At 43.8% G+C, this 252,710-nt stretch overlaps 13 protein-coding genes and 2 long non-coding RNA genes across 44 annotated transcripts; 9 read left to right on the forward strand and 6 right to left on the reverse strand.

Annotated features, from left to right (window-relative positions):
- Positions 1-1,002: 1,002 nt before the first annotated feature.
- On the forward strand, positions 1,003-27,996 carry LOC113587160 (polyamine-transporting ATPase 13A3-like). Of its 4 annotated transcripts, XM_081694959.1 has the most exons (33): positions 1,015-1,158; positions 3,579-3,667; positions 4,192-4,261; positions 4,384-4,557; positions 5,679-5,876; positions 5,979-6,049; positions 8,299-8,382; positions 8,558-8,627; positions 8,912-9,046; positions 10,273-10,345; positions 15,188-15,319; positions 15,586-15,801; positions 15,987-16,144; positions 16,255-16,443; positions 16,674-16,735; positions 16,931-17,081; positions 17,844-17,966; positions 18,876-19,029; positions 19,426-19,546; positions 19,677-19,801; positions 20,267-20,490; positions 22,037-22,186; positions 22,548-22,627; positions 22,724-22,766; positions 22,911-23,020; positions 23,639-23,735; positions 23,863-23,935; positions 24,335-24,512; positions 25,023-25,204; positions 25,323-25,411; positions 25,542-25,622; positions 25,878-25,970; positions 26,408-27,996. In XM_081694959.1, exons 3-33 carry the CDS (start codon positions 4,211-4,213, stop codon positions 26,657-26,659), a joined length of 3,939 nt encoding a protein of 1,312 aa, XP_081551085.1. In that variant the 5' UTR covers positions 1,015-1,158; positions 3,579-3,667; positions 4,192-4,210; the 3' UTR covers positions 26,660-27,996. The 4 variants fall into 4 exon arrangements, with proteins under 4 accessions (XP_081551083.1, XP_035375922.2, XP_081551084.1 ...); XM_081694957.1 differs by lacking the exon at positions 3,579-3,667 and having other exon boundaries at positions 1,003-1,158; XM_035520029.2 differs by lacking the exon at positions 3,579-3,667 and having other exon boundaries at positions 1,004-1,158; positions 15,586-15,753.
- Positions 27,997-42,913: 14,917 nt separating this feature from the next.
- Positions 42,914-45,466, forward strand: LOC113587163 (transcription factor HES-1-B-like). 2 transcript variants are annotated; one of them, XM_081694899.1, is made up of 5 exons: positions 42,914-43,237; positions 43,355-43,450; positions 43,598-43,685; positions 43,804-44,061; positions 44,141-45,466. In XM_081694899.1, exons 1-5 carry the CDS (start codon positions 43,112-43,114, stop codon positions 44,188-44,190), a joined length of 618 nt encoding a protein of 205 aa, XP_081551025.1. In that variant the 5' UTR covers positions 42,914-43,111; the 3' UTR covers positions 44,191-45,466. The 2 variants fall into 2 exon arrangements, with proteins under 2 accessions (XP_081551025.1, XP_081551024.1); XM_081694898.1 differs by having other exon boundaries at positions 43,804-45,466.
- Positions 45,467-47,764: 2,298 nt separating this feature from the next.
- On the reverse strand, positions 47,765-68,868 carry dspa (desmoplakin a). 2 transcript variants are annotated; one of them, XM_027025703.3, is made up of 24 exons: positions 68,511-68,868; positions 67,692-67,782; positions 66,515-66,636; positions 65,952-66,207; positions 63,931-64,056; positions 63,317-63,376; positions 62,833-63,000; positions 62,324-62,428; positions 61,949-62,044; positions 61,541-61,666; positions 60,928-61,080; positions 59,814-59,968; positions 59,494-59,620; positions 58,776-58,968; positions 56,897-57,108; positions 56,543-56,721; positions 56,112-56,250; positions 55,581-55,774; positions 55,116-55,278; positions 54,636-54,719; positions 54,350-54,457; positions 53,871-53,969; positions 51,648-53,474; positions 47,765-51,329 (listed from the first exon to the last, which is right to left on the reverse strand). In XM_027025703.3, the coding sequence occupies exons 1-24, from the start codon at positions 68,729-68,731 to the stop codon at positions 48,288-48,290; spliced, it is 8,046 nt and encodes a 2,681-aa protein (XP_026881504.3). In that variant the 5' UTR covers positions 68,732-68,868; the 3' UTR covers positions 47,765-48,287. The 2 variants fall into 2 exon arrangements, with proteins under 2 accessions (XP_026881504.3, XP_026881505.3); XM_027025704.3 differs by having other exon boundaries at positions 52,977-53,474; positions 68,511-68,864.
- Positions 68,869-79,110: 10,242 nt separating this feature from the next.
- Positions 79,111-117,708, forward strand: slc22a23a (solute carrier family 22 member 23a). 4 transcript variants are annotated; one of them, XM_035519727.2, is made up of 10 exons: positions 79,111-80,205; positions 93,447-93,550; positions 93,714-93,868; positions 101,037-101,205; positions 101,907-102,028; positions 103,417-103,519; positions 103,800-104,035; positions 104,959-104,991; positions 109,898-110,021; positions 111,980-117,708. In XM_035519727.2, the coding sequence occupies exons 1-10, from the start codon at positions 79,777-79,779 to the stop codon at positions 113,295-113,297; spliced, it is 2,793 nt and encodes a 930-aa protein (XP_035375620.1). In that variant the 5' UTR covers positions 79,111-79,776; the 3' UTR covers positions 113,298-117,708. The 4 variants fall into 4 exon arrangements, with proteins under 4 accessions (XP_035375620.1, XP_035375621.1, XP_081550648.1 ...); XM_035519728.2 differs by having other exon boundaries at positions 79,118-79,442; XM_081694522.1 differs by lacking the exon at positions 79,111-80,205 and adding an exon at positions 80,241-80,384.
- A 2,100-nt stretch (positions 117,709-119,808) lies between these two features.
- On the forward strand, positions 119,809-123,435 carry tubb2 (tubulin, beta 2A class IIa). Its single transcript, XM_026996549.3, has 4 exons — positions 119,809-119,957; positions 120,419-120,527; positions 121,383-121,493; positions 121,940-123,435. The coding sequence occupies exons 1-4, from the start codon at positions 119,901-119,903 to the stop codon at positions 123,034-123,036; spliced, it is 1,374 nt and encodes a 457-aa protein (XP_026852350.2). The 5' UTR covers positions 119,809-119,900; the 3' UTR covers positions 123,037-123,435.
- Positions 123,436-123,851: 416 nt separating this feature from the next.
- On the reverse strand, positions 123,852-140,234 carry ssx2ipa (synovial sarcoma, X breakpoint 2 interacting protein a). 7 transcript variants are annotated; one of them, XM_081694528.1, is made up of 14 exons: positions 140,025-140,234; positions 137,843-137,950; positions 137,280-137,488; positions 136,367-136,573; positions 135,135-135,245; positions 134,677-134,812; positions 134,378-134,453; positions 134,109-134,289; positions 127,473-127,620; positions 127,265-127,395; positions 126,895-127,068; positions 126,598-126,715; positions 125,258-125,408; positions 123,852-124,837 (listed from the first exon to the last, which is right to left on the reverse strand). In XM_081694528.1, exons 2-14 carry the CDS (start codon positions 137,886-137,888, stop codon positions 124,711-124,713), a joined length of 1,815 nt encoding a protein of 604 aa, XP_081550654.1. In that variant the 5' UTR covers positions 137,889-137,950; positions 140,025-140,234; the 3' UTR covers positions 123,852-124,710. The 7 variants fall into 7 exon arrangements, with proteins under 7 accessions (XP_081550654.1, XP_081550653.1, XP_035375623.1 ...); XM_081694527.1 differs by lacking the exon at positions 140,025-140,234 and adding an exon at positions 139,737-139,987; XM_035519730.2 differs by lacking the exon at positions 140,025-140,234 and adding an exon at positions 139,737-139,984 and having other exon boundaries at positions 137,322-137,488.
- LOC118240089 (uncharacterized) lies at positions 137,960-146,299 on the forward strand. Of its 2 annotated transcripts, XR_014115767.1 has the most exons (4): positions 137,960-138,251; positions 138,487-139,397; positions 141,527-141,752; positions 145,502-146,299. It is a non-coding gene; the product is annotated as an uncharacterized LOC118240089 (long non-coding RNA). The 2 variants fall into 2 exon arrangements; XR_004775264.2 differs by having other exon boundaries at positions 137,960-139,397.
- mcoln3a (mucolipin TRP cation channel 3a) lies at positions 143,992-151,053 on the reverse strand. 6 transcript variants are annotated; one of them, XM_027031985.3, is made up of 12 exons: positions 150,794-151,041; positions 150,229-150,393; positions 149,634-149,787; positions 149,425-149,506; positions 149,054-149,150; positions 148,046-148,145; positions 147,182-147,297; positions 146,728-146,874; positions 145,996-146,097; positions 145,511-145,633; positions 144,983-145,189; positions 143,992-144,550 (listed from the first exon to the last, which is right to left on the reverse strand). In XM_027031985.3, the coding sequence occupies exons 1-12, from the start codon at positions 151,010-151,012 to the stop codon at positions 144,428-144,430; spliced, it is 1,635 nt and encodes a 544-aa protein (XP_026887786.3). In that variant the 5' UTR covers positions 151,013-151,041; the 3' UTR covers positions 143,992-144,427. The 6 variants fall into 6 exon arrangements, with proteins under 6 accessions (XP_026887786.3, XP_081550657.1, XP_081550658.1 ...); XM_081694533.1 differs by having other exon boundaries at positions 144,363-144,550; positions 144,983-145,115; positions 150,794-151,053; XM_081694531.1 differs by lacking the exon at positions 145,996-146,097 and having other exon boundaries at positions 150,794-151,044.
- Positions 151,054-151,793: 740 nt separating this feature from the next.
- Positions 151,794-155,616, reverse strand: bcl10 (BCL10 immune signaling adaptor). The gene is made up of 3 exons (XM_027031991.3): positions 155,379-155,616; positions 154,490-154,778; positions 151,794-153,735 (listed from the first exon to the last, which is right to left on the reverse strand). The coding sequence occupies exons 1-3, from the start codon at positions 155,427-155,429 to the stop codon at positions 153,332-153,334; spliced, it is 744 nt and encodes a 247-aa protein (XP_026887792.1). The 5' UTR covers positions 155,430-155,616; the 3' UTR covers positions 151,794-153,331.
- Positions 155,617-158,709: 3,093 nt separating this feature from the next.
- On the reverse strand, positions 158,710-173,807 carry LOC113591487 (protein BCAP-like). Of its 7 annotated transcripts, none has more exons than XM_081725424.1 (16): positions 173,130-173,792; positions 172,599-172,747; positions 171,816-171,939; positions 171,381-171,500; positions 170,451-170,525; positions 170,247-170,318; positions 169,424-169,540; positions 168,749-168,934; positions 168,390-168,499; positions 163,718-163,853; positions 163,349-163,459; positions 162,819-162,923; positions 161,090-161,190; positions 160,510-160,723; positions 160,227-160,352; positions 158,710-159,205 (listed from the first exon to the last, which is right to left on the reverse strand). In XM_081725424.1, the coding sequence occupies exons 1-16, from the start codon at positions 173,178-173,180 to the stop codon at positions 159,038-159,040; spliced, it is 1,965 nt and encodes a 654-aa protein (XP_081581550.1). In that variant the 5' UTR covers positions 173,181-173,792; the 3' UTR covers positions 158,710-159,037. The 7 variants fall into 7 exon arrangements, with proteins under 7 accessions (XP_081581550.1, XP_026887789.2, XP_081581552.1 ...); XM_027031988.3 differs by having other exon boundaries at positions 160,561-160,723; positions 173,130-173,787; XM_081725426.1 differs by lacking the exon at positions 171,381-171,500.
- Positions 164,151-167,904, forward strand: LOC145660423 (uncharacterized). The gene is made up of 3 exons (XR_014126788.1): positions 164,151-164,228; positions 165,153-167,640; positions 167,693-167,904. It is a non-coding gene; the product is annotated as an uncharacterized LOC145660423 (long non-coding RNA).
- Positions 173,808-173,835: 28 nt separating the features above from the next.
- Positions 173,836-177,920, forward strand: LOC113591486 (tripartite motif-containing protein 75-like). Its single transcript, XM_027031987.3, has 6 exons — positions 173,836-174,568; positions 174,713-174,808; positions 174,899-175,132; positions 175,240-175,259; positions 175,417-175,544; positions 176,681-177,920. The coding sequence occupies exons 1-6, from the start codon at positions 173,981-173,983 to the stop codon at positions 177,250-177,252; spliced, it is 1,638 nt and encodes a 545-aa protein (XP_026887788.3). The 5' UTR covers positions 173,836-173,980; the 3' UTR covers positions 177,253-177,920.
- A 2,336-nt stretch (positions 177,921-180,256) lies between these two features.
- LOC113591483 (uncharacterized) lies at positions 180,257-206,087 on the reverse strand. Its single transcript, XM_035519911.2, has 21 exons — positions 205,681-206,087; positions 204,513-204,633; positions 204,127-204,344; positions 203,943-204,012; positions 203,589-203,634; positions 203,194-203,380; positions 200,839-202,122; positions 197,657-197,968; positions 196,378-196,498; positions 195,722-195,939; positions 195,224-195,293; positions 193,720-193,765; positions 193,311-193,497; positions 191,120-192,401; positions 188,730-189,004; positions 187,390-187,564; positions 186,746-186,963; positions 186,191-186,260; positions 185,820-185,865; positions 185,404-185,590; positions 180,257-182,011 (listed from the first exon to the last, which is right to left on the reverse strand). The coding sequence occupies exons 1-21, from the start codon at positions 205,975-205,977 to the stop codon at positions 180,695-180,697; spliced, it is 6,747 nt and encodes a 2,248-aa protein (XP_035375804.2). The 5' UTR covers positions 205,978-206,087; the 3' UTR covers positions 180,257-180,694.
- A 3,641-nt stretch (positions 206,088-209,728) lies between these two features.
- On the forward strand, positions 209,729-219,160 carry LOC113591492 (uncharacterized). 3 transcript variants are annotated; one of them, XM_027031992.3, is made up of 7 exons: positions 209,729-210,208; positions 213,661-213,750; positions 214,221-214,338; positions 214,435-214,504; positions 214,742-214,796; positions 215,119-215,305; positions 215,594-219,160. In XM_027031992.3, the coding sequence occupies exons 1-7, from the start codon at positions 209,994-209,996 to the stop codon at positions 217,316-217,318; spliced, it is 2,460 nt and encodes an 819-aa protein (XP_026887793.3). In that variant the 5' UTR covers positions 209,729-209,993; the 3' UTR covers positions 217,319-219,160. The 3 variants fall into 3 exon arrangements, with proteins under 3 accessions (XP_026887793.3, XP_081551039.1, XP_081551040.1); XM_081694913.1 differs by having other exon boundaries at positions 210,086-210,224; XM_081694914.1 differs by lacking the exon at positions 209,729-210,208 and adding an exon at positions 211,015-211,306.
- A 5,375-nt stretch (positions 219,161-224,535) lies between these two features.
- Positions 224,536-235,498, forward strand: LOC113591482 (uncharacterized). Of its 2 annotated transcripts, XM_027031982.3 has the most exons (7): positions 224,536-224,818; positions 228,181-228,270; positions 228,466-228,577; positions 228,674-228,743; positions 228,981-229,035; positions 229,358-229,544; positions 231,523-235,498. In XM_027031982.3, exons 1-7 carry the CDS (start codon positions 224,574-224,576, stop codon positions 233,176-233,178), a joined length of 2,415 nt encoding a protein of 804 aa, XP_026887783.3. In that variant the 5' UTR covers positions 224,536-224,573; the 3' UTR covers positions 233,179-235,498. The 2 variants fall into 2 exon arrangements, with proteins under 2 accessions (XP_026887783.3, XP_081551041.1); XM_081694915.1 differs by lacking the exon at positions 224,536-224,818 and having other exon boundaries at positions 228,485-228,577.
- Positions 235,499-252,710: the final 17,212 nt, after the last annotated feature.

The following is a 252,710-nucleotide window of genomic DNA, read 5'->3' on the forward strand; positions in this document are numbered from 1 at the left end:
TTCTGTGATCCTCTGAGATCCACAGTGCTTTGTAGATTGCAGCTCCTTATAATCTCGTTATATAATCTCTGACTTCAATGACTCGGTGCTTGTTTTTCTTCAGCCAGTCAATAATCTTTTTAGTCTCAGAGCTCATACAAATCAGATTCAGAATGAATAAAAATCTAAATACATGAGCACAAATAATGCCTAAGACGGAGTACTTTTTACATTTTTCATTTTCAACAAAAAGTGCCAGATTTCTTACGTGACAACAATCGTTGGCGATCAGTCACTGAGTCTTGAACCTCATCCAGGACCTCAGACACTAAGAAGCTGAAATCTCTCATGGTCAGATTTCTCAACTGGAAGACAGCACATCCAAAATGTCTAATAGACAATCCTGCTAACATTAAATTTGTTATTGGCAGGTAGGTTTTTACCAACTATGCTACTATATAAAACTGTAAGATTGTGTTTTTATAAGGGAGTGCAAGTCGTGTCAGACCCAGCCCTTAACTGAGTGTGTTGCTAGATAAGGCTTCCTTCATTTGTTTATTGTGAGGTAGCAGATCTGGTCGCAGTATAGACGCAGTTCCTACAGAAATCGGGGTAGGCTCATTCCAAAGGGTTCACTTTTTCTTGCCTCTGTATGCGACATTTATCCGTTTCTTTCGGCGTACTCTATCCGAACTTTTTATTTTGAATGCCCATTCCATCAGTCCCCACGTGTGGTATCGCGCGAGATAAATTCCTGTTATAACTGTCACACCTGCGTGTGCAGCAACACGGGTATAACTCCTAAAAACACACCTGAGTTAACATGAACTTGGTCGCTATCAGCAGCCATTAAGACAAATCCACTTAAAACTAATCTAAATAAACCTGTAAAAAGTCAACTTAGTCCGACAGTGACGTCACGGAGGCGCCCGATCACGCGTTTTTACCCTGGGGGCGCGAGGCCCGCTTTGGTCTTTTGGGTGAGGCATCTTACAATCGGGTCTCTCGTGACCTCACATCCTGTCCCAAACTTCCTCCTCGGTAGAGATGGAGCAACTCGCCTCGAGCGCCTGAGCGCGGTGTGCGGCGCGCGAGCTTGCAGACAGCCTCGTGCACGTTAGCAGGCGAGCTCGGGCGCACTGGCTCGCGGCTCTCCCCGCACTCTAGCAGCACGCTCAGGTTGGTACTCTCGCAATGCGAGCGGATTATTAGCGCGTCCGCCAAGCTTCGGTAAGTCCGTCGTAAAGTCATCGGGAAGCTCTTTAACTCCCTTTTTGGGATCCTTGACGCGTTCAGGCATGTCAGGATGCGCGCGCGCGCGTCATACCTGTCTGGCAGCAAATAAATCAGCAAAGCGAGGTCTGGTAACTTATAATAATGTAATAGTTTATTTACATTTTAAATGTAAATACATGTTTAAATGTGTGCAGCGAGTATACTAACAGAGACACTTTAAAAATACATATGCGTATTCACTCAGAGGACCGGTTTAATGATGAAATACTACTTTTACATGATACACTCCACTTCAATAATAGAATTACTTTGTGTCTAATCATATAAGATATGTTTGTCATAGTACAAAGGTTTCTCTTTATTAATAATTATATTTCATACTGCGGTATGTTTAATATTTTATGCACTTTAAATATTTGGCACGCAAAATGAATAAGTTGGCAGGCGCTACGCGGAGGAAGTTTTGATGAGGCAAAGTCGCACCAGATCAATGACGGGTGGAGGTGCTTGGTGTTGTCCTGTAGCACGCGGAATAAACCTCCCTTTCACATATAGTAACTAGAAGTGTTTTCTGTAAGCGTTGTGTCCCCCCCCCCCCCCCCCCCCGGATATCAGCAGATAAGAACTTTTAATTCCGTTTAGATAAAGATCTTTGATCGCAGAGTAAAAAATATGCCGTTCGTATTGTGCTGTCACTGTGATAAAAGTGAAATATGTTGTGCACTTGTGTCTGAAACTGAGATCATTTTGTTAAAATGCTTTAAGCAACGTCATTTCAAACAGTTGTTTGTATTAAACTATGTATAATTATTAATACTTGCTTCTAAAAGTTATTCAAGTAAATGAAGCTGGCTATAACTCAGTTAAGGCAGTTGTTTCTTAACAGTTGTATGCATGCATGCATGTATGTGTGTGTGCATTTGTGCATGCGTGTGCATGCATGTTTGGGGAGGGGTTGTGGGGGCAGTGGAGAGGTGTGAGAGTGTGTGCATGAGTGTGTGTGCGTGCGCGAGTGGGGGGGTGGTTTGGGATGAACTTTCAACAGAACAGTTGAACTTGTTTGGCAGCCCCAAAGGGGGCACAGCTCCTGTTTGTCAGTCTGGCAAACATGCTCCTTCCTGAACTCCTGTTGGCTGTTCCTTCGTCCTCAGGGGCTTGTGGGAGTCCCTAGTCACACCCAGCTGAGAGCATTCCTAAACTCAACCTGTACCACCTGGCACAGTCAGTTGGACACACGTGGTTTTACAGCACATTTCTGCAGAGGGCTTTGATTGTGGGAATGATGTATCTGATCATATTCTTGCTTTTTTAAAAACATTATTAGCCTACTGTTTTTGCATGGTGGTCAGCCCTAAATCCAGCTCATTTGATCCTACGTTGGCTTTCCTGTTGTGTTTTAAACAAAGACATGCAATCTGGGTGGAGTGTTTGATCCATCCTACACCATCATGCAGACTGCATGTTACACTCTTCATAGGCGTGCTGTATTTTTGCCTTGCTGTATATTGTATGCTGTAATCCAGATTTGTAGTTCTACTTTAGCACCATTACTCTGTTAATTTCCATTCTTGTCCAAGTTGTACATTTGGTCAGCAGATTGGCTTCACACTGTCTCTTAACTACTTGTAGAGAACAAGTTAACTGTTGGTGGCCTGCCAGCTCTAGCTTCAGTTATGGTGATGGTTGTTACTGTGCAGTGAACATTTGTTAGATATAAGCACAGACTCCTTACATTAACCCAGTGCTAATTTGTCATCTTTAATCTCACAGTAGACATCTACAGCTTCCTGGCAGCTGGGATTCTGAAATGGTTAATCTGGGACAGCTATCCATTGGTCTGTTTGTCCACTGCACACAGGATGATGCGCTGCCACTGAGTAGTTGGATTATACTCCATCCCGTGGACCAAAATAGTGTATTGGCTACTATCTATCGAATATGCTATGGAATCAAATCACTTCATTCTTTCAGTTATGCACACAGCTAGATCCCAGTTGACCACCACAGTCTAAATCAGATCTGCATACAGTTAGTACAGACTTCTGTAGATCATTTATCGGTATGTTCTGTGTTTTCGGGTGGACCCAATCAGTCAAATATGCTGTAGCTTGTTTGTTTGTTTTGTGTTTCCTTTGTGTTGGTCCTGATTTACCTACAGGCCTCTTTGAGCCCGAGGCATCAGAAGGCAAAGCTGTAGTCTTACACCAAACCTTAAAGGAGGACAGTAACACACAGGGCAGATATGATGGCTAGCAAGTTCTATTTCCATTTTCCACAGTGTGTGTGGGATGAAATGTGTTCTGGCAAATCTACAGTGACATGATTCCAGTACAGTCTGACAGAAAATATTCTCATGTGCACAGATCTATCTGAGCGTTTCCTCTGTGGGACTGTCTCTGTCTATGTTCCAAAGCGCTCCTGCAGGAACATTGTCTTCAATGTCATCTTCCAAGTAAAAATGACACCACCATTGATGAACTACACCCCCCCACCTCATTACACCACCATCAACAAATGACACAGCTGTCATTCTATTCATTATACCACCCTTACCTAACCACACCACTCCTACTCCATTACACCACCATCAACAGATTACACCATCCTCACCAAACTCCACCACCCTCACCTCATTAAACCGTGCTTACATTACACCATCCTCACCCCACTACAACACTCTCACATTTCCACCCTCACTGAACAACACCAACACCCCATTAGACCACCCCCACATTACTATACCAATAGTAACTCATACCAATACACCACTCACCCCACTACAGTACCCTCACACCAATACACCACTCATCACCACTCAAGAAGTGTTCATTAGTTCATACCATATTTATTAAGTCAGTGTAAGAAGTGTTCATTGTCACCTGTTGCCATTCACTAGGCACTGTAGTTGTGTGGCTGGCGTTTCAGTGGCGCGTTAGTAAATGGGTGTGTTGTGGGTTTTTTTGGTTTTTTTCTCAGGGAGCTCAGATCCTAAATCATGGAGAAGGAGGGGACCAAACTCCTCAACAGAGGCCTGGAGGATGAGATGGTGAGAACTCTGACACACCCTTTGCCTCTTTAAATGTCAAACGTACGCAGTTTTGCAGAAGTTCAGTAGTTCACATTTTACCTTGGTCCTACATTTGTTTGCATGTGTGTGTTCTGCTGTAGGAGGTGTGGGGCTACGTGCCATGTCGCTGGCGTACACTCCTGCTGTGTGTGGGCGTTTTTTGCTCGGGGGGACTGCTGCTGCTACTGCTCTACTGGATCCCACAGTGGAGAGTCAAAGCCACACACACACCCTGCCCCTTACACAGCGCACACACACTGCTGCTGCGCACCACGGTACACCCACACACCCACCCACACACACACACACACACACACACACACACACACACCCTGCCCCTTACACAGCGCACACACACTGCTGCTGCGCACCACGGTACACACACACACCCACAGACTCACACACCCTGCCCCTTACACAGCGCACACACACTGCTGCTGCGCACCACGGTACACCCACACACCCACCCACACACACACACACACACACACACACACACACACCCTGCCCCTTACACAGCGCACACACACTGCTGCTGCGCACCACGGTACACACACACACCCACAGACTCACACACCCTGCCCCTTACACAGCGCACACACACTGCTGCTGCGCACCACGGTACACACCCACACACCCACCCACACACACACACACACACACACACACACACACACACCCTGCCCCTTACACAGCGCACACACACTGCTGCTGCGCACCACGGTACACACCCACACACACACATACACCCTGCCCCTTACACAGCGCACACACACTGCTGCTGCGCACCACGGTACACCCACACACCCACCCACACACACACACACACACACACACACACACACACCCTGCCCCTTACACAGCGCACACACACTGCTGCTGCGCACCACGGTACACACCCACACACACACATACACCCTGCCCCTTACACAGCGCACACACACTGCTGCTGCGCACCACGGTACACACACACACACCCACAGACTCACACACCCTGCCCCTTACACAGCGCACACACACTGCTGCTGCGCAGCACAGTACACACACACACACACACACACACACACACACACACACACACCCTGCCCCTTACACAGCGCACACACACTGCTGCTGCGCAGCACAGTACACACACACACACACACACACACACACACACACCCTGCCCCTTACACGATGCACACAGACTCCTGCTGCGCACCATGGCGCACACACACACACACACACACACACACACACACACACACACCCTGCCCCTTACATAATGAGCGCGCACACACTGCGGCTTCACTCCAAAGCCACACACACACATACATCCTGATATATATATATATATATATATATAACTTACATGAATGAGACTCTGTAATCTGTCTGTGTGTGTGTGTATTTGCAGGATGAGTTTCACAGGTGGTTTCGAGTGCAGGTGAAGGTGATGCTCTCAAAAAGCCACGGCCCCTTTGACCCTTTTCAGCTCCGCACTGACACTCACCTCATACACACAAACTCCAGCGACACACCCACCCACACCCCCAGTGCACCGGCAGTTTCCACCACCATGGATGTGCCTGGCCTGCAGACCCTGCCTGTGCAGGTACTGAGCTGCTCTCAGCACGGACCTGACACATTTTCCAGCCCTCCAGTGCTTGAATGGGTGTGTAACTCATTTATCTGTGTTTTGGGATGTGTGCTTCAGGTTCGATACTTCACCCACCACAGCATGAAGTACTTCTGGAGCAACACTCTTCAGAACTTCGAAGTGCTCAGGTAAGAGACCTGCTGGGATGTACAGCATCAGAGAGAGGTTGAGAACAGCAGGCGGCGTGGAGAAAACCGGCATCCAGCTCTGACATTGATGGCTACTGCACCAAGTGCTGAAACATGTCCGTCAGTAGCTCACAGTTATAAAGAGCCCAAATAAGGCATATTAGTTGGTTATATGTCTGTCAGATGTGAGTGAGTCAGGTGATGAGTCATTGTTTTCTTCTTCGCTGAAATGTATCCATGTCAACGTTGCCCGAATAATGGCGATAGCCAGGGGAGGCTTGGCTCTAGTCCTTGCTTTTCCTTACGGGTTTTGATGCCACCTTCCAGCCCCATATTCGGGCGGAGCAATATTTAACGAGTATTAGTAAAAACCCGTACAATGTTAATTGCATTCTCCCAGAGACCCTGGTGTGGTTGGAGGCTAGCGATGCCATGTGGTTTGGTTTTGTTTCGGTCTCCATCTCCACCCTCATCTCTCATCATGTGTGCTAATGTTTCAGTTTAGTTCCAGCCGTATCTTGTTTCTAGTTAATTTCCCTGTATGTTTACCTCTTTTTTCCAACATATTTTTAGACTATGGGCCAGATTCATCAAATCTGTTGGTAAACACACTTTGCCATGCAAAATGTGTCATGTGGTATTTAATTCCTAATCATAACGTTGCTGTGGTGATGATTAGTGTAACGGTGTCAACTTACCACTGTGGTAAATTCACCTGTGACAAAGGAGAAAAGCCATGGATTGACATGCAAACATGGCCATACATATGAAAGACCTGTAACAGGAGACAGCTGACAGACTAACCCCAGTCATGAGACCAGTGACCCCTATGACAGGAGACAGCTGACCGACTAACCCCAGTCATGAGACCAGTGACACCCATGACAGGAGACAGCTGACCGACTAACCCCAGTCATGAGACCAGTGACACCCATGACAGGAGACAGCTGACCGACTAACCCCAGTCATCAGACCAGTGACACCCATGACAGGAGACAGCTGACCGACTAACCCCAGTCATGAGACCAGTGACACCCATGACAGGAGACAGCTGACCGACTAACCCCAGTCATGAGACCAGTGACCCCTATGACAGGAGACAGCTGACCGACTAACCCCAGTCATGAGACCAGTGACCCCTATGACAGGAGACAGCTGACCGACTAACCCCAGTCATGAGACCAGTGACACCCATGACAGGAGACAGCTGACCGACTAACCCCAGTCATGAGACCAGTGACCCCTATGACAGGAGACAGCTGACCGACTAACCCCAGTCATGAGACCAGTGACCCCTATGACAGGAGACAGCTGACCGACTAACCCCAGTCATGAGACCAGTGACACCCATGACAGGAGACAGCTGACCGACTAACCCCAGTCATGAGACCAGTGACCCCTATGACAGGAGACAGCTGACCGACTAACCCCAGTCATGAGACCAGTGACCCCTATGACAGGAGACAGCTGACCGACTAACCCCAGTCATGAGACCAGTGACACCCATGACAGGAGACAGCTGACCGACTAACCCCAGTCATGAGACCAGTGACCCCTATGACAGGAGACAGCTGACCGACTAACCCCAGTCATGAGACCAGTGACCCCTATGACAGGAGACAGCTGACCGACTAACCCCAGTCATGAGACCAGTGACACCCATGACAGGAGACAGCTGACCGACTAACCCCAGTCATGAGACCAGTGGCAACAGTTCATGGTATTCTGACATCCTACTGCATGTCGTCCTCCTACTGTAATTGTAAAGTTTCCCATCATGCTCACTCCAGACAGACCAGACATGGGCCATTGAAATAAAATCACCAGTTAGCTAAACGGGTGTGTATGCAGAATTTTGTCAATGACTTGCATGTGTGAACAAGCATTCTTAGAAATTCATCATCCAATCCATGTTGGCTCCTTGCTGGGACATTTACCGTTGGACAGGTTTGGATGGTATTTCTTGCAGAGCTGTGTTTAGTATAAATCACCGATCTTGTACGGGAATGAGAACAAATTGCAGTGGGAACGGCAAATATTATGCCAACAGTACAGCTACGAATGAGGACATTCTGTCATATTTGCATATTTGCATAATGGCACATTAAATCTGTTGGCATGTTTTATAAATTTTGCCCACTGTGTCCAGAAATTAGCAGCATGCACGTGCAAATAAATAAATAAATGAATATATATATATATGTGTGTGTGTGTGTGTGTGTGTGTGTGTGTGTGTGTGTGTGATTTAGGGGGGTAGAGGACCTGAATGAGACCTGTACCACTCTCCTCTCTACACACAACTTGGGGCTATGCAAAGCAGTGCAGGAGTACAGGTAAACACACGCGCACACACACACTACACATGTTGGTGTCTCCCTGCACAGACACAATTACAGGCACACTACCCCCAAGAAACATGCATCTTCTCAGTGTACTTTAATACGTGTTTATTAGTGTTTGAGTTGTTTCAGGGGCTCTAACCTGTTGCCCCCACCCCTCCTGTGTCAGACGGTTGTTCTTTGGAGTGAACGAGATCGCTGTAGAAGTACCCTCACTCTTCGTGCTTCTTGTCAACGAGGTAGGCAGAGTGTCCCTGGTGTAGTGGTTAGGAACTTGACTAGTAATCAGAAGGTTTCCGGTTCAAGTCCCACCACTGCCAGGTTGTCGCTGTTGAGCAACACCCTTAACCCTCATTTACTCCAATTGTGTTCAGTCATAATTGTAAATCGCTTTGGATTATAGCGTCAGTAAATGTGGTGTGTGATTATGACTAGACGGTGAGTGTGACTGATGTTACGTGGTATGTATGTGTAGTTTTGGGGGGATAGGTCTGATTGTGTGTGTGTGTGTGTGTGTGTGTAGGTGCTGAACCCCTTCTACGTGTTCCAGTTGTTCAGTGTGATTCTGTGGATTGTGGAGTTTTACCTTTACTACGCTGCTGCTATCGTTCTCATGTCAGCCATCTCTATCACCATGTCCCTCTACACCCTCAAAAAGGTGAGTGCGTGCAGGCGCCGTACTGACATGGCTCTGCACAGTAAAGGAGTCTGAGAGTCCTGGAGTCTCAGCGCTGGTCATATCAATAGGGATTAACGAAGAGTCCTAACTGCTAAACTGCTCATACCCAAGGCCATTTATCAGACTTTATGCCTGTTACATTAATTAAAGTTGTGCTTAAGACCAGTTGTAGCGGTGCGTGCCCATGTGAAATGTGTGTAATGATGACTGCTACAAATCAAAATCGCTACTCAGACATACTGTCAACAAGCTAATCTGCTATTTCCCTGAAATAGGAAAGAATTTGTGAAGTACAAAAATGAATTGAATTGTATAATTTACATAAAGCCACATGGACATCTAAACATATAAATGGCAAAGAAACAACCTTTACGCCTGCTTTCACTTTGGCATGCGTCAGAGCACAGCCACCCTCTCACACGACTCCTCCTCAGGTCCGTGTGTGGGGGTGGGTGTGTGTGGGTGGATATGTGTGGGTGGGTGTCTTTAGAACCACACCCCTCCCGTGTCAACCCATTACGTGTCGTACCTGTCTTTCATTATTGTCCTTGTTAGTGTGTGTGTGTGTGTGTGTGTGTGTGTGTGTGTGTGTGTGTGTGTGTGTGTGTGTGTGTGTGTGTGTGTGTAAGGTCCTGTTTTATGTTTGTCTTTTGTCCTGTTTGACCTGGTGTAGGCTATGTTTCAGCCGCCCTGCTGTGCTGTGCCGTTGTGCAAAACGGTTTATTGCTTGTCGTTTTGTATTGTTAACGTGCCATGTCATTCGTTGTATTTTAGTTTAATTTTGTTTGTGTTAAATAAACGTTTGTGTTCGTCATAGCTCACCTCTGCATCCTGCCCCGCCTCCCACGTTATGGCGCACATTTCACACCTGCTCTCTGGGCAGATCTGCCTGTGATATGTTTGTGCAGCAGTTTTAAAGTTACATACAGAAGGTTCTGACCGATTTGGCCAGACATAGCCATGCTGGAGTACCATCTCGAGTTATGGAGTCCTGATTGGAGAAGCAGTTCTACATGAGATGTTAATTAATTAACATATTCACTTTATGGCATTCAAATGGCTGGTTTGTTTTGATATGAGACATATTTTGGATTTAAAAAGTTAATAGTTTTTAATATGTGGTAGTCTGACCCTACACAATCTCTCTCTCTCTCTCTCTCTCTCTCTCTCTCTCTCTCTCTCTCTCCTTCTCTCACTTGTCGTAGCAATACATCATGCTCCATGACATGGCATCAGCCTACAGCGTCGCGCGCGTCTCTGTCTGCAGGGGAGACCAAGGTGATACATACATAGTTATTTAAGGAATAGCAGTTATTCTATAGAATACGTAGGTGACTGCGTGGAAGTACACACCCAGAACACACCCACAACCCATTCACGGGTCCACACCCCTCGCCGTTGTAAGTACGTACCTTTCATAATAGTTTCACTGTAGCTACTGAGGAATGCAGCTTAAGATGAAAGATGCAGTATTTACTTAATACATTTATTATAGATTTATTTTAATGACACATGATCTGCTTTTTACATCCTGACAGCTGTCAGAAAAATATCCATTTACATGCACATTATATTCCTACATTTGCCGCCATTTAACCTTTTACTGGGAAGCCTTGTAAAGTGGTTTCTTCTGAAGACCGGCTTGTGTGGGGGTTTTTTTGTTTTGTTTTTTTTGAGCCTGCTATGTTGAAGTTGTAATGAAAATGAAACGTTTCAACACGGTCTGGCTGTCCTAACCAGTTAGGAGATTACTCCATGAGGCAGCATTCCTCCAGGACTGTCAGATATTTTTGGCGCGCATGCCTCACATAGAAAGCGCGGATAGGTGACGTGGAGGTGAGGGTGGGATGCCTTCCGCGACTGGATCTGGCTAAAATCTGCAAGTTACAACCATGTTAATTACCAAACATTAAATATGGACTTTAGGGTTAGAAATTTGATTGTTTAAATTTTCACAGCATTGCACTGATAAAGCTGGAGGTTGTAGTCTTTTGGGCTGGCTGTTTGAGAATGAATTATTGCATAAAGATATGTAGTTATTTTGGGAATATATTCTTCGCAGTTCACATATATTGTAATAAGCAATACATGTCAGTTAACTCCAATAATAACGCACTAATCGCTAACATTGGTGTTAGGTTACCATGTGTAGTAATAATGGTTCAATGCCTGAAACCTTGTCAGATGAATGCAGTGGTAGGAGAAACTCAGGTCTGACGGGAAAGCGCAGTTGTCAGACAGGCCAGTCTGGAGTGGAGCACACTGCTCTACCAAGATGCCATCACACCTGAGCATTTGTCAGATCACACACTGCTTTCACACCGTGTTTCCCAGCTAACAAGGATTCCCTCTCTATGACTGTTTCTATACAAATGTGAACAGACGCCGGTCTTCCCTAGAACTCTGTGGACTGTGTCTTTATTTCACTTTGACAGGCTGGGTCCCTGGATGACCTTTTCAGTCGTTCAGTCCTTACACGCCCAGATTAATCAGGGCTTCACTATAGCCCATGTTATACACCTATGTTTGTATAAAGAGAAAATCTAGTATATTAAAGGCAAAGGTAAGAGAAAACCATTAGTTATGAAAGTTAAGAGCGCTAGTGCTGATTTGCTCACTAACTGGCCTGCAGTTGAAAAGCATTCTCATGAAATTAGACTCTAGACAGCACTTTGAATTTAATTCCAAATAAGTCATTCAGAATTGATGTACATGACATTAGTATGAAAAGTAACAAAATCTGAAACTCTTAAGTTTGCATCATATTTTATGTTTACATTTACAGCTTTTAGCAGACGCTCTTATCCAGAGCGACTCACAAAGTGCTTTGTCAATTCCTTACAGAATACGTCCTAGTACAGTACCGTAGGTCCAATATACCAGTGAACTAGAACACTGTAGAGTACAGGGATCACTGCTGATGCCTGGAAGTACACATTTCAAAATACATAAACTCTATCATATAATGTCAATGCACCAGTTAAGTGTCCATGTGTGTGTGGCTATTTGAAGAAACTGAAGACACATTGCGTCTGTACAGCAAGGTCACCTCACAAAGACTGAGCATGAGACGGAGAGTTGGGAGTGAATGGGGCTGGCAGCTTCGTCATTTCACTCAAAGCCACAGGAGCAGAAATCCCTCTGAATACCAACCCGCCCTTTCCTATGGAAAAACACAATCCGGGCGGAAGGTGTATGATGCAGGCAACACGTACTAAGAATCTCTGAACTTCCAGTGTTTCCGCTCCAAACTATGATGACTTTTTTTTTTTTTTTTTTTTTCCCCCCCTCAAAGATTTCTTTCTTAAATTATTTGAATGCCATGAGATGTACTGACAGGAGGGGATTTCAGTCTTTGTCTACTCTGTGTTTGAAATACTGCACACTGCATACTGGACTCAGTATATAATGAATACTGAGTATTGGTTGTATATAGTAGGCTGTTTTGAACAGAGCCTCAGTAGTTGACAGGTCCTCTACCGCCGCGCTGGCTAGAGGCAAAAACACCTCGGCTTTTATGGAGATACCCCTCCAACCAGGGATTACCCCTTCTGCCCGTGCCCTCGAAATTCCCACTCCCGAATCCAGTATTTTTGTGTTGTCAAAACACTCATCACACGGAGTGTTTTGACAACAAAACAACAGTGGAAACTGAATCTTTGTCTATAGCATATCAGATCACTCTCTACTGACCCTGACACTGCACATGTAACATGGCTTACAAAACACACACACCTTATCCAGCCTTATCCAACCCTTCTCAAAGAACCTGAACTCTGTCTATATAAGGGAACACCTCAAGATTTCTGCCCCAGTTAGCTTTTTTTTTTATGAGACACAGTTATTTCATATACAAAAGTCTGAAAAGAAGGTATGCTTCTGAATGAATTCTAAAAAGAAATTTTAGTTGGAGAAAGAACACCAGAACTGAGGCTCCAAAGAATCTTCTCTTTACTGAATAAACAACTTGGATATAATACAGCAAACACCTACATCATAGAAAAAAGCATTCTTACGGAGCAGAAATCTACCAAGCTGGGAGAAATAAGGCGGGTAATGGCCTAGCCTGGTTAAAGGCAGAGGAGAAATCAAACATCGTCTTCCTGCAGAAACATGACGCATTAACACATAATCCAAAAGAAATTAATGACACCTTTAGCCAGTGCTCTTCCAGGCTTTATACATCAGAAACCACAGACAACCCTGCTTTGACTGACACGTTCAGTTACCAACTTTATCACCAGTGGAGTGGTAGGATTTTAATCACCCTTCAGGATAACCGAAACTGAAAAGGCTGCTCCCTGCAGCCTAGAAGATCACCCGGCGATGGCCAAGACCCTGACACCAAGACCCAGGAACAACCTGGTGCCTTTTCCATGACTTTAATAACAGTTATTTATAAACAAGACAAAAACTCCAACAAATGTTCTTCTGACTGATTTGTAAAGTCTACCCAATGCAGATTACAAAACAAATATACTGAGCCAGTTTCTACCCAAATTAATAAATCGGTTTTTATACGCCACCAATCACAATAACGGATTAAACACAATGACGGTAACACTGGATGCAGAAAAAGCCTCCGGTAGGCTTGAATTACCATGTCTATTTATCATGTCTGTTTTATCTGGGTTAAATCCGGGTTTGGCCTGGCCTTTATAGGCTGGGTGAAGATGATGCATCATAACCCTCAGGTAGAGATCACTACTAATGGTATAACATCCACTAATGATATAACATTATATAACTGTGCCTAGAGGCGGTAGGCCAGGATGTTTACTCTCCCCAGGACTTTTCTTACTGGCAGTAGAACCCTTAGACAATTCACAAGAACTTCATTTACAGATGGTGCAAACTTATTTTTATTGCACCCAGCTCGGTCACTCCAGCAACTAAAAGTCCTCCTAAACATTTATTTGGAATCACAAAACTCCTAGGACAAGTATTGATAAATTAACTAAGGACTACGCATATGGAAGTCGACACCTCGCCACCGTTTTCCAAGTGGCATCACAGATGAGATTTCTTCTCGTCCTTGTTTCAGCAGAGCTCAGTGCCTCCTTAGGTGCTGACTGGAATGCAGAAACTTAATTAAAACATGGGGAACAATTTAAATTAGAAATGGAAAATCAAATATATCAGCTGGAACCAGTCTGGTCTCCTCTAACCTCTGGCATCATCAAGGCATTTTCGCCCAGAGTGCTGGACTGCTCACCACTGGATAGTTTCTCTTTTTCGGGTCGTGCTCTCCTAACCTAGAGATTGTTTGCATGTGTGTATATCCCGCCAAGATCCTACTCCAACATTCCTGTGATTCAGCACTTTAATGCCAGGCTCTGTGTCTGATCTCACGCTGTGTTTCAGCACTTTAATGCCAGGCTCTGTGTCTGATCTCACGCTGTGTTTCAGCACTTTAATGCCAGGCTCTGTGTCTGATCTCACGCTGTGTTTCAGCACTTTAATGCCAGGCTCTATGTCTGATCTCACGCTGTGTTTCAGCACTTTAATGCCAGGCTCTGTGTCTGATCTCACGCTGTGTTTCAGCACTTTAATGCCAGGCTCTGTGTGTAATCCTATTCCAGTGTTTTTCAGCACTTTAGTGATATGGTATAGCTGGGCTTTGTCTCTGCCCCTCACTGAGCCTGGCCACGCCCTCCACTGCCCCAGTAATATCTGTGCTTTTAGCCTTGAATGTTTTTCATGATTTCTTTAGCCAGTAACCTCACAGTATACATAAATCCTATAGACCTGCAGTCTTTCGGAAATGTTCGTTGATGATGTGTTTCATTTACTTAGCAGCCACTCATCTGTAAGACGAGACATTTTTTCAGTCTTTTGCAGGTTAAGTTATTGGTAGATTAAAAAAAAAAAAAACTATAAAAAAAAATTGTTTGTAATGTCCATTATTCCAGTGAGGTTGTTTTATAGGTTTTGCAACTTTAGTAATGGCTTCATCATTTGTCATGAGAACCAAACAGCTGAAAATAAAACAATGACATTTAAGCACTGCATTAGTCCCTGAGCATAGAAGAGACAGAGACAGCGAGATTGAGCTGTGGCTGTTGTGTTTAAGTGCAGGCTAGGTGTGTGAGATTGTGAGATGCTTTTGATTGACTGCAGAGGTGATGGAGGTACTGTCCACTGAGCTGGTCCCGGGTGATGTTATCATAATCCCTGCCGGCGGGATGGTCATGCCCTGTGATGCAGCCCTGCTCAACGGGACCTGCATCGTCAACGAGAGCATGCTCACAGGTCCTGTCTGAAAACATCTAATACGCTTCAAAACATCTAATACACTTCAAAAGCTGCAGCAGAGCTTTGGCTGCTAATGGAATTTTTGCATACATGTCATTTTCCATTGCACAAATGTAATTTTGGGTGATTGTTTTTTTGCCCAGAAAAAAAACCTTTACCAATTCAAATGACACACTGAAGAATTGTTTGGTACTGCACAGTAGTGTGTGTTTTCCCAAATGTGTCCTGTATGTGTGTGTTTGTCTGTCTCTCTCTCTTCCCAGGTGAGAGCGTACCTGTGACTAAGACGAGTCTACCAAGTGCAGGCCTGGAGGGTGAGTCAGTCTACACTACAAGAGATCACAAGCGACACACCCTGTTCTGTGGGACCAAGGTCATCCAGACACGCTTCTACTCAGGAGAGCCGGTCAAAGCACTGGTCGTACGTACTGGTCAGTCTGTTAGACTGTCTACATGCAGTATAATACAGCCATTACCTTGTAAGTACTCTGTAAGTACTCTGAATAGGTGCATATGTTTTTGCAGGAAAAATTTTCCATTTTTCCTCCCAGTCAAAAAGGGTTGAATCGTAAATGTGGATTTACAGTGAAAAAGCATTTATCTACCTGTCATGCTCAACTCACCCAGGGGTGTGTGTGTGTGTGTGTGTGTGTGTGTTTCTCAGGTTTCAGTACAGAGAAGGGGCAGTTGGTGTGCTCCATCCTCTACCCCAAACCAAGTGACTTTAAGCTCTACAGAGACGCGTACCTGTTCTTGCTCTGCCTGGTGGGCGTGGCTGCCGTTGGCTTCATCTACACCATAGTGCTCAACATCATGAACAAGGTACATGAAGAAGGCCCTGCAGCCTGGGTACACACCCATGGCCCAGGTACATTCTCCTACCTAACTGGAGATTGTTTGGGAAGTGTTCAGCTCATGTCTGCCCGCTGCAGGTTCCCACTAAAACCATCATCACAGAGTCTCTTGACATCATTACCATCACAGTGCCACCTGCACTGCCAGCGGCCATGACAGCAGGCATCGTGTATGCCCAGCGTCGTCTCCGTCGTGCTGGCATCTTCTGTGTCAGGCCCCAGAGGATCAACATATGTGGGCAGCTCAACCTGGTCTGCTTTGACAAGGTCACTGAATGATTATCCCGCTTTTAGGATTTAGGATCTGGATTTAGGATTGGGATTTGGGATGTGGATTTAGGATTGGGATTTGGGATTTGGGATCTGGATTTAGGATTGGGATTTGGGATTGGGATTTGGTGATTGTGTTAGTGTCAGGGCCCTCATGTAACCTTGTGTTTCCCACCTGCACACTGTGCATTAGAACTTGTTCTTGACAGTGTTTCCTCTGCACACAGACAGGTACTCTTACAGAGGACGGCCTAGACCTCTGGGCCATCCAGAGAGCTGAAAAGGGCAGGTGGGTCTGTGTCTCGCGCGCGCGCGCACACACACACACACACACACACACACACGCAAACAAGCAAAAAAAAACCAACCTAATTTTGACAGTGGAAATAGACTGAATTATTTGTTGTTTCTGTGAATCCACCCTCTCTGACCCTCTGATCCTCTCTCTCCCCTCTCTGACCCTCTGACCCTCTGGTCTGTCCAGATTCTGTCTCCAGGAGGAACAGGGGTCTGCAGGATTCCTGGCCCCGTCCTCGTTTGTGTCGTGCATGGCAACGTGTCACTCCCTCACAAAGATCGAGGGGGAACTCTCTGGAGACCCGCTGGACCTGAAGGTGTTCAGCGCTACTGGATGGGTGAGTCCTCAGCTTGGACAACAGTTTTAATGTTCAGGAAGGCCACAGTATGGACCAAACACTACACTGTGATTATATTGCTGTTTGTTGAGATTGGATTATGTTAACTCAACTGTGACCTCTTGGATGCTGAAGATATTGAGAGGCAAACAGAAATGGTCCTCTCACACCGTTTAGAAAAGTGTAAGAGAATCAGAGAGCCTTTTCCACAGGGTGGGTTGTTCGTGTCCTTTTAAAGGAACAGCAGGCCTCTCCACCTACAATGCCCTCTGTAGGGTGGTGTCTCCACCTACAATGCCCTCTGTAGGGTGGTGTCTCCACCTACAATGCCCTCTGTAGGGTGGTGTCTCCACCTACAATGCCCTCTGTAGGGTGGTGTCTCCACCTACAATGCCCTCTGTAGGGTGGTGTCTCCATCTGCAGGGCCCTCTGTAGGTTGGTGTCATTTAGACCCCAAAAGCCACCAGATCCAAGAGATTGACCTGAACATCTCGACACCGATGGACTTAAATGTGAAGTGACATAAATTGGTCAAAGATCAAACTGAAAGCATGTTTGGAATCTGAACAGCATTTCTTTTGTTACTAATATACTGGTAACTGTTAATGTTGTGTGTCTTGTGTATTGTGATGTGTGGCTGTTACTGTGATGGTATTTGTGTTGCTTTTATTCTAGTGGTAGTCGGTGTGTTGCTGTTGGTGTTTTGCTATAGTGATGTTGGTGAGATGTTGCTGTTTTTGTGATGGTGTTTGCTGAGTGCAGATTCTGGAGGAGGCCACTGAGGAGGAGACAGCCCTCCACAATACCATAATGCCCACTGTAGTCCGGCCCCCAGCACAGCACCAGGCGGATAGAACCTCTACCATGGCCTCAGAGCAGAGCATGGTATGTCCCGTCCCCGCACACACACACAATTCCCCATTCACGTCACAGCATTTCCTTGCACACAATTAATGCTCGGTATTCTAAAGCGCTGGCAGGGTTGATGCATTTAGCGGTTTTGCCAGCAGGGTGACTTCCTGCCAACCATGTGCTGTGTGTGTGATTAGACTGAGTGCTGCTCTGCACCGTGTCGTGAGACTGACTTGTTTTGGAGGTCGCCTGAACCATCCGTCTGACTTGTTTGGACACCTGTTCGTCTGACATCATCTTTCCTTGGTTCTCTGCTCCTTAGCTTTGGCTGTAAGCGTGCATAATGATTAACTAGTTATTTATGTAATAGTTATTTGTGCAGAGAGGCCCAGCTGTGAGCAGCAGTTTGTCCACAACGGGGTGGATGGGGCCCGCAGGCTTGTAGCTGTGAAGGAAAAACTGCACATCGCTGTGTGAACTCAGAATGAAGCAAGCTCAATAAATATGAAATATGAAGGAATATGAATGAATGTGAATAAATGTGAAATATGAACTCAATTCAATATAAATGAATCATTCTGATATACAAATAAATGTTTCCAGTTCAAAAAAGGAAAAAGAAAGCACAGTTAGGGCTGGAGTGCCCCCTAGTGGACCCGTGCAGAACAGTCATTGCATAAAACTGAACTATGTCTCCATCAAACTGCACTTTGTCTTCATCAGACTGTCCTCTGTCTTCAGAATGAGCGGTTTTGTGCTGTATATTTTCTCTTCATTTACTTTTGACCTTCTCTATGATTTTGTTTCAGGGGTTGTATCAGCTGCTGATTTAAAGTCACTACAAAATAAAGTAGCCTCACTACAAAAATACACAGCTGTTCACTTATTTTAGTTTGTGTGTGTGTGCGCACGTGTGTCTCCATGGTGCTTCTTACTTCACAGCCTTTGTACGAAATTGGAATCTTGAGGTTCTTCCCCTTTTCGTCGGATCTGCAGAGAATGAGTGTGGTTACTAGGCGACTGGGAGAGAAGTTCATGGTGGCCTACCTCAAGGGGGCGCCAGAGATCGTCGCCAGCCTCTGCAAGTCTGACACAGGTCAGTCTGATGCACTCCTTATTCATCTTTGAGGCTATAGCCAGTATTCAGTACCTTCTGTGACCTGGGAATCTCAAACAGACTGACAGACTGAAGCATTAGCACTATGATGCACTTTTAAGGTGTTTCAGCTGTTAGATTAAATTAATGTTCACTTCCAGGTTGACGTGGGTGCCTAGAATCCTTCAACCTTAATAGCATGCTTCTGTATCAGTGTACTCTTTTCTTTGCTAGATTATTAATATTTTTAAATCATTTTATTACACCAGTAGTTCACATCAGTCATCACAATGAAACTTGTAGATTTACAGTGATTACTGGCTTTGATTTAGAACCTTTTCTAAGTGTCCCAGTCCCAGTATCTCAGACTCACTCCTGACTCTCTGGCATGTGCAGTTCCAGAAAACTTCGCTCAGGAGCTGGAGGGCTTCACCAGCCGGGGTTTCAGGGTCATCGCACTGGCCCAGCGCAGACTAGATGCCAAACTCACCTGGCACAAGGTGCAGAGTCTCAACAGGTACAGACGATGTGAGGGGAGCAGGGTGGCGATTTCCTGCTCTCGTTCGCTGACCCGCTGTAGCCTGACATTCCATACATCATGCTGTGGCCTCAGCGGTGCGGTAACGAGACTCCCCTGCCCGCTGCAGAGATCAGATCGAGACGAGCATGGACTTCCTGGGGCTGGTCGTACTGCAGAACAAGCTGAAGACCGAGACTTCTGCGGTGCTGAAGGAGCTGCAAACAGCCAACATCCGCACCGTCATGGTTACAGGTACAGACACACACACACACGCTGGAGCTTGGCACAGTCCGCTGTGGGTCTGAGGGTGTGCAAGGCTTACAGCCCTTTCATATCACGCAGTTTTGAATTCACTTTGCACACGGAAATCTACACGTGTCTTGTTAATCTTCCGGCCTTGAATAATTACCCGTTACTGTGCACATACTGTAGGTAGCGCCGTGTGCTTGTGTCTTCTCTGTTTATTCCACAGTTGTCAGTAATGTCAGTGCACCTGTGTGCTGTCATCACTGTGCTCTGCTCTGCTGTTTCCATCCTAGCAAAGCACCGCTGCACCTGACCAGTAGCAGCGAATAAAAGATTCTGAAGTTTTACGACTGTATTACATGAAGAAAGAAGGACATGGGAAAAGAAGACAATATATATAATCACCCAGAAAGGAAGAGCAAAGCAATGCAAGCAACTTATCTGAAAACGTTTGAATCTTTTGGTGTGCAGGTGACAACATGCTGACCGCCATCTCTGTGGCGAGAGACTGTGGCATGATCCAGCCTGGGGAGAGGGTCATCACTGCCGACGCGGTAGGACCCACCGATGACCAGCCTGCCTTCATCAGATGGCGTTACAGCCACGAGCACACACCCAAGATCCGTCCAGACCCCGTGCCAGCGCCCAGCGGGAGCTCCTTAACCTATCCTGACCCTGCACCCAGAGCCTTCCAGGTGAGCGTGATCACATGACCAGCCCTGCACCCTTTACTTGCTATTCTATGTCTCAGTTGTGGTACTAGAAGGGAAACTTTTGTACAGATTTAGAAGGTGCTCTATAGAAAATCTCCATGGCACCTTTATTTAAGCATGGCTATGGATACACTGTGTCTATAGCTTTGTCGGTATAAAGGCTTTTATTTAATGAAGAGTGCCTTGGAGACATTCTAAACTGATATTTCAAACACTGGATATTAATTAAAGTTATCATCATCAGTTATCGTTGGTCTACCACGGATGAGATTGAGAGATGATGATAACTAAACGTGCGGGAGGGAAAAGCTGTGTGTGTCTGCGTGTTTGCCGTCACACACACACGATCGATGTTGCATTAAAAGACTGTCTGTGTATTATGGATGTATAGTGAAGCCTGTCCAAAAAAAAGAGAAAAAGTCAAATAATTGGGTTATAGGTCGTGATGGGCTGGGATAGGTTGGATTAGGTCATGATAGATTGGGTTAGGTTGGGTTAGGTCGTGATAGGCTGGGATAGGTTATGTTAGGTCGTGATAGGCTGGGTTAGGTCGTGATGGGTTGTCTTGGGTTGTGATAGGCTGGGCTAGGTCGTGATGGATTGTCTTGGGTTGTGATGGGCTGGGTTAGGTCATGATGGGTTGTCTTGGGTTGTGATAGGTTGGGTTAGGTCATGATAGGCTGGGTTAGGTCGTGATGGGTTGTCTTGGGTTGTGATAGGCTGGGTTAGGTCGTGATGGGTTGTCTTGGGTTGTGATAGGCTGGGTTAGGTCGTGATGGGTTGTATTGGGTTGTGATAGGCTGGGTTAGGTCGTGATGGGTTGTCTTGGGTTGTGATAGGCTGGGTTAGGTCGTGATGGGTTGTCTTGGGTTGTGATAGGCTGGGTTAGGTCGTGATGGGTTGTCTTGGGTTGTGATAGGTTGGGTTAGGTCGTGATAGGCTGGGTTAGGTCGTGATGGGTTGTCTTGGGTTGTGATAGGCTGGGTTAGGTCCTGATGGATTGTCTTGGGTTGTGATAGGCTGGGTTAGGTAGTGATGGGTTGTCTTGGGTTGTGATAGGCTGGGCTAGGTCGTGATGGATTGTCTTGGGTTGTGATGGGCTGGGTTAGGTCATGATGGGTTGTCTTGGGTTGTGATAGGTTGGGTTAGGTCGTGATAGGCTGGGTTAGGTCGTGATAGGTTGGGTTAGGTCATGATAGGCTGGGTTAGGTCGTGATGGGTTGTCTTGGTTGTGATGGGCTGGTTAAGGTTGGGTTGGATTCTGTTTGTTTGTATCTGTGGGCTAGTTTGTCTTGTGAGTTGAATCCGTGTCATTGAGTTTTGGTAGGATGTGTTTGGTTCTGTTTGGTTCTGTTCGGTTGTGTCTATAAACTGTAAACCACTCAAATCAAATATATTCAACATTTGGATCTGAGTCTGTGGTCTGTCCAGTTTGTGTAAGCAAAATGTGGAAATGTTCTCTCTGTCTGACACTGCTCCCCCAGCACTAAAATGGGGTTTTTATACTGGTGTCCCTGTTCTCACGCAGGTGTCCCTGTCGTGTACACAGCTGATTGACATGGAGTTCCAGGAGGCAGGTTGTGAGCAGCATCCCAAGCAGAAGGAGAAGTTCCACTTTGCGCTGAGTGGCAGGTCCCTGAGCATCATCACGGAGCACCTCCCCGAGCTCCTCCACAGGGTCAGCACGACCTCAACACCTCATTATCCAGGATTGTAGTCCAAAGAACAGCTGAATAATGAAATAGTCTCTGCTCTGTCTCTGTTTACAGCTCTGTCACAAACTGGGCTGAATTCCCTTCTTGTTAGATTAAGATTCTTAATTGATTCATTTAAATGTGGTGTTTTATTTTTTATGAGAAGTTACCACAAGCAGAGTTGTAGAGAGAAAAGCAAGAGCTACAATAAGTCTTGGCAGGTTGTATCTTCAGCTAGGGCCAGTTGTTTAAAGATCGTGGGCACAGAGACATCCCAGACTGCTGACGCGAGGCACACTGCTGTCAGATTGAAAGAACACCACCTTGTGTTCGTTCTGTCCACAGATCGCCCTCAATGGCACAGTGTTCGCTAGAATGGCCCCCGACCAAAAAACCCAGCTGGTGGAAGTGTTCCAGAGCATGGAGTGAGTACTTCACGCACTGCTTGTTGCCAGTGGCTGTAACATCTATGGGGACATTACAGTTCTGAAGGAGACCTCGGGCTTTCTTTATTGTTCCAGCTACTGTGTGTGCATGTGCGGGGATGGAGCCAACGACTGCGGGGTGAGTTTGTCTCTCCTGGACCTGCTGCTAAACCCCAGCAGAGAGGAACACAAGACCACAGCTTCTGAATGTCATGAATGTCCAATATAGCTGGAGCACTGTGCGTGTGTGTACGTATGTGTGTGTGCGTGCGCACGTGCGCAGGCTCTAAAGAGGGCTCATGCAGGGATCTCGCTGTCGGAGCTGGAAGCCTCCGTAGCCTCTGCCTTCACCTCCAGCACACCCAACATCTCCTGCGTGCCAAACCTCATCAGGTACGGCTGTCCACTCTTCATCCTCAGAACCGTATCACACTCTCCCTCCCTTTTACATTCAGTATCGCTGTGAGACCACTGACGATGTAAACCACACTAAGTAGGTACCACATTACTTATTAAATGTAATTAATATGACTACAGATAACCAACATCAGGCTGTTTTCAGTGTTTCAGAATCAATATGCAGCAAGACGGAAAATCCTTAACGATGTGTATTAATACCAGGATGTTGATAGCTTGTTTAAGCCGAGTTGTAATGATGGTTAGAGTTTGGTATATAAAAGCTCACAACTTGAGTTGTGTGTGTGTGTGTGTGTGTGTGTGTGTGTGTGTGTGTGTGTTTGTTTGCTTCTTTGTTTGTATGTGTGTTTGTGTGTGTGCGCGTGCGCTTGTTTGCTTCTTTGTTTGTATGTGTGTTTGTGTGTGTGCGCGTGCGCGTGTGTGCGTGTGCGCGCGTGTGTGCGCGTGTACGTGTGTGTGTGCGCGCGCGTGTGCGTGTGTGCGTGCGTGTGTGCGTGCGTGTGTGCGTGCGTGTGTGTGTGCGTGCGCGTGTGCGTGCGCGTGTGTGTGCGTGCGTGTGTGCGTGTGCGCGTGTGTGTGCGTGCGTGTGTGCAGGGAGGGTCGTGCTGCTCTCATCACCTCGTTCTGTGTGTTTAAGTTCATGGCTCTGTACAGCATCATTCAATACATCACTGTCACGCTGCTCTACTCGGTAAGACTCTTTTAAATCCATAATGTGTTTGTACGAGGCCTGCGTGTAGTTTTCCGAGGCTGTCTTGGAGAGTCTCGTCAGCTCTGCTGCTGTTCTGTCTTTTCATGTGTGTTTGATGTCCCTTCAGATCGTCAGCAACCTGGGGGACTTTCAGTTCCTCTTCATTGACATTGCCATCATTCTCATCATCGCCTTCACAAGTGAGTGGCTTCTGCTCTCTGAAATGAGTAGATTCATATTAGTATCATTATTAGATATCGTTAGGTTTACTTTACTTCCTATGGAAATCATTTCAGTCTCTACAGTGTTTATATTTTATTGAAGGTATAAACAAATCATGCTTCTATAAATACTTATCTTCTCTGGGAGAGAAAAATGGTTATAGGAGGTAGATGTTACGTGTTGGGTGGAGGTTACTGGGTGCTGCATGTTGGGTGGAGATTACTGGGTGTTAAAGATATATGTATAAATAAAAAATATGTGCATACATTCTCATGCTTGTGTGTATGCATGCCTGTGTGTTTGTTTTCATGTGTTTACATACAAGCATTTAATATATATGTGTGTGCGTGCATGTGTGCGTGCGTGCGTGGCGTCAGTGAGCCTGAACCCAGCGTGGAAGGAGCTGGTTGCTGAGCGCCCTCCCTCAAGCCTCATCTCCTTGCCGCTGCTCTTCTCCGTGCTCAGTCAGATGGTGCTCTCTCTGGTCATCCAGATCTTCGCCTTCTTCTGGGTGCAGCAGCAGGGCTGGTACCAGCACTGGAGCCCTCAGGCAGAGTGAGTTGCCGCACACCATGGCTCTGTCCAGCAGGTGGTGATACAGAGCCACTCTTGCTCAGGCGGTTACACTTTTGCTGCATATTAGACTTGACAGGAAGCACAGGAGGTAATGACCCAGAAACTGCTTGTTCGTCACCCAGATAACACCTACTGTTCATCTTTTCTGTATCTGATACTGTTATTGTCTGTCTGGTGTAGTGGTAGATGTTGTAGACACAGATACTGTCGGTCTGGTGCTGTGGTAGATGTACTGCTCACACATCTGCTAGTCTGCTGTAGTTTGTATCAGGCCCAATGCAATGCTGGATGTTTATATTCTTATCCACCAACAACCGAGAGAGATGGGGTTTCCCTATACTGTAGACTTGTGTATATCTGTACTGTATAAGGAGAACCAAAGTGAAGTGAGTTGAACTTCTTTGAACTGAAACAGTATGAGCTGAATCAGTTCACACTGAAATGGTTTGAACTGTGCCATGATTTCTGTCTTTCCTGTCTTGTCTCCAGCATTTGTACCACGAACAAAACAAACTCCGTGCCTGATTACAATGTCACGTTTCCATCCAACCACAAGCACATCAAGAGCTACGAAAACACCACCCTGTTCTACGTCTCCTCCTTCCAGTACTTGGTGGTGGCCGTCGTGTTCTCCAAAGGGAAACCTTTCAGACAGCCGGCCTACACCAACTGTAAGGACAACATGGCGGCCATGCCACCAGTACCACGAAAGCCATCTTTTCAAATGCGTAGCATTAGTAGCAGTGGAGCTTGAAGGTGGCGTCCCGGTTGATGTCTGTTTCTCTGCAGGGGCATTTGTCTTGTCCTGCCTGAGTTTATATCTGTTCCTGTTCCTCATCCTGCTCTTCCCTCTGCCTGCCATCGACAACATCCTGGAGGTGAGACCCCTTGTTCAGCCTGGCCGTGGGTAAACTGAGGATCTTTGGCGCACGCACCCTACACTCTACACACACCTGATCCAGACCCTCACCTCAACCTGGCTGTGTGTCTGTCTCTGTGTGTATGAAGTTTGTGTGTGTGCCGTTGGAGTGGCGCCTTACCCTAGTCGTCATCATTATGGTCCACTCGGGAGCATCTGCTCTGCTGGAGGTAGGCGTCCCTCCGCCACGTCCCTTCACTCTCACCCTCTTCCCGTTGCTGCTTTGCTTACTTAGTGATTTACCTGCCACCTAAATTTGGACGCACGGGACGCTGAGATAGATCATTTTTGTCTTAACTGTATGAATCATTAAAAAACAACCAGGAAGTATAATGGGTGTTTTTGTTTTGTTTTTGTGCTTCCTGTTAAGTCTGATTTAATTCCAATCACGTGATTGGCCGCCCTCTCGATGCAATCTTCCGTAGACCGTGTTCCTGCAGCTCCTCGAGTTGTGGCTGACTGGGGAGGCAGATGAACCGGGTGGGTTTGGGAATGCCGCCGGCAGCCGCAAGCCGCAGGTTAGCAATCCCACGCTGCCTTTCACTTCCCCTGCTTCCTGAATGATTCCACGTCACGTCACGGTACAATCAGGCCTGCCCTGCTCTGCCAGGATTTTAACCTTGTCTAGCTAAGAAGTGCTTGATGTCACATGACGGTGGGTCCAGATCCCCTCCCCTGACACAATGTGAAGCACACTACAGCTGCGAAGCCTGATAACCAAAGACTTCTCTCTGACTCTTAAACAGGACACAATGAAACACAAACAGCGTAACAGCAGGATATGTCTCGGGCCTGTAACACATGTCCTATGACACCAGCAACAAATGCTGAATAAAACTGATGGAGAGACTCATGTCTGTTATATATCTGCCCCTCAGTAGTTTTTCAGGCCTCTCTTTTGTTATACATCTGTGTGTGTGTGTGTGTGTGTGTGTGTGTGTGTGTGTGTCACCAGTGGGGAAACGAGCACTACGGCTGCAGGTTCTTGACCTGGCTCTGTTGCAGGAGGGGGAAACTCCGGCATGCCCGCTATGCTCATGTGTCCCGGGAGGTGGAGAATGCCCCCGACTGGCCCCCCAAGCCTACGTACTGCACCCCCACTCACACACACTCTGACCACAGAACAACCCCCACACGAGAATACAGTACCATGGGCAGGAGGCTGAACTTTCCCATTATTCCAGAGTCCTCCACAACTTTTTACTGATTTAGATCACCAACGTGTTGCTTAATCTCTGTAATAAAATTGAATATTTACTGGAAAGGCTGCACTGGCCATAATGCAGCCATGACTCCTCACATGTCACAGACTCTTGACCTCTCAAGAGAAATGATTAAAACCCACTCAGAATACCCAGAATAAGAACGGTACTAACGTTAATGCCAAACTGTACTGAACCAATAACGGACCATCAGAGCACTCTCACATTTTTCCAAGGTTTAGGGAAACTACGACTCCATAACTCCCAGCCTGTATGCAGAGAGCACCGCAGCACAGCCCTGGCTGATGTATCCTCTCCAGATGGGACTGAATGTATCTGATAATGAGGCTTGTCACCCGGTGACCTTGGTCTTTTACCCACCTACATCACCCAACCTCTCCTCACGTGCCACACTGATGGACCACACAGACCTGGAACCTCCTCTTCTGTGACCTGGGTTACAGTGTTTCTTTGTCACATGTAACCCTGCCAGTTTAATGTACTGTAGTGCAGCCACAGGTGTAGACTACACTGCAGACACACCCGACCTGGCACTGTTCTAAATCCTATTCATGTTCCTCCACTTTTAAAATTAGAAACAGGTCGTGGGCGTACTGCTAAACAAGGTAGGTGTAGCTCAGATGGTAGAATCATAGGATTGGTGAATGTATGAAAATACATGTAATGTAGACTACACCACGTATACAAATGAGTTGGATATACCCATTTTCATGGTTATGCTGGATTGAATTCTCCTTAAGTACGGTACTGTAATTTTGTTAGAAATACTCAAAACTGTCAGACAGGAAAGATGCAGGTCATATAATCCATTCTGAGAGCATTAACTTCAGTAATGATGCAATTTTCTAGCTATGCATTATGAGATCAAGGGTGAAGTTGGATCATTTGTGAGCTGGTGCTGAGATTAGCTGCTGTTGGAGATATTGGTGTTAATATCCACATATAGGTAGTAATGTGCTACATTTACTGCATTACATTAACTTTATATTAACTTTTTGAGTTATTTTACAAGAGGGTACTTAGCGTACATCGGTGAGGTCAAACATGTACGTTTACTTGGTTACATTCATCTAGGTTCCTCCCATTTAAAACAGTTTAATTCAGCGCACGTTTTGTTTTCCGTTCAACAACTGAAGAGGGGGGTGTACTGAAGCGGATGGACGCGGGACTTTGACAAGATGGTCTGGTGCTTTTGGGAGTTGGCCAACCGGATATCAGAAAGTAGACCGACATAACGAACTAAGAACAGACTCGGTTTCCCACGTGGGACAAGAGGTGTATTGCTATGGTGCATGATGAAATAAATGTATGAAAACACCCATATATTTGTATCTATATATATGAAAACAGCTTTTCTTTAAGGCTCACGGTCCTGCGTGCTCTCTCCTAGTCTGCGAGAAAAATGAAAAGCATGGACTGGTTATACAGGCTGTGTATGAAAGTGAAGTGATATTGTGACCGAAAAACGATGGTCGGCTACATATAAAATACAAGCAACAGACAAACGTAAGGCAGTAACGCATGCTTTAAGATGAGGCATTCTTTCAAGAGAAAAACACTGTTGCAGAGATGGTTCCTGATTAAACATATTGATGTATTTTTCAACCACCAAGAGACGGACGTCTAATGACCTACACGGTATCGCGAATCGGTCGCCCAGTTGCGATGGAAGTATCACGAAAATTAAAACGTAGTTAGCATGGCTGACGTGTTGAAGTAAATTAGCGCCCAGTACCTTCAAATGTTATGTTGGATTAAATTAATCAAGTACGTTGATTCATAAGTGGTATATCATTTGAAGGTGGCAACGAGTTTTGTTAAAATTCATTTGAAGAGATATTTTGGACATTGATTTGATTTCTATTTGCTGATTATTAAATGGGGTCCAATGAAGTACCTTGGGTACTTAAGTAGTCTTTTTGTAAGATATGTTCTTAGTTTTACACATGTAATAATTGTAATGACCTCTTTTATTTATACTTGAGTATGATTTTAAAATAATACTTTTATTTGATCACAGTTTTTTTGGCTACTCTTTTCACATTTGTTGCTAATATGTGCTAATATTTTAGGTAACATGGCTAATTCCTGTTGCTAGCGATGCTTTCTAACGTCCATGTGGAGAATGAGTGCTATATTATGACTGTGAAATCATGTTAGGAAAAATGGGGAACTAAAAACAACCTAGTTGGGAATGTGAGTATATAAATATATTAAAAGCAATTGCCGTGAATCTCTGTACAAATGCATAAAATAGTTTACAGGGTTATTGTGCATGTGTGTAATAATCGGTTTTAATTTTAAATGAGCATTAGCATTTTAACCCACTGGATACTGTAATTATGAGGCACTATTATACTGTGATTTTGTGTGTTTTATGCATTAATTCCTGGTGTCCCGTGAGACGCTAGTACAATCCTTCCCTTAATTTTAAAGCCAAAATTAAGGTGAAGCTAGATGTAAACCTGTACTTCCAGAGCTGTATGTCAAACATGATCTGGGATATTCCTGGCGTTTTTTGTCTGCATCTCATATGATCTGCCCCAAATCTGGATCTCAAGTTAGGGTTAGGGATCAGTGCTAGTGCTATAGTCACCATAACTGTTAAAGGAGGCTTCCTCATTTGGATACACACTGATTGTGATCAGACAGTAGAAATGGAAGGCATTTGTTCCAAAACATTTTAACTTTTTCATCTATAGGCAGTTATTAATCTTGATGTGTAATTTTAAGTAACTGGAAAATAATATAAAATGTATGTAGATACAAGACTTAAGGACAGCTGAATGCAGGACAGAGGATTATAGCTGTAGGGAAGCGTTGTTGCATCATTGTGCTTTTCTGATATGTAAGTTGCCATGTTTTAATACTGAAACGGCCTTTGATGTGACTTTTGAAGTGCCTTCCTCCCACCTTGACTGCTGTATGTGGATATGGATACAGAACACTGTGTCCTCCTGTTAGTCATGTGAGGGCACCTGATGAGTAAGTGCAAAGACTGATACCAGATGCCAGTTGGCCTGATCCCATTTACTACATTAGCATTTTAACCATTGGACACCAATCATGATGCACTATAACACTATAACATGTTTTGTTATCTGAATAATTCCCAGTGCCATGAAACTCTCGGACATTTCCAGTCCACATATTTCAACTTGATAATAAATGCAGGTTATTTGCAGTGCATGAGTCCTGACTGAGCTGCTGTGATGTATCTTGAAGATTGACTGAAGTTCAGTACACGCTCAAGATGGAGGAAAGCGCTCCACCTCTACTCACCTGCGATGTGCACCTACCGTATGCCACTGCACAGCCACCTGTCCAGGTAGCGCAAGGTGACAGCAAACCAAGGTCATGGGGTCAGTCCCCAGGATATGCACGTGCTGTCGTACTGATAAATATGTAAGTCGCCCTGTATAAGAGTGTCGTCACACTGACAATGTAAACATACTGTCGAGTGTATTTTATTACAAGGATAACTGCATGGTTTTATTCTCTTACGTGTACGTTTTCTAGCTGCATTATTTATTTAACACACGCACTTTGTTGAGTATTCGGCTCTGTGTTAAGCACACTAAACCCCACGGCAAGGTCACGAGGGCAGATTTCTGCCCATGCCCGAGTCCCTCTAAAGACGGAGAGGCAAGCTCGAGACTACAGTGCGTGTCTTGGAGGTAAAGGATTTGTTTTCAACGCATATTTTTACGTTGTCCTTTACCATCTTTTATAACTACGCATAACAATATTTAAAAATTGCTATTAGATTTAGTACCCAGAAACGTTTGTAGCCCAGATGGATGCCATTTTCTAAATCAGGAACCTCTATATTCACACGCCTTTTTGCATCTCGATTATTTGAAACCTATAATCTTTTCCTTTTATTAGAGATTTAAATACTTCGCTCGATGTGAGATATTTTTATTTAATTTGAATATTTCGTGTGCGGGCAATTGGGTTAACAGTGCTCTCGTGTAGCGCGATCACGCCCGGGCTTTTGGCTTTGCTTTGTACGCTCTCCATTATCCCGGCCCGGGCTTCGCGCTCGCGCCGTCTCAGCCCTCAATTACGCGTCTATTATGGGATTTAGGCGCGTGCGTGTTCGCGCGCACGGGGGGCTCGCGGTGGAGGCGCTGCCGATTCACGCGGGCTGAGGACGTGAATGGCGGGATTGAGGGGAGCCGCTGAAAGAGCTGGGGGCTTCCTCACAGCCCCGGGAACAGACCGGATTATCGGAATATTCATGACCACATGAAGACGAGTCATGAATTGATGTGTCCACGAGATCATCCCGTAAGTAAATAGCACCTAAACGAGAGAAAAAGGCCCCGAGTCCTGGAATGTTCTGGGAATAGCGTGACTCCCGTCTTGCTAACTCGGAGAGGTACTGCACACTTTTCCACGCTCCTGACTTAATTTACAAGACAATAGAGGAGAAGGTGAATCCTCGATATGAGATGTAAGTCTCTTGTCTAATCAGTGGTGCCTGGAGATGTTAGCTATGTCAAATCCGATCTCAGTATTCTTAAACTTTAGACATTCCAACTTGAGAAAATACTTGTTTGTAATAAGTGAGTTTAGAAATAGGTTTTGTCAGACATTGCTTTGCCCAACAAGCATAACACTATTATTATTATTATTTCCATGTTTCAATAAAACCTCTATGCAAGGGAACTAGCCACCTACTCTTGCATATATTACATGCTTGTTGTCTCTGACTGAACTTAAATCTAGCTGTTCACATTCATTTGCAAGTTGTGTCTTTGGTCATGTGATTAAGGGCTCAGCTCTGTTTCATGAGCTGTTTCTTTAAAGCAGAGGTATTTAACTCTGGCCCTCAAATCCAAATCTGGCCATTGCTTTGATAACTGTAACTCACAGGTGTTCAGATCACAGCCCACACGGTTCCCTTCACCCTGGATTTAGGGACACTGATAACAAATAAGTAACACTAACTGATCTCTTTAACTAGCACAAATCACAAACTGCAGTGCTGGAATTAGATTTAAGGGGCTGTGTTAAATAATTGGTTTAAGTACCAATATTTTACTACAATGTTTACTACTAATACGGTTGTTTTTAGAAGCCTAATTTAGCCATCACAGCATGTATGTCAAAAGCCTTGAAACTCCCCATTTTAGCCTAGTGCTGAGGAGGTTAATGTTTTAGTAGGCCTAGCATGTTCAGTTTAAATCATGAACTCTTTGGCAGTTGGTTGGTGTGTTGTAGCAGGTGACCACTGATAGTGGTAGAGCAGTGGAACTCTGGCCTCTTGGGCTGTATGGACATGTAAGTAGTATCTCTGTTATTAAAGACACACTATCCCCCACTGATGTAAGGACACCCTTTTGTTAGTGCATTTGTCCATAGGAGGACTTTTACAGTTGTCTACCTTTTGCACGGGCCATTGAATCTCTAAGTGACAGTTTGTCAATCTAACCTGTGTAGAGCACAAACGTAGAGTTGGGTTACAATACTGTTTAATACATAACTAATATTTATACTAGAAATCAGTGGATTTATTTTCCCCATTTCCAGAAGAACTAATGGCTGCTTCTTCTGGCTTTACCCACAGTGACAAAACCACGTTAACACAAGCCTACATGTAACCACAGAAAGTGTGTTTGTGACTTGTGTGAAGCGCTCCTTGTTGGTCGGTGTTTAAACTGTGTGGCTCAGATTGTGAAGAGAACGTGTGTGAATTTCACACAGCATTCACACAGTGCAGGTGGAGGTATGTGGGAGGTTTGTGGGGGCTTGTATTTCAGCAGGTCTAATCAGGGTTTAGCCAGGGAACCTTTAAGAGTCATTTAATAATGCAGCTTGAAAGCTCCATGCAAGTCTGGGTTAGGGTTAAACAACACCGTCATGGTTGGTTCCAGTCCGGATTCTCCTGGTCCGCTTTCACATGCGCTGTGGATGTTAGAAGCCACAGCCGGGTAAGATACCGCCAGGTCCGTTCCATTTCACAGTGTCAGATTTATCCAAGTAAGTTCCTCGCTTTCATTCATTATTTACCAGTGGCTTTGAAGAAAGCCTGTTGAAGATATTGTCTTTTATTTGAGGAGATTTAGTCATGGATTTTTAATTTCAAATTAGCCTGAACTAGGCTATTCTAATCCACAGAGCTGTGGAATAGATCGTGACATGGTAAGCCTGCCGATCTTCTCCCGTTACCCAGGCTGCGTTAGTAATGTGTTCTTGGATTAGCCCATGATTGCGCTTTTAGCAATTTCTATGTTTCAAAAAGGTTCAGATGAAATTCCTCACACACTGCTGCACAAGAATCTCACCATTACAAGCAGTTGCCTTCTCCTAACATATTATCATTTAAATACACATGGTAAGTCTATCAATGCCCGAAAACAGCATATAATCTACATGCTAAGTAGGCCATTCAGGTTTTTCCAGTGTTGTATTTGTGAGAAGCCACTTTCATGTTCGAATGGCGAGACTTACATGTGAACTGCGTTTCGGTTCTTGACGAAGCTTTTTTGAATTTGTTAAAGGCATTTGAACTGTAAGACAAAAGCAAAACGTCCACGCTCTCCGCTGGGCGGCTTTATGTCTGCCAGATTAGTTAATTCCGTCGTTTTTAACTCCAGTCCTAGGACAAGGCCCCTTTGTTCCAGAGCCCACCTCTCTCCTCTCCTGGCTGCCCCCTGCCTCTTCTGCCTCTCGGTCTCTGCTGCGGACCATGCATGGAGCTCAGATTTCTCCATGCCACAGGCCCCTCTGCAGAGCTGCCAGGCCTCAGACATCTCAAATGAATTTTAATCTGAATCTGATTTTTAATCTGAACTATAAGTGCCACCATTTAAATGATCTGTACTGCTGCATAAAGGTGCACCTGCACTACAGATGAGGGTTCTGGACCAGCGAGTAGGAGGGTTGGCTGCTCCCACAAATGTGCTGGTTCATCCTTTACGGAAGACGTGGAGTTTAAGACTTTTTAAAATCAGATTTAGAATGTGAAGTGTTTATTAAAACTATTAATTGCAGCTTTACATGAAAGAGGTCATTTTTTTCATTTAGATTGAATATGGGTTTGAAATGAGGTCAGTGAAACTGGATGTGTGTGGATGTCTGTGATGAGTCAGACAGAAAGACTGATCTGAAGCAGCAACGAACTGTATGACATCATGGCCAGGATGAAACCTGCAAAAACCACCCACCACACCAGGGAGTACTGTCTGTTTCACACACACTCCTCAGGTAAATGGTGCCTCTCCATCAAAACCACACAGATCCTCAACAGTTTTTCCCCCCAACCAACCAATATCAAGTAAGGAGAACAGACCAGTAAACCAATAACAAATAAGGATAACAGACCAGTAAACCAGTAACAAATAAGGAGAACAGAGCAGTAAATCAATAACAAATAAGAAGAACAGACCAGTAAACCAATAATGTATAAAGAGAACAGACCAGTAAACCAATTGCGAATACAGAGAACAGACCAGTAAACCAATAACAAATAAGGAGAACAGACCTCTTTAATGTGTAGTGTTGTGTGTGGTCCCAGGATGTTTTTATTGTGTTCTGTGCACCTCCCTGGAGTTTCTGTGGCTTTATGATGTTATATAAACACCAGTCCGCCACAACAGGTGAATTGAATCTCATTGAACTTGATGGGATATATTAGGGCTGATATATATTAGAGCTGGGATATATTGGGCAGCAAGTCAACACTGACTTCCTAAAAGGAATGTGTTGAAAGTAGGAAAAATGGTGAAGCAGTTACATTTATGGAATTTAGCTGATGCTTTCATCAAAAGCAACTTACAATTTTTACTGAATACAACTTCAGGCCTTGCTCAGGGGCCCAACAGTGGCAATTTGGCAGTGAACCAGCAACCTCCTACTTAGTCTAGTACCTTAATCACTGAGCTACCAGTCCCCACAGGGCCAAATTGTGGTGATTAAATAACTGAGTCATGGCAGGTGCTATGGGTTGTTCCATGTATAAAATGAACTGTAGCCATTAAAGGTCGTTCAAGAAACTACATCTGGTGAACCAGCAACAGGGTCCTGGGCGCCCAAGGCTCACTGTGTGCTCTTATTGGCTGCTGAGTGATGGTTGGGGAATGTGCTGAGCTTGTCATGTATGTGCCCTGCCTGCCCAGCCCTTTAACTAAGTGGTCAAGGCCTTCTTTTATCTTGTTTTGCTCGTATTTATTGACATAAAATAAAATGTAGTTGTCTACACTTACCTGGTCTCCATGTTGCCTGTGTGGTCTGGAGGGTTTCCAAGTTCTGCAAAAACCAACTGAATTGAAGGTTAATCCAGTCACAACACCACTGGTTACAACATAATGAAGCAATACTTTGAAATGATGATTTAAAGAGAAAATGATATAGTCGAAAGTCTGTATTTTCATACTGAATGTGGCTAATAACTGAATAATAACTGAATAACTTGTGAGCAGCAGGAAATCTTTTGCGTGTCACTTTCTTATCTCTGTCGGAGCTTTCTCTGTGTCTGATTCCCATGGCGAGAGGGGAAAACAAAGCATCCTTTCTCTTTAACCAGAGTCTTTCCCTCCACCTCACTTTGAAAAGCCGCCATATTTTCAGCTGAGCTTGGCACAGTGGACCCCTCCAGTCTAAAACAAAGGCCATACTGAATGGCTCTGAGGTAGGTAAATATATTCTGTGGCATCAGCTGGAGGACTCTACTGAGCGTGCTCAGTGGGTTCACTTGTGGCTGCTCTTGGCCCACGTGCTGGGGCTCAAGAGACAAAAGCCCCACAGGCTCTACCGTGCTGCTGGGTACCCACCACCCCTTCTGGGGATCTGGGTATGGAGGAGGGGCTTGGAGGGCTACTGACTGCAGCCCCTTCACATGCAGAGCTGCTCCTTTCTCCCTTTCTCCTGCCTTTTAGTTTGGTGGATAGAGTACCCTCAAGTGTGTGTGTGTGTGTGTGTGTGTGCGTGCTTGCATGTGTGCACATGGTGTGTTGTGTGTGCGTGCATGCATGTGTGTGCGTGCTTGCATGTGTGTGCGTGTGCGCATGGTGTGTTGTGTGTGCGTGCGCGCGTGTGTGGTGTGTGCGTGTGGTGTGTGTGTGCGCGCATGCGTGTGCGTGCGTGGTCTGTTGTGTGTGTGCGTGGTCTGTTGTGTGTGTCTGTCTGCATGCGTGTGTGTGTGTGTGCGCGCATGCATGTGTGCGTGCGTGGTCTGTTGTGTGGTCTGTTGTGTGTGTGTGTGTGTGTGTGTGCGTGTGTGTGTGTGTGTGTGTGTGTGTGTCTACATGCGCGTGCGTGCGTGCGTGTGTGTGCACGTGCGCATGGTGTGTTGTGCGTGCGTGTCTGTGTGCGTGTCTCTGTGTGTGTGTGTGTGTGTGTGTGTGTGTCTTTCCAGGCATTGTCAACTGTAGACATACTTGCAGTCTAGTTTTCTAAGAATGAGTTTTCTGATAGTGATTTCTTATTTGAAACATTTTGGCAGGTTCCTCCTGTTTACTGATTGCTCGGAGACAGTGGATGTCACTTTTATTTGTTTTGGGGATTTGCAGTCAAAGCCTGGGTGCTTCTTATTCACACGAGCATGAGGACGTTAGCAAACATCACGTTCAGCTTCTGCTCGGCGTGAGGACGTTAGCAAACATCACGTTCACCGTCCACCCGACACAAAACAGCCGGATGCCTCTCAGCCGAGAGCCTGCTGACGTAAAGCTGGCTGAATGGGAGGGTGTGTAGCTGAGCGCAGTGATGTGACTGTTGGGTCTGCTGTGAGGGTGAGGCCTTGGTCAGGATAGATGCACCTGCAGAGTATCTTGTGCTGGACCAAAGGTGACCACACTGACCCTGCAGGTGTGCTGGATTAGAGATCTGTGGAACTTTTACCACAAACTTGTGACTTATGAAATTTAAAATAAATAAATACTTTATATATATATATATATATATATATATATATATATATATATATATATATATATGAGATTCAAAATTGTACAAAGAAACTACTACAAATTATATATAAAATCAGTTCACCAATTTTCACTGTTCACTACAATAGAAAATTAATTGCAAAATGAGCATAAATACTATATCAAATAATTGCAAGTGCAATACACAGCCCCCCCCCCAGCTCACTTTAAACCAGCCACATACAAAGCCTCTTTAGACGGTAACCCACACTGGCCTCCCTAGTGACTGACGCCTTACCCAGCCCCACTGACACTGTTAACCCCCTGAAGTCTCAGGGCATTTTCTCCATTTTTGTGTATTTTCTTAAATTCACTTTAAAGGTTCTTACCTTTCGCATGATGCCCATATGTTTCGTATCAAAATGTTCTGACCAATCTCAGCTCTCCTCCTACTGAGGTACCATTTGATCTAGAGCACTGCCTAAAGAAATAATACGACTGTAAAGCTGAAAATGTGAGGTCGAATTTTAGGCACTATGGGTTAAGGCATGCTCAGTACCACCAGTCCTAGATGGGCTCACCACACTGTGCCAGTAGCAAACACAACTGCTTTTCCCCCACACAGTAAAATCCATACTGCCATCCCCAGTCCCACAAGCATGCTCGGTGCGAACAGTTCCATGTGGATTTTACACACTGCACCACTAAGCATCCTCCAGCACAGGAGAGCCGTGCTGTATGAAACCTTACTGAAAGCTTATGATTGGACAGAAGGAATTGGGAGTTGGGAGTCTGTCCACGCAACCTCATCAATGGCTTAAAGTCAGTCATTGGACCAGATCTGCACCATTCAAGCTGCTCCATGACAGTGACCAGCTGTAGATGTCCTCTGCTTTCAGACCCAGGAGTTTTCTCTGACCCTGAAGAAAAGGTCTATTAATCATTGCTGTGCTAACTTCTATAGGGTGTGGTCTGCAGCTACCTCATGATGTAACCTCTGACCCCTCCCACTCCAGGTTGACCAATGACTGAGGTCAGTGGCCTGCTGTGGAGGATATGATTGGGCACCGTGTTTGAGATAACAGAGCAGCAGGGGAGCAGGGGACAAGACCCTCTTTGTGCTGCCTGTGACACGACGACATTCGCTGAATCGCAGGGTTAAGGGGTTTGGGTCTGTCATAGTGGCAGGATTTTCAACTCATAGATCACAATAGAAAACACTACACATACAGATCATCCATTCAGTACCATATCTTTATAAAATATTTAATTAAATTTTTAAAAAGTGGTTAACACGTTTACCTTTTTAACAACATAACTGTAAACTACCAATTTACAGAAAAGCAATTTCACAGTAAATTTCTACTGTAAAGAAGACCAGTGTAGAGTTATTTATAAACATTATTTTACTTTACAGGTGGACAGAAGAACTGTTGTATGATCTGGAACTCAAGTGGACACGTGTTCATGTTTCCCACCGATCAGTCTGATTAAAATCAGCAACGTGTGTGTGTGTGTGTGTGTGTGTGTGTGTGAGTGAGATTTCCTTTAAGTGTAGTTAAAAGAGAAGATTTCAAGTGCCATCTGTAAAGTAAATGACCCTCTGAAATTTTACTAAGGTTGAAATTTTTACTAAAAAGGTTAATATAATCCAAGGTTCTATAATCATCTTGCAGAAAAAGCAACGAGGGGTTTCCAAATAATATATTTCCCCCAAAAAATAAATTGTGCAAAAAAACAAAATTATACTCTAATTGTATGGATGAAGATGGAATGAATAGCATAAACCTATTTTTAATTAATTAGCTTTTAAAAAAATAATTGTTGAGTAGAGTATAAATACAAAAACAGAATTACAAGGCACCAAATTAGTCTATGCTGTTTCATGCCACAGCTGAAAATAATGTAATTTAATAATAAGTAATGTAATTTAAAAAATAATGTAATTTAATAATAAGTAATGCAATTTAGAACCTTCTTTAGATAAAGCTCATGACAAATCACTGATGAGGACATGTTCAAGAATTCATCTTGGAAACCAGGGCTAGTGAGGGCATTGGACAGCTACATCTGCACTGTGATTATAAAAGGGTGTGCAGTTAACCATGGATACATATTAAAAAAAACACAGAAAGAGGGAGACACAAAGAGATGTTTCCCCAGACGGAGGAAACCGTGTGAAGATGAGGCGCCGTTGGATGCTGGACTTGTCTGCTGTTTATAGCTCGGGGGAGTCATGAAAGGCTGCAGCCAAAGACAAAGGCAGTGTTACTCACGCAGGGCATCACTGGTCTTGGCTCTCAGAATTCCTTATGCTTTTTGTTTACAGTGAATTCATGAAATTGAATGCTTCTTTCATGTATGTTTTGAACACACACCTTGTGTTGTTGCCTTAAACTTGAACTTGTGTTTGGGATTTTTAAGTGTTCAGAATCAGATTTATTGACACTAATAATATACTAATAGTATACTAATAATCCATATTCTGATTCTGATCAGTTTAACCCAGTACTCAAACTAAACTTAGTGCAAGTCTACACCCCCACACACGCATGCACACACACCCTTACACACACAATCTCTTGTCAGTCCAGGGAGAGAGCAGCATCATGGCTTATGATGAGTGCTACACAGGTGTTTTAAATATCTCCTGGAAGACTCGTGACTAGAAAACAGCCCAGCAGCAACAGGAAGCTTCACTCACAGGCTGCATCAATGCAGGCTGAACCGATATTTGTTTTGCCTCTTCTGATTGGTCTCCAAAGACACGAGCAGCAGAAAATCAGACCACCAAGTCTGCAGAAATGTACAAACCTTATTGAAAGTGTGGTTTAAACAGTGAAGATTATCAAGGGCAGACGTATTTGAACAGATATTCCAGTCAGTTAGGTGTGGGTTCGATGTGTCCTGCTATATAAAAGGACACACAATCTGGGTTATCTGTGCTTCACATCAGAAATGTCCTGACATATGTGCAATATGGCTCAGTCAACCTTAGATCTTAGAAGAAAGGGTAGCCACAGCTGACCAACAAAAATAAGCATTGCTGATTGCTTGTTCACCTATGGAGCAATGGTCTGTTTATAGTTGGGAGGAATATTTTTTGGTAAATGTACAGTATAATTGGAGACACTGGATATCAGTGCATATCATGAAGACCATGCAAACGCAATCACATCAGCAGGTACGGATTACGTTTGGTGGAACAATAAATGTGAGCACACGTTAGGTGGCATTTGTACAAAAATCCAGATGATTTCACAAATGTTCGCAAATGTTTTTCTTGAAATTGTAACTGAAGAAAAGTTAAAAAAATTCTGATCAGGAACTTGTCAGATAGAATAAAAACACATTTAGCAGCCAAACAGATCCCCTCACAAAAACTCCCACATCCAGTGTGGCAAAAAAGTGAACTGTTTAGAACCAGGACCTCCATGGAATGTGAATCAATACATGCACAATTTTAGAATTATTTAAAAAATGTATTGACTTAGAAGACATTGGTTGTTATTTGTTTAAACACTCACCATTAAGGGGAAACAAAATGTACTATACACTCATTATGAGAAAGATTAATTCAGAGCAAACTTTTTCTGACTTTATTCCTAATACTAACACATCATGGCACACCCCATAAACTTCATACACTTGCAAGGTGTGGATGTGCAAGAACTAAAGCATCTATGTTGTTTATGGTTATTTTTTGCTGTGCTCAGTTGACGCTCGCCTACAGCAGAGATGGGGCAAGATGGATGATACTGTTACTAAAAAAATGCATGTGTTTTCAAGGTGGTGTTCTCAATCCTACTTTAACCTCCTGGAGTGTTAGAGAAGCTCTTCAGAACTTTGCAGTTGAAATCAGTAAGGCAAGGTGGAATGTCAAAGCAAGTCCCTGACCTGCCCCTTCAGACCGGCCGTAACCCTTGGGGCCTGTGCCATGGACTCAGACTGTAGACGTCCACCGAGGGCAGGAGTCGTCCCTCACCTCATCAATCTAATGCTGACAATGAGACTCGGAACTGCACGTCCAATCGGCCACGCCTCTTCCTCTGCTTTTCAAATGAGCCTCTGCTTGGGACAATGGGTGAAGAGCAGGGGTCATTATGGGAAAAAAATCACGCAGCATGAGACTGTGTGAAAATTCACCAACTGAGTGGAACAGCATAGGAAAGAGTGTGGATAATATATAAAACAAAGTTTTCAACCAGTGAGACTATTGAGGACTACTGTAGGGCATGATGTCCCTTGCACAGACTGAAGACCCATCTATATGTAGAATATTTAAATGACAACTGACCCTGTTCCCATATTGACTAACTAAATTAGTACTTATTGTAGGGTACTGTTTATTACACTGATATTGCCTAACAAACTCTAGTACTTATTGTTTATTGCACTTATCATTGTTTAAGATAGACCTTATGTATTTGGCACTTCTAGGTATCAGCATCCATCCCTGTATTCTACAGTGTTCTAGTTCATTGGTATATTGGATTCTAACCTACTGTACTGTACTAGGGTATTCTATGAGGAAATGACAAAGCACTTTCTGCTAAATGCTGTAAATGTAAGTGATGTTAAGATGAGGTTTTCAATATACATCTTTTTGTGAACATTGCTAGTGTACACGAGGGAAATTGCCTGTATCTCAAATATGTGAACCTAAAACTTCATGCCAACAGAAAAACTACTGTCCTCACACCACTGTTGATGGGGATGAAAGAAACTGTTATTACTTACATTTGTCTTGTCCTCTGTCTTAATTTAGACAGAAGCTAGTCAGGACCTCTTAAACACCTGAAACAGCTTTGAACAAGGGTGACCCAGTCTCCTCTTAGCCTGAGACAGCTGTGTGAGGGGCCGGCATGTGTTTGGGAGAGCAGAGGTTGCGGACAGAGAGCTGCAGCGCTCTGTCAGAAAGGCCAGACTGTCAGAGTGAAGGGCGCCCGGGCAGTGTTCCCTTTCTGAGCCCCATCCAGGCCTGACATGGGAAAAAGCAGCCAGGAAGAATGACGATATTATTTGCCCTGCGGGGGGAGTTATGGGAGTGTGGAACACTGCATGATGTTCATTTCCGCCGGCTTTGACCTGGTGAGAAATCCTGGCCTAATGAGCCAGAGCCGTCTATTCTGTTTTATCGGGGTGTCTGGCTGCCATATTTTCCACATGCTGCCCTTTATCACTTACATGCTGAGAACAGGTGATGTGTTTCATGACCTTAGAAACAGGAATCTTGGTCTTCCTCAGTATGACTTGTAGAAAGTAAACATTTATCCGTGTCCATGAGACTTTGCGTATCAAGCCTTGTAGTTTCTGCAGACCCTCATGTCTTATTTGTGTGGGTCTGACTTGAGAATTCTACAATATGTCCTAAGCTCCAGGCATCTTTTATCTTTATTCTGTAAACATGTAAACATAGTTATATATCAGTTTACAGCCTGCAATTTGTCTTTGCAAAAATTGCGCAATTGAGGGAACAATTGACAGAAGCACTGCATGGGGAAGACTGGCATTCCCAGATCCATTTTATACCCTTTCTGTAACGTCAGCACTCGTCAGCTCTCAAAATTAGCAGTTCAATAGTCAGCAGTTCTAATAGTACGTTTGTATCCTAGCAATTTGTTGTTGGTTTTTATTCAGTTGAAGAAACACCATAATCTAATAAAAACGGGAATATTGTGTTTCACAGAACGTGAAAAGTGCGTTAGGCGTGGATATTAAAATCTCGAGCTGCTTCTAAATGTTAGCGTGTTTTATAAGTTAGTTTTTAGTAGCTTTCTACGGTCCAGCGCTGTAGTGGGAAACTTCCTTCTGTACAAAGATACTCATTCTGTCGGCTGAAAAATACACGCGTCGAATAAACACAAACATTCGTCCCCAGCACAATATTTACGAAATTTATTTTACCAGAATTTTTTAATTTATGTGTTTAGTTTATTTTGCGCGTGTTGCGAATAGAATTAAGCTTTAATCTTTAAACCTTTAAAGCACTCCAACCTTGCCAAATGGTACTATATGCCATGCCATTCGCAGACAGACTGAGTCTGAACATTAACACATGGTTATTAAGATGGCTTCTAAAAATGATTTTATAAGACACTGTTAACGCTCCTGAAGTAAATCTTGTAATTCTGTAAATCTTGGTCGTTGTTTAGCAGCCTGGTGTGTGTCTACAGTCTGATTTGTGACGTTTGTGCTTTACAACAAGTAACCAATGGCATGTTCCAATGCACGCGCTGTCCGTCGCCTCTGCTTTGCGATGATTGGTGGAAAGTTGCTCGAGGGCGTGTGGTGGAATTCTCACAAGGCGCTCGCGTGTTAAATGATCTGCCGAAAACGCTCGTGTGTCAGGTTGATCTTGCCACGAGGGATGTTGTGGTGCACGCAGTGTCGGTTCACTTTCCTGGCGTTAGAGAGCGAGACGTTCTTTGTAGTCACGGGGTTACCTTTGATTGGAAAATATCCTGTCATCTGTCCTTCACGCTTAAGGATTGGATAACTTACACTAGGACAGGTCTGTCGTCGACACGGCATTTTGCTGGAGATTATTGATATTTCAGGATGCCTGATGATATTTCGGAAAAGATCAACTTCACAGCTACCCCGATTAATATGAGCCCCAGAGCACACAGCATGAGACCCAACATTTCACGTGAGAAACCCAAGCCAACTCCCGACCACAGAAAGGTATCAAGTATTAAATAAAGCCCCTTTTTTTCTAATGATGATGATAACTATAAATATTCTAAGTAGGCCGTAGTTTGTCTGGGAATGATGAATTTTTATTGCTCTTTTGTATTCAAGTCTTCCAAGCCGATTATGGAAAAGAGAAGACGCGCGCGCATCAATAGCAGCCTGTGCCAGCTGAAGACTCTTATTTTGGACGCACTTAAAAAAGATGTTAGTAGATATTATGTTTTCCGAGATTGATTGCTGCATTCTTGATCACTGTCGTGAAGATTGTTTTACGTCATTTTATCTTCAATTTAGGTCATTTTGTACTTAAATGAAGAATTTATTTAAACGCCGTGTGTGTTTTTTTTGCAGACCTCACGACATTCAAAGCTTGAAAAAGCAGATATCCTAGAACTGACAGTGAAGCACCTGAAAAATGTGCAACACGCGCAGATGACCGGTGAGTATGCTCGTTTTAGTTACGCTCTCCACTTGGTTTATCTATACTAATTTGTGCTCTACACACAGCAGCGTTCATATGATTATATCCACATGCTCGTGTTATTTCCCTCCTACAGCGACTTTATGCACGCACCAGCCAGCGCTTGGAAAGTACAGAGCTGGTTTTAGCGCGTGCATGAACGAGGTCACGCGATTTATGTCCACGTGTGAGGGTGCAAGCGGCGAGTTCGGAGCAAGGCTGATCGCTCACCTGGCCAGCTGCGTTTCACAAACGAGCGTGCCGACCCAGCAGCACACCTCTGCATGCGCTCCTCACTCTGCTGTCGGCCGCGCATCGCCGCAACTGAGTGACGTACCGAAAAACGGCGCTATCGGTATACCATCGGAGAAACTGCACAGCGGATTCCAAGTTGTACAAACAAGTAATGGAGCGTTTGCCCTTTTAATCCCCAGTTCACCGGGCTTCAACTTCAGCGTTCAACACAGCTCATCGCGCCCGGTAGCGTTATGTCCGAGCGCGCCAGACTCCGTTTGGAGACCGTGGTAGAGAATCCACGAAGACGCCATAGCGAAACGGATCCCACGCGGAAAACCGGCCACCTCCCTATCTGATGGCAGAGAGCTGCAGAAAGAGGATGGAAAGTCACGTGCAGTTGTGCATTATTATTATTATTTTTTATAAGTAATGAATAGTTTTGCAGTGCAACGATAGGAAATGTCTTCTTCAATTGCGAAGGCCAGAAGAATATATTTTTAAGACATAAATCCATATAACGTATGACGTTTTTGAAATGACTCATGCATTATTTTTATAGTGACATTTTTTTATAGTGACATTTCTTAGAAAAACGGAAGATAATGTATAAAGAAAGCCCATATAGTTTATAACTAAAAAACATAAATGAGAAATTTAGGGCGAACACTACTTTACTAACTGAAGTGCGTTAAGTGGTGGTGACTAAACTCTTCAACTGATTTACTATCTGTATTTTAAGAACATGCAAATCACGGGTGTTTGAAATGTCTGAACTGAAAACGTTTAAACCATTCCGCCTATGTTAATCATTTAAAAACCACCTTAAAAAGTCCATCTTCACCGAGCTAATTTAAGATTAAAATAGAATAGAAACTTTGGTCATTTTTGTTGTGGTCTTTTTTTTCTTCTTCTTTTTTTTCAAGTTTGTGTTGAATGCTGAGGCCTACTGAAAAATGATTAATGTTCAAAAATAATACTGTTATTGCTACTTCCTGAAGCCCATCGTATTTGTGAGCTCAATAAAGTGATTGACCGACCGTAAGTTGTCGCCCATGACATATTTAACATGCGTCCACTCACTTTATTTCTTCTCTCGAGGGACTCCATCCCCTCAGAAAGCGGACAAGTGAGAGGCTGGCGAAAGCCTTCCTCCACCATTAAGACATAATTTATGGCATCGATGCCATTAGAAGAGCTTATTTCGAAACGAGTTAACACAGTGAACGCACATTAAAATGAATAATGAATTGTTCGGCAGAATCAATCACCCCCTGAATCCCTTCCTCCCTGATGAGCGCGATAACTGCGCCGTGTCACTCATCCACCAGCGCTTCCCAGCCTTACGCACTAATTAGCGGACTGTGTGACAGGCTTAGAACTTTTTAGCTTTTGTATGTGTTTATATGACATGTTTATATAAACATTTATCTGTTGCGCTATTACAGAGATTACTTTTTTTCTTCCTACAGTAAATCAATCCGTTTTTCTCACTTATGTGGATAAGATCCGCTGACGAGCCTGTGAGAGTGAGGCTGGTGGAGACGTGTGTGCGTGCGCCATAGGTGAGTAGTCTCTGGGGGGGACTGAACTGACCAATCATATCGCTCATCCGCAGGGAGCGAGCCCCCCCCCCCCCCCCCCCCACACACACACACATTCGTTGCATCACAGAACCCAGGAGTCTTTTTTTCAAAGAGTGTTTCTCGCGAGTTCTCACTATGGCATCAAAGAACAAAAAAGGTTGTATGCACATGATCAGAACTGTGCCAGGAACACTGTTCTGTTATTTGCCAAGTATAAAAGTTACCACTTTACCATACCCTGGGCAATTTTACCATGTAAGGAACAAACAGACAGACTAATATACAAAGCAAATAATCAACAAAAAAAGGTTTTGTGATGATTAGGCCTGAACTGCATGTATTAGAAGCACAGTTGGTGTTCTTCGGGAGAACATGGGATTCCTCATTAAACACTGTACAGAAACAGGAATAATATTTTAGGAAATATATAATGAAGATTTTATTGTTTCTTGGATAAACAATACAAGCCTTGACAAGCTTTGAAAGACATACTGATTAACTCTTATTAGTCACGGAGATCAGGTTTTGGGTCAGAGTTTAGATTCAGTGACAGATGGCAGTTATGATACATGTTGGCATTGCATGAAATAGTATAACATCTTACCCTTAGTGAAAGGAAATATCCTTGGCAGTCTTAACTGCATGGGTTTATGATACTGAATGAAATAGGAGATACAGCTGTTTTGAGAAGCACTACCATTTAATATGGTCATACGTTTACTGGCAGTTAAAATCAACCTCTTCTCAAAAGCAAATGAAATCTTCCTATTAGCACAAATCCACCAGTAAAACCTCTGTTCAGGTCTGATAGTCTGAAGAAGTGAAGAATCTTGTCACCCCTTCGAAACTTTTGAAATGGAGAAGGGAGTGTCAAACAAACAAAAACTGAATTGTGTTTTTGAAAGTGGTTCTCAAACTGAGTAGACAAAATGTAATGTTGGAGCTACAATATGTTTTGGTGACATGTCAAGTTTTTGTCTCACATGTAGTTCACTGCTGGAAATTTTGGCCCATGGCCCATGTGGCGAATTGGACCTTGGGACAGTAGCCTCCTAATTGTAATTATTTAATTCTAGACCTCAATCCTTCCTAATGCTTTCTAAGCTTGCCTTCCCAAGAGAAGACAATGAAAGACAATTAAATGTTGATTAGTAATGTTGATTAGCAATGTGGGTTGCTTTTCCCTGACACTCACTTCAGGTCTCTGGGCTGTTCTACCGTTCTTGTTCCTAAGACATAAAGGTCTTTCAACTCTTTACCATCTGAGAGAGAAAGGAGGGACAAAGTGAAGCGTAGAGGTATGACAGGGATTCTAATTTTCTCCTTGACAAGATTTATTTGGACATGTACTCATCTGCTCTTAACTATAGCAAAGACCATTATACCCTTTGACCTCATATTTTAAAAGTGTGTGTGTGTGTGTGTTGTTCTTCTCAAACAACCCGAAGGCTAACAGCAGTTGGACTCACATTTATTCAGGGTCACTCTGCTTTGGTAAGGATGCTTATCTTATTTGCATCCATGGAGACCTCAATTAACCCTTAAGATCATGGAGCAGGGTTTGTGTTGAAGTCCTGTTCGTTCTGCTGTGACCAGCATAGAGAAAGCCCTTCAAGGCTTTTAAGTCGATCTTCTGATTAGCGTGACGAGTGGACAGCTTGGTAGCAGTTTGGGACTGGTGTAAGCAAGGACTGCAGATGGCACAGCATGGCATACAGCAAGCTCAGGTTCATCTCTAGATCTTCCTGCTCGTGTAAACATACCTGGAGTGTGTTATTTTTAGATTAATTATGAGTGGAGTGGATTCAGTCAGATACAAGGGGCTTCAAGTGGAAAATGTGCACAGTGAGTTCATTAAACAGTTCTTACTAGATGATTTTTATGCTTTGAATAGTTTCATATCTGCCTTTCTGCATGTTGTGAGACATACCTTACATTCATTTAGATTATTGCTACTAGCAATTCTAAAACAAATTTGTTTTCATAAATTCATTAATCACACTGTACAAAGATGCGACATTAGTTTATCTCTGGATCTCACAGTATCCATTTACACATCAGAATATAGAACAGAAACAAGGCCAATAAGGGGCACTAGGTGTGATGTTTCTGGTGAAGTTATGAAGTACATAACTCTGAATACTGTGTTGGCACACTCATAAGTTACTCATAAGTTACTTATGACTGTTACGTATTATAAAAATAAGGAAAAGAGAAATAACTACACTTTGACCAAGATTTGGTGGACTATTCATTTATTTTCCTTTGTTAGAATCAATTAAAATATGTTTTTATACTGTTCCAATGCAAATGAAAACATTTCATGAGATGTGGAAATGCAGAAACATTTCATATTATTTACCTTCTGAATCAAGGAATCATTAAATTCCAATTCCAAATAATCAAGAAAAGCATTCAATGATATTTCAGTACAAATCAATGTATGAAGCACTAGGACTACAAACACGCAATACATAAATCTCAGAAAGGATTTAAAATCCTTTTGATAAAATCTGTCATAGAGAAAGGACAGGAGGTTAATATCAAAAACTAATAATTGGAATAAGAACCCAAAAAACACATGATCATTGATCGGTTAAGTAAATTATAACCCCATATTTATTTCCATACAGTATCCCAAATCCCTAGTTAATACAAATACCTTTTGATAGATTAACTGAAAAGTAGTCTTGTGTAAAAGGGTGTTTGCATCCACAGGTTTTCCACTGTGCTTAATACATGTTAAGAGATGCAGCTAGAACTAGAAACTGGGTGAGATGCGACTGAAACTGAAAGACGTATAATCCACACTGCCTCTACGTGAACCACTTCTGGAACCACTACGAGACCCAGTACGGGAGCCAGGTCCAGGAGAGATGTTGTAGGGGCTACTGATACCCTTTGTAGACATGGAAGATGCCTGGAGCATCTTTATGGCTTTGGTCTCTTCCACCATACAGTTATCTAGTGCCTCTTTGTAGGAGACCTTGAGCTTAGTCTTGGGGCAGGTAAGGATTTTCATGTAGCTCTTGGTGTCCTGCAGCTTCTGGGCCCCTTTTCCATCCAGCCACCCTCTGCGGATGGCTTCTTCAATGCTGACTCTCGTGCCACTTCCTGGCTCCATAAGTCCTCCTGTCAGGTACTGGAACTCAAGGAACCTCTGTCCAGCCTCATAGGGCAGCCACTTTTCTTTCATGGCCTCTGCAGCGGACATTTTCCCCTGGGTCTTCACGTCCTCGAAGCCAGTATAAGCCTTCTGAGCTGGTTTGAGTTTGCTTGCCATGTCATCATCTATGATGCCCTGATGAACAGCATCTTGTAGAAAGAGCCTTTGCCCTGTGGCAGGATTGATGACACCTCCAGTGCAGACTTGAGCCTCCAGGAGCCGCTGGGCAGTGATTGTGTCCACTATTCCACGCCGGAGCGCTTCAGAGACTGTGATCTTCTCCAAGGTTTCACTGTCAAAGATGGCTGCAATAGGACTCTGGTCATCCAGCACATCAGAGGGAGGTGACAGTGTGATGGAAACACTTGCAAAACGCTTCCGGACTGTTGGGGAAGATGGTGCAACTTCTGTGGGGCTACTGCAGGTAGCCAGATTATCTGGTATGCTGGTGGAGATTGTGAGTTCAGAAGTGCTGGTTTTGCTCGAAATAAGATTAGCTAATTGTGTGAGTGTCAGGGTTCCTGCGCGGTATTGGTCTAAGGTGCTCCTGGAAATAATGCCCTTGTTAAGGGAATCCTGAATGTCATACTGTTTGCCCGTTTTACGGTCAACAATGACTAATCGGCTACTGCCATCAGAATTAGTAATAGTGATCTCCTCCCATTCACATTCTTGTTCAGAAAGTTCCAGGAAAGTATCATAGTCAATCAGCTCTCTGTGATAAGCCTCACGAACCGACATCTCTTTGCCTGTTTCAGGGTCTACGATCACCACTCTCCTTTTGCGAAGGGTGTTCTTCTGGCTTGACAAGTCTGCCTGCTTTTTCTTGTCCATTAAGGGCAGCAGCAGAAGGCTTGTCTTGGGGTCTCGAATGCACCTCTTTGTCAGCTGTAGGTATGTCAGGTTTTCCTCATTGTTTGGGTCAAAAAAGCCCTTGGTGTCATCCCCTTCATATTTCAAAATTTGATTCATGGTACGGTCAAAGTAACCTTTTGCATAAGCCTCATCCACATTAATGCGACGACCTGTTTTAGGATCTATGATTCCACCACTGGCTATCTGAGCCTCCAGGAGCCTAATGCCATGACCCCTTTCGATAATGCCTCTCTCAATAGCCTGAAAGAGTGAGATAATCTCACCTGTCCGGGGATCTTTGTATCCAGTGACGGCCTTCTCGGCAGAATGCAGTTTCTCTTTAAATTCTTTGCCTATCAGGCCTCTCTTCCATGCCTCTTCCACATTCATGCCAACATTGTTAATTGGATCAATCATGAACCCAGTGGCAGCTTGGGCTTCAAGCAGCTCCAGCGTGGTCCCTGGACGGAGAAGCCCATCTTGCTTGGCCTTGTAGAATGGTAAGACTCTCTGGTGGGCTTCATCATAAATACCAGCAACACAATTGTAGTCACAACATGGCTTGATAGATGTCTCATCTTTCACAGGGAGAAGAAGCAAACCCATTGTGGGTTCCATAATGCTCTTCTTCCTCAATTCACTGTAGCTCACCACCTTCCCAGTTTCTGGTTCAACATAGCAGGTCGGGTTTTTGTTCAGGGCACGGTATAGTTCATCGTCGATTAAGCTGCGATCTAAGGCGACGTTCTTAGGCAGGAACACACTTAGTACAGGATCAATGATGCCTCCTGCTGCCTCCTGAGCCTGTAGTAATCGAAGTGTGGTCTCCCTGTCAAGGTGACCTTTCTTGCAAGCCTGTCCAGCAGACATCAGTTTGCCTGTGTATGGATCCTTGAATCCAGTGCAAGCTGCCTCAGCTCTAATCAGGGTATCTCTGTCCTCTGTGCCAACAACATTCCTTGAGCAGGCTGTGTCCAGTGACATCTTCTCATTAAACTTTGGATCAATGATGTGGCCAGTTGCGGCTTGGGCTTCGAGTAACATGATGGCGCACTCTGGGCTTAGCAGTTTCTGATGTTTAGCTTCTGCGATTGAGAGTCTCTTTTGTGAGCCTTGAACCACACCAGCAATTACCCCTGTGCCCTTAAGACTGGGCTGAATAGACACTGCAACTTCTTCCACTGTCTTCTGGCCCCTCAGCAGCTTATCAAGGGTCGCTTTCTCAATGATTCCACATTCCAAAAGCTGATGTGCAGTCACCTTCCTGCGAATGCCATCGAAAAGGAGCTTGGATGGGTCGACTGTGCTCATGTTCTCGTCTGTCTGAGTCTGCTTCGGGAAGGTATTCGGACGCTGCTTCAGCTTCCAGAGCTCCTTCTCCACTGACTCTTTCCTACGCATGAGGTCAGACACCTCCAGCTCGAGCTTCTGGAGGCGAGTTTTGTATCGATCCTCCACACTTCTTAGCTCTGTAGTCAGCCGTTGGATCTCGATGAGTGAGGAGGCCTTGTCCTTCTCAGCTTTGTTTTTATCTGTCTCCCTTATCTCATATTGACTCTTCCAGTGATTCAGGTCCTTGCGGATTTTGGCCAGCTCATCCTGAAATTGTTGCTTCTGGCGCAGCTCTGACTCCAGCGTGATCTTCAGGCGACTGAGTTCGTCCTCATAACGTTGCAGTTTTCCTTTATCTGCCTCCATCAGCCTGAGCTTGGCCAGTAGACTGTCCCTCTCATTCTGGAGCTCGATTGTGCGTGTCTCAGATGAACGAACAGTCATGCTAATCTGAAAAAGAAAAAAATTTCTATTATCAACACCAGAAACTGATTAAAAACTGTAATTAATACAAATAGTTTCATGGAGAAATTTGGCATGAGAGAAGAAGGAAAAGTATGATTGATTAGAAAATAATTTAAAGTATCAATATGAAAATGAAACTTGAACAGAAATGTGTAAAAGTTTTCTTGATGTTTTATTTCATTTTGAGAAATTTGAGTGCAAAGCATGCTTTGTTATGGAGCAAAGTGTAGCAGAATTGCAAAGCAAAGCCCATACTAGCAGAAGTTTGGAGGGTTTCACAATGTAATTTATCCACAGAAATACCTCTGTGTATTGCTTTTTGGTTTTGGTTATTTCCACCTGTAAATTGTCCCTCTCTTTTCTCAGGTCATTAATCTGGGTCTGAAGATCCTGGTTTCTTTTATTAGTGGTTTGTAGCTGGAGCTCTAAGGCTGAGAGTTTGGCTGCATGGTCACTGTTAAAGCTGTTCTGGGCTGCCCGTATATCATCCCTTTCCTGACGCATGCTTCTCAACTCCTCCTCTAGCTTTAGGTGTTCCTTGGTAAGGCTCTGAGTGAGGCTCTTGAGCTTCTCGATCTCAGTGATGCTCTCATTCAGTGCACGGCTCTTCTCCTCTATGGTCTTGTACAGTGTCTCATTGCGCAGGTTGGCCTCCCGGACACGCCCTTGCTCTTGAAGCAGCTGCTGCTGCAGGGCTTTCAGCTCGGCCCTCAGCTTGGTGAGCTGTTCTGATGTTGCTTTGTGCTCCCTCAGGCTTCTGTCCAACTCGTCCTGGACGCGACGGAGGTCCTGTTCATACTTTCGGATGGTGGTAGTCTCATCCATCTTCTGAGTATTGAGAGTACTGATTGTTGTGGTGTACTCTTGGCATGTCCTATTCACCCTTTCCAATTCTGCCTCCATTCTCTGTCTCTTTGTGACTTCATCTTCACGGCTTCTTTTTTCTCTCTCCAACTCAGCTTCCAACTTGCTTAACATGGCATTCAGGTCTGAGATGTGGCTCTGCAGACGTACGACATTCTGTTCCGTCTTGTACTTCTCATTGGTTTGCTTCTCCAGCTCAAGACTTACAAATTTTAGCTCCTCTTCAGAAGTCTTCAACTTGCTGACTGCTTCCAGTGAGGATGTGTGTTTGGCACGTAGTTCTGCCTCTCCCTGCCTGAGACTTTGGTTCTCCATCTCCGAAGCTTTCCTCCTCCGTCTCTCGTCCTCCAAGCTATGCGTTAGTGTGGTAATCTGATGGGCTTTCTCCTCTATCCCTTTCTTGGCCTGAGAAAGTTCTTCTTTGAACCTTATCTCAAGCTCAGTGTTTTGCTTCTTGAGGAAGTTAATTTGCACCTCCAGTTCCTGTCTTCTCCTGCTGTCCTCAGTTCCTGAGGCACTCAGCTGACGCACCTCTCCTTCCGCCTTCTTCCTGGCTTCCTCCTTGTGGCTGATGGAGACCTGAAGCCTCCTGAGCTCCTCTTCAAGATCCTTTTTCTCATTTGAGATCTTATCTAACTGCAGTTTCAGGGCTGAAGTGTCCTCCTCTTTCTGCTTTGTAGTGTGGAGCAAGGTTGTCTTTTGGACATGGATCTGCGACTCATAAGTTTGTTTTATTTGACTGATCTCCTGGCTGCACTCGGTTCTTACCTTAGAGACCTCAGACTCTGCTGTGCGACGGCGGGCGGCCTCATCCTCCAGCTGCGTCTTCAGACGCTCAATCTCGCGCTCCTTGTCCTTGACTGCTTTCTCGATGTCGATTTTAGACCAGTTGACTTGGTCGAGCTCTTTCTGTCTCTTACGGATGACAGTCTCATACTCTTCCTGCTGACTGTTGTACCTCTCCTCCGCTAGCCTGCGCTTACTTTTCTCGTCTTCAATGAGCAACATGAGTTCTGCCACACGGTCGGTTAGTTCTTTCACTTTGCTTTGGGTGGATTCTAGGGTAATCTGAATGGACTGTTGGCTCTGAAGCGCAGCGTTTGTCTCGCGACGTATCATGTATTCCTCCTCTTTGGTTTTGGAGAGTCTCAGCTTGAAATCGGCTATGATGTCCTCCAGTGACTTGTTTCTTTGGGAACTGTTTTGGAGTTCTTCTTTCAGGTGCCTAAGTTCTTCCTCCAAAAGCTCAATTTTAGTATTTTGGATCTATCAAAAACACAAATATGTAAGTATGCATTATAACTCAAATGGACGGAAATAAGAACTCTTTAAACAAAATGACAGTGACTTTTAAGCATATAGAAACAATTTAAAGAAACAAAAGCAATTATTCCTAGTTGAGTTATGTGGAGTTTTCCAGCCCTTAGACCAAAACAAAGCATTCCATAAACCAGAGGAGTGAATTTCAAACTACAAAATACAATCTCGCCATTATGGCTTTGCAAATTCACCACTTAACTGAAAAAAAAAAGGATTTAACAAACCTTTATATTAACGGTACTTGACTGAAAACTGGACTTAACAAATCTTTAGAATACATAGACCTTTATAAACCTGTTAGTCAGGTAGTGAGATTTCTGTGTTTCAGAGTCAAGCCCTCACCTTCAGCTCCTCCATGCTCTTCCGCATCTCAGCGAGGAACTTGTAGTAGTCGCTGGAGCGGGTGAGCAACTCTATGTAGCGAGACTGCAGATCCCCCGCCTGCGATGAAAAAGTCCCATGATGACATTATGCACTGAGCACTGCAGAAATGTAACGTGGTTACGTAACCTGTCCTTCAATAACTAATGAACAGAAATGACTCGCATGTCATATTGTGTTCATGCAAAAATCTGTTAGTATGTCTGCAAAAGTTGACATAACCAACAGCTAATAAGAAACTAACATCAAAATTAGATTATTTTATCAGTTATACATTACACTTACACTAAATAGTCCACTGGACTATTAACAGACAAATAAAACAGTGTTTAACTAAAATATGATACAATGAATTAATATTTAAAAGAGTATGACAGAATAAATGAAGGTTAAAGAGTATTAATCTGTATGTGAGGTTAGTGGTGAGTTAAAGTATGTACCTCCTGACTGAGCACAGTGGCAGGAGACTGAAGCACAGTCCTCTTGATGGGAATGTTGAGCAGAGTCTCCAGACCTGCACCGTAGGACGCCAGCTGCATCTCATAGTCCTGACAGGCATCAAACAGAAAACCACCCACATCTTACTACAGCAGGACAGCACACTGCTGTACAACCAGCAGACTGCCATTGCGTAGAGTTTAATACATAAAATTCCATTCATCTGGAGTGCATGAGCTAACTGAGCAGTGATTGGTGGGTTTTTGTGTTACGGAGTTTGATCAGCACCTTTATGGAGGTGGCGCACATGTTCGCGTCATTCTGCACATCGTCAACCTTCTCCTTCTTGCCTTTGATCTCTGAGTGCAGTGCCTGTCAAACAAATCACCATGACATCAGTGACTATGACATCACAGTGCTTGCTTGTGTAATATCAAGTGAAAAAAATTATAATGTGCTATTTTATAAACTAAAACAACAACCATTGTCTAACATCAAACAACTATTTGTTTGAAATGTACCTAGATTATGTTAACAGCCTGGGCAACCTCCTCTCTCTCTCTCACACACACACACAGTGCATAAGCCCATTGTACACCCATTGATTATTCCAGACCAAATACCAGTTCAACCTTTAACCATTTATGACATGTTCAACCAAGCAGTCTTGTGAGGGCCAAGACAAAGCCTCCCACAACACTGTCCTGTCACATCCACTGCACTCTAGCTGTGTGTGATGCTGTGTTTGAGGGCTCAGGTGAGTCTGACCTTCTGCTGGTTGAGGTGCTCCAGGAGAGCATTCATGCTGCTGAACTTGGAGGCCTGCATGCCATCCAAGCGCTGGCTGGTGTTGTCCATCCACTGGCTGAGCTGGGAGCTGCTCTGCTGGTAGTGCTTCACCTGCTTTTCCTGTTTCTCCAGGTCCCACAGCCTGAGACAAACAACTCCAGGTCAGTCACTGGTGATAGAGAGCATGCAGAGAGTATCCAATCGGAATGCTGGAAAAGGGGGTTCACACTGGACTCAGATCAGTAGTTCCTGTATCAGGAGTTCCTGTATCTTGCAGACTCCTAATAGCCTTTTACACACATTATGCTGATGGGCTATAAAGGATACGTATGAGTGTCTAGATCTTGATAAGCGTCCTGCTCTGTGCACCCCATAAACAGACAGATGGTAACTGAGCAAGACTATTGTCCAGCTTGTGACCCCCTTAAGTTAACGTTGTCTTGCCTGCTGTCAATCTGGGTCAGAATACGACGCCAGCGGTCCGACATCTGTCCCACCAGCTCTTTGTATTTGGACAAGTCCCCGTCACACTGGTGGAAGCTCTGGTCTATCTGTCCATTCCAGTACATGGCCTGAGTCAGCGCCACCTCCATGGAGGTCAGCAGCTCCTTTTTCTGTTCCAGGTCAGCTTTCATTTGCTGTGCAAAAGCAAAACAACCAAAACTTGCTCACTAAAGTACCAGCCTGGGGCAGGAAGGTGAAGGGGCACAGGTGAGAGGTGTGTGTGTGTGTGTGTGTGTGTGTGTGTGTGTGGAGGGGCACAGGTGAGAGGTGAGAGGGGTGTGTGTGTGTGTGTGTGTGTGTGTGTGTGTGTGTGTGTGTGTGTGTGGAGGGGCACAGGTGAGAGGTGAGAGGGGTGTGTGTGTGTGTGTGTGTGTGTGTGTGTGTGTGTGTGTGTGTGTGTGTGTGTGTGTGTGTGTGTGTGTGTGTGTGTGTGTGTGTGTGGAGGGGCACAGGTGAGAGGTGTGTACTCACCCTGAGGCTGATGCAGTAGTCCTGCAGCTTGGCCAGGTCCAGAAAACTGGTGTCTTTCTCAGTCAGCTTCACCTCGTGCACCTTAACAATGTCATTAGTGCACAGCAGACCCTCCAGAACACCTCGCAGAGCAGTCAGCCTACCCCCCCCCAAACACACACACACACACACACACACACACACACACACACACACACACACACACACACACACACATATATTAAACAACCAGATACATAGAAACACAATAACAAACACTATTACAAGCATTCCAAAACACACAAAAAACTCTAAAACATCACACACATACACAGTCAAAAAGCAAACACTTGGCTCCTTACATGGACTAAAACGTGTTTGTGCGACTGTGTTGAGAGTCCACTGAACGGTGAGTGCACACGGCCCAGATCTGGCCTGCCCCACACACTCACCTCTGCAGGTAGGCTGTGGAGAAGGTCTGCAGGCTGCCCAGCCTCTGGTTGATGAGGTCCAGCTCGGAGCGCAGGAAACTGGCCTGCTCCTTGTCCATAGTGCCTTCCAGCTGCCTCATGACCGTATCTCTCAGGTGCAGGTACTCATCCCGGATAGACTCCAGATCGTGGTGAACACCCTGACACAAGAGAGCTTTAGACCATTACACACATGCCTCGAGCCGCAGACGCCTCGAATGACTCTCAGAGACAGCGCAGAAGGCTTTGAAAACGTTTTGGCATAAAAGTGTGTGTGTGTGTGTGTGTGTGTGTGTGTGTGTGTGTGTGTGTGTGTGTGTGTGTGTGTGTGTGTACCTGTATCAGGTGCAGTCTCTGAGTGCAGTCCTGTACACAGTTCTCATTATAGGGGACGTGCAGGTGTTGTCCCAGTCCAGCCTCGGCTGCCTCTAGTCGACGGCGCAGTGTGTTTATCTGTGTGAGGAGCTTCAGGTTCAGCGTGGACGTGGACAGAGACGCTTGTGCAGGTGTCGGCGGCGCCAGGACAGGCTTGGTTTGCTCTGTCCAAACTGAGGGAAAAAACAGGGGTGTATAGGGAAATATATATCTATATATATACAAAATATATTAGCAATGTATGTACGATATATGTATATTATGTTTATATACACAATGTACAATGTATATATGGATATGTATATATGTATGTACACAATCAATGCATACTTCAATATGTCCCTCAATAAAATGCAAAATTCAATCAATCAAACAAAGCTTTACAGTAGAATGTATTTATACACTAATGGAATTCATTACTGGTTTTCCTTATTATTAAAGGACACAGTTAAGGACATGCTAATGACAGATATAATTTTTATGAGTGTGTGTGTGTGTGTGTGTGTGTGTGTGTGTGCGCACTATATCATTGAATTCAGGTGATTCATTCAGTCCCATTGCCACAGGTGTATAAGATCAAGCACCCAGCCATCAGGTGACTTTACGTTTGTGAAACAACAGGTCATTCTAAAGAGTTTGTGAAATTTCTTCCCTCCTAGACATTCTATGATCAACTGTGAGTGGAATTATTGAAAAGTGGCAGCATTTAGGAACCACAGCAACTGAGCCATGAGGTGGTAGACCATGTAAAGTTACAGAGCAGGATCTCCAAACCACAGCAACTGAGCCATGAGGTGGTAGACCATGTCAAGTTACAGAGCAGGATCTCCAAACCACAGCAACTGAGCCATGAGGTGGTAGACCATGTAAGGTTACAGAGCAGGATCTCCAAACCACAGCAACTGAGCCATGAGGTGGTAGACCATGTAAAGTTACAGAGCAGGGTCTCTGAGTGACCAATGTTCTGCTGACTCAGTAACTGCAGAGTTCCAAACCTCCTCTGGCATTAACACAGCATGAACACTATGTGCCAGGGCTTCATGTGAGGGGTTTCCATGGCAGGCATTTCCATTGCCATGCAGATGCATGCCGAGCACAACGCCGAGTGTTGGGTGGCGTGGTGTAAAGCAGTAGAAATGTGTTCTGTGGCGTGAGGAATCACACTTCTCTGTCTGGCAGTTTGATAGACAAGTCTGGGTTTGGGGAATGCCAGGAGAATGTGACCTGCCTGACTGCAGCAAAGTAAAGTTTGGAGGAGGAGGAATAATACAGTGGGGTTGTTTTTCAGGGGTTGGCCTAGGTCCCTTATTTCCAGTGAAGGCAAATCTTAACATTTCAGCACACCAAGACATTCTGGACAATTGAATGCATCCAACTTTGTGAGAACAGTTTGGGGAAGCCCTTTTCTGTTCCAGCATGACTGTGTTCCAGTGCACAAAACAAGGCCCATACAGACATGGTTGTGTGGGTTTGGTGAGGAAGATCTTGACTGGCCCACACAGAACCCTGACCTCAACCCCATCAAACATCTTTGGGATGAAGTAGAACAGAGATTGCAAGTCAGGACATCTCTTCTAACATCAGTGTCTGACCTCACTAATGCTCCTTTGGATGAATGGACATAAATTCCCACAGATGCTCTCCAAAGTCATGTAGAAAGTGTTCCCAGAAGAGTGGAGGTTGTTTTAACTGCAAAGAGGGACCAACTGCATATTAACGCCTATGGATTTAGAATGGGACGTCGTAAGAGCCCCTGTAGGCGTAATGTGTAGCTGTCCCAATACCTTTTTCCTTGTATGTGTGTGTGTGTTTGTGTGTGAGAGATTGTGTGTGTGTGTACCGTTTGCTGGTTGCTTGGCGGTGGTCAGCAGGGTTACATAGTGAGCCTGTGCATTTTTGTACTCTGACTCCAGAGAGAACGTGTCCTCAGGCCCGAACATTTTTGAGTCCTTACTGAACTTTAGGAAATCTTGGAAGTGTAACTCCAGGTTGGTGATGATCCTGCGGTACTCCTCAGGTTTCATCTTCGACAGCTGCGGGGAGAAACAGGTTTCCTATTCCATACCCTTCCGTCCTTTCAACCTGATTCAGATAAGACTTCTAAAACTCCTCGTCTGTTACATAACATGGAGATGCTTTTACAATAACCAGTTTGAATTGTTGTAGATATGTTCTGAATTGCACAACATCCATTTTCATGTAACTAGATTTACTGCCAGTTCAACATAAAATCACTGGGTTGTCTATGAAGCGCTTCACTGAATGAAAATAAGAGCGCAGTGTCTTTGTTAACCAGCAGAAGGCACTAAAGAGTGCATTACACGGGACAACATGAGGTTTCGTTTCAGGCAAGTGAGATTTTGTATTCATCACATATAACAAACATTCACATGTAAAAATATTTTCATATTCCCCACTCTTTCCTTATTTAGTACTAACACTGTGTGCTTATTAAAGCAAAACCCGCATTAATGAAGAACAAACTCATATCGCATGAGATGCTGTAATGTGTAACCCAGTAGCGCCCTCTGCTGGTCGATGTATATATGGCTACTTACCATGTTGAACGTGAGGGACTTGATGTAGTCGATGTCCCTCACGCAGTACTGCCAGGAGATCAGACTCTTGAGGGTGATGTACAGATGGTCCCAGATGCTGATGATGGAATCATAGAACGCTTCATTCCTGTCATTCAAAGAATCAGACAATCAGACCTCCTTGTGCAGGACTTTTGTGGGACTGTGTGTTTGAGTACTTATGCTCGCACACGTTTGTGTGTACATATATACAGCTATATATGGCATGTCCTCGTATGTACATATGCAGTATACATGTGTGTTTGCATGTGTTTGCGTGTGTGTGTGTATGAGAGACGTACTTTTGTGCCAGGCTGATGCTCAGAGGGTTGGGTGGGGGGATGATGAGACACACTGAGGGCACAAGCATGTCCAGACCTCCAGGTCCTGTCACATTCCACTTACTGCGCTGAGAGTTATCCTTCAGAATCCCCTCATCATCCTTAAAGATTCCCTTCTGTAACACACACACAGGAGGAAATGAATAATACATGTGATTAAGAAAATCTATTTGAAGTCACATGGTACCTGCACACTATGTGTGTATGTGTGTTACTTGGTCCTGTTTGAAGTCACACAGGGCCTGAACAGTGTGTGTGTGTGTGTGTGTGTGTGTGTGTGTGTGTGTGTGTGTTACCTGGTCCTGTTTGAAGTCACACAGGGCCTGAACAGTGTGTGTGTGTGTGTGTGTGTGTTACCTGGTCCTGTTTGAAGTCACACAGGACCTGAACAGTGTGTGTGTTACCTGGTTCTGTTTGAAGTCACACAGGGCCTGAACAGTGTGTGTGTGTGTGTGTTACCTGGTCCTGTTTGAAGTCACACAGGGCCCGAACAGTGTGTGCGTGTGTGTGTTACCTGGTCCTGTTTGAAGTCACACAGGGCCTGAACAGTGTGTGTGTGTGTGTGTGTGTGTGTGTGTGTGTGTTACCTGGTCCTGTTTGAAGTCACACAGGGCCCGAACAGTGTGTGCGTGTGTGTGTTACCTGGTCCTGTTTGAAGTCACACAGGGCCTGAACAGTGTGTGTGTGTGTGTGTGTGTGTGTGTGTGTGTGTGTGTGTGTGTGTGTGTGTGTGTGTGTGTTACCTGGTCCTGTTTGAAGTCACACAGGGCCCGAACAGTGTGTGCGTGTGTGTGTTACCTGGTCCTGTTTGAAGTCACACAGGGCCTGAACAGTGTGTGTGTGTGTGTGTGTGTGTGTGTGTGTGTGTGTGTGTGTGTGTGGGTGTTACCTGGTCCTGTTTGAAGTCACACAGGGCCTGAACAGTGTGTGTGTGTGTGTGTGTGTGTGTGTGGGTGTGTGTGTGTGTGTGGGTGTTACCTGGTCCTGTTTGAAGTCACACAGGGCCTGAACAGTGTGTGTGTGTGTGTGTGTGTGTGTGTGTGTGTGTGTGTGTGTGTGTGTGTGTGGGTGTTACCTGGTCCTGTTTGAAGTCACACAGGGCCTTCACTATCACAGGACTGTTGCTCTTCTCCTCTGGGTTGCGAGGTTTCAGACGTACGATGCTCTTTGACTTGTTCACCAGGGTGTGCACCAACCTTTTATTCTCTGCCACCCTCTCCTTTTCTTTCTGCACACACACACACACACACACACACACACACACACACACACACAAAACACTCTGTATTCACCATCCTGCAATAAAAGTCACACAAAAGGCACTCATAATTGTATGTGTAAACCTGTGGTCATGCAGTTGTGTGTGTGTGTGTGTGTGTGTGTGTGTGTGTATGTGTATGTGTGCGTGTGTGGTGTACGTGTGTGTGTATGTGTGTGTGTGCGTGTGTGGTGTACATGTGTGTGTATGTGTGTGTGTGCGTGTGTGGTGTACGTGTGTGTGTGTGTGTGTGTGCCTGTGTGTGAACGTGTGTGTGGTGTGTGTGTGTGTGTGTGTGTGTGTGTGTGTATGTGTGTGTGTGGTGTGTGTGGTGTGGTGTGTGTGTGTGTGTGTGTGTGGTGTGTGTGTGGTGTGTGTGAGTGTGGTGTGTGGTGTGTATGTGTGTGTGTGTGTGTGTGTGTGTGTCTACCTCCAGCTCTTTCAGCAGTACATTCAGTTGTTCCAGTGATGTGTTTTTGTCACACTTGAATTTGTTGCGGATGACGCTGTTCGCATTCTCCAACTTACAGTAGATCTCATTTGCCTCCTTAAAGAACTGCAAGACGAAGCCCAAATATCACCCCCATTAAAGGCTCACAGCACGCGCACACACATACACACACACACACACACACACACACACACACACAGCGGCTGCAACACTGAACCTTTCCCACTTCCACTTTCTGAGCCAGATTTTAGGAGAAAACTACTCGTGACTATGACAAACACATGGAAACTGAACCAGGACTTTCTAGAAACTGAAGCAGGACTCTGAATGACCCCTGGATGACCCCACTGCCTTTCCTGGGAGGTTTTGTGAGAGGCGTGGACGTACCTGGCTGTAGGCGGCATTCTCCTTCAAATGTACATTGATGCATTTAGTGATCTGGAGAAGCCAGCTCCACTGGGTCTGCAGGGTGTCCATGTACGCCTGGGAACACCACACACACACACACACACACACACATTTGTGTGAACCTGACTGGTACATGTGCTAACAGTAGGGGGCGTGTAGAGCAAACGTATGTCAGAGTTTAGAGTGAGCAGGTCTCTGTGTGTGTATGTGTGAAGAGGAAGAGAGAGGAAATGGAACATGATGACATTCAGAACAAGTAGTGGAGGGAGTGAGAGAAAGAGAGAGAGAGGAGAGAGAGAGGGAGAGAGGGAGGGAGAGAGGGAGGGAGAGAGGGAGGGGGGGGGTAGGTCTCACCTCGATCTTATCTGAGGCTGGATGCTGGTTCTTCAGCAGCTGATCAACTTTACCCTTCACCTTGTTCAGATCTTTTTCCTTAGACTCCAGTTCTTTCATTAGCCGCTGGGCCAAACACATCATTGAGACATCAGTGAGACAGAAATACCAGACACAAAGACAATATACCTGTCTCCCACCTAGAAATATATCTGAGAGTGAGATCAAATTCTCAACAAACAACAACTTTTTAGCTGGGAACATTCCAGAGACAGAACTGTCAAATGAACCAATGTGGATGGAAAGAATATTCAGCATTTATAAACACACACACACACACACACACACACACACACACACACACACACACACACACACACACACACACACACGAGTGTCTGCATGTGTGTATGTGTATTTATTTACGAAGTAACACTCCTGTTTCTTGGGAATGTAGCTGTCAATTTGCTTGTTACCCTAGTTGAACACGAGCTCCTCCTCCTCTTGGGTGTGTGTGACTGTTTGTTTACCGAGTAACTCTCCTGTTTCTTGGGGATGTAGGTGTCGATTTGCTTGTCTCCCCAGTCGAACACGAGCTCCTCCTCCTCGCGGATGTTGACCCACATGATGGCTTCAGAGATCTCCATGATTACATTGTGCAGTTCTCGCAGCTGGGAGCTGCGAGCGTGCGACATTTTCTACATCCATCAGAGGGAGGGAGAGAGCGAGAGAGAGAGAGAGAGAGAGAGAGAGAGAGAGAGAGAGAGAGAGAGAGAGAGAGAGAGAGAGAGAGAGAGAGAGAGAGAGAGAGAGAGAGCAGATTCAAACAGCAGAGTAGGATAGGGGCAGAAAAACAGGGCAGGGTAGAGGCAGAATAAGGGCAAGTTAGGGAATGGTATTGGCAGAAGAACGGGGCAGAGTAGGGTATGAGGGGCAGGGTAGGCACAGGATCAGGGCAGAAGGGCAGGGGCGTGCAGGGGCGTGCAGGGTCGTGGGGGCGGTGGCTCTGCTCACCTGCAGGCTGTCCCACTCCTGGTCCAGATTATGAAGTAGAGACTTCTCTCCCTTCTGCATCTGCACATTCACAGACACACAGGAAAGCCATTTCATTAATATGCATACAGCCCACCACTTCATGATAATATTCAGAGTTAAGTGTATTGAATGTGGAGATGCACCGATTGCAAGTTTCTTGGCCAATTCCAATTTCGGCTGAGTCCGATTTTCTTTCTTTCTAAGAATTATAAATGACAGCACACAAACATTTTTTGTTCAAATTTTCTTTTAATGGAAAATGTGCACTAGGTTGTAGGACCTTTCATTTTCACAAACCTCAAAATCAAAATTTCCCACACGAAAACAAGTGCACCAGGTACTACAAACGCAAGGCGCCTTTCTGTCGTCAGCACGCAGACCTAATGCGGCCACTGTGCTGTGAACGCGCTGTCGCCCTCGTGTGGTGCACAAGTGTAAATGACTCAGACTTGCTTATATGAGACCGATTGGCTGGTCACTGGTTTTAGCCGATCGCGCTGATTCTGGTCACCGGCGACTGTTCGTGTGTGCGCACAAGGGTTTATACGCATGTGTACGTGTGTGAGAGTATGTGTATGTGAGTGTGTTCTTACCAGTTCATCTCGTGCTTTCTCCACCTCTAGGCCTTTCTGGATGGAGCTGTGGAACCTATTGTGGGAGGTAATCTGCTCCTCGATGGCATCTGCCTTATCTCCAAAAGGAGCAGTTTCAATGAGCCTCTGCATGCGCGCACACACACACACACACACACACACACACACACACACACACACACACACACACACACACACACACACACAGATGATGACGGAGCACTAAATGGTTGGTCATATGTGCGGTTTTCATCTCCATGTCCTGGTCTCTAGATGGCAGTAGCTGATTATTAACTGCAAATCTCCTGTGAGTGTCTCTTATGGTCTCATAAACTCCCAAAGCTCCATCAGCCAACGGGAAAAACCCATAACATCGGGCAGTGGTAGCTCAGCGGTTAAGGTACTTAACTTGTAATCAGAAGGTTGCTGGTTCAAGCCCCACCACTGCCAAGTTGCCACTGTTGGGCCCCTTAGCAAGGCCCTTAACCCTCAATTACTCAGGTTGTACTCACTCATAATTGTAAGTCGCTTTGGATAAAAGCGTCAGCTAAATGCCATGAATGTAGCATCAGGGGACAGAGACCAACCACACAGACACCACACCTCTTTTACAGCCTCTTCTGAATTCATTTGTTCTCTTTCTCTATCTTTTTGCATCTCTGCTTCATTCTCTCCAGCAGGTTAACTCTGCATACACACAAGCAGACATGTGTGTGTGTGAGTGAGTGTGTGTGTGTGAGTGAGTGTGTGAGTGTGTGTGTGTGAGAGTGTGAGTGTGTGTGAGTGTGTGTGTGTGTGAGTGTGTGTGTGTGTGTGTGTGTGTGTGTGTGAGTGAGTGTGTGTGTGTGTGTGAGTGTGTGTGTGTGTGTGTGTGTGTGTGAGTATTGTCAAACAGGTATTGTTGAAGAGGACAGACACTGGGGATGAGTTGGGGGGGGCAGAAACTAAATGTGTGGGGGTGGGGGCACTACTTTCAGCTGTAGGGCAGAGGGGGAGTGACAGACGTGGACCTGCATGACCTAACAAACTCTCCGCAGAGTGACACAATGGACAGATTACCAGAGTGGAAGAGTGGTGAGACAGGAAAAGAGAAAAGGGAGAGGCACAATGCACAGGGTGTGTCTGCAGCAGGGTGTGTGAGTGTGTGTGTGTGTGTGTGTGTGTGTGTAAACGTAAACTTTTACGATTCCGCCATTACAGGCATCAACGAGTCAGTGTGTGGTGACTCCTCAGCTCCGCCCCCCTCCTTGTTCTTGTGTGTCCCCCTCACTTTGCCTCTCTACTTTCTCTCTCTCTCCCTTTCTCTCTCTCTACTTTCTCTCTCTCTACTTACTCTCTCTCTACTTACTCTCTCTCCCTTTCTTTCTCTCCCTTTCTCTCTCTCTCTCTCTCTCTCTACTTTCTCTCTCTCTCCCTTTCTCTCTCTCTACTTTCTCTCTCTCTACTTTCTCTCTCTCTACTTACTCTCTCTCTCCCTTTCTTTCTCTCCCTTTCTTTCTCTCTCTCTCTCTCTCTCTACTTTCTCTCCCTTTCTTTCTTTCTTTCTTTCTTTCTTTCTTTCTCTCTCTACTTTCTCTCCCTTTCTCTCTCCCTTTCTCCCTCTATCTGCTCCCCCCTCTCTCCTTTTTTGGCAGAGGACATTGTTTTGGAATGTGAGATAAGAAAGCCCCACGCGGCACTTCTGGGCTTTTTCGACCGAGTCATGTGGAGGTCCAGCAAGCTGCTGTCCGCCACATCAGGATAACCCCCCTCATCCGTGTCGGCACTTCCTCCCTGCCGCAGTGAAACCGGTTCCGACCAGACACTGAACCTTGCAAACCTCCTCTACCAGCTTCTGCTGCAGGACAAACACAGATCCGCCTCCGGGCGGTTACCAGGTGCCAGGCTTAGAACTGGTTTAGAGTTGTAGATGAAACACAGGTGGGCAAACCCAAGGAAGACCTCCTAGTAAACTCAATACAACTAATACACACCGGCTAATGAATGCCACAACTGAATGTGTGTGTGTGTTTTCTGCACACCTTCTTCTGGTGGATCCAGGCAATGGCATCGTTAAAGCTCCTGCCCAAGTCATCTCGGCCAGTGCTGAACTTCCTGCGTATCCCTCCTCCGCCCAAGGTCATCCCTCCTCCGCCCAAGGTCATCCCTCCTCCGCCCAAGGTCATCCCTCCTCCGCCCAAGGTCATCCCTCCTCCACCCAAGGTCATCGCTCCTCCACCCAAGGTCATCCCTCCTCTGCTCATGAGTGAAGACTGCAACATGGAGCACTCTTCCAGACTGCAAACACACATGTACACAAACACATGCACACACACACACACACAGGCGAGCCACACACGTGAGCATGCACCCACACACACCCCCACACACACACAGACTGCAGCTGAAAATATGCCATCGTCACTTGCACCCACAAACCTCTCTCACCGCACCAGTACTGCACACACACTCAAAGTAACCACATAGACAGTTATTGCATTTTACAGATACACACGCCCACAAACCACTAGCAGTATGACTGCATTGCACAAACCACACACACCACACACACACACACACACACACACACACACACACTTATTACCTTTTACTGACCGCCTCGTAGGGCTGGCCATAGGTTTTTAGTTCCATGGCGCACATTCTGAGCTGTTTCATGTCGTCCATGGCCATGGCCATCGCATTATCAAATTCAGCCTGAGATCCCCCCTGCAACACACCACACATCAGTCATGGCACTGTGTGGAGGACTCAGTTACCCAGAATTACAGGATTAAACCTATTAACAGCGCAGGCCTGACACACATCTTGGAGATTGGTCTATAAAATGGAATCTTTCAGTCTGTATTCAAATGAAATGCTTTTTCTACTCTCACATTCTAACTCATTTATAATTAGAATAACTGTGTATGAGGAAAAACTACAACAATAACATTAGCAGTTGTGGTGTGGATAGCTGACTGACAGCACTGGGAGTTTCTTAAGGGACAAAAGTGCCCATGACACGCCCTCTGACCTTAACGCCTCTGACCTTAACCCCTCTGACCTTAACCCCTCTGACCCTAACCCCTCTGACCTAACCGTAACCCTCTCTGACCTAACCTTAACCCCTCTGACCTAACCCTTCTGACCTAACCGTAACCCCTCTGACCTAACCGTAACCCTCTCTGACCAAACTCTACCCCTCTCTGACCAAACCCTACATTTACCCCAGTCATTCTGAGGAGTCTATGACGTTCCAGATTCTGCCCCAGACACATCACAGAGTTATAACACCATCGTAACTCCTGAAGGGTGTGTTCTAAGTGCTTTTCACTTTACTATTTTAGTCTAATCTCCTAATCTCTGTGAAGTCGGAGGTTAGCTCAGACCCTGATTAAATGAACCCAGGCCAAAATGACACAGACACACAGGCACAGCTGAGGTGTCAGTAGCACATGGTCTATGATGCAGACCTGTGCTCAGACACTTGGAGATCAGTCTAAAAGCCACAAACCATACAAGTCAAAACCAAAACTAAACTTTCAAGATGGTGTTTAAACGTCATGGTGAACATACTGGATAACAATAACAATAACAAAAAATAATCTTATAAATACACCACATACAGGTGTGATAGAGCACTAATACATGCAATAGAACAATAAACACTACATAAAGCATTAATAAGGTGCTTTAACATTATTTTATTATGTTATACCAACTACAAACTCTTCAACAGGCACTGTGGGACTTGAGAGTGTGTGTGTGACAGAGAGACTCACAGTTTCCATAATACGTTGGGCCGTCTCGAGTTTATGCATGCACCGATTATACAGAATTTGTGCTTTCGATTGACTGGCGGATGACGGCGAGCTGAAAGCGAAAAACAGACCAATCAGAGAAGAAGAAAAAAAACAAAAAAACAAGCAGCCTCCATGATATGTGTTGGATATCTGAACAAACTAACAACGCAGTGTAACAGTGCCAAAGCTTATGATTGCGTTCGCTTTACAAACATTGTTTCCAATGTTAAATCCAGATTTTAGCTAAACCGAACAGTCGTCCCATCGACGGTCAACTACTCTACAGCGTCGTACTACCAAACTAGTGCTTCACCTGAACCTAAGCCTGTGAAACTGCAACAAAGGGCACATTGTAGCCTGTTTGTGTGCGAGACATGCCGAAACTGTAGCAACAGCACAGCCATAAGTTATGGAGAGACAAACACAGACCCTTTTCTGAGTACAGACATTAAACGCCAGAGAGTGGAGAACTACTTGGTAAGAGACAGGCACCAAGAAAAGTCCTAATTGAATTTTAAATAACTTTTCAGAGGTACAGGAGTCATTTTGCATGAAATGGGCGAAAACTGTCTACAAGCAACTGAAGCAGAGACAAGACAACTGCGTGAAGTGGGAGTCCTGCAATCTGCAGTCTAGTCCTGCAATAGGAAGGTCGACTGGAACTGGGAATCGATAACGGTTGTATTCTTGTTACCTACTTAAAAACAAACAACAAACAAACAAAAACTTTGTCCAGTAAGTAACTGACACAAAACATATTTACTTGTTTTTTTAAAAACAAATAAACAAAATACAAACCTGGTTTGATGTCCGTAGCCTCCCGCTGAAGTCTTGGAGAAGGTAGTATAGCCCTGCTGAATAAAGCCGTCATTGAAGTCGGACTGGTAGCCATTACCACTCATCAGGAACTGGCCACCTTCGCTTCTGCTCAGAGTATAACCTCCCGATGCGAGGTCCTGCTTGGAGCCTGTCCTCCGAGACACGGTCGAATATTTCAGCTGTGACCCTTGCAAACTCATTTTGGAAAAGCTGCAGACACCCTGCTAGACTGCGCTCTCTGCACACACCTAGGCCAGCACTCACGGAAGAGGTCCGTTTTGGGCGCACGGCCACACCTAGCGGCGCTCCAACACCCAGCGCCTTCCCTGCTGGCCTGAAGGAGGATCTCTTATGGGGCGGGGCGGCTCTGCTCTGTGTCAGTGGGCGTGAGGCTTAAACTAAAGAAATTCTCACGCTTTCTCGTGAAATTCACTTTGGCTGATTTTCCTAACCCCCCCGAGATTATTCGTTCTACAGGAAGTGCGTAATGTGTTGTCCTTCGTATTACACAGAATATGCAGGTGAGTTTGGGTAAAATTGGGGACATTGCAAGATGAAAATTGGAACAGATGAACACTGGATCGGCAGGTTTATTTAGTGTTGCCAAGTGCTGACAGCAGACAGAGTCACGTCTACTAATCATCAGATGTGTGTGAAAAAAAAAAGATAAATGGGGATGGTAGAGAGTGAAAGGGTAGGGGACACACCCTGTATGAGTCAGAGAGACAGACTGTGTGTGTGTGTGTGTGTGTTTCAACAGCAAGCCAACACCCATCCCTGGAATGTCTTGACTTTGCAGAGAGTTGTTATGCTTCTCAAATAGTTTCTCCATTTTGTATTGTCTTAGAAACAACTGCAAAATTGGAGTAAGCCAACAGCAGCAAAACGAGGCCCCTCTGTGTGCACAGCACACCTGCAGCTGGGTGCATGTGTCCTTGGACCCAACACATATTCTGGTATCATAATCAGTTATTCTACTGGCACTTTTATGAGACAGAAAGAATGTGTTAATAAGTCTGGGTGGCATCTGAAAGCCCTAAAAGCTGTTTTGTTGCCACTCCTTAATAAACCACAAGTGTGATCCCTGTCAGTTCTTCAGTTACTATCACAGTTAATCTAAGATTTTTCCCCCAACAACTTTTCCTTTTGTAAGTAGGACTAACATTGTCCCCTGAGAAACAAAATGCACGTAATCTTACTTATACTCAGGAAAAGATGTAAAGGGCCCTGCACACTCTCCACTCCAGCAAGCACAGCTTCTTGAGCTCTTCTCAGGGGTCAGGGGTCATCAGGTTGGCACCTCCACTCATCTGTGTGTGGCTGAATTAAGACCCCTCCAGGAGGCTGAACAGTGAGGTCTGGTGTCCCAGCCCCACCCCCCTCCAAGCTTCAAACGTAAACCCAAACTGGCCTGCTGAATAAGGCCGCCTTCAGCCCGACTGACACGGTTAATGCATGTTTAGTGTCACTACGTCTGTTTTTTTACGCACTATGCAACTCTCACAACCCGTAAAATCTATTCTGGCCTCCCCAGCAAATATGGTTGCTTTACGTGCCCAAACCCTATCTACACATACAGACCTTTAACACCCAAACCCTATCTACACATACAGATCTTTACATATCCAAACCCTATCTACACATGCAGACCTTTAATCCCCAAACCCTATCTACACATACAGACCTTTAACACCCAAACCCTATCTACACATACAGACCTTTAACACCCAAACCCTATCTACACATACAGATCTTTACATATCCAAACCCTATCTACACATACAGATCTTTACATATCCAAACCCTATCTACACATACAGACCTTTAATCCCCAAACCCTATCTACACATACAGACCTTTAATACCCAAACCCGATCTACACACATACAGACCTTTACGTACCCAAACCCTATCTACACATACAGACCTTTAATACCCAAACCCTATCTACACACATACAGACCTTTAATACCCAAACCCTATCTACACATACAGACCTTTAATACCCAAACCCTATCTACACACATACAGACCTTTACGTACCCAAACCCTATCTACACATACAGACCTTTAATACCCAAACCCTATCTACACACATACAGACCTTTAATACCCAAACCCTATCTACACATACAGACCTTTAATACCCAAACCCTATCTACACATATACAGACCTTTACATACTCAAACCCTATCTACACATACAGACCTTTAATACCCAAACCCTATCTACACATATACAGACCTTTACATACCCAAACCCTATCTACACATACAGACCTTTAATACCCATCCCTATCTACACATATACAGACCTTTACATACCCAAACCCTATCTACACATATACAGACCTTTAATACCCAAACCCTATCTACACATACAGACCTTTAATACCCAAACCCTATCTACACATACAGACCTTTACATATCCAAACCCTATCTACACATACAGACCTTTAATACCCAAACCCTATCTACACATACAGACCTTTAATACCCAAACCCTATCTACACACATACAGACCTTTACGTACCCAAACCCTATTTACACATACAGACCTTTAATACCCAAACTCTATCTACACATATACAGACCTTTAATACCCAAACCCTATCTACACATACAGACCTTTACGTACCCAAACCCTATCTACACATACAGACCTTTAATACCCAAACCCTATCTACACATACAGACCTTTAATACCCGAACCCTATCTACACTTACAGACCTTTACATACCCAAACCCTATCTACATTTACATTTACATTTACATTTATGGCATTTAGCAGACGCTCATATCCAGAGCGACTTACAAAAGTGCTTTGTCATTTACTCATAGAATATATCCAAGTACAGTATAGTAGGTTAGAATTAAACATACCAATGAACTAGAATACTGTAGAATACTGTATCTACATATACAGACCTTTAATACCCAAACCCTATCTACACACACAAACCTTTAATACCCAAACCCTATCTACACATACAGACCTTGGCCCCAGTCTTTACATGCCCATATCCCAACCCCCTTTTCTACTCTCATTTCTGCCCCAATCTGATCCCAATTCTTTTTGCTCCATTGTTGCATGTTTTGCACATCAGGGCCTGACTCATATCTAGCAGAGAAATCACATTGCTGGTGTGTGTATGTGCACATGTGTATGTGTGGGTGTGTGTGTTTAATTTGTACCGTTCACATCTGAACTTTGAACTCCTCCATTACCATGTATTTATCTCTTTTTTGTTGTTGTTGCAAAGTAAAAAAACTTTAAAAACTTAAAAAAAAATGCTCAGACACATTTTCCCACCACGACTCTCACCTGAACAAGACACCTGAACAGGACAGCAGATATTTCCTTCTCTCTCAGTGCAAGCCTACAGTGCTCATTATCTCCATCAGCTCTCTCAAACGTCTTTTGCACACTCTCCTTTTCTCATACTTTGTATTATATATATTGTGATGTATAATGCTATATAATTCGATGTTTTAGCAACAGTGCTTTTTATTGTGCAGTATGTGTGTATGAGCCCATGTTTTCCTGCTGGGTGATTGATTGCTTTTGCTGGTGGGAAATGTTTCTAGAACGAACCAGGAGGTTCAGTAGTGAATGCCGGTATCAGGGTGAGGGTGAGGAGTGGTGTGTGTGTGTGTGTGTGCGTGTGCATGAGGGTGAGGTGGTTCTGTGGTGATGCCAGTATCACTGAGGGTGAGGAGTGGTGTGTGTGTGTGTGTGTGTGTGTGTGTGTGTGTGTGTGTGCATGAGGGTGAGGTGGTTCTGTGGTGATGCCAGTATCACTGAGGGTGAGGAGTGGTGTATGTGTGTGTGTGTGTGTGTGCATGAGGGTGAGGTGGTTCTGTGGTGATGCCAGTATCACTGAGGGTGAGGAGTGGTGTATGTGTGTGTGTGTGCGTGTGCATGAGGGTGAGGTGGTTCTGTGGTGATGCCAGTATCACTGAGGGTGAGGAGTGGTGTGTGTGTGTGTGTGTGCGTGTGCATGAGGGTGAGGTGGTTCTGTGGTGATGCCAGTATCACTGAGGGTGAGGAGTGGTGTATGTGTGTGTGTGTGCGTGTGCATGAGGGTGAGGTGGTTCTGTGGTGATGCCAGTATCACTGAGGGTGAGGAGTGGTGTGTGTGTGTGTGTGTGCGTGTGCATGAGGGTGAGGTGGTTCTGTGGTGATGCCAGTATCACTGAGGGTGAGGAGTGGTGTATGTGTGTGTGTGTGTGTGTGTGTGCGTGTGCATGAGGGTGAGGTGGTTCTGTGGTGATGCCAGTATCACTGAGGGTGAGGAGTGGTGTGTGTGTGTGTGTGTGCGTGTGCATGAGGGTGAGGTGGTTCTGTGGTGATGCCAGTATCACTGAGGGTGAGGAGTGGTGTGTGTGTGTGTGTGTGTGTGTGTGTGCGTGTGCATGAGGGTGAGGTGGTTCTGTGGTGATGCCAGTATCACTGAGGGTGAGGAGTGGTGTGTGTGTGTGTGTGTGTGTGTGTGTGCGTGTGCATGAGGGTGAGGTGGTTCTGTGGTGATGCCAGTATCACTGAGGGTGAGGAGTGGTGTGTGTGTGTGTGTGTGTGTGTGAGAGAGAGCAGTGGCCTGAACCTGCTGAGGCCACACCCTTTTCCTCCAGCAGGGCGTAGACGGGGGTGTGTCAGCCTCGTGCTCTGCCCTGCCTCCGTTTATCCTTTTGGCTATTTCTCTGTCCTCAGAAGTCCTGAACCTTTCACAGCTGAGGTAAACGTGATCACCGATATTCGCAAAGGGTTTGTGAACAGTCTGCGATTAACTGGACTTGTGCATTAATTACACCTGTAATCTACTTGTCATTAAAGCTATAATGAGTGTCATTAAAGTTATAACTGGCAACATGTCAGTTCGCTTTGACGTAGTCTATTTAAGATGGGCTTTCTTTTTTTCTTTTAGAAGAACGGTTTCCTATGCTATAACTTTTCACTGAATTCTGCTTTTGTTCAGTATTTTTCTTATGGCATTCGTAAAGAATACAGACATTATCAAGTGTACAGAAAATCTGCATGTCGGCAGCTGCTGTTCGTGGGATGTGTGACTTGTTCCATGGCCTGCACAGACGCCGAGGTGTGCCGAACTCCTCCTAGTCAGAGTAATAGCACAGTTATGCTTCCTCCCCTAACTGTGGCCTGGTGGAAGCCCATGCCTCCAGTAATCCATTTCTCATCCACTCCACTTTTATTGCCATCAACAACTTTGCTCCTATGGTCATCAAAAATCTCGTATCAGGCTCACTGCACCATGTTCGTACTCCGAGAGCATTCCTGCTTCATTTACCCTCTTCTGCAAGAATTCTACATTTGTGCACTTGCACTGACTGTTTAAATCACTTCTTCACTAAAGATGTGGCACATCATTTAATGTGAAAGGAAGGACAGAATGTTCTGTGCATTATATGTCAAATAAGGCTGTCTCTACTTATTATTTTGCCTGAGAAGAAAATGAGATTTATGCCATTTGTGCAGAAATCCAAACACGCAGACTTTTTAGGGTAACTAATCAAGCTCTCACCACACATCCTGGATTGACTGAGTTCTCTTTAATCACATGCATATAACAGCACGGGCACATGCATTTAACAGCGATTACTACATTTTTGCTATTGTTTTGGCAGCAAGATGGCTGTTGGCTGAGCCTTTTACTATCTGTGCTTTTACTATCAGCGTGACTGAAAAACAATAAGGTATATGTGATGTTTTACATGGTTTATTGCTGAGCCAGGAGCACTGCCATTGTATGGGGGTGTGTGTGTGTGTCTGTGTGTGTGTGTGTGTGTGTGTGTGTGTGATGTAATCTGAGTAAGGTGGATTCGGTAGGGAGCAGACAGTCAGAAGAGCATGCTGAGGCATCATGGTAACGTCACCCTGTAAACCATTCAAAAATAAACAAATAGGCGGTCACTCAGACCTCATCTGTTTGAACACAGTCTCTGATGTGTGTGTGTCTAAGGTTCTATGTGAATCATTATATTATCACACACACAGACAGAGAATGATTCACTTACTATGGTCTGTTATCCACTGAAACCACACCTGTGCAGGTGGGACGCACCCTCTGATCTCAGTGTCTGCCCCACAGACCTGTCTCCTGCTATGTCACTGTTCCCCTGTGTCACCTGCACAACCTCACACCTGTGGAGGTCAGCGGCTGTCACCCTGGCCTCCACTGCAAACTGCACAAACGGAACAGAGCAGCAGGCCTGTGCGACACATTACTGTATCCCAGATAACGCAGCGCACACAGAGAGGCACTGTAATAAAAGATACTCATCACCGTTAACAAAATATCTTTTTCTAGCGCCGCTGTCTCCAGCAGAGAGCCTTTTCCTCTGTCAGTTGACAGTCCCGCAGATGTTCCTGCACGGCAGGGTCTCCTCCGGGCACAGTGCTTGATCAGCGCTGCCTTTAAAATTTCGTTAAAAGCGCAAAATTCACGGCGAGGCAGGTGACAGCCGAGCAGGGACAAGAATGTGCACGCTGCTCGCCTGCTGCGCTTGGCGAGGCTCCAGAGGGCGCGGCCACTTGCTGTCCATCACTCAGACATGTTGCGTGTTGTCAACTGTTGCAAAACACCTCAGGTTTCAGCTACACTCCCCCACCTGAGGCCCAGAGCAATTAAAACTTTTGATGAATAATGACTCTTAAAATGCCACACTCTGTAAATAACTACATTAAGAACATTCTATAATCAACAAAATATATATTATTCTAATGATGATGATGATGATGATTAATAGCAGTAATAGTATTAAGTGCTCTTTGGTGCTCTGTGCATAACCTTGCCATGTGTTGTGTACTTTCTGATGCCAAACATCAATAAAGTACAGCGTGGTAGGAAGAACAGGCAGCTACACCCTTCCTTCAGTGTCAGATCTGAGATGTGCCGTGTTCATCGTTACACCAGCTGAGTCTATTAAGTGCAGTTGCATCTTTATTGTGCTCCATGAATTCATTACCTCTCCTTCTTTCTGGACTGCCCAGAGAAAACCACCTTTGCTTGATCATTTTGGCACTGAACGGGGCCATCATGCATCATCATCTCCCATGCTGTCTACTGGGCTCAAACCCAAAACAGGTCTGGATCCTTGAGTGCATAACTTATCTTCCCAGCTAACGTGCTGACTTAAACAAGAACTGTAGCCTGGGTCCTTGGGTTCATACCTTGAACCTTGCATGTTATGTATATAACATACCTTGCATGTTATGTATATAAACAGGCTATCCAGCCCTTAGCATGATCAAAAATAAATAAATAAATAAAAATACCCTACGGGTCTGCTCATGCCTGTGTGCAAAAGTCTGTTTTAGGTCATTTTTTTAAGAGCACCTGACCTGACCAAGCAGGACACTGTACAAAACTGTACAAAACTATACAAAATTTTACAACATAAATGCTCGCAATCATTAAAGAATGCCTAGGTGTGTGAATGTAATGTAAAACCAACCAAATGAATATAATTAATGTAATGTCATCCCAACCAAATGCCTTTCGGGTGTCCTTTAAAGTAGCCTGTGAGCTTTGTTCATTAGATTACACCAGTGTTACACCACATCTAATAGTTGTTTCTTTTGCTTATGCAATTTGATACATCTTACCCTGTTTTTTAAAGACTGTAGACAAACAGCTTAGCAATGGTAAAAATGTTTTTCACTGTCCTCACTGAGCTCTATGTACATGTGCATGTAATACCATTCAGAGGCATCGCAGTACTTGACTAGTAATCAGAAGGTTTCTGCTGTTGGGCCCCTGAGCAAGAAGACCCTTAATCCTCAAATGCTCTAGTTGTATTCAGCCATAATTTTAAGTCGGTAGCTACATGCCATACATCACAAAAGTGATCACTTTGATTAATGTGGTATACCATTATAAAAGAACAGAAAGAAACAGGAAGTTTTAAAACAACAAATGTACCCATATGTATTTTTAAAATTTGCAATATAAATTATTCGATTGTTTTATGTATTATTATTTGTTCATATTCTATTATTTAAAAAATTGCTCAGAATATAAACAAAATCATATGAACCTTGGTTACCTGACCGCGACATGCACGACACGTGAAACGCCTGCAGAGCTCAGAAGGCCACGGCGCGAGTGAGCGGCTGTGGCTTAGAGAATCAAGTGCCTCGTCTCCTAGTGCTGTCACGTTGATAGTTTTTGCAGTGTGCCAAAGTTTTACTACACTGTGCACTTCGCCTGTTTTTAATGATAGCCCCAGTTTACCATAAACATTAAACTTGAAGTCCCTTAATATAGTTTTATGCGCATTTCAGCATTGTAGAGGTTACTCAGAGAAGACCCCAATGTTAATCTCCAGAAAACAAGCTAAGAAAATAAGGCTAACTACACTTGCACATATACTCAGTTATGTTTCTTTTTGCATGTCTATTTACTATTTTTCCTCGCACTCTAGTAATGAAGCTGCAAACCTAAACCCGTACCTGTGGGATGTCGATCCTCGTTTCTATTCTGTTTTAATGCTCGCCGCTTGAGTTGCTAATAGCAGCTCTTGTTCGCAGATACTAATTCTTTGTCCCCTGGGCATTGTGGAGCACTCTAGATTAAATCATTACTGTAACTAATCCTCGGCATTATTGACTGTTAACCTAAGATATTTACAACAAAGCACCTAGCAAATGATAGACAAAATAACCATCGTGAAATGTAATCCACCTATCCAGCCCTATAACTAGCTAACGTGCGGCCGGTTGGCTGGGTACGCATCTAACATGGCTGGACACCTAAACACGCGGCTGCCCGTTAAACGCGCTGGTTATTCTCTCAGTAATTATGAAGCTAGCTGGGGAATTAGGTAGTTACGTAAATAAACAGAAGGATCAGTGTCTGAAACTTTGCAAACAAGCCAGATGCATGCATACAACAAACACACGAACTTTTTTTTCGATTTAAGTAAGTTTTCGATGTTTTACTGCCCCCCAGCCAGCCAGAGCACAGGGCTGGAGGGGTGATATAAGGTGAAACAGGGACAGATAGTGCTATCGGTCTGTAATGCAGTCACGGTGTCTGGCTACTTGGTATAAATCTGTGTCATAACCCTGCAGGCTTACGTTCTCTCCACCCTTCTACACTTATCCCGTGAAGAACAGGTTCATCAGAACACGCAGAACAACCCAGGAAAGAAAGATATGCCAGATATGCTGATGTCAGCACCAAAAATCATCACGACTGCAACGAGTCCTCGGAAACAGTAACCACCACAGAATCACGCATATTCCTCACTTTTAGCCTTTAAATGTCATTTCCTCGGACAGCTGAAACAGTTCGGCGTTTCATAGCAGCTGCCTATTTTAGCATTATTCTGCATTCATGTAAAGTTTGCAGACATTATCTACTGATGTCAGACAAGGCAACACTGACAGCCTAAGGCATCACAGATGAATGAATGTGACCAATTCTTTCACATTAACCATTTCACCTCAAAGCCCCCTGCATATTTCAGCCGCTCCCCTCCGGAAGACGACACGGGCTCTGCTGACAGTCAAACTGGACACGTCAGGAGTAGTTTTTGTTCCTCATCTGTCAGTGAACATTTCTCTTAGGAAATAAGTCGCTTTCGGTGCAGTACGAGGACTGGTGCATGCTAATATCAGCTTTCTCTTCCGTGGGTATGTCTGCATCCTAATCGCTTAACGATTAACAAGTTTTGAAGCTACTGTGTTGTCCTACACCTTAGTTTGTGTATTATCCATGTTTTTGTACTCTGTGGTTTTGCTTATATACGCACCCAGCTGTGCCGACACTAAAACAACAAACAAACTTTAATTATAATATTGTTAATCTGCATAAAAACGTTTAGCACCGCATAAAACTCCATCAACAACAGACTGCCATGATAATACAAGCTACATTGCAGCAGTATTGACTACTTATTTATCTTCATTGTTTGTTTTTTGACTCTTTGGTTATGTTAAAAAAAACCCAACTTTGTCGGTTTTCAAATTGCTACGTGAAAAACAAATCTGAAGCAGAAGTAAAACGCGCACATCAGTGCTTTTCTGAACCACTAGAGGGCAGACCTGTTTAAGGGATATAGTTAAGTAGCGTTTATACTGCTGCTAACAGAAACAACAACAACAACAACAACAACAATAATAATAGAAAATGGCGTTGTTGTTAGAATGATTATTATTACTAATACTACCACTCTACTAATACTACATTAATTGTTACTACTATTGTTCTTCTGTTGCTACAAATTAAATAACATTTAAAAAAAAATTCTAATGATTCTCCCTAGTATATTTTTTCAGTATGTTTTATTCTTAGTATAGTCTGTGACGTTTCTCAAAACGACCAGTAGTGAGCAGTAGATGTTCAAAAATAAATGTGTGTGTGTGTGTGTGTGTGTGTGTGTGTTTGAGGTTGTCTTTAAAAACCTAAGCAAAAATAACTTAATTTTAAGTTGTCTATTCATATCCAGCTCCAATCTTCACATTAAACTTCAGCGGGGGGAAAGCAGATTTAAGGTGCCCTATTTTGCATTCTATACCGTTATAGCCCATACAGCTACATTGCGCTTGTAAAGACCGATTGACAAACGTCGACAAACAGCTGCGATCCACAAAGAGGTCTACTGTTGTTGCGAGGCACGGCGCTCGTGTCGGCGCTCGTGTCGGCGCTTGTGTACCGCACCGCGCAGTGTTGAATCAATGCACGCAAGTGCGCGCAGGGCGGAGGTTCCGCCTTCCAGTGCGCCCGTGCTCCTGTTCGAACCCCTCGCTCGGCGAGGCCGCGCGAACCAAAAACGAAATGAGTCCACAGTGCGTGAAGGACCTGCGTGCCAACCGGATGACGCGCGTCTGCATTCTCCGAAGGACTGAAGGACTATGACCACTGCTTCAGCTGGACGTTTGGACAGGTGTGTTACCTGTGGCTCTGGAGAAAGAGGCTGGCGTATCGCTCTTCCCTTCCGACACGTTTCACTGTCGTGTCGGTAAAAGTCACTTTTGGTTGTAGTGGTGAGGGTGTTTTTCCCCCCTAGGTATACGAGAGCTAAGGCAGCCGGTATATTTGAGCAAAAGAGTTAACACTTAATTATACTTTAAACCACTCCCTGTGCAATCGGCTTTCTTTTAATATAAAAACGGCTGTGAACAATCTCGGGCGCAAAGGCTCTGACGCATTGTGGCGAGGACTGCGGGACTGGCGAACCGGCGAGGCTACCGACGCGCTCTCCTGGACGTGGAACGGCCATGGCCGTGTCTCAGCTGGAAACCGAAGATCATCAGCCAGAGAACGGCTTCGTGACCCCAGAAACCGCGTCGCCCAGTTTGCTTTCGCGCATCGATGGCTGCGTTTTACCATTTCTCGGCGGGTTCGGGAAATACCAAAAGCAGCTGATCGTCCTGACATGGATCCCAGCGTTGTTCATTGGATTTAGCCAGTTCTCTGACAATTTCCTCCTGGCTCAGCCGAACAACACCTGCGTCCAGCCGTCAACAAACAGCACGGATTTCTCAGAGCCCTCCGTGTTATTTAACGCTACGAATAATAACGAAAGCGCACGTGCCGCCTATTTTTCCACCAATGGCATGCACAACGACACGGCTTCCTTGCGGTGTATGTGCACGCAGTGGAAATACGAACTGCAAACGGGGCTCGTGCAGAATGTTGTCACTAAGGTAAGGGTCGCCGTGCACTCTTGTCTTCACGCGAAATAAACGTCTTTGCACGTACTGTAATGCCTTTCATAATCACCCAAGTCTGGGGCAAATCCGATACGGATGTGAAAAGGACTCCGCATTGTGCCATGGCTAGGCAGGGGAGCACGCGACTCACCTTTGTGGACAACACAAAAAGGGTACAGCATTCATAAAACCAGCAATACGGCTTAAAACTAACAATGTAGCATTTCCAACAAAAGATACGTTTTGTAGTCATTTACGAAACATTTATCCACGCGGTAAACAATTAAACGCTACATATGATAAACGCCACATATGATTAAAAATGCCTTAAATTCGTTAATCCACAATAATCCCTTTGTTATAAATAACATTTGTAGATGAGGTAATTGAGCGTTAAGAACATTTATTGCCAACACAATACACGCAAGTCTCAGCTACAATGGGTTCCTTGGACAAACAGATTCGTTGTATTGAAGCTGCAGAAAAAGCTTCGCAGTGCTGAGTGCGAAGAACGTGAGTCATCCGCAGCAGCAGCTGACGAGGCGCGAGCTATCGCGGGGTGGATGCCATTGGTCTGCGCTCGCGTTGAGCGCGAGGGAATGTGGCGATTACCCAACGACGCGGAACGCTGAGTCTGGAGAAGGATGATAGCGAGGGCCGCCTGTTTTAACAGTCTCGTGCTTATCTGAATGTTCAGTACCGGTGCTCGTGTAAAGCCTTGATAATTAACCTCGCGCTGACTTTCTGTTCCTCGTTTGTGCAAATAGGACAGCGGGGAGCGGAGATTATAGCGCGAGGACATGTTAGCTTTTTTTTAACTCTAAACTGAACAGTGTAAAGGACACGGGCGTGTTTTATGCTGCTTAGTCTTAATGGTAGAGAATTGTATTTCTTTTACCTGTCTCTTTTCAAGCATGCATACAGGCCTCTACATGCCATTATGTAGAGCTATAGAAGGCTTCTTTAACTGCGAGATGAATGCTTTGAACTGTTATTGTGTTCCTTAGCAAATCAGCTGAACAAGTCCTGTTCGGCCAAGCCATCAAAGGTTCTGTTGGTGGAGGTAACAGACAGAAATGAGCAGATCTGTGCTGAGTCCTCAACCTCAGTCACAGAAGCTCCTGTTTTTGGCCGGTTGCAGCCCAGTGACTCGGTGCACAAAATCTGAAGGCCTCAGGGTCATCTGAAGTACAAAGTTTGAACGGTGTAAGAAAGCACCGTTATGTAGCTCACCGTTTAGGTGCGTAAAATGTGTGTGAAACCGGCCTGTATGCCAGCGTGACAGAATGCCCTTCTACTTCTCATAAGAGTCTGACTCTGCTGCGTTCAGTCCTGGAGCTGCCAGGAATTCCAGCTGTACCATCATCATCATCATCATCATCATCATCATCATCATAACAGGGTCAAGTAATGATACGGTTGGCCTGTTAGAGACTGCTAATAAAAGTGCTATAAAGCATTGCAAGGCTGTTGATTTAAGCAGCACTTACATTCTCTGTCTGCACATGTGTCTCCCAGAACTGCTGGGTTTGCCTTTGGTTTTGTTTTTGATGTGTATAGGGGTTGGTGGGTAGGTGTGTGTGTGTGCCTATGTGCATATGTGTGCATGTGTGGTCTGTGTTTGCGCGTGTGCATGGGTCTTCCCACGATGTTGGCAAGTTAAACGTGTTGTGATCAATAGTACTGGGGCCACAGTCTCCCGGACCTGCCTGGGCGTGCTAACAGGGTGTACCGCAGGGTGATGAGTTAGCAACATTTTAGTACCAATGAACTGTGCCGCAAAGTGGGGCCTTAATTTAGATGCTTGGCCGCTCCTGTGTCAGAGAGAGAACCGTCTCTGTGTCTCCTCACTGCACTATGCTGGACAGAGAAGGAATAAAGACCAAGGGAGAAATAAGTGACCAGATCTTTTAGAAAGCCCAGTTAGGTGGATGTTTTCGTTACTGGTGTAACACACAGACACGTGGAGGAGGAGGAGGAGGAGGAGGAGACATGCGCTAGCTCGGACCATGACGAAGACAAGCTTCTTAAATAAGGAGTTCCCTGTATGCAGGGAAGTCCCGCACTGCTGTCTCAGCTCGCAGGACGTAATGAGCCGAGGGCTTTAATCGGACGTATCGGACAACGTTAGAGACCAGAGAGGGCAGCGTCTAGGGAAACTCCCTGATAGCTGATAGCTACTCAGCCGTGATGGGGGAATGATAGACGTGGTTAGTTTAATGCAGTGATTGTGATTAGTGGATATCAGTGCACACTGTCTTAGTCTGATTCAAGGAAACACTCACTGGAATGGTCTGCGGTCCTATGTCTTCCCTGATTATTTCCGCAGGGTTTTTGATCTTTGGGTCTTAAGGATCATACTTTCCCTGCTCAGGAGGTAATTACAGGCCTAGAGCAGGCATGTCGGAGCAGGATAAACCTGAAACTGCGCAGTGCTGTTGCCTTTCAGTGCAGGTGATTCACAATGAAATTGCTGAACTCAGAATACTGACTTTGAAGACTGAAAATGAAGTCATCGCAGAAACTGAAATGAAAAATGTTAGTCTATGTGTCATTGGACAGCCGCAGGTTTTGCTCTTACATTATCTACAGTGGAAGAATTAACTCTCATGTTACTGTTTCACTTTCTTGACCTTTGTTCTGTTGCTTTAATGAATGTGACCTTATCAAATCTTTAATTATGATAACACAAAAGTACTGGGATCTGATTGGCTGAGCTGTTCAGTCACCCCCTACTAAAGGTAAACTTGGACCATGTGCTAAGCCCTGTGGGAGTGGCCAATTTTCTACTGGACCATGCGTACCCTCCATGTCTCTTTAGCAGGCCAGCGTCTTATCTCTCTCCATGTCTGATCTGAGGTGCAGAGGGGGGGTCTCTGTCGATCGCTCTCTTTTCTTTTATCTGGTGTCTGCGAAACCTAATCAGCACCTTGGGAAATAGAGACCTTTCCGTGTTTATCAGAGTTAATAAGAAACACTTCAAAGGAATGTTATGTAAAGCCCACATTCCTAAAGGATAAAATGACACCAGAGATGGTTGTTCTTTTGTTGATTTTTTTAAACAATTTTAATTACTGTGACATGTAGTGATCAAGGCTGCAATCTGAAATGCCATGTCAGCTCCTCCTGCTCCTGGACTCCGGTCGTAGCCTGAACTTCCCTGTCTCTGTCTCGGCAGACCGCTCTGACATTGAGCCTTAGCATGAGAGTGTATAGGAGCTTGCAGGATGCATGCAGCTTCCTGCATCCTTGTTGAGCTCCATCCTGGTTGGCTTTATCTCTTGTGCAGCACAGCTTTCAGGAAGGAGCCCCAAAGCTCCAGCACTTCCATGGGCACGCACGCTCCACCACACAGGAACACGTTTGGCTTGTGTCCGCAGCATCTGAGCAAACATACTTTAGCCCAGCTCAGCTGCCCTCTGTTTCCATGGTTTCCAGTTCGCACTCCCGATGCATTGCCTTGCACGTCGCGTCGGCTGGGAAAGTGGAAGTTGACGGACAGTCGCAGCTGCTGGAGGTGGGCTGGACCACGCAGCTGCTGGACGCATCCTCCAGGATGCTGGGACCCAATGAGCGGACAGACAGTTGGAGCAGGTGGAGGGTGTGCCGCTTTCCTTGGGCCCGTGTCCTGTGCGGTTCCTCTTGCCACGTGTCCTGAGGTGAGGGTAGGAAGCCCTCTAACCAGGCAGAGCTGCTCTGATTGCCTCCATATCCCAAAAGGCCCTGATTTAGCAGGAGCCAGGCATTAATGAATATGAGCACAGAGAAAATTGTTCACAGCATCAATGAATGCTCACATTAGGCAGTGCTGGGAAGTCCAGGCTGGGTCTGGAAGGTGAGCAGTACACAAGAATTAATTCCTGCTAATTAGGGACCGTGGTTAGGTTTCAAACAAAATTCTCTCTTTATCACACAAGAATTAACTGTAGCTGTGATAAGATCAGACCCACAGAGTGTAATTAACTGGTGTGTTGATATTAGACCCACAGAGTGGAATTAACTGGTGTAGTGATGAGATCAGACCCACAGAGTGGTTTTAACCGGTGTAGTGATGAGATCAGACCCAACGAGTGGAATTAACTGGTGTAGTGATGAGATCAGACCCACAGAGTGAAATTAACTGGTGTAGTGATGAGATCAGACCCACGTTGTGGCTTTCCACCGTGGTCTCTGTTGGCCTGTCCAGCTTTAGGTCTGTTTCAGCGCTTGTGTTTGTGCTGGTCTCTGTGTTCAGTGTCTGAGTACAGAAAGGTTCAGATAAAGCTTCATTTGATTATCTTCCATGTCATGTTCAGGCATTTTTCTTGGTCAAATCAAAAATCAAAAAACAACCCAGTCTCAGCCAAAATGTTCATGCTGTTTTGAAAGTTAGTTGACTATCGTTCTGAGTTAAATGTTGTTTAATTGGATTATTCGTGGATTATTCATGCAGCAGATTGTATTATAAAAGGCATTATGCAGCCTGAGCAACCTGCTGAGGTGATCAGTTTCACTTATAATGAAAAAACAATGGCCTGATTAACACTGAGGATGAAGAGAAAGCTCAGTCTGGTTTGTTTGAGTAGCTGGGACAGCGAGAGAGCTGCGTGCGGTCAGAGGGTGGAGTAGAAGGTGGAGAGTATGGTCAGAGGGTGGAGAAGAAGGTGGAGCGTATGGTCAGAGGGTGAAGTAGAAGGTAAAAGAGGGTGAGAGAGACCTGACAGCGTTCTTGATAACAGCCTGTAGAACCTGCAGGATTTGGGGTGTTGGCAGGATTTGGACCTGAAATGTGATACTTACTCAGTCACAATTTCATCTAGAAGATCTTGACAATTGAAACTCAGCACCATATTTTGTCATGTAATACAAGAGTCCAATGCCTGGAATATTTTTTTCACAGCTGCAGAAAGTAACAGGTTTCATGTTTTAATGATACCTATTTGATTTTCTAGATCTGTCAAAGAGTTTTTGTAGCAACATATGTGGTTTCAAGAATTCTTTCTGTTTTTTCACCACTAATTACTGTTTGGCACCCTAAATTCTAATCAGATAATATCCTGATTTATTCCCACTGATTTGTCAGCATTCATTTCCTCAAAACAAGAAAAAAATACAATTCAAAGAGCTCTTTCGTTGGGGATGGTTAATGTTTTGCCAACGCAAGTTCTGTAGTATTTACATAAGCAAACACAGGCGAGGAAGACTCGTACATGTTTGAACCTGAGTTAGAACAAGATGAAGCAGCTATTTCTGAAGCTTATTGAGGTCAATCTCATGACGTAACACCACAGACACAAATACCAGCACTGTGTATGCAAATATGCTCTGTGTAATTTAATACATATCTGATATTCCCTGATTATTTTTGTCTAAATAATAGGCATCAGATAAGTGCGCACTAATAGAAAACTGCACAGAATTGCAGTCTGTAAACCATCTGCATTGTTGTGTGTGTTGATTGTTGGCTGGTCAGTATGTTATGCCTGTGTTTGCTTTGGTCCGACAAATGCTAAACAAACACTGAAATTCGATAGAGAAGCAGTCAGCGAGCCCGTGAGCCACAAATTGCTTCCTCTCCGACAGGAAGCGTGGCCCGCATATGGATGGTCCGATCCAGTTTCATTTAAGACAGTTTATGAATGATGGTAATAAAGTCTACATTGTCCACCAAAGAATTACACTAACAAAGCTTGAACTGTGATGTACGCTGAACTGAGGTGCGTGTGTGTGCTCAGCGTCTGTAGGGCAGATGGAAGGTCTCTGATGTTTATCCCACCTTCACCTGATCACTGCATGATGATTGGAAGTAGTCAGTCCTGACCTGAGTTCATTACCCCCTGCCCCGCCTCTTGACCCCTCTTGACACTTGACTGTGAGTTGGCTACGTGTGAGCAGTTAGTTTGCGTTGCTTCGGTAAAAAACAGTAAAAAGGTTCGGCGCACTCAGTGAAGTGTGGTGTAGGGTTGGGCAACGTCAACCTAACTGGCATATGACCATGTCTACATAGATACATGATGGATGATGTCATCACGTGGGGGTGGGTGGGAGAAGTGGTACTATCAGTTTGTATTTTTTTCAATGACTATTCAATTCATTACATTAATTTATCAATAGCTATTATTTAATTGAGCCCTATATGCAACAGTTTTTTAAAAACTCACTTACTGTTAGTGTAGAGGGGTGCAGGCTACAGGGAGGTTTGTTGGAGTTGTGGTATCACAGTACTGGCTCAACATTGTGATATCTGGTGCGCATCACTAGTGTGGTGCCTGCTACATAGTGTCACAGTGCCATTCATTCATTCATTCATTCATTCATTCATTCATTCATGCTTTGTAGATATATTCAACATATTGCGCAGTCTTTATTGTAGGAGTGGGGGATAACAGTTAGATCATGTAAACTTGGACTGGATAGACTTACAGTACATAAGTGAAAGCTGGAATGTGATGATATGGTAATATATATATTTACTTTCATTTAAGAAATAAGATCTGCTTGTTGGCTATACATGCTCGCTCTCAACAAACCCTGAAACAATACTAAACTTTTCGTTTATATAGATAATAAACGTTTATATAGCCTTTCCCACGTATTGAAAAAGGGCTTCACATTGGAATGTAAAACATTCCAGCCATTTTATCAGCCACACCTGTCCTGTGACTCTCACCCATTTGTCTTCTGAGCAGCCGCCTCCTGCCCTGTTCTTTACCGTCGTGCCCTGTGGCTCTTCCGTGGGCTTTGTTCTCTGGCTCTTTCCTTCCTCTTTGGTTTACTCTTTGTTCCTCACGTTACTGTCACCTTTACTGACGCGTAAAGCCAAAACAAAACAGAAGAGCACCATCGCCCCAAACATCCGAGTGTAACCTCAACACTGCTGTATCACATATATCCATACAACACACAACTGTACTAAACACTGCTGTATCACATATAACCGTACAACACACAACTGTACCACACATTACCATACAACACAGAACTGTACTAAACACTGCTGTATCACATATAACCGTACAACACACAACTGTACCACACATTACCATATAACACACAACTGTACTAAACACTGCTGTATCACATATAACCGTACAACACACAACTGTACCACACATTACCATACAACACACAACTGTACTAAACACTGCTGTATCACATATAACCGTACAACACACAACTGTATCACACATTACCATACAACACACAACTGTACTAAACACTGCTGTATCACATATAACCGTACAACACACAACTGTACTAAACACTGCTGTATCACATATAACCGTACAACACACAACTGTATCACACATTACCATATAACACACAACTGTACTAAACACTGCTGTATCACATATAACCGTACAACACACAACTGTACCACACATTACCATACAACACACAACTGTACTAAACACTGCTGTATCACGTATAACCGTACAACACACAACTGTACCACACATTACCATATAACACACAACTGTACTAAACACTGCTGTATCACGTATAACCGTACAACACACAACTGTACCACACATTACCATACAACACACAACTGTACTAAACACTGCTGTATCACGTATAACCGTACAACACACAACTGTACCACACATTACCATACAACACACAACTGTACTAAACACTGCTGTATCACGTATAACCGTACAACACACAACTGTATCACACATTACCATACAACACACAACTGTACTAAACACTGCTGTATCACGTATAACCGTACAACACACAACTGTACCACACATTACCATACAACACACAACTGTACTAAACACTGCTGTATCACATATAACCGTACAACACACAACTGTATCACACATTACCATACAACACACAACTGTACTAAACACTGCTGTATCACATATAACCGTACAACACACAACTGTACCACACATTACCATACAACACACAACTGTACTAAACACTGCTGTATCACATATAACCGTACAACACACAACTGTACCACACATTACCATACAACACACAACTGTACCACACATTACCATATAACACACAACTGTAACAAACATTACCATACAACACAGCTGTACCACACATTACCATACAACACACAACTGTACTAAACACTGCTGTATCACATATAACCGTACAACACACAACTGTACCACACATTACCATACAACACACAACTGTACTAAACACTGCTGTATCACATATAACTGTTCAACACACAACTGTACCACACATTACCATACAACACACAACTGTACCACACATTACCATATAACACACAACTGTAACAAACATTACCATACAACACAGCTGTACCACACATTACCATACAACACACAACTGTAACAAACACTGCTGTATCACATATAACTGTACAACAACAACTGTACCACACATTACCATACAACACACAACTGTACCAAACATTACCATACAACACAGCTGTACCACACATTACCATACAACACACAACTGTACCACACATTACCATACAACACACAACTGTACCAAACACTGCTGTACCACATATAACTGTTCAACACACAACTGTAACACACATTACCATACAACACACAACTGTACCAAACACTGCTGTACCACATATAACTGTAGAACACACAGCTGTACCACACATTACCATACAACACAGCTGTACCACACATTACCATACAACACACTGCTATATTACACTCTACTCTAGTACTACTATCTAACCAAATATACACTTATAATTGCCTGTGTTTCTTAGCAACAGGGAGATGAGTTGAGCTAATGCAAGAGTATCACTCTCTCTCTCTCTCTCTCTCTCTCTCTCTCTCTCTCTCTCACACACACACACACACACACACAACCACCCCCCAGTGAAGGGAATGTGGAAGAGTGGCTCACTCTAAGGTCCTTCCAGGATCACTCAGAGTTCACTTGAGCTCACTTTAGGATCACTCTGAGCTCACTCCTGTCATATCCCTTTCAGTTCACCCCTCTAATCATAGCAACTGATACAAAATGCCATGTGAACAAAAACTATAAACCCATATAATCTGAAAGACTGTTCAGACAGGGATGGACACAAAAATGGAGATACACACACACACACAGACCCACACCCGCACCCATACACATACACTCATACACACAATGTATTTACCCAGCTGTTAGACTAGCATGACCACTGCATCATGCTGACTGACTCCGTAACAAAAGGGATTTAATGGAACAGACTGGGAACTGGGTGAGATGAGGCCGTAGGACTGGCTATGTGACCTTCAGCAGGTTACTGTGAGTGCTTATCAGAGCAGAGGAAGAGGAGGACTGTATCACTACACCGAGTCTAGAACCACACAGGTCAGAAGCTAATGGTAGAAGCCAATGGCCATGATTTGTTTGAGTGTGTGTGTGTGTGTGTGGCACAGGGGGCATTCGGTGACCACTAACCGCAGTAACTATGTGTGACAGAGGAGAAAGAACATTTTGTCCCGTGACACACGGACGCTTCAATGCAAGCACAAAGGCTCCTCTCTCTCTCTCTCTCCTCTCTCCCCCCTCTCTCTCCCTCCCTCTCTCTCTCTCTCTCCCTCTCTCCCCATCTTCTCTCTCTCTCTCTCTCTCTCTCCCTCCCTCTCTCTCTCTCCCTCTCCCTCCCTCTCTCTCCTCTCTCTCTCCCTCCCTCCCTCCCTCTCTCTCCTCCCTCTCTCTCCTCTCTCTCTCTCTCCCTCTTTCTCTCTCATTTTCACTGCTTTCATTCTCGCTGCTCTATTTCATTCTTTAACCCTTTTTTACTGAGTTTTTTTTTAATGTAAACTTTTTTGCATAATAACAGAGAGGTACAATCGCGGCGCACAGAGTTACACGCTGCAGGTTCAGGGGTCTGTGTATGTCTCTCGTTTCTCCTGATCATCTCTTCCTTCACCTCTGCACTCATTTGTTCTTTCCCTCTGCCTTTCTCTTATCCGTGTCTCATTATCGTCTCTCTGCCCGGATGCCTCTGAACACTCGCGAGCTTTGTGGGAGACAAAAGGCTCGTTGGTGTGCTCTGCTGTTGCTAGGCAGTAACTATGCGGCAGCCTAGCTGTCTCAACTGCTTCCACCATTCCTTCACTCACTCACACACACACACACACACACACACACACTCACACACACTCTCACTCACACACACACACACACGTTCAGGTCTGAGTGTAGGGAGAAGACCCAGTCAGATCAAAAGTGCTCATGGTTCTTCGTTGAGCGCTCACGGCTGCCTCACCTTCTCCTGCTGCTGCAGACAATCTGTTCACTGTTAACTCCGTAACACAAAGCAGTTGAATGAAAAAGTCAATTCATCTACGAGTGTGTGAATAAGTGGGGTTAAATGGCTCCTACGGCAAGCTTCGGAGCACTGGAGAGCCTGTAGAGTAGCAGGGAACTGCTGAAAGAAGCTGTTTCTGTGATCATAAAATCTGCTTTCTCTGCTCTTTTCAGAGACTGAAAGTAAATTATCAACGGACAAATTCTGCTATTTCCACTGCTGCTTTTTATAGCACAGAGATTCCTTAACAGAATCAGAAACAGACTCAGCACCTGCAGAATCTTACTGTGTTCTTCTGCGTATCTCCACAACTATGGATGTTTTATGATGGTATCATGTGGTAACTATTACACAGTAATGTGTGGGTTAGGGTTAGGGTTGTTTTGATTTTTTACAGTTGGTTTATTAAGCTGTTCTTGTTTTTGTCTTCTGAATTGTTATATCTAATTTTAGGTGGGACTAAAAACAACCTAGCAGGCAAATATTTAAGTCCAATCAAATGACTAAAATGGAAAAGGTAAATCATTATAAATATGAATCAATGCTCAATAAGTGTTCTCTGTGTGTGTGTGTGTGTGTGTGTGTGTGTGTGTGTGTGTGTGTGTGTGTGTGTGTGTGTGTGTTGTGGCAGCTCAGGAAGGAGTGTGTGTGATTTGAGCCAAGGTTATTTCACTCAGTGAAAACAAGCTGAATTAAATTTTTTATGTGCCATATTCGCTGTACTGTAGCACAGCGCTAATGCTATCCTTAGGGGAGGGGCTGAGCCGAGGCGCAGAGCTCGTTAGAGTGAGAGCGAGCTGGGAATGGCAGGACTCTCTCACTCCAACAAAACTGGTTTTACCTCCATGTGATCAGTCTGCAGGCCAGGACTCCACACCCACTTGTTTGTTTTTCATGTTGCCAGGTGACTTTGATACAGAGAGCTTCTGAGTAGCAGAAACAGGACATGTGACCTAGTGTATGTGAGTGTGTTGGAAGCTGTGCAGTCTTGGGTAGCTCTGACTCAACACAGGAAGTGATACTAAATTCAACTCCATATCACACACACACACACACACACACACACTTGCCCGGGTTCAAGCTTGATGTCACAGCCCACTCAAATGATTGAATGGTTGTTTGGGCCCAGTGAGGGTTCCGTTACCCACAGCCCATATGCGTTTGGTGTGGGTTTTCCCAGGTCCACACTAGCCCAGACAAGTTCAAGTTCAAGGCTAACACTGATGCTAGCTTTATTGCTAATCCGCGGCTTTCCACCCTGCTGCACCTCTGACCTGCTGCTTAGAAAGTTTTATTTAAGACGTCTAAAGCTGTGTCACTAGACACTGGCTGGAATTTTTCAACAAAATGCGTAGTATCCTGTTGACTCCGGATAAGGTTAGGGTTGGAGTTCAGTTGTCAGTGAACAGATGAGATTAGCAGTTGATTGTATTTAAATGACATCATTTACATTTTCTCCTCAAAGCTTAAATAAGACTTATTGTTCAGGAGAAAGGGGCCAAAGTTGTGGCCTGACAAGATATGGGCTGTTTCTCTTTGGTGAACAGAAGAAACATTTTCTTGTTAAAAGCGTGCTTTTAACAGAAAGCGCAGCTTGGTGACGGCGCAGTAGTGCTCGCGCAGCTCTCCCCAGTGGGCTTGCGCAGAGACTGCGCTCGCGCTGGTGTCTTCGCAGCTGCTCGTGCCGGCTGGCTGCTGTCCTTGCGCTCCCCACGTGCGCCTTTGCAGCCGGTGTTTCGCAATCGTTCTGTGGCTTTGAACTTGGGAAGGCTGTGACAGTTTTTAAACGCCCTGTTAATCCCGGCAGCACGATTTCATTTGGAAACGTCTGTGAGCTACAGTTGGCCTGATATATTTCATATGTCAATATTCCCTTTTCCCCCGTGAGAGGCATTTTTCTTCATATCTTTTGTTTGGTGGACTGAAAACCCAGACAGTTCAGCATGTTTGTAAATCGAAAAATTGATGTGTTGTGATATAAGATGTTATGTCTGGCCTCGTCCATCTGACCCTGCTGCGAGATGGATGGGAATATCATATTGTAGTGATAAATACTACAAAAGCAATATGCCTGACAAAATGTTAAAGTAGTGAACCTTTATTAGACATGTTTCAAGAGAACATCTTTCACAAAATAAATGCACAAAACATTCATCTGGAACATCTTGGCACATATCAGACATTTTCAGGATTATTTATCTTTTTTACTGATTGTGTATTGCAGCCTACTGTGATGCAAACACAGCAAAGACCAATGCTGCGATAATGAACAAATCAGACAGCTCCGGGGCCCACTCTCGGAAGCCCAAGTGATGTGACCCCCAACTATAGCATCCTCCACACTCTGTTATCAGTCCTGGCTAAAGTCTGAGCTCATATTGGATGCACGATCCCCTCTGTGTTATAAGGAGCATGCTGTGTAAGAGAGGGTTCACATCGAGTTTAGTGCCTCCATGACGACAGCTGTTATTGGAGCCCGATGAATCAATACACCTGCAGGCCTTGTTGGCTTAACTGAAGTGGGCAAGAAAGAGCTTGTTATTACTCAAGTGGCAGTAGAGCCTGTACACAGTATCATGTGGTATGACAAAAATGAACGGCAACATTAGCTACATGTCTCCTGCTCCGTCTGATTGTCTATTCTATGTGTCCTATGGCAGGTCAAACAGCTCTAAATGGTACAATAACCCCTTCCATAGTCTCTAGTAGACAGGAAGACAAGTATGAAGTATTCTTGGAGTGTTCTTTTTTTTTCGCTTTTCTATTAAATGTAAATGTTTGCTTTGCACACATTGTTCCACAGATATCCAGCTTTACTCTCAACCTGCAACCTGTTACCTGCAAGCAAGCAGACTCTGGAGCACTTGTCGTGCACTTGTTCATGTTTAAAGGGCTGTTGGTGTTGAGCGACATCCGTCGAGTTTCAGGTGTTTTTGCTAGGGCTGCCAAACTGACTGCGCTCACTGTCTGTTCACAGTGGAACCTGGTGTGCGATTCAGCGTGGAAAGTTCACATTGCCAAGTTCTCCCTGCTGGTGGGGTCCATCTTTGGATACCTGGTGCTGGGGGCCCTGGCAGACTGGTGAGTGTGCCCCAGTATGTCTTAACAAACGTGGGGGAAGACATTACACAAACTGTAGGCTCATTGGGTAGCCAAAACAGGGGGCTTGTGGGAAATGTAGTCCTGTTACCACTTCCAGCCTAAGCAGTGTTTGAGTTTAATTGTGTCTGGAATCTCATTGCAGGTTTGGGCGCCATCCTGTCCTGATCATCTCTGTGTTCTTCACGCTGGTGTTCGGGATGACAGTCGCCTTCTCCGTGGATGTCACCATGTTCAGCACCCTGCGATTTTTTGAAGGCTTCTGTCTGGCTGGAATCACCCTCTCGCTCTACGTGCTGAGTGAGTGCCCTACATGGCCCTGGTTCCACAGTGTTGCTACACGCAGGCACGCCGGAACACTCCATCACTAGTATTTGGATCTTGCAACCCTGTCAGTGTTCTGCTAGCTGAGAGTAGTTCAGAGGCTTAGTGGGGGCTCTGTGGGGTTCAGTGCTGGTGCATAGCATGCGACTTTGGCTGTTGGCTCACGGCTCTCCGTTGACTCTGTGCTTCACGTGTGTGCTCTTTTGGAATGAGGAATGAGGGTGAGAGAGCTCGCTCTCTCTCTTTCTGTTTGTATATGTATTTGTGTGCACGAGTATCTGCGCATGTGTGTGTACATATGTGTGCATGTGAGTGTTTTGGAAAAGAAGAGGGTCAGAGCGTTGTGTTTACACAGCAGCAGGGCTCTGGGCAAAAAGAGAGGGGTTCTCCAAACACCACCGACCGGTCAGCATGGCTGCTCAGGTGAAAGGTCAGGGCACTGTCCATGCCGATGCTGGGACCACCCTCCCTCTGGACCGTGATGAAGTCAAGGCCGTTAAACTCTGATACGAATAGTCTGTTGATTTGTCTCTTGACGGGTTGCCTCTGTTACTCTATTAACTACCCATGGTCAAACGCGTTTAAAAATACCATACTCAGCCGACAGTTATTAACTTCTATATCTGTCACTGTTATGATGTGGGAAGGTTTGTGTGTATGAACAGTTGTGTTTTATTGAGACATGCTGTGTCATGTCACTACAGTACTCTTTCTGACCTTATCAGTACTACTCTTCAGTCAGTATGACCACACTAAAGTAGTTTCAGCTAGAGCATCAGAAACTTATTTCTTTGAGATGGAATAGAATCTCTGTGGTTTGCAATCAGGAGAGGCTGTGCATGTATTTGTGTGCGCATGTGAGTACTTGTTTGTGCTTGTATGTGCGCGTGCGCGCGCTGGTAGTCTCCGGATGCTATCCGCTCTCCCAGAGTCCACTACATCAGTGGTGACCTTCATCAAGGGCCCAGGGTTTTACTGACGAGGTCTAATCCTCTTCAGAAGGCTGTTGCCGTGGTAATGGCCTTGCCGATAATTGCCTGGGTGTGGCTCCAGAGAGACAGAGATGTGCAGGGCTCCGTCGCTCTGATACCCTCCACAGCAAATCTGCCTCCAGCACCACCATCAGCTGGGCCAGCAGCATCTGAGCACCAGTAGCATCTGCTTAGGGGAGACAGGTCATCCTACTGGGACGGAATTACCATCTCATCATCAGGTCACAGTTCAGTTAAATCGCCATCGATTTAATTGTGTCAAACATTGACATTGTGTCAAAAATTGAATCAGGGTCCCCTGCTTGAATATCTTACTGTACATACATACAGCAAATGTGTCTGTACAGTATCTACTATATCCTGCTATACATTAACACAGTACTGTACAGTGCAGTGTAATACTATACAGTATTTTCATCTGTAGACATCATACATACATTCATAGACATCGTACAGTAACATACACAGAATGATATAGCATCATACTGTATCATAGAGAATCATATATTGGCAGGTAACCTACAGTAAAATGCAGTACCTTTAACCATCACATGACAATATAGAACCATAAAATATCTTACCGAACCATAAAATATTGTACAATTTATGCTGCTACAGCTCCATAATGGCATAAAGTATTCACCATTTAGTGGTAACGTACAGTTACTGTAGAATGTTAACTGTTATGGTTATGTTGTGTTATGTTATGGTTAGGTTTAGGGTTCGATACTGTGGTGTCATACAGTGGTTAGGGTTAGTGTTAGGGTTCGATACTGTGGTGTCATACAGTGGTTAGTGTTAATGTTAGGGTTAGGGTTCGATACTGTGGTGTCATACAGTGGTTAGGGTTAGTGTTAGTGTTAGGGTTAGGGTTTGATACTGTGATGTCATACAGTGGTAGTAATTATCTAGTGATCTGTCAGACAGTTGTGCGTGAACATTGTGCTCCATGTTTCTCATTGTTTATGCTGTAGGACATTAGTGAGTGTTTCAATTTTCAAGTTTTAAGTTCGGTTTATTTGTCACGTACATAGTCATACATGGTATAACTCACAGTGAAATGTTTTTTTGTGACTGCTATGTCCAAACTGAGGAAAGATACAGGGATGTATAAAGAAATATATATATATATATGCCTGAAATATATATATTTCAGTTGCGTATGAATGATGTGCTCTGCTGAATGCACCACCCTCTGGAGTGCTTGTCTGTCCTGCTTGGTGCTGTTCCCAAACAAGACTGTGAAATTACCCGTGAGGATGCTCTCGATAGTGCAGGTGTAGAAGTTCTGCAGCACCTTGGAAGGCAGTCTAAAGTCTCTTAGGCGTCTGAGGTGGTAAAGATGCTGATGAGCCTTCTTTACCAGGGAGTTGGTGTGGTGGGACCAGGACAGGTCCTGCAAGATGTGAACTCCAAGGTACCTGAACTGTCTACTCTCTCCACCGTGGTTCCACTGATCCTCACAGGTTGGTAGTGCCGCTCCTGCTTCTTGCTGCAGTCCACGATCAGCTCCTTTGTCTTGCTGATGCTTAGGAGGAGATTATTTTCTTGGCACCAGTTTTCCAGGTGTTTAATCTCCTCCAGGTAGGCCCTCTCATCGTTGTCCGAGATCAGGCTCATGACGACTGTATCGTCAGCAAACTTGACAATGATGGTGGAGCTGGAAGTGGCTGCGCAGTCGTAGCTGTACAGTGAGTAGAGCAGGGGGCTTAGTACTCAACCATGCGGAGCTGCAGTGCTGAGAATGAGGGTGGATGAGATCCAGTTGCCCCCCCATACTGATTGTGATCTATCTGTTAGGAAGTTGGAGATCCAGTTGCACAGGGATGGATGCAGTCCTAGATCCTCCAACTTAGTAGTGAGTCTGGAGGGGATGATAGTGTTAATTGCTGAACTGCGGTCGACAAACAGCATTTTAACATAATTACCCACCCTTTGTCCAGGTGGGTCAGTGTGGTGTGGAGCAATGTGGGAGGCCCTCAGAGTCTTGAGTCACTCGGCAGGGCCCGCTGTGGGCCCCGGTATGCTGAGTGTTGCCGGACTGGAGAATCAAGCCACTCTAACTTTTGTTTACTTTGGGAAACTGTTTGCTTTCGTTTAAAATACACAAACACACCTACACGCTCACACGCATATACTCTCACACACTCTCCCGAACACAGCCTTTAGTAAACACGCATGTCATCATACTCAAACACAATAGGTGTGTCTGGTCTGTATGTGTGTGTGTGTGTGTGTGTGTGTGTGTGTGTGTGTGTGTGTGTCTATTCATGGGGCTCATGTCAGCTCTGCCACTCTTCCTTATGATGAAAGAACACTCATCTGCCTGCAAGCCAACGCAGTTTTTAGAGAGAAAACTGAATGGATGATCAGTAGTTTTTTAACACTAGTTATATGTCCCTGTGTCCTCTTCACTAGGGCAGGCTGTCCTTCATGTCCCCTTCATTAACACTAAGGGCTCTACAAATCTACTTGGCTAAAGTTACATTTGTGGACAGTGTTCTGATGCTAAAGTTGACTGTAACTGTACACTGAGCACAACATCACTGTCACCATGTTTTGGGAGGTTTTGCTGGCTGTGAGGAGACTCTCACTGTGATGCCCAGTGGATTTCCACACTGACATGGTTGGAGAATAAACCTGATTAGATCCTGCGATTGGATGCCTGTGGTGCGTGCAGGACGAATTTGGGTGTTTGTCTGGTATCGAAACTTCCCAGTTCACACAGACTGTCTGCCCTAGGGGTCCCGAAGTCTCTGCTCACAGAAGGCTGCAAGGGGTTTTAATCAGGATTTAATCTAGATCTAATCCAGAACTAATCCAGATTTTCACGCCTTCTGTCTTTCCACTGACTGTAATCGTTCTGTGCTGAGTGTGAACTGTAGCCAGGCCTGATTTAGTCCAGCATTGCCGTGTGTTCTGGGGAATCCCTGTGGCATTCAGAGTAACTCTTTAAGAGTACATCATGTTAGGGGAAAATCTCTGCTGTTGATCTCTGCACCAGGTGGATTCACTAGTGGCTTCCGAACAGGGTTGTGCATTGCTGTCTGTCTCTTCTGCATCAGACCGGCATCAGGCCACATTACACCAGAGTCCTAGGCCACCGGGATTCCTGTTTGTTTGTTTGTCTCTATTTTATTTGGTCTGCGAATCTAAGAGGTGAGCGGACCTGGGTAAGGCAGAAACGTCATCAAACCCAGTACGATACTGCAGTCTGCTTATTTACCCACCAAACAAAGATCAGCAAGTGAGAGGGAGTGTAGTGAGAGTGTATGCATGCCTGCGTGCATGTGAGAGTCTTCCCTACATTCCTATCTGTCCCATTTTTCCCTTACTATCATCTTCCCCATACCGCGTGTATTCCTGCTGGCTCGTACCTGCACGTGCGAGCGTATCTGTGTGTGTTGGGTGGACGGGCCTTGGGGAGACGCATTAAACCTGTAGACTGCTCCCGTTCACAATGGGAGCTCCACAGCCCAAGCATGACCTCGCATGCTAGCGACGTGTTTCTGGCCTGGGTTGTGCGGTCCAGCTGTTGTCCGTCCAGCCCTGGCTGCGTGCTGGACCGGGCTCATATGCTCCGTGGTCAGCAGCAGCTGCTCTGCGGGTGCTGTCTGCGTGGTGCCATTTGGCGCTTCCCTGTGTGTGGACGGAGGAGGAGTCACGCCAAAGTCTGTTCCCACCAAAATCTGCTTCCTTGCTTTGTTCTGCTTTGCAGAGCCGATTATACTGCAGTTTGCCAGGACTGAGCGGGAAGAGTGGAGTTTGGACTCTCGGAGTTCTGTGTGACACTGTGGTCAAGACATAGTTCTGTAAGGAGTAGGACAAGGGCATGGGGCTTAGGGTTTAGGGTTTAGGGCTTAGGGCTTAGGGCTGTTGAAGCCTGTTTGTGCCTGCATCACTGATCCAAGCTTAGGACACAGCTGGAGGAGACAGAAGATGTCCACTCAGCAGGTTAATGTGCATGCTGATTGTGTGTGTGTGTGTGTGTGTGTGTGGGGGGGGGGGGTCGGGTCTCGGGGGGTATGCGGACGTTATTTAATGTCTATGTGTGTGCGTGTGTGTGTGGATAAGGATGTGCCTCATCACTGCACTCTTGAAAGCCATGAACTTTGACCCCTGACTCATCAATAACCAGCTAGCTGTGAAACTGAGGTCTTTCCCAGGTGGTTCCCATGTACTCTAATAGGTCATTCAGTCAGCAGTCTGATTTATACTGACAGGCGGAATTGAGTGCTACAGAGGGACAGCTGTCTGTTTCCTCCTCTCTGTTATATACATATGTCCTTTCTTCCTCCCTTTCGCTTATCCTGCCTCTCTCTCTCTCTCTCTCTCTCTCTCTCTCTCTCCTCTAGCCTAGTCTTCTCCCCCTATGGGACCTTGTGTGAGTGTTTAGTAAGTTGGACTGTTTAAATTGTAGGCCTACGCTAACAGAATTTTGGCATTTTTGAGATATATAAAATGCTTAAAGTGGCTGAAAAGAGTGAGGGGGGGTAATGAGAAGGTATGTGTGTGTTGGTGTGTGTGTGTGTGTGTGTGTGTGTGTGTGTGTGTGTGTTTTGGGGTGTGTGTGACATAAAAACCCACTGGCCCAGGAAGTGTGGAATGTATTTGAATATGTGACATCTATGGCAACTGGCCAGGGACTACACATGTGACTGAGAAAGGTCACAGTCTGAGCTTGGGGCCAGCAGAGATACACACACACACACACACACACACACACACACACACAGCAGATCTCTGAGCAGCTCCTCCTTGTGGTTCATTTAATAATCTCATCTTGATCTACCAATGGTTTGCTTTGTGTGTGTGTGTGTGTGTGTGTGTGTGTGTGTGTGTGTGTGTGTGCGTGTGTGTGTGTTTGTGTGTGTGTATGAATCATTTTAGGTAGTTTCCATGTATGTGATGGTGTTTTTGACTCCTCAATTTACTAAAACACATTTCTGTACAAGAAACTTACATACATTAACCCCATCTACACTTTCACTGTTTTTATATAGTTAAACACTAACTCCATCTACATTTACTGATGTTTTTTTTATACTTAAACACACCCCATCTCCACACACGCTGACGTGCTGTGGTACTCTGACTCTGAGTCAGGACACAACACAGCTGGTAATGTCGATGCTGATGTTGATCTTGATTTGTCAGCAACAAGTTCACTTCCAGAAATACTGAATCTTACAACACTAGCACTAACATCAGAAACAGAAGTGATCTGTTTTACGTGTGTGTATCCTCCTTGGGAAAAGGTTCCAATTGAAATTCCGGGCTTTTTCCCATGTATCTGGTAGTCCCTCTTGCTAGTCACTGTGTTATCCAGATCCTGCAGTATCCTGTGCCAGGAATGCTGGGGACTTGGCAAGAAAACAATGAAAAAAATGTCATAGTCTGAAGCTTTGGGAATAATAACACATGTACAGTGGGAATAGTACATGTACAGTAGGAATAGTACATGTACAGTGGGAATAACACATGTACAGTGGGAATAGTACATGTACAGTAGGAATAACACATGTACAGTGGGAATAGTACATGTACAGTGGTAATAACACATGTACAGTAGGAATAACACATGTACAGTGGGAATAGATATGGACACCATGGTGCTATTCTACTGTTCTCTCTCTCTCTCTTGCGCTCTCTCACCCTTTCTCTCCTTCTCTCGCTGTCTCTCTGACACCATTCTGGTTCCGTTGCTCTGTGAATATCAATCAGCAGGCTAACAGAATCAAAGCCTCTGTTTGTGTGTGTGTGAGTGTGTGTGTGTGGCAGCGGTGGGAGTGCTAGCTGCTGCAGGCTCTGTTGTTGGAGTGTACACTGAGATCCAGCCGTACCAGTCTGAAGCTCTCTCTCAGCCCCCTAAATCAGGATGAGACACTAGCCTACAGCTGGGGCTGAACCCAAGCTGGACATGCTGGAGCGCTCCAGCAGTGAAGATGATCTCACTCACTGCTCTCTAGCAACAGATAACCTCAGTACAGTTAATATTATCCGAGCACCCTAGCAGTTAAGAGATTAACTTTCAAGCCAATCTGATCATCAGAGCACTCTGTCCATTAAGATGCTTGCTCGTGGCCAGGTCTGTGCAGGCTCAGTACCGGCGCTGGTATATGCTGGACACACTCTGCCTTCTGTGTCCACAGGGATAGAGCTGTGTCTGCCTGGCTGGCGCTTCTCCATGACGATGGTTGCTAGCTTCGTGGTGCTGGCGGGCCAGCTGCTGATGCCGGGGCTGGCTGCTGCGTGTCGGGACTGGCAGGTCCTGCAGGCCTTCATCATCTGCCCGCTCTTCCTCATGCTCTTCTACATCTGGTAAGATGTTCCTCTTCTTCCCCCCATCGAGCCTCTCTCTCCAAGTTTCTCTCTCCAGCCTCCTTTCTGTCTCTCTCTCCCTTCCCTGTCTCTTTTCTTTCTCTCTCTCTCTCATTCTCTGTCAGGGAAGAAGAGCCTGAGATATCATCTTCTTCTGGATTTGCTCATCCTCCCTGCACTACTTCCAGATGTATTTAACCACCACTGCACGTGGCTGAAATGGCATGTCTGCTCACAGAGGGAAACCATGAAGCGCACTGCAAAGAGAGTCTGTACAATCTCCTAAAGAAGCAGAGTCCGTACGACCTCCTAAAGAAAGAGAGTCTGTACGGTCTGCTAAAGAAAGAGAGTCTGTACGATCTGCTAAAGAAAGAGAGTCTGTACGGTCTGCTAAAGGCACAGAGTCTGTACGATCTGCTAAAGAAAGAGAGTCTGTACGGTCTGCTAAAGAAAGAGAGTCCATACGATCTCCTAAAGAAAGAGAGTCTGTACGATCTGCTAAAGAAAGAGCCGTTATTAGGTGGTGTGTTTGTGGTGTGTGCTGTGAGGTGTGGTGTGTTTGGGGTGTGTTCTGTGGGGTGTGGTGGTGTGTTTGGGGTGTGTGCTGTGGGGTGTGGTGTGTTTGGGGTGTGTGCTGTGGGGTGTAGTGTATTTGGGGTGTGTGCTGCAGGTCTCTCTCTGAGCGGATTGTGTCTCTCCAGGCTCTTCCCAGAGTCTCTCCGCTGGCTCCTGGCCACCCAGCAGTACAGCCGCTCGAAACAGATCATGGAGCGGATTGTCCAGAAGAACCAGGTTAGCCGCGAGTCTGAGGAACTGTTAGCAGGTACGTAGTCGTGGCCTAGTGCAAAGAGGACTGAATGAAAAAACACACCTTGATTTATTTACTGCAGCTAACAGAGAAGTGTGAATATTTTTCACTCTCCTCTGAGAGGAGGATTGGATATTCTTCCTGTTTTTGGATGTAAGAGCAGGAAACCTGTGTAAGGTCAGCTGTGAACCACAATAATTACACAAGTGTCTGTGTTACCTGCCCTAGAGTCTGCTTAGCAAACACACCACATCATAATCATCTGAACAGCATTTTATCTGTGCGAGTGCTCAGCAATTGAGATAAGCACATCAGCTAGTTAGCTATTAGAGCTACTAGAGTGGTAGATTAGGAGACAGAGTTACATAAAGGTCTTAAAAGCCCCCAACCCGACAGGCTACAGCCCCAAAGGCTCACAGCCCGACAGGCTACAGCCCCAAAGGCTCACAGCCCGACAGGCTACAGCCCCAAAGGCCCACGGCCCGACAGGCTACAGCCCCAAAGGCCCACGGCCCGACAGGCTACAGCCCCAAAGGCTCACGGCCCGACAGGCTACAGCCCCAAAGGCCCACGGCCCGACAGGCTACAGCCCCAAAGGCTCACGGCACGACAGGCTACAGTCCCAAAGGCCCACGGCCTGACAGGCTACAGCCCCAAAGGCTCAGAGCCACACAGGCTGCAGGGCATAAGTGGCAGCCTGTTTCGCTGGTCCCGGAGCTGGGGACTGTACTGCTGTTCTGCAGCTGTGACACTCACACAGGCCAAAGTGCGGAAGGGCTGATAAAGACCGCAGAGCGAATAGGCCATGCAAACAAGCGCAGCCGCATGATCTGAGGACACAAACCAAAGCAATCAATTACCCATGCAGCTATCGCCATCACCACACCAGAGATATGACTCTGAATAGATTAGCTGGCCCTGGCCATCAGGGTGCGGTATCTGTCAGAGTAAGAGAGGCGGCTTGGGTTTGAGAGGTTGTAGGCTCAGATAATGGCCTGTGTGTTTGAGTGTGTGTGTGTGTGTGTCTGGTCTTAGCAGTCTGAGATGCCTCATGGGAGAGGATCAATGGATCTTATTTTAGCTCCCACCTGCACAGCTAGAAAACAAACATTCAGCTGTGGTGTGTGTTACGGGCCGTGCCTGTGGTGTGTGTTACGGGCCGTGCCTGTGGTGTGTGTTATGGGCCGTGCCTGTGGTGTGTCTTTTCAGTACGTATGATGTGTTTTGTCTTTTGGTCTAAGCCACGTGAAGGTTGAGTTTCTCTCCTGAACCTCCTGCCACTCTGTTCTGCTTTTGTTGGGAAGGACGTGGGAGGAGGAGGAGGAGGTGTGCTCTCTCCACCCTGCAGACCTGGAGGTGTCTCCACTCTGCTCTGTCTAACGTTAACGTTCTGCCGTCCTCAGAGCTGCACAGGGCGTTGCCAAAGAATCCCAAGAAGACGTGTATCGTGAAAATGGTCGGCACGAGGAACCTGTGGAAGAACATCGTGGTGCTTTGTGTGAACTCGTAAATGTCATTTTAAACACATTTTTAGTGTGCACATATACTGTGTGTGTGTGTGTGTGTGTGTGTGTGTGCTGGTATCGTTCAGTTGCATCTAATACACATTTCACTGCTGTACCTGGAGAACTGTTGACCTCTTCCTAATAATATCTTTCTCTCCCTTCATTCATCCCTTCATTCCTTCCTCTCTCTCCCTCTCTCTTTTCTCCCCCCTCCCTTTCTTCCTCATCCCTCCCTCCGTCTCATCATCCCGCCCCTCTCTCTCTGGGCCCGCCCCCTCCAGGCTAACAGGTTACGGCATCCACCACTGTTTTGCGCGCAGTATGATGGACCACGAGGTGGAGGAGATCACCATGTTCCATAACTTCTACGCTGACTACTACACCATGGCGGGCATCGCCGTGGCGTCCTGCATGGCGCTGTGTCCCGCTGTGGGGCTGATGGGACGTCGGGGCGGCCTGCTCATGTTCATGATCATAACAGCACTTGCCTCACTGCTGCAGCTGGGCCTGCTGAACCGTGAGCACACACACACACACACACACACACACACACACACACACACACACACACACACAAACACACACACACACACACAAGCAGGCACACACACACACACACACACACACAAACACACACACACACACAAGCAGGCACACACACACACACATGCACACACACAAACACACACACAAGCACAAACACACACACACACACACACACACACACACACACACACAAACACACACACACACACACACAAGCAGGCACACACACACACACACACAAACACACACACACACACAAGCAGGCACACACACACACACATGCATGCACACACACACGCACACAAACACGCAGGCACACACGCACACAAACACGCAGGCACACACACACGCACAAACACACACACAAACACACACACACGCACACAAACACGCAGGCACACACGCACACACACACACACACACAGGCGCACACACACACACGGGCACGCACGCACGCACACACACATATGTACACACACACATGCACACACGCACACTGCTTCACTGCTGCAGTTGGGCTTGCTGAACTGTGAGCGCATGCACACACACACACCCACGCACAAACACACGGACGCACACACACTGCCTCACTTTTGCAGCTGGGCCGGCTCAGCCGTGAGCAAGCACATACACACATTTAGATGGACACGCACACACACACATACACATACACTTACACACACAAACACACACACACACACACAAGCAGGCACACACACACACACACACATGCATGCACACACACACACGCACACAAACACGCAGGCACACACACACACACACACACACACACATCTCAAAATTAGGCAGTAATGTGTGTGTGTGTGTGTGTGTGTGTGTGTTCTGTCTAACACTGTATTTCTTTCTCCTTCGATGTCTCCCTGCTGTTTCCAGTGCTTGGCAAATACAGCGTGCAGCTCAACATCGGTACAGTACACACAGCCCGTTACACACACCCACACCCATCTTTGTCTGAGCCCTCATCCCTGTAGCACTAGTGTGTGTGTGTGTGTGTGTGTGTGAAAGCCTCTCAGATGCTCCTACAGGGTGAGACCCAGGGAGGCCAGTACCGGTCCAGAACCAGTGCGTACCCAAACCCAGCACAGGTCTAGACCAACTTCCAGACCCAGTACAGGTCCAGACCCACATCCAACCCAGTACAGGTCCAGACCCAGTTTTGTTAGCATTTGGTCAGCATTAGCAGAAAGAAAGTAGTTGCAGTGCAGTCCTTTGGCATTGGAGACTAGTGTGTTCATTGGAGATTAGTGTGTTCATGTTTAGTGTGTTTGTGTTTAGTGTGTTTGTGTTTAGTGTACTAAGGTTTAGTGTGCTAGTGTTTAGTGTGTTTCTGTTTAATCTGCTAGTGTTTAGTGTGTTCGTGTTTAGTATGCTAGTGTTTAGTTTGTTTGTGTTTAATGTGCTAGTGTTTAGTGTGCTGTTGTTTAGTATGCTCATGTTTAGTTTGTTTGTGTTTAGTGTACTAAGGCTTAGTGTGCTAGTGTTTAGTGTGTTTGTGTTTAATGTGCTAGTGTTTAGTGTGTTCGTGTTTAGTATACTAGTGTTTAGTGTGCTATTGTTTATTGTGTTCATGTTTAGTGTGTTCGTGTTTAGTATGCAAATGTTTAGTGTTAGTGTTTAGTGTGCTAGTGTTTAGCGTGTTCCTGTTTAGTGTACTAAGGCTTAGTGTGCTAGTGTTTAGTGTGTTTGTGTTTAATGTGTTTGCGTTTAGTGTTCTAAGGCTTAGTGTGCTGGTGTTTAGTGTGTTTGCGTTTAATATGCTAGTGTTTAGTGTGTTAGTGTTTAGTATGCTAGTGTTTAGTGTGCTATTGTTTAGTATGCTCATGTTTAGTGTGTTTGTATTTAGTATGCAAATGTTTAGTGTTAGTGTTTAGTGTGCTAGTGTTTAGCGTGTTCCTGTTTAGTGTACTAAGGCTTAGTATGCTAGTGTTTAATGTGCTAGTGTTTAGTGTGTTTGTGTTTAGTGTACTAAGGCTTAGTATGCTAGTGTTTAGTGTGCTAGTGTTTAGTGTGCTAGTGTTTACTGTGTTCGTGTTTAAAGTACTAAGGCTTAGTATGCTAGTGTGTTAGTGTGCTAGTGTTTAGTGTGTTTGTGTTTAGTGTGCTAGTGTTTACTGTGTTCGTGTTTAGTGTATTAAGGCTTAGTATGCTAGTGTGTTAGTGTGCTAGTGTTTAGTGTGTTTGTGTTTAGTGTGTTCGTGTTTAGTGTGTTTTTGTTTAGTGTACTAAGGCTTAGTATGCTAGTGTTTAGTGTGTTAGTGTGCTAGTGAGTGAGTATTTAGTATGTTAGTGTTTAGTGTGTTTGTGTTTAGTGTGTTAGTGTACTAGTGAGTGAGTATTTAGTGTTTTAGTGTTTAGTGTGTTTGTGTTTAGTGTGTTAGTGTGCTAGTGAGTGAGTATTTAGTGTGCTAGTGTGTTAGTGTGCTAGTGAGTGAGTGTTTAGTGTGTTAGTGTTTAGTGTGTTTGTGTTTAGTGTACTAAGGTTTAGTGTGCTAGTGTTTAGTGTGTTTCTGTTTAATCTGCTAGTGTTTAGTGTGTTCGTGTTTAGTATGCTAGTGTTTAGTTTGTTTGTGTTTAATGTGCTAGTGTTTAGTGTGCTGTTGTTTAGTATGCTCATGTTTAGTTTGTTTGTGTTTAGTGTACTAAGGCTTAGTGTGCTAGTGTTTAGTGTGTTTGTGTTTAATGTGCTAGTGTTTAGTGTGTTCGTGTTTAGTATACTAGTGTTTAGTGTGCTATTGTTTATTGTGTTCATGTTTAGTGTGTTCGTGTTTAGTATGCAAATGTTTAGTGTTAGTGTTTAGTGTGCTAGTGTTTAGCGTGTTCCTGTTTAGTGTACTAAGGCTTAGTGTGCTAGTGTTTAGTGTGTTTGTGTTTAATGTGTTTGCGTTTAGTGTTCTAAGGCTTAGTGTGCTGGTGTTTAGTGTGTTTGCGTTTAATATGCTAGTGTTTAGTGTGTTAGTGTTTAGTATGCTAGTATTTAGTGTGCTATTGTTTAGTATGCTCATGTTTAGTGTGTTTGTATTTAGTATGCAAATGTTTAGTGTTAGTGTTTAGTGTGCTAGTGTTTAGCGTGTTCCTGTTTAGTGTACTAAGGCTTAGTATGCTAGTGTTTAATGTGCTAGTGTTTAGTGTGTTTGTGTTTAGTGTACTAAGGCTTAGTATGCTAGTGTTTAGTGTGCTAGTGTTTAGTGTGCTAGTGTTTACTGTGTTCGTGTTTAGTGTACTAAGGCTTAGTATGCTAGTGTGTTAGTGTGCTAGTGTTTAGTGTGTTTGTGTTTAGTGTGCTAGTGTTTACTGTGTTCGTGTTTAGTGTATTAAGGCTTAGTATGCTAGTGTGTTAGTGTGCTAGTGTTTAGTGTGTTTGTGTTTAGTGTGTTCGTGTTTAGTGTGTTTTTGTTTAGTGTACTAAGGCTTAGTATGCTAGTGTTTAGTGTGTTAGTGTGCTAGTGAGTGAGTATTTAGTATGTTAGTGTTTAGTGTGTTTGTGTTTAGTGTGTTAGTGTACTAGTGAGTGAGTATTTAGTGTTTTAGTGTTTAGTGTGTTTGTGTTTAGTGTGTTAGTGTGCTAGTGAGTGAGTATTTAGTGTGCTAGTGTGTTAGTGTGCTAGTGAGTGAGTGTTTAGTGTGTTAGTGTTTAGTGTGTTTGTGTTTAGTGTACTAAGGTTTAGTGTGCTAGTGTTTAGTGTGTTTCTGTTTAATCTGCTAGTGTTTAGTGTGTTCGTGTTTAGTATGCTAGTGTTTAGTTTGTGTTTAATGTGCTAGTGTTTAGTGTGCTGTTGTTTAGTATGCTCATGTTTAGTTTGTTTGTGTTTAGTGTACTAAGGCTTAGTGTGCTAGTGTTTAGTGTGTTTGTGTTTAATGTGCTAGTGTTTAGTGTGTTCGTGTTTAGTATACTAGTGTTTAGTGTGCTATTGTTTATTGTGTTCATGTTTAGTGTGTTCGTGTTTAGTATGCAAATGTTTAGTGTTAGTGTTTAGTGTGCTAGTGTTTAGCGTGTTCCTGTTTAGTGTACTAAGGCTTAGTGTGCTAGTGTTTAGTGTGTTTGTGTTTAATGTGTTTGCGTTTAGTGTTCTAAGGCTTAGTGTGCTGGTGTTTAGTGTGTTTGCGTTTAATATGCTAGTGTTTAGTGTGTTAGTGTTTAGTATGCTAGTATTTAGTGTGGTATTGTTTAGTATGCTCATGTTTAGTGTGTTTGTATTTAGTATGCAAATGTTTAGTGTTAGTGTTTAGTGTGCTAGTGTTTAGCGTGTTCCTGTTTAGTGTACTAAGGCTTAGTATGCTAGTGTTTAATGTGCTAGTGTTTAGTGTGTTTGTGTTTAGTGTACTAAGGCTTAGTATGCTAGTGTTTAGTGTGCTAGTGTTTACTGTGTTCGTGTTTAGTGTACTAAGGCTTAGTATGCTAGTGTGTTAGTGTGCTAGTGTTTAGTGTGTTTGTGTTTAGTGTGCTAGTGTTTACTGTGTTCGTGTTTAGTGTATTAAGGCTTAGTATGCTAGTGTGTTAGTGTGCTAGTGTTTAGTGTGTTTGTGTTTAGTGTGTTCGTGTTTAGTGTGTTTTTGTTTAGTGTACTAAGGCTTAGTATGCTAGTGTTTAGTGTGTTAGTGTGCTAGTGAGTGAGTATTTAGTATGTTAGTGTTTAGTGTGTTTGTGTTTAGTGTGTTAGTGTACTAGTGAGTGAGTATTTAGTGTTTTAGTGTTTAGTGTGTTTGTGTTTAGTGTGTTAGTGTGCTAGTGAGTGAGTATTTAGTGTGCTAGTGTGTTAGTGTGCTAGTGAGTGAGTGTTTAGTGTGTTAGTGTTTAGTGTGTTTGTGTTTAGTGTGTTAGTGTTCAGTGTGCTAGTCAGTATTTAGTGTGTTAGTGAGTATTTAGTGTGTTAGTGTTTAGTGTGTTTAGTGTGTTAGTGTGCTAGCGAGTGAGTATTTAGTGTGTTAGTGTTTAGTGTGTTTGTGTTTAGTGTGTTAGTGTGCTAGTGAGTGAGTATTAAGTGTGTTAGTGTTAGTGTGCTAGTGAGTGAGTATTTAGTGTGTTAGTGTGCTAGTGTGTTAGTGTGCTAGTGAGTATTTAGTGTGTTAGTGTTTAGTGTGTTTGTTTAGTGTGCTAGTGAGTGAGTATTTAGTGTGTTAGTGTGGTAGTGTGCTAGTGAGTGAGTATTTATTGTGTTAGTGTTTACTGTGTTAGTGTGTTTGTGTTTAGTGTGTTATTGTTTAGTGTGCTAGTGAGTGAGTATTTAGTGTGTTAGTCCAGACTACAGGTACCAGGCAGCTCAGGCCAAAGCCCCTCCACCTCCTCCCATTCAGACAGGATTAAACGCATCGTCTTCATTCTTCCAGAGTGTCCCGTGGCTGTAATGGCACTGACCAGCTCCCCCTCCCCGTCCTGAGACACGGGGAGTCCAGGCTGAGCACAGCTCTGGTTATAGTCTATAATGTGAGGAGCAGAATGTTCTCTGTGTAACTCTACCGTAATTACGGACACTGTTAGTATTAGGTGTATCATGAGATGACGCAGGGAGTCTTTCACAGAGAAAGAGAGAGAGAGAGAGAGAGAGAGAGAGAGAGAGGCTCTTGTCATCAGGATATGTTTCCATCTCTCTGATCATCCAGAGGAGCAGTACAGGTCAGAGGTCACACACTAGGACGCAGATAAATAACTTTGATTTTGTCTGTTAAATGTGGAACTGTGTGTTTTTCTTGTCCATGTAAACAAACTGCTCTTGAGTATTTAATGGAACTCACTGCCCCCTGCACTGCTGTTTTGTTCTCTTCTCTTCGTCTTTTTCTTCCTCTCTCTGGCTCACTCCTGGCTTGCTCTGCACAGAGCGCTCAGACACCCTGAAGTCAAACTTTTCCGTGGCTTTCTCCATCATTGGCATGTTTTCATCTCACGCAGTGAGCAATCTGAGCATCTTCTTTTGTGCAGAAATCACCCCTACTGTTATCAGGTGAGCCAAGCCAAACCACAACATTCTGCATTTTGGAAAAATCCATGACGGTTTTGGAGGGGGGCTGAGTCTAGATTATGACTGTTCAATAGTTTATTTCAGTCTAAGGGCAGAAAGGTATCCATGAGCCTAAAAGACCTAAAAGCAGATCAGTTTATTGAGCCCTCCTGTACTTTAGAGTTGTGTAAAACTCCAAGTAATAAAGCTCTCTGGTGGTGGAGCGCCCTCTGGTGGTGGTATGTGGTGTGGATGGGAGGGAGGCATGGATTTTTATCAGCAAAACGAGCATTTGTTACTTGGAACTGTGAAGCTACTTGTGCACACTTGTGTCTTCCTCTGTTATGAAAAGTGTTCTACAGATGTCTTCCTAACTGAGCATGTGTGTGCAAACTTTCTTGACTGTGTGCATGTCTTCAGGTTGTGTGCGTGATGGTGCATGATGCATCACGTGTGTCCGTGTGTTTGTTGTGTGTGTCAACCTCTCTATATTTTTGTGTGTTTACCCATGTTCCTATGTTTATTGTGTTTGTGTGTGTTTGTATATGTGTGTATTTTTGTTTGTGTGTGCGTATTTGTGTGTGTGAGTGTATGTGTACTGTGCATGTATATGTGTGTGTGTGTGTGTGTGTGTGTGTGTGTGTGTGTGTGTGTGTGTGTTTATATGTGTATATACACTGTCTGGCCAAAATAAAGGTCACCACCTGGATTTAACTAAGCAAATAGGTAAGCACCTCCCATTGGATAATTACTGCATGTGATTGTTTCAGTTATTTAACCCTAACTGATGCAGTGAGTAGCTTCTCATTTGTTAAACAACCATATCAAAAGACACATCATGTGGTCGTGGAAAAGATGTTAATCTGTTTCAGAAGGGTCAAATTATTGGCATGCGTCAAGCAGAGAAAACATCTAAGGAGATTGCTGAAACTACTAAAATAAGGTTAAGAACTGTCCAACGCATTATTAAAAAGTGGAAGGACTGTGGGGAAGCATTATCTTCGAGGAAGGAATGTAGTTGGAAAACAATCTTGAATGATCGTGATCGGCGGTCACTTAAACGTGTGGTGAAATCAAATCATAGAAAAACAACAGTAGAACTCAGGGATATGTTTAATAGTGAAAGTAAGAGCATTTCCACACGCACAGTGTGAAGGGAACTCAAGGGATTGGGGCTAAACAGCTGTGTAGTCTTAAGAAAACCACTTGTCAGTGAGGCTAACTGGCAAAAACGGCTTCAGTTTGCTAGGGAGCGTAAAGATTAGACTCTGGAGCAATGGAAGAAGATCATGTGGTCTGATGAGTCCAGATGTGCCCATCACTCTGGAACAAGGTAAATCAGGCTAAGAATAGAGGCGGCTGAAGTGATGCACCCATCATGCCTAGTGCCTACTGTACAAGCCTGTGGGGGCAGTGCTCTGATCTGGGGTTGCTGCAGTTGGTCAGGTCTAGGTTCAGCAATGTTATGTGCCCAAAGAATGAGGTCAGCTGACTACCTGAATATATATGACCAGTTTATTCCATCAATGGATTTTTTTCTTCCCTGATGGCACGTGCATATTCCAAGATGACATTGCCAGAATTCATCGGGCTCAAATTGGGAAAGAGTGGTTCAGGGAGCACGAGACATCATTTTCACACATGGATTGGCTACCACAGAGTCCAGACCTGAACCCCTTTGAGAATCTTTGGGATGTGCTGGAGAAGACTTGGTCCAAATCTCCCATCATCAAGACAAGATCTTGGGGGAAAAAATTAATGCAACTCTGGACCGAAATAAATGTTGTGACGTTCCAGAAGCTTGTGGAAACGATGGCACAGCGAAGGTGTGCCGTAATCAAAGCTAAAGGCGGTCAGACGAAATATTAGAGTGTGTGACCTTTTTTTTTTTGGCCAGGCAGTGTATGTGTGTGTGTTTATAAGTGTGTGTGTATAACCTCTGTCTGTCTACCATCCTGCAGGGGCGGGGGTCTGGGTCTCGTTCTGGCCAGTGCAGGTTTCGGGATGCTGACGGCTCCCATCATGGAGCTGCACAATCAGAAGGGCTATTTCCTCCACCACGTCATCTTTGCCTGCTGCACCCTCATCTGTATCATCTGTATCCTGCTGCTCCCGGAGACGCGCTACCAGCCGCTCCCCGAGACCCTGGCCGATGGTGAGAACTACACGCGACAGCCGCTCCTGCCCCCACGCAAGCCTGGCGAGCAGCGCCACCTGCTGCACAGGGGAGAGAGTCGCGAGTATGCCCGCGTGGGTGACACGCCCCTCCACGAGGCGGCTGCCACGGTCATTTCCACCATGGAGTCCACTGCGTCGTCCGCCATCGACCTGTCCGTGCCGCTGGACGTGGGCGAGGTGGACACGCTGCCACTCTGCGTCGTGAAGCCGCCCAACGACTCGGCACTGCCGTCGTCGGATTCCCTCCTCTCGTCCGTCCCCAGCACCTCCACCCCGGCCAGCACCCGACCAGCTCCGCCCACCAGAACCGACTCCCTTCCTGATCTGATCATTGACGTCCAGAGCACAGGTTCTGTGGCCATGCCTCTACTGAAGGATAACGTTCAGACTCCGCCTTCTCCTGGGAGTGACCACACCCCTTCGCCGTCGTTTGCTCCTGGAGATGTCATTGGCTCCTCTGTTGTTGATGCTCCTCCCGCCAATGACATCGGCTCACAGCCTGAGATTGACTCTCACGTGGACCATGCTGTGTATCCCCTCTTGGATTCTCCCTTGCCGTCCATCAATGACATTGATGAACACGTCACCAACTCTCCAGAGGGCTCAGCAGATGGCGATGTGGAGCTGTGTACCATAAACCCCCCTGTAGTTTTACCGGCCGCTCCTGAGGATTCACCCACTCACCTTCTAAATCATGCTCCTCGTGACCCCTCCAGAGACCCCTCACCTGTTTGTTTAGCTAATGACATTCTACCCCCCACTCCAGAATCCCCCACTTTAGTACCACTTTGCCCTGCTCCTTCATCACCTGATCTTCGTCAGCTTCCATCCTCTTCCTCCCCGAGAGATTCTTCAGTTCTCGCCTTTGAGTCCTCAACACCCCCCCTCAAATTGGACTCCACCCCTTTAGAAACTCCTTTGCCGGTTGCCACTACTTTAATTCAACCTCTGTCCTTGGGGATCCCCTCTGCTGCTCCGCTTGCTACAGAACCAGACCACCCCTTCACAGTGGACTTGACGGTTTCCTCACCCATAGACTCTGGTATGCCTCTTCCTGTGGACTATACCACTAGTACTGCTAACGGGGTGGCATCTTCATGACGTGTGGCCATGCTGTGGCTTTGCTCTGTAGAGCAGCCTGGTACGGTGCAGTTGAGAGTTCATCTCAGTTGCTTCCCACGAGCTGCTTGTGCAGACCAGCGGTCGCGGGAAAGGGATTTGTTAATAAACGGGAAACAGCCGTAAGCCAGCTCATGCCGAGTGGCACCGCCCTTCTCCGACACCTGTGTAGTGGACAGAGTTTTGATTGGTGCCTTCAAATGTGGTGATCGACATCAACCAGAACACCAACAAACACCTGGATAATACTGCAGTTCCCTGATTAGACAGGTACATCCTGTCAAAGTGCCTTCGAAAGGCGAGCATTTAAAGCTAGTGTGGTCCAATATGAACAGTGCCAAGAGGAACTCTCACAATTTTGTGATTGAAATTTATTCCAAGATTAATAAAGTGAAAAAGGAATCTGAGAAATTCGATACGGGACCATTCCTATCCATTATCCACTGGAAGGCAAACTATAGGTTTTAAGCAAAAGAGAAACTTTTGGCATGCCCAGTTGATTTATTCTTGGTCAGTAGATGAAATGGAGAATCACTAAGGTGCTCTTACGTAATGAAGCTAGATCTCGCATTAAGGTTCTCTCACATGTTGTATTTAATATGGCCTTTATTTTAATAGCAAATACATGTAGAAAGGGGGGGATTAGATCAGATCAGAGTAAGCTACCCCCATTGCCTTCATCAGGGTTGCAGCCTTTCAAACAAAGAAAGTTGTATTTAAGCCTTCTGGTGGCAAACATTCAATTTGTCTACACAGCTGATTAACAAACACACCCACACAGCAAGAAAATGTATCTTGCTAACAAAGAATGGCACAACAGAAAAGAAAAAGTCCAAAACCAAAAAAAACCAAAACAACCCCCCCCAAACATCCCAAAAAATATAACTTAACCTGTACCATAAATGTGTACATGACTTATACTTAACCTGACCCATAAACATATACATGACATATCCCACTTAACCCAACCCATAAACGTATACATGACTTATCCCACTCAACCCAACCCATAAATGTGTACGCAATTTCCGACTTACAAAAAAGATCCAGGCCAGGGGTCTCAGTAGCCCATAAGTTCCAAATCCAGAAGGTTTCACGCTGGAGACGAGCTTCAATCTGCTGCCTCCACAGATACAATTCTTTACAATCTCCAGACCTTTCGGTCCTAAAGATGAAGGATTACTTTGACGCACCTGACCGAATCATGAAATGTCATTTACATATTGGTACAGATATAAAATCTTATCGCTATAAGAGTTTCTAGACCCATTGTAAACATATTAACCTTTTTACGTAACAAAGGAACAAATTGCTATAGTTAGGTGCCACTCGGACATCCACTGTTGTGTGGGCTGTGCTTCTCTGTCCTGGAAAAGAAAAGCATCATTGTTTAATGTCCATTTGGAAAGGTTCAATAAAAGGTCATTAGGAGGAGAAACATTTGGTATCTGTGTTGGATCATATTCCAGAGCTCATATTCCTTCCTGGTGATCTATATTGGTATATAAGATGCCATATCCAGTGTAACAGGATAGCAGCCCCCAATACACCCAGTGCCCAAAGGTTTACGTAACATGTCAGTGGTGTCCTGAATTTGGAGGGAAGTTCCATAACAAGCGGTTTTATGAAAAAAACAGTCTTCAACCTGAGAACAGGCTTCGGATAAAGATCTGTTTACTTTAGGCTGCATAAAGGAGCACGACCCCCTTGTATTTTCATTCTTTAAGAAAGAAAACTCTTTCCTCAGGAATCTAGTCGTGTTCGCAGGCTTGAAAAATAGTTTCCCTCAGATCTTGCTTCATTTTTTTCAGGCCACTTCAACTACCTCACCAATTGACCTCTGTACGATTGATGGTCCAGGACACCTGTGGCCTCCTTTGGTCAGCAGGACTCACAGTAGTGTACACTTTTTTTAGCCATTGTTCCAAAAACCTCAGTAGATGTAATACATGTTTACTCATCCTCACTGGTTCTCAAATAAAGGGAAGCTGATCAGTGACGACACTGTTGCCTGATGGGTTGTGGCCACTTGTAGGTCTTTTTTTATCTCCACTGACCTTGTATCCCTTCTGTCAATTCCAGTATGAATTCCTCCACACTTTGTTGTGAGATGGTTTCCAGGGATGTATTTTTTTCAGTATCTTTGGCCTGTGCCATTTCTGTTTTCTGTTTATTTAAATCTCACTTGTTCATATTTTTCTTTCTTGGTTTTCCTCAATAATCAGTACTTAATCAATACTTACTTAAAAATGACTCCCGTTTCTCCCTGAATATTGAACATTTGGACTGAAGAGAGACTGAAACTCTGATGAAGGCAATAGCACTAAGCTAGGAGTGTTCTCTGACCTGCCCCAGGGCCAGCTTTCCTACATGGACCTAAAGAAATATATATATATAAGATAAATAAAGGCAATTAAAATTATTTCACTACAATATGTAAGAGTGCCTTTGTGTGAACTTCAAACTATGGGTTGTGTTTAATTTGTATTAGTTTAACAAGGACACACAATGTCATTGATGCAACGTACCACTGTAAAAGTCTACGGTTCCAATGCACATAAAAGGTACTAGAGTGCCAGTAGCGCCACCTTGTGTAGAATTTCCTGCTCACCAATTGTGAAGGAGTATGCAAGTGAGTTACAACCAGTTCCGTGAGGTGTTTTACATATATAAAAGTGGTTTGTAAATTATGTATATTATTGAAGAGGAAAAGTCAATACTACTACTGATGTTAGATATGTTAAGCTACACTGAAAAATGCAAAATAACTTAAGTGTGTTTCAGGCAAGCACACTTACAGAAAGAATATGTAATAAAACATTTTATATAAAACCACACCCAAAGACCAAACCCCATCAACTCTGTTCTTAAATGAGACAAATAGAGCAATGTCCCCATTTCATAAGGTCTTCTGACTGGGTTAGCTCCTAAGCCCTAAACCCTAAACCCCAAACCCTAGTCTGAATGAGGGAAACCCTGCTCAATCCATTGCAGCTCATGCAGGTGTTTGTTTAAGCTCTGCCCTGCAGTAACTGTTTTTTTCTTTAGTCAGGTGAAGCTCTGCCGTCCGTATCTAGAACCTAAGGGCAGACTCAGACTCAAGATGGACTGTGTAAACTATTTGACTTCTGCACAGCATTGTCATAATGCAGTGGGAGTGGTCAAAACACAGAGGGAATGGTCATAATGCAGTGGGAGTGGCCAGAAGGCAGTTGTTGTGTGACTGCAGTTTAAGATCCTGTGGTGCTCTGCTCTGCTACTGGGGCGGAGCTTGTTGAAAACAGAAGCCTGGTTTCAAACTGGGTGATTACAGCTTGCATTCTGCTTTTCCTCCCATCGTGGGAACTCACACTTGAAATCAAAGCATGTAAATGTATTTACAAAAAGGGTTGAAAAAAAAAACAACTAATGTGAACTTTACTAGCAAGTATAATGTAATCCACAGTGTTCCATTTTTCATTTGTGGAGTTTTGTGTCATTGCTTTACTCCATATCCGGATAAAAAAAAAAAAATGTACAAAAGCTCTAGTGAGAAAGCAATAATAAATATATGACCCTTATTATGCCATGTTATAACGCGACAGAACTGTTGCTTTTATGATATAAAAGAAACAGCTGTTTCTCTTATTTTTATATATTAATGACATTAACATCAGGACTTGTTTGATGACCAATTGTTAAGATATTTAATATAAAGGGATTTTTAAAAAATAATGGTAATTATTCCCTAATTGTATTTCCCTAATTTTATTTCGCTAGTTTTATTTACTCTGCATCTGGCAGAAGCAAACCAAAAGCAACATAATTAATGAAAGCAGTTCACACTGGATATTGAAAATAGTCAGAATCATTTCAAACTTTGCTTGGTTTGCTAAGCAAAATTCGTGAGTGTTGTGAGAGCAGTAGAGGAATGGAAGAAAATTCGGCTGCTAGAAGCATCCGACCGGCAGTGCCGATGCCAGTGCACTACTCCCATTCCTGGATCGGAATATGTGTTGGGAGTTCCACACACAGGATGCTTCTGGCTGTTCCTGCATGTACAGGACCGCAGAGACTGAGCAGCAGAAAGAGGTTACACATCTAGCAGTGTTTAGATGGGCACCATATGAGCAGTGTTGATATGTGTTCAGGTGTTCAGTCTGTAGTTTGAGCATGTGTGTAGGTGTTGATGCCTGTACAGGTGTTGTTTTTGTAGCTTCAGACTCCTGAAGCATGTATTAGAAATATTGACTTCAGTGACAAAGCAGTTTGACCGTGACGGTTTCAGTATGGCACATAAAAAGTGACAACTACACATCTGCCTAACATTGTGTAAACTGGAGCCAGTTATTTTTGCTGTCTTCTCATTAGCATTTTGGTTTGGAATAAATAAATCAATAAAAAGTCAAAAAACTCTGTGGTTTGGTATTAGGTGTAACATACATAACAGATTTGCTGGCATAATAGTCTTACATAAGTACTTGTGATCTTGCCTGTCAAGTCAAATTACAGTATGGCAAGAGGTTAATAAAGGTCAAGAGATAAACAAAGCTTAAATCCTGGTTAGCACCCCCCCCCCCCCAAACAAAAAGAGGGAAGGTGTGTGTGTGTGTGTGTGGGTGGGTGGGGGGTGTCCAGTAGCAGTTTAGTCTGTTTTGTTCATTGGAGAGCCAAATTCATCTCAGCAGGTTATAAGAAGCCTATTACAAACAATCCCAATTTAAACTTTCATAAAAGCTTTAATTCAAACTACAGTTTGAGTTTTAGTACAGTTTGGCAGCATGACATCTACAGTTCATCACTTCAAGTAAACTAGTACTTAACTATATTTTACATATCAAAGCCAAACACTGTACAGTTGTTCTATAACACATTGTCAGACTGACCCAGACTGCCATCGGACCACCACTATTTGAACAGCCCTACATGCACCTTTAATTCTCTCAGTATAATCTAAAAGCACAGCAACCCTTTCCTGGCTGAAAGGTAAACTAAATCTAAGCAATATACAGAAAAGGTTTCTGTGAATTTTAGTCACTTCTAAAACCATAAATAATTCTTAACCATGAACTGTGTTTTCCAGACTCCTGGTTTCTGGTGGCTGTACATGAACCTGGTTTGATGCACTGCAGTGTAGCACTACATTGCTGCAAGGTGTCCTTCTGCTCTGTGTCACACAGTGACCTGCAGAGCAGCCTGCTACAGACCATCCCAGCATCTCTTTAGACTGGGTGGAGGCACAGCTGTCTGCCAGGGTGGAGGAGGGTGTGGTGATGAGTACTGAAAGGACAGTGGATGTGGTGATATTACAAAACAGTTACATGTAGAGCACTGCGTTGGCGAAACAGATTTCACGTCCGCCGTAAAACCTGTTCGGTAATCCACACTGCACAGTGTTATTTGAGTGGTGGGGTTATATCATCATGATAATATTACATCCTGATAAGTTTGTATCATCATTTCAAATGCTAATATTCTTTAAAGGATACTTTTTGGCAGGCTTGGGTTACCATAGATATGTCTAGACAAATGGAATGGTCTAGACCATGCACAGTAGCTGTCCAGCACAAACTGTTCCAAATTAACTAGACCGCACCTCATATATACTGGAGACAGGTTGTCATGTCCTCACAATGTGTGCATGAGGTGTCCAGAGACATGAATGAATGTAAACCATTGGTTATTTCAGTTGCATTTCTTGTTCTTGCTTTTTAACATAGATAATGCACTTGTACATAAGCCAAATGTGTCATAATAAACGTCACTATTTATTGATTAGCAGATGAATGTGTCTGATCTTCTGCTGTATTCTGTGGTGCATAGTCTGTGTGTGTGTGTGTGTGTGTGTGTGTGTATGTATGGGTGTGGGTGTGTGTGTGTGTGTGTAAGAGCCCATCAACTCTTGAGTGGATGAAAAATAGACGGATTTTAAACACCACAGGTCCCCCGTGCTGCTGCTAAGGCCGTGTGCACGACTTACACGGTGTCATAGTGAAGATAGAATAAACCCTCAGGGTCACAGGTCACAGGCGAGTGAATTTTCTATATCCGCAAAAAGGTTTTGTTGTTGCCAACTGCTTCTTTATGACTAAGCATACACATGCTGCCTCTGTAGGAGGCAGTGACACATTACATCCACCGTCAGTGTGATGCATAAATGTATAATATACACATATAATACATAAACCCGGCCAGTCTTACATCTATACACATATAATACATAAACCCGGCCAGTCTTATATCTAATCACAGCGTCTCCTACTGCAAATGCCGAACGAATCCCACAGTAAGAACGGCATTCTGGCTTAGACAGTAACCTATTGCGCACACGGCACAGCGCCGCGCCTCTGAAAGCGCATGGATAGGTGCGCGCTAGGCGAGACTATGCAGCACTGCGCTGCATCAACCCGCTCACTCCTGATTGGCTGCACGCCGACGATGGATGCAGACCAGATGTGACGCTACCCAATCAGCTTCAATAACACGGTCCCTCTAGGTGGAATAGAGCGTTTGCTGAGGATGTGGCTATTACTGACGAGCCGAACGGGCGCAGGTTGCGAGAGCATCGCTCTGACTGAGACACTGAATTAAGTTGATTCCAGCATAATGAGGGAAATCGTCCACATTCAGGCTGGTCAGTGCGGTAACCAGATCGGCGCCAAGGTAAGACTTTAAGCGTTCTATTGCATAAATAACTTTCTTGTATTACGCAGAATTTGGGGTAGAATAAGACTGCATCTATTGCAAAACGTCTTTTTTTCCCCGGGGTTTTTATGCTGCAGGCGATTTTAATACTTTCAATTCCAATGGACGTTTTGCTTGCTTTGGGTGTTTGTGTGGCGATTCAGTGAGAGTGCAAAAGCTACGCACGAAAGAAATATTTGTTCTGTGACTAAAACAAGGCTCAGAAAAACGACCTTGGATAATCGTGAAGTCTGCATCACGGCGTAGTTCTGCGCTCGGGCGCGGTCGAGGTGAGACGCGCGCGGGGCCAGGCAAGGGTCTGCAGTGTCTGGCTCCGCGCGGACACCCTGGACACGACGCGCGAGCGCGACAGATAAGAGGCCGGGAAGACACGCACTTGCACTGCAAGTACATTACATTGTATTGCATTTACATTACAGTTTTGGGAGGTTATAAGCGATGAACACGGCATCGACGCTACGGGGAGTTACCAAGGTGACAGTGACCTGCAGCTGGAGAGGATAAATGTGTACTACAACGAGGCCTCTGGTAAGGGCTACAGCTCCCAGCACTTGCTTATTCAGGTCACAGGGCCCAGTCTGGACTGGGGCGGGTGTGTTTGAACTAAAATAATAAAACCAATTCCCTAATTTCTTTTCACCGCGGAATCACTGCCGGTGTTTAGCTAAAATAACCGACCCCCTCTCCCTCCCACATCCCCCCGTACTGTTTCTGTCGCTTCAGACAGTTCGGTTCACCATTAATTTATGAGCCACTGTATCTCTAAGGAATTCTGCCTTTAGATCGTTCCAGCGCTGAGTTAGTCAGTTAGAAAGTAATACCCATCAACACATGCTATCCAGGATATTGTACATTACCAGCACAATCGTATTACATTTAAAACAAGAGTACGTCATCACAGAGAACCTATGTCATCTATGACCTTCCATGCCGAAAAAAAAAGACATTTTTAAATTTAGCCACGTTCAGCTGGCTGTGTCACCCCCAAGCTGCTGTCGTCTACAAAACAGAGGAAGACGGTGCTAAACCGATTTAAAAGGATGTGCTGTCCGTGTGCCTGATGAAATAACGCAGCCAGGGGTCCCGATAAACTCACCTCCCCCTCTCTAAAAGGCTCTGACAGGAAGGACTTTTACTCGTTTAATCACCTCAACATGGTATTTTTCCTTTCCTGTGGTTACAGATGAATAAAATGGCTGGCTTGTATTTGGGGATTTTTTTTTATTTTTATCGCAACACTTGAAAGTGGGACATCTGGCACTAGAGTGTACAACTGTCTAGCTACGCCAGCAGCAAATAAGCAGTGACGCCTCGCATTTAGGAAACGGTTCTCATTAGTTATATAGACATTTTTGCCCATATCATGTCTCTCTCCTCTTGCAGGGAGCAAGTATGTACCCCGTGCCATCCTGGTGGACCTGGAGCCCGGTACCATGGACTCTGTCCGCTCTGGCCCATTTGGGCAAATCTTCAGGCCAGATAACTTTGTGTTTGGTAGGTTTATTACTTACGTAAATGAGGAAGCTGCTAGTTGTCTGTAATTATGCTGTCTTGCATTGTAAGCTCTAACAATTCAGTCCACACTTGTCTCAGGGTTAAGGCTGGGTTTCTTGCTCTGTAATCTTCAAAAAGGTATGTAGCACTGCTAGTAGAGGCTGTATTAATCCTAGCTGTGAGGTTTACATAATGCGGTCATGGTGAAGCTCTGGCAGGTAGAGGATGACTCAGCTACTTTCAAGGCAAGCCTAGTACAGCACAGAAGTCACAGCCAGCAACAGAGGATACCACATTCTCTTACGGCCATTAAGTTATGACCGCGCCAATAAAAGGAGATTTAATAATATAATGTTAAACGGAATCTCTCAGTCAGGTTTAGTGAGGTCAAAGCACGTGTCATTAATAACTGAGTGTTTGCTGAGTCATTGCATGGGTCATTTCAGGTCAGAGTGGGGCTGGAAACAACTGGGCCAAGGGCCATTACACAGAGGGGGCAGAGCTTGTGGACTCTGTGCTGGACGTGGTGCGTAAGGAGTCCGAGAACTGCGACTGCCTGCAGGGTTTCCAGCTCACGCACTCGCTGGGCGGAGGCACAGGCTCAGGCATGGGCACCCTGCTCATCAGCAAGATCCGCGAGGAGTACCCCGACCGAATCATGAACACCTTCAGCGTCATGCCCTCGCCCAAGGTGTCTGACACGGTGGTGGAGCCCTACAACGCCACGCTGTCCGTGCACCAGCTGGTGGAGAACACCGATGAGACCTTCAGTATCGACAACGAGGCGCTCTACGACATCTGCTTCCGCACGCTGAAACTCACAACTCCGACGTATGGCGACCTCAACCACCTGGTCTCGGCCACCATGAGCGGCGTGACCACCTGCCTGCGCTTTCCGGGGCAGCTCAACGCCGACCTGCGCAAGCTCGCCGTCAACATGGTGCCCTTCCCCCGCCTGCACTTCTTCATGCCGGGCTTCGCCCCCCTCACCAGCAGGGGGAGCCAGCAGTACCGCGCCCTGTCTGTGCCCGAGCTCACGCAGCAGATGTTCGACGCCAAGAACATGATGGCGGCGTGCGACCCGCGCCACGGCCGCTACCTCACCGTGGCCGCCATCTTCCGCGGCCGCATGTCCATGAAGGAGGTGGACGAGCAGATGCTCAACGTCCAGAACAAGAACAGCAGCTACTTCGTGGAGTGGATCCCCAACAACGTGAAGACGGCCGTGTGCGACATCCCGCCCCGCGGCCTCAAGATGTCCGCCACCTTCATCGGCAACAGCACGGCCATCCAAGAGCTGTTCCGCCGCATCTCGGAGCAGTTCACTGCCATGTTCCGTCGCAAGGCCTTCCTGCACTGGTACACAGGCGAGGGCATGGACGAGATGGAGTTCACCGAGGCCGAGAGCAACATGAACGACCTGGTGTCCGAGTACCAGCAGTACCAGGACGCCACGGCTGACGAAATGGGCGAATACGAGGAAGACGAACTGGAGGATGAGGAAATCACCCATCAGGATGGTCGTCAAGAGGTTCGGCATTGAGCCATTGGTCTTAAAGGAACAGTTAGACAGTAACTAAAATAGTCACAATGCTAAATCTAAAGTAACTGCTTTTTGTTTGCTTTGTTCCTTTAAAAGCACATGGCCAGAGCATTCTTTACCTCCTCCTGTTTGTAGAACAGTGTTCAACATTTCAGTTTGTAGACCACAGTGTTCCGTACATCAGAGCATTCTAGATTGGTAATACAAACATGACAGCCTTTTCAGTGTTTAGTCCAAAGGTGCTACTGATTAGAACAGCGATCCTCTAAGGCAAAAATGACTTTGGGACGTCAAGAGTTCTTTAAGTCTTTACTGAAATTTGTGAGTTTTGTAACTTACACTCCAAACCACAAGCACCATGTAGTGGTTTACATACTGAAATAAACCTTTATCACCAAACTGTTGGCTGTGTTCCCGTTCACTTCCTAACGACTGGATGACAGTCAGCCTGGACAGGGCTACTTCCTGACATTTTCAGCTGGACCAGTGCTTACATTCTGACAAACGACTGAGGTTTACGACACACAAGTAGTAGGGAAAAAAAAAGGTTAAGTGTCATCCAGTAAAGGACTCCCTCTAACAAAACTACAAAGTCTAAGTCTGAAACTGAAACTTATGAATATTAGTTATTTGTAGCATTAGTAATAGTAGCAATATGAATATTGGTGGCAAGGCTATGTAAGGGTCAAGAACCTCTGCGTAAATATTTCATTCATTTTGCCATCGTACACTAGACAAAGAACTGAGGTAAACAGAAATAAATGCAAAAATTCTAAATTATAGCCTTAAGCAGGACACCACTGATTGCATAAATCTCATTTTAAAATAAAAACATTTATTACATTGATATGTTCAAGCAGCCAATGTACGGCCTCTAAAAACCTGTAGTGTTTCTACCAGAGAAACATTCATGATCTGTCTATACAAACAGATGGGTCAATAAAAAGCAAAAAAATTATTGTACAATATTAATGGAAAAAAGCATTTACAAGTCATATATTTCACTGCTACAAATTTCACATATCTGTACAAAAACTAGATTCTACAGGCAAACTCTCCCCAATAACTACTCTGTCAAAAATATTATCCACAACTATTCCAGTCTACATATCCCTGCATAATATGACACGGCAATGGCAGATAACATACATATATTATTTAAAAATAAAAAATAAAACAAAATCAGCAAACCAAGAAAATACCCAAGTTATATTATATTTTTACCACTTTAATGTTAAATAGAAAAAGGTAAGTATATAAATTGTTGGAAACTAAGATGTTTTCAGTGGAGTCTTGTTTAAAGTGCTCTATTTGATTGTGCTACACTTGTTTATTTTTACATGACTGTAAAACATATATTAATAAACATTAGTGCCTTCTCAACTAGGGTGTTCCACTGTGTGTGTGCGTGTGTATTTATATTAAAAAAAAATTATAATACATTTTTTTACAGGTAAACAATGCTGAAAAAAACTTGGATTGTCTGAGGCTTAGGTCTGTATGGATGAGTCATGGCGTCAGAGGCATGTCACTACAGTCCAAGTCCCACTATAGGGATTTGCATTACTGGTCTGACAGGCAGGTTCCTGCTGTGTTAAGCTTATGGTCACAGAACTTTAACCTGTGCCATATACAGCATGCAGTCTCTGTACTGATCCCAACACTGGATGACCTCTAGGAGGCGCTGTTCCCATCTCTGACCACTGAGAAAATACTGCAGTCTGTACAGCTGTCGCGCAGCTGTGATTTGGTCATTGTTGCGCCGCTCTGAAAACTGTTACTGGCACATCTCCCTTGACTTCTGGGTAAACATGAAATAGATAAATGTGTTAGCATCTTAATGACCTGGAGAATTCGGTTAGAAACAAGATATAGCAGTGAGGCTCTGAGTGTGAAAGAAAAAGACTAAAATGTCATCAACTATGTACTATAAGACAAAAGTAAAACCCCCTACAGCTGTCTGCAGAACAGAGAGCTTCCTTACATAAACACATCCACACCTCAGACTGCCTTTGCTGACCGTTCCTGCTCAACACTGTCAAACTGCACAGAGTGAGACTTAAACTTGAAGTTTGTGCAGGATTATTTTTACTGAGGGTCTGAAACATCTTGGAAGAGAGTGGCATGACACGTTGAAGCATTTTCCCTCCTCAAAGGCACCCTCATCCCCCACCCCAGCCCCACCCTAATCCTTAAAGAACTGGGTCATGAAGAGTACCACCTGCTGTCCGGTATGAGCTGGAGGGTACGGTAGAGCTCAGCTGTGGAGGGCAGGGTCATGGGGTCAGAGGTGGGTGTGGAGAGGCCAGTGTGGGACGCGGACGTGCAGGAAAGAGCCGGACTGGACGGGACTTTGGCCCCGGACTGAGCACCTGCACAGAGATGAGTGGAACAGTGAACACCCCCTACACCTTTTTTTTTTTTTTTTTTTTAAATGAGTTAAATCCTATAAACGTCCAAAGGAAACAATTCCAGGACAAAATCAAACATTGCTCAAAACACAACATAAATCACTTTAAACCACTCCAACTGCTGAACAAAATGCTTAAGGCTCTGATTACAATCCATCACCAGAGCAAAAGTAGCCACACCTACTCCACAAGCACAGCGAACAAACACCCCACGACAGCTACGGCACTATGAATGTCTAACATGATCGGAACTGGGCACAGCCCCAGAAGCAGCACGGTGCCCCAAGTGTGTTCTGTCTGCTGCTGAACACGCCCAGACCAGCAGTCTGAACACACCCATGCCAAACCTCTGCAGCTGCTACTGTACTGCAGAGTTCTGAGATATACAACAAACGATATTTATAAAACACATGATCCGATATACACAACACACGCCACCTCGAATTTGCAGGGTAATTTCACCAGCTTCATTAGGTGCAGGGTGATATTACAGGTTATTATAACCAAATGTTATCTAATTGTAGATGAAAAAGCGAAACTGCTTACGGTGTTGGGAGGATCACCGCTGCACATTCATTACGGTGGTTGGACGTGTTCAGCAAGACGTTTTAGATGCAATGTGCAGTGTCAACACTAAACTTCCTCTGTCATGAGGGCATCCAGTTCATTACAGTACGAGGTGACATTTCAGTTTCTGAGCTATTTTCATCAAGACCAATGATGCAGCTGAAGTTTGTTACACTTAATGCTGGCTAGACTCAAACATGTGCATCAGCATTTATGGCTCTGACACAAGTCTGAGATATCACTCCATTATAACTCCATTAGCACTACGGAAAGCTCCTCACTATATAATCCCCCACCCCCAAAGCTGGTGAAAGGCCACTCATGTGACATAGATCACACACAGACACAATTCCCAAGTCATGAGGGATTCATCAAAGTCATGCTGAAAACAGCAACAAAATGACACCCAGGTAAGTGAGATCACACAAGACACAGAGGGGAGGGGATGGGAGGGGAGGGGCGACACACCCACCCACCCACACACCCACCCACCATGGATAAAAAGCTCAGCACTGCAGGGGGTGCTAGTGAGCACTGGTATCTCAGACCCGGTGAGTCTGCTGTAGCTGTCTGTAAGACCCACCGATGGTTAAGGCGCGGCGAGACTCAGATGTGGCATGCCGCCTGTGGCCCACAAACGGGGCCATGTTCAAAAACTGGGTCTTCAGCCACAGGGCACGGTCCTCCTCAAAAGCTTTTCTCTACAGAAGACAGAACAGTGAACGAACAGCATGGAACAACACAGCACTGTGACACAAACACAGTGTGGAGGTTAACATCAGGATCTTGGCATTTTGGGATTAACTACGTCAAACCTCCCCGCCCCATCACAGGAGCGAACCGATTCCTGCTTTTCCTGCTTGGATTCTGATCCCATTACCTCGTGGCCGAGGCGGATAGCAGCTTCGGTGAAGTTCTTCCTCTCCATCTCAAAGTTCTTCTTCTGCTCGTGGAAGAGGCTCCACTCCTCCTTCAGACGCTCCTTCTCCTCCAGCAAGTATCCGTCGTTCAGCAGGGCCGCCGTCTCCTCGTCACACGGCAAGCTCAGCTGCTGCTGTGGCACCAAGCCAGAAACAAGAGCTCAAACCCAACCCAACCCCCGCCTCTAAACACGGCTCCAACCCAAGCCCAGCCACCAACCCAGCTCCATCTCCACTTTAATCCCAACCAGTCATTTCAAACACAGCCACAACCAATCCAAGGTCACAGCTGTTGCTCCTGTGTGTATGTTTAGGTGTCTGTGTAGGTACCTGCAGTAGTTGTTGCTGAGTCTGGATGAACTCTGTACACTGCTGTAGTTCCATCTTCATATGTGTTATGGCCTCCTCATGCTCCCTCCTAGAGATCACCTCCTCTTGCTCCCGACTAGCAGCCAGCGACACTGACACACAGATTGTTACAAAACAATAAGTAAAGGATGTGTACCACCTCCCCCTGCACTGCCGGGAGGACACGCACCCTGGCTGTCGAGTCTCTGCATGTGGCTTTTCAGTCTCCTCCACTGCAGACGGATGCTGTTGGCCAGCTGCTCACGAGCCTGTTCACACATCTGCTCCAGAGGGTCTCTGCTGCCCTCACACAACTCGTCGTCAGGTTCAGAGCCCGCCTGAAACATGCGCACAGACCACACACAGGCACACGACACCACGTATACAGTCATATCAGAGACAGTGTTAATCTCTGGTTCTTTATTTTTGCTGCGTGCGGTTGTATATGCTGTGCAGGAAGGGAGGGACCAATCAGATGAGAAGAGCTGGATATGTTTCTCTCTGAGTGAGGAGTCTGTGGTCAAATTACAGGCATGTTCCAGTCTTGCCTCTCACAGCTGTGTATGTGTGTGTGTGTGTGTGTGTGTGTGTGTGTGTGTGTGTGTGTGTGTGTGCGCGCGGTGCGGACCTGCTCCAGGCTGTCGTCAGCAGGCGTGTGTGTGTGTGTGTGTGTGTGTGTGTGTGTGTGCGGTGCGGACCTGCTCCAGGCTGTCGTCAGCAGGCCTGTGTGTGTGTGTGTGTGTGTGTGTGTGTGCGGTGCGGACCTGCTCCAGGCTGTCGTCAGCAGGCGTGTGTGTGTGTGTGCGGTGCGGACCTGCTCCAGGCTGTCGTCAGCAGGCCTGTGTGTGTGTGTGTGTGTGTGTGTGTGTGCAGTGCGGACCTGCTCCAGGCTGTCGTCAGCAGGCGTGTGTGTGTGTGTGCGGTGCGGACCTGCTCCAGGCTGTCGTCAGCAGGCGTGTGTGTGTGTGTGTGTGTGTGTGTGTGTGCGCGGTGCGGACCTGCTCCAGGCTGTCGTCAGCAGGCGTGTGTGTGTGTGTGTGTGTGTGCGCGGTGCGGACCTGCTCCAGGCTGTCGTCAGCAGGCGTGTGTGTGTGTGTGTGTGTGTGTGCGCGGTGCGGACCTGCTCCAGGCTGTCGTCAGCAGGCGTGTGTGTGTGTGTGTGTGTGTGTGCGCGCGGTGCGGACCTGCTCCAGGCTGTCGTCAGCAGGCGTGTGTGTGTGTGTGTGTGTGTGCGCGGTGCGGACCTGCTCCAGGCTGTCGTCAGCAGGCGTGTGTGTGTGTGTGTGTGTGTGCGCGGTGCGGACCTGCTCCAGGCTGTCGTCAGCAGGCGTGTGTGTGTGTGTGTGTGTGCGCGGTGCGGACCTGCTCCAGGCTGTCGTCAGCAGGCGTGTGTGTGTGTGTGTGTGCGCGGTTCGGACCTGCTCCAGGCTGTCGTCAGCAGGCGTGTGTGTGTGTGTGTGCGCGGTGCGGACCTGCTCCAGGCTGTCGTCAGCAGGCGTGTGTGCGTGTGCGGTGCGGACCTGCTCCAGGCTGTCGCCAGCAGGCGTGTGTGTGTGTGTGCGCGGTGCGGACCTGCTCCAGGCTGTCGTCAGCAGGCATGTGTGTGTGTGTGTGTGTGTGTGCGCGGTGCGGACCTGCTCCAGGCTGTCGTCAGCAGGCATGTGTGTGTGTGTGTGTGTGTGTGCGCGGTGCGGACCTGCTCCAGGCTGTCGTCAGCAGGCGTGTGTGTGTGTGTGTGTGTGTGCGCGGTGCGGACCTGCTCCAGGCTGTCGTCAGCAGGCGTGTGTGTGTGTGTGTGTGTGTGTGTGTGTGCGCGGTGCGGACCTGCTCCAGGCTGTCGTCAGCAGGCGTGTGTGTGTGTGTGTGTGTGTGTGTGCGCGGTGCGGACCTGCTCCAGGCTGTCGTCAGCAGGCGTGTGTGTGTGTGTGTGTGTGTGTGTGTGCGCGGTGCGGACCTGCTCCAGGCTGTCGTCAGCAGGCGTGTGTGTGTGTGTGTGTGGTGCGGACCTGCTCCAGGCTGTCGTCAGCAGGCGTGTGTGTGTGTGTGTGTGTGTGTGTGTGTGTGTGTGTGGTGCGGACCTGCTCCAGGCTGTCGTCAGCAGGCGTGTGTGCGTGTGCGGTGCGGACCTGCTCCAGGCTGTCGCCAGCAGGCGTGTGTGTGTGTGTGCGCGGTGCGGACCTGCTCCAGGCTGTCGTCAGCAGGCATGTGTGTGTGTGTGTGTGTGTGTGCGCGGTGCGGACCTGCTCCAGGCTGTCGTCAGCAGGCATGTGTGTGTGTGTGTGTGTGTGTGCGCGGTGCGGACCTGCTCCAGGCTGTCGTCAGCAGGCGTGTGTGTGTGTGTGTGTGTGTGCGCGGTGCGGACCTGCTCCAGGCTGTCGTCAGCAGGCGTGTGTGTGTGTGTGTGTGTGTGTGTGTGTGCGCGGTGCGGACCTGCTCCAGGCTGTCGTCAGCAGGCGTGTGTGTGTGTGTGTGTGTGTGTGTGCGCGGTGCGGACCTGCTCCAGGCTGTCGTCAGCAGGCGTGTGTGTGTGTGTGTGTGTGTGTGTGTGTGTGCGCGGTGCGGACCTGCTCCAGGCTGTCGTCAGCAGGCGTGTGTGTGTGTGTGTGTGGTGCGGACCTGCTCCAGGCTGTCGTCAGCAGGCGTGTGTGTGTGTGTGTGTGTGTGTGTGTGTGTGTGTGTGGTGCGGACCTGCTCCAGGCTGTCGTCAGCAGGCGTGTGTGTGTGTGTGTGTGTGTGTGCGCGGTGCGGACCTGCTCCAGGCTGTCGTCAGCAGGCGTGTGTGTGTGTGTGCGCGGTGCGGACCTGCTCCAGGCTGTCGTCAGCAGGCGTGTGTGTGTGTGTGTGTGTGTGGTGCGGACCTGCTCCAGGCTGTCGTCAGCAGGCGTGTGTGTGTGTGTGTGTGTGTGGTGCGGACCTGCTCCAGGCTGTCGTCAGCAGGCGTGTGTGTGTGTGTGTGTGGTGCGGACCTGCTCCAGGCTGTCGTCAGCAGGCGTGTGTGTGTGTGTGTGTGGTGCGGACCTGCTCCAGGCTGTCGTCAGCAGGCGTGTGTGTGTGTGTGTGTGGTGCGGACCTGCTCCAGGCTGTCGTCAGCAGGCGTGTGTGTGTGTGTGTGTGGTGCGGACCTGCTCCAGGCTGTCGTCAGCAGGCGTGTGTGTGTGTGTGTGTGGTGCGGACCTGCTCCAGGCTGTCGTCAGCAGGCGTGTGTGTGTGTGTGTGTGGTGCGGACCTGCTCCAGGCTGTCGTCAGCAGGCGTGTGTGTGTGTGTGTGTGGTGCGGACCTGCTCCAGGCTGTCGTCAGCAGGCGTGTGTGTGTGTGTGTGTGTGTGTGTGTGGTGCGGACCTGCTCCAGGCTGTCGTCAGCAGGCGTGTGTGTGTGTGTGTGTGTGTGTGTGTGTGTGTGGTGCGGACCTGCTCCAGGCTGTCGTCAGCAGGCGTGTGTGTGTGTGTGTGTGTGGTGCGGACCTGCTCCAGGCTGTCGTCAGCAGGCGTGTGTGTGTGTGTGTGTGGTGCGGACCTGCTCCAGGCTGTCGTCAGCAGGCGTGTGTGTGTGTGTGTGTGGTGCGGACCTGCTCCAGGCTGTCGTCAGCAGGCGTGTGTGTGTGTGTGTGTGGTGCGGACCTGCTCCAGGCTGTCGTCAGCAGGCGTGTGTGTGTGTGTGTGTGTGTGGTGCGGACCTGCTCCAGGCTGTCGTCAGCAGGCGTGCGTGTGTGTGTGTGTGTGTGTGTGTGGTGCGGACCTGCTCCAGGCTGTCGTCAGCAGGCGTGCGTGTGTGTGTGTGTGTGTGTGTGGTGCGGACCTGCTCCAGGCTGTCGTCAGCAGGCGTGTGTGTGTGTGTGTGTGTGTGTGGTGCGGACCTGCTCCAGGCTGTCGTCAGCAGGCGTGTGTGTGTGTGTGTGTGTGTGTGGTGCGGACCTGCTCCAGGCTGTCGTCAGCAGGCGTGTGTGTGTGTGTGTGTGTGTGTGTGGTGCGGACCTGCTCCAGGCTGTCGTCAGCAGGCGTGTGTGTGTGTGTGTGTGTGTGTGGTGCGGACCTGCTCCAGGCTGTCGTCAGCAGGCGTGTGTGTGTGTGTGTGTGTGTGTGTGGTGCGGACCTGCTCCAGGCTGTCGTCAGCAGGCGTGTGTGTGTGTGTGTGTGTGTGTGGTGCGGACCTGCTCCAGGCTGTCGTCAGCAGGCGTGTGTGTGTGTGTGTGTGTGTGTGGTGCGGACCTGCTCCAGGCTGTCGTCAGCAGGCGTGTGTGTGTGTGTGTGTGTGTGTGGTGCGGACCTGCTCCAGGCTGTCGTCAGCAGGCGTGTGTGTGTGTGTGTGTGTGTGTGGTGCGGACCTGCTCCAGGCTGTCGTCAGCAGGCGTGTGTGTGTGTGTGTGTGGTGCGGACCTGCTCCAGGCTGTCGTCAGCAGGCGTGTGTGTGTGTGTGTGTGGTGCGGACCTGCTCCAGGCTGTCGTCAGCAGGCGTGTGTGTGTGTGTGTGTGGTGCGGACCTGCTCCAGGCTGTCGTCAGCAGGCGTGTGTGTGTGTGTGTGTGGTGCGGACCTGCTCCAGGCTGTCGTCAGCAGGCGTGTGTGTGTGTGTGTGTGGTGCGGACCTGCTCCAGGCTGTCGTCAGCAGGCGTGTGTGTGTGTGTGTGTGTGGTGCGGACCTGCTCCAGGCTGTCGTCAGCAGGCGTGTGTGTGTGTGTGTGTGGTGCGGACCTGCTCCAGGCTGTCGTCAGCAGGCGTGTGTGTGTGTGTGTGTGTGGTGCGGACCTGCTCCAGGCTGTCGTCAGCAGGCGTGTGTGTGTGTGTGTGTGTGGTGCGGACCTGCTCCAGGCTGTCGTCAGCAGGCGTGTGTGTGTGTGTGTGTGTGGTGCGGACCTGCTCCAGGCTGTCGTCAGCAGGCGTGTGTGTGTGTGTGTGTGTGGTGCGGACCTGCTCCAGGCTGTCGTCAGCAGGCGTGTGTGTGTGTGTGTGTGTGGTGCGGACCTGCTCCAGGCTGTCGTCAGCAGGCGTGTGTGTGTGTGTGTGTGTGGTGCGGACCTGCTCCAGGCTGTCGTCAGCAGGCGTGTGTGTGTGTGTGTGTGTGTGTGTGGTGCAGACCTGCTCCAGGCTGTCGTCAGCAGGCGTGTGTGTGTGTGTGTGTGTGTGTGTGGTGCGGACCTGCTCCAGGCTGTCGTCAGCAGGCGTGTGTGTGTGTGTGGTGCGGACCTGCTCCAGGCTGTCGTCAGCAGGCGTGTGTGTGTGTGTGTGTGTGTGTGTGTGTGGTGCGGACCTGCTCCAGGCTGTCGTCAGCAGGCGTGTGTGTGTGTGTGTGTGTGTGTGGTGCGGACCTGCTCCAGGCTGTCGTCAGCAGGCGTGTGTGTGTGTGTGTGTGGTGCGGACCTGCTCCAGGCTGTCGTCAGCAGGCGTGTGTGTGTGTGTGTGTGGTGCGGACCTGCTCCAGGCTGTCGTCAGCAGGCGTGTGTGTGTGTGTGTGTGGTGCGGACCTGCTCCAGGCTGTCGTCAGCAGGCGTGTGTGTGTGTGTGTGTGTGTGTGGTGCGGACCTGCTCCAGGCTGTCGTCAGCAGGCGTGTGTGTGTGTGTGTGTGTGTGTGTGGTGCGGACCTGCTCCAGGCTGTCGTCAGCAGGCGTGTGTGTGTGTGTGTGTGTGTGTGTGGTGCGGACCTGCTCCAGGCTGTCGTCAGCAGGCGTGTGTGTGTGTGTGTGTGTGTGTGTGTGTGTGTGTGGTGCGGACCTGCTCCAGGCTGTCGTCAGCAGGCGTGTGTGTGTGTGTGTGTGTGTGTGTGTGTGTGTGGTGCGGACCTGCTCCAGGCTGTCGTCAGCAGGCGTGTGTGTGTGTGTGTTGCAGACCTGCTCCAGGCTGTCGTCAGCAGGCGCGTGTGTGTGTGTGTGTGTTGCAGACCTGCTCCAGGCTGTCGTCAGCAGGTGCGTGTGTGTGTGTGTGTGTTGCAGACCTGCTCCAGGCTGTCGTCAGCAGGTGCGTGTGTGTGTGTGTGTGTTGCAGACCTGCTCCAGGCTGTCGTCAGCAGGTGCGTGTGTGTGTGTGTGTGTTGCAGACCTGCTCCAGGCTGTCGTCAGCAGGTGCGTGTGTGTGTGTGTGTGTTGCAGACCTGCTCCAGGCTGTCGTCAGCAGGTGCGTGTGTGTGTGTGTGTGTTGCAGACCTGCTCCAGGCTGTCGTCAGCAGGCGCGTGTGTGTGTGTGTGTTGCAGACCTGCTCCAGGCTGTCGTCAGCAGGCGCGTGTGTGTGTGTGTGTGTGTGTGTGTGTGTGTGTGTGTGTGGTGCGGACCTGCTCCAGGCTGTCGTCAGCAGGCGTGTGTGTGTGTGTGTGTGTGTGTGTGTGTGTGTGTGTGTGTGGTGCGGACCTGCTCCAGGCTGTCGTCAGCAGGCGTGTGTGTGTGTGTGTGTGTGTGTGTGTGTGTGGTGCGGACCTGCTCCAGGCTGTCGTCAGCAGGCGTGTGTGTGTGTGTGTTGCAGACCTGCTCCAGGCTGTCGTCAGCAGGCGCGTGTGTGTGTGTGTGTGTTGCAGACCTGCTCCAGGCTGTCGTCAGCAGGTGCGTGTGTGTGTGTGTGTGTTGCAGACCTGCTCCAGGCTGTCGTCAGCAGGTGCGTGTGTGTGTGTGTGTGTTGCAGACCTGCTCCAGGCTGTCGTCAGCAGGTGCGTGTGTGTGTGTGTGTGTTGCAGACCTGCTCCAGGCTGTCGTCAGCAGGTGCGTGTGTGTGTGTGTGTGTTGCAGACCTGCTCCAGGCTGTCGTCAGCAGGCGCGTGTGTGTGTGTGTGTTGCAGACCTGCTCCAGGCTGTCGTCAGCAGGCGCGTGTGTGTGTGTGTGTGTGTGTGTGTGTGGGGTGCAGACCTGCTCCAGGCTGTCCTCAGCAGGCATGTGTGCGCGTGTGGTCTTCCTGGGGCTGAGCATGGACACCATGTCCTTCTTCATGAGCTGCAGGAGCTTCTTCAGTTCAGCATTCTCCTGCAGCAGCACTTGATGGCGCCCCTCATAGTCACTCAGCAGAGCCTTGTACATCTCCCCCTCGTGTCTGAGACAGATACAGATACACACACACCTGGGATTATGAAATGCACCCCCATGAGTGTGATCAGCAGCGCGGTGACTCGGCAGTTTACCTGGCCTCCATCTTGCTCGTCTTCCACAGGCTTCTTTTCCCGTCAGCGCGGCCCACGCAGTTCGCCACCTCAATGGCTGAAAGACAGCAGAACACAAACATTGGAAAAGGAAAAATTAACCCTGCATGGCCAGACAGCTCCACCACACACACACACACACACACACACACACACACACACACACACACACACACACACACACCAGCTGTGCCCATTTGTCCACCTGAGATACCCAAACCCAATCGTGAAACTACGCCTTCACATCCTAAGTAAAGCTGTTCGGCTGAGGACCAAGCTACCGAGTCTCTTGTCGCGCTTGTCCACGAGCAGCTGGTTGAGACGTTCCTTCAGCTTCGCACTCTCCCTCTCTTTACGCTTGGCGTCGTGGTTGTACTGTGTAGCACGGCTGGCGATGATGCTCTGAAGCTTCTGCACCTGTTCAGTGTGGCGTGAAAACACGTTAGAAAGCATGCGTGGACACACACACCCGCAGCTCCAGACAACTCACCCACATGCCTCATCTAGCCCAGGAAACCTCTCAGACCACCATCCCATGAGACTGCTAAGATGACAAAGTTACAGCCTGCTTTTGTGTTTTGGCTTTCTACAGCCTTTACAAGTTATGATTACTTGTTTGTGGTCATAAGATCAATAATTCCACTACACAGACTCAATAGCCCCTACACTGTAGCCGCTGAGAGGTTTCTATGAACAGCCTCTTACTTCCTGTCCGGTCAGAGCATTGAGAGTGACCTACTTCCTCTTTCTCCGACTTCAGGTACCTCTGCAGGGTTCGGATCTTCAGTTGGAGCTGACGCTCGCCTTCATGAAGGCCCGAGTTCTCCCTCCGGGTGTGCTCAAGCTGGTCCTGAAACAGCGACGCACACACACACACACGCACGCACACGCACACGCACACATTAGCTAAAAAAACAAAAAACAAACAAACACACACCTTCTCTAGATCTGAGGGAGCATCATCTCACAACAGAGCTGGCAGCAGTTTCCTTAGCCTTTAACAGGCCTCTTTTTGCTCCGAGGCTGTACTATCAAACATCAAAGTCGGTTTGATGACACGTCTCTCAGGTAACAGAAGGACCTCACGGCTGAGCTGCGACCAGGACAACCAGTGCACATCGGATCTGGGCTCTTGGAAGCATAAGCCAAGAGACATTAGGCCAATACTCTCAGCTTTGACAAGGCTATTTGGTTCTACTATAACAAGGATCTTTAAAATCCAGAGCCTCCCAGCGATGTTGGTTCCAGCTCCAAAAACACCTGGCCCATCGGGGATAGAGAACGGAACACAATGAAACGTGGACTGGCTGGGGTCAGCAGACAGGATTAAAACTGCCCTGCACTCATACAGAGAGACAAAGGGTTTGTATAAGAGGCTTGTTCCAGAAGATCAATCACCTCGCACAATTCAGTTACAAAGATAAATCCAACAGGCTGGACCTTGATGCTCTACATTGAAATCAGCACATGAACACTAGAGGCAGGTGTGTGACATTATGAACGGAGATGACCTCTACATCTAAAAGGGAGAAATAATTCACTGGTGACCATGACAATGACCATCACCCTCTGGTAATGATAGCAGTACATCTGAATTACATCTGCATGTTACTGAACAACACCTTAGACTCAGATGAGTTTACTTATAAATCCATGTCTTCATTAGTGTGAGAGCAGTTCATAACCACAGGTGCTTAACGTTCATAAACTCCTTAAAGTAACCCTAATTGTCCATAAAGTCATACAGTCTACAGGTTCTCTCCAAAGACCTTAAAGAATTAAGTTATACATCAATACAGTCACTGTAAATGCAGGCAGGATCTAACGACTCTGTAGAGCATAAGTTAGCATGAGTTAGAAACCAAGACTCATATCCTCCTCTGGCCGACAACGGACACTACAACAACAACAACAACAATATAAACAATAACGAACAATATTCTAGAAAAGTGTGTAAGACATCTGCTGTACTTTCAGTCTGGAGTTGTTGTGCTGCAAGTGTTCCAGGTCGCTGTTGTTTTTTAGCTGCTGGGTCTCGAGGTCGTGCAGGGTCCGCTGGCCTCTCCTCTGGAGCTGCAGCAGCTCATAGAGCAGGTTCAAGGCAGACGCAGCACCGAGACTGGGCCCTGCTCCCCGAGCCTCCACACACACGCCACACAGCCCCAGGGCCGCCGCCTCCTGTGCACAGAAACACACAGACACATTAGATGCCTGCACACTGTTCACATGCCACACCAAACTGGTGCCAGCATCCTGGGACCATGCTGCATCTGCACTTATCAACTCTGAGCCTGAAGTACATCTCTGAGATCGCACATGTTTGGAGCGCTCCACCAGTCTTATTTAGAAGGGATGCAGTGGTTCAGCAGAAACACTGGTGAACGCTTGCAAATGTTCTATACTAGCAGCCCAGTTGTTGCTAATGACATCACCCTGCTAACCTTAGTCAGGAAATACAGCAAAGGGTTAGTACTGTTAATGAGGGCACATCGGGAGGAACGGTTAGTGTTGGAGAACACAGAGACAGCATAAGAGTTTGTGTAATTGAAAAAATGAAAATGAATAATTTCAGCACATTCCATATAAGACCCAATCTTTGAATGATTGCAGCAAGGATTACAAATTACTGCAAAGATCATTAGATTCAGTTTCTTTACAAGATATATGAAAATACCTGTAGTGGAAGTGTATGCACCAGTTAGGATGTACAATTATGAATCAAAGGTTGGAGTTTGAGTCAGGTGGTCTACTAGATTTCAGTTCAAATCCACACTTATCCCACTGCCTCACAGGCCAAAGCTGTGAGATATTCACAGTTAATTAACGCAAAACTAAACAACTGTTGTGTCAAGCACATGCATAAATGTGAAAATATCACCATCACCATGTTGGTAACCAAACGTGAACTGAATCCCGTTTTGCGGACCTGGTTGACGTAGGCAACACACTGTGGGATGTTCTCCTCTGTGCAGAAGGCAGTTAACACGCTGTAGGAGTGTTTGGAGTTCGTCTCAGAGGCGCGAGTGGCCGGGGGCGATCTGTGCCTGGAGGGAGACTCATCGATGTGGGAGACACTGGAGAACTCTCGGATCCCTGCACACAGTACAGCAAAGCCGGGCGTTACAGCCGCCTGTTGGAACCTACCTCGTTGGGGGGGGGGTAAATCGGTGTAAAAACAACCAGGGTAGCACAAAGGCCTCCCATGTCCTAGCATTCTGTGAGCAGGATGAACCCGGCGAACACACAAAGCCTTTACACTCATCACCAGGAATCCCAATACCACAGAACTTTAAATCTAGAAAGCTACACCATGCTTTTTGAAAATCTGAATCGATTAGCCAAGCACTGAGAGGGTTAAATAAGGACTACAATGTGAGCCCTGAATGAACAGATCAACATGAATGCACATTAGGTCCCATGACGAGTACCCATGTTTCTAGTGCTTACCAAGACCAGGGTCTGGCATCATTGGTGGCGTCCACCAGTCTCCCATGTCAGCACATAACCGGGACAATGACACATGCAGGGCATCAACAGAACTTCAGACAGCCAGTCCTGAAACAGAACACCCATCCACGCTGGATTACAGAGCAAGCACCAATCTGATGGATTATCCCACCATACTGCACCACCGCAGGATTACTGATGCAAACCACAACCAACCAGGTCATGCGGTAGGTGCAGACTGACGCTACAGGCCTGGGGTTATCTAGAGCCAATGGAGCTGGACAGTGTTGTGGGGTCATCTGCTCTGTTTCCCACCCAAGAGACTCTCTTACCCCTCCCTCAAACAAGATCAACACCACAACAACAACAAAACAACTACTTGAATTGGTGAATACTGAAAATGTATCAGGTAAACTAAAGTGAGCTATATGGGGGGCACCTGAGTGAATATGTGTATGACATGTGGAAACAGTCAGCTCAGACTTCATATAGCTTACACCAGAGCAGCCACACACACACACACACACACACACACAGCCAAAGTCTGACAGGTCAGAAGAAAATACAGCACAATCAAATTCAACAGTGCAGGCCATGGAGAAGCTAACTTAATGCCTTTGTGTGTATTGCATGATCCCGAACAGAAAGCGATTCTTCCACAGAGGTCATCAGAAATGTGGACATCAGACCTAATTTGCCCGTTTTCCAGGGGACCAAGCCACCACGGCACCCACAGTCACCTGAAGGTTTGTAAAGAACTGAAGATGTTAAATCAAGATGCCTTTTTCTTATGGTTCTAACATACAACCATAAAATATGGACATATATGGAGCAAATAAAGTTATTTAATCTACACTGTCATGTAGGGTATTTAACAGGCTAAGATAGAAGAGACTACATATTTCATTTTAGGACAGATGGCAAATCCCTCTTAATCCTCCAGTCAGGCTGTTCCTGGATAAACCAACTATGTACAAAAGGCACTACAGTGAAGAACTCAGTCTGACTGGAACCTGATGGTTGTGGTGCATGCCACGCTGTACGTCTACGACTGCTGCAGTGAGACAACGTTAATAATAAAGAACCTCCTAGCTAAACAGTCACCTCAAACACATTTCACACAGCAACTGTCTATGTGGGAAGCTGTTCAACATAACTTCTCTTAAGTCCAAGACCCCAACCACCTGTTTACTCTAAAGATGGGAAAACAAGCATATTAACAAAATACGAACACGTTTGTCACTGAAATTAAAACCAGCCAATGACCAGCTACAGTTAGCTAACGCCATGCTGTTGGGTGTCCGGCTGGGTGGTGTTAAAATGGTCGGCTGGCGTTTACCTAAAACATCAGCATTCCTTGTTTAGGCCGGGTAGCTAGCTAGTTAGCCAACTGAATGTGTCAACCTGCGGTAGCAATTTATTTTTGGAAGATGAACAACAGATCTACAGAGCATCAACACACTTTCTAGTCCAAAGCTATAACCAGACCTTCAGCTTCAGAGCCCGTTACCCATTTGAGATAAGCATCCTGTGAAGGCAACCGTGAGCTGGCAAGGTAGGTTAGGTAAGGAGCTGTGTAGGTTAAACCTGCTCTAGGCAGCTAGCGGACACTGCTCGGGCTAGACGGGGCTAGCTAACCTAGCTAACGATAGCGAATCTAGCTTACTAGCTACCGACAGTCATTGGCTTCGGCTGAAGCTACGTAGTGCTAGCCAGGTGGTAACTGTTCGGTAACTAGGTTAGTTGGGAACATGACAAATCTGTGTTCATATTCAGCGAACTAATCCAACCACCACCGATGCTAGCTAGGTTAGCGGAGCTGCTAACCAGCACCGACCCAGCTAGCGAGAACTAGCTGGCTAACTACGACTGACAGATTGTCTACTCAACTTACGGTCAGCGTGCTGGTCCTTTGTAAAGGTTGCCGTATGCTGGGCTAAAGTTAGTGGCAAGGTGGTTGCCACCGAACGGCCCAACATGTGAGGGGAAAAAATAGTGTTTGATTCAATATCGAGGTGATTTTGCCTTTCCCAGCCTCAGGCGCTGTACTTTTCAAATGCCGTTTGAAGTACACCTTGTTCTGGCAGTAAAAATAAACACCTTGGTCATTGGTGAGACCGTTGTTAGGCAACTAGTATTTAACCTCCGTATTGGCTCAAACGGACTTAGCGTTGTAATTTACCTGAGAAGTGAGCAGGTGTTCAACAGGAAGCGATGAGATTGCATCGGTTCAGTTTGCAGTGTTTGTGTATTAGTGCAGTCCTTCTGGAGTGATATGCAGAACTGGCTTACAGTCCAGAGATATTGAGCTGTCATATTTGACGGTGAAGACAATCAAGTTTGGTGATTTTGTTCGAAACAAGAACCAGGAGAGACTTTATTGCCATTCGCACAGAATACTCCAGGAAGGAGTTAACCTGAACTTTGTAGTCATTATTGCGTTGTTATTGAGGACGCTCTTTGTGCATAAATGTAGATACTTTTAGATTAAACCCGGTTTGAACCACTGGAAGAATAATTAAGTCACAGAAACTAGGGTCTATCACAGGGGAACCTGTGGTTTTCTAAGGCACAGCGCAAAAATCAACACAACAGGAACATGAGTGCTCCAGTTTGAACCATACTGATCGGTTAGAGTTTTCAAAGAGGAGACTTGACACTTATACCAGGAGTCTACGCTCCCTATTCCTTGGGGGTGATATGGGATGTAAAACCTTTGTCTAACGTCCAAGGGTTTCATTGACTCTTTCATCAGTTTACCGTTGAAATAAGTTATTTGTTCATTACTCAGTTGAAAAGAAATTCCTCAGCAAGGACATATGTGAGATAAGAGAATCTTTGAAAGCTTCTCGCCATGTTTATTCTGCCAGGAAACTAAATGCGCTTTATATACTACACCAATATATACTTGTAATCTCCATTAGGGGGCGGTGATTCAATTAAATCAATGTGAATTTGCGTCCAGAGACTTACTGGTCATGGTTAGCCGATTAGAGAAAGCCTGACTTTTTGTTTTTATTGTTTTTGTTTCCAAGAAGTGAACACAAGTCTGCTCACAGGCATGACAGTCATTATTTATTTGTGTCCAAAAATAGGTTTTCTGCAACATATAAAATTTTTTCTCAGTCCCAGAGTTTCCTATTTGTGATGTAGATCTATCACTAATGTGCAATACGCTTCAATAACCTCAAACTGTCCTCCCCTAAAGCCCAGTTGCAGCTCATCCAGTGAAGTGGTTTCATAAACAGAAAGATTCTCCTCAATACTAGATACACAATGCTGAATAGGGAGAGTAGAAGCTACTGCACACAATGGACATGTATCTAGAGCAGCCTTTATGAACTGATGGTATCTAGAGCAGCGTTTATGAACTGGTGTATCTAGAGCAGCCTTTATGAACTGGTGTATCTAGAGCAGCGTTTATGATCTGGTGTATCTAGGGCAGCATTTATGAGCTGATGTATCTAGAGCAGCATTTATGAGCTGTTTTTGAATGTTTTGAGTGGCTCATACTGTGTCCTGTGCCCTCGATGAATGAAATCATATTTGGAGGAGTCACATAAATTCATTAAACAGCAATTGTGTCTTCATGTGCTATGGAAGCGTTCCTTCCCCACAGGTCCTTAGTGATGCAGCAAGTGTGTCTGGGTTGATATTAACCCTTTACTTCTCTGTCTGTTTCAGAGCTCAGATGAGTTTCAGCTAAGGCAGTGAGTTCGGCAGTTCATGCCCCGCCTTCCCCCAGTCCACCACACAAAAGGGTGAAGACCTCTGATTCACAGATGGTGGGTGCTCACCTTGTCTGTACATTTGATCCAGACACACCCTCACCCACAGCGTGACTGGCCATAGGAGTAGAAACTGGAGCCACCTATGAAAGCAGAGACATGGATATCCAGGAAGACACCAGGTTTGTGTCTTCTTTGAGGTTTGTCTTCAGAGTAGTTGTGAGGGGTCGCCTGATAGAGGAGGTTACCTGCAGGATTCACCTGAGCATCTGTTGTTGTTTCCCCCTTACTGTGTCATTGGGTGAACACTGTCAGGTTTCTAGAGAGGATAAACATTGGCCAGAGGAGTGTGCAGGTGGATCTTAGCCTAGACGGTTAGTGTACTCTCAGCCATGAAAGCCAACTTAACAAAGTCCAGGGCTTCCACACACAGTGGCTGTTGGCATGGCAGTAGAGAAATATCTGGTAATTCCCATACCAGAGTCCTGCTGGAGCTGCCACAAAGCAACACAACTGGAGGAGGATGCAACGTTTGTCTACAAATAAAAGTCTTCGTTTGGCTCAGCGTGGAAGAACACAGAGTTACAAGCTAGGGAGCCTTCCATGGAAGGGAAAGTCTCATCCATCAGGCATGTCCAGGGAGGCATGACTCACCAGGGAGCCTCATGTAGAGGCCTAGCAGTCTTTCTGCACAATCTGGAGTAAATATGTGATTAAGGTTTTGCATCTCCATTCTTGACCTGAGTCCTGTAACAGAGGAGGGTTTGGGCAGATCAAACAGCCTGGAAATTAGACTCAAGGAGCATCACTGTGGGTGATGCACGTCTGGGATGAGTAACATTGGTTTGGACGCCATCGGTCCTCTGCAGTAATCAAGCCCTTGATTGCCTGGGGCTGAGGGGCAGACAGAAATGGCGGTAACAGAGGGAGACATCCAGGTGAGGACAAGTTTCATGGTCATATTTTTTACACTTGTGACAAGAGAATTGTCTGTGTTTTTACCGTGGCCTTCAGGGCTTTCTTGTTCTTTTTGTTAGACTTTGCAGTGGGCATTACCATGTCCACAACCTTTTTTATTGGCTGCTAAACTTTTATTCATGACACACTGGGCCTTTCCCCCCCACCGTGCCGAGTTAGCCCACGTACACAAGGTGGGAAGAGTGCTCTCATAGATTTCTGTGAAGGTGGAGTTTTAGTGTAGTTACAGTAGGCCATCACAAAGCATGAAAAGGAACCGTGCAAAAGACTCAGTAGGTCCCTGGATGATGTCTGTGACATCAGAGTGGGAGGAGCTCCACAAGCCTAACATCTGCTCCACACAGACTCTCAGCATCCAGAACGCCTCCCCCACACAGGTAGGTGGGTGTGGCATTGGTATAGAAGCAAAGGCACCAGGATAGGTGGGAGGAGTGCATGTCTGAAGGATTACAGACGCATCCCGATTGGACAGATCATGGGATCCCGCAAGAATCCGGATCCCAGAATCCCAGTATGATCTTATCATTTACTCTTTGGGTTACTGACTTTGAGTGGAGGCAGTCTCGTTTCTAAGGCGCAACTACTGCGGCATGCCTGTCTGACCAGTCAGAGCTGTCTGAACCGCGCTCTGCAAACCTGGTGCTGCTGGAACTACTGGCTGGTCTGTGGTATGGGGCGGAACATTAAACAAAAGCCCTGGGGAATGAGCCATAGCCTGCCCTGCAAGCCACATAATTTTATCTTCAAGCGATTGCAAAGACTCACTTAACATATCCATTTAATCAGGCCAGATTTTGTCAGCACAACAGTCAATTTGTTGAAGCAACCCAGTTACATCAGGCCATTTTGCCAACGTGTGTGGGTTTACCATGACTAGTAGTCAAAACACTTCCATCCTCAGATACTCACAGAGCAGATAAAAAGGCTGCAAAATTCCCCATGATTTTTGCTGGCTTTCATATCCTCAACAAAGCCCAAGTGCTTTGGACACTCCACTGTCCAGTCCCCTATTAGCTAACACTCCACTTGACATTTACACTTTACAAACCCACTTTTTCCATTTGAGCTCTAATCTTCCTTCCCTTGGGTGAGGGAGGATATTCAGTAACCACAGCAAAAAAGGGAACAGTTTATTCTCAACATTATCCCAATTTTTGACTGAGTCACCATTATTTCATAAAGAATAAAAAAAAACAACAACTCAAATAACAAAAAACTAGACCTTCAGGGGTCTAATTTGAATTATACAACAGACGCCAAGAAGTGGAGCCTTTAATAATAACATTAATAATAACACACTTTTCAAGTCACTAAGTGTTCAAATAAAAAGCTTGTCAGTAAGAATATTTCACACTTCCACATTATATTGAACTTGAATATCTTTCATATTGATCTATATAGAGGAATATGGGTAGTGTATAACTTTCAGAACAGTTCTACGGCATTTTACTGTCATTTATAAGTGTTGTATCTTATTATATTAATGGCAAATTAAAAGTGATCAAGAGAAATTCTATCAATGTAAACAGAGTGATAAACACGTACACAGGCACCTCCCTCAGTATGCTATAAACTGTCAAATCTCTTAACAGGAGGGTAGACATTGTATTATGGCCTTTTGATTTTTTTCCTGCAGTGAAAGCACTTGTGCCCATTGAGGCCAAGGAACACAAAAGCTCACCCTGTCTGTAATCTACTGCATGCACAATATATCAGAGCCCGTGACTTCAGAACCAAGTGCAGATTTAATGAAGCTGCTACCTAGCTGTTAGGAAGCTGGTATATAGCTGTTTTGCAGTGTAAATGTGGTTTCCTGCAGGGTGGATCCTGATTGTCTGCTTGGGCCAGTGCAGAGGCAGGGCGGTCAGAGGCAAGGCGGTCAGAGGTAGCTAGAGGGCTCTTGATCCAGCTTGTATGTGCCAAAGGTTGGATGGTTTTTGCATGTGGTGATAAAGGCCTGAAGCTCAGAGAACACCATGCCATCCTGCTGCTTCTGCTGTTGCTGCATGCAGGACACAGACATAGCACACGGACACGGAACACAGGAGACAGACATAGGACATGGGACATAGAACACGGCACACAAGACAGTTTGTCAGCACTCAGTCTTACTGATATACACGGAAGCATCTGACTCTAGAATCAGGTGTCTGGTTTAGTATTCACATATTCTTCTGTAGTGCATATCAGATTCTGGGCATTTGTACTGCAGTGGTTGCAGTTATTTACATTAATAGCAATTGGTAGGTGCTTTCATTAAGAGAGAAATATTTACATATTTAATAGTACAATAGTGTTTTTGCCCCCTATCATCAGAAGATGAACTGGGCCGAATACAGAATGGAATCAAACATGTTGCTGAGAGTAACAGGGGATAGTTCACACCAGCGGCACCCGCACGGTCTGTGCACCTGCGCTGCTCGGGCATCCTCACCTTGATGGTCTCGTACGTTTCGGTGATGATGGCAATGAAGAGGCTGAGGACCATGTAAGTGAAGATGGAAATGAAGCTGTAGATGTAGACCCTGCTGAAGAGCCACACCATGGAGCCCCTCTCCCGCAGCTTGCTGAAGGTCAAATAGATCTCGTCGCCGTTGATCATGGAGAACAGGCAGTACGCCACAGTGTTGAAGCTACGAAACTGAGCAGAAACGGCTTGGGACTAAACTCACACGATACCCTAATGGTTTTCTTTTTTTCTCAGAGACATAGAATATGTTTCCTGTAGCTCATATCAGGAATACATAAGTGGCTGTTTTGTGTTTTTATAATTGTGTTTTCTTGTCCAGTGGTTCCCTGCACTAGGTCATGTTTTTGGACACACCTAATGTGACTTGCATAGGGTTTCGTAAATATCTGGAGAGAATGAGGCCACGGAAGCACAGGAGAGAATGATCTGTTGAACATGATGCTCCTCCTGTGTGTGTGTGTGCGTGTGTGTGTGTGCGCAAAGGAGTCTCACATTTTCGTGGTGCGGTCCCAACACGATCCAGCCGCAGAAGCAGTAGCTGACGTAGATGAGCACAGCACAGGTGGAGAATCGCATGACGTTGGGCAGTGCCGCCTTCAGTGTGAGGATGAGGATCTAGAGGTCAGATGAGGCCCAGTTCTCAGACTGAAGCAGAATTTAACAAGCTGCTCCCAGTTTGCAGATTTAAGTTAAAACTGTTCCATATTTCATGTGAACTCAGCGATCAATAACTGTTTAAATGCATACATTAGTCCTTTAAATGTGTAATTGTTAAAATACTTAAATACCTACTCTGAAATACCTAGTCTGTATACACATGCAGTATGTGAACAATAATGTCTATAATACAGTAGTATTATGTTTGCAGTGTTTATAATAAAGTAGTATTATGTTTACACTGTTTATAATTGTTTACAGTGTTTATAAAGTGTATATAATTGTGTTCTTAAATATAACTTTGTTCATTTTTATCTTACATTATATTTCTTGATGAAGCCCAGGTAACGCATGACTCCAGTCCACACTAGTATGGTGGAGGTGCCCAATAAAATACTGCATACATTGTAGTTTGTCAGCTCCTAAAACAAAGTCCAGACAGACCTAATGGCTTTTACTACATCTGTACATCTGAAATCACTTCTGGGATTACTAGGACTAATGGCTAATTCTAATCATAAATTAGAGATTAAGAGGTAATCATTTTTAAAATGGTTCACATCTATGTAACTCAAGAATAAATGATGTCATTTGAAGTCATTAAATTGCACTTAATATTTTGAAGTTTGTGTATGCATGGCTGAGTGTGGGTGTTTTTGTGTGCGTGTGTGTCAAACAGCACTAGCCGCAGGAAGTGACTCACAGCATCTGTCAAAATAAACATCGCACCTTTCATCTCACGATCACCAATCACTCCGTCTGCTCTGCCGTCATACGTATGGCAATGAGCAGAAGGACACTTCACATTTCAGAACTATAGAATAGCTACCGGCCGTTTTATTTTCTACAAAGTGTGAAGTGTGTTCTAAACCGGGGTGGTGAGCTCGGTGTCCGAAGAGCCAAACTCCAGTTCACACTCCAGATCCTGGCACAAACCCACTGTGTGTGTGTGTGTGTGCGCGCGTTTGTGTGTGTGTGTGTGTGTGTGTGTGTGTGTGTGCGCGCATGCGTGCACATGCGTATGTGTGTGCATGTATGGGGGCGTCACTCACTTTGCTCTGGATGCAGATTTTGAGAACTGATCCAGTAATAGTCAGTACGTCACTGAGGATGATCAGAATGTGCCATCCATTGACAAACTGCATGCGATCGGACCATGACACTGTCCCATGATGCTCAGAGATAAACCAAACGTACTCCTACAGAGCCCAAACCGTCAGCTTTTAACTATAACTCACAGAAACTGGAATTGCTTGTTTTCTGTTTCTTCTGTGCTATATATGATCCATTATAAATTAGGTGTTTAAAAAGGCAAAAAACAAAACCTGCAAATTTAGAAATTTTCTTAAACTGAATATCAACTTTTATAGACAAGCAGAGTCTGTAATTCTTACTAAAACAAAACAAACGGAGGGTTCATTCACTGTGTGACAAACTCAAATGCTACAGGTGACGCAGGTGTTGCATGGCCCTGCAGGTTGTGCAGGTCAGCTGGTGTAGACTCACGAGCAGCAGGCGGACACTGGCACACACCGAGCGTGTGCACAGAACCAGCGACAGCAGACACACCACGATGACCAGCGAGTCAAACAGCACGATCAGCAGGAAGTGACTCACAGCGTCTGTCATGATAAACATCGCACCTTTCATCTAACGGTCACCAATCACTCTGTCTGCTCTGCTCTCACACGTACGGCAATGAGCAGAAGGACACTTCACATTTCAGAACTACAGAATAGCTATCAGCCGTTTTATTTTCTACGAAGTATAAAGTGTGTTCTAGACCAGGGTGGTGAGCTCAGTGTCCGAAGAGCCAAATTCCAGCCCAGTTCACATTCCAGACCCTGGCACAAACCCCCCTGACTGAACTGATCAGTTTACCGCCAAGTTTAGGTGTTTTTTAACAAAAAAATATCCAAACTGTGCTGGGCTTTGTCCCCTAGAACTGGAGCGGGGCATACCCAGCTCTTAAAGCTGTCTTCAGTAAAACGAAACCAGTATAAGAGGCTCACAAATAGTGAATCCTATCCAACTGTATCTAAAACAAAATCTACATTTAGGACTCTACATCCAGAAAGTTCTTTGTTTATCAAATAGATGAACAAAAGTTTATAATATCCACTAATCGTTGAACTTTAGCAGTGAACACAACTAATAAATGTTCATGGTAGCATCATTTAGAGGATAATATACAAAACATCAAATACTGGATAAATAATACACAGAACTACTCAAGCACTGGCTAAAAGCTTTTTTTCCCCCATTTATGAATATATTTAATTTATAAATATAGAATGAAACTCACAATCTGAAACATTTGTAAACAATAAATTTCAGTAAAATAATGTAAACTGCAACAAATCAACTCACTGGAGTTTGAGACAGTCCATTCCTTGCAGACCTTTATCTCAGCATTGCTGTTTAAAGACACTTTAATCCGTCCACTGTGGGCTCTGTTGTCAAACTCTATCTATAGAAACAGAAAACACATAAAAAAGGAAGTCACAAAAGTAACAGAATTAACTACAAGATATTACTGATCACAGTCTTGACAAAATGTGATTAAAAAGAACACAATGCTTCTCAAAAAGAATTTACAAATTTAAAAAACTTAAAATTTGGCTTTTAAATGACTAATCTTAAATCTTTGACAGGTTTAAAATTAGTGGGGGGTGAGATTTTTGTAAACAAAGACAATTGTTTGCAGTGCACAAAGCTTTATTCATGTACTGTGTGTGTGTGTGTGTGTGTCTCTGGCTGTAACTATAGCACTATTCATCTCTGATGCTGTTAAGCTTAAATCAGAGCCTAATACATCAGTTTTAAACACTGCTTCGAAAATCTACACGATGCTGTCTGTGATTTTATTATTTATTTATGATTTATTTTATTGGTCATTCCAGGCAACTCATGGAACGGCTGTGACACAGTACTGGAAAACCCCAGCAGGAACTACACAGAGGCAATGCAGCATGTGAACAGATAAGCTCAGTGTGCCTTTCTTGGAGAGCATGCAGTTACAGTGAACTGTTATAGTAGGTCTGAATGGGAAGTGGGTTTTTTCCTTATGATGAGCATACCGCATGCAGAAACGAGTTCCCTTCCTTATTACAGAATGCAATGTGGAACTTACACAAAGGAAATTATGACTGAACCCAAAGCAAAGTAAACATGCTGATGCTAGCATTTCATTCATAAGGTGACATAAACAAATAATAAATCATTCTGATTAATAACTGTAATCTTTTATTTTAATGAATTAATTCAGGGTAAAATGGGTCAATGCAGTTGTGTCCCACATGCTAGAAGAAAAACCATAATGACAGAATTTTAGAGTTGGTTCGTGTGGACAGGGACGTGAATAATGTCTTCACTTGCCACAATGCTGAAGTTGTAGCAGTCTGGTAGCTCGTCGTGACGAACTGTTTGCAGATTAATAGCCTTCACTTTGAGATAGATGTTCACAGATAACAGTCTGTAAGGTGAGACATGATGAGCTACAACCTAAACACCTGCTGAGTTTAGAAGAAGCTAATCAGTGTAAGTTCATACTCAGGCTCCAAAAGCCTGGAGATCATAGCTAGGCTTACTGCTAGTGTAATGCAGGCAGACAAACAAACACAGAGTGAATGGGCAGGGAGTCGACTTGCAACACTAACAAAAAATATACATTTTAAAGACTAACAGAAAGGGTATGTTTTAAACACTAAAAGAAGAGGTACCTTTCAAAGACTTAACAGAATGCGTACCTTTTAAAATGCAGTGTGAAGTTTGCATCATTTGGAAAGACTTCATATTCCATGGAGTTCATAGGATAAATATAAATGCACTCTGCCAGAACAAAAAGTAAATGTTTGTATGATTTAAAAGAGCAATAAAGACAGGCAATATCATAGCTACTAGTTATTTCCTGCAGAGAATGTGTGTTCCTGCACAAATTATGCTGTAAGTACAAAACCTTTTTCGACATGGGGATCAATGTCAAATGAGTCGTTTTCAGGGGAGATGTTGCCATGGCGATAGAATTCCTGACACAGGGAAAGAGGGGTAACCACTCCATTCACTGTTTCAAACGCATGATTGCCCACGGTCACATTCTGCAGGTTCAAGTACTGACAGTTAAAAAGAAAGACAAAAAACAGATAAGGACTACAGAAAACACATTGAAGAGACAGAGAATTCCACCACCTTGTCATGCATCTTTACCACACTGCTATCTAGGACATGCACCCAATGTAATCAGATACTAAACTAGAACAAGAGGCAAAGTCATTTCATAATAATTGCAAAATGTTTCAGGAACCATTTGCTTCCATCCTGATTTTAGATATTTGTTTTAAACTCAGAAACGACAGTCCATTAATAAGGTGAAATCAGTTGCGTTTTGGCTAAAACACAAGATGTTTGACTCACATTAATAACATATAAAGACTTCTGTAGGACTGTAACCCTAACTGTGAATTGGCAGCATCAAACTGTCTATATTCAAACCTAATGACATTACAGCTAAATCATGTGAAGTCTGAAACATGGTTTCCCGGTTTCCCTGTTACCCTCATGATGATGTGGTCGATATGGTCGTGGACTTCATGCTTTGTATAGACTGCATACGTGCTGCCCCGGTCCTTGTAGTCCTTAAGGAAGAGGTGTTTGAAGGCCAGGAGGTTCTCTTCTTTGAAAGTGACCATCATCTCATTGCTCAGTCCAAAAGATACTAACTGTAATAGGAGTTAAAGATGTGAAACGCAAACCTTGATAACGAAAGCAAAACAGTGACACTGAAATTTTAACCCAATCCTTGGTGGTTGGTCTGTCTGATTAAAAGAAGTTTGATTCTTATACAAGTGAAGTGCTATTTGTGTATTATGAATGTGTTATGAATTAAAGAGCATGCGGACAGTGGCTTCAAATGACACCTGATGGACCAGATCAGAACTAGCATCAAATGATGGAAATGCACACAACATAAAACCAAGAAACTCACAGACTTCTCCAAGTATTTCAAAAAATACTGTTACCTCATATAACATATGGTGTTGGATTAAAACAATGCAAAACTATTGTTTTCAATCTTAAAAAAAAAAAAAAAAATCACCTTCTGTAATTTGGTTCTCCTACCTGAACAGTTATGATGATGATCTTCACAAACTGAAGCATCATCTTCCATGGCTTACGACCCCTTGCCTGATATTTCTCACAAGGACTCATGAAAAAGTATTTCAGTTTCCCCCTGAGCTCCTCCACTGTCTGGCAGTCTAGGTCTGCCTTAGCTAGCCAGCTGAGTGTTGAAACATTGCCACTGGAGCCACTGTTCACCAACACCTCCTGCTCAGACATCAGCTTGGTCTCATCTCACACACAGCACTGCAGAGGAACTGAGACTCTCGAAGCTGCGCTTACCTCAGACTGGAAGAACCGGTGTCAGGGTGAGGGACATATCTGATCAGGTCCCACACGCCACAGCCACAGATGTGTAGAAGGAAGGAGCTCCATTACGTATATTAATCCAGTTTGGTCACATTCACAGAATAGATCTGTCAATCAATAATGGTGCTGCATCTCTGAGAGACAAATGTTATTATGTAAGCTACAACAAAGCAGTGATCTACTAGTCCTGGTGAAAGGGTTTTCTTTAAAAGTGCAAATCAATGAAGAAAAAAAAACAAACCAGACACTTCAAATAAGTGTCTTTTACAAACTGATAACATTGCACTGTCAATATCAAACCTAATTTAAATTTACACTGATAGGTTTCACGTTTGTCGCAGCTGAGTGAGAGGATGTTAACAAATTAGTCTCATAAACTTTGCAAATAAGCCTCAAGCTAGTTCTCAAACAATGGTAAGTGATGACTCTTAGAAACGTTTTGGTCACAGAGGGGTCACAGAAGGTGGAATCCTGAACCAAACTGTAGATCTTCGTACAAACAACTATGACAGGACAGGAGATGAAGGTGAGAAAAACACTAGAGGTGATTTTCTATAGTACAGAGCAGAAACAGACTGTGTACGGGAGACCTCGTTTGAGGGATCAGAAGCTTCATTACCAGTAAAGGGGTAAAGTACTCTGGCTGCATCTTTTAATACAGACTTAGGAATGATGGTTCAGGACAAAGTGGCACTTGTACTGTATTTATGAGAATTTATGACTTATAATCAAAAATCCTTACATACATAGAGCCCCCTCAAATTATAACAAACTTTTGTATACACAGAACATACAAATATAAAATAAAGTAACATGACTGCCAAGACCTAAGCTTTGTCTTGGCCAGGAGTTTGTGTTTTACATTTTTCTATAAAATCACTGCACATTTGTCATTACCTCCACGTTCAATGCAGGGGCTTATAAGAAGGGTTTGTGAGCTTTAAAAATAAAGTAGCAGTAAATACAGTAAATATTCTCTCTGACTTCTGAGAAAGCAAGCTGGCTATGTGATTGTTACATCTACAACAGCAGAACTATTAATGTGGATAATGACTGCAATGGTCATAAAGCCTCCGTTTCCTACCTAAAGGCTAAATAGAGGTTTTCTTTCAGTTTTTGGCTTGAACATTTGACATTTTGCTGTCAAATGCAAAAGTGTAAAAGGCATCATGCAATATTTAAATGAAAAATTTATAAGAAGAAACATTTTGGTATATGTAATATAATGCAAGCTTTCATGGAGCATACACCTACATCTAGTACCATGTACAAAATGGGATAATACATCAGCAGGCAAAACAACTGTCATCTTTGGGTTGCTGTGTAAATTAGAGTATTTTAACATATTTACTGACACTTATTAATCGGATCTTTACACGTTAGCTCGACAGCTAGTATTCCCACTATAACAGCCCCAGCCTCGTAACTTTTCTTGTTACATATTGTGTGCTCACCTGCCGTGGCAGAACAAAATGCATCGACAAGTGCAGACCTATGAACCATCCCTGAGTGAGTTATAGGATTACATGTGTTTCACTCATCACCTCCACCATGAAACAGTAACAATAACACACCTATTGCAGAATATTATGTCAGTATATTGACAGTATATAAAAGTTTCTAAAAGCAATTTTGCTCTCATACTAGGCCCTCTTGTGGCAAGAACTGGAATGAGACCCACACATTCATCTAACTTTTGAAGATCTTTTGAGAGTGGCACTAGTTCACGATGTTTGAGGAGCTGCTACACAAAAAAGGCACAGCAACAACAGCTAAAAATATGACTTCTCTGATGTTTACAACGAATCGGTACTTATCTTTAAACCTAGAATTTCTCAAAAAATCTAAACTAGTGCATCTTTAAGATAAAAGGTCGTAAAAAAGGCACTGCTCATCACTTACAGTGTAAATGTAAACTGCTTAGTTCTCTTTTACTCTTGATTATGACATTACAGATTGTGCCACTCAGGAAGTCATCTGGCTGCTTGGTATGGTGAACTGGGAGGGTCCGCACACGGAGCCTTGTGGAACACCATCACCATCCTGAACATTAAAAGCTGAGCAGTGAAGTTTCTGGTTGTTAAGTGCAGCTTCCTGAGGGAGCTTTGCTAGCATGTCAAACAATCTGAAGGAGTCACAGTCATCTCTGTGTTTGCGACAGGTACTGACAGATAAATGAAAGGACTTGTGTGTTTTGAGTTTTCAAAAAAAACAAACAAACAAAAAACCTCAGCATGCATCACTGACAAAAGGGCTCAAGGAACGGGAGCGTAGTGGCTGGAAGTTGACATCTCCACTATTTCCTGTGCTCCCACAAGCTCCAGCATCCATATCCTGCCCCCCTGTTTCAAGGTCATCCGGAAGGGGTGGGGCTCCAGGGTCACCAGGTTTGGGAAGGCATGATGACGTTGAGGAGACATTTAGGCTGGCAGCAACAGCGCTGACCCCGCTTGGAACACACTGCAGGTTCAGAGAGCTGCTCGCCACTGAAGAGGCAGGGCTTCCCTCTCCATCAGGGTGGAGGCACACAGTGGAAAACTTGTCGTAGTCGTACAGGTCAGTCTTCGAGAGGTCGTTAGTAGCTCCTGCCATGCACTTCGCGGTCGAGTAACTGGAGCTGGAAGTACTTGCAGCTGGAAACACAAATCATATGTTGTCTGAGAGGTTTGACGCAAACATCCTCCAGAAATCTGATCTTTATGCTCACACATTGTGGTGGTTTGGTAGTGTGGGTGTAGTGACTGTAGAGGCCATCACATTAGATTGAAGAGTTCCCATGATTCAGTAGTGCAGCACACACATTTATTATTATAGCAAGCGTGAGGTGTACAAGTGAAAATAAATGAAAGTATTTACAAGTCTAGTGGTGGATTAGTTGAGCAATAATCTACTCCCACAGAAGCTCAAAGCCCTTAGCAATCATTAGCAAGTTAATGTCAGTGACAAGGCTGCACAGACTAAACTAAGAAACAACAATACCCCCCCCCCAGGTGCTGCGCTCCACTGGGTACCTTTATACAGGTAACCCTGCCCCCCTGGGCCTCGAATGTCTCATTACAGCAATAAGGTTAAAAGCAGACAAATGATCTTTTCTAGACATGTGTTATGTCGGTGTATACAACATTAAGCAGCCAACCATGGGATTTATGCAACATTACGGGTGAGTATATACATTTTCAGTGTTATTTCAGGCATGTGTGGTCGTCTTGTTCTTTGCAGGTTCCCCTCGTCTCCTAGAAGGGCTGCTGGAGGCTCTCTTTTCCAAGGCCAGCTTGGTAAGTTTGTAACTACCGATTCCACTCACACAGTCTCAGGGTGTAATACTATGTTTGGTAACGGGACTGTGTACAGGTTCTCGTCACACACGCGCTCACACACACTGGATACCTTTCAGGGCTTCTAGTTTTTCGTTTTTCACACGTTGCACTTCATCTGTGATTTTGACGATGATGAAGTTGACCGTTCGGCAATGCTGGATGGATTCGATGAGCATGTCTAACCCTCGGGGGTTTTCCGCAAGGAGGTCTAGCAGCTTCCCGGCACGTTTGCCCCGCGTGCTCCTGCAGTTGATCTCCTCGGTGTCCTCCCTTGTCAGGATCCTTTTCGAGCGCAGGTAGTCAAAATGTCGCTCTGCGATCAGCTTATCGACGAGGTACGGACGCAACCTCTCCAGGGCCTGTAAAACATCAAAACCAGAATGGATGTGGGAGGCAGAGAAAACTTCATCTTTGCATTTCCATGATCCTGCACTAAGAGCTGACACATTTGCTTCATTACTCAGTAATCATCATTAACAAAGTTAGCCAAGGGAGGGCACTGCATCACAAATACGCTGCACTTTATGATGAAGTAACGACAACCTCAGTTGAATGAAATGATCAACCAGCCCAATAGGTCCTATAACATAACTCTTGTGGGTATGTTTTTAAGCTTGTGTCACAGAAAAATTAGTCTCAGGCTACCCTCAATTAAATGCCTTGTACGTGGCTTTTAAATCCTTTTAAATAGCTTCCAAATAAATATAACCTTCCGTGTCTAAACGTTCAATTATATCGTCCTCTCACTGTGCAGAATATTATTGGCGCTTTCAACCAGTAGTTGCCCGTGGATACACTTTCACTTCCACTTCCAGACAAAACTGCTTGCTCAGTAAAACGTTAAGCTGGAAAACACCTTTTCTTGTAGTATACAGTCGACGTCGCAGCTAAATTGTGGTCTCGTTATGAAATGGCCTGTATAGAAATTGCAGGTAGCTAGCTAGAGGTAGCTCACTTACTTCCTTTTTCACTTCGGCCATTTCGTCTTCCGTCAGGTGAGAGACATCCATTCTCACCCTTTTAGACACCTGTTATCACTTCCGGAAATCCTACTCCTATTTTTTGTATACAGCGAAAATAGTTTAAATCGACTTAATTAATCACTTAAATAAGAATCAAGCGCTTCCGGCCATACAATCGCATCTGAACGGAGGCATGTGACGGCCAGTGAAGCTTTGAAGATTACCTACTTCCTCATCGCGCGCACCACGTCACGAACTGAAGACGTACGCTTCGCGATCGAGGGATCTAACCACGCGACTACACTTGTGCGCGCATCTATAACATTACCACTGTTTTAAATCTCATGTCCACATCCTGAAACACTGGCTCAGAAAAAAGTAAAGTAACTGAAATCTTATAAAGGGTTAAATTGTTGCATTAAAATATTGTCATTTATTTAAGGTTCTGTATTCATTATAGTTGTTTATTTCAGACTTCATTATGTATCAAACGTTATCATCAGTTGTACTGGTTGTCAGTTATATGTCTGATGTTTTGAACCAGTTCTGAAAAGGGTGAAAAGGCAGACTTATTGTAGTAAATTAATCCCAAATTCATAGTAAAATTCATAGTTTTCAGAACTGGTTCCAATATCAGATATTTAACTGGCAACCAGTAGAACTGATGATAACGTTTGATACACAAATCAAATTTAAACTAGATACAACTGAACTGTTTTTATATCAGATTATGAATTTCTAACTAAGATTTAAAATCATGCAATTGTAGGAGTTCGTAAGGCAGGTTAAGAGACGAACCAACAGTAGTAAAGACAGTAGCGCTGCTGTTATAGCTGTTTGATTGATATGCAGTGTTCCAGTTATAACTGACTTAACATGCCAAAACAAAATGAGCTGAATGATCTCGTTCTATATGAGAGCCTGTCTGGAAATGCTGAATTCTAAACGGTACTTTTTCTCTTTTTTATGTCTTGGGGATTGGCAAACTCAAATCATGCTACAAGACAATTATTTTTATCATTCGGAGACTGCCTAAAATAAAAGTTTCGGTTGGTCCACTGACCAACGGTTATAACTAGCAATGCATTGGTAGTTATGCACGTGCGGATTTGCATGGCCTGCATCGAAACTTGGATCGAAACATGAACGCGCGTGGACACGTTCTTCTTCAGAGGCGTATCAGTGCTCGCGGCCACGCCAGACTCTTAAGTCACTTCGGGTACACTATAAAAGGAAGGGAGACACGGCAGACGCATGGCTATACCCTTCAAATCACTCCTTTACGTGTGTCCTGTAAAACTACAGGTAAAACATTGCCTTCTCTAGAAATTGCAATGCCGAAGACCGAGTGGACCGGTTATGAACTATAACGTCACCAAGTCGCCAGCAGTGTACCGACTCTGACGTCACGGCGCGCAAGAGCGGGACCCTACACGCTCTGCTAGCTTGGTTAACCTCAAGGGGAACATCAGAAATAATGTAATTCTAGTGAACGCTGTGTTATTCAAGTGTATCTCCTCCACAGTTAAGGCTAGACTAGCAGCATTATATTTAACCGTTTTCTCCTCTTCATTCTTCTTTTCCTTTTCACTGCCAGAAGGATAACCCTACATTTGTTGATTGACTTTCGTTGGTGGCAGCTTGACATTGTTAAACAATCGTGCACGCTACTAGCATTGGGAGTGAGTAGAGACAGGTGGGGTCCCCTTAGCGAATTCAGGTCTCATACTTTCTTTGCAAAATTTGCATACTACCAATGCTGTGGTATAAAACGTGTCAGCCATACGCAACGTCCCCTCACCTGGGGCACCAAGCAATTGCATGCCTTGACTGGTGGCAAGCGACGCCTCTGCTCCAGATAAACTAGCACATGTAACTTGTACACGACGCTTTTTTTTTTTTTTTTGATGGACTGTTTTAACAAGGTAATATTATACTTATATAATACCGCGCCGCGACGGAATTTCTACAGATTTCTACTCACGGAAAACGAATGTAACCGAACTTCAGCACCCGCTTCCCCAAAACAACACGATACAGAATGTGGCACTCACTTCGGCTCGGCGCGCGGACTGCTCGTGCGCTTTGGAGACACCCACGTTCCCTTGAGTGTTATTTAATTGAACTTCATTAATATACGTTCTTAAACAGCTCCCTAATGTGACTGAGCTCGTGGCTACTAAACATGACCTTTGGAATTGAAAAACGGAGAAGTCCTTTGCCAGGTCAACACAGGCATTTAGTTTATGTTTGGTACCAAACAACGATGAAGATCCTGACCACCACCCGCGTCCCCATATCAGATTCTTACTCAGCGCAACCCATGTATTTATCAGTGTGAGGGTGCATCTGCTCTCTAGGAATGAAACCCTTGACACGTTACTAGCACCTGCTCTGCGAGGTGAACCAGAGGAGTACGTCTCAGTTTCCACTGTTCCCACTCCACTGAACTCTCCAGTGAGTGGAACCCGGTGCAGGGGTCTCACCCCTGTAATGTGGGACCGTGTCCGTTACCTCTCCACAGCCTGAAGGTGTGCATGCGGACACGCTCTCTTTCAGTGATCCCCTACACACCTGCGCTTAAACAGCTGGTGACGATTAACCGATACTGCCGTATCCATCCACCATGTTAGAATTATTTACAATGCAACTTCCTTTTCTTGAATTTATTTTTTATTTTTTGCTTTCTCTCTCTCTCTCTCTCTCTCTGTCATACCGTCCTATACTGTTTACTTTTAGGTAGGTGCGAGGATGTGCCAAATGGTCTGGAGTTACTATCTCATTCTAGACACCTCACATATGTCTGAATATCATGTCCGAACATGTTGTACCTGCTATGTCATTTACATATTTCTGCTTACTGATCTGCTTTGCCATCTATATATTCTCATGTATCTCTGAATAAGGTGCCTGTGCTTCTCAGCCTTTCTGACTCTCAGCGTCACTCATTCTGAGAAACGTACCCCATGGCCCTCTAGGAAGATCAACAGGGGGATCAGAGGGACAGAGTTAGGGAAAACAGGAAACGTTTCCCCAACACACCACTCCATGTAGTCTGATGGATGCAGAATCTACTCACTTTTACAGCATTTACTGGTTGTCTGTCAGTGAGTAAAATGGGGAGAGGAGAGCTAATTAAAACAGAAGTCATGTACACTTAACCCTCAGTGTCTCTCATTTAGCACAAGTAGCATACTAATCAAAGTCCTTCTGGGAAGGGAGAACCAGTTTATTGTTTCTGCAAATCTAAGAAAAATATAAAGCTCACCAAGGTGCTCATAGTCACTTACTTCGGAAATCAGACCAATGACCAGTCACAATAAGTATGTCTTATAAATAAAACATTTTAATTACATTAAAAATCATTATCTTAGAAAATTAAACTTTCACGTTAAATTATCGGACTCACACATGCTGCCATCAGTCATGTCACTGGCTGCAAAATAAATGGAATAATACAGAAAAATATATTCATCTGTGGCCTTTTGCCTAAAACCCAATCATAGCTGTGCTAATACTCAATATATTAGCACACCCTCTCATGTAATATTGCATAATCATTGTTTAAGTTAGGTTTCAATAGCACCACAGTCATAGTTTTTAGTTAAAAGGAACAACACACAAATACACTCCCACCCCAAATAAAACTTGGCCACTCATTTCAGGAGGTATGAAGAACTGTAAGGTGGCAGAACCTCCTCAAACATGGTTGTGTAGGAGTTCTTAAGGAAGTCCAAATAGTTCTGAATGCTGCGTTTGTGGCTTTCTGATTGGTCCAGACTCAGCTGCAGGTCCCTCAGACGCATCTCAAATTGCTTCTCACTCTGTAATCAAAACAGGAGTAATGAATTAGATCAGCCAGATACCTAAACCCTCCATAAACTCTATTCCACAGTGCCAAATTGTCTTGAACCCAACCTGTAACCATAACCCACTACAAACTTTCACCTACTCTAACCCCAAAACCTTACATTACTAACTCTAAAACCAGTGTAAGGTTCTGAGGATTACGGATAATAAACCGAAGACAGTCTGTTAAACCACAAGTGGACAGTCCATCTGCATTCTACAGAAAGATGTAACACTGACTAGAAACTGGAGTTAATGATGCATAATGTTGTGCAGATGACTCTGAAAATACTCCACGTGCACAAACATCTAGAATCTGAAGATCAACAGTCTCTTTACTCATCATTGCTGAATTTCTAACAAATACATCTGCCAAATATCTGAACCTAACCAGTGACCTGCTTCTTGAAGTTAACCCTCAGAAAAATATGCAGGCCTTTTAATCTCTTCAAGCTCCCCGTTGACACGGCAAATGTTGGGGCCTTCAACCTGAATAGTGTTCTTAATCCGTTCAACTCTTTTCCTTCATGATTCTCCAGTTCACCACTGTGGTCTTCTGTAGTCTGTTAGGTTATCTGCTTTTGAACTTACCTGTGCGCTCTTACTTGTTGACAATGCAACAACTGTACTGCCATGCCCATTGTTTCATTCATATCTGCGAGCGATTTATTCCGATTTGATCAGGATTCATGCCTACTTGCTTTCTTTGTTTAGCATTGACTTTAGTCCCAATGTTGAGACACAACAGAACGAGACTCCAGATGTAAACGCTCCCGTCTAGAATCAGCATCCGTTAGCTCTCTTGTGCATGAACTAATGATGTGTCAACACATGTATGTATCTGTATAGTAACAGATAATTTCCTTTGTCTGGTGTGTATGTGTGTGTGTGTGTGTGTGTGTGTGTGTGTGTGTGTGTGTGTGTATGGATGTATAATACATGTATACTAATATAGGTTCTTTCGTCTGAGGTGTGTGTGTGTGTACGTGTACTAACAGATAGTTTGCTGTGTTGGAGCTGTCTGAGCTCATTTTCCTGTCTGCAATTCTCAGCCTCCAGCTCCTGAACCCTGGCCAAGACAGCGTTCTCTCTTGAGCAAGCCTTCTCCTTCACGTTACCCACCTTCTCATGCACACACACACACAAGCATGACAGCATCACGTATTTAGTGCCTTAGAGCTCTAAACATTTCAGAGTAAAGATCCTTTTCGATTTTTAACTTTATGCGAGATGCAAGCTGTAAATGTGAATAACTATTTAACTATGATATAGTACATACCAAATGTAACACATTCGCTCTCATGTCACTGTGATCAGCTGGCTGACACACCTGCTGTGCGACGTCCGTGAGAGCGCCCTCTAGCTGCCAGCGGAGAGCTTGGCACTCGACTGAGCGCTCCTCCAGCTGCCTGCTGCTGTACTGTTGCGCCCCCTCCTGGCTGGCCAGTCTGTGGATCAGCTTCTGGTTCTCACATTCAACCTCCTCCAGTTTACTACAGTATGGATTTGCATTGCAGTTAGTGAATATGTACATCATCATATGAACCCCCAGTACCGCCCCTGCTTTTAACCCCAGCCCCCAGTACCGCCCCTGCTTTTAACCCCAGCCCCCAGTACCGCCCCTGCTTTTAACCCCAGCCCCCAGTACCGCCCCTCCTTTTAACCCCAGCCCCCAGTACCGCCCCTCCTTTTAACCCCAGCCCCCAGTACCGCCCCTGCTTTTAACCCCAGCCCCCAGTACTGCCCCTGCTTTTAACCCCAGCTCCCAGTACTGCCCCTGCTTTTAACCCCAGCCCCCAGTACTGCCCCTGCTTTTAACCCCAGCCCCCAGTACTGCCCCTGCCCCTCCCCCTGCTTACTTCTGCAGGGATGCCACCTCCTGCTGCAGCTGTGTGTTGGCCTCCAGGATCGAGTCCTTCATCTGCAGAGACGACTTCAGCTTCTCACCCTGCCCCTCCATCTGCAAACCCAGAACCGTCTTCACACTCCCATACGAGGCCATTTATGCTTGCTGAAGCTCGTCACATCACCCTGCTTCAGACATTCTGCTGTAACTGTGGCCAAACTGTAATGGTTATGATATTGTAGCTGTAGTAAAAAGCTCTGTACCGCTGCAAGGACAACATTGGAGGGTAATACTGTAGCATGCAGGGGAGCAAGACAACCATGTTCTTCAGCACCATGTCCCCCGTCAGATCCATGGACTGCCCTGACCTCCCCAGCCCTTCAGTGTTGGGGTCAGTATTATTAAACTTACTAACATGGATTAATGCAATGGCCAGGAAAGACAAGCATCACGCAACTGCATGCCAAAAGCACCACTCCGTGGCTAAACATCATGTTTAATGAACATAATGGCCAGGGTTAGTAATGGACAGTCACTGGTCCAAACCCATCCATAAACTGAAGGTTTGGGTAAGGGTCAGTCCCACAAAGATTGAGAGGTGAGGTGCAGACAACTGTATCCACCCTTCAAACATGCCAACACACTACAGCTACAAGACACTAATATGCACAACAAGGAAAGATGTGGCAAGGCAAGTTTATTTGTATAGCACTTTTCAAATGTGGCAATTCAAAGTGCTTTACACAAACAAATGACTTCACAGAAGGCCTCACGCAGCCCTTAGATCCAGCCGAGTTGCCTTTCCTGGCCACACACGCACACGCACACGCACACCTTCAGACGCAGTTGTCTAATGTTCTTGGTCTTGTGTGTGATGGTGTGTTTGTGGTGCTGAAGCTCTTCCTGGCTCCGCTGGAAGTTCTGCTCTGCTGACCTCAGTAAAGCAGGGAACCCGACCAGCTGCCTCAGACGCCCCTCAAAACCCTCCCGCACCTGGGGATGCAGGCGCTATTAGGCTCTACACTACGCTAACGTTTCTCACACACACACACACAGGAGATATGACAACAGGACGGCACTGTTTCTATTTCAGTTAACATCGCTTAACGTCCACAGAACAAAAATGACAAACTTCAGCCATGGCAGGCCTCTAGCAGTGAGACACATCCATTAAGACGCTTCCAACCTGAGGTACACATTGTGGGAAACCTTTCTGGAGTAGGAAACAATGTGATACATCTACTACTTCACCAAACATACCACATCCATCTGTTAAAACACCTGCCGCCACCATTGATTGAAAGGACATCCATGGTTTGGTGTATCAAGCAACACCAATGCCACTGCTGCTCTGGCGTCTGAGCTACTCCATCAAACATTACATCCCTGTCTAGAGGCTGACAGTGTTAACAGAGCGAACCAACCCCAACCAGACAGGGATTGGAGTTAGAGCAGAGCAGACTCAGTTAGGCTTGGGATTAGTGTTAATATTAAGGTTGGGGAGTACAGGGTTAAGGTAGGGTTACCGTTAACTCTTTCTACCAGACTATACAATTTCATTTCAGTAAATCTGTTTATTCTGGAGTTACGGTTTCCTTTATATAAATTGTACCGTCTCTGCACACATTTCTACTGTACCCCAAAACATGTATGCAGAAGACTGTGATTAGTGTTATTTGGTTACTGTTACCTGCACATGTGAACCGGAGCTGTATAGCAGCTATGGGGAAAGGTAACGTTACCTGGGCAACCTCATCAGCCCTGTCCTTCCTGTGTTCCTTCGTCTCCTGATGAAGACTCTCCAGTGTGATTTTCAGCTCTGTAACCCGCACGTGCAGCTCTGCTAGCTGTCAGAGACATTAGCTTAGCTTACCACAGAGCAGACACACACACACACACACACACACACCAGAGGAACCCAACTCAGGTTCTCCAGCTTCAATTAAATTAGACTCCCACATGGATTCCCCACAGAAAATGTACAAAATATGAGTTTCAGATATCTAAAATGTCCAGTATAACAGGAACAATTTTTCATTGTTAGGGGCATAACCACTTTTAAAATCCATATAGATCAAATGTATAAATACTGAGGTTCCTTTATGGAGATCACATGAACAAATACTGAGGTTCTTCAGACAGTTTCGGCCTTGTACTCAATTTATGAAAATGAGATCTGTTAACCCAAAAAAAAGCCCTTCTCTGTGTAAAAACTAAAAATGCTAATGATTTGGTTCAGAAACCTGTTATTGTGTGTGTGTGCACCTGCTACCTGACACTGGTATGCCTCCATCTCCTGTTTACTCTTCTCTGCGAGAGCCGTTTGATCCTGTAGTGTTGCCTCTGACTCCTTTAGTTTCTCCTCCAGTTCCACTATGGTGGCCTGTTGGGACAAAAATACATCATCTAATTGTTTCCATCAAACACTGGGAAATATTCAGTTCAGCATGCCTTGGGGAGAAGAGAGAAAACTGACCCAAAATGAAAATTCAAATATTTTTAAAACTGGGTAAAAACCGTCAAATTCAACCAGTATAGGAACACAATAAAACCAGAGTATCTCATACGATTCTGAGAGGAGAAAGCACACCATGCAGTACACTAGGAGACAGAACGACTGGCAGGCATTTGTGAGCATCACCGTGAGGGTGGAGTTGTGTAGGTTGAGCTCTGCCTTCTCACTGTTGAGCTTCTCGATCTTGGCGAGCAGAATGTCACTGGCTGCATGCACAGAGTCTCGCTCTCTCTGCAGCTCCGCCTGGAGAGCTGATACTTCACTACAGTAAACACCCCAACGCCATAGTCAGCATTCTCACTACAGAACATCTGACGTCATATTACAGAAAACAAAAATTGCACATTCTACAAATGATTTAGGACATGTGTGAATGCACATACGTGTGTGTGTGAGGGCAGACGTGTACATGTGGGGGAGATTAAAGGGTATATGTGGGTAAAGTTGGGGTTTGTGTGTGCACGCATACACAAATTTACAGAGTCTGTGTCTATGATGATTAGGGGATGTGCTAGTGTATGCAAAGCTTAGTCTCATTTTTATATGTGCGTGCGTGTGTGTAAGTTTACTCTATGAGCAGTGTGAGTGTGTGTGTGTGTGTAGGTTTACTCTATGAGCAGTGTGTGTGTGTGTGTAGGTTTACTCTATGAGCAGTGTGTGTGTAGGTTTACTCTATGAGCAGTGTGTGTGTAGGTTTACTCTATGAGCAGTGTGTGTGTAGGTTTACTCTATGAGCAGTGTGTGTGTGTAGGTTTACTCTATGAGCAGTGTGTGTGTGTAGGTTTACTCTATGAGCAGTGTGTGTGTGTAGGTTTACTCTATGAGCAGTGTGTGTGTGTAGGTTTACTCTATGAGCAGTGTGTGTGTGTAGGTTTACTCTATGAGCAGTGTGTGTGTGTAGGTTTACTCTATGAGCAGTGTGTGTGTGTAGGTTTACTCTATGAGCAGTGTGTGTGTGTAGGTTTACTCTATGAGCAGTGTGTGTGTGTAGGTTTACTCTATGAGCAGTGTGTGTGTGTAGGTTTACTCTATGAGCAGTGTGTGTGTGTAGGTTTACTCTATGAGCAGTGTGTGTGTGTAGGTTTACTCTATGAGCAGTGTGTGTGTGTAGGTTTACTCTATGAGCAGTGTGTGTGTGTAGGTTTACTCTATGAGCAGTGTGTGTGTGTAGGTTTACTCTATGAGCAGTGTGTGTGTGTAGGTTTACTCTATGAGCAGTGTGTGTGTGTAGGTTTACTCTATGAGCAGTGTGTGTGTGTAGGTTTACTCTATGAGCAGTGTGTGTGTGTAGGTTTACTCTATGAGCAGTGTGTGTGTGTAGGTTTACTCTATGAGCAGTGTGTGTGTGTAGGTTTACTCTATGAGCAGTGTGTGTGTGTAGGTTTACTCTATGAGCAGTGTGTGTGTGTAGGTTTACTCTATGAGCAGTGTGTGTGTGTAGGTTTACTCTATGAGCAGTGTGTGTGTGTAGGTTTACTCTATGAGCAGTGTGTGTGTGTAGGTTTACTCTATGAGCAGTGTGTGTGTGTAGGTTTACTCTATGAGCAGTGTGTGTGTGTAGGTTTACTCTATGAGCAGTGTGTGTGTGTAGGTTTACTCTATGAGCAGTGTGTGTGTGTGTGTGTGTAGGTTTACTCTATGAGCAGTGTGTGTGTGTGTGTGTGTAGGTTTACTCTATGAGCAGTGTGTGTGTGTGTGTGTGTAGGTTTACTCTATGAGCAGTGTGTGTGTGTGTGTGTGTAGGTTTACTCTATGAGCAGTGTGTGTGTGTGTGTGTGTAGGTTTACTCTATGAGCAGTGTGTGTGTGTGTGTGTGTAGGTTTACTCTATGAGCAGTGTGTGTGTGTGTGTGTGTAGGTTTACTCTATGAGCAGTGTGTGTGTGTGTGTGTGTAGGTTTACTCTATGAGCAGTGTGTGTGTGTGTGTGTGTAGGTTTACTCTATGAGCAGTGTGTGTGTGTGTGTGTGTAGGTTTACTCTATGAGCAGTGTGTGTGTGTGTGTGTGTGTAGGTTTACTCTATGAGCAGTGTGTGTGTGTGTGTGTGTGTAGGTTTACTCTATGAGCAGTGTGTGTGTGTGTGTGTGTGTAGGTTTACTCTATGAGCAGTGTGTGTGTGTGTGTGTGTGTAGGTTTACTCTATGAGCAGTGTGTGTGTGTGTGTGTGTGTAGGTTTACTCTATGAGCAGTGTGTGTGTGTGTGTGTGTGTAGGTTTACTCTATGAGCAGTGTGTGTGTGTGTGTGTGTAGGTTTACTCTATGAGCAGTGTGTGTGTGTGTGTGTGTAGGTTTACTCTATGAGCAGTGTGTGTGTGTGTGTGTGTAGGTTTACTCTATGAGCAGTGTGTGTGTGTGTGTGTGTAGGTTTACTCTATGAGCAGTGTGTGTGTGTGTGTGTGTAGGTTTACTCTATGAGCAGTGTGTGTGTGTGTGTGTGTAGGTTTACTCTATGAGCAGTGTGTGTGTGTGTGTGTGTAGGTTTACTCTATGAGCAGTGTGTGTGTGTGTGTGTGTAGGTTTACTCTATGAGCAGTGTGTGTGTGTGTGTGTGTAGGTTTACTCTATGAGCAGTGTGTGTGTGTGTGTGTGTAGGTTTACTCTATGAGCAGTGTGTGTGTGTGTGTGTGTAGGTTTACTCTATGAGCAGTGTGTGTGTGTGTGTGTGTAGGTTTACTCTATGAGCAGTGTGTGTGTGTGTGTGTGTAGGTTTACTCTATGAGCAGTGTGTGTGTGTGTGTGTGTAGGTTTACTCTATGAGCAGTGTGTGTGTGTGTGTGTGTAGGTTTACTCTATGAGCAGTGTGTGTGTGTGTGTGTGTAGGTTTACTCTATGAGCAGTGTGTGTGTGTGTGTGTGTAGGTTTACTCTATGAGCAGTGTGTGTGTGTGTGTGTGTAGGTTTACTCTATGAGCAGTGTGTGTGTGTGTGTGTGTAGGTTTACTCTATGAGCAGTGTGTGTGTGTGTGTGTGTAGGTTTACTCTATGAGCAGTGTGTGTGTGTGTGTGTGTAGGTTTACTCTATGAGCAGTGTGTGTGTGTGTGTGTGTAGGTTTACTCTATGAGCAGTGTGTGTGTGTGTGTGTGTAGGTTTACTCTATGAGCAGTGTGTGTGTGTGTGTGTGTAGGTTTACTCTATGAGCAGTGTGTGTGTGTGTGTGTGTAGGTTTACTCTATGAGCAGTGTGTGTGTGTGTGTGTGTAGGTTTACTCTATGAGCAGTGTGTGTGTGTGTGTGTGTAGGTTTACTCTATGAGCAGTGTGTGTGTGTGTGTGTAGGTTTACTCTATGAGCAGTGTGTGTGTGTGTAGGTTTACTCTATGAGCAGTGTGTGTGTGTGTAGGTTTACTCTATGAGCAGTGTGTGTGTGTGTGTAGGTTTACTCTATGAGCAGTGTGTGTGTGTGTGTGTAGGTTTACTCTATGAGCAGTGTGTGTGTGTGTGTGTAGGTTTACTCTATGAGCAGTGTGTGTGTGTGTGTGTGTAGGTTTACTCTATGAGCAGTGTGTGTGTGTGTGTGTGTAGGTTTACTCTATGAGCAGTGTGTGTGTGTGTGTGTGTGTAGGTTTACTCTATGAGCAGTGTGTGTGTGTGTGTGTGTAGGTTTACTCTATGAGCAGTGTGTGTGTGTGTGTGTGTAGGTTTACTCTATGAGCAGTGTGTGTGTGTGTGTGTGTAGGTTTACTCTATGAGCAGTGTGTGTGTGTGTGTGTGTAGGTTTACTCTATGAGCAGTGTGTGTGTGTGTGTGTGTAGGTTTACTCTATGAGCAGTGTGTGTGTGTGTGTGTGTAGGTTTACTCTATGAGCAGTGTGTGTGTGTGTGTGTGTAGGTTTACTCTATGAGCAGTGTGTGTGTGTGTGTGTGTAGGTTTACTCTATGAGCAGTGTGTGTGTGTGTGTGTGTAGGTTTACTCTATGAGCAGTGTGTGTGTGTGTGTGTGTAGGTTTACTCTATGAGCAGTGTGTGTGTGTGTGTGTGTAGGTTTACTCTATGAGCAGTGTGTGTGTGTGTGTGTGTAGGTTTACTCTATGAGCAGTGTGTGTGTGTGTGTAGGTTTACTCTATGAGCAGTGTGTGTGTGTGTGTGTGTGTGTGTGTGTGTGTAGGTTTACTCTATGAGCAGTGTGTGTGTGTGTGTGTAGGTTTACTCTATGAGCAGTGTGTGTGTGTGTAGGTTTACTCTATGAGCAGTGTGTGTGTGTGTAGGTTTACTCTATGAGCAGTGTGTGTGTGTGTGTGTGTGTAGGTTTACTCTATGAGCAGTGTGTGTGTGTGTGTGTGTGTAGGTTTACTCTATGAGCAGTGTGTGTGTGTGTGTGTGTGTAGGTTTACTCTATGAGCAGTGTGTGTGTGTGTGTGTGTGTAGGTTTACTCTATGAGCAGTGTGTGTGTGTGTGTGTGTGTAGGTTTACTCTATGAGCAGTGTGTGTGTGTGTGTGTGTGTGTAGGTTTACTCTATGAGCAGTGTGTGTGTGTGTGTGTGTGTAGGTTTACTCTATGAGCAGTGTGTGTGTGTGTGTGTGTGTAGGTTTACTCTATGAGCAGTGTGTGTGTGTGTATGTGTAGGTTTACTCTATGAGCAGTGTGTGTGTGTGTATGTGTAGGTTTACTCTATGAGCAGTGTGTGTGTGTGTATGTGTGTGTGTGTGTGTAGGTTTACTCTATGAGCAGTGTGTGTGTGTTGAGTGAAGTGTTACTCTTTGAGCAGTGTGTGTGTTGGGGGGAGTGTTACTCTTTGAGCAGTGTGTGTGTGTGTGTGTGTGTGTGTGTGTGTGTGTGTGTGTGTGTTGGGTGAAGTGTTACTCTTTGAGCAGAGTTATCTGGGCATCCAGTCCCAGTCTCTCCTCCGTTGCTTCCTCTTGCCGACACAGCCATCGAGCCCTCTCAGTACGAGCGTCCGCCAGCTTAACACCCTGTAGGTATGCGCGTGCACCCACACACACACACAGCTGCTAAAACCCATAATACCTGTTTCTCATGGCAGATAACTGGCAGTGGCCTTCTCTGTACTGGCCAGTACTGTCTATTTTACTGATTAAAATAATGGAGGTTCATTGATTACTTGATTTCTGATCACCATCAGAAAGACTAAAATGTGCCAAATATGTTATATACTAGCAGGCCTCCATTTAGGATTTAATGTACACATGCACACACAAAACCTTGTCTCTCAGCTCATTGCAACATTTCTCCACGGCAGCCTCGAACTTGTCAGCTCTGTGTTTGTGGGCACGTATGGCCTTCTTCAGAGCCTCCTTCTCCTCGGACGCAGTCACTGATACCGATGCCACCTCAGCCCTCAACGCCTGCACCTCCAGCTTCTGCTGGGCAAAATACCGCTCCAGGTCCTACAGAGAGCCACAGGCAGACGGGTTAGTCTAGACAGTGGAGCGAGAGCGAGCAAGCGAGAGATACCAACCAATCAGAAACAAAAAGAATTTACACATGCAAACTTTGGCTCTGGCCAGCAGTCCTGGATGACATGCACTGCACCCTGCCCTCCTAACCCCAAAGAACAGTAGAAACCACAACTCTGTATTTTCTAATTCCAAACCCATGCATGTTAGATCCAGCAGGGGGCACTGTGCACCTACCTCCACCTAGCAGCACAGGCTTCACCCAGAGCAGAGCCCCGAGGTTACAGCGGCACACAGAACCACAGCTCCTGCCTCCCTGGAGTTCGGAGTTTGATTCTTACTCTGGCACCCAATCAAAAAGCTACACCAAGAATGACCCCTGCAGCTACACCCACCCCCCTCACCTGTGCCAGATACACCCACCCCTTCCTTGCTCATTCCAGCTACACCCACCCCTTTGACCCAACACAAGCACCCTACCTTCAGCTGGCTGAGCAGGCGGTGGTTCTCTGCCTCTCTGTTGCGGAGCTGACCTTGTAAACGGGCCTGCGTGAACCCGAGCGAGCGCGACCGTTGAACTACAGACTCTGATGTCTCCTGTAGCGAGAGTCAGAACCCTCAACCTTTACCAACTCTACTCAGACGACTGCTTATGCATGTTAGGGTTGACCACTAATCACTACTTGATCAACAATTCAGAGCAGAGTTTAGAGCTGTGGGTCAAAAAACATGCTTTCATGCATAAGAGTAATTATAAATTTTCCTGTCATTGGAACCTATAGGTGAATATCGAGCTAAACTCCCCCATTTCGGAATATTCCAGAAATGCGCTCTTACCTGTTGACAATGCAACAACTGATACTGCCATGCCCAATGTTTCATCGATCTCTGAGAGCGATTTATTCCGATTTGATCAGGATTCATGTCTACTTGCTTTCTTTGTTTAGCATTGATTTTAGTCCCAATGTTGAGACACAACAGAACAAGACTCCAGATGTAAATGCTCCACCTAGAATCAGCATCCGTTAGCTCTCTTGTACATTAACTAATGATGTGTCAACACATGTATGTATCTGTATAGTAACAGATAGTTTCCTTTGTCTGGTGTGTGTGTGATGTATGGATGTATAATACATGTACACTAACATAGGTTCGTTCGTCTGAGGTGTGTGTGTGTGTGTACGTGTACTAACAGATAGTTTGCTGTGTTAGCACTCTGTATAGTAACAGATAGTTTGGAACCTATAGGTGAATATCGAGCTAAAATCCCCCATTTCTGAATATTCCAGAGTAGTGTACCCACCACTGGCGGCCCCTGTAGACCCCTCAGCTCCTCAACCTTCTTCTCTTTTTCACTTATGTTCAACTTTAATTCCTGGGACACAAACACAATATTTGGGAAACAAATATTCATGAGTGTGCGTCTGGTGCGTTTCCTGTTATTTCCAAAGTCGAAGTTAAATCAAAACATGATAAGCGCTCACAGCTGTTGCTCTGACAACCTTACCTGATTTTCACGTTCGGTCTGCATCATCTTCTCCTGCAAATCCTTTACCTGTTTGACCATCTCAGTGAGGCATGCCTATCAAACAGCCATGCAAATCACATTCTACTTTTAGACTGACACAGAGTAGTAGTACTAGTCTAACAACTGCTTTAAAACAGATACAAAAAACACAGCTCTACATTCTAAAGGCCTGTGGTAAGACACACACTGGCATATGGGGTCATGCAGGACATGCACTTACTTACAATGAGCAAACAAAAATGCAGACGTGACACTCAGAAAAAGCAGAGTCAACCCTATTTAAAAGGATGAGCCTTCGCCCAAGATTCCATTGCAGTTACTTTCATTCCGAACTGGTCTCAGATTAGAGATAAGAGCAGCAGTAAAGGTCTGATTGAGTTTTTGCTCTTCAGGCATTTCCTGATTCTGTCTAGCGTGATGGACATGGCTACTGCTCTTATGGCTTTGTTAACCATAACTGTCATTGTGGCACACACAGAAAGGACTTTTTCAAAACAGAAAACCATCAAAAATTGGCACAACATCCCAAGACAGACTTTCCAAACTTGGTATTCTCAGCATCAAAAGCCTGCATGCCTGTCGAAGGAGGGAAAGAGATTCGAGGTATTGTTAAAGGAAAGAGGGCTTTACTGTATTCCTTCTGTTAGCCTGCTTGAATGCAGATCAGTGCTAGCTTGAGTTTTGAATGTTACTACATGCCAGCCATATCAGTGATGTTTTTACTTTTTTTGCAAACAGGCTCTGTCTGCTTCTTGCAGTGGGGCTGCAGAACCATGTCCCATAACCCTATTCATGGATTTCAGAAGGCTACGATGAGAAGAGAACTGGAACTCTAGGCGCAACTCTGAACCTCCATGCTGGTAAATGACTACAGAGTGATGCATGCCAGCCAAGACACTGGCCACCTACCTCCTTATCCAGGAGCTTTTTTATCTGCTGACGGACAGACGTGTTTATTTGCTTGAACACATCAAGTTTCTGCAGTAATGAGCTTCTCTGTCTCGACAACCTCGGCTCACTGGTATTTTCCTTAATAAACGTATAGATGCATACATATGAACCTTCAGAACTGGAATTCTTGAATGTTGCCTGTGCTGTGGCAGCAGTATTGCTAAAAAAAATTGTTAACAAATGCATGTCTATAAACGTCCAAGAATAAAAACACTTGGATCTAAATTTACAGTCTCTACATGACAAAGGCTCTTACTGCAACTCAAAACACACAGGTGTACACTCGGCAACAACTACCAAATAAAATAACATGTAACAACAGTAACATTTATTTTCTGGCTAAGGTTTTCACATTTTAAAGTGCCATAAATATATTTTCAAAGGCTCACGCACATGGAAACACTCCTCTAGCACGTCCCTGAGCGCCATGAGCTGCAGGGTGGCAGAACAAGCGGCCGACTCTGCTGCCGGCGTCTTCACAAGGGGAGACTTTTCCTCCAACACAGAGTCGTCGCAGCTACAGTTAGAGGTTAGATGTAAGGGCTGAGAGGGATGTGGGATGTTTTATACTGAGTACAAAAATAGAATAACGCCGCCTGGTTAACCACAATGCTTTTAATATCCTAGTTAGGAAAGGGTGTTATATGCATGTTGGAAAGACAATGGTTAAAAAGGAATACATTTAAAAAATCTGATTTCTCTTCCATTTTCCCTTCGTACTGACCGCAGCATACATCAGTGCAGATCAGCCACGCAGTGGAAAAAAGAAGATCCATTATGACCAGTAAGTTATTAGTTATATTTCACTTGTAAAATACTGAAGGTCTGAAATTATTTTGTGGGGGGATGCATTAACACATACACTATTGCTGGATTGCACAAACATATTTGAGTAAACAGCCACACAATGTTCATATCTTTGGCACTGCTTGACTAACTAGTATTTACACTGTAGCAAATTTAAATCAGATGCAACCTGTGTACACAACAGCCCTGCATTCTGGAAAATTCTACAAGTGTGCAAATTCTGCTCAGTGCCTCTTTCAGGTTTCTGACTTGATGTTCACTATTCTATAATAGACGAGTAGTGAATAAGTGTTCTACATGACCCCCCCCCCCCCAATCTTCCGGTACACACTGACCCAGATCACCATGGCATTCAGCGCAGTGTCTCACCTGGTCTCGTGCTCGTGATCCCTGTGGTTCTGGCTAATACGGACCCTCCTCTCAGCGCCCTCGCCCCAGACCCCACCCGTGTCACCGGCACACAGCATGAGGTCATCTCTGGTACCGTACGAGGACGGTGCTCTTGACTCCCTGAAGCGCTAATACAACACAGCGTCAAGGCCAATCACCAAAGATGCTTTTAACAGACTGCTTAACTCATTCATGTCAAAATATGTCAGTTATATTGAATTTCATGCTCGCCTCTTTACATTTTAAAGTGCCGTAAATTCTATAGGTCTACAAATAGGCACCCCATTCATGACAGTAGAGCCACTGACACGGCAAGTGGGTGTTGTGCTTGTACAAGTATAAACATGCATGACATTCTGCTCCTAACTCAACTCAGAGCGTGTTTCTAAAGAAAACAGATGTTCTTAATAAACAGGACAGTGCGTGAATGGCCCGATCCTCTAACGACAGGCTGCAGACAGCGTCGTTCTCTCATCCTGGCATGTCAATTAATTATCTTAGGATATCTACCTCAAAGTTGGTCTCCTCTGTAAACTGTCCCCTTCCCAGGTGATGCGCCATACCGCCTGCCGTCCGTTACACAAGTCACTCAATGCTATCATGGGTGGCACGGTCAGCGCTTGCTTCAAATTACGGCCGTTAATACGTTAATTTAGCTAACACTCATGTTTGAATGAGTATTGTCTTAAAGAGCCATTTTACAAATCCAGATATTACATTTGTAAATCGAGGTAACTGCTAGCGGTTTAAAGAACCGTAAATTCTAGCAGTCAGTGAATGTGCCTGATATCAAAGGCGAAGTCAAAATCGGACGTCAGTAGTTTGTCTGACCGCAGTTTCCTTGAGCTGTTAACTATCACTCGCTTTAGTATGCCTGACAGTAAAATAAATAGCTTTATAGACAGTTAAAAGTAACTTTAATAAGTTCTAGCTAGTATCAATGATCTAACGCTAGCTGGCTAGCTAACCTACCTAGCTAATTAGGTTATCGTAACGAGGATAGCTAACTAGCTAGTAGCTGACAACTTCCACCGAAGTTATATGCCAAATCCACAAAAACCTGTGACGCGGAATAAAAATAAAATATTTAGGATATTAGTATTAAAATACGTTCATATTCCGATATGAACGTCTTCAATACGAGCAACACTGCTGGCTTCCAAAGACTCAAAACCAGCTGCTCTAAACAATCGTGTCGTTAGGTACCGGGCGGAGCCTTCAACCGTGTCGTTAGGCGGTGCCGGGCGGAGCCTTCAACGCCGCGGTAAGAAAAGCAGCTACGTTGGGAGAGCTTTATGGACAGAGTAGGTCATGTGGGGAGTTGACGCCGCTGAAAACTCGGTTAGGGAGGGTTGACGACGATGGATAGTTTATGTTTGGATGAGGAGTTAATTTGCGCAGTGTGTCGTGATATTTTTACTGAACCCGTGACTTTACCTTGCGGTCACAATTATTGCGAAGAGTGCGTTAATGAGTTAAAAAGGTCCGTGCACAGTGTCCAAGACGGTGACGCGACCTCGCCTCTGGTTTGCCATTACAACTGCCCCCTCTGTCTGGCCCCGTGTGATTCCGTAGTGCAGTTAAAGAAGAACACGGTTCTTTATAACATAATCGAGAAGTACCGGAGGCAGCGTGATGGTGGCGTGGAGTGCTCTGTGTGCAAGGGGCAGCAAAAGCTCGCAGCGGAGAAAAGCTGCCTCACCTGCGAAGAGTCTTATTGCGCCCTGCACGTTATGCCTCACCTGGAGAACAGCACGTTCAGACAGCACGTTCTGGTGCAGCCTGTGGCCAACTCGAGCCGACTGTGCAAGGAACACGGGAAACAGCTCGAATTATTTTGCAAGACGGATGCTACTGCCCTGTGTGCGTACTGCATGTTACCCTCCGAGGCGAAACATCTGGACGGTCACAACGTGGTGAAATTGACAGACGCTCAAACGAATCTGAAGGTGTGTAAGGAACTTAGAAATATTTATACGGGTATAATTCGGCAGCCCTTTCTTGGTATAGATTTTGTGAGTTGGTGGAAGATGCATTTATAAGATGCCTCAGTCTTTATCTGTCAGCTGAATCTTTTGTATTCCTCCATACAGGAGAACTGCCAAGCGAAGCTTAACATTATCAAACACAGACTGTCAGAGATGAACGATGGACTGTCAAAACTTGAGGCAGCTTCAGCCTCCAGCCAGGTCTTGAATGATGTCTTGAGATGACTAATAAAACGTTCACTGCGTTGGGCAATTCGTTCCTTTAACGTTCTTTTGCGTGTGTGCACACAGTTAAGTCTCGAGAGTCAGCTTCACGCGTGCTTGGCTGTCTTGAAAAGGGTCAGACTCTTTCTGGACTTGGAAGAGAGAGCCTGGCAGAAGCGTTTCTCCCTCGATCTGGTGCAGGAGCGACGGGCAGTTAGGCTGCGCACGGAGAAGCTGTCCCGGCTGAAGACCAGACTCCTCCAGGCCCACGAGGGCCTGCTTCAAGCCCTCAGCATTACAGATCCTCTAGCGCTACTGCAGGTGAACCACAAATGGAGAATTCTGGGTAATGCTGTCTTGAAGACTCAATCTGCTGGTCGTTCATTCAGTTTCAGTGTTTTTATACATGCTTTTCCTTTTCTCTTTAGACTGTTCAAAATCCTGACTGGTAAGAACACATTTTTTTTGCAATTGTTTAAATAAACCACAAACTGAATTATTTTAAATAGTTTTAAATGAGTGGCTTTACATATGTGACATATGCCACTTAATTGTTTGTGTTTGCTTTTTGGCAAATGGTTTTTGTGTATTTTCTGCTCTGTGAGGGTGGACCTCTTTGATGAACAAAGATGTAAACATCAGATTTTGGATGCTGTGGTGTGGAAGAAACAAAAGCCAATTGCTGCAGCAAAGATCTCCCCATTACTCCAGACTGTGTGCAGGACATTTGCTGGTATGTGGCCTGCAGACATTAGGTCAAAGGTAGAAACCTATAAGTAGACATGTCCAGGTACTTCAGTAGTCAGTACCTTCTGATACTGGTTTTCATGGATAATACACACTTTTATATATCACAAGTATGTTTAAGTTAGTAAAATAAATCCAGTTAAAGCCAGATATATATTGCTTGCTATCTATAAAATGTGTTGGTTAATACTGTTAATACTGAATTACCAGATTAGTGCCACATAGTAGCACTAGTGAAACTAGTGTTTCTCTCACATTAACAAGTGATGCTGTGGTGAGTAGCCAAACCCTCTTGTATAACCCAGTCATAGAATACAGCTGTTTATTTTGTGTGTGTGTTGTCTGTCAGAATAATACAAAGCTGTTGATTGTGTATTTTGTCACATGTTCAACATCTCCTTGATTGTTACATGTTTGGCTGTATGAGAACCATGAAACTGGGTAGCATACAGCACTTGGTTTTAAATTAAAACTGGAGTCTAGGTTGGTGACTAATGTAAAGCTCTAGTGGTCACCCAGGACACTAATTTCACCTACACGCTCTACTTTTTTGTGCTTCTTCATTGTTTTGACAGCTTCTGTTGCCGTTTGAAACTGTCCTACAGTGTTTGTTGTTTGGGTGAAGTTGCTCTTCTCCTGAGTGACCTGTGTGAACTTTGTATTTGTTTTGAATGTTTGTTTTAATTTTTATGTACTTAACATGCTGGCCGCCAGGCAAATATGGCTTTGCCTCCAGTGTGTGCCACGTTGTACTACAATGTGATCTACCGATAACATGCTTCAATACTGCAAGCTGTGTATGTTACCATATGCTAGTTGTGTAAGTGATGCAATGACAAATTATGTTGACGAAGGATCAGAAATGGTTCATCTTAAAATGGTGAATCCTGGTTCATTAGAAGGTGTCTAGATTGGCTCTAAAACTGAGATTTTGGATTGGATTGCGACATCCATACCTCAAAGGAAAAAGAGCAGACCAGGACATGTCGAGAGGAATGTTTCCAAAAACCTTTAGACCGTTGGGCTGTGAGGTAGGGTGGGGTGCAAACACTTGATGGGTGTCACCGTGGTGCCAGTTATGCCACTATAACACACATTTTCAGTACATGTCTCCTCACACAGGAGAGGACATCATATTAAACGCTGCTTCGGCTCACCCAAGACTCGGACTGAACGCTGACCGCAGTGCAGTATGGGTAACGACTGAAGGTGCGTCTGGCCCTGGGGACTCGGAGTCGTCTGAGGCCCTGTACTGGGTACTGGGGGAGATTCCGTTCACTCGTGGTGTCCACCACTGGGAGGTCTCTGTTGCTGCAGTTCCCTCCTGGGCCATCGGCGTGGCCTACGGCTCTGTGCAGGACCCTGCGGCCGGTGGCGGCAGCCTGGGCAGGGACGAGCTCTCCTGGGCTCTGAGCTACTGCAGCAGTAAGAGGCAGTTCTGTGCCCAGCACAGTTGGCTCTGCTTCTGCTTTTCGGATTCGGCCACGGGAATCCCGGACACGGTCGGCGTCTTTCTGGATATCGACAGTGGCTTCCTCTCCTTCTATGACGCTGTTAGTATGGGGCATCTGTACACATTTTATTGTGACATTCAAGCCCCGGTTTACCCAGTCTTCTGTCTGGGGGCAGAGAGCATGGGTGGGGGTTCTCAGCAGATGAGGGTGCTGAACCCCATTTCAAAGGAATGCTGTTAAGTACAGGGTTGTATTCTGGGTAGTGACCAAGCTTAGTGCATGATGTGTAATTAATAACATGAGAAAAGCTGAAGTACAGATATTTAAAGACTACACCAAAGTTACAAAAACCTCCCTCTTAACTTTGTTTATTGGTGAGGATTTTCAGCAGATCACATGCTGCTTTCATATTCAAACCTTATTGGCTACATCCTCTATTATATTAATGGATGAACCAACAGTCTGACATCTATAACCTGTGAGACCTAAAGAAATGGCATTAAACATGTGACTGCCATAAATAAATATATTTGTAAAAATCTGTGGAAACTGAAAATATACAAAATATATCCACTGCTAAATAAGATCACACAATGACTCTTTGTAAGCAGTGTTCAGTTCTCCACAGAAACATAGAAGAGTGCTTGTTCTTAAATTTGAGCTGTTTAATTTCGTCATCTGATTTTCCACACCCACTTCATACCAACTGTTACTAATGTCCCTTAATGATTTGCATCACTAAACTTGTTACCATTTACAGCTTTTATAATTTGCATCACTTGAAATGTTTTGTTGGCACCATATTACTTTTTTCATGTCAAAATGACAGCTAAAAATTGCACTAATGTAACTTGCTCAAATTTTAAATTCTTTTTGCGTGAGTAAATAATAAAGGCACATGTGCAGTACTATCTGCATGGCTTGCTGTTACTGTCCTTCTTTGGACACTATGGGCAAGCTGCTCTATGGCTGTTATTATTTCCACATGACGTGAATCTGTTCCTTGCTAACACTTCAACAACTGCGTTTCAGCTGATTAGAGCTCCAGTTTAGTTCCATTAGCCACTTGTAGTCTGATAACAGCAGCTACAACCCAGCAAGAACTAGAGTGACTATGCTGAGGACACCTCTTATCAAAATAACGTCTAAAATGAGCCCCTCTATGGTTATGAGGATGTTAGTGCTACAGGTCTTCTGGGAAACTGGCCTCTGTTTATTAAAGTCTGTCTGTTTAAACCAGTGACCACCTTTAGGCTAAATAATAAAAAAAAAAACCAGAATTCTAACAGTGGTTTTTACTTACATAGCACTTTTCTATTTTCGTCCAAAATCTCAAAGCACTACACACAGGTAAGATTAAACATGGCAGGATCCAAAACCTGAGAAAACTGCTTACAATTATCTTGAACTGGAGTTGTATTTATATACAAATTAGGGCAATTAAATCTACACCTGGAGCTAAGAAGTCTCAATATTTTGTCATCAAAATATAGTGAGAAAGTAAAGGGCAAAGCAATTGGGGCTCGTAAAGTCAGAGAAAAGTGCTTGGTTTACATGACTGTGATTCAGGCTGGGCCTACGGTGTCTCAGCCATGAGCCAGGTGCACCGGGACCAACACCATGACCTTGATGGGAAAAAAAAAGTTCTTCTGTAGGTATAAGCATACAACTACATTTCACCCTGCTCATTCAATGTCCCCAAACTCAGTATTTACATTTTTCTGACACTTTTATTCAAAGCTTACTTATGTGAGTGAGAACCATTTTAGGGTTAAGGGTCTTGCTCATGGGCCCAACAGTAGCAAATTGGCAGCAGTGGGGCTTGAACTGACAACCTTCTGATTAGTAGTCAAGCACTTTAACCACTGAGCGCCCACAGCACCACCTGTGGTTCCTTTTGTATGACACTGCAATACCACTGCATCACACCTCAGCCTCCCAATAACAGCATCCACACACACTGGTTAAAACCAAGTTTGAGTTGCTGGCCAGAGCCTGTTTTTTTGCACTGTAAGAGAAGTGTACAAACCTTGTGTTTCCTAAAGACACTTGCCTGCTGTTCTGCACAAGACAGACACACATAATTTGACCCAAATTATATAGTATCCAACACACATATATGGACAAAACTGCAAACACCAATCCCTCACACGCAGACATAGAGTGAACCGCAGACTAGTGTGGCAAAACAAAAGATCAGTTTATGTCTGCTGAACTGAGAGGATGAAAAAGAAGTTATATATACATATATCTACTCACTGACCGAAATCAGAAGAGCTTTAGCGTTGCATGACAATGTTGCCCTCTGCTGGACACTCTTGGCGTTACCGAGCCGTTACGTCTCGTTTATTTTATCCTATGTCTGTTAAGAATTTCTTTCAATGTGTATGAAGTCCTATACAAATAAACTTGCCTTGCTTAAAATATGTGAGAGTTAAGATTCCAGATTTTGTTAGTAAGAACAGTCCTCACAAGTGCTGTCAAGCCTGCTGTTATTGCTAATGTACTGTGATGACACGGAGTTGGTCTACGCTGTAAACGGGAGTAACAACGACCATGGAGTTGGCTTATCAATATATATATCCAAATAACGACTCATACACTGGTACAAGACAAACAGAAAGAAATGCGGTTAAGAACGCAACACCTCCCTTCCGTTACTGTGGCTCAAACATCTGTAATTCTCTCTTCAAACACCTGCCTGACAGCACACTTAATACTACCTGGGTGTCTTCAAAGAATCCTGAAAAGCACTTGCTTGATATTACATGCACATGAGTGTCTGGTGTTGTGGGTTTACAGGATGTCCTCATTTCAATAAATGTTGTCTTATTAGTTGTCCAGATCATCTGAAGTAGCTGTTGAGTTCATTGACTTCTGAATTTGGATACATGTTCTCATTCATCTCCATTTTCAGCTTCTTTTTTGCAGACTTTAACATTGGCGCAGAGGAAAGGACTGTAACCTAAGCTAATGTTAATCTGACTGACTGTGCTTGCATCAAAACGCAGTTAATGTCTGCCACAATGCATATGAACACTAGCTCTGACAAGCAGCAGGAATCGATTAAACCAGTAGCATTAGTAACGTGGTTCATTAAGCGTTTAGTACACTTGTGTGTCAACCCGGCCCTGGAGAAAGACTGTAAACTCGTCACATCCAACCTCTGCAGGAGGTGCAAAATTCGAAGATACAATAATAAGCAAACATACATTTGAAAAGGAACATGACAAACATACAACAGTACTTTCTCCATACACTTTATTAGTGTAATAGGTACATTATCTTCTTAATTAGAATTCTAAGTAGTAAGCCACATATATTTTAATGTCTGAGAAAATCAGAAATAAACTGACTGATGTACTGCAATGTGTTACGTTCCTGTTGGTCTCTTAGTAACCCTAACAAAAGCAGGTGGTGGCTATATATGTACATATACATATAGGACTTTAAAACATGACACTGAAGAAAAGGGGGCCTAACAATTCACAAGCAACTAAAGAGCCTTTTGCAACCACACACTGTTGAATTTATTCTTTAAAATTGGTTCACTTTGGGAAATTAAACATAACCTCAGTTGGTCCACCTCAACGTCTACACTCAAGAAAATGATAAAATGTCCATCTCTAGTACTGATGCTAGCTTGCCCTCACGCTACACTTGGCTGTGTCCTGGACACAGGTCATGTTTCCTCCTCCACATGACTCATCTTCCTCCTTTTTCTCCGGGTGTTCCTTCTCTTAGCTCTCCTCTTCTTACTTCCGCTTTGCTCACTCCACTCCTCTCCAACAGAGTCAGAGTCATCGCTCTTCTCCTGATAGTCAGATTCTGGAAAACCTGAAGCTTCTTCCTCATCATGAGGAGCGGAACGCTGCTTCTTACTCCTTTTATTATATTCCTTAATTTTCTTCTTCAGAGGAAAATCACTGAAGGGTCTCCCGATCCGTCTGCCCTCCTCCGTGGGCTCACATGCAGGGTGGATGCTGTGCTGGCGAAGCAGGTGATTCTTCAGGCTGACGTTGTGGTTGAAACACTTCCCACACTGCTCACACATGAAAGGCTTCTCCCCTGTGTGGATACGCATGTGGGACTTCAGGTGGCTGGCCTGGGCGAAGGAACGTTCACACTCCTGGCAGATGTAGGGCTTCTCTCTCGTGTGAGTGCGCACATGCCGCTCGTATTTCAATATCCTCTTGAAGCTCATGCCACAGGTGCTGCAGAGGTAAACTTTCTGCTCGCCGTGGCTTTTAAGGTGAGCGTTTCGCTCGTGGAACTTTTTGAATCTCTTCTGGCAGCTGGGACAGCTGTATGGTGAACCTCGCTTGTTATGGACCCTCTCGTGCCGGATCTTGGTCTGCTTCATTTCAAAGTCCATCAGGCAGAACTTACATATGTGCATATAGTCCCCATGGAGCCTACGGTAATGCACCTTTTGGCCAATCTGGGTGAGGAAACGTTTGTGGCACAACTTGCAGGAGAAAGGTTTTATCTTGCATTCACACACGTGGTGTTCATCTTCCACCCTGTTTGACTTGCCACAGTCTTCACAAGTCCTGTGCTCAGGTGCCTGTTCTGAAGCACCGTGTTCAGTAATGGCATGCTTGTGAAAGTCAGTTCTGTAGTTGAAGCGAACAGCAAAGTTCTCCAAACAGAGTGTGTCAGCCGTATCCCCAGAAACACACTGCGGACATCCATAGATCCTTTGGTGCCGCTTAGTAGTACAGAGAATTCCAGCAAGGACCTGACAGTGCAAACACCAAATCAGGGGTCTAATGGTGGTCTGAAAGGGTTTATGGGAGGTGGACCCCTCCTCATTGAACTCATTCTCCTCAGAACTCTCTGAACTATTGGAACTGGGCAAGTAGTCTGAATCGTCTGTATCGGGTTCTCCATCTTCTTCCACATCGGTCAGGGCATCAGCGCCTTCATCCTCCTCCTCCTCCTCCTCCTCCTCCTTCTCAGCATCTGCTTCATCTTCGGATGACATCATCTCAGTCTCCTGAGAAAAATGTTGAAAGGTTAAATGGGTCTAGTCATATCAGATAATGAACCAAGATGCAGGGCAGTGGTGGATCAGTAGTTAAGGTCCTTCACTAGTAAATCAGAAGGTTTCCAGTTCAAGTCCCATCACCAACACCAGGTTGCCACTGTTGGGCCCCTTAGCAAGACCCTTAACCCTCGATTGCAAAGGTTGTATTCAGTCAGAATTGTAAGTTGCTTTGGATACAAGTGTCAGCTAAATGCCAAAAATGTAACTGTAAATGTCTTGTGCAAAGTCATTCCAGAACATTTGTTTACTCCTTTTCAATTTGCTTTACAACAACCTCCAAATACCCTCCTAATCATGGATATATGCCACATATTAGGGTCATGTGGTAAAGTTCAATGTTACCTTCTACATCTGTCCATTTCCAAGGTTCTTTTCTACGTTCACCAGCCACCTCATTAGAAACACTCTTAGACTGCTTTATTATGTACACTTATCTAATGTGTAACAAACATACAATTACTGCCTGAAGTGCCTCTGCTGGAATGCACAGTTCATCGGCTTCCCCCCCACCCCCCATCATGGGTCAGTTTCTGACCACTGCTAACTCAATATTACTTGGGTGGTAGACTATTTACAATACACTAGTGACACTATAGTGGCATGAAGTGTTGAACATGCACTTGAAGTATTGAAGTTTATAAGACACTGCAGTATTGCTGGCATTTTTACCCGTCAATGTCACCAGTTGTGGTTTTTCCGATGCGATTATGGAACCTTACCCTGATGCTTTAGGGGCCGGTTTTCCTAAAGAGTTTCCTCCCAATATCCAATCCAGCATTTTTGCTTATATGGACCAGATTCCGATATATGTGGTGTCAGATTGGTGCCATTTCTTGAGTATACCACTCATCCTTACTGAATACTCGAGGTAACTCAAGCTTGGGCTTGAATAACAAGTGATAGGACATCAAGGCCTTTGAAGCCTAACGCTTCAGTGTCACAGTATGGAGACCTTCATTCAGAAGTTGTTCTCTATCTGTGAAGTTCAGAACCTCTGTCACTGAGTGAATCAATTGCTCCCAACGTCCTCCACGGTGAGAACTTGCTAAAGGATTGTAGTGCCACTACACACCTTTCTGCTGCAAGTTCTTGTTGATCTTGTTGGTGTTTCTTTTCTTCGATAAATTGTTTCATCTCACCACAAGCGATCTCCAAGTATGTTCCATTATCTGAATACATCGATTACTTGCCCTCTTCTCGCATGGAATCTTCTAATTATGTCCAAACATGCATCAGTGTCAAGTGAAGATATGACTTCTAAATGTACGGCTAACGTAGTGAGACACAAAGATAACATCTCTACAACTGTCCTCTTCACCTGTCCTCTTCGTCTTCTCACCTTGAACGGGCTGAAATAACTGATGCCAACTCTTGTTAATGGAGAATCATCAGGGAGAACCCTGCATTTTGGTAGACCTGCCTTGACTTGTTTGCCAGCAGTCTTTTGCAGCCTTTTGCATGCAAAACATCGGGATGAGAATCTTCTGATGGCTCCATTAGCTCCAATGATCCTGAATCTCTGAAGCAGTTGAGCCAACATGTCTTTCCTTCCTGCAAGAGCTGTGTCATCAGAAATGTATCTCAGCACAAGACTTGTGAAGTACAACTCTTTTCGCAAAATGACTGCCTGCATAGAATCATTTGGCGTAGTCGCTTGACTAAACCTTCCTCAGACTCTGATGACCCTTTCTTGAAGTACCGGATACTACTTGCAGATTAAGCTACCTTTTCTTTATCCTTTCATGTTACTTTAACTTGGCCAAGTCTTCTTTGAATCTTTGTTTTTGACAATACACTCTCCTCGAGTTATGATGGGGTCTCTCGAATTACGAATTTCCTATAAACCCATCGTAAGAGGCTTGTAAACTGAGAGGATTGTAACTGAGAGGATTGTAAACCGAGTTTTATAATACTTTACTGTATATCATAGCCTAGCCTGTCATAGCCTACTTTAAACTTGGTTAAAATACAGATTAACCTACAGTTAAATTGGTCCTGAAATTCAGTTTTCATTTTTAATGAATGCTTCAACAGGTTGTCCTCTTGAGACAGGAAAAGCATGATTAAAAGTGGAAATCTGAGAATGCACCAGAATTGTTGATACTCTATTTGCAACAACGGTCTTGACTACTGTGCCTTCACTGCTCAAGTACTTTAGCACAGTTGTTGTGCATGTCCAAAAGATAGAGCCTGAACTGGAACTTCGTGACTCAATCTTGATCACAACCGTGACTGCTGTTAGTTCCATTCTTGGTATGGCTGGAGACTTCAAAGGCTTTTCCTTTGCCATCACCAGAATGGAATGAGCATCACCAATTGCAATGTGGAGCAGAAGATAACTTGTTGGTCTGTAAGTGTCTACACTTGTGTCAATGAGGTGATGTAGTTGTGCGAAGACTGTCGTCTTAATGTATCTGTTAACTGCGAAATCAGCAAACTGTTGTAGACAAAGCCACCTTTTCCTGCCTTTAATGTTATTGACTTGCAGATCTTCATCCTAACCTCTGCCAGCATAAATCTTGCAGGATTCTTTTGAGGGCAGTACCACTGGAGAGAGGAAGCCTAATGGGTCAAAAATAGAACTGACAGGATAAAACTGATTTCTCCCAGTATGTGGTCAATCTTTGAGTTTGACCTTAAACTGATTCCCAGTGCTCTCCATTGGCAAGTTATCTTCATCTGAATCCAGAGCTGAAACCTGGATGTTCTACATATTTTGCTTGTAGTCCCCATATGGCCACCAGAGAAACCTGACAAGAGGTGCCTTCGTTGCTGACCCTGACCTGGCAGAACATAGCCTCCACACTCTCTTGCCAGAAGCTCATGAGAACCCTCACTAGAGAACTTAAATCTGGTCCTTGCTGGTTAAGTGATGTCCTTGAAAGCTTGTGATGCAGTCAAAGACAACACACAGTTTTTTGTTTCCAGACCGAGGCAGGAACCAAGTATTCTATTCTATACAATTATATTCCATAAATATTTTATCAATAAACTGCTTTGAGTGTCCAACTTCACCCAAGAATATCCAGCTAACAACAGTACAGTGGCTTTAAACTGACCTCTGATAAGGGGCTACAGGATGGCTGACAATCTGTGCACGGCTACAAACTACAGACTCCGACTGCATGCCTATTAGATATAGCTACAGGGTATATGCTTCTAATAGTTCTGCAAGTGAGTGTACATTTAACAAATTTAAACCAAGTAATTCAACCAACGAGGACTGCTTCTACCATGCAGAGTTGAGCTGAAAAGATGTGATGGATAAGAAAGACTTATAATACAGTGAAGCATAATGTCCATCACTTACAATCCTTTTAGACACACACACCCACACCCACCTTCTCCCTTAGTATGTCAGCTGGTTGAGAGGTCCAGACTCTGTAGCTAGAGCAAAGCAGACATTCTTGCCTGAGAGAGAAACCATCTCCTTTGCCTTTGCTTTGAACACAGCACTCACTGGAGCATTCCCAACAATGGAACATCAACTGACGCACAAGCTCTTTACTCAGCTTCCCATAATTGCTCCTGTAATAGAAGGACAAACACCACAATTATAAGGAGATATTCAAGGTCATGGTTTTTAAATGAAACCATTTGATTACTAAACCCTTTCCAACAATCCCTCCTCGCACCCATTTACCTCAATTGTGAGAGACAAAAATAGAGGCAACTTTTATGGGAATATTAGACATTGCCATCATCACTTTGAAATACCCATACCCATGTAATTTCAACGTTTCTGATGGAAACATACCGAGATTTTTTTTCTTGATCAGATACAGACGGCCTGTTCTGTGAATCTGTAACACAAAAGTTACACAAGTCACTTTAGTGCATCCCACAAGAGTGTTTAATGTCCATTTTTCAAGGGCTGCTGGCAGTGAAGTAGCTAAGACCTTTGTCTTAATTACGTCTCTGGGAGTTTGAGGGTGTAGCACAGCATTTTGGATGTTCCTAGAATAGCACTCTACTGGACTAAGATTAATGTGAGGAAAAAGATATGACCACCCAATGGAAGAGTGAGAATATTTTTTAGCACACACACAGACACATACAAACACTTACATTGTGGAATATAAAAATTAACCCAGTAAAGTTCCAGACTTTCTGAAGTGTTTTACCCACCTTGGCTGGTCCACTGAGATTTCTGTTGGGAAGATGCTGATGGCCTGCTTGTTATGCTTGTGGTTAACTCCTGTAGTGTTCAGACATCACACTGACATCATTATAAATCAGTAAAGAAAAGCACCTTGTGTTTTTCTGAAAGAGCAATATGAAAGGTTTCCCCACCCCCATTTTACTTTAAGCTTTATCCCTGGCCATATGTGATCGGCATCATTATAAAAACTACTGTTAAAGAGACGATGTACAATCAGGTGAACTTCCATCTTTGGTTACTGAGCTTTGTGGCTATTGGTTAGTCTGTATGTTCAGGAGATCACCATCATTAAATTTAAATCACAATTCTAAACAACTAATATCATTATGCATCCATCAACTAATAGGCAACAAACATCTAATACAATCAATTTCATATGGGTGGGAAGAATTGTCATTTTTGTAGTGGTTTATTTTTTATTCTTCTAGCTTCATCTTACCAACACATATCTAGTCAACTACATCTGCCAAGATCGTTTGGGGCGCAAGTTATCAGAGCGTCTGTGTGTCCACTGCACTTACCACCTCTATCTCCACAGGCGGCTGCTCGTCTCGGCTCAACCAGGACACGTCTGGAACAATCACCATCTGAGGAAGCGCAGGACCGGTTTCATCACAGCCGGCTGCTGGGGGCGGCACTGCTGGTTTAACAGGGGCTGACGTCAGCTCCCTAAAGAGACGGCTTACTAGCCTGTCTGTGCCGACTCCGGCCTCTTTGGTCCGAGGAACGGCCAAAACACCTACGCAACAGGAATCAGCAGAGTGGATGAGATGGATATGTGTACACTGATCATATTTAAAAGTATCAAATATCATATTTGCCAGTAATTGTTTTCTTTCAGGTTAGATATACTTGCAGTTTTACCTACAAAACGTTTTTATTTAAAAAAAAAACTGTTTTCTCTTCCCCCACTGCAACTCTCTCTGTCTTTTACTTGAAACTGGCTGATTTTGTTACCTTTAGATACATCAATATTGATAACATCTGCTCTGACTGGCTAAGAGATTTTTAAAGAGAAAGGGATCCTGACAGGTGACATCATGGCTTTCTGCAGCAAAATACATAGTAATTCCTATTGTCCATATAACAGTATTTCTGTAATATACAATAATTGCAGGTACTTTATCTGAAATACAAAATTGCTGTTAACGCCCATGTTGTATACCTTTGCTTCTCATATGTGCTTCCTTCAGGGTTCCCACGGACAACTGCGTGCCGACTGATATCCCCTTTGTGAATGCCACAGAAAGTGTACCCACGGAAACAGACTGTGGAGGGTCCGTTTGGCATCCAACATGTTGAAATCTCAGTTTAGTGGTGTGGTGCAGGGTTCCGGGATCCTGTTACGACGCAAAATTCGTTATCAAAATAATGTTTTTAGCAGACACAACGTCTGAAGCGCTATACAATATTTTACCCTGTGAAATTAGTAGACATACACATATAAACACAGGTATCACGGTATTATGTAGTGTTCTTCCAGCTGCAGATAACCCCAAGCAAGTCACAGCACTACAGCAAACTAAACCGAAAAGTAAAGCAAAAACTACTGGGCATTTGATGACGACTTCTAAAGCCAGATACTATTCGAAAACGATACAATTTTTGTAAGGTTTATAAATAATAAAGTATGCAGTTATTATAAGTGAACAAGGTTTAGACTGATTAAACTTAAAATTGTCACTGCGGTCAAGGTATCTTAGTTTGGAAAACACGGTCAAGCTAACTCACTTTGTTTATAGGCATTACGGTAAGAGTAAGAACGGATTTCAAAATAAAAGCGACGTTCCGGCGAACATGAAAGGACGTCAAGTCGTCAGTCAGTCAATAGATAAATAAATAAAATTAGTATATATTAAATAAAAAGATCGAGGCCGTCATTTCAATTGTGCGAATATTTAATGAAATCTAATAATAAACACGTCTAGAGCAAAATTACACTTATTTTAGAACCTGAGATGTTACCTGTGGCTCAAAAATGTCACTCATACAATATCAAGGCATTATGGTAATATTAAAAAAAAATTAAAGCCATCCACGAGCCATATATGCTATGTTCACACTGAATTCAGATTAGAACTAAAAGGAAATTTCCTGTTTCCACAGGCCACATCACAAGCTGTAGCTACTTTGCCTTAGAAACCACTAGTGTACAGTACTCTAGAGACGGGTAGACCTCAGCATCATAAACTTAAAGAAAGCTTGCCGGTTAACAGAAATCTAGCTAAAGTGGACTGCGACCTTAATACCACAGCTTGTAACCACAAGTGAACCTCGGCACCGTTCAATATGTATAAATCGAAAAAACACTACCTTAAGATGATGAGCAAAACCATTAGCGTTATCTATAACGCAATGTGATGTTAGCAGAGAAGCTCGGTTGAGCACTTGGTTTACAGCTTCGCAATAGCCAACACCTACCTACACACCTGTACAATCGCAGTAGCTATGCCAGCAAGCTTGTTTGCTTTAAACATCACAAATCCACAAATGATGCATACTTACAGATCGGGAACCTGAAGCTCCCTTTGGGCCACACAGAGTTGGAATTGCCCCGTCCCTCAGGAGCAAGAGCTGCGAAAACCCAGCCTCGAACTGCGCACGGTTTCTAAAGCAGTCCTCCGTGAAGTGCCGAGCACACAGTGACGTGCCGGGAAGGATGGGGGGCACCGTGGTAAAAATGAAGTTCAACCATTGACTTCTTTGTGGCTCTACCTTTGGCAAAGCATACAAAGGAGATTTTCCCTCACAGCGCAGAACACAGCGCCTCCTCGACATGGCTACAAAATTGAACAAACTCTTCCCAGTAGGTGCCGTGCGTTGGGGGGCGTGTCCATGTCACTGTAGGCGGACAGTAAGGATTGCGTTACGAGATTGCGTCATCTTGAAACAAAGGAAACGGGCTGGAGTTCCACAGGGCACTGCAGGGAGCTGAGAAAACTGCTTTCTGTGGGAGAATTGCTCCCTCTGGCGTGTACGTTGGGCTTTGTAACTTTGCAGACCGTTTACACGCAAGAAAAGCTATATTCCCCGATTCTTCGTTCACTTCTCCACACCCTCCATAGCTTTCTATACGTGTCATGCATACATGACTCGAGTGCCCACTTGCTAAGGGAATTGTGGAAACACTGTATTTTCTCGACCACTAACAAGTCGGATCAGCATGTTGCCACAGCTGTACAACTTCATGAAATGTTGGCAAACTGGCACACTCCAGATATATGTCATGTGTTAAAACTAGCTGTGGAAGTTTACCCAAGACTGCAGTTAAATCAAACCATTAAAAATGAAATCTATATAGTGATGCCTTATATGAAACTATGTATTTGAGGTAACGATACTAATAATTGAGTGCACCCAAATTGCATACTACACACTATAAGTATAATGTATATACTATAATACTATTGGCATTGGCAGTTTAGTAGACAAAATACTAACATACTACTCCATTTTGTACTAACACTAAGAGATTAAGCGTTACTATACCAACAAGCGTTATTGCAAGCTGTGACATGGGTATTACACCGAGCTAAAGTAGAAGCACCCGATATTCCACCTCGTTGACAAATAAGGATATATTGGTTAAATTTAGCTGTCGTCAGTTAGCTGGCTAACTAGATGAGCTATGTGACTACCCCGGCAAGATCAATGACAAATTGACATGCGTTTCAAACAACTTTCTTACAAAAAAGGTAATCATGTATTATTTTAATAATTTTACTTTTGTAAAAATGATTCCAAGTCGGTCTCATTTAAACAAACGCCCCCCTGCCACCATCACCACTTAATTTGCATCATTGCCAGCCATTTTTTTCAACATTTTCCAGACGCTAATAGCTCTTTCCTGTCTATTCATTCCATTATAGGGCAATATAAAGTGTTCACTCACACCACTCAAAAAATGAGTGTTCCAACTATGAATCGTGGATTTTTGATTACCCTCAATTGACACCTCTAACTAAACCGCATGCTCAAAGTGTCATTAGTACGCAATTGCGATGCACCCATTGTCTATTTGACTCTGGTGTGCGCTGTTATGAAGAAATTTCGAAACGCATTTTCGGTATATGACACTATTCGAAGCCTAGCGGAGGATTATGGTATAAGTATTATAAGACTTTTGTGTCTAGTTCTCTGAACTCGTTGCTTCTATTAGCAACTTCCCCCGACCCTTCAAAAAATCGAAACGCCCTTCAACGTGGCGGCAGCGGGCGAAGGGGGCCGAGAAGTGGCTTTCTGTTACAGAATTGAAAAAGGAGAGACACTTCAGGACATATTTATAGGTAAACGATTTAACGCATTCATTGCTGTAACAATATCTTGGCAGATGGCATGTTACTAGCATGCCAAACAAGTCCAGGAGAAAGACAGTGTAGTTAAACTCACGATTTCCAGCCTCTGCAAGAGATGCAAAACAATAAGGAGCAAATGAACATATTAAAAGAACCGTGAACAATGTACAACAGTTTCGCATACACTTTATTAGCCTACTAAGTATGTTATTTTATAGTTTTTAAATTGTAACGTACAAGTCTTGGGACAGTCGGAAATAAACTGACTGATGTACTGGAATGTGGAACATTTCTGTTGGTCTCTTAGCAACCATGTGCGGGATGTACTTGTGTTGGCCTTTAAAACGTGACACTCAAGAAAGATGTCTGGGGAGGCTAACAATTTACAAGCAACTCAAAACCCCTTTGCATCCACTCACTGTTCAATTTATGCTGTAAAATTGGTTCACTGTGGAACATTAATTAAACATAACCTCAGTTGTTCCACCATGACCTCTACACAACCACTTCCAATCACGGAAATGATAAAATGTCCATCTCTAGTACTGATGCTAGCTTGCCCTCACGCTACACTTGGCTGTGTCCTGGACACAGGTCATGTTTCCTCCTCCACATGACTCATCTTCCTCCTTTTTCTCCAGGGGTTCCTTCTCTTAGTTTTCCTCTTCTGGATTGCATGTTGTTCCCTCCACTCCACTCCGTCAGAGTCATCGCTCTTCTCCTGATAGTCAGATTTTGGAAAACCTGAAGCTTCTTCCTCATCATTAGGAGCGGAACGCTGCTTCTTACTCCTTTTATTACATTCCTTAATTTTCTTCTTCAGAGGAAAATCACTGAAGGGTCTCCCGATCCGTCTGCCCTCCTCTGTGGGCTCACATGCAGGGTGGATGCTGTGCTGGCGAAGCAGGTGATTCTTCAGGCTGACGTTGTGGTTGAAACACTTCCCACACTGCTCACACATGAAAGGCTTCTCCCCTGTGTGGATACGCATGTGGGACTTCAGGTGGCTGGCCTGGGCGAAGGAACGTTCACACTCCTGGCAGATGTAGGGCTTCTCTCCCGTGTGAGTGCGCACATGCTGCTCATATTTCGATATCCTCTTGAAGCTCATGCCACAGGTGCTGCAGAGGTAAACTTTCTGCTCGCCGTGGCTTTTAAGGTGAGCGTTTCGCTCGTGGAACTTTTTGAATCTCTTCTGGCAGCTGGGACAGCTGTATGGTGAACCTCGCGTGTTATGGACCCTCTCGTGCTGGATCTTGGTCTGCTTCATTTCAAAGTCCATCAGGCAGAACTTACATATGTGCATATAGTCCCCATGGAGCCTACGGTAATGCACCTTATGGCCAATCTGGGTGAGGAAACGTTTGGGGCACAACTTGCAGGAGAAAGGTTTTATCTTGCATTCACACACGTGGTGTTCATCTTCCACCCTGCTTGACTTGCCACAGTCTTCACAAGTCCTGTGCTCAGGTGCCTGTTCTGAAGCACCGTGCTCAGTAATGGCATGCTTGTGAAAGTCAGTTCTGTAGTTGAAGTGAACAGCAAAGTTCTCCAAACAGAGTGTGTCAGCTGTATCCCCAGAAACACACTGCAGACATCCATAGATCCTTTGGTGCCGCTTAGTAGTACAGAGAATCCCAGCAAGGGCCTGACAGTGCAAACACCAAATGAGGGGTCTAAAGGTGGTCTGAAAGGGTTTATGAGAGGTGGACCCCTCCTCATTGAATTCATACTCCTCAGAACTCTCTGAACTATTGGAACTGGGCAAGTAGTCTGAATCGTCTGTATCGGGTTCTCCATCTTCTTCCACATCGGTCAGGGCATCAGCGTCTTCATCCTCCTCAGCATTTGCCTCATCTTCAGATGACATCACCTCAGCCTCCTGAAGAAAAAAAGCATAAAAGGTCTAGTCGCATATCTGATAATGAACCAAGGTGCTCATCTTGCACTGAAATTCCACACTGATAAATAGTGTCTTGTGCAAAGTCATTGCAGAAATTGTTTTCCCTGTTTCAAAGTGCTATTGCAATCTTCAAATACCCCCTAAATCAAGGATATGCGCCACAAATTAGGGTCATGTGGTAATGTTCTTAGTCATCCTCTACATTTTTGCTCGGATTGACTTTCAACTCTGTAAATCCTTGGACAGTGAAGATCCTCGTTGTAAATTATTTACAGGGGTTGGAATTTTATTGGCGTGTAACGTTTGTCACAGGGACACTATACTTGGGGGAATAATAAGGTGCTTAGCTCCTTAGCATGTATATTTGGTAATAAGCACATAGAAATCACTGGTCAGTTTTTTTCCTTAATGTCAAATTTTTAATTTGTAAAAAATTAGTTGTTTATTATGCCTACTTTAACAGATGTAAAAGAAGTGAGATGGGAAAATTTCCATTTTTCATTTAGTTGCCCAATAATTCTGCACACATAGATATTCTCCTAAGAAAGCCAAAACCTCACTTTTACTTTATTAAATATTCAGGTTTGAGGTTTATAAACATTTTGGATTGACCGAGAGCACTGTAGTTGTTCAATAATAAAATTAAAGTTGTATTAATTAAATAATTAATTAATACAACTTGCCTAATAATTGTGTACTCAGTGTACATGTTAATATCATCACTCAGCCAACAGCAGCTCTATGGTTTGAAAATGACCTCTGACAAGGATGCCTATAACACATAGTATATAGCTTGGCAGGTGCATGTGATTGATAAAGAGAAACTTATAAACCTAAGAAAAACACACACCCACACACAACCACACACACCCCCACACTCACACCCACCTTCTCCCTTAGTATGTCAGCTGGTTGAGAGGTCCAGACTCTGTAGCTAGAGCAAAGCAGACATTCTTGCCTGAGAGAGAAACCATCTCCTTTGCCTTTGCTTTGAACACAGCACTCACTGGAGCATTCCCAACAATGGAACATCAACTGACGCACAAGCTCTTTACTCAGCTTCCCATAATTGCTCCTGTAATAGAAGGACAAACACCACGATAAGAAGATATGCAAGGTCATGGTTTTTAAATGAAACCTTTCAGGTAACTGACATATTCCTTCACCCACCCCACTCCCCAATTACTCCCCATTTGTGAGAGACAAAAAATAATTATGAGAATATCAGACACTGTTGCCAACTTGAAATTTAAATACCCATACCCAAGTTATTGAAATATTTCTGACTGAAACATACCGAGATTTTTTTTCTTGATCGAATGCAGATAGCTTGTTCTGCGGATCTGTAACACAAAATAACAAATTACTTTAGTGAATCAGACAAGAAAAATTTATGTCCTTTTTCAAAGGTTGTTGGCACTGAAGCAGCTAAGACAGACGTTTTAATTGTGTTTCTGGGGCTGAGGTGAAGTACACAATATTTCCATAGAAACAGGACATTTCAGACAGAGATCCTTCATCAGATGTGCAAGTGCCTCATTCTTTCCATATCTGATGAAGGATCTTTGAGACGTCCTCTTTCTCTGGAAAGCTAATGGTCACCTGGGGTTTGACAGGTGAGTCTTCAGGTACGCACGCACGCGCACACACCTAAAAAATTAAAGGGAACACAACCATCACAGTTTAAAAACCAAGTCAATTAAACTTCAGAAATAACAATCTGCCCACTTAGGAAGCATGACGACAAGGCCATAGAAGGGCACCAACCCAGCGGCAAGACCGATATCTGCTCTTTTGTTTGAGGAGGAACACTGCCAGGACCCTACAAAATGACCTCTGGTGGGCTTCTGGTGTGCATGTTTCTAACTAAACTGTCAGAAACAGACTCCATGAGGGCAGCATAAGGGACCGATGTCATTTACGGGGCCTGTGCTCACAGCCCAACACCACACAGCTCGCATGAAAAACAATTAGCAGTTCTGCCACTAGCAAACATGGGAATAGAAGAAAACAGGGGGTTCACTTCACAGATGAAAGCAGGTTCACACTGAGCACACGTGAAACAACGTGAAAGAGTCTGGGACTCCGTGATGAATGTTATGTTGCCTGCATCATCAAGTATGACTGGTTTGGTTTTGGGTCAGTGATGGTCTGGGTAAGCATATCCTCGGAGGGTTGTACAAACCTCCACGTGATAGCCAACGCTACGCTGACTGCTGTGACATACCGGGATGAACTCCTCAAGTGTCATTGTCAGACCTTACACTGATGCAGTGGGCCCAAAGTTCCTACTGGCACAGGACAACGTCCAGCGTTGTGTGGACAGAGTGTGTAGACAGTTCCTGGATGACGAAGGCATTGATGCCACTGACTGGTCCTCATGTTCCCCAGACCTTTTCCAATCAAGAACCTGTGACGTTATGTATCTGTGCATTCAACACCACCAAATGTCCAGGAGCTCACTGATGCCCTGATCAAGGTCTGGGAGGAGATCCTCCAGGACACCATCCACCGTTTCATCACAAGCAAGCCAGACGTTGTCAGGGGTTCATACAGGTACATGGGGGCCTTACACACTACTGATCCACATTATAAGTTGTCATCATAAAATTAATGCAAATTGGATCAGCCTGTGATTCAAAGATCTTCAAGCTAATGTGTGATTTGTGTTTCCTCAATTTTTTTGAGCAGTGTGTGTATATTACACACACACACACACACACACACACACACACACAGACAGAGTGGAATATAAAAATTAACCCAGTAAAGTGCCAGACTTCCTGAAGTGTTTTACCAACCTTGGCTGGTCCACTGACAGTTCTGTTGGGAAGATGCTGATGGCCTGCTTGTTATGCTTGTGGTTAACTCCTGTAGTGTTCAGACATCACACTGACATCATTATGAATCAGTAAAGAAAAACACCTTTTGTTTTTCTGAAACAGCAATATGAAAAGTTTTTTTTTTTCCATTTTACTTTAAGCTTTGTCCTTGGCTGTGTGTTCTGCATCAAACAAAAACTACAGTGTCCCTTGAAGAATCAGGCGAACTTCCATCTTTGGTTATTGATCTGTGTGCAAGTTTGTGGGGGAGCTCCTGAGCATATAGGCTGTAACATTATAATTAAATCACAATTCTAAACCAAGAACTAATGTAAAAAGGTGAGGGAATAATTTTTTGTAGTGGTTTATTTTTTATTCTTCTAGCTTCATCTTACCAACACATATCTAGTCAACTACATCTGCCAAGATCGTTTGGGGAGCAAGTTATCAGAGCGTCTGTGTGTCCACTGCACTTACCACCTCTATCTCCACAGGCGGCTGCTCGTCTCGGCTCAACCAGGACACGTCTGGAACAATCATCATCTGAGGAAGCGCAGGACCGGTTTCATCACAGACGGCTGCTGGGGGCGGCACTGCTGGTTTAACAGGGGCTGACGTCAGCTCCCTAAAGAGACGGCTTACTAGCCTGTCTGTGCCGACTCCGGCCTCTTTGGTCTGAGGAACGGCCAAAACACCTACGCAACAGGAATCAGCAGAGTGGGCGAGATGAAATTTTTTTTTCTGACGATAGCAAATTAATCTACTGAATGATATGGCTGTAGCCAAGAAGTGCAAAACTGGTGATTTCAAGAGAGATATAAATCAGAATATTTTTTTCATTGAGAGCCATTATCTCACTCAGGTGATACCCTGCTGAAGTTGCAGCACTAAAATTAAATTCAGTAGCTCAGTAAAAACTGCACTGTTTAGCCTTCTATTTTTAATAGCAAATAATGTTTTAGAAAATAGAGAGTGCCCCCTGGGAATTTTGATATGGTCCAACCTGGACAGCACAGCTTTACATGGAGCAGGCATATTTTAAAGGCTTATAGATTAATCAGTACTGATGACATCTGCTCTAATTGGCTAGTTGTTTATCACACATGTAGACAGCTACATGCTACAGTACAAACCTGAGCTTCTCACATGCCGCTTCAGCGTCCCAATGGACAGCTGTGTTCCAACAGATGCCCTTTTGGGGGGGTCAGTTTGGCAGCCTACATGTTTTACAGTGGACGGCAGCTGTAATGTACCCTGAAAACAATACAGAAACAACACAGAACCTCTGCAATTGTGTGGTTCTACTAACTTGGTTCAGATTGTTAGCCGTTATTGCTATAACAAGACAATCCAAGTGGACATTGTTTCTGCAGCTCCTGGAAGCCTGCTGTTATACCACAACTACCTACAATCAAAGTTGTGCGGCTGAAATTAGGATATGTAGGCTACCTAATATAAATATTATTGGAGTCATGCTTGAGAGGTCTCTGAAGGTGCAAACTGTGTTCATTTAAAATACATACATCACACATTTTCATGTTGGTCCTTTTTTTTTTTTTTTTTTTTTTACTTTAGCAAAAATGCGTATAGAAGCTGCAAAGATTACATTAGCTTGGCCATTTTGTTTCAGCTGTGTGATTTATCCAGAAGAGAATAGACATTTTACATGAATATTCGTCACTTTACTTCAAGTTCCTACAGTAAAAATTACTGAACGTCATGAGTACATGAGAAAGTGTATTTCAAGAATACAATCGAGTGATTTTATCATTTCATTTATAGAACTTACAATGTGGTATATTCAGAACCAAATAAGCATTTTACATGAATTTGACACTCCAATACTAGAAATTCATATCTTGTACATTGGAAAGTGTTCTTCGAGAATACTGTGGAATGATTTGATAATTTTAAAATACACCATATAGAACTGATTAGCCATTTGCAATATTTTTCCACATTCTCAAAGTAAAAACACAAGAAAGGGTTATGATGTGTAGCTATGAAAATGGTCTTTAGAAATATAGTGAATTTAACTGAAACATTGTTTTCATTTTTAATAACATGTTGACCAAAATGTACCCGCTGCTAATACTACTGGAGTCAAGTCTGAGATGTCTACGAAACTACACAGCTTTTAATGATAGGTTTTCTTTCTCCCTTTTTAAAATCTGTGAAAAATAGTTCCGCAAAGAGTGTTATATTTTCCACTTACACCCCCGCGAGGTCTAGCCAACAGGCTTTGACTATACATGGCGAGAGCTAAACGTGCAAAGTCAATGACTATATCAAACTAAATTACATAAAATTAGCCAACGTCAGCCTCCACATTCTGTTATATTCTCCTTGCTTGCTACATTATTGAATAGTGTCAAATTAAAACAACGACTCATTTAAAAATAAAAGACTTACCAACTTAGCATCAACACTGCCTGCAGTAAGTGTCGGGAAAGCTGTTGCTTTCAGCTTGAGTCTGCTGGCAAATCCGGAGGTGTATTGAGCCCAATTTTCAAACGAGTCCGCAGTAAAATGCCTGCTACATACTCGTGTGTTCGGTGTCACTTCAACCCCAGAAAGAAATTCGAGCCACTTTGATTTGGTCTCGTTTTCTGGAATAAAATGTAGAGAGTACCCTTCCTCCCGATTGCATTGAAAAACTGAGCATTTGTATAAGCGTGCCATCTGCTGCTCTAGTAGAGCGATGCGGAGTGAAATGTGCGAAGGTCAAATTATTCCACAGATCATTAATATGAAATACAAGACAGTTTATGATTCGCGATATTGAATTGGTGAGCTCACTGACGTCTAAAGTCACACCAAATAAAGTGTAACTCCTAAACGGTGGTTAGGGGGCAGTATACAAAAACAAAAATTTAAACCTATTTATTTTGTGCACTCTGCAGTACCCAATAAATGTTGGTCTAAAGCGGAAGTATGAAGATAATCACATACTCACTCATTTTGAGTAAGGATGAAAAATACTGTTCAGGGCCTTTAACATAAACGCTTACAAAATCTGATACGACTGTAAGTTATCTATCTAGCTAGGCGATTTCGCGTTTCGGCGGCCAACAGCTGGTGACTATTTAAACGTTGTCTGTTTAGTTATAAGGGCGAATAGGCATGTCTGGCTAGTGCGCAGCAGCCTCCACTTTTGTGAGCTTTGTCCACCAGCGGTCGTCAACAGCAACCGCTGGTGTGGAAGTGATGCCGCGGGGCATTGTGGTCGATGTCGCGAGATTATGAGGTACGCTCGCGCGTATTTTTTGAACGTGAATAGTCACGTTCACCAAACGAGCAGTACATATCTATCTTACAAAAGTTAAATAACCCCACAGAATATAAATAAAACAAATACGTATAATTAAATTTAAATAAATAAATCTAATATGTGAAATGATAAGCAAATTAATATAATAAATAATAAGTATAAATAAATAGGTATAAATAAGTAAAATAACCCATTAAAATATTAGGTGGCTAGCTAACGGTTCCTGTTAATATGGTTCTTTGAGTGTGAATGGCATTCACAGAAAGGGTCGCTGTATTTTGATAAACATGTTTTTTCGCGTTTAAAAATTAAAATGAATGTGTAGGTTATATAGCCATAGCTGGCTAAGATATCTGATAAGATAATTAGCTAAATAGCTAGTTTAACTAGCTATATGTAAATGTATGTCAGCTAGGGTTAACGCAAGCTAGATAGGTAGTAAAATATGTCGAAATATACCTTAAAACATTCTCAATTTTGCTCGACCCATACTAATTAATTTCAGAAGTGTTGGATATGGGTTGTAACTAAAACTTTAAGGATGGAAATCCAATTCTGCAGTCTTTAGCTGGACAAATAATTAGATAAAGTTAAGATATCTTTCTTAAGTTAATCAAAATAAAAATATTCATGCAACCATTTAAAAGCTTCATTCATTTCAGGAAACAACAGTTTTTTCTACCCGTGACAAATCTATTCGTTTATTGTAACCAAAAGATATTTTATAACGTGCACGAATTGGATATTGTCGATGTAAACAAGCATGAATGAGTCGATAGGTGTTTTGTTGTATCTAAATCGCTTATTGCAAGGTATGTACAACAATAATATATATTTTTTAAGTTCTGAAATTCTGTTCATATTCTTTCTAGATTTGCTTTTTGACTTTTTCCGCTGTATTTGAGTTGGTGATATAGTGAATTACTCAGTATTAAGCACTGCTGTAGCATAGCAAACTTCGGAATATATGTGTTCCGGCCCAGCGTACACAAGCGTTGTCTCTCTAACTAACGTTATTTATTTAGCTAGCTAAGTAGATGGTGTAGTCGCTAACAGATAAATATTTGGATTATATTTACAGATTCGGGAGTTTTTAGTCTGGTCCAGTAAAGTCGGAATCGATCCATCTCTTAATGTTTTAGCAAATCGCGCTTTGTATTATGACTTATTAAGAAAGCAGTCGGTACTGAAACGTGCTGAACAAATTGTCAAGTTAGGATGAAATTAAGTGAAATTTCCACAAAATAACTTTAGTCATTCGTTTCAGATATTTGGGTCTTTTGGAAGACCATGGAAAGAGGCATTGTCTCTTTTTTCACTGTGTGGGGGCGAATACAGGCAGCTGGTTACACGTTGTGTCAAGCCATCTTATATTAAAGGGGATAAACCCCTTTTCCAAACGTTAACACAGTTCCTTGGGGTCTTAATTAAATGTGTATGGCATCCTTTACATAGCTGTTAGAGAAAACGTAGCGGTACAACCACACCTATGTTTGAACGAGTCAGATACTAAACGCAAGAACAAGCTGTAGTTAACATATTCTTTTCCAACTCGGTTCCAGTTTAGCAAGGCATACCGCAGCATATGAGTATTAGAGACAGGTGTGTTGTAAAACACTCTGCTGGGGACTAGTTGTCTAGGATTGGCGTTCAGCACTGACCCAACATGGTGGATATCAGAGAAAATGATTGGATATAGTTTGCCTGTACATTGGATCTTATTTATAGGTCAGTGATTTAGCACATTAATTACTGTAACAGTATCTTGGGAGATGGCCTGTTACCAGCACCTACACATGCCAAACAAGTCCTGGAGCAAGACAGTGTAGTTAAACTTCCAGCCACTGCAGGAGATGCAAAACATAATGAGAAAATGTACATTTGAAAAGGAATATGACCAGTGTACAACAGTTTTGCATACACTTTATTAGCAAACTAGTATGTTATTTTCTTTTATAGAATTGTAAATTGTAAGCTACACATCTTGTGACAGTCGGAAATAAACTGATTGATGTACTGGAATGTGGAACATTTCTTTTGGTTTCTTAGCAATCGTAACAGAGCATGTGTTAGCTGTATTTGTGTACATATAGTATACATATCAGTGAAGGTTAATGTTTTACAATCAATTCAGGACCCCTTTGCAACCACTCACTGTTGAATTTATGCTGTAAAATTGGTTCACTGTGGGACATGAATTAAACAACCTCAGTTGTTCCACCACAACCTCTACACAGCCACTTCCAATCACAACATGATTGTCTCCAGTACTGATGCTAGCTTGCTCTCAGGCTTTACATGGCAACAACCTGGACACAGGTCATGTTTCATCTTCCACATGACTCTTCTTACCCCTTTTTCTCTGGCTGTTCCTCCTTGTAGCTCTCCTCTTCTGACTTCTGCTTTGCTCAGTCCACTCCTCTCTGTCAGAGTCATCGCTCTTCTCCTGATAGTATGATTCTGGAAAACCTGAAGCTTCTTCCTCATCATGAGGAGCGGAACGCTGCCTCTTACTCCTTTTATTACATTCCTTAATTTTTTTCTTCAGAGGAAAATCACTGAAGGGTCTCCCAATCCGTCTGCCCTCCTCCGTGGGCTCACATGCAGGGTGGATGCTGTGCTGGCGAAGCAGGTGATTCTTCAGGCTGACGTTGTGGTTGAAACACTCCCCACACTGCTCACACATGAAGGGCTTCTCCCCCGTGTGGATACGTATGTGGGACTTCAGGTGGCTGGCCTGGGCGAAGGAACGTTCACACTCCTGGCAGATGTAGGGCTTCTCTCCCGTGTGAGTGCGCACATGCCGCTCGTATTTCGATATCCTCTTGAAGCTCATGCCACAGGTGCTGCAGAGGTAAACTTTCTGCTCGCCGTGGCTTTTAAGGTGAGCGTTTCGCTCGTGGAACTTTTTGAATCTCTTCTGGCAGCTGGGACAGCTGTATGGTGAACCTCGCTTGTTATGGACCCTCTCGTGCTGGATCTTGGTCTGCTTCATCTCAAAGTCCATCAGGCAGAACTTACATATGTGCATATAGTCCCCATGGAGCCTACGGTAATGCACCTTATGGCCAATCTGGGTGAGGAAACGTTTGGGGCACAACTTGCAGGAGAAAGGTTTTATCTTGCATTCACACACGTGGTGTTCATCTTCCACCCTGTTTGACTTGCCACAGTCTTCACAAGTCCTGTGCTCAGGTGCCTGTTCTGAAGCACCATGTTCATTAATGGCATGCTTGTGAAAGTCAACTCTGTAGTTGAAACGAACAGCAAAGTTCTCCAAACAGAGTGTGTCAGCTGTATCCCCAGAAACACACTGCGGACATCCATAGATCCTTTGGTGCCGCTTAGTAGTACAGAGAATTCCAGCAAGGGCCTGACAGTGCAAACACCAAATGAGGGGTCTAAAGGTGGTCTGAAAGGGTTTATGAAAGGTGGACCCCTCCTCATTGAATTCATACTCCTCAGAACTCTCTGAACTATTGGAACTGGGCAAGTAGTCTGAATCGTCTGTATCGGGTTCTCCATCTTCTTCCACATCGGTCAGGGCATCAGCGTCTTCATCCTCCTCAGCATTTGCCTCATCTTCAGATGACATCACCTCAGCCTCCTGAAGAAAAAAAGGATAAAAGGTCTAGTCGCATATCTGATAATGAACCAAGGTGCTCATCTTGCACTGAAATTCCACACTGAAAACTAGTGTCCTGTGCAAAGTCATTGCAGAATTTGTTTCCCCCTTTTCAAAGTGCTTCATCACAACTTCCAAATATGCTCCAAATCAGGGATATGTGCCACAAATTAGGGTCATGTGGTAATGTTCATGGTCACCCTCTACACTTATGCATGGAAGCAACTTATGACATCCTTCCAACTCTGCTTGGAAGATCCTATTTATAAATTGTGTGTGGGGGTTGGAATGCTGAAGAATATTTTATCAGTGTGTAAGAATTGTCACAGGGACACTATACATGGAGGCTTAATCAAGTAATTATCTCCTTAGCATGCTTATTCAGTAATATGCACATAGAGATGAACTCTCTGCCCAGTAGTGACATGAGTCACTACTGGTTTGTACAGGAGAGGCAGTGGATTGGAGAGTGAGCGCAGGTTATCAATAGTGATAGATGGGTTGGAGCACGAGGCATTTGTAGTGGATGTAGGTAAGAAACTACAGGTATTGCATTAACTACACTGAGGCTGGATAAGAATATCCATATAAGAAGGTGTGGTTTCTGAGAGACCTCTGAGAAGGGGCAACAGGATGGCTGACAATTTGTGCATGGCAACACACTACAGACTCTGACGACATGCCTATAAGAGGTAACTAGGGGCAGTGGTAGCTCAGTGGTTAAGGTACTTGACTTGTAAAGTGAAGGTTGCTGGTTCAAGCCACTGCCACTGTTGGGCCCCTGAGCAAGGCCCTTAACCCTCAATTGCTCAAGTACTCTTTCTTAATTGCCTTGGATAAAAGCATCAGCTAAATCCCATAAATGTAACTACAGGGTATATGCTTCTAATAGTTGGGCAGGTGAGTGTACGTTTAAACCAAGTAATTCAACCAGCCAAGACTGCTACTACCATGCATAGCTGAGCTAAGAAAGATATATAAGAAAGGTTACAATACAGTGAAAAATAATGTCCACCCACCCTTTTACAAACTTACTTGTATATACACACTCACCTTCTCCCTTAGTATGTCAGCTGGTTGAGAGGTCCAGACTCTGTAGCTAGAGCAAAGCAGACATTCTTGCCTGAGAGAGAAACCATCTCCTTTGCCTTTGCTTTGAACACAGCACTCACTGGAGCATTCCCAACAATGGAACATCAACTGACGCACAAGCTCTTTACTCAGCTTCCCATAATTGCTCCTGTAATAGAAGGACAAACACCACAATTATAAGGAGATATTCAAGGTCATGGTTTTTAAATGAAACCTTTCAGGTAACTGACATATTCCTTCACCCACCCCACTCCCCATTTACCTGAATTGTGAGAGACAAAAAAGAATTATAAGAATATCAGACACTGTTGCCAGCTTGAAATATAAATATTTGAAGGTTCCTGATGGAAACATACCGTGTTTTTTTTTCTTGATCAGATACAGATGGCTTGTTCTGCGGAGCTGTACCACAAAGTTACACAAATTACTTTAGTGAAACAGACAAGAACGATTAATGTCCATTTATCAAAGGCTGTTGGCAATGAAGCAGCTAAGACCGACATCTTAATTGTGTGTGAGGCTGAGGAGCATTTATAGACCTTTACAATGATAACCATAAGAAAACTAGGCAGACCGGCACCACACAAAGTAACATCCACATATTACTGTGTGTGGTGTCTGCCTGCCTAGTCCTGTTTCTCACTTCATTGTGGAATATAAAAAAAAAAAAACCTAGTAAAGTACCAGACTTCCTGAAGTGTTTTACAAACCTTGGCTGGTCCACTGAGAGTTATGTTGGGAAGATGCTGATGGCCTGCTTGTTATGCTTGTGGTTAACTCCTGTAGTGTTCAGACATCACACTGACATCATTAGGCAGAAGAAAACACTTTCTTTTTTTTTACCATTTTACTTTAAGCTTCGTCCCTTTGCGTCTGTGTGTCCACTGCACTTACCACCTCTATCTCCACGGACGGCTGCTCGTCTTGGCTCAGCCAGGTTACGGCTGGAACGATCACCATCTGAGGAAGCGCAGGCCCGGTTTCATCACGGACAACTGCTGGTGGCGGCACCGCTGGTTTAACAGGGGCTGACGTCAGCTCCCTAAAGAGACGGCTTACTAGCCTGTCTGTGCCGACTCCGGCTTCTTTGGTCCGAGGAACAGCCAAAACCCCTACGCAACAGGAATCAGCGGAGTGGGTGAGATGGATATGTGTACACTGATCATATTTAAAAGGATCCCATATCATACCCTTTGCCTGTAGTTCTTTATTTATAAGATCCACTCTAACTGACTAGCAGTTTATCACATATATAGACAGCTACATGCTATGGTACAAACCTGAGCTTCTCACGGGTCGCTTCAGTGTCCCAGTGGACAGCTGTGTTCCAACGGATGCCCTTCTGGGGAGGTCTGTTTGGCAGCCTACATGTTTTACAGTGGATGGCTGCTGTAATGTAACCTGAAAACAATACAGAAATAACAGAACCGCTGTAACTAATGTGGTGAATACAAAAACAGCAAAAGGTTTAATAGCACTATTTCTATCAGCACCTTATGTTTATGGCTCACTATGTGGTTTTACAAACTAGTTTTTAGAAATTAGGCAATGAAGAGTCAGGTATGTATTGATCCTCAGTCTTGATGTTTATTTGCATGCATAGAGAATATTCAGATCTTTTTTTTTTTGTCAGAAAGAAGAGAGTGTTCAACAATGGGCAACCAGTCTGGCAATAAAGAAGTGAGCTCAAACTCACTTATCAAAAGGGTGGATGAGGCCTGAGGGTTATCACCTCCTGACCTTGATGCCTGCCTCACAGGCAGACACCATAGCACTGAAGAGTTACAGGGATATTCAGAAAAATACAGAAATGCAAATAAAACAATCACAAAATAAAACATATAGATCGCTTCACTAGCTACCATTGCTAGAACAACACAATCCAAGTACATATTGCTTCCACAGCTCTTGGAAGCCTGCTGTTATACCACAACTACTGCACGATACCCATGATCAAAGGATGCACAGCTGATGTGTAGGCTATGTAATATAAATACTACTGGAGTCATAGTTGAGAGGTCTCCCTTCTTATAGTAAAAACGAAGTGCTATGAGCAAAGATGTAAATTATGTTTATAAATATAGTCTATTTAACTGAAAAACCTTTTTTTATTAATTGGGAGGGTATGGATATCCAACATATTGTAGACTTTTCTCTTCTACATATTGGTTTTAACATATTTTTTCAGGTACATTTTTTGGTGCCGTAGACCAACGTAACAAATGTTTAATTAAGATCTAAAAGCCATTTCGTATAGATTTATTTTTCATATCTGCACTAAAGCGCGAACAGCGCCCCCTCTAGAAGTTTCACAAACTACCGCCTACCGTATTACAGAATATAGACACGCACTCAAACTTACAGCGTGACCGAGCTGCTTCTAAGTGCAAATGGCGTGCCTGCGGTGTTCGGTCAACGCATGTAACACGACAAAACAAATCAACTTACCAATTGAGCAATATATTGGCTCGTATTCCCGGGATAAATGGATGGAACAGCTTCAGGTTTCAATAGAAATTTTGAGGCAAAACCCATTTGTTTTTGAGTAAAATTTTCAAAACACTGCCCTGGAAAATGGCTACTGCAAACCCGAGTTCTATCTGGCAGTTTGGTTGGGACAGTCCGATTCTTCCAAATAAACTGCACCCATTTCTCTCTAATTTTCAAATCCTTTGGTAATACATGAAGGCTCACATTTCCTGATTTTGTAGCTTTGCAACCAAAAACAGAACACGTCTCTGCCATCGTTTTTAAAATAGTGAAATATGGCCTAAATACAACACGCTGCTTCACCAGATTTCTCTAATACCCCTCGTGTATGCTAATGATTTGGCAAGACCCACCCCGCAAACCGACCGGATTGGTTCCTTAGTTATGTGACGTATGAAACAGTGACGGTATGAAGCCGCGTTTTTCAGATTCTCATTGTTACATCACAGTTCCAAAGCGGAAACATTCAGCCATGGCGTTGAATATCTCGCTCATGATAGAACTACAGCAATAGATTTATTGTATATACAGTCTATACTTCCAGCACATAAAGAACACCAACTGGACATATTACCTATCTAGCCGACAAGGTAAAAAAAATTCCGTCGGAGGTGGTCTTTAACGTAACTGCAGTAACTAACGCCTATAACTTTTCAAAACAATTACACCTAATACAACTGTTAGCGCTAGCTACTGCTAAATGGCAAAAATGAACGCACAGCTAGCAGAATTATTTTTAAATACTTACATTTCCCTCATATGCACTTTTTCCACGGACAGTCGGTATAGATAACTCTTTTAAGAAAACTTTCGTAGCCAGGCCTGCGTTGTATTGCCCCAGGTTGGTAAAGCAGTCAGACACAAAATGGTTAGCACACACGTACAGGTTTTTGCCGACTGTAGTTGGGACGTTGCCATCAAAAATAAACTTTATCCACTCAGATCTCCTGTTCTCGGAGGCTGGGGGCCGATGTAGCGATTTGTGTTGGTCTGTGCATCCAACAACTGAGCAGTTAACGTGCTTTGCTCTTAGCTTCGACATAATGCTAGCGGGTCCGGCGCTTTCGAGGTAAAACCCCCCCCAGCGTAGTCAAGCGGTGTCCTGTAGCAGAGCGTTACATTGCACGGGGTGGAACGAACCCTTTAGGAAAGCAACGCCCTCACAGTAGGCTTCTTCGTACTCCTATGTGGTAGCAACACCCCAGGTGGGATTGCTGCTATGGCTAAGTTAAAAAATTATTTGTACTGTAATGACACGATTGGTAGTTATGGCGTTTTTAATATACCTATATGCCTGGAGAGTAGAGGTTGTTTGCTTTTTTTTTTTTTTGGGGGGGGGGGGGGTAAATTGATTAATTAATCTTTTCATAGTAAGTGAAGTGAGAGACCAGCATGCAGATTTTGTTGCGAAAGTGGACAACTCAAGACTTATGGAAGTCTGTGTCCACAGAGATTATAAGCAGTAACATATGTACGACCTGAAAAGAATAAAACACATGGGTGCAGGTTTGGTATGGAGGGGGTGTCCCCTCAATAAGTCCTGCTCACGGCATCGTATAATGTGTTAGGTTGGGAGGCGTGAGCAGGGTCCACAGTGTTAACTCGGTCAGAGTGTTGGCGGTTATGGCTAATAGAGGACCTTGAAGCAACAGCAAATATGTCTAACGTAACTATCTCCTTTTACTTTTCTTAATTGTCTTATCTGTTCAGATTCTCAGACGTTGTTGCAGGGTACTTTGGATTATGGCTACATAAATATTTAGATATTTAATTTAGACATTTTTGAATGTATGTTATGTAAATAAGGGGTGTCATTGTTCTTTTCCATTTTAGTATAAAACTATATGTATGTATGTACATATAAATGTATATGTTGAGTGTTTATTATTATTATTATTATTTTTGTGTGTTAACACCTCAGTTTAATTTGTGATTTTACTGTAATAAAGATTTACCATTCAAGTTCAGAAGTGTCTTTTTGTCTTACAGCTTATTAGTTATAATGTCCTTCAAGTGGCCAATGCTAACCTTGTAGACAAATTTAACTGTTGTATTTGATTATCAAACATTCATGTAAAGTAACTGAATGATGGGTTAATAACAAACCATGATGTAGATAGTCTTTATTTTAAGCCTGTCACATGACATACTACAATTCAATTAAAGATGACTGCTAACTAAATGAAATGTAGTTGACTAAAGGTATCACACATTTAGGACAATGTAAAACAGGACTAGCTATAAATAAACTGCTTTTTAGTACTATCAGTGTATGCATCTGTCAGTATGAGCAGTCCGTTTTGAGAGAAATATTATCGGTAACCGATACCATAATAATATGCTTCTGCTGTCATTCATCAAGAGCCAACTGATGCAGGAAGAATCAGTTAGAGCCACTAAAAACAATGGAGAAGGAACCATTAAAATCATCAGGAGGCATTCCTTTCTATATAGCCTGTTGTGCCACATGGCAAGAAACACCCAGCTCCAGAATGCATCCAGACCCTTCTCAGAAAAAAATGATGCACCCTCAAAAAGGTAGTCCTGAAGGCATTGGGTGAAGATTCTGAAAAGGGGGGCTTAAATCTAATGAGCCTTCTCTTGATGTAGCAAGGGTAGTGAAATCTGGATGGCTTGTTGAAGCTCATGTTCTCTGATATGGGCATAATAAAGGACTTTTGAATAATATCATGACATCAATCCAAAACATGGAGGTTAAGGGAATTTGTAACCTTAAAAATGTCCTGATGTGAGTGTATGAATGATTGTATGTCTGCATACCCAGTGATGGATAGTGCTCTGTCCTGGATGTTGTCCTCCCTCCCCTTCTTGTGCCTGATGCAGTCCCACAGGGGGCTGTGATTTCCAGAAGAGAGTATAGTGTGTGTGACTGGCTGCCACTTCTCACCAGTTATGTTGAGTGTATGTAAAAGCATTGTGTGTTATATATGTGTAACTACTACTACTACTACTATTACTACTACTACTACTACTAATAATAATAATACTCTTAATAACAATAATAATAATAATAAGAATATTAGAAATTGAGATATAGTTCAATCACTGGAGGTATGAAGGCCACTGAATTTTATAATGTGAATGGTATACTCTGAAGTTGAAATGGTTACAATGTTTTATAAGGTAGTATGCAAATTTCTAGTTTAACCTACTTTCCAAAATCTTTTTGGATTTTGAGGTGAAGAATTTCTACTGAAATGTGATTTCCAGGTAAACTTCCAGTTAAATTATCTATATTTAAAGTGGCCAACCAGTTACACAAATCATTTAATCAAATCCAAGAATGGATTTGGATTTGAGGTCCAGATTTGATTACCACTGCCCTAGATTGTTCTTTTTGTCCATTGAAGGTTGCCTTTTCTTAGACAAGAAATGTAATGATTAATTTTCATGATCTGCCCACACCAAGGTGCGTTTCCCCTCACCTTCAAATTGATGTTATTTTGCATAACAGAAATATAAACTGTTCAACATTTGATGTTCTCTTGTAATGTGAAGAATGTGTTCAGGGAAGATTTTTTTTATGTCATTCCTGACTTATAGCACTATTGGATTTGGTTTCATAATGGAGGATATAGCTACATTGGTACATTTGATATTTTTTATGCATATGTTAATTCTTAATTGTTAATTTCCCACATCTTATTGTTTTAAATTCATTTTCACTATATTTTGATCCACTAAACTTGGTTAGATCTAGGAAAGCCTTATATCTATTTGAGTGTCTGTTAGATTTATCATGTCATCAAACTCCAGACAAAAGTTAATGTTTTTTCTTATATTATATTCACCTTCTTTTTACACTTGTAAATTTTTATCTCGATTGTACTATTGTAATGGGTTTTATTTAGACTTAGAACATTTCACTGAAAATCTCAATTGTTTCTTATTTAATTATCAGTAGGGCAAAACGAATTAAAAATATATTTTCTATTTCCTTTTTTGCGCTTTGTGGTATTGTCGCAATGATGTCATCAAACGCGCCGTGTCGAGACTCTTCCGTCTGATACTTGGCTGACGAGAGGCGCTAAACGTAGATAAATACGTTGCTTGGTGTAATTTTCTCAACGCGTTTCTGTTTTATTCTTGGGAGCATTCGCTATTACATGACAATCGTGGTTGTTACCAGTGTCCAGGGTTGCAGAGTCCTCCTTCAAATACAGAACACGGAGTAGTAGTGGTCCGCGCCTCCGCATGCGCGCACATACGTGGACCAGCTACAGTGGCTGAGTAGCAACTAAATTTGACAAATGGAGGATCATATGTATTATTTAGCACAGGTAAAAGAAAGGGAGGGTGAATACTCGTGTTCAAAGACGCGAAAACGTGAGGCAAAACGAAATCGCGACAGGCGACGGCAGAAAACAAGGATAAATATTGGTGTGGCCTTTCCCAAATGGAAATCGCTGATGAGGGACCAATGTTTTCAGAGTGACGCCGAAGTTGCCGGTTTTCTACTGGACAGGTAATTTAGATTACAGGTAATCTAAATGCTCTTTTTGTTTGATTGCTTTAGCTGGAACATGGCCATGGGCATAGTTACCAAAACTGGCATAACCTTTTCCCCGTATCACTGTTTTAAAATGTCATAGCTACCAGGATTGTAATTTTACATTTATTAGCCCACAGTAGAAGGTATCTTTGGTATCTGGACAGTCAGTTTGCGTTGTTTATCATCTACGGGTAAAGGTTAACCAAAAAACTACAGGCATTGCGATTATAGCACTACTGGCCACAACAGCAAATCAAGTTAGGTCATAATAAAAGTCCCTTGCTAAAAACACATAATAATGGAGAAACGATTGATGAAATTCGTTAGAAATCATAAATCACAATAAAACCTATCAATACACAACAATTAAGAAGAAGAAAAACAAGTGGAGCCCGGGTTGCTCCTGCTTACGAAAACCTGCCGAACCTTTACGGCTAAAATCGAATACCCTCTGTAAAAAGCTACTTGGAGTTGTACTTCATGCTACGTTTTAAAGAAGTACGCCTATGGATGCAAATACCTTAAAAATATAGTTCAACTGAACCTGTACAGCCTGAAATGATTAGAAAGTAAGATCTCGGGTTATTTGGACGGAGCTTTTAATAACCGAACTATGATACGTAAACAAGTATCATATTCAATGTCCCCTAGTCATTAAAATGATAATAAAATGCTAATAAATGTAAGATAATAAATATAAGAGCAAAGCACATAGACACCGTGAACGTCGTAGGCGGAACCATGCTACTGGGCTTTTGTTGCACTATCAACACTTTCGGGTAGACGCGACGCTCAAAACCAACATTGCTTGTAGCGGTCCGGAAACAGATTAGACACAAATTGTATATTTTATATTTGGTCGTTACTAAGTCAGACATAGCGGAATTCTGAAAGACGTCGTCACAAAAATATTTTGGGCAATGTAAACTCTTCTGCCGTGAAATGACACAACGACACTGAATAATATAAAACCAGAGCAAACACTGGAGGTGCTTTTCAGTGCTGAAAAACTTAACTACTAGCGAAGGGCGTGAAGTTGGACGACGAATTAGCTGCGTTCCACTTGGGCAGGTAACAACAACAATAACATTATTATTGTCGTTATCATTATTATTAGTAGCATTATTACTGTTATTAAGTTTAATTTATATAGCGCCTTTTACAGACTCAAGGTCGCTTTTAAGGTAACAAAATCGATAGTTATAAAGAGGTAATAAACGGAATCTGTGACCCGCTTTACGTAGTGTTAGCTACGGTCTTCAGTCGCCTAACTAGGTAAAGTAGCGCTAATGACGAATCACCGTTATGGAGTAATGTTGGACCATTGCTCACTAACGATGTTTACAACCTAGTCAGCAGGATTATAGATAGCTAGTTGCCATTTGTCTTCAGAACCCAGCAGGCTCGTTAACCTCGTTTTATGTTCATTTTATAACTTTTTCCAAAAGCGATATATACTAACCCAGCAACAACAGAGAGGTAACATTGCCTAATGACATACTTCTACTTTGGGTAAAAAGCCACGATGTGCTGGCAAAAAACCTAACGGCAAGAAACATGCTAAAACAAGAATCAACATTGGGAGTGCTTTTCTGAAATGGAGAGAATTATTACATGCGAAGGGTATGAAACTGGACATAGAATTAGTGACCTTCCTCCTGGACAAGTATGTAAGTTATCCCAAATAAAATAAAATTAACCTCAATTAAATTATCTTAAATTACATAAATCTTTATCACTTATGGTGCTGAATAAAGTAATACTTCGGATGAACTACCTTCAGAGAAGTGTAGCTATGTAATGCTGATCAACTGCATCAAACTCCATTCCAACTATGCTAGATATGGGGGGTCATTACAAAGAAATGTTGGACAGTGAAACAGTCGATTATTCTCATAGCAGCAAATCATTAGGAGATGATTTTTAAAAGTGTTTATAGCTTTATAATTTCACTATCACAAAGGTACATTTCGTAGTGGTGTGCCTTGTGTTCATGGGTAGGCATGGAAGGCAGATCAAAATTGTAAAAAAATCTTTACAATGTTTTTTAGCCCACATGAAAACCCGTTTCCTTTTTCCGGAATTCGCTTGAATAGTTAATTAATTTTACAAGCGTTTTTGTTATACTTTTTTAAATACTCTTTACATACCAATAGTATGGCCTGTCTGCGTCCGTATTTAATGAGCTGCCCACAATCGCATGCTCTGCAGGCTGCAAATGTACTCATTTGTGCATGTGCAGAGTCATTCATACCGCTCTACACCATAAACTAGTGCATTCCATTCCACATGGTCGCTGGGTACGGTGCTTTTATAACTTATATACTAATCACGTGGGTCAAGGGAACTGCAGTTAATCAGCTGTGATTTCATCTGAACGTCACCAGTAAAAAGAATATCTGGTTGATGTTGGCTTGCTATAGTTGGCTTTTTATTCATATTTTCTCGCCAACTTTAATGGGAGAAAGAAAAGCTGATAAACTAGATTTAAGGTGGAATGGACAATGTAAGTTAGACAGTTCTGCCTCGTGCTTTGTTCAGAATTGGTAGATAAAGAGCTGTTGGATATTTGAAGTTATTCCTATACATATAATTACCCAAATAAAACCAAAAGGTATTTATTTAATTTCTGGCCGGCAGTGACAGGTTTTCTGTGCATATGGTGTAGTAGCTATATGACCAACTGGGTCATGCTAGGAAACCTGATAGGAATGAACATTTTCTGCGTTCAGATTTGAATTTGAACTTTTGATTGCACATTTGAGGATGAGGATGCATTTGGACTCACCTACAGCAGGTTGTGTTTTCTGAACTTGTCAACTTTTTCACTCCTCAAGTTTTCATGCCTGGTTATGTTCGCCTACTTAACTGCCAGTGATATTTCTTGAATCTTGACCTTTAAAATTACTATTGTTGAAAAATGCATGATAGATGTCTGGTACAATTGGCATTCAGAATTGTAAAAAAGTCTTAACTGCACTTTTGATGCAATATAAAACCAAATGACCATAGTGTAATGTATGTTACCAGGGTAACATTGTGAGGGGTGAGGATATTTGGGCTGTGACAAATTTACAGAATGCTATATTGTCATGTGGTGTGGCAACTTTTCAACCTGAAAGCTACAGATTTTCTGTCTAGAGAAAGTATGTAGAATAAGAGAAGTGGGATCCAAAAGCCATTGTCATAGTGGTCAGATGTTGTATGTACCAATTTCAGAGGCTTAATGTGTAGAGGCAGGCTGCTTAAAATGCTAAATCATTACTGCAAATGTAACTAAAATATAATCCAAATATTATATTGAAACATCTAATTGGGTATGACTACTAATTGGATGGGAGTGTATCTGCACGTAGGCCAGCACTTCACAAATTCCCGGAACTGGTGTTGGAATCTTACTTGATATTCTAATTTTGCTTTCACAGCTTTACAAAAGGAGGACCAGACAAATCCCTCACAGAATCAAGAACTGAATGGACCTCATCAGATGAATCGGTTGATGAAACTACAGAGAGGTGATCTTAAACCCTGCCTCATTTTAAGATTTGGATTAAGGAATAAATGTGGCTAACTCATTTTCTGTGGCATATGGTAGAGCCTTCAAGGTCTTTACTGGTGCTTCAGAAGAGATAAAACTGAAAGGAAAAGATTTAGTGTGAACTGCAGAATAGTTTGATACCCTTGAGGCCAGCTCCTAACTACCTGACACTACTACTGTGTCAGTCTCAGCTATTTTTCTGTAATGTCATCATGTTAATGTTGATCAACATGCAGACTAACCAATGTAACATTTGGTTCTTACTGGAAACCAAATGTGCTGCATATGAAAAAAGACACATTAGCAACATAAACTTATAAATGTGGTTTAGATGTATTAATTTAACTCCCAAATAATGTCACTGCCAAAATATACAGTTATTATTGTTAGTAATATGTAATAACATTGGGTCTTTCTGAATTCATTTACCTTTTTGTTTATTTGAAGTGCAAATTCTGAATCTGAGGTTTGGAAAACCAGTGAAAACCAGTTACCACGGGTTGAGGCGATTACACCCAACATTTTTCAGTTAAATGAACACAATGCACCGATGGAGATAGAGTTGGTAAGTTATGCACCATACAACAAATTGGCAGCAAAAGCTAGAGAAAAGCGGCATGTTTTACTCCTTCTCATTCTGTGATTTCAATGAATGTCATAGGAGTTAACAAGAAGCATGACGAATAATCCATTGTCAGGTCCACAGAGAGAAATCAAAAGGGAAAGAAAAGGTAAGTAAAGACTTCTGTTCACAAATGTATAAATTTTATGAAGAATAAAAGCTGTAACGGTCCTTTCTGGTGACATTAATCTTTCCATGTAACATTCTTTTTAATGTCCAACTATCTCGGGACAAATTAAGGGTCTAGAGTACACTAGAATCCATTATTAACAAACTGAAGGGTTGACTGTAGGTTGAAAAGCTTGTCAAACAAACATTTAAAAAGGCTTGATTTCATCCCTCCCAGATGTGCAAATGAGGCCATTCACTCCAGATGAAGAAGGAAACTGCAATCTATCAGAGTAGGTCATTTCATATTTAACACAGCTGTAGTCATTTATTAAAGACTAGTTGATTCAGCTATAAAGTGTGCATTTTAGATTTAATCTAAATGTACAAGTAAAAATGATCATTTTTAATGTTGGTGTGCTTGGTTAGTTAGAAATGTTATTTTACTTTCCCCCTTAAGACTGAAGAAAATAAGACAATTAAAACTTGTAAAAGTAATATAAAAATCAGCAGACCAAAATCCTCTGTATTTTGTCCAGAGGTTGTAGGATGTTATGACTTGAATGGACTCTATCTTTCCTTTCCTCTACTTTTATAGTCACTATTTTGTTACAGGAGCAGTTATGCAATCTTGAGCAAGGAGATTTTGGTGTTGCTGATGTTCCGCTGTTTGGAATGCTCCAGTGAGTGCCGTGTGCGGGGTAAAGGCAAAGGCGGGAGTCTCTCACTCAGACAAGAGTGTCTAATCTGCTGTAACTACAGAATCTGGACCTCTCGACCAGCTGACATGCCAAAAGAGAAGGTGTGTATGTCCGGGCAAAGACTGCTTGTTACTGTTGATGTGTGTACATGGGTTTTTACAGCAAGCGCAAACAAATGTGATATCAAATAAGGTCCTAAAAATCTCTGTCTTTCTCTGTATATATTGCATATTACATATATGTACATATAGTACATATTAGTCATTCTTTGTAACTGTTTATTATCTGATAAAACACAAATGAATTTTTTTCATTCTTCAACTAAAAAATATACAGAGAAAATATTTTGTAGTTCTAAAAGCTTTTTGTGTATTTGTTCTCCTCCCCAGGTGACTGACATGTCTTTGATCCTGTCGTGTGATGACATTTGTCCGCAGACATCTGACAACTTACCTCTGACTGTTGACCAGGAAGCCACAAATGTTAAGTGTGACGATAGCCTCCTGAAGGCAAGTCCCCCAGTGCAAATGCATGAGGACAAAGCTTCAAACAGCACTGTTCAGGACAATACAGATGCTGACAATGACATCTCAAGTTTTGTAGTAAAAGAGGAAAAAGAAGAGGAGGAGAGCCTCCTGATGGAGACACACGAGGACACTGTTTCTATTTCTTCTGTCCAAGGAGACAGTAACGGTGAAAATGACTGTGGTTTTAACATCTCAGCAGGAAAAGACAAGCCCTCTAAACCAACCAGCCCTGAGACCCCTGCCTTGTTGAGTGATCACAAAGAAGTGTTTATTGATGAGAACAATGGGTTAAAGTTAGTTGAGAAAATGAACGATCAGACCTCTATGAAAAAGCAGGGAGATGGTTCAGAAGAGAGTCCACTGAGCTCCTCATACGAGCCCACAGACAGCTCCGATGAAGAATTTTCTGAGGCAGAGTCTGCCAAGAAGCCTCAAAAGCCATTCCAGAACACTATTAAGCCAATTATTTGGTGTATAGACTGTGATGCTGTGGCTAAAATGTTCTGTACGGTTCGGCGCCACCAAAAGATCTATGGCTGTGTGGAGTGTGTAGTTAGCAATGATGTCGGGTGCCACAAGTTCAAAGACTTCTCTGTTCATTTTAGCGACATCATAACTTTTCATAAGCACGCCATAGACATGCATGGTGCCACAGGAAACCCCCCAGAAATCAGGGTGTGCGAGGACTGCAATAAGACAATCAGGGTGGAGACTGACCCCAAAAAAAAGGGTCATGTGTGCGAGTACAAGATCAAACCGTTCTCTTGCCATCTGTGTCGTAAGCGCTTCTTCACAGAGATTGGCCAGAAAGTTCATTACCGTAGACTGCATGGGGACTACACACACACCTGCAAGTACTGCATGATGGCGTTTAACACAAAACCATCAAAGCTTCAACATGAGCAGACTCACAATGAAGACGGACTGCCCTACCTTTGCCCAGACTGTCCGGAGAAGTTTAAAGACTTTATTGGACGCAATCAACACTTGAAGAGCCACAGAGGGCAAAAGAAATATATTTGCCACATGTGTGACAGGAAATTTCTTTCTCTTCAAAGATACGAACGGCACATGCGCATCCACTCCGGTGAGAAGCCCTACACCTGCCAGGTGTGCGAACGCTCCTTCAATCAGGCCAGCCACCTGAAGTCCCACATGCGTCTCCACACAGGGGAAAAGCCGTTCATGTGTGAGCAGTGTGGGGAGTGTTTCAACCACAACGTTAGTCTAAAGAACCACCTACTGCGTCAACATGGCATCGACTCGACCAGAACAGCCAGGGAGGAGAGTAAACAGATAGGCCGACCTATGAAGAGGTTTGCCTCCAGCACATTGAACAAAGATCTACAGAAAAAAAAGCGAGTGAGGAAGAGCTCTTCTGCTCCCAGTATGAAAGAAGAAGAGGAGGAGGAGGAGGAGGGGGTAGAGGAAGGGGAGGAGGCGCTGTGTAACCTAAACTCGGACTATGTGGAGGAAAGCCAGGAGTCGGATTCTGAAGGAGACGACTGGCAAAGAGGCCGAATCAGGAAAGCTATGAGGAAAAAACGAGCAAAAAGGCAAAACCATGTAGAAGGTGATGATCGCTGAGTGAGCAAATAACTGTCGTGCATGTGAGGTCTGTAAGTAGATAAGATGCACAAAGCTGGTCTGCATCAGACCACAGGAGTATTTGTTCCTCAGATCCAAGCAGGAACTGCCAAAATTACTTACTGATGGACTAGATAAAACTTGGCTAACAGTTTTGGATGCTTTTTAATATTTTTGCATCACTGAACGTTCCAGTGGGCGTGTACCTCTTTGATAGAAAGCTTGTTACTGCAGTAGAAAGTAGTGGCCAAGTGATTCCTGATTAGTTTGTAAATACTTCGATCGTGCCAGTTAGTGCCTTACTTCCCTGACATTACATTCATGATGCTAATACATCTCTTCGAGACAAAACGAAAGTAGATATTTTTCTGCATTTCCAAAATAAAGGTGCTGTTTGTGTGTAAGTGTGAATCACTGAATAAATGGGGTTTAAAATATACACAGAAATGTGTACACACAACAGATAAAAAAGTGTATGTATTCAGTCATATTGAGTTGCAATATTTTTAGGTGTTCTGGCTGCAACAAGGCTTTTTTCAGGCAACTCCAGGGATGATTCTAAGATTTTTTTATACTTCAACAGCTGAATACACGCAGGGCTATAAAATTCTGCACATTTGTGTGTGCATGTGCAGGTGTAGTATACTCTTGTTTTGAAAAGGATTGAAGGATTGAATTATACATTGGATGAATATTAAACATCAAGGTAAGATTTACTGAAATAGACGCATAACAATGAGATCTAAATGAGCTCTGCATCTGACAGCAGTGAGACTTTAAGGAAATGCCCTGGGTGTTTGCCAGCAATGATTAAGGCCATATAGTGGTGGTGTATTGGTGTATTTTATTGCTTTTGTGTTGTGTGTAGGGTGTGTCATTGTGCTGATTGTGTTGCAAGTTAGTATGGTGTACAGAATGATTCTTCTGTTTAAAGGGCAGTTGTAATTAGATTTTCATTGCAAAAAAGAGGTAGTAGTCAATTTGAAGACAGACTATTCACCAAGTAGAATCTGGTGTACTTTTGCCATATTGGAATTTAATGACTGCATTTGCACTGGCGATGTGCAGAACAGATCGATGATCAATGTAACCACCAAGCTATCACTGCAATGTGAACAGCTGGTTAGGGTGACGGTGAAATGTCTGGGAGACTCCTGTCAGACTAAGTTACCTAATTTAGCTTCTCACCTGTTAACCTAATTTGACCTCTCACCTGGTTGCAGCTGTCCTCCATTCCCAGTATGACCACATAAAAAACCCAAATATCCAACCATGGATAAAGACAATACGTCAGGCTACATGGCAAAACTTTACCACTCTCAACTCCCTGACAAATACTCCTGTAGAACTTTGTCAACAGGTGACATTTATTTGGTAGCTGCTCAGTTTACGTTGATCAGCATGAAGCTGACTCATGGCTGCATTTCCCCCTTCCCCTCTCTTATGCATTTACATCATAAACAGAATTCGCAACACAAGTTATATGCCATCTTTAGGGCTTAATTCTCATGTAGCTTTTTATTAGTCAGCGTATGCTACACATATTTTTCTACCTATCAGTGCTGTAGTGGACTAGCTATCTCAATCACATTTAAGAAAGTTTTCTCTTTTTTTTGTCTCTGTGTATATTTGTGATGTAATCTACTGCAAAGACTTCATTATGAGTTAAAGTTTATGAGAATATCTGACTGTATGTTAACTAAATAGCCTACTTGCCATATTTAAGATCCAGCAGCATTGCAGGTCTTTTTAAAAAGATGTGAATTTTGAGCAGAACTACCCTCTAAAAACTACAAGATTATAAGATATTAAAATGTAATAAATTGGATTTTATTAAAAATCTACGTTGCTGTCAATATTCCATTTTCAGTCAACAGCCACACACACAAGATATTGATGATTTCTTATATCTTTGTGTTTAACATCTTGGGATGTCATGTTTGCTTGAGTTTCTTGTTTGGTGTCCTGTGACACTCTGTCTATTGGAAGGAAACCAGTCTCTGAACTTGGAAGTGCACAGTTGTTTGGCAAAAATCCAAACTGTACATCGTTCGACAAGAGTAGGCATTTGGTGTATATGACATGCATCTGAATATGTTGTGAAACTCTCAGGGTGGTTCTACAAGTCCAATGGTGCCTAATATATTTCCTTTACAACTCCAAAAGTAGGTTGTTGCCACTCAGAGAACTCGTTCTGATGGTACACTTTCTGGTAGTGGTGATGAAACTACAAATCCATGAGACCATGCCTGATCTTATTCCAGGTTCTAAGAGAAAAACAGCTATGATATAGTCAGTGGTGTCAAAGGCATTGGCAATGTTAGTTGTGATTAAAGTACATACTGAGTCTGGAATCTCGAATGGCTTGTACATATAGTCTATTAAATTGACAAGGCAATGTGCTTCAGAATGATTGTGCCTACTCCCAAACTGCATCTGATTAAGATTTGGCAAAATGTCCCTTAGGATCCACTTTACAGCAAAGTGTTCATATATCTTTGAAAACTGAGGAGTTAGGTTAGTGAAATTGGCCTTAACTATTCTGTATTTGGAGGAGTAGATTTGGGTACAGGTATCACAATTGCTTCTTTCCATTGTGCTGGAACCACTCCATCTTTAAAGAATGTATTAATGATGTCATAAAGTAGAGTGCTGATTTCACATGTGAACTCTTAGGATTCTGGGTGGAATATTATCTGGACCTGGTGAGTTTTAGCAATTGATCATAGAATATTTGCTATATACCTTCCACACTGGAATGTGGGGAAGTTGGTGAGATGGCAGAAAATGCTAACTTTTCACAATCCAGTGGTGGGAGGGACTGTGGTACTGTAATAAACTTCATATTAATCTCATTAGCAATTGATGAATGATGCAAAGTATTTACGCCAGCTATATTAATTACTTCAGGCTTCTTTCTTTGCCTGAAAATGTGTTTAATTGTGTGGTACCAACCTTTGGGAGTTGAATTCAGTGTGCTGTGTACTTTTAATTTCCAAGACACTTTCTTTACTCTTTGGATCTCTCTTTGCACCTTGGTTTTGTCGTACTTTGGTTGAGAACTGTGTTTCCCAGCAATAAAGGTTTGCCTTTGGTGTATCGAATTTTTAATCGTAGGAGTGATCCATGGCTTATCAGGACAGATTTCAATTATCCTTTTTGAGAAGCACTTTTGGATCTTGGACATGATGGTATCATAGAAATCTTTCCTCAACACTGGTTGCTTCATTCACTTTGTGCCATGAATGTGTAGTTATCCACCGCCCAAAACTTGCTGAAATCTGCCTTCTTTATAGGCGTCATAACTGGAGTCGAGTGCTATTGGTCTGAAATCACTGAAAATCCAAATAGTAGTTTTCTGTCTCTTTAATGTGCATGACTAATGGCTAAGTAGAGATATCTGCCTGATACAGAATTTAGGTGGCCATAAAGATCACAGAAAAAAATACAAATACTAAGTAAAATGGCCTGCATATTGAATGGTTCTATGTCATGTGAGCAGAAATGTGAGTTTTCATTGTTAACTATGTCCAACATAAAAGCCAACCCTTACAGTCTTTGTTTTCAGTGAATCATTATTGTGATATGTCCTGAGTGTGAACCCTAGCTGGTGAAGTGCAGGGTCGGGTTTACACTCCCAGCCACATCATGAAACAAATCCCTGAGAAGTCTGCAAAGTCTCTTAGACAGGACAATGAGGTCTAGTCATCTATAACATATGTGCTGTTTCTGTGGTCCAGCCCTATAGATGAATGGAAGGGGTGGAGTTGCAGAATGGATGGGGATCATTGGACGAAGATACTGCTTAGTCCTGGACAGTGGCTCTTATTTCTGGTTCTTTCCTCTCTAGACATTTTCCTACCAGACCAAACAGCAATGGGCATTTTGGATCTAATATGGAACCTGTGTGGATGTATCTGCATATCTGTGAAACCTGTGTGGATGTAGCTAACATCTTATGGCTTAAATGCCTATTTCAATTTTGTTACAATTTTGTGTTTTGTTTTGTGCCCACCCTGTGTTCCACTTTTGCTACTGTAACAGCCAAATCTTCTCTCAAAACAAAGTATTCATGTATCTATCAATTTGATGTTCACTGGAACTCAATTTGAATTTGTTCCCCAGAACCCTATTAATATCGATGTCTAAAGTTGGAGGAGCACAAAGCAAAGAAAGTTTAATTTGTCACCTATAATTACACAGAATATAGAGAGTGCAGGAGAAGTTGTATGTGATGTGAAATGTATGTTGGTACTATCTATTTAGAATATGATTACGTTTTTCTAGGTCATTTAGTTTGCTTGTTGATATTATGAATTTGCATGCTGGATTTGTAGTAAAAAAGTGCACTATTTAGCAGTTGAGGAATCCACCGACTATAAATCCAATGGTGCAATGAGATATACTTGTAAACATCATTGTGTTATTAGTGATATGTCCATTTCAATGTCCTCCATTCAATCATTAGATTAGGTTGGTGGGGGTCGAGGTACTCTTAAAAGGGAAAACATCTGACCCATTCTTTAGATACTCAGCTTTTGAAGTTATATGCATTAGAAATTATAATAAAAATTATGGGTTTCCCAGGGGAAGTAGTTGTTACCTAAACTTTGAAATCCATCTTTTAAAGGTACACTTAGCCTCTCTGATATGCATTTTGTGGAAGATCCATTCATTCCTCATACCTCAGATCTAAAACTAGCGCGTTAACTAGCTAAAATCAACTTATGTTTTATGTTTGAAAACAAACATCAGCAATCTGAACAACTTATTATCTGGTTTCCCTCACACCAACGAGGTGCTTTGAAAGACTGGTCCTCCACCACATCTAAGCTATCATTCCTGGCTCTCTGGACTCATGCCAGTTTGCCAATAGAACCAACAGATCCACAGAAGATGCCATCTCTCTTGTTGTTCACACTGTCCTGACTCACCTGGAAGGACAGGGCACATACATGAGGATGCTATTTATAGACTACACCTCTGCTTTCAATACAGTCATCCCCATTAAGCTCACCTCTAAGATCCACCAGTTAGGCCTCAACTCATCACTATGCAACTGGATCCTGAACTTTCTGTCAAAGCATCCTCAAGTGGTGCAACTGGGCTGCCACCTGTCCTCCACTATTACATTGAGTACTGGCACACCACAAGGATGTGTAATGATCCCACTCTCTACTCCCTCTTCACATATGATTGTGCTCCTGCATTCACCATAAACACCATCACCAAATTGGCAGATGACACACATTGCTTGGCTTGAAGTCCAATGGCGATGAAGCAGCCTATAGAGCAGAGTTGCATAACCTAGTAAGCTTGTACTCAGAGAACAACCTGCCACTCAGTACCGCAAAGACCAAGGAGCTGATCATCAGGAGGTCATGAAATCATGAGTACACTACACTCTCCATCAATGATCACAGTGGAGAGAGTGCCCAGCATTCACATCTCAGAAGATTTCAAATGGTTCACTGACACAACTGCACTGGTCAAGAATGCACAGCAATGGTTCTTTTTTCCTGAGGACACTGAAGAAAACTGGTCTGCTCCAACAGCTCCTGGTGAACTGTACCACAGAATGGATCTTTACATACTGCATGTCTGTATTTTATCTGAGCAGCACAGAATGAAGAAAGGAAAAGTTCTACAATGTCTACAGCGCACAGAATATCATAGGGAACCCCCCCCCCCCGCCACACACAGATTACTGTACTCTACACTGTATACACAACCTTTGTCCATGTACCTTGAATGTTAAATTCTCTCATCCTCATTTTTAGGAATTAACACATTCATCCTACTCTGTTATTTATTATGACTGTCCACATTTAATACTGCTCTGGTTTTGCTGCTACTTTACACATTTATGGTGCACTGTTTAATACTGCCACACACTTTATTATAATACTGTACTTGACTGCTATACTTGCACATTTCCTCAATTGTATTACTTATTGCATTTCTAATTTTTCATTGCATTCTAGTAAGGAAGCTGCAAACATAATCTCTTTGTACCTGTGCAATGACAATAAAGATTTTCTATTCTTTAAACAAACAAACAAAGAAACAAAAACTCTTCAGTGCCCCATGACAGTAATGGCTTCACATGACAGGGCAGAACTTCAATTGTTCATCTGTGTTTCCTTTCCTTGCCTCCTTTTCTCACCTCCTAACTCCTCCCTCTGATGAAACAAGGAAAAGATGTGAGGAATCAACGCTAAATGGATTTACCAAATGAGATGTCCTCGTTCACTCTGTTATCACTTTCATTATCACTTTCATTATCACTGCACCATTACTTGTTGATGTGATACACATCTGTATTATTGGTCACTGGGCTTTTGGATCTGCCGATGTCCAAAAGGCACCATGTTAACCACGTGGTTCTCTTGTATGGAAAAACACATGTTGAAATTATTTATTTCATTTATTTAATCTGAAAACGTGTGCAAAATGGGCATTGGAAGAACATGCTTAATCTGTGCAACGTATTGATCATGAAAACCTAAATGTGACAATTATTAGATCAATATGAAATACAGAACAATATAAATGTATGTAAATAGATGTCACTTCTGCCTTTTAAAACTAATTTAGTGCAATTAGTTTCTGGGTCACGGGCTGAAGGAGGTTGAACAGAGGAATCGAGGAGGCAGCAATTACACATTTGGGATCTACCCATTATTTGTGAAATCATTAGGGGTTCTCTTCGAAACAACCTACTAGATACTGTATACTGCACTCAGTATATACTGTATACTGCATGCTAGTCTGAGTAGTAGTATGCAGTATAGTATCCAGTAAGCGACAAACACAACAACGACGTGGTCATGCCATACTGCAAAGTCATGTGGACCTACGACTGTTCTGCCTACGTTGGAAAGATTTTCCACATTGTTGCACGATAGGATGCAGTAGGTCTGGTCGCAAACTGGAATATTTGGCCGAAGTGGTACATGCTCCGGGTATCTTTTGCGTACTGGACAATTTTATTTTGGTAGCATACTGCATACTGATTTGGGGCCCAACCAGTAGGCGAGTAATATGCAGTAAGCCATTTCGCACACATCCAGGCTCCTTTGGCTCCACGAAGTGCTCCTAATATCATTTGTAATAATTCACCGCGCCAGAATCAAAATAACCAATCACAGCCAGGAGGTGTGTCTGACGGAGTGTCAATCACTGCTCGTGCACGCGCATACCCTCACTCTGTCAAGCTCAGTCAGTGTGCTGTTTCGGGAGCTTCGCAAAAATAATGGCGAACAAACCACCACCACCGAAAAAACTGCCTATCCCTCCTTTGCCAACAACAGCTTACACCACAAAGACAAGTAAACAGAAGAAGACAAATGAAGAAAAGCAAGCTAAAAAGAAAGAATTAGACCGAGCCCGAGATAAAACAAGGATAAACATCGGGGCGGCTTTTGAGAGGTGGAAGGCGTTACGGGATCTCAAAGGATTCAAAATCGATGCGGAGTTAGCCACATTTCTGCTCGACAGGTAATTAGCCTCTGCTTGTTTTTTTATTTGATTTTCGGAAAAATAATCACAAAGGTAAGATGGTAATTGTTACAGTTACATTCCATAGTACGTTTCTCGTTTTACTGTGATGTTGCAGTCTGGCTCACGTTAGCCATCTAGCTAGGTTAACTTGTTTATAGTGATAGCTAGGGCTACAGGTTAGCGTTGTTTTATTTGAAAGTTGCTGAAAGCATCATTGTGAAGTGCCCAGGCAGTCGTATCGTTTTGGTGTTTCTCCTGATGCGTGTGTTCCTGTGCTTACAGCTAAACGTTCTCATAACTGTTTAACCTACTGCATATTTAGCACTATTCACGACAGTTTCTGTTATCAAGCAAACCTCTAGCGTTAAGTATTGAAATAACTAGCTCTTTCACTGAAGAGACATTGCTGTAGATTAATTTTCATGCCCAAAAGATTTTTTGTTGGTTGGCCAGCAGTGTGGACATTTCACATTAACGACTTGCCGCGACAGCTGTCTACTGGGTCTTTTTGAGAGTTATACTGGGAGCAGCTTATTCAAATGCAGTCTGGAAGCCTGCTGTTTATAGACTAACAATAACCCATAGTTGATAATATTTGTCTGTAATTTCAATGTCAAGAAGCTAAATTTCGTAGTGGGTGTGCTGTTAATAGACGAGAATAATATTCGCGTTCCAGTTCATAAATGAAAACTTGTTTCCTTTCGGTGAAATTCACCGTTTTTAATATCAAAACTGGAGTGGGTAACTTATATTAGAATCATTTTAAAATTGATTTTTAAAAAGCCTTAACATCCCAATAGGAAACAATACATCAAATGCTATGTTAATAAACAAATACTCGGTATCTGTGATAGCCGCAGCACTGTGTTAAAAAAAAGCCCTGTCCAGTCACTACACTGGGATTGAAAGTATTGATTGCATGGCCTACTTGCCTGTCTGCCTGCGTACGTACCTCACGATTTGCCCACCTGCAGGCTACACGTGTACTCGTTTGTGCATGAGAGGAAATGCAAAAAGTAATATGCATTAACATTGCTATGAGTTTTACTATTTTTCCTCTGTTGAACAGGTAGCAAGTTATACAGTTTGTTGTATTTATTGGGAATGATGTTTTCCTGAATTATGTAGCCAACGTAGCTAGCCTTGCCTAGTTAACTACTCTTAGCTATATTATGCATCAGTCTGTTATCTAAAGTTTGTTGTATGTAATCTGTGTTGTAAATCATCTGTGTTCGTCTATGTCTGCAATGTAACGTAGGTTTGAGCAGGTGTCGTTTGATGGTGTTTCTTATGATTATGAATAAACATTCAAAACTAACTGAGGTGGGCGGTATTTCTGCTGCCAGTAAGACGAATCCTTGCTCTCCCTCCTCTTTCAAACACAACACTGCAGCCATTCGCAGACATTTTCAGCCTATCTGTTGTCGTTATTTTAATTATAATGAGCAGTCAAAAGTAAGATGCCGTCTACGCCTTACAAAATATTTGAAGCGCGTTGTCTGTAGTCGCAGTTGCGTTTAACGAAACAGCTAGAAACTGCTATCTACCAGAGCGAATACATTGAACTTGTCAGAAATGGTCTACTATCTGAAAGGCAGATCTCACTTCTGTTTATCGTTTAAAATAAACATTGCGCCGTTCATTAAGCTGGCGTTGGCTTTTTATTCAAGTTTACTGTGCCACCTTAAATCAAATAACGAAAAGATGAAAGAAACAAGAATCAAGGTGGAACAAAAAATTAGAATAAACTACAGTCGGATGCATTGTTCAGAACTGGTGAAAAGCTGTCAGATATTTTAAATTACTCTTAAACATATTTGTTCAATGATTATGAAACAGCCATTATACTGACGCCCAGTGGCCTGGATATTTCAGAGCATCTGTACCAAATCCATTTTGAAATCTGCAACCTGCGGGGACCAACTCTGTGGAGCATAAACTGGTTCATTTGATGTATTCAAAAAAAAATATATATTTTTTTTAATCTTATTTCAGCTGCACTTTATAGCATGTAAAATAGCATGTAAATGTAAAAACAGTCAATTTCATAAACAGCTACTTTTTGGTGGTAAAAATAGACCTATTGCTTTAAAGCCAAAGCATTTTTTTCTTCAATTTTTGGTCAGCAGTGACAGGTTTTCAGTGCATGTGATGGCTGGATATAGTTAGTATATAACCAGCTTGGTATAAACATGCTAGGAGAAGCTGCAGAAGTAGCTTGAGACATTTGAATGAATATTTTCTGCACTTGAATGTGCAGTTAAATTCTGGAAAGATTGTGCCCATACCTTATTCTTTCCCCATCGTTTAAACTTGTGTGCACCAGAATGTTTTTTTCATATTCAAATTCTGATTTGGTGAGAACATTTTTGGACTCGCTTACAGCAAGTTGTGTTTGATGAACCTATCACCATTTTCAGTCCTCTTGAGTTTTCATGCATAGTTGTGTTCACCTACTTAACCTCTAGAGGTAATGTTTCTTGAATCTTGTGAATAGTGTGTGCTGCATTTATGGTGTGCTGAATCACAAACTGCAGGCTGTCTACTGCATGCTTGATGTAACAAAACCTAATGGCCACAGTATAATGTATTTTACTAGGGAAATGCTGAGAGGTGAGGCTTTGTTGGGTTGTGAAAAACTTTCAGAATAGAATAGTATATTGTTGTGTGATTATGGTTAGTGATAGACCAACCTGGGTTTTTCAATGGTGGATGCTGATATTTAGAGTGTAGGCTGATGGTCGATGTATAATGCTGCTGATATGATTTTTTTTTTCCATCTTATTCATATTAAATTGTTGAAATATATAACAAATGAGACACAAAACTGCTGAACTTGTAACTTATTTTTAAAAGTTATTGGTTGCATTGTCTCTGTTAATTATATTTGCACTCTGTGTGCAGTAAACTTTGAACTGCATTTGATTGCATTTTAAATTTAAAAAATGCACCAACTAAATGTCCACAGGAAATGACAAAATTAACTTTGATTGGCCTGATTATCTGAAAATGGAATTTAATCAGCTGATTAATCAGTTTACTATTAGTTTTGGTAACATTTCAATCTGAAAGTTGCAGGTTTCCAGTCCATAGAAAATATGTAGAATAAGAAAGACAGGATCCAAAATCCATTTTAATATGGATCAAATGTTAGTTGTACACAATTTGGCAGTGTAATGTGTAGAGGCATGGTGATTGAATTGCTGAAATTGTCGAGCCAACTTAAACTGAAATATAATGCAAATATTATATTGAAACGGTTAATTGGATGGGAGTGTCACTGCATGCAGTCCAGCACTTCACAAGTTCCCGGAATTGGTGTTGGAATCTTACTTGAAATTCTAATTTTGCTTTCACAGTTTTACAAAAGGAGGACCAGACAAATCCCTCACAGAATCAAGAACTGAATGGACCTTATCAGATGAGTTGGTTGATGAAAAAACAAATAGGTGAAATTGAACCTTTCCTCACTTTAAACTTTGGATTAAGGAATAATTGTGGCTAACTCATTTTCTGTCACCTGTGGCATATAGTAGAGAATTCAAGGTCTTTACTGGTGCTTCAGAAGAGATAAAACTGAAAGGAAAAGATGTAATCAATGCAATCAGCTTTCTGAATTCATTTACCTTTTTGTCCATTTGAAGTGGAAATTCTGAATCTCAGGTTTGGGGTGAAAACCAGATGCCACAGGGTAAGATGACTGCACCAACCTTCTTTCAGTTAAATGAACACAATGCACCGATGGAGATAGAGTTGGTAAGTTATGCACCATACAACAAATTGGCAGCAAAAGCTAGAGAAAAGCGGCATGTTTTACTCCTTCTCATTCTGTGATTTCAATGAATGTCATAGGAGTTAACAAGAAGCATGACGAATAATCCATTGTCAGGTCCACAGAGAGAAATCAAAAGGGAAAGAAAAGGTAAGTAAAGACTTCTGTTCACAAATGTATAAATTTTATGAAGAATAAAAGCTGTAACGGTCCTTTCTGGTGACATTAATCTTTCCATGTAACATTCTTTTTAATGTCCAACTATCTCGGGACAAATTAAGGGTCTAGAGTACACTAGAATCCATTATTAACAAACTGAAGGGTTGACTGTAGGTTGAAAAGCTTGTCAAACAAACATTTAAAAAGGCTTGATTTCATCCCTCCCAGATGTGCAAATGAGGCCATTCACTCCAGATGAAGAAGGAAACTGCAATCTATCAGAGTAGGTCATTTCATATTTAACACAGCTGTAGTCATTTATTAAAGACTAGTTGATTCAGCTATAAAGTGTGCATTTTAGATTTAATCTAAATGTACAAGTAAAAATGATCATTTTTAATGTTGGTGTGCTTGGTTAGTTAGAAATGTTATTTTACTTTCCCCCTTAAGACTGGAGAAAATAAGACAATTAAAACGTGTAAAAGTAATATAAAAATCAGCAGACCAAAATCCTCTGTATTTTGTCCAGAGGTTGTAGGATGTTATGACTTGAATGGACTCTATCTTTCCTTTCCTCTACTTTTATAGTCACTATTTTGTTACAGGAGCAGTTATGCAATCTTGAGCAAGGAGATTTTGGTGTTGCTGATGTTCCGCTGTTTGGAATGCTCCAGTGAGTGCCGTGTGCGGGGTAAAGGCAAAGGCGGGAGTCTCTCACTCAGACAAGAGTGTCTAATCTGCTGTAACTACAGAGTCTGGACCTCTCGACCAGCTGACATGCCAAAAGAGAAGGTGTGTATGTCCGGGCAAAGACTGCTTGTTACTGTTGATGTGTGTACATGGGTTTTTACAGCAAGCGCAAACAAATGTGATATCAAATAAGGTCCTAAAAATCTCTGTCTTTCTCTGTATATATTGCATATTACATATATGTACATATAGTACATATTAGTCAGTCTTTGTAACTGTATTATCTGGTAAAACACAAATTAATTTATGATATGAATAAGGTCTTAAAAATGTCTCTCTTTCTCCATATACAGCTCTGGAAAAAAAATGAGACCATTACAAAATTCAGTTTCTTTAGTTTTACAATTGATGAGTGTGTTTGACCAGGCTGAGCAGTTTTGTTTTATTATATAACCTACTGGCAACATTTCTTATTTCTTATTTATTCCAGATAAAAATATTATATTTTAGAGCTTCTTCTTTTTTTTTTTTAAATGAAAATGACTAATGGTCAGAATAACAAAACAGTTACAGAAATTTCATACCACAAATGGTGCAAAGAAAACAAGCTCATATTCATTTATAAACAACACAATACTAATATTTCAACTTAGGATGAGTCAAGAAATCAATATTTGGTGGAATAACCCTGATTTTTAATCACAGCTTTCATGCACGCTTTCCACCAGTCTCACATTGGGTAAGAAATTGCAGGAGCTCGGCTTTGTTTGATGGCTTGTGACCATCCATCTTCCTCTTGATCACATTTCAGAGGTTTTCAATGGGGTTCAGGTTTGGAGATTGGGCTGGCCATGATGGGGTCTTGATCTGGTGGTCCCTCATCCACACTTTGATTGACCTGGCTTTGTGACATGGAGCATTGTCCTGTTGAAAAAACAATCAATCATCAGAGCTCGGGAACATCAGAGCAGAAGGAAGCAAGTTTTCTTCCAGCACAGTTTTGTAAGTGCCTTGATTCATGTGTCCTTCACATGACACACATCTGCCTGATTCCAGCCTTGCTGAAATACCCCCAGATTATCACCAATCCTGCACCAAATTTTATAGCGGGTGCAAGACACACTGGCTTGTAGGCCTCTCCAGGTCTCCATCTAACCATTACACGACCAGATGTTGGATAAAGCTGAAAATTGCACTCATCAGAGATGACGACCTTACTCCAGTCCTCTATGGTCCAGTCCTTATGATCTTTTGCAAACTTCAGTCTGGCTCTTCTTTGTTTCTCATTGATGAAGGGCTTTTTTGTAGCTTGTTTTGAAGCCTGTTTAGAACCGTCCTCGCTGTGCAATTCACCCCAGCTGCCGCATGCCATTCTTTTTGTAGGTCACTAGATGTCATCTTACGGTTGTTAAGTGACATTTGAATGAGGTGGCGATCATTGCGGTCGGTAGAGTTGTTTTCGACCTCTGCCAGTCTGTAGCTGTTGTCCCATGTGTTTGCTGCTTGACCTTGTTCTTATGAGCCGTAGTGTCTGAAATTTTCAAGATAGAAGCAACCTGATGCTCACTGTTTCCCTCTGCCAGTAAAGCTACAATTGAGCCATTCTTTTCCTCATTAAGAACCTTTCTTTTCAACTCTTGGCATGGTCTGTAGCTGTATTTTGACTACACTTACTTTTTGGGTAGTCCTAGCACTGCTTTTCCCATCCAGCTGGTTCTATAACAAGAGAATAGTGATGACCGCAGCATTGGTTTTTATACTGTTGCACGGTAGAATAGGATTTTGTTAAGGTGATTACCTATTCAGCATCTCAATAAGTAGAATGAGGTGTGTCTATGAAGGAATTCAGGAAACACTTGAATGGAATGGCTGCTGTACATGTGGAGATGCTAATTTAAGAAACAATTGGAGTGGTCTCATTTTTTTCCAGAGCTGTATATTGCATTTTGGGAGAACATTTTTGTAACTATTTATTATCTGGTAAAACACAGACAATATTTTTTTCATTATTCAATTGGGAAATACTCTTAGAAAATATTTTGTAGTTCTAAAAACTTTCTGTATTCTTTCTCCTCCCCAGGTGACGGATATGTCTTTGATCCTATTGTGTGATGACATTTGTCCTCAGACATCTGACAGCTTACCTCTGATTGTTGATCAGGAAGCCACAAATGTTAAGTGTGATGATAGCCTGCTGAAGGCAAGTCCCCCAATGCAAACACATCTGGACAAAGCCTTAGACAGCACTGTTCAGGACGATGCTGACAATGACATCTCAAGTTTTGTAGTAAAAGAAGAAAAAGAAAATGAGAGGGAGGAAGAGGAGGAGAGCCTCCTGATGGAGACACTTGAGGACACTGTTTACATTTCTTCTGTGCAAGGAGACACTAACGGTGAAAACGACTGTGGTTTTAACATCTCTAAACCATTTGGCCCTGAGAGTCCTGCCTTGTTGACTGACCACAAAGAAGTGGTTATTGATGAGAACAATGGGGTAAAGTTAGTTGAGAAAGCCAGTGATCAGACCTCTATAAAAAAGCAAGAAGACGGTTCAGAAGAGAGTCTGCTGAGCTCCTCATGTGAGCCCACAGTCAGCTCCGATGAAGAATTTTCTGAGGCAGAGTCTGCCAAGAAGCCTCAAAAACCATTCCAGAACACTATTAAGCCAATTATTTGGTGTATAGACTGTGAAGCTGTGGCTAAAATGTCCTGTACAATTCGACGCCACCAGAAGATCTATGGCTGTGTGGAGTGTGTAGCTGGCAAAGATGTAGAGTGCCTAAGGTTCAAAGACTTCTCTGTTCACTTTAGCGACATCATAACTTTTCATAAGCATGCCATAGACGTGCATGGTGCCACAGAAAACCCCCCAGAAAACAGGGTGTGTGAGGACTGCAATAAGACAATCAGGGTGGAGACTGATCCCAACAAAAAGGGTCATGTGTGCGAGTACAAGATCAAACCGTTCTCTTGCCATCTGTGTCGTAAGCGCTTCTTCACAGAGATTGGCCAGAAAGTTCATTACCGTAGACTGCATGGGGACTACACACACACCTGCAAGTACTGCATGATGGCGTTTAACACAAAACCGTCAAAGCTCCAGCATGAGCAGACTCACTATGAGGACAAGCTTCCCTACCTTTGCCCAGACTGTCCAGAGAAGTTTAAAGATTTTATTGGACGTAATCAACACTTGAAGTGCCACAGAGGGCAAAATAAATATATCTGCCACACATGTGATAGAAATTTTGTCTCTCTACAAGGATACGAACGTCACATGCGCATCCACTCCGGTGAGAAGCCCTACACCTGCCAAGTATGTGAACGTTCCTTCAACCAGGCCGGACACCTGAAGTCCCACATGCGTCTCCACACAGGGGAAAAGCCATTCATGTGTGAGCAGTGTGGGGAGTGTTTCAACCACAACGTCAGCCTGAAGAACCACCTGCTCCGGCATCACAGTATCGACTCCACCCAAACAGCTGTAGAAGAGAGCAAACTCATAAATACATTTGCCTCCAGCATGGGGAACAAAGATCTACAGAAAAAAAAGCGAGTGAAGAGGAACTCTTCTATTTCCACTTTGGAAGAGGAGGAGCCGCTGTGTGACCCAAATTCGGACTACCAGGAGGAGAGCGAGGAATACGATTCTGAAGGAAAGGGATGGAAAAGAGGACGAAAGAAGAATGCTAGGAGGGAAAAAATGAGCAAAAAGGCAAAGCGACACAGAAGATAACAAATGACCTGGAAGTATACTGAACTAGAAATTCACTTTTATGGATGTAAGGTATTAGTAGACCACAGGAGTATGCGTTTCTCAGCTGCAAGCAGGAATTGCCCAAAGTACTTGCACACTAGATAAAAGCTGGCTAAAGCTGGCTGTTTTGTTTACTTTTTGTATTATTTTTTTATTATTTAACTTATTTATCTAATTCACTGTACATTGTAGCAGGTTTGCATCTGTGTTGTTACAAAACGTGTTACTGCAGTGCAAGTAGTGGCCTAGCGATTCCTGATTGTGAAATACTTTGATCTTGCAATTCAGTGCCTTAATTCCCTGCTGTTACATTCATGATGCTAATACAATTTTATAAGATAAAACTAAAGTATATGTCTGCATTTACAAAATAAAGGTGCTGAATGTAATGAATGAATGTATTGAAATGTCTCAGGTCCAATATTGGGGCTTAAAAGCTACACAAAAATAAGCGTGCACATATAGGAAGTGTTCAAATTAGTATGCATTATTTTATGCTGAGTTGCCATATTTTTCCATACACTTACTGTGGCTATAACTAGGCTAGCAGCCTTTTTTCATTCAATTATATGTACTCAGAACAGAAGTTAACTAAATTAATAGTAACTTATGGTTTATTCACTGCACAATTGTGTAATAATTTCTAGATAACTCACTAGGATTTCAATGGCTATAGCTAAGAATTTAGCAATTAGATTAAAGGCGGTCACTCTGAACACAGAAGTGTCCAAACATGTCTAACCAATGTTTTGATAAAGAAAAAATAAAATGCTTGGAATCTAGAGATGAGGAAGAAAGGGATGAAATCATCATCAATTATCAAAGGACAGGCTTTATCTAGATGGACAAAACTGAAGGAGAATGCTCGATTTATGACTGATGCTGAGGTTGCTCTATATTGGGTGGACTGGTAAATCCTCTAGTTTCTCTAGCTAATGTAATGTTGCTTTGAAGTGACATGTAGACTATTTAATTAGCCAACTAAATGCTGTGAAATGGAAAATGGCACAGATGTTCAGGTTTATGTAAAGTGCATAAGTTGCATCTTTCTGGCTGTCAGTTGGTCCCTGGCTGAAGTGAATATCAGCCATCTAGTTTGACACTGTGGTGCATAAAAAAAAAAAATACAAACAACCCACAAAATATCTATATTTGAAAAAAATATCAGAGCTGCTTTACATAAACGTGACATAATGGGAGACGCGTTTGACTACCAAGAGTAAATGTGGTTTGTCAGGATGCAATCCACATACTGTTATCACTAAACAACCAGGGGCATTCCAGAAAGTGGGTTTAGCAACTAACCCGGATCTGTTGGAGCTTGGAGTTCAGGGAAACAGGTTTTCTGTTCCAAAACCCGGGTTCAGAATAAGTGTAGATTAGTTGTTATGGCAACATATGCTGTGAAACTAACCTAGCAGGTGTACTAGACAAAAAATTAATTGTCAGCACATCGAACATGCAGCAAAAAGATTCCTAAAACTGTTCCTAGATGATTAAAATCAAAAGTCACCATCAAATTTCACGATAGACTAGGATCGTGGATTTGCCCTCATTGTAATTTGTTAATGTGTCTCCATTAGAAACCAACTCCGTTTTACAACAGGAAACATCCTTTCATTTTAAAATATGGCAGCTTCCAAAAGTGTTATGTACAGGAAAGCTTCTCCCCTTGAAGACTTGGTGGTTACCTCAGAAATTTCCAGAATTACAGTGGGCTTGAGAAGAAATGGCTGTGCTCATTAAATAAAAATGATTTAGCTAGTTCGTGCATTCAAATATAGCGTATTTAATGTAATTAACCATCATGCATATGTGTAACTTCTGTGTTATGTCCCACTCGATGCACACAAGGTTATGAATGAAAGGTCTTTCCTTTTATTTTCCCCACTGCAACAAGTTCAGCTACCACATTTAATTCCACTGAATGGTCAGCTAGTCAGCTTACATAATAACAATGTAATAAAATATATAAATAAAAGGAAGCTGTGCTCCTACAGTAAGTCATTTGATTATAAATAATAATCTCATAATCTTATCTACATATTCTTATACATGTACATAGTTGCTTTGACTCATATACTCAAATCCCACACCATGCCACTGTTGTGCCGCCAGTGTCCCAAGCGCACAACAGTTCCCAACATGTTGTCCGTCACCCAGTTCACAACCCAGCCAATCACAGACAGTTCATCAGATCATCATCACCGGATTACTGACATCACCTGTTTCCTTATTCTGTTTTGTCTACTGTGTATCGGATCTGGTTTTTGTGTTTCTTCTGATTTATGCCTGCCCCTTTGAATTTGTCTGTCTGGTTTTTTGCTTGCTCTCTGGTTTTTGACTCGGATTCTTTCTCTTCATGATTGCAATTACCCCTGGCTTCGTTTTTCTGGTTCTGACCCTGGCTTGTTCACCCACCACTGATTTGGATTACAATAAAACCCCAACCTCATATCTGCTAGCGTCTGACTTTGCTTGCCCCGTTACATCCACATCATCCATTAAATTTTTTTCCTGATCAATAATTAAAAAATATGAACAGCACCCTCTAGCAATAAACCTCAATTATTTCAAGCTAACTATAAAACATAGCTAGTCTAAGGGAGCGCTAGCTAGCACAAAATATGCTCCGCTTAACTTGTGCCCCATGGCACGCAGCTGACTTAAAAAGTGAACATCAACCTGAACAGGCAAAAACCCCAAAACAAAAAACCAAGTGTACTGTGGGAACATAGCTGAATGCATGTCAATAAATAAATTCTCCTTCACAGAGTGCATGAGAGAAGAGTGGTACCAAACTCCTCACTCAACAGTGATACAAAAGATGCCCTTTACACCTCTAAAATATTGTTCCAATCACTCAAAGAGCAGCAACAAGAAGTCTTAAGAGACACAAGCTAGACATGCACTGACCTGGTGTCTACAACGAGAGAGCATCCTTTATAAAGCAGAACAGGCACTTAAATGTAGAGTTGGGATTTTATACAACTTGGTCATTCATCTCACATAGAAGACATGGGGGGAGGGGCTAACAACTTTGCCAACCCTAGTACAAGTCGGAAAGGTTCTGTGAGTGATCAAGTAGGGAGATAGATCCAGGTTGAGATGTTATATCACTGTCCGTGGAACATACACTAACAACAAAGGACTGAACAGCTGTCAGCATGAACCACCAGCATTATCACACTGAATAAACCAGGTCATGGTACGTAAGCTCCTGTTCTCTATCTCATCAAGCATAGTACAACATAGAGCACTTCCACATGTGATGGCATCATGGTCTGACTGTGCATGGTACGCCAACATATCACTATTCAGAGGAAAGAAATTGACTAGTAACAGGAGATTCCTGTGGACAACTTTGTCTTTGGCTGAAAGCATGTCCTTGACTCTGTAGACATAAATGGCTGACCTCACAGACATGACTTCATATGGACTCAAACCTCGTTTGTCCACAGTCTTGCGTTTCCCTCTTTCATCTCTGTTGGCAAGTAGCACTTTGTCCCCAATGCTAAAGGAGATCCCTTCACCTTGCAGCCATATAGTTTTAGTGTGACGTGTGTGCTCTCTTGGGGTGTTCTCTTGCATACTCCGAGTAGCTTCACAGAGGTCTTTCTTCAGACGGCTTACAAACTCAAGATGGCTCATCACAGTGTCGTTGTTTAGGGCGTGCTGGAAGATAACATCAATGGGGGTAGTCGGAGGACCCTCCCAAATATGAGATAGAATGGTGCGAAGCCAGTAGTCTGATGTTCCATACAATTATAAAAAAAGGTCAACATCTGAAGTATATTCGACCCCATGGGGTGATATGGTGGTATGTGTGTGCACTCCAGCCATTCAAAATTGCCACCTTGGTCAGAATGGATATGCTTGGGAAACCCATAAATGAGGAAGAAGTCCTTCCAGAGACAGCGTGCCACTTGCTTGGCAGATTGATTCTTGCATGGAAAAGCATGTGCCATCTTAGAGAAGTGATCAGTAGGAACCAGAACATCCACATACTTAATCACCCTGCTCTGCAGTCCAAAAATCTATGCAAATGAGTTCCATAGGCTCGGAATTCACAATGTTTATGAGTGGCACATAAGCATGTGTATCAGGTGTCTTGGGGACAGGTCTTAACACGGTTCAGAATGTCACGCTTCATGCTATTCCAAAAAAATCTCTTCCATGCTAAGGACAGCATGCAAGACTGACCCTGATGACCTGCTGCATCATGGAAACCATGCAGAATGTTTCTTCAGGGAGTCAGCAGCAACAGACAGGAAAAGCTTCTTATTTGTGTGGCAATCCTGCTTCACTATATTCTATATCATTCACTATATCATACCATTCCTAACGGTTAGCTTATTCCAATACTTAGGTTTCATGACACAACGAGGCTCAATAGCACACTCAGGCTTGGTGGGCCTTTTGTGCCTCTTCACATAGAACATGGTGCTGCCTATTGTACCATCTTGCTCCTGTAAAGTGAAGAGTTGACTCTGAGGAACAACAGTGGCTCAATCTTCCCCCAAAGGTCAGGCAGCTGCAGCTCCTTCCCCCATTGTTTGACTCAGACCACCGGTGCAATGTGCATCGAAGAGGGCAGAAATCTAGTCAGATGCAACAGAGCCACCCATGACTGTCAGTGTGTTCTTGTTCAAAACCTCTTTTGCTGAACCCTCATTTGTGTCCTGCACAGCCTGACAATTGTTGGACAACCTGAAAGCATCTTAAACAGTCCCATCACTAACACCATTGACTTGACTGAGGAGGAACACATAGGGCACTGACAAGACGGTGACTAACAGGACTGAACAAATGGCTGACAACTCAGTGAATTGGCCACAACATTCTTGGGGCAAGGAATGCATTTCAAGTCAAAGCTGTATGAAGCCAGTTTCGCTACCCATTGTTGTTCACAGACATCAAGCCTTGGCTTGGTCAAAATGTATGTCACGGAGTTCTGTCTGTTTGTCCAAACTGTAAAGTACCTGCCTTTTAGCCAATGACTAAACTTGTCACAAACTGCTCATTTCAGTGCTAGGAACTCTAGCTTCCTGAGGGAAAACAAAGGATGCAGCGCGAGGAAAAGGCCTCGACGGAAGCGAGCCGGCGTCAGGAACAGGCTGAGGGCTCGCGCACACCGAGCTCCCTTACCTAGCATCCTGCTAGCCAACGTCCAGTCTCTGGACAACAAGCTAGATGACCTCTGGGCCAGGATAAAGTTCCAAAGGGACATTCGGGACTGCAATCTCCTCTGCTTCACCGAGTCGTGGCTGAACCCAGAGGTACCAAACCACGCTATCCAGCCGGCTGAGTTCTTCTTGGTTCACCGCATGGACAGGACCGCAGATACGGGGAAGTCGAGAGGCGGCGGAGTGTGTGTGATGGTAAACAACAGCTGGTGCAACAATGCCAATGTTGTTACTCTCACCCGCTCCTGCTCACCCAACCTGGAGCTGCTCGTCCTTAAGCTTCGTCCTTTCTACCTTCCCCGGGAGTTCACTTCGGTCAACATCAACACCGTGTACATCCCACCTCGGGCCAACATGGACACTGCCCTGTGTGAACTTCATGAGGCTCTTACACAGTTTCAGACACAGCACCAGGACGCTGCACTTATCGTGGTTGGGGATTTCAACAGCGCTAACCTCAAGCGTGCAGTGCCCAACCTGTACCAGCACGTAACCTTCCCCACCAGGGGAAATAGGACACTAGACCACTGCTACACCCCATGCAAGGACAGTTACAAGGCACAAACTCATCCACCGTTTAGTAAGTCGGACCACACCACCATCTTCCTCCTACCAAAATATAAACAACAGCTGAAATGGGAAGCTCCGGTTCAGAGGGAGGTCGTGCGCTGGACAGACCAATCGGTGGCCGCTCTGCAGGACGCTCTGGATGACGCAGACTGGGACATGTTCCGGCGCAGCACTGATGATGTCAGCGAGTTTACGGAGGCAGTAGTGGGGTTTATTGGGAAACTGGTGGACGACACGATTCCAAGAACCACCATCAAGAAGTTTCCCAACCAGAAGCCCTGGGTGGACAGAAATATCCGCGAGGCTCTGAACTCTCGCACTGCTGTCTACAATGTGGGGATCATCAGCGGGAACATGGACGAGTACAAGTCTGCAGCATACGGAGTGTGCAGGGCGGTGAGGGAGGCGAAGCGGCGCTACGGGAAGAAACTAGAGACACAGTTCCAGCAGCGTGGCTCTAGATCCCTGTGGCAGGGACTACGGACGATCACGGACTACAGGAGCCCACCCTCTGGACTGATGAGTGCGGATGAGTCTCTGGCGAACGAGCTGAATACATTCTTCACTCGCTTCGAGGTTACATCTAGCAGCGCTAATGCTAACAGCGGTAATGCTAGCAGCGCTAGTGCTAATGGTACTATCGGCGCAGCCAATGGCGCATGCGCAGGGCCCACCATAGAACAGCGCCCTCTCATCATCACAGAGAGTGACGTGAGGAGAGTGTTTAAAAGGGTGAATACCAGGAAGGCGATGGGACCAGACGGTATCTGTGGGAGGGTCCTCAAAGCCTGCACAGATCAGCTAGCCCCGGTATTCACCGACATCTTCAATCTCTCCCTGACGCTCAGTATCGTCCCATCCAGCTTCAGGCGATCCACCATCGTCCCTGTCCCGAAGAAACCTCAACCCTCCGACCTCAATGACTACCGCCCTGTTGCCCTCACATCAGTCGTGATGAAGTGCTTTGAAAAGCTAGTCAGAGACTTCATCACATCTTCACTGCCAGCCTCCATGGACCCACTGCAGTTTGCATACTCTGTGAACTGACAAGACAAAAGTTGAACATTTTGGAAGGTGTATGTCCCATTACATCTGGCATAAAAGTAACAGAATTTCAGAACAGGAACATCATACCAACAGTAAAATATGGTGGTGGCAGTGTGATGGTCTGGGGCTGTTTTGCTGCTTTAGGGAAAAAATTCATGACTAGGTGTTATATGTGAGTGCCACTGTTGTTGTCCACGTTTTATGTTAATAGACGTCTTTCACAGATGAGGGGGTCTGTGCATCCTGCTCTGCGCCCATCGGCACTCGGGCAGACCGTGTTACAATAACCTTTCAGGAATCACAAATTCTTTGCTTTTTGTATAATGTGTTCATCTATAAATCAGGTTCCTTGTGATTGATGCGATCAGAATTGTGAGAATTTTAGAATGGGAAATGTCTTACTTCAAGCTGGAAGTCTCTCTAATGCTATGAAATCCCTGATAGTGGATAGTGGATAGACAAAGACTGTGGGTTACTTTTGTTTAATGTCTGAATCTTTTACACCTTGTGCTCCACAGTCATGGGTTCATCACTGCACTTCATCCTGCTTTTCTCAGGTCAGTATCAGTTTCATCTCAACAAAATTAAGCCAGAACAACAAGATTATAAGCCATTTTCAATAGTTCATAGCATTATAACAACTTTATCAGTACAATGTAAATTTAGATGATCTCTTGATGGTTTCTTTTGGGTTAAACCAAAATATAATTGAAATAATAAAAAAAATAAAGTAATTCTAGGTAGTGAGGGTTACGAAAACATGTGGCAGTTGTGGAAGGTGTGTAGAACGACAGGTTGATTGACAAAACAAATGTCATGAACAACCGTGAGTATTATACAAAAATCACAAATCACAAATTGAGTAACAAATAAAGAGACCAAGTTGGGTCTCTAGTCAGTGTTCAGTATTTACCACATAGACTGTAGAACTGAAGGGTTGTTAGCAGGTGCCTTTCAGCCACAGACATAAGAAATAAACAAAACCCAAACTCCTGTTCCTTAAGCTCAAGTCACAAGAAATGCAACACCTGTCCTATCTAACTAAAATTATACAGAACATAAATACACGGACAGCACAGATTTCTTACCCAAGATGTGTAACACTTGGGCCTTGTACATGTTGTATAACATATAGGCACACCCCTTGTAAGCTGCTCTGTTAAGAGCTCTCTATTAACAGCTTACATTTATAAAGTTACCATGTTAACAAAGGGCTTTATGTATGTCTTAAACTCTAAGGTGCCTCCTTCCAAAGGAAAAAGGCTTAAAAATTGTGGTTGGGTGTGTACAGCGTGACATCCTCTAAGCAGAAACAACGTAGTCTGACGTTTGACTCTGGCTATGTTCGAAATAGCCTAATACATACTGTATACTGCATACTGCACTCAGTATATACTGTATACTGCATACTGGTCGCTGTAGTAGTATGCAGTATAGTATCCAGTATGCAACAAATGCAAATCATACTATGAGGTCACGTGAACATCTGAAGTTTCTGCCCACTTGTGAAAAGTTTTTCTGCCACCGTTGCATGACTGGATGCAATACATCACAAAGATTGCTCTGGTCATGCACTGGAATATTTTGCCAGAGTAGTATGTTATCTGGGTACTTGTCACATACTGGAAAAATTTATTTTGGTCACATACTGCATACAGCATACTGATTGGGAGCCCATAATTACGTAAGTAGTATGTAGTAGGCTATTTAGAACACAACCTCTCTCTTCAATCTTCTCCCAACATCCACTTAAAGTTGAAACTCCACCTCCTCACATGAGGTCACACAAAATGGAACTAAATGCACCAATGAGAGAGAGAGAGCAAGAGAGAGCAGTAATTGTGTATATTTGGAGGGCATCTTTATAATGAACATGCCATTGGAATGCTAGTTTGAACATTTTTCTGTTGTTGATTTATAATCATTAAGAAGATTACACCATTTTTTTTTCTCATAAAAGACATGGCAACTGCTTATAGTTGGTGGGTCTTTCTAAATGTTTATATTATGATATGTAACTCATGTGGTAAAACTTTCAAAATTGCCCAACCTTTTTGGAAAGGGGTGTGACAGAATGTTGACCAAAACAAAAACACTGTAAGCAATTTATATTAATTAAACGTTATTATGATAACTATACTAGTGCAATGCAAATTGTGATAATTTCTCCATGTTTTTATTGTTTATTGTACAACAAACAAACAAATGAAAAAGTAACAAACAAATAAGACAAAGATGCTCCTGCAGATCTTCACAGCACTTCCTACATGTTTACATGAACTCTTTCTCTAACGAATTACATGCTTACTGTATCAGAGGATGTTGTTTCCAGTTACTATTGTTGAAATAACTTCTCTCACACATTTAACAAAATAAGGTGTAAAATAATATAAGATAAAATAACATTTTACATCAGTAAGGTGTTCAGTAACTGGTAGCTGAAGAACCTTTCAGGAAAACATTGTTCAGTCAAGTTACACCTGCAAATGTAAATCCTGTTACAACCTCAGTTTATCACTACAATCCCCATGTGACTGCAGGATGATTGTATTTACTGTGTTTAATGAGTACTGAGAGTACAGTGTTTATAAACATGTACTGATCAGGTATTAATGTGTCCCTACAGGTCTGGGTCTGGTCAGATGGGAGTAACTACACATACCGTGACTGGGGCTCTGGGGAGCCAAACAACCCTGTGGGTGACAACTGTGTGCAGTTATACAATTCACAGTCATACAAATGGAATGATGCAGGCTGCAATTATTCATGTCCATTTATTTGCTATAGAAGTGAGTAGTCCATGATGATTAAATGCAGTACAGCAGTTTCAGGTCCAACACATTTTTAAAGTTTGTGTTTGGAACGGTTTCACTCCCACACTATTTCAGTGTGAGTAAACCTAAATATTGGATTTGGACAGAGCTGAAAAACAAACAAAAAAGCATGTAGAATAAAAGTCCGTCATATGTACAACTATATGTGCATTATTTAAAAATCTAAAATGAATCGTTTGTTCTCTCCCTGCTGTAGAGATCCCACTGATTCTGATTAAACAGGAGATGACATGGAGAGACGCTCTGAGATACTGCAGAGAGAATCATGTGGACCTTGTGTCTGTTCTCACTAATGAAACTCAGGAGTGGGTGGAGACCGTCACTAAAAGTGTCTCCACTCCTAATGTGTGGATGGGTCTGCGTCACACCCGCACCCTGGGCTTCTGGTACTGGGTGAGTGGAGAGTGTATCTGGTACCAGAACTGGGCCCCTGAGAACAGGACAGGAGTGGAAGACTGCAGCAATGGAGAGAGATCAGGAGCAGTGCAGTCTGGAAGTAAGCAGTGGGTCAGCCTGCCAGATATTCAGAAACTCAACGTCATCTGCACCATCTAGTGTAGGTTACATATTTATCTCTGGATAAATAGATTTATAGTGGAAGTAATGCTAATTACTGTCTGCTATTGTAATAGACCTAGAACAGGATGCAGGTTGATCCTCATTATTTAACATCATATCTATTTATAGACATTTATTTTAGAACACGATGCTGCATTTTTCATATATATGCGGAATAATTCAAGTTAATGGTCATAATAGTGCTACTCTACCTATTGAGTCTAATAGTCTTCCTGAAGATGGATAATATTGCAACTTTCACGGAGGGTCTTTTTTTGTACAGTTTTGCCATTTGTTGTTTTAAATAAATTGAGACAAGGCAGGTCTGTATTAAGAGGGGGCAGGTCTATATTGAGAAGAGGGAGGTCTGAGTGGACTAGAGTAAGCCAGCCCAACCCTGTGCCAGGCAGTGCCAAACTCTGAAATATGACAGCTTCCCATTTGACCTTTTCTGATGCTGTAATTGTAGTTGAGTTGATTATACTAAATGAATTTGTTAATTGTAATTAACAAATAATTGAGGCATACACTGCTTAGATGTTTTTGACTATCATATGTAATTTAAAGAGAAAAAATACTGTTTGTATTGTTATATTTAGAATTGTGCAAGTTCTTTCCTAAAAAATAACTTTACCCTAACTTTATTTATATTCAAACCTATAGGTTTTATCTTCAATAATGATGGACCAGTTTTGGATATCCTGCTTCATAGATGCCTGTTTCATATGTGTGCTCTTAATGCAAAATCCTACATTAGCTCCAATTCTTTTATAATCGCAACATAAGCAATTAACTTGGATAATACAATGTAATACAATGTTAGCTATAACTACATATGAACTGCTATAAATGGGGTGATGATGATGATAATTACAGTATGACACTCTGACAGGTTAACAACTGACAATATTTTAATTAATCTCATTAACATCACACTTATTTTAGGGAGCACTACTCAAATCATACCACTCAAGCCTCGCCAATAAAATGTCACCACTCAAACCTCATCACTTCTTTTTGCAGCCAAGTTTGCCAAGATATATTTTGCAGCCAGGATATATTCAACTAGTAAAAATGCATGAATACTTGGTGTGATATTAACATGGGATTGTAAAGAGTTACACTGATTATCAATAAGTGTAACTATGTCTGTCATTAAAAAACCCCATCTGCCTTCTATTTCAGCAAGTGATGTGGTCTGCTGTGATCAGTGAGAACCTGGCTGGAGAACTGCCGATTCAGGTTTATGCCCCAGAGAACTGCTCAGTTGGGTTTCGACCCAGACTCATAATAATAATAATATTAATAATAAATTTTATTTCTAAGTAGCTTTCAGGACACTCAAGGACACGTTACAATAGCAAATGAAAGAATGACAACAATTATAAGAAAGAATAACAGGGTAAAACACAAGAATAATAAAATGACAACAAAGTAGATAAATGAAAATAAAATGAGAGATTAAGACATGGTTAAAGTTACAGTAATGAGTGACAACTATGATAAAATACCAAAGCAGTGAGGCAACAGATATAAACAGGATTTACAGATCAGTAAAGGCAGTCTGAAAGAGAAACATTTTTAAATACTTTTTAAAGGTGGATAGTGATGGGCAGAGATGGAGGTGCAAGGGGACAGAGTTCCACAGCTTTGGGCCTACAGCTCTAAAATCTCCATCACCATACGTGTGTAGTTTGGTAGGAGGAACAGAGAGCAAAAGAGCATCTGCAGACCGGAGCAGCCATGAGGGATTGTGTCTGGACAACAGAGCAGAAAGGTAATCAGGAGCCAGACCATGTAAAGATTTAAAAACCAGGAGTAAGATTTTATACTGTATGCGATAATGGACCAGGAGCCAGTGTAGTTTTTTTGTTTTTTTGTTTTTTCTTGTGATCTGGTGTGCGTGAGAACTCTTGCCATTGAATTCTGCACTTACTGAGTTGCAGTAATCCAGTCTGCCTGTAATAAAAGCATGAGATGGAGTTTTATCTACAAAATCCGGGAGTGCGGGATGCAGTCTGGTGATATTTTTAAGGTGTAAGAAGGCAATTTTGGTGATATTATTAATATTTGCCTCAAGAGTCCATAATAAAACTGAGGTTATGGACCTGAGTCACAGAGCAGGTGATAAAACCAAGGATAGATAGAGTGGGTTGACAAATTTTACTGAGAGTGGCAGAAGATGCTATGAGAATGGCTTCAGATTTATTACTATTAAGTTTGAGGAAGTTCAAAGCCATCCAGTGTTTTTTTATTACACTCTGTCTGCTTGATTGGTTGTTGTTCATATAGACAGACATTAGTTCATTTAAGTTCTGTTTTCTCTGCTGTTTGCACTACATTTGTCTAATGCACGTATTTGCATTGGTAACTGTATGCTAATATGTAAACTGCATTTTTTATCTGTGCACTTCAAGTTAAACATTTGCTACTGTAGGACCAAAATGTTTCAACAGTGTCCATGTTTATACCAAGATGATGTTCACTGGAACTCTTAATTTGCATTTGTTAAGCAGAACATCATTTAAGTGTGTAAAGATGTAAAAGCACAAAGCAAAGGAAGTTTCACAAAGCAAAAAGTGAAACCCTGGAACCTCATGTTGCTCAAGATATACAAGTAAAGAACGTTAAACTTTACTTCGCTGCTTGTCTTCATTCAAGCCTTCCAGATCTCACTGTTTAGATCTCATGAACCTGTCGATTCGTGCCAGCACACACATAGGGGACAGAGTAGTGAAAAGCATCAGCACTGCAGGGTCAACTCAGCAGTCCTTTCGAGAATTAGTTATTGACCGGCACGACATCCACCTGTGAGAGGTTATAGCTGCGCAAAAATGGACGGTGGTGAAAACACGAAGATGCAGCAAGTTACTCAACCTAATGATTCAACAGAAAAACCCTTTGACACTAGGTCTGTTATAACAAGCCTTTATAAGAGCGGGTCATCGGCAAGTATCGTAGCTGCCAAGGCTCTTGCCAGAGCAGAGGCAGCACGCGCTCGTTCTACTTATGTTAAAAGAGAGACAGAGCTCATGGTAGAAAGGGCCCAATGCAGGAAGTGCAGGAAGCACAGACGGAAGCTGCACTTACTACTCTGCAACATGAAAAGGAATTTGCTGTTGCCTCGGCAGAGGCTGAGATTCTTGAATCTGCTGTGGCTGAGCTGGATTGAGGTGAGAGTAGTAAGGCTAAGATGTCTCAGGCATGCCATGTGATTCTAAAGAGAAGAGAACAAGTGACTATGTCGAGTGTCACTCCACATTGCAATTTCATCGGCAGTCAGAAGACAAAGATCACATATCACTAAATCAGTCACATGATGGCTACTGTGTACCACTAAGCACAGACAAAATATCTGTTGTTGAAAGTCATGATTTTGCTCAAGGAAATGGTAATCGCCCAACAACCACACCAACCTCTTATCTATTTAGAGAGCCATACAAAGGCAAACAGATCCCACCAACCCACCGTGCCACACCAACTATTTTCACAAACATACAGTCCCTTTGGCACCCAGGAAGGTCAGCACCATCCACAGACACCTGTCCTAGCCATGCATCATAACATCAATGCCATACCATACAGGGTTTAGTGATATGTCTAGATACCTAGTCCGCCGGGAGCTTGTCACATCTGGTCTCATTAAGTTTCATGATTGCCCTAAAAAACTGCTGGGCATGGAAATAATCATTTGTGAATGCTCTAGAAGGACTAAACCTGACTTCCAATGAGGAACATGACCTTCTGAACAAATGGCTAGGTCTTCAGTCTTCAGAGTATGTTAGAAGGATGAGAGTTGTTCACGTTAGTGATCCTACTGCTGGACTCAGCATGGCATGGCGATATTTCGAAGAGTGTTATGGTTTGCCAGAAATTATTGCGAGAGCCCTCTTCAAAAGGCTTGAGGAGTTCCCCAAGATCAGAAACAATGATCCTTTGAAAGTTAGGAGACCTGTTAAGAGAAATAGAGTCAGCAAAATTAGAGGGTTACTTATATGGACTTGCCTATTTGGACACTGCAAGGGGGATTAATCTTATAGTTGAAAAACTGCCATATGCACTGCAAGAGAAATGGACAGCTCATGGTGGCCAGTACAAATTGGAATACCAAGTGCCATATCCACCATTTTCATTCTTTACTCAGTTTGTCTGCAGAGGTTCACATTCAGAATGATCCTAGCTTCATTCTTCACTCATCCAGTGGTGAAACAGTTAAGGCAGAACACTCCCAGAGAAGATTTGGCCACTCCAAGGGCCTCATCTCTTCTCACAAAACTGAGCTCTTCCCATCACGTGTTTCCACAATGTCACAGTCTGGCAGCAACAAAGCAGACGTCGACAGGTACTGTCCAATCCACAAAAAGCCGCATCCCCTCAAGCGCTGCAGAGGCTTCAGAAGCAAGTCCCTTGAGGAACGTAAGGCTTTTCTTAAAGAGATCCGTATATGTTTCCGGTGCTGCTCGTCAAGTAGCTAAAGATTGCAAGATAGCCTTACTGGGTGCAGAGTGACACAGCACTGCGCATGTTGCTGCCCTTCATCCTGGTCCAGCTCCATGGATGCATGTAAGGCTTGACCTCGAGCATGGCAGGGAGGAAAAGGAGTCACCTTCTGTAAACGCCAACTGCACGGAAATCTGCGGAGCTGTCAATAGTTCTAGATCTTGTTACAAGATCTGCCTCACGAAAGTGTTTCCCAGGGGACATGTGCTGGGGTCACAGATATTGGAAGAAGAAGAACTATGAACTTTATTGCTCAGCCTTTAGATGGCAGTATAAGTGTGCGTCTTCCTACCCTCATAGAATGTGATCATATTCCAGATCATAGATCTGTGATACCAACTCCTGAGGTCACAAAACTCCATCCTCACCTCGAACCCATTGCACATCTCATTCCCCCACTTGATCATGATGCCCAGATTCTCCTTCTCTTTGGGCATGACATTCTTCAAGTTCATAAGGTAAGAGACCAGTACAATGTCCCACACAACATACTTATGCTCAGAAGTTTGATCTTGGCTAGGCTGTAATAGGTGATATCTGTTTGGGTGCCACCCACAAGCCTGCAGTTATTAACGTGTATAACACAAACATTTTGATCAATGGCCATCCTCATTTCCACCCTTGCCCAAATTATCTCTGTTTAAAATAGAAATTCACCACAAAAGACAGCTATAAAAGGGTGAACATGCGGAAGCACAATTTTTGAGAAAACAAATGATGACCATAAGATCGCAGCCTCTATTGAGGACAGACAGTTCATTCAGTTAATGGACAAAGAGATGTTCATAGATGATTCTAACAGCTGAGTAGCTCCTCTTCCCTTTCACAAACTGAGACCACGTCTCCCCAGCAACAGAGAGCCAGCTGTAAGTCGCTTTTTTGTGGCATTCATACAAAAAATCTTCGATCAGGATCATACTGAGCTAGCACTTTCTGTGATGGATGGGGAAGAATGGTGTTATTTACCCACATTTGGAGTATATCACCCATGCAAACCAGACCAGATTAGAGTTGCATTTAACTTCAGTGCCAAACATTTTGGTATCTCCTTAAATTATATGTTGTTGACAGGACCAGACTTAAACAACTTACTATGAATCTTAATGCGTTGGAGACGCGAGCAGGTGGCCTTCACTGCAGATATAGAACAGATGTTGCACAGCTTCCTTGTGAGTGAGGTTGGCTACCTGAGAAAGACCCTTAACCCTCAATTGCTCAGGTTGTGTTCATTCAGAATTGTAAGTTGTTTTTGACAAAACGTAAGCTAAATGCTTTAAATGTAATGTGGTCCAGTCCATCTCAGTCCATTCTCTGACTCTATGATGTTTATGGAACAAAACAGCTAAAAACCTTGTTTTTAGGTTTTATATGTTGACTACCATTATTAGCCTCTTGCAGCCACCACTCATGATTGGTGGCCATGTTTTGACAATGTGTGTGTGTGTGTGTGTGTGTGTGTGTGTGTGTGTGTGTGTGTGTGTGTGTGTGTGTGTGTGTGTGTGTGTGTGTGTGTGTGTGTGTGTAAGATTCTCAGTCCTCAGACTCCTCAGTAGTCTACTGGCAACTTCTTCATATCTGCTAGTGTCCTTTGTTTTGGCAGTCAAATGCTTCAGGGCTCAAAGTAAGAACTCTCAATTTCTTGAACATCTATTTACCAAACTTCAGAAATGGTTCATTGAATGAAATTAACTACTAAAGAAAACTGACTTTATAAACTGATAGAGGCTGAAACATCTGCTTAAGGAGATGAAATTATTTCCAATATAGTGCTGAATGTGTTTTAACAGCAAGCTTGGGATCCAGTGTGTTATAAACCTCTGCATAGGAATCACTCCATCTGAGAGCTCTCTTTTCCCACTACTCTAAGAGGAACTTGTAAGCAGACCTCCCCTTCTGGATTTTCTTCTTTTATAAAACCTGGCAGTAACTGCAGCTCTAGTAATGGGGTTGTGGTGCTTTTACTGTAGTTCCAGATTTAAGTTTGAATTGATGTTAAAAGGCACTTGTATTAAGAATATTAAACATGTTCTTGCTATTTTATCTTACACACCAAGTGTCTATATTTTTGCACAAATATTTCCTTTTCACACATCCTGTGAAGTTTAAATGGTTCAATACCATTGTTGCTATCTAGCTTAATTACTTACAAAACTAAATATTTTTTATTGTATTTTAGTTTTTTAGTATTTAACACATCAACACATTTGGCAGAGACTCTTATCCAGAGCGACTTACAATTTTCAAGCATGTTCCAGAGGAAGGCAAGTGTCGTATTAGGAGTCTTGCCCAAGGACTCTTATTGGTGTAGCATAGTGCACTTCCTAGACTGGGATTAGCCCCCAGTCCCCCAGAGGGGAGGCAGCATTGTTACATACTAGATCACCCACCTTTCTGCTACTGTGACAAATATTTCTATTACTTTAATATGTACAAATTGTACTATAATATTTCTAAAATGTTCTTTGTGTTTGTGTACAGTTAGCATCTTTATACATTTCTTATATGTAATTTTTTTTTATCAGTAATATGCTTAATAATATGGGATCTTTTTAACATAGCTGAAGGATGATTCTAATCTGTTTTCACTTGTTATTACATTTTATAAGAAACATTTTAATAAAATAAAGTTGCAGATTTAACAAACATAAAACATTTCTCATGTAGTTGCCTCAAATTCTTGATGTACTTGTTTCTAAAAAGATAAGCTTAGTTTACATAAGGATGAAACTACTATTTCTTTACAATAGCATCCTGAATTCATGATGTGAGACCAACCTCAGAAAATGAGAGGTGACATTACGGGTAGCTCTGACAATAAACATATGTGAAATCCCAATGGAGATAATAAAAACATTTATTCTACTTGGGTGGGACATTTGTGAAGGTACATTGTGAAACCACACTGAGGAATATCTCATTTCAAATAGTTTATAGAATCACATTTTACAGGATGAATATACCACAACAATGGCCACTTAATTCGAAGTTCTTTCTAAGAATTCATGTATATGTGGATTTGCAAGGGAAATCTGTTGTTGCTTGCTTTAAATTCTCTTCTCCAATCTGCACGAGAAGAGAATCTCAAGAGAATCTCAGTACTGCTTCTGAACTGAATGATTATGTGAGGACATTTTCTAGAGGCTCTTTCTAGAGGTGCTGTAACACCATTACATGTACAGCTGAGTTATATAGTACAAAAATAGGAATACAAACAACAGCCATTGTCCAATGGGTGTATTGATGTGACCGTTATTTATTTAAATTGTTGGTGATTTGTTTGGTTGTTCTGTTGTTAAGGATATTTAAATTGTTAAGGAAATATTTTTAAATGATTTGTGGTTTGTGAGACTTTTAATGTGACATGCTTAAATCTATATTGTGGAACAGGAAGTGTTTTAATTGCTTGTCTGAGCCGTGGCAGCATCGACTGTCTATGGGTGGAAACCGTTATAACGGCAACAGAACAAACAGATGTAATGGCATACGAGATGGATTTTTAACACTCTGCTAATGTTATTTAATTGTTTGGTCACCATGTATTGTTTGTTTTGCATATGATCCCTCTCGGCGAACACCATTTATCTAGTGTAAGTTTGGCTGTAGCGGTCATGCTGATGTGCTTGGTAGCTAACAGCTAGTTAGATATATGGTCTAACTACAAAGAAAATCTGTCAAGTTTGCATCAGTATGGCAAAATACATTGCCAAGTACTTCCACTTAGTTGGTATCGCATGTTCTGTTAACGGCAGTTATTTTCAGCATCATGTAACATTAACCAGAGCTGGTAATGATGTATGAGTTCCATTCCAGTAACCACTGATGACCACTAATTAGACTGTGAATAGATGTTTCACTGCCTCTTCACCTTCTGACTTCTTTATTTTCTGTTTCTCATTTATCTTTTGTTTTTATTTGACTTGTTGCTGATTCTACTTTGTGTCTTTTCTCTCTTTTTAGCTTTGTCTGAGTTTTATGTCCTCCGCTCTATTTCCACTGAGCTGCAACAGGCTCTCTCAGTATGTTGTGTGCCTGCAAATTTGCATTGCATGTAAGTTTTCATTAACAGTGTAAGAAAACTGGTTTTCAGCATTTGTTTCTTTGCTGAGCTCCACCCTATCACATGTTATTTAGTAATGATTTATGTTTATAAAGGGTCAAATTCTAGCTGTAGAACATTACATTTTTAACAAACTTGGAAAATTAGTATGTTGTATTTATAAGGGTCTGTTATGAAATGTTTCCGTTTTCTTGAACAGAGCTGTAATTCTTTTGGCAAGGTTTTACACTTACTAATAAAGGGACTTAAGAGAGTTCTTGTGGTTTGGCTTCTATGCTGGTTCAGCTCTGTGGGTTTAGTCAATGAGAAAGCGGAGGAGCAGTTCTGCTCTTTCATTTAGTTTCTCACTGAAGACAAAACTAAAATAGCTACACATGCACATTCACACCATGTGTAGCTTCTGTGGTATCTCCTGTATTTTTGCAGCACAACAAGGTCTCAACTCACATACGTGAGCAAATAGGCAAAGAATGGACTTTTCACTGACTGTGTAGATGTCCATGTAGCTAATGCAGCATCATATTTCAGTATCACATGTAGAGGATTCTGTTTTAATTGCCTCAATCCCATTTGCAGCCAACACCAGAAACAGGTGCAGATGAAAGTTAAACGTGTCTGACTCCAAATGGTAATAAATAAGTAATTTGGGCAGAGAATGAGCTATTGTATACCACAGTGCAAGTTATGAAAATGTGGATAAACAACTTTATAAACTTCTTTATTGCTAAGACAGCCCAGTATGTCAGGTTTAACTTTTAA

The sequence above is a fragment of the Electrophorus electricus genome, chromosome 13 (assembly GCF_041902795.1).
Source record: "Electrophorus electricus isolate QZ-2024a chromosome 13, ASM4190279v1, whole genome shotgun sequence".
In the NCBI taxonomy this organism is placed as follows: domain Eukaryota; kingdom Metazoa; phylum Chordata; class Actinopteri; order Gymnotiformes; family Gymnotidae; genus Electrophorus; species Electrophorus electricus.

What these genes read in the sequence shown, in the direction of transcription:
- mcoln3a (XM_027031985.3), bottom strand. Translation starts at nt 151,012, where the DNA reads ATGTCTGAGCAGGAGGTGTTGGTGAACAGTGGCTCCAGTGGCAATGTT. An exon ending in GCTACAACTTCAGCATTGTG is followed by an intron (nt 148,146 to 149,053) that starts GCAAGTGAAGAC and finishes CTGTTTCTATAG; the next exon opens with ATAGAGTTTGACAACAGAGC. An exon ending in TGGGACCGCACCACGAAAAT is followed by an intron (nt 145,190 to 145,510) that starts GTGAGACTCCTT and finishes GTTTCTGCTCAG; the next exon opens with TTTCGTAGCTTCAACACTGT.
- LOC113591482 (XM_027031982.3), top strand. Translation starts at nt 224,574, where the DNA reads ATGGCGAACAAACCACCACCACCGAAAAAACTGCCTATCCCTCCTTTG. An exon ending in GCCACATTTCTGCTCGACAG is followed by an intron (nt 224,819 to 228,180) that starts GTAATTAGCCTC and finishes TTGCTTTCACAG; the next exon opens with TTTTACAAAAGGAGGACCAG. An exon ending in CTGACATGCCAAAAGAGAAG is followed by an intron (nt 229,545 to 231,522) that starts GTGTGTATGTCC and finishes TCTCCTCCCCAG; the next exon opens with GTGACGGATATGTCTTTGAT.
- LOC113587160 (XM_081694957.1), top strand. Translation starts at nt 4,211, where the DNA reads ATGGAGAAGGAGGGGACCAAACTCCTCAACAGAGGCCTGGAGGATGAG. An exon ending in TCGTGCTTCTTGTCAACGAG is followed by an intron (nt 8,628 to 8,911) that starts GTAGGCAGAGTG and finishes GTGTGTGTGTAG; the next exon opens with GTGCTGAACCCCTTCTACGT. An exon ending in CAACGAGAGCATGCTCACAG is followed by an intron (nt 15,320 to 15,585) that starts GTCCTGTCTGAA and finishes CTCTCTTCCCAG; the next exon opens with GTGAGAGCGTACCTGTGACT.
- LOC113591487 (XM_081725424.1), bottom strand. Translation starts at nt 173,180, where the DNA reads ATGGCGCATCACCTGGGAAGGGGACAGTTTACAGAGGAGACCAACTTT. An exon ending in TGCTAGAGGAGTGTTTCCAT is followed by an intron (nt 171,501 to 171,815) that starts GTGCGTGAGCCT and finishes ACGTTTATTAAG; the next exon opens with GAAAATACCAGTGAGCCGAG. An exon ending in AGACCGAACGTGAAAATCAG is followed by an intron (nt 170,319 to 170,450) that starts GTAAGGTTGTCA and finishes TTTGTGTCCCAG; the next exon opens with GAATTAAAGTTGAACATAAG.
- LOC113591486 (XM_027031987.3), top strand. Translation starts at nt 173,981, where the DNA reads ATGGATAGTTTATGTTTGGATGAGGAGTTAATTTGCGCAGTGTGTCGT. An exon ending in ACTGTTCAAAATCCTGACTG is followed by an intron (nt 175,260 to 175,416) that starts GTAAGAACACAT and finishes CTGCTCTGTGAG; the next exon opens with GGTGGACCTCTTTGATGAAC. An exon ending in TGTGTGCAGGACATTTGCTG is followed by an intron (nt 175,545 to 176,680) that starts GTATGTGGCCTG and finishes CTCCTCACACAG; the next exon opens with GAGAGGACATCATATTAAAC.
- slc22a23a (XM_035519727.2), top strand. Translation starts at nt 79,777, where the DNA reads ATGGCCGTGTCTCAGCTGGAAACCGAAGATCATCAGCCAGAGAACGGC. An exon ending in CCTCTCGCTCTACGTGCTGA is followed by an intron (nt 93,869 to 101,036) that starts GTGAGTGCCCTA and finishes CTGTGTCCACAG; the next exon opens with GGATAGAGCTGTGTCTGCCT. An exon ending in GTGGTGCTTTGTGTGAACTC is followed by an intron (nt 103,520 to 103,799) that starts GTAAATGTCATT and finishes CGCCCCCTCCAG; the next exon opens with GCTAACAGGTTACGGCATCC.
- tubb2 (XM_026996549.3), top strand. Translation starts at nt 119,901, where the DNA reads ATGAGGGAAATCGTCCACATTCAGGCTGGTCAGTGCGGTAACCAGATC. An exon ending in GTACTACAACGAGGCCTCTG is followed by an intron (nt 120,528 to 121,382) that starts GTAAGGGCTACA and finishes CTCCTCTTGCAG; the next exon opens with GGAGCAAGTATGTACCCCGT. An exon ending in GCCAGATAACTTTGTGTTTG is followed by an intron (nt 121,494 to 121,939) that starts GTAGGTTTATTA and finishes GGGTCATTTCAG; the next exon opens with GTCAGAGTGGGGCTGGAAAC.
- dspa (XM_027025703.3), bottom strand. Translation starts at nt 68,731, where the DNA reads ATGAGTTTGCAAGGGTCACAGCTGAAATATTCGACCGTGTCTCGGAGG. An exon ending in AGAAACAGGAGAGTTACTCG is followed by an intron (nt 62,429 to 62,832) that starts GTAAACAAACAG and finishes TGTTTGGCCCAG; the next exon opens with CGGCTAATGAAAGAACTGGA. An exon ending in AGCATCAGCCTGGCACAAAA is followed by an intron (nt 59,621 to 59,813) that starts GTACGTCTCTCA and finishes TTTGAATGACAG; the next exon opens with GAATGAAGCGTTCTATGATT.
- ssx2ipa (XM_081694525.1), bottom strand. Translation starts at nt 139,821, where the DNA reads ATGTTGGGCCGTTCGGTGGCAACCACCTTGCCACTAACTTTAGCCCAG. An exon ending in TGAAGTCGGAGAAAGAGGAA is followed by an intron (nt 134,813 to 135,134) that starts GTAGGTCACTCT and finishes CACACTGAACAG; the next exon opens with GTGCAGAAGCTTCAGAGCAT. An exon ending in CTATCCGCCTCGGCCACGAG is followed by an intron (nt 126,716 to 126,894) that starts GTAATGGGATCA and finishes TGTCTTCTGTAG; the next exon opens with AGAAAAGCTTTTGAGGAGGA.
- bcl10 (XM_027031991.3), bottom strand. Translation starts at nt 155,429, where the DNA reads ATGGATGTCTCTCACCTGACGGAAGACGAAATGGCCGAAGTGAAAAAG. An exon ending in TGGCCGAAGTGAAAAAGGAA is followed by an intron (nt 154,779 to 155,378) that starts GTAAGTGAGCTA and finishes GATGTTTTACAG; the next exon opens with GCCCTGGAGAGGTTGCGTCC. An exon ending in AAAACTAGAAGCCCTGAAAG is followed by an intron (nt 153,736 to 154,489) that starts GTATCCAGTGTG and finishes TTGTGTTTCCAG; the next exon opens with CTGCAAGTACTTCCAGCTCC.
- LOC113591492 (XM_027031992.3), top strand. Translation starts at nt 209,994, where the DNA reads ATGGAGGATCATATGTATTATTTAGCACAGGTAAAAGAAAGGGAGGGT. An exon ending in AATCAAAAGGGAAAGAAAAG is followed by an intron (nt 214,505 to 214,741) that starts GTAAGTAAAGAC and finishes CATCCCTCCCAG; the next exon opens with ATGTGCAAATGAGGCCATTC. An exon ending in CTGACATGCCAAAAGAGAAG is followed by an intron (nt 215,306 to 215,593) that starts GTGTGTATGTCC and finishes TCTCCTCCCCAG; the next exon opens with GTGACTGACATGTCTTTGAT.
- LOC113587163 (XM_081694898.1), top strand. Translation starts at nt 43,112, where the DNA reads ATGCCTGATGATATTTCGGAAAAGATCAACTTCACAGCTACCCCGATT. An exon ending in CAACTCCCGACCACAGAAAG is followed by an intron (nt 43,238 to 43,354) that starts GTATCAAGTATT and finishes TTTGTATTCAAG; the next exon opens with TCTTCCAAGCCGATTATGGA. An exon ending in TGGACGCACTTAAAAAAGAT is followed by an intron (nt 43,451 to 43,597) that starts GTTAGTAGATAT and finishes TTTTTTTTGCAG; the next exon opens with ACCTCACGACATTCAAAGCT.
- LOC113591483 (XM_035519911.2), bottom strand. Translation starts at nt 205,977, where the DNA reads ATGGCAGAGACGTGTTCTGTTTTTGGTTGCAAAGCTACAAAATCAGGA. An exon ending in GCCAATATATTGCTCAATTG is followed by an intron (nt 204,634 to 205,680) that starts GTAAGTTGATTT and finishes TATTGTTTTCAG; the next exon opens with GTTACATTACAGCAGCCATC. An exon ending in CTGACATACTAAGGGAGAAG is followed by an intron (nt 192,402 to 193,310) that starts GTGGGTGTGAGT and finishes TTTTTTCTTCAG; the next exon opens with GAGGCTGAGGTGATGTCATC.